This window comes from Chlamydotis macqueenii, chromosome W (assembly GCF_036417535.1).
Source record: "Chlamydotis macqueenii isolate bChlMac1 chromosome W, bChlMac1.mat, whole genome shotgun sequence".
NCBI classification, from domain to species: Eukaryota; Metazoa; Chordata; class Aves; order Otidiformes; family Otididae; genus Chlamydotis; species Chlamydotis macqueenii.
This window is the reverse complement of record NC_141592.1, coordinates 3,337,970-3,626,327: the sequence shown is the minus strand read 5'-3', so window position 1 is coordinate 3,626,327 and position 288,358 is coordinate 3,337,970. Positions and strand designations below refer to the sequence as shown.

At 46.5% G+C, this 288,358-nt stretch overlaps 1 non-coding gene across 1 annotated transcript; it reads left to right on the top strand.

The window, feature by feature from the left end:
- The first annotated feature begins 89,850 nt into the window (after nt 1-89,850).
- TRNAK-UUU (transfer RNA lysine (anticodon UUU)) lies at nt 89,851-89,923 on the top strand. The gene has a single exon. It is a non-coding gene; the product is annotated as a tRNA-Lys (tRNA).
- Nucleotides 89,924-288,358: the final 198,435 nt, after the last annotated feature.

Sequence of the window (288,358 nt, the reverse complement as noted above, 5' to 3'; positions counted from 1 at the left end):
CCTTTGTTCGCACATAAGACCATTTTGAGTATCGTGTGATACCTTTTGCCCTGCTACCTTTCAGGGCTTTGTCAATTATGTTTTCTGTGACTTGTTGAACAATTATGTCATTGCACATCTGGATGACATTTTAGTTTATTTGAGGACATGGGAGGAACATGTTGTTCATGTTTGAGAGGTTCTCTCCCACCTTCGGCATCACTGCCTTTATGCAAAGCTGGAGAAGTATGCCTTCCTCCAGCAGTGTATAGACTTCCTGGGTCACTCCATTGCCCCCGACTGCGTGAGCATGGACATGAGTAAGATTGATGCCTTTCTTCATTGGCAGTCTCCCTTGACTGTGTGTAGTGTGCAGTGCTTTTTGGGGCTTTGCTAATTTTTATCAGCGTTTTACTTGGAATTTTGCTCAAAAGGTTGTTCCACTCACAGCACTGACTCATAAAGCTATCCATTTTCAGTGGGCACACAAAGTTCAGGGGGCCTTTGATGACTTGAAGCAGGAATTTCTAATGGTCCTGGTTTTGGCCCACCTGGATACCAGTCATCCTTTTGTGTTGGAGGCAGATGCTTCTGCCCATACCATCAGGGCAGTACTTTCTCAGCATAGTTCACTGGATGGACAGCTTCATCCTTGTGCCTATTTCTCCTGCTCGTTGACTGCTGCAGAGAGGAATTACGATGCCTAGGATGAAGAGTTGTTAGCCATCGGGAAGGTGTGCGCTGAGTGGAGGCACCTTCTTGTGGGTCCTCTGAGCCCCCTTCGGTTCTGACTGACTATCAAAATCCAGAATATTTTAGGAACCTGAAGTGCACCTCTCCCAGTTGGCTTGTTGGGCAACTTTTTGCTCTCAGTTTCCATTTACTGTCACCTACAGGCTGGGTAAATGGAATAGCAGGGCAGATGCCCTGTCATGTCAGGAAGCCTCAGCGGGAGATGCTGAGGCAGGTCTGCTCCCTTGTCATTTTTCTCTCTGAAAATTTTTTTTTGTGGCTGTGCCAACCAATACCTTGGTTCTGTGCATCATATGATGGACAGCGATCCTTTGGCCATGCAGTTTTGGGCAGGGGATGCTTAACAGAATCTGCAGAAGGATGGTTGTCTGTATTGCGATGGAGCAGCTGTAGATCCCTGCTGACCTGCTGTGTACGCAAGGTCCTTACACTTCTGGTGAGGCTGTTCCAGAGCTTCACAATTGAAGACCAGAAATCTGTTTCCAGCTTAAGTTGATAGACAGCTATCCCATCCTTCTTGGACTCTTTTTGCTAGGTTAAACAAAGCAAGATCTTTTAGCCTCCTCTTTTAAGATAGGCTTTCTGTTTCCTGGATCATCCTAGTTGTTGGATACCTGGAGTATCAGGGACACTTAGTGAACAATCCAGACCGAATGGAATTGTTATGTTTGTGAGCAGCAGGCCTCAAGGACATCGCTAAAGCCGCCTGTAAGAAAGTACTGAAGCCACCTGTGAGAAAATAATGAGGCCGCCTGTGAGAAAGTAAACGAAGCAACCTTGAAGAAGATCGTAAATAACTTTGAGAAAGTGAAAACATGAAAAGTACGGGACTTTCCAGATTAGCTAACTGCAAGTAGGAGGGATATGCAAATGTAACCATTAGAGCTTAAGCCAATCACGCAATGATTAGTAGGCATATTTTATCTTAGCAATATAAATATGCGCATCCGGGACTAATAAATGGAACTTGATAATTTCAGCAGTTTAACGACTTCTGACTGAATTTGTGGTGGAACTAACGTTTCGTCCTTTGCTAGACATATTAGTCCTTGACAAATACCAGTTTCTTGACACATACCAGTCCCTGATAAGCTGAAGTGAGTTTCAAGGCAAACAGGATTGTTAGACATTCTCTAGCAGACAGTCTCCTAAATCAAGCAATATTTAGCAGACCGTTAATTCCCTGTGTCACCATGAAGGACCCCTAACTGCAGCAGCTGGATGTGCCCTGAAGGAAGCTGCAGCCCATGGAGCCCCCACTAAAGTAGATTGTCCTGACGGTCTGTAGCCCATGGGAGGGACCCCAAGCCAGAGATGAGGAAAAGCGTGAGGAGGAAGGAGCAGCAGAGACAATCTGTTACTATCTGACCATAACTCCCATTCCTAATCCAACCTCCATGCCGTGGGCAGGAACATATATCACTAGATCAGGTTGCTCAAAGCCCCATCCAACCTGACCCTGCATGCTTCTAGGGATGGAGCATCCACAACTTCTCTGGGCAGTCTATTCCAGTGTCTTACCATTCTCATCATAAAAAAATCCTTCCTTATATGCAATCTAAAACTACCCTCTTTCAGTTTAAAACCATTACCCCTCGTCCTGTCACTACAGGCCCTGGTAAAAAGTCTTACTCCATCTTTCACATAAGCCCCCTTTTTAAGCATTTGTCATAGTTTAGCCCTGCTCAGGACCGAGCTACACAGTCTCTCTCTCACTCCCCCCACCCTCCAGTGGGACAGAAGGGAGAATTGGTAAAAAAAAAGGCAGCAAAACCCATGGGTTGAAATGAAACAAAAAAAAAAAAAGAGGAAAAATAACAGAAGAAAAAACAGAATTGGAGAACAAATACAGTACAATAGCTCACAACAAAATCCTCATACCCAGCTTACTCCCAAACACCAGGATGCTCCCTTTACCACCCTCCTCACTGATATACTGAGCATGATGTCAGATGGGATGGAAGAGCCCTTTGGCTAATTTGGGTAAATTAACCCCAGCTGTTGGCTAATTAGTTAACTATCCCAGCTGGGTGCCCCAGCCATAGGGGCCAGGTTAATGTTAACTGGATCCTAGCCAGAACCAAGACAGCATTGAAAGGCCACAATAAGGTCTCCCTGGAGCCTTCTCTTCTCCAGGCTGAACAACCCACATTCTCTCAGCCTGTCCTCATAGGAGAGGTGTTCCAGCCCTCTGATCATCTTCATGGCCCTCCTCTGGACCTGCTGCAACAGGTCCATGTCTTTCTTGTCCCGGGAACATCAGAACTGGATGCAGTACTCCAGGTGGGGTCTCACAACAATGAAGTACAGGTGGAGAATCATCTCCCTTGACCTGCTGGCCACACTTCTATTGATGCAGCCGGCTTTCTGGGCTGCAAGCACACATTGCTAGCTTAGTTACCTAGCTTGAGTTCAAGATCCACGGGACAGCAAGGAAAATACATGGCAAGCTCTCTGCCCTAGACTTCAGGAAGGCGGACTTTGGCCTCTTCAGGGACCTGATGGGCCAAGTGCCATGGGAGGCAGCCCTGGAGGGAAGAGGGGCCCAGGAAAGTTGGTCCATATTCAAGGAGCACCTCCTCCAAGCTCAGCAGAGGTGCATCCCTACGAAGAACAAGTCGGGCAAAAAGGCCAGGAGGCCGGCGTGGATAATCAAGGAGCTCCTGGACCAACTGAAAGTGAAAAAGGAAGCCTATAGAGGGTGGAAGCGGGGAGAGGTAGCATGGGAGGACTACAAAGAGGCTGTGTGAGTAGCCAGGGATAAGGTAAGGAAGGCCAAAGCCCTGGCAGAACTGAATCTGGCCAGGGATATAAAATGCAACAAGAAGAGCTTTTATAGGTACGTAGGGGACAAAAGAAAGTCCAAGGAAAATGTAGGCCCCCTCCAGAAGGGAACTGGTGTCCTGGTTACCCAGGACATGGAGAAGGCTGAGGTACTCAATGACTTTTTTGCCTCAGTCTTCACCGACAAGAGTTCCTGTCCCACCGCCCAAGCTGTAGAAGGTGCAAGCAGGGACTGCGAGGATGAAGAACTGCCCATTGTACTCGAAGAGCAGGTTCAGGATCATCTGAGGAACCTGAAGGTGCACAAGTCCATGGGACCTGATGAGATCCATCCGCGGGTCCTGAGGGAACTGGCGGATGAAGTTGCCAAGCCACTGGCCATCATATTTGAGAAATCGTGGCGGTCTGGTGAGGTCCCCGATGACTGGAAGAGAGGGAACATAGCCCCAATTTTTAAAAAGGGGAATAAGGAAGACCCGGGTAACTCCAGGCCGGTCAGCCTCATCTCTGTGCCTGGCAAGGTCATGGAGCAGATTCTCCTGGAAACCATGCTAAGGCACATGGAGAGCAAGGAGGTGGTTGGTGACAGCCAACATGGCTTCACCAAGGGCAGATCGTGCCTGACTAATTTGGTGGCCTTCTATGATGGGGTGACGGCATCGGTGGACAAGGGACGAGCAACTGACATCATCTACCTGGACTTGTGCAAAGCTTTTGACACTGTCCCGCATGACATCCTTCTCTCTAAACTAGAGAGACATGGGTTTGTTGGACGGACCACTCGGTGGATAAGGAGTTGGCTGGATGGCCGCACTCAGAGAGTGGTGGTCAACGGCTCAATGTCCACGTGGAGACCGGTCACGAGTGGCGTCCCTCAGGGGTCCGTGTTGGGCCCGGCCCTGTTCAACATCTTTGTCGGCGACATGGACAGTGGGATAGAGTGCACCCTCAGCAAGTTCGCCGATGACACCAAGTTGTGTGGTGCCGTCGACACGCTGGAAGGGAGGGATGCCATCCAGAGGGACCTTGACAGGCTGGAGAGGTGGGCCCGTGCCAACCTCATGAAGTTCAACCAGGCCAAGTGCAAGGTCCTGCACCTGGGTCATGGCAATCCCAGGCACAAATACAGGCTGGGCAGGGAATGGATTGAGAGCAGCCCTGAGGAGAAGGACTTGGGAGTGCTGGTGGATGAGAAGCTTAACATGAGCAGGCAATGCGCCCTTGCGGCCCAGAAGGCCAACCACATCCTGGGCTGCATCAAGAGGAGCGTGGCCAGCAGGTTGAGGGAGGTGATTCTGCCCCTCTACTCTGCTCTCCTGAGACCCCACCTGGAGTACTGTGTCCAGTTCTGGAGCCCCCAACACAAGAAGGACATGGACCAGTTGGAGAAGGTCCAGAGGAGGGTCACAAAGATGATCAGAGGGCTGGAGCACCTCTCCTATGAGGACAGGCTGAGAGAGTTGGGGCTGTTCAGCCTGGAGAAGAGGAGGCTCCGGGGAGACCTGATAGCGGTCTTCCAGTACCTCAAGGGGGCCTACAGGAAAGATGGGGAGAGGCTGTTTAGTAGGGCCTGTTGCAATAGGACAAGGGGTAATGGTTTTAAAATAGAGGGGGGTAGATTTAGATTGGAAATTAGGAAAAAACTTTTTACAATGCGATTTATAGAACACTGGAACAGGTTGCCCAGAAAGGTGGTGGAGGCCCCATCCCTGGAAACGTTCAAGGCCAGGCTGGATGAGGCTCTGAGCAACCTGATCTAGTCAGGGATGTCCCTGCTTCTTGCAGGGGGGTTGGACTAGATGACCTTTGAAGGTCCCTTCCAACCCTAACCATTCTATGATTCTATGATTCTACATCCAATTTTCATCCACCAGTATCCCCAAGTCCTTCTCTGCAGGGCTGCTCTCTATCCCTTCATCCCCCAGTCTGTATTGATATTGGGGACTGCCCTGACCCATATGCAGGACCTTGCACTTGGCCTTGTTGAACTTCATGAGGTTTGCATGGGCCCCCTCGTCAAGCCTGTCCAGGCCCCTCTGGATGGCATCTCTTCCCTGAAGTTAATCAAATGCATCACTCAGCTTGGTGTCCTGGACACTAAACTGAACTTCAATGAAGGATGGGAAGGTTGATAGAAATAACAACGGTAGGACAAAAATGTAATGCATGCTTTAGTAGAAAATACCAATTCTGGAAGTTTGATTGCTGGTATAGTGATGTGTTTAACAACCACTGGCACAGTTCTGATATAATCTTAAAATAATTTACAAATTAGTATAATGGATAAGTATGAGTTCAGGCTGGCAATGCTATAAAGAACACAATAAGTTTAATATGGGTTTCCACATAGTCTGTCTCAGTAGGTGTTGTGCTAAATATTTGACTGATGCTGGAATTTGTTCAACAGAAAAGATTAGTACAAGCTATTAGTATACTACAGAAATTCAAAACCACTGAATATTACAAGTTTCCCCTGAAGAAATTCACTGCCAATCCTAAACACACACAAAAACACACTGTCAAAAACCACACACCCACAGAAAAACCCCAAAACAAAACAAAAAAACCACAAACTCCATCACCCCACCAAAAAATACCCAACTCCCCTACCTAAAAAAAAAAAAAAAAAAAAAAAAGAGTGAAAATTATTTTTTTTGTTTTAATCATATATGGTCCCAGATGAAACATTTGTTTGATAAAAAACATAGACATTATAGGACTGAGAATTAAGTAAAAAAAGTCAGAGCCTATTTCCTAACTTTTATATGATCTAGACAAACTGTGGTAAAGCACAGAAAGTCTTCTGGTTTGTCATTCATCATCTCCCAAATTTGAATCTGACATACTGAGGGTACCATAAGTAACTGATGATCCCTTTAAATCATGCAAATTCCTTATGTTAGAAAATAATTAATTTTTTTTTTTTTTTTTTTTACCATCTTTCCTACAGATAGACATATAATACCTAATACAGCAGCAGAGAAAAATTCTTTTTCTGGGTAGTGTACTAGCACAAATCAACCACAATCATATGTGGCTTAAACCACAACTACGATATAATTACACTATAGAACTACACAGCAAGTGATTCATAGTGATAATTGACAGTATGAGTCTAATTAATAAACCCTACATACCTTGTGTTTAAAATCTCCAAGAGATTTAAACAAACATTTTAATAAACGTAGAATTGAAAATTTGGAATAGAACAAAAAAAGGACAAATAAGACAAAAGTAGCTGAGAAACTTAAAAGCAACATTGGGGTAGAGATTAATTTATTAGTTAAAAATGCAAAATCCTATGCAAATACCTGAGCTGCCAATTAATTGAGTTCAGTTAATAAGATTATTAAAATTCCATTCAAGCTCAAAAACAGCAAAGATTTACTGTTGAAAATATTTATATTTCTTTTCAAATTTAAGTAAATAGCTTTATCAATGGTACCTATTCATTCTGTAAATGAATAATTACCTTACATCTATCCATTCTAACAATTCCTTTTTAGGACTTCGGATGTACATATATATGCATCCTAAAATTAATTGGTCAATTAAAGTTCCTGGCTTTTCTATTTTTGAATGGTGATGTGCTTACCCACCCTTCACAAATGGAAGGGCTATCTCATATAGATATTTCAGACAACCTCACTTAGAAAAGCATCTCATTCTTTTACAAAAAGAATAGATTTGATATTATTAAAGTATCAACAATTATAAAAGACAGCATACAACTTTCTAATCACATAGCAACCTCCTTCCCCCCTCCTCAAGAAGCACATGGGGGAAGAAGGAATGGGGGTTATGGTCAGTTCATCACTTGTCACTTTATGCTGCTACTTCCTCCTCAGGGGAAGAACTCCTCACATTCCTCCCCTGCTCCAGTGTGGGGTCCCTCCCACAGGCCACAGTCCTTTGTGAACTGCTCTGGCGTGGGTAGTTTTTTCCACAGGGTGCAGTCCCTCAGGAACAGGCTGCCCCAGTGCAGGCCCTCCACAGGCCACAGCCTCCTTCAGGCATCCACCTGCCCCAGCATGGGGTCCTCCATGGGCTGCAGGTGGATCTCTGCTCCTCCATGGACCTCCATGGGCTGCAGGGGGACAGCCTGCTCCACAATGGTCATCACCACAGGCTGCAGGGGAATCCCTACCAGGAGCAGCATTACTCCTCCCCCTCCTTCTTCACTGCCCTTGGTGTCTGCAGCCATTCCTCTCACCAGAAATTCTTCACAAATTGGCAGGCAGACACCTCTCAGGTTCTCTTCACATCTCCTCTCCACTTTCTTGCAGCCAGGCTAGGCCGAGTCAAGCCCAGACAGCCACCTGGCAAGAGACCAGAGGGTGAGGGCTGCAAGGCCCACAAAGCTTGCACCTCCCCCTCTCCACCCCTGCTTCAGCTTCTTCACATCTTCTCTTTTTTTTTTTTTTTTTCATCCTGTATTCTCCTTCTTAAATACGTTATCGCAGAGGCATTATCAGGGAACATTCTGCTACCAATTGGCTCGGCCCTGGCCAGCAGCAGGTCCGCCCTAGGCCCGGCCAAGTCCACTGGACAAAGGGGAGCGACTTCTAGCAGCTTCTTACAGAAGCTGCCACCCTATCCTCTTCTCACTAAATAAAACCAGGACACCTTGCAACTCAGGTATTTGATCTATTGTTATGAAGTAGCATATTGACATTTATACTAATCTTGTCTTATGAAATATTAAAAAAGAATTTCTAGTAAGTACCTAAGCACTCTTTTTATGCAAAGCTAATCAGCAGATAGATTATTAAAAAATACTGAGGCAGTGCAGAGAGGAAAAAAAAAAAAAGAATCCTTCTGTTCTTGTTATGACTTGTATTTAATTTAACTTTTTAGTATTAAAACATGGCTTATGCCTTTAAAAATTTAAGAGCTGGACAGCAGCTAACTTTGACCAATACAATTAAAGCAACAAATTTAAGTCTGTTCTTTTATATTAACTGTCTTACACTTTGAGCCTCTAAGTCCAGTGTCACAATACTATAGTTTTACTAAAACTTAAGAATAGCAGATGAATTATTTTTTCAAAAAAGTGTAATTTAAATTAGTTTGCTTCACTGTTTCTACTCTAATGCTTGTTTGTTCTAGTTTAGCTCCGCTCAGGACCAAGCTACACAGCCTCTCACTCGCTCTCCCTACCCTCCGAGGGAAATGAGGGAGAGATAATATAACAAAAAAGCTTGAGATTTGAGATAAGGACAGGGAGAGATCATTGAAGTTACTGTTATGAGCAAAACAGACTCGACTTGGGGAAACTACTTCAATTTATTAATAATAAAAGCAAAGCAGAATGATGAGAGAGAGAACAAAACAACTTCAACCCCCACGCTCTTCCCAGGCTTAACTTTATGTTCAATTATCTCCACCTCCTTCCCCCTCCCAGAGTAGCACAGGGGGAAATAGAGAATGAAGGTTATGGTCAGTTCATCACGTCGCTTTACGCTGCTCCTTCCTCCTCAGGGGAGGAACTCCTCACAGTTCTCCTCTGCTCCAGCATAGGGTCCCTCCCACGGGCTACAGTCCTTCATGAACTGCTCCAGTATGGAGTCCCTCGGAACCAGCTGCCTCAGTGCAGGCCCTTCACAGGCCACAGCCTCCTTCGGGCATCCACCTGCCCCAGCGTGGGGTCCTCCACCTGCAGTTTGCAAATCTCTGCTCCTCCATGGGCTGCAGGGGGACAGCCTGCTTCACCATCGTCATCACCACAGGCTGCAGAGGAATTCTAGCCAGGAGCAGCATTACTCCTCCCCCTCCTTCTCTGACCTTGGTGTCTGCAGCCGTTCCTCTCAAAATAATTTCTTCAATCAGACTCAGGCAGACATCTCTCAGGTTCTCTTTATATATGCCCTCTTTACTTCTCGCAGCCAGGCAAGGCTGTCCAGGCTGAGTTGGGCCCAGACAGCTGCCTGGTGAGAGGCCAGAGGATCAGGGCTGCAAGGGCCACAAGGCTGCACCTCCCCTTCTCTGCCCTGTTTCCTCATTTTTTTTTTTTTCTCCTTTTAAAATATGTTATCACAGAGGTGTTACCACTGTCACCAACTGGCTCGGCCCTGGCCAGCAGCAAGTCTGCCCTAGACCCGGCCAAGTCTGCCAGACAAAGAGGAAACTTTTATCAGCTTCTCGCAGAAGCTGCCACTGTAGCTCCCCCCCACTACACAAAACCAGCACATTGTGTTAACACATTCAAACACAGAACAGCAACTTTTTCTTATCTTACCTGCCACTACAGAGAAGCCAATGAGCAAAAGAGTAGTGAGGTATTATCTTCTGTATGACACTAGCCATTACCATGATAACCACCAGCTGTACACCTATCACACCCTGTAGAGGAATAAGTTAATAACAAGTCAGTGTGTTTAAAAAAAAAAAAGTCACTGAAGTTCTGGTGGCATTTTGGGGGTTTGTTTTTAAAATGTTTTAAAGAAAAAAAAAAAAAACCCTTCAAAAAATAAGGATGATATTTTTGGTTCTTTTTAAACTGCAAAAGAAAAAAGAATACTGGATTAGTCTTCAAGAAATCCCCTGGAACTTGCTATAATAATCTTAATATAAAAGGCATTGCAAAACCACAAGGATAGTAACATATCTATTTGAGCCATCAGATAGTACAAGAGCTTCTCCATTCAACAAATGTCAAGCCACATGATGGCTTGATATTTCACAAGACATTATACCTTAAAATTACATCACTGATTACAATCTTGCTTTTGGTGGTGTCTTCAATTCTGACAACTTAACAGCTGACACCACACAAATCTACTAGGAATTAACAATAATTTATAAAATTTGCATTTATGACTTGAAATTTCATCTATTTACATGTAACATTTTCATGTTTAAAACATCAGAGAAAAAAGAAAAATAAAAAAAGAATAAATGTAGACACACAAGTGAAATTTACGAAAATATGCAAGTTAAAAAAAAAACAAAGATCAAACACAACTTCTTTAAACTGATCTGTTTTTCAAAATACTCTCTCATGAAAAGGAGCACCTGCACATTTTCAATCGGCACACAAAACACCACACTGAAGTAGAGCAAAAGAATATTTATACACATATTTATTCTTAAACATCAATCTTTGGATATTGCTAGTTACTAACAATATCTTAAAGACAAAAATATAATCCTTTGTATTTCTGAAGGTCAGAATTATACTTCTGTATTGGGTCTGGCTGAAAATGAGTTAGCTTTCCCCATAGCAGACCTCATAGTGCTACGCTCTGTATTTGTTGCTAGAATGGTGTTGATACCAAAACACTGATGTGCTATTGTCGTAGTTCAGCCACGATCAGGACCAGACTACCCAGTCTCTCTCACACCCTGTTGTGGTTTTGTTTAGTGAGGGGGGGCTACGGTGGTAGCTTCTGTAGGAAACTGCTAGAAGTCGCTCCCCTTTGTTCAGTGGACTCAGCTGGGTCTAGGGGGGACCTGCTGCTGGCCAGGGCTGAGCCAATTGGTAGCAGAATGTTCCCTGATAACGCCTCTGTGATAACGTATTTAAGAAGGGGAAAACAGAAAGAAAAAAAAAAAAAAAAAAGAAAAAAAAAAAGAGAGAGAAGATGTGAAGAAGCTGAGCGGGGGCAAAGGAATGAGAGAGTGAGGAGTGAGAGACAGACTGCATAGTCTGGTCCTGATCGGGGCTGAACTACGACACTCCCCCCACCCTCCGAGAGAATAGGGGGAGATGATATAAGGAAAAATGGCTCAAGGTTTGAGATAAGGACAGGGAAAAATCCTTAAAGTTACCATTAAGGGCAAAACAGACTCGACTTGGGGAAAACTATTCATTTATTACTACAAACAGCAGGATAATGAGACAGAGAACAAGATAAACTCCCTCCACCCCTCCCTCTTCCCAAGCTTAACATTATCTCTACTACCTTCCCCACCACCCCAAGCAGCACAGGGGGGAAGAGGGAATGGGGGTTGCAGTCAGTTCACCACACATTGTTTTACACCGCTCCTTCCTCCTCGGGGGAAGAACTCCTCACATTCCTCCCCTGCTCCTTTGGGGGGTCCCACCCCTACGCCACAGTCCTTCATGAAACTGCTCTGGCGTGGGTCATCTCTTCCACGGGGTGCAGTCCCTCCAGAACAGCTGCCCCAGCGGGCCCTCCATGGGCCACAGCCTCCTTCAGGCATCCACCTGCTCCGGCATGGGGTACTCCTCGGGCTGCAGGTGGATCTCTGCTCCTCTGTGGGCCTCCATGGGCTGCAGGGGGACAACCTGCTCCACCACCATGGTCATCACCACAGGCTGCAGGGGAATCTTGGCCAGGAGCAGCATTACTCATCCCCCTCCTTCTTCACTGACCTTGGCATCTGTAGCCCTTCCTCTCACAAGAAAAATTCTTCACAACAGGCAGGCAGACGCCTCTCAGGTTCTCTTCACATCATCCATCTCATCTCCTCTCCACTTCTTGCAGCCAGGCTGGGCCGAGTCAGGCCCAGTCGGCCGCCTGGCAAGAGGCCAGAAGGTGAGGCCTGCAAGGCCCATGAGGCCTGCCACCTCTGCCCCCGCTCAGCTTCTTCACATCTTCCCTTTTTTTTTTTCCTCTGTTTTCCCCTTCTTAAATATGTTATCGCAGAGGCGTTATCAGGGAACATTCTGCTACCAATTGGCTCGGCCTTGGCCAGCAGCAGGTCCGCCCTAGGCCCGGCCGAGTCCACTGGACAAAGGGGAGCAGCTTCTAGCAGTTTCCTACAGAAGCTACCACTGTAGCCCCCCCTCACTAAACAAAACCACAACAGCTATCAAGGCTGTCTCTCCAGCTCCTCCACTCCCAAAGGCCAGCAGGCTGGGAGGGGACATAGCCAGGACAGCTGAACCAAACTGATCAAAAAGAGATATTGACATCATATGACATCATGCTCAGCAATAAAAGCTAATAGAAAGGAAGGGGAGGGGCAGGGGGCATTTGTCATTAAGGCATTTGTCTTCTAAAGAAACCGCTACCTGTACTTAGGCCCTACTTCCCAGGAAGTGGTTGGACATCACCTGCTGATGGAAAGCAGAGAATACATCTTTTTGCTTTGCTATGCCTCTGCACACAGCTTTTGCTTTTTTTTAATAAACTGCCTTTATCTCAGTCCATGAGTTTTTAATCTTATTTTCTCCCCCTGTCCTGCTGAGGAGAGGAAGTGATAGAGAGGTTTGGTCAATCCACCACAACCGCCTACAAAGGGAAAGAAAGAAGGTGGAACAAGAGACTATCCTGGCTTAACAATGAGCAGTTGGGTGTGCTTAAAAAAAAAAAAAAAAAGCAAGCAGCCTACTGGCTATGGAAAGGCAGCCAAATAGCCATCAAGGACTGCAAGAAATTTGTTAGGTCATGCAGTCAGAAAGGCTACATACAGCTTAGCTAGAACTGAAATTGACCAGAGATGTCAAGAACAAGAAAGAGTTCTTCAGATATGTGAGCAGTAAGCAGAAGCACAGGGAAGACATCAGCCCATTGCTAAACAGGGCAGGGAAGCTAGTTGCTAATAATGCTGACAAGGCAGAGGTTCTTAATACCTTCTTTGCCTCTGTCTTGACTGAGGTAGCTGGACCCCAGATCATAGGATCACGTAGCTACACCACCACATGTGGTGACCCATCAGTACTGGAGGAAGGGCTTGTCCACAGCCTCTTGCAAGGGCTCAATCCACATAAATCTACAGACCCAGACAAAATCCACACCAGGGTGTTGAAGAGAAGTGTTGCAAGGCCATTGTCTGTAATCTTTGAGAAGTCATGGAGATCAGGGGATGTCCCTGATGACTGGAAGAGGGCAAATGTCATACCCATCTACAAGGGCCCAAAAGAGGACCCAGGAAACTACAGGCCCATTAGTCTTACTTTAATCCCTGTAAAAGTAATTCAACAAATACTCCTAGAAACTATCACAAACCAAATGAACCAGGTGATTGGGAAAAGCCAGCACGGATTTACCAAAGGCAAGTCACGCCAGACTAACCTGATCACCTTCTAAAACAAAATAACATCTTCTGTTGACACGGGGAGAGCAGTGGATATTGTTTACCTGGAATTCAACAAAGCATTTGACACCATTTCCCGCAGCCTTCTCCTGGACAAACTGGCAAGATACAGACTGGATGGGTAGTCTGTGAGATGGGTAGGAAATTGGTTAACAGGCTGTACTCAGAGAGTGGCGATCAATGGTTTTTACTCTGGCTGGCAGTCTGTCACAAGTGGGATCCCCCAGGGATCGATACCAGGCCCTACGCTATTCAACATCTTCATAAGTTATCTGAATGATTGAAAGCACCCTCACCAAATTTGCTGATGACACCAAACTGGGTGGTGAGGTAGACACCTCAGAACAGAGAGCCATCTTACAGAGATACACCTGGACAAGCTGGAAGAGTGGGCTAGCAAGAACAGTATGAAGTTTAACAAAGATAAGTGCAAAGTCCTGCACCTGGGACAACATAACCAAAGAGCCCAGTATAGACTAAGATCTGTGTGGCTGGGAAGCAGCCTTGCTGAAAGGGACCTGAGGTCCTGGTAGACAACAAGCTGAACATGAGTCAGCAGTGCACCACTGCAGCAATGGGGGCAAATCGGATCCTGGGCTGTATCTGCAGGGGCATTACTAGCAGAGAGAGACGTGATCATCATGTTCTACTCAGCGCTTGTCAGGCCGCACCTGGAGTATGGTGTCCAGTTCTGGTCCCCACAATTCAAGAAAGACACAGACAGACTGGAAAGGGTCCAAAGGAGTGCCACAAAGATGATCAAATGGCTGGAGAATCTGCCCTATGAGGAAAGGCTGAAGAGTTAATTAGCTCTTTTCTCCCTGGAGAAGGGAAGGCTGAGAGGGTGGCAGGGACACCTCAAAGTATTCCAGTACTTAAAGGGCAGCCTACAAAGAGTATGGAAGCTCTCTTCACAAGGAGTCACATGGAGAAGACAAGGGGCAACAGGTACAAGTTGCACTGGGAGATATTTCATCTAGATATAAGAAAGAAATATTTTATAGTGAGAACAATCTATCACTGGAACAGCCTCCCGAGGGACATGGTAAAGTCTCCATCACTGGAGTTTTTCAAGATGCAATTGGACAGGGTGATAAAAATAATCTCATCTAGGCTCTGTTTCCAATGAAAGGCTGGACCAGATGATCTTTCGAGGTCCCTTCCAGTCTGGGCTACTCTATAATTCTATGAAGATCAGGCTTGAAAGCTCTATGTATCTTGGAGTCATGTACATTAGACTACCCAAAGCAATTATCTAGCTAAAGGGAAGTGTACTTAGAATGAAATAAAATGTTATTTTAAAAGTTGCCTGTATAATATATTTGATACATTTAAAATACCAAAACAAACTATGCATTGTAAAACCAAATGTTTATTCTGACCTCTCTCATATGAAGAGCCTATTTCCATCCAGTGGGAAACAAACCACTCTCCCTCAATCTAGCTTGCTTACTAAGCCTTAATCCTCAGAGTTCATTATCTCAGGGTAAAGCTACACTAATATTTATTTAGAAAAAAACACCAGAACAGGTGCCAGTGTTTTCTCTCCAATTATTCCTAGGACTTTGCATTTTTAAGTAAAAGAAGATGTGCTTTCAAGACAACTAACAGGAGGCAAAATTATGCAAATCAAGGCAGTTAGTTTTTACACAAGGTCCAACAGCTTAGCTAAAATGCTTACAATTCAACAGACTATCTAAAACTGCATCCACGGAATCCAATTTCCCTTACTCAAGTGATAACTGCAAGTTGTAACTGAACTCATTAGGATCATTTTGTCTTCAGCCATTAGATTTCTTTCTCCTAACTCCTTCCCTTTCAGCAGAAATTCACCATACTTACTCCTATAGAGGTTACTCCTGTATTTCCTCAGAGATATAAGTGTCTACAAAAAATATTTCAACTTACAACTGAAAACAACTTAGCAACTTTTAAGCCATTAAAAAAAAAAACCCCAAAAAAAACCCCACCAAAAAAAACTTTAGAGCATCCCATGTGCAAAGCACATTTTGTCAACTCTTTTGCCAGTTCATATTTATATTATATTTATATGCTCATTAATACGCACTGGAAAAGTCTATACCAATCCAAGCTATCTCAAATTACAACACTAGAACATAGTATAAGGGTATGTGGAAGGATAGCGGCTGCTCCTTTAAGAGTATCTGGCCAAAGGAGCCATGAACAAGAACATACAGACCAACACATGATAAGGAAAGGTTATAATGAGAACAAACCTAATCAGACAAACTAATTGATAAGGATATGTGGAATACAAGCAAGCTTTTTTTTTTTCCAGTTGGGAGAATAAGGGAAGGGAGGGGGACAAACAGAGATATAAAACCTGACAAATCAGCATTAACAAAAACAATAACTAGAAACAAACCTGGTCAGTCACACTAATTGATGGGCTATCAAGAAACTTCAAAACAAACATCCCTTAACATACAGTATTTTTTTCTTACACAGACACAAAAAACCAAAAAAATTAAAAACATAAAACCAAAAAAATTAAAAATAAAAAAATACCCACAAACCACCCAACAGCTACACATTTCTTTGCAGGTTCCTAAACATACATAATTAAGATATACAAGTAGAATCAGGTCATAAGTGTTTAAATATTATGACAATCTGATTTTTAAAAATCTAGTTTTACTTAAAGGAGAACTCTGAAGTGTAGTCCCTAAGCAAGACTTTCATAATTTGAACACTAGCATCACCATAGCTAAAATGACATATTAGCATTTATATCCATACAGAACAGAAATATATGTATTAATAGCACATATAAAATGTGCCTTTTATACCAGTATAAACGTAGTCCTAGGGTGCCCCATATATCTCCTATCTGACAAGTATATTAAAAGTGGACTCAATCAACCCTGGTGTTACAAGTTGTAATTAACACCTAAATACACAGTTCAACATCTCTTTTATAGTGAAAAAGGTGAGCTCATAAAATACTCATGTCTCTGCTATTTAAACTAGAGAGATATCCAAAAAGCTTATGTCATTAGTAGCAATTACACCAGTCAAGCTTCCTTCTTCTCCATTTCTGTCTGTATTACAAGCAGCTCATTTACAGTGAGTTATGCCAGATGCAATAGTTTGTATCTATGCTGAGACATCTATCAAAGAAGTCACCCAAAGCCAGATTTCTCATAAATCCAATGTATTTGCATACTTACAGAGCATATACTATAGCTCTGAAAATGAACTAGAAGTAATGCTAATGCAAGCATTTGGTAAAGCTTTTTAGATATACTTAAGATAACAACTAACTCAAATCATTACATGCTCTATTCTTTCTTGGCTATATGGGGTGTGAATATATATATATACAGGCATGCATGTTTCTATTTAGAAAAATGCATCTTAAACCTGACATAGACCACGAAGTGCAGCAATTTTGTCTGCTTCTGACTGGAAAAAAAAAAAAAAAAAAAAAACAAATTTGAAAATAACCACTGTAACATAAAAACACATCAGTATAAAATCATCGTGAGACTGAAAACAGAACAGTATTTCTCCAACAAGTACTAGTAACAGACAGCTACTATAACACTTCCGTCGGCGGGGGAGGGAAGCAGAGGCTGGTGTTTTGTGGGGGAGTTTTTTGTTTCCTCTCTGCTCCAGTCATCCTCAAAATCAAGAGTTGTTACTGCAGCAAAGGCCGGGGGGGGGGGGGGGGGGGGGGGGGGGGGCGCGCAGGACCTCAGCGCGATTCATAAGCGCCTCTCACCCATCGACCTCCTCCCAGTGGAGAAAATACACCCCCAGAGACCCAGTCCGGCAGCCACAAGCCTCCTTCCAGCCCCTAGGAGGTCCAAATGCCCCAACCAGCCCACACACAGAAGCTGGCCTCCCTCTCACCATAGTGCTCGAGCCGCTCTCACCCAATGCTACTCCAGCCGCGCAACCTCACCCTCCTCCAAGCACATGAATCCGCCGTTCCACGCCACCATAAAAGATAAATGTCCGCCAAACACCTACCAATTCCCCCTTAGCTCTCACGTCACCAAGGTCATACCATAACCCCGCCAGCCAGAAGCCCAACTAAGCTGCCCCCCTAACTGCCTGCGCAGACGGGACGGTAGCGCGCCACGGCTGCTCAATATTAGCCAACTCTGCCCCTACCGTTCCGCCTCCACATACGAAGTATAACTAGACGATGAAAGGCACCCATTACAGAACAAAACAAACAAATCTCCAGTACTACTCCAATCAGGCGCAGCAACAGTAGCTAGTTCTACGCAGGGCGGTAACATGACCCTAACCACATGACACGGGAAATCACCAGAGCACTGACCCCACACGGCTGAGCAGGGCGTTTTTCAGCCCCACTTCGAAAGAATTCTGGGGCCCGGCCCCGCCCCGCCCTGCCCACCACTTCCCAGGTTCAAAAGCACCCTAGCCTACCACTGCTAGCGTTCTGTGCTGTAGACAGAAAAGTCAGTGCTGTCTGCCAGTGTAGAGCTACTGTGTACATTGATGTTTAGACAAAGACCTTCCTTTTACTTGAGAGAATTCAAATGGTCTAAAAATAGCCTCTTAAAGAAATGCCTGCAGATTCAATTTTACTTCCATCCTGAGCATGAGAACAAGCATGCCTGTTGTATCGTGGCACTGCACCTGCATGAGCGTAAAAGAATGTATGCTATTGGCATTTGACCTGGGAAAAAAAATACCTGCTTCAAGGCAAAAAATATTCACCCTGATCAACCATCATAACAGAACATGCCTTGATACCAGTTCCACCATCCTAAAAGAACAATTTTAAATTGTATCTAAAATATCTTTCTTGTAAATCTTACTTATTTAAATATACCAACACATTACTTCATGTGTGAACTGGAAACTGAAACAAAAGAAGTCTGCTTGAATAGAGAAATAGTATTTTTGGTATTTTGGCTGACTTTATCTGCCTTTCAGAGAATCCTGAGAGGTTCAGAGTGAATCTAAATCTCACACCACACACAAATATTTAGGTAATTTAGGTAATATTTAGATAATTTAATAACAACAACTTCCATAGAGACTTATAATCTATGACATTCTAACATTTTGAATTGTTCCTTTGAAATACGTAGCAGCTAAAAGAAAAAACTGGTAAAAAGCACTCAACATTAAAATAATAAAAAAATAGAGAAATAGAGAAAATAGATTTCAAAGGAAATCTACTCAGATACAAGAGATTATAATACCAAGGGTGAAGACAAGATGGATTTGACCTATTTCAATAATTTTATTCTAGTCAGCAAGACTTGGGCCTTCAAATTTATGAACACTATGATATTTGTGGCAAATGTAGCATGGTAGAGCAGAGCACTGTCAATTTAAAAAAAAAAAAAAAATTCTTAAAATATTCTGTTTAAGTCCTTAATCATATATTCATGGCATACAGAGAATACTAAAGAAAATAAGTAAGTTTTTAAAATAGAGTTATAACTGAATAACATTAATCTTGTTCCTAGTAAAAGAAGTTGTTCTGATTTTATTGGGGGGGGGGCTACAGTGGCTGCTTCTGTAAGAAACTGCTAGAAGTCATTTCCCCTTTGTCCAGTGGAGTTGGCCAGGCCTAGGGCGGACCCGCTGCTGGCCAGGGCTGAGCCAATTGGTAGAAGGTTCCCTGATAATGCCACAGCGATAACGTATTTAAGAAGGGGAAAACAGAAAAAAAAAAAATGTGAAGAAGCTGGAGCAGGGGCAGAAAGGGGGAGGCGCGAGTCTTGTGGGCCTTGCGGCCCACAAGAAGTGGAGAAGACATGTGAAGAGAACCTGAGAGGTGTCTGCCTGCCTGTTGTGAAGAATTTCTTGTGAGAGGAACGGCTGCAGATGCCAAGGTCAGTGAAGAAGGAGGGGGAGGAGTAATGCTGCTCCTGGCCAAGATTCCCCTGCAGCCTGTGGTGATGACCATGGTGAAACAGGATGTCTCCCTGCAGTCCATGGAGGCCCACAGAGGAGCAGAGATCCACCTGCAGCCCGTGGAGGACCCCATGCTGGGGCAGGTGGATGCCTGAAGGAGGCTGTGGCCCGTGGAGGGCCCATGCTGGGGCAGCCCTTCTGAAGGGACTGCACCCCATGGAAAAAATGACTCACGCTGGAGCCGTTTCATGAAGGACTGTAGCCCATGGGAGGAACCCCACAATGGAGCAGGGGAGGAATGTGAGGAGTTCTTCCCCTGAGGAGGAAGGAGCAGCGTAAAGTGACAAGTGATGAAATGACCGTAACCTCTATTCCCTCTTCCCCCCTGTGCCTCTTGGGGGAGGAAGGTAGTAGAGATAACATTAAGCCCGGGAAGAGGGAGGGGTGGGGGGAGGTTATCTTGTTATCTGTCTCATTCTCCTGCTTTGTTTTTAGCAATAAATGAATAGTTTTTCCCCAAGTAGAGTCTGTTTTGCCCATAACGGTGACTTTAAGGATTTTCTCCCTGTCCTTATCTCAAACCTCAAGCCTTTTTTCTTATATTATCTCTCCCTATTCTCTCGGAGGGTGGGGGGAGTGAGAGAGAGACTGCAGTCTGATTCCGAGTAGGTCTAAATTACAACAGAAGTATAAGAACAATAAGGGATCTGATGCATTTGGAAAGCAACAATTTGAGACACATTTAGAACTTCTGAATGTAAAACTCTCAAAATATGTGTATCTTTTGCAGGAAATTCATAATTTACCTATGGAACTCTTTGCCATGAGGTTTCATTGCTAGTAAGAATTTGGTGATATTTTATTAAAAAAAATACAATTGAAATTGATAACAAGCATAGCTATTTTAATAACTAAAATAAAAATTTTTTAATGGACGGTTTGAACTCTAACAAACATGGGTTTAGAGCCCTAGTATTTTAATTCTAGTATTGTTTAAAGGATGTTTAACAAAAATAATCAATATTAACACAAAAAAAAAAAAAAGGAGACCAAAGTTGTTGTAATCACTGAACAAAATGCATTTTTTAAAAAGGACTTATATGGGCTTTCCAGCTCTCTTGCCAGCAAACCAACCCAGGACGCACCGGAGCCCCGCCCCGGGGAAAGCAGGGCATCACACGGATACCGCCAAGCCAAGCCTTCAATTTAATGCTGCGCAACACAGGGTTAAATACCCGGACACCCGCTACGCACGCGAACGCACCTGCCCCCTGCGCCCATGGACTTATCCGTGCCCACCACGTACGTGGACGCACCTGCCCCTGCACCCATGGACCTACCTGCGCCTAGCGCGCGAATCACCGCGGACCGCCCCTCCTGCATACATGCAGCCCTGCTAACGTTACCCCACAAAGGCTCATTAGGACCTTTCCAGCAAGCAAGCTAAAAAAGATTGTACCATGCATTATTAAATACTGCTTATAATAAAACCATCTGACCTATACTCGTGCTCTCCCTAGAACAACTGACAAATTTTAAGAAACCCATCAGATTAGACATAGCCTTGTTAACACTGCCACCTGGATACGAGGCTAGATTAAGCAAGACACATATTTCTCATTCTTCAGAAAAAAGGGAAGACTTCCCCAAAATACCCAGCCATTTCGTAGACTGTCAAATGCAGTCTTATTTTTCAGCTACTTTCATGCCCTTCATTTCCCTTTATTCCATATCAATAAACTCTCTTTTCCTTTAAGTTACCATTTCCCCCACAATGATTCTTTGACTTCTACAGGAAAAAAGTAAAATTTTTACATAACATGCAACATCTTCCATGGAAACTCATGGTGGGTTAACATTGGTGGGATGCCAGGTGCTCACCAAGCTGCTCTATCACTCCTCCTCCTCAACTGGACAGTGGAGAGAAAATATAACAAAAGACTCGTGGGTCAAGATAAGGACAGGGACAGATCATTTACCAATTACAGTCATGGGTAAAATAGACTCGACTCAGGAAAATTAATTTAATTTATAAGTGTAAGTATAAATATATAAGTGAGGAGGGTGCTGAGAGGAGCTTCCTGATACTAGAGAGGAAGCCGAGCATCATGATCTGCCATGAGCTATTGTACTGTAAATTATGTGCTTAAGTATTTTCTGTTATTGGGTTTTGTTTGTTTGTTTTCCATCTCTGCTTTCTTTTCTTCTGTTGTTCTCTTAAACATTTTTTATCTCAACCCATGACTTTTGCCTTCTTTTCTTTACCAATTCTGCTCCCTGACCGACTGGAGGGTGGAGGGAGTGAGTAAGAGACTGTGTAGCTTGGTCCTGAGCAGGGCTAAACTATGACAAATGCTTATATATATATGCATAGATATCATTCCCTCAGTATATGGGTCACCCCTCCAAAGTCTGTTTGGTTCCTCCTGTCACTCCAGAAATACAAATGGGTTCTGCCCCTTTATAGCTTGATGGTATTAGGGTACACTGTGCACCAGTGTCTACTAGAGCTTTACACTTTTGTGGGTCTGATGTGCCAGGCTACCAAATCCATACAGTCCAATAAACTCGGTTGCCCCTCTCCTCTGCCTGGCTGGAGGCAAGGCCCCTCTAGTCCTGTTTATAATATTTTCTAGTTACTTTCTGTGAATACGAATCAGAAGTCCCTTCTGCAGGATCAGAGGTGAGATCAGCCCTTCTACGTTGTCTGGGGGACTGCCCACTGGAGACTGGAGCAGCAATTTTCCTGGGAGAACCTCCATTTGCAATAGATTTTCTTTGCAACTCACGTACCCGTGCCTCTAGGGCTAAGGTAGGTTTCCCATCCCACTTCCTCATGTCCTCTCCTTGGTCTCCTTGGTCTCCGAAACCACAGGCTACCTCATTGCGTGTACCATCTTTCTCAAGCAGAGGGAGGTTGTCTTCTTCTAATGGCTGAGATACTGGTCCATGCAGGTGGGGAGTAGACCTAATCTCATTGAGTTTCTGAAACAGTTTTTCAAACTTTCAGATCTTTCGGTCAGTCTTTCTACAGCCAAGACATGGGCCTGTATCGGGGAAGAGAGATTGTCTTCATATTGTCGGAGCTGGTTAGCCACTGCACGTACTGGTGGCATCTCATCATCTTTCCAACTCATTGTTGCCAATGAGTTGGCATACGAGGATGGTGCACTCTGTACAAACTTCTGCCACATGACTTGGGAACATTCGATTTCATCTGGATCTACGGATGTCCGTGGGTCATCCAGGTTATGATAAATCAGCTCCCAAACAGCTAATTCCCTCAGAAACTCGATACCTCTCTCCATGGTGATCCACTTGCTTGGGTGGCATACAATATCTTCCTTAAAGAAATACCTGTCCCTCACGCCTGACAGGAGTTGCCTCCAGAGGCTGTGAGCTTTTGACTCTCTTCCAATCGCTCTGTCAATGGCTGCTTCTCTAGATAGAGATCCCAGCTGCCTGGCTTCCCTACCTTCTAATTCTAGGCTACTGGCCCCTCTGTCCCAGCATCGGAGCAACCAGGTGACAAGTTGCTCACCTTGATGAGGGCTGAAGTATTTTCGCATATCTCGCAGCTCACTCAGGGATAGGGACCGGGTGACTACCTCTGCTTCTGCCTCTCCCTGTTCTTGTGATGTCCCTGGTTCCTCATCATCTTTCACTATGCGAACGGATTTTTTTTTGTGTATTTCTTCTGTACAGGGGCAACTGATACTGGCACGGATTGTTTTTCTGGTTCATCTGTGGTACTGCTTGCCAAGGTTTGAGTAGCCACAGTGCCTGTTGTGTGGGTTGAAGCAATTGCAGTGCCCGTAGCGGGGACTGGGGTAGCTGCAGTGCCTGTAGCCAGGGTTGGAGTACCCACAGTGCCTTCTGCCAGGGTTATGGCAGCCACAGTATTTGTAAATAGTTTTTTTAACTTAATTAAGATCAAGGTCTGAGATAGCTCCAAGAGACCTGTCAACGTGAACACGGTGGTTGGCGTATCCCAAGGGTATTCAAAATTCTCAAAAGCTGTTGAAATTAGCTTGGCGAAGTGGGGAAAGCTGTAAACAGATGTCCCCTACATGGCCTGGCTTCCCAAACCAGAACAAGAGGTATAATTCATAGAATCATAGAATCATTAGGGTTGGAAGGGACCTTTAAAGGTCATCTAGTCCAACCTCCCCTGCAAGGAACAGGGACTTATCCAACCAGATCAGGTTGCTCAGAGCCCCATCCAACCTGGCCTTGAATGTTTCCAGGGATGGGGCATCCACCACCTCTCTGGGCAACCTGTTCAAGTGTTTCACCACTCTCATTGTAAAAAATTTTTTCCTAATATCCAATCTAAATCTGCCTCCCTCTGTTTTGAAACTATTATCCCTTTTCCTGCCACAACAGGCCCTACTGAAGAGTTTCTCCCTGTTTTTCCTGTAGGCCCCCTTTAGGTACTGGAAGGCCTCTATAAGGTCTCCCTGGAGCCTTCTCTTCTCCAGGCTGAACAGCCCCAACTCTCTCAGCCTGTCCCTACTTGCTGCTACTTGTCGGTGTTTATGCACGGCTTATCTTTTCTGGGATTAAAGGTATCATTCTGCTGTGCTGTGTGGCACTGGTTGGTTTGGTGAGATCACTGTAACATGATCAGTTTCATATTTGTATTCAATGGCAGTGGGCGGTGTGCAGAGCGAAGCATCAGCGGCGGCTTCATCTGGGTATTTCGGGAGCCATCTCGTGGATGTTGTTTGAAATCGCTGACGACACCAAGCTGTGTGGTGCTGTTGACACGCTGGAGGGAAGGGATGCCATCCAGAGGGACCTTGACAGAACTGGGGAGGTGGGCCCGTGCCAACCTCATGAAGTTCAACAAGGCCAAGTGCAAGGTCCTGCACCTGGGTCGAGGTAATCCAAGGCACAAATACAGGTTGGGTGGAGAATGGATTGAGAGCAGCCCTGAGGAGAAGGACTTGGGTGTGCTGATGGACGAGAAGCTCAACATGAGCCGACAATGTGCCCTTGCGGCCCAGAAAGCCAACTGCATCCTGGGCTGCATCAAGAGGAGCGTAGCCAGCAGGTCGAGGGAGGTGATTCTGCCCCTCTACTCTGCTCTCCTGAGACCCCACCTGGAATACTGCATCCAGCTCTGGAGCACCCAATATAAGAAGGACATGGACCATGTTCTGGTTTTGTTTAGTGAGGGGGGGCCTAAGGTGGTAGCTTCTGTAGGAAACTGCTAGAAGCTGCTCCCCTTTGTCCAGTGGACTTGGCTGGGCCTAGGGCGGACCCGCTGCTGGCCAAGGCCGAGCCAATTGGTAGCAGAATGTTCCCTGATAACGCCTCTGCGACAACGTATTTAAGAAGGGGAAAACAGAAAAAAAAAAAAAAAGAGAAGATGTGAAGACACCAAGCGGAGGCAGAGAGGGGGAGACACGAGCCTTGTGGGCCTTGCAGGCCTCACCCTCTGGCCTCCTACCGGGTGGCTGACTGGGCCTGACTCGGCCCAGCCCGGCTGCAAGAAGTGGAGAGGAGATGAGATGTGAATGAGATGTGAAAAGATCCTGAGAGGCATCTGCCAGCCTGTTGTGAAGAATTTTTCTTGTGAGAGGAACAGCTGCAGACGCCAAGGTCAGTGAAGAAGGAGGGGGATGAGTAATGTGGCTCCTGGCCAAGATGCCCCTGCAGCCTGTGGTGATGACCATGTGTAACCGGTTCATAGGATTCCTATGCACAAAGTTCACCCAGCATATGATATTTAAAAGCACAACAGTATTTATTGCTCTATTATAGCCTAGCATAAGCAGTTCCTAGCATAAGCAGTTACCAGTGTATTGTTTTCCCTTTGTGAGAGTCTTACCAACCCAACTAAGCCAGAGACACCACCGAGCAGGAGGATGATGATCAGTGGGGTCAGAGCAGAGAAGGGAGGTAGGCGCAGCACCTTCAGGGCGTCCCCTGTTGTTCATAGAGTGTGCTCTGGGTCCTTTCTCTCTCCCTCTGCTCTGAGCCGCCTCTGTTTATACCCTCATCAGATTCAGTGGCAGAGTACTGACCAGGCGTTGGTGCATGTGTGGCCAGCACATGCAGCAAGGCCTGCCAAGTACGTGCCCTGCTGGCTAACAGCGGTTCCTGGATAGCAGCAACATCCTGCTCAATAACAACCCTCCTAGTTCCCCTCTCTGAGATAACAACCCTCCTAGCTCCCCTCTCCAAGGTCGCGTTCTCACAGCTGTGTGCAGCTTGTAATTTCCCACAGTGGCCCTACATGGACCATCACTGAAATCCCTCACACATGCCACCGCGTGGTCCGTAGTTGGGACACTGTGGTATTCCACAACCCGCACTCTTAAGCGGTGTAAAGCTGTATCAACAATAGTCCACAACAGTAACTGTTTTAACCAACCCCACCCCCATGTCCATCCAGTGAACAGGTTCCATCCAGTTGCTTCCACTAATTGCTGGTTCAATCGGCGTATCTCTTGCAATTGTGCATGGATGGACTTTGAGTGGTCACTTAAGTTCATGCAACACAAACTGTCTAAGTCCTCACATCCACATCCATGAGCTAGGAGTAAAAAGTCAATAGCAGTGCAATTCTGAAGTGTAGCATGGCGTATACTATCTACAGCAAGTAACAAATTGGGAAAAGCTATACTAGTAGCATTACTAGTAGATTTGAAATAGGTACAATTGTCTGTGTCCAATGTTTGCAGGATTCTAAGTTCTTGTGGGGGTAATGCAGGTGATTTACCCAGATATGGCAGCCAGCTGTCCCACTGTTTTGTGAGTTCAGGCAACCCCTGGTGTTTTCACAAGTTCGGGCAACTGTGTAACTCTATCGGTGAACTCACTTTCGGTGAGGGTACTCCTACCAAGCTCGTCATAAATGGGTTTCGGGGAGGTAATTGTCCCCCTGTACTCGGCACTGGTGAGGCCGCACCTCGAGTACTGTGTTCAGTTTTGGGCCCCTCACTGCAAGAAAGACATTGAGGCCCTGGAACGCATTCAGAGGAGGGCTACGAAGCTGGTGAGGGGTCTGGAGCACAGGCCTTATGAGGAGCGGCTGAGGGAGCTGGGATTGTTCAGTCTGGAGAAGAGGAGGCTCAGGGGAGACCTTATAGCTCTCTATAACTTCCTGAAGGGAGGTTGTAGTGAGCTAGGGGTCGGCCTTTTCTCTCGTGTAGACAGTGATAGAACTAGAGGCAATGGTTTCAAGCTGCGCCAGGGGAGATTCAGGCTGGACATTAGGAAATATTACTTCTCGGAAAGGGTAGTCAGGCACTGGAATGCACTGCCCAGGGAGGTGGTGGAGTCACCAACCATGGGGGTGTTCAAGAAACGTTTGGATGTTGTGTTGAGGGATATGATTTAGCTGAGAAGTATTGGTGATGGTTGGACTGGATGATCTTTTAGGTCTTTTCCAATCTTGATAATAATTCTGTGATTCTGAGTCGCTGTGCTGAGACAAAGGGTATCTTGTCTGGTCACCTTTGCCAATGTCACCCATACATTTTACTCTCAGGGGAAATGTGTGTGCATAAACCTGTCAAAACAAAAAAACAGACAAAACCAAGGTTAACACTCCCCCCCACCTTTTGTCTTTTGTCTTTTTTTTTTTTCATTTTCTGCATCGCAATTGCTGCACAGGTATATGCAACCCGTTTGATTCACCCATAAGGGCAATGGTGATGGCCTGTGAATCATCAGCAGCCACCACTTCAGCTGCAACTGGTCCTGGCTGCCCAGGGGGGTGATACCAAACACGTGTACCCGCAAACATTTGCAATACAGGGTTGGGTTCAATGTGGAGTGGGGGCATAATCCAAATATACACAGATGCCAAAAGGCCTGCAGGGATCAGAATAAAGAGATAAGAATCCCCACTCGGTGGTCAATGCAAATTGAGTGCCACTCAGAGTATTGCACCAGAATGAGTGTTACTTTTATTGGCCTGGCTTGGTAATTTTTCATCAATAGGAGGAGCATTTTATCTCCTGCCACCGCGCAGCTGTTCAACACACGCACGGCGGTGGGCAGATGATGTACCCATTGCATGCATTTTGTACCTCCTAACCTACGCCATTGCTGTTTCAATAGGCCATTGTCGTGGTTTTGTTAGTGAGGGGGGGCCTAAGGTGGTAGCTTCTGTAGGAAGCTGCTAGAAGTCGCTCCCCTTTGTTCAGTGGTCTCGGACGGGCCTAGGGCGGACCTGCTGCTGGCCAAGGCCGAGCCGATTGGTAGCAGAATGTCCCGTGATAACGCCTCTGCGATAACGTATTTAAGAAAGGGAAAACAGAAAAAAAAAGAGAGAAGAGAAGATGTGAAGAAGCTGAGTGGGGGCAGAGGTGCAGAGGGGGAGGCGCAGGCCTCATGGGCCTTGCAGGCCTCACCCTCTGGCCTCTCGCCAGGCAGCCGACTGGGCCCGACTCAGTCCAGCCTGGCTGCAAGAAGTGGAGAGGAGATGAGAAGTGAATAAGATGTAAAAACAGATCCTGAGAGACATCTACCAGCCTGTTGTGAGGAATGGCTGCAGACACCAAGGTCAGTTCAGAAGGAGGGGGAGGAGTAATGCTGCTCCTGGCCAAGATTCCCCTGCAGCCTGTGGTGATGACCATGGTGGAGCAGGTTGTCCCCCTGCAGCCCATGGAGGTCCATGGAGGGGCAGAGATCCACTTGGAGCCCATGAAGGACCCCGTACCGGGGGAGGTGGATGCCTGAAGGCAGCTGTGGCCCTTGGAGGGCCCGCTGGGACAGCTGTTCTAGAGGGACTGCACCCGTGGAAGAGATGACCCACGCTGGGAGCAGTTCCACAAAGGACTGTGGCCCGTGGGAGGGACCCCACGATGGAGCAGGGGAGGAATGTGAGGAGTTCTTCCCCCGACCATGAAGCAGCGGCGTGGAACAACGTATGATGAACTGACTGCAACCCCCATTCCCTCTTCCCCCCTGTGCCGCTCAGGAGGGGAAGGTAGTAGAGATAATGTTAAGCTTGGGAAGAGGGAGGGGTGGGGGGAGGTTATCTTGTTCTCTGTCTCGTTATCCTGCTGTTTGTAATAATAAATGAATAGTTTTCCCCAAGTCGAGTCTGTTTTGCCCATGACGGTAACTTTAAGGATTTCTCCCTGTCCTTATCTCAAACCTCGAGCTGTTTTTCCTTATATTTTCTCTCCCTGTTTTCTCGGAAGGTGGGGGGAGTGAGAGAGAGACTGCGTAGTCTGGTCCTGATCGGGCCTGAACTACGACAGCCATTAAGGTGTCCCACCAATCCTGCACCCTGCGGGCGGTAAGGTAAATGCCACACCCACTGTACTCTTTGTACTACAAAGAGGCTGCGCGAGTGGCCAGGGATGAGGTGAGGAAGGCTAAAGCCCTGACGGAACTGAATCTGGCCAGGGATATAAAAAGCAACAAGAAGAGCTTCTACAGGTATGTAGGGGTATACCCTACAGGTATGTAGGGGACGTAGGTATGTAAGTCCAAGGAGAATGTAGCTCCCCTCCGGAAGGAAACTGGTGTCCTAGTTACCCGGGACATGGAGAAGGCTGAGGTATTCAATGACTTTTTTGCCTCAGTCTTCACCAATAAGGGCTCTTGTCCCACCACCCAAGCTGTGGAAGGCACAAGCAGGGACTGCGAGGATGAAGAACTGCCCATTGTACTCGAAGAGCAGGTTCGGGATCATCTGAGGAACCTAAAGGTGCACAAGTCCATGGGACCTCATGAGATGCATCCGCGGGTCCTGAGGGAACTGGCGGATGAAGTTGCCAAGCCACTGGCTATCGTATTTGAGAAATCGTGGCAGTCTGGTGAGGTCCCTGATTGTGGGGTAACGTTAGCAGGGATGCACGTACGGTGGAGGGGCGGTCCGTGGCGACTCACGCACTGGACGCGGATGAATCCATGAGTGCAGGGGGCAGGTGCGTCCACGTACGTGGTGGGCACGGATAAGTCCATGGGCGCAGGGGGCAGGTGCGTCCACGTACGTGGTGGGCACGGATAAGTCCATGGGCGCAGGGGGCAGGTGCGTCCACGTACGTGGTGGGCACGGATAAATCCATGGGTGCAGGGGTAGGTGCGTGGCGGGCATGGATGGGTCCATGGGTGCAGGGGGGCGGGTGTGTTCGCGTGCGCAGCGGGTGTCCGGGTATTTAACCCTGTGTTGCGCAGCATTAAATTGAAGGCTTGGCTTGGCGGTATCCGTGTGATGCCCTGCTTTCCCCGGAGCGGGGCTTCGGTGTGTGCGGGGTAGGTTAGCTGGCAAGAGAGCCGGCAAGTGGTGACCCCGACGTGTGACAGGTCCGGACGGTTTTGAGCTGGGGCCGCGCGGCGGTCGTGCCTGCCTGCTGTTAGGATGGCATCCATCTCTGATACAGTGAAGGTATTAAAGGCGTTGGGTAAAGATGTGAATTGTCCGGTGCATAGGGCACCGTTGACGGAGTTCATCCTATGGATGCAGAAAAGGGGCTTGATTAACAAGCCGGGAGAGGTGATGGACGTGGCGCGGTTACAGGCGGCGGGGAAAGAGTTACTGGAAGAAGGGGGGGTCGGAACGAAGGGTGTGGCGACGCGGCTGGAGATGTTAGGTTCGGTGAAAAGACTGCTGGCTAAGGCTCGAGAGGCGCGCCAAGTGTGGGTTGCGGCTTTAACTGCAATCAAAGAAGGGTGGCCCTCGGAAGGGGAGGGGGATGGACGGGGGGGTGGCGCTCCGGTGGTCTGCCTGGTTTGGCCGGGAGCCTCTGATGGTGGTAGAGGGGCGATGGAATTGGGGTGTACTCCCCCGTGTATCACGCCTTCCTTGCCGGAGGAGCCTGACCCGAAAGAACAACCCCCCAAATACGAGGACACAGAAATGCCCTCTGTCTCTCCTTCTGCCCCATCGGCTCCACCGCTTGTGGATTCGCGGAGGGGCTATAGTGAGGCGGGAGCCAGTTTCGAGGTGGCGCCCGAGGAGTCGCGGGGCGCGGAGCGGGGTCCTAGTGCTTTCCCGGTGGGGAAAAGAGCCACGGTCCCCGAGACCAAGGATAAAGCGGCGGTGATAGAGCCGCGGTCCTCCAGACCAGAACGACGAGAAGCACTGCTTCAAAGGAACATAAATCAGTTTTAACGAGTCTAACAAAAATGTTAGAGGAACAGAACTGTGCTATTAATAACACTGACCTGAAGAGCTTGTTGACTTGGGTGTCCGCTCACGTATCAAACGCAAACCTCTGTAATATCTATACAGAGGGCTCCTGGAACACCATAGGTATTGGACTGTGGGACTGTGCAACGCGGGGTGACCCTGCTGCTCAAAAGTTATTACCGGTGTGGTGTGTAATGTTTGAAGCCTTGAAGAATCACACGCAGAAAGGAGATTCAACAGCACCCGTTACCCCGTCCGCTCCTTTGTCCATGGAAACAAAGACTAACAGCGAGCCGGAAAATCCCTTTGATCCAGGTCCCATAGATCCGGAAGAGGAGCCTTCGGTCTTTGGAGCTTCCTTGTTATAGAGGTGGCGTGTTTGTGTGTGTGTGTGTATAAGCATGAAGTAGACGGTATGAAATAAGGGGTGAATACTGTCTTGGTTTTAGCAGGGATGAAGTTAATTTTCCTCTTAGAAGCTTTGGATTTTGTATGTGAAGAATGTTGATAAGAATGCTCTGATGATTAGGGTTGTTGTTAATGAGACCAAGGACACTGTCTGGCTTTCCAAGTCTCGTTAACAAGCAGGTGCAGGAAGCTGGGCCAAAAAACAGACAGAGTATCGGTCATTTGGGCACCGAGTGGTGAGAAATAGTACATTGTTCATTTTGTATATATTAATGTTCTTATATTTTGTTATTATTGTAGATTTCCTCTTAGTAAACTGCAGCATAAGGTAGTGTGTGATTGGCTGACTGTGGCCCCCATTCCCTTCCTCCCTTCCCCCCCCTCCCTCCCCGTCCCGCTCAGGGGGCGAGGGAAGGAGGTAGGAAGATGGTGTTGAGACCGGGCAGAGGGAGGGGTGGGGAGAGGTTGTCTTGTTCCCTTTCTCATTGTCCTGCTTTGGTTTTAGTAATAGATGAGTGGTTTTCCCCAGGTCGAGTCTGTTTTGCCTGTGGCAGTGGCTTTAAGGATATTTCCCTGTTTTTGCGGCAGCCGCCAGGCGCCACCCCCCGCCCCCCCACCTCATCCGGCGGGGCGGGGGCAGCTTACCCGAAAAAAAAAAAAAAAAAAAAGGAAAAAAAAAAAAAAGCTGCAACATCTACTGTACATGATGTCATCTGAGGGCTAGCTCCGGTGATGGTAAAGAATCTGGAAACAGGTAATTGGGAAGGACCATTTCCTCTTATAACGTGGGGAAAAGGATATGCTTGTGTCTCTACAGGAGAAATAAAAAAAAAAAGTGGATCCCTGCACAATGGGTACGACCAGCGCTCCAAGCTGCCTTGCATTCATCGGACTGTTAACAAGCTGTATGGCAGTGCTATAGACATCAGTCACAGAAAGAACAAATGTCCTGCCAGACAACGGTAGGACGGCAACTTTGTGTAAAACAACAGCAGCTGGGAGTGCGGAGTGCTGAACTACAAGAGATGGAACTTTTGGGATCAGTAAAGATGGACTTCTGCCTATTTTCTTTAACTATTCAGGAGCTAATGTTACTAGAGGGGTAATGATTGTAAATGCTTTAAGACCTATACATTGCAACAATAGAGCATGGTGTAATCACGCGAGCACATATCAAAATCCAGACAGCATAAAAGACCTAAACGAAGTACACATAGCTTTGAATCTGATTGCCAAGATAATATAGAGTTTTGGAACCCAAGTGAAATTATTGCTGCTTCAATCTTTGCGCTTGATGCGGCAAGTGTCTAGGCATTAGCTACGCTAAATAAATTGGGCTGTTGGCTTGCTAAGTAAACACATGCAATTATATCAGTACTGTTAACACTGTTAATTGATATAGGTTCTATACGCTATACTATTTTACAAAACAGAACCGCTGTTAGCCTGCAGAGCACATATTTGACAGACCTTGTTGCATGTGCTGGCCACACATGCAGCAACGTCTGGTCAGGCCTTGTTGCATGCGCTGGCCACGCGTGCAGCAACACCTAGTCAGTGCTCTTTCACTGAATCTGCTGAGGGTATAAACAGAGGTGGCTCGGAGCGGGGGAGAGAGGATGGACCCAGAGCACACTTTATTAACAATAGGGGACGCCCTGAAGGTGCTGCGCCTGCCTCCTTTCTCTGCTCTGACCCGGCTGATCATCATCCTCTTGCTCGGCGGTGTCTTTGGCGTAGTCGGGTTGGTAACAGAATAGATCAGTAGTAGATTTTTTATTATTAGCACAAAATCATGGTTGTCAGGATTTTGATGGGCTTTGCTGCATGAATCTGTCTGGTTATTCGGAATCTATTCACAAAGTATTCAAAACTTGCAAAAAGGAGAACAGAAACTGCAACAAAGTGATGATTTTGATATATTCAGAAATCTTTTGGTGGATTGATATAAGCTTATTACAAATAGCTGCAGGATGCTTATTCATTCTTTTTATATATGTATTTTGATCTGTATTCCATGTGTGTGTTGAAATATGTGCAGACTTTAATAGATAAAGCGTTGAAACAAGCCTCTTCTCATAAAGAAAGAAGAGAGAGATGTGGGTATTTCGCTGAGCCAGTACGGTGTCAGTGAAAGCAAACTGACCTTGGGAGAGGGATACAATCATGCTCGCTGGAAGAAAGCCATGGAATGAGAAGGGAACTTTAAGATACAAGACATTGTTAATGGAATTTATGGCTTGTTTCAACAGAGGCCAGCAAAAATTAGTCACTGGCTTTGTAGATAAGAAAGTTACTGAAGTTATTATGTTTGTAGTAATAGAGAATATCTTAATAGAAAATTAGTAGAAAATAGTGAAATTTAGGGTTTTTTATATATATATATATATAAGGTGTCATTAGTAATCTTATTAGCTTGTGTAGGGCATAGCTAGGTGGTTGCTATCCTTAGCTAAAAAATTGTGATACTAGGCATCATACTAGGTATAATCATTAACATTCCGTGCTTGGTCACCTGTCTATAAAAGTGATACAGAGAATACTACATCAGAACGCACACGCCATACGACGTCAGTTCCGACTGCCCATCTCACACGGTTGGGCTGTAGTGGCAGCCTGTCCAGCATGTCAAGCACCTAACCCGAACCAGGCCTTATACTACCCAGGCGTTAACCCCGGAGGTATGCTCCGAACCAGGTACGACAACTAGATATCAGAGACTATGCGCTATTTGGCTGTTTCAAATACATTCATGTTGCGATCGACACTTGCTCCCGAGCTCTCTTCGTGTGTCCATTCACGACGTCCATAACACAAAATCCATCCTGCACCAGAGCTGGGCTTTTATTTGCCTAGGATACCTCGGAAAATAAAGACTGACCGTGGGCCGTCACGGGTATCTCACCACTTCCTGCAGACGGGGGGAGTCCGCCATACGTTTGGCATTCCTCTGAACAGCACCAAGCAAGTGATTGTACAACACGCGCACAAAACCCTGAAAGCACAGCTAATCTGCTTGAGAGAGGGGGAAAAGAGGGCTTTGCCAGGAGTCTTGGTCAGTGAAGTACTTGTGGTACTGAATCATATGGCCTTCGCTGACCCTTAATCCGTTTCCCCTATCCAAAATCATTTTTCCTCATGTCAGCTGCTGTTTGGGGGCAAGGCACTCCCGGGGATCTGGTACCGCCTGCCAGAAGACCCATGTTGGGAAGGTCCTGCTGATTTGCTAACATGGGGACGAGGGTATGCTTGTATCTCCACAGGTGCGGGGACCCGATGGATCCCAGCCTGGTTGGTACAGCTGTGGCTGGAGGATCAGCAGGGTAACCGAGTGGCGCTGTGCTCTCCAGCTCACCCTGGTGGGATTGATCCTGATTGTGAGTCTTCCAGTGCCAGTGATAACGACTAATTTCTGGGAGCGGTTCACGAACTATATCAACTTTACTCAGCACGCAACGAAGGACTGACACAAATGAAGTTGGCATTAGATTATGCCCTTGCGAGGCCTGGCATCGGTTGCAGCGACCTAGAGGGAGTCCTAGGTCTCCAGGGTTACTGCTGTTTGGACTTCAGCAAGAACACCTCCTCGACCTTGGAGGAGATGCATGCGCATGCTGCCCAGTCAGTATTCAACGTCAAAGCCCTAAAGGACTGGGGTAGTTTCCAGACCTCTTCAGTTTACCTAGATGGCTAAGAAATATTGTGTCCATAGGTTTGAGGATCCTAGTAGTTGCTTTGATAATGCTTTGTTTGTTTCTGTTATTGTTACCTTTCTTGCATGCTATGATTGAGGGGTCACTAGGCGACTATCCATGATCAACTATGTTATAGCGGCATCCACCTCAGGGTACCAGCCATTAGACTAGAGTGATTTAGCATAGAGGGGTGGAATTGTGGGGTAACGTTAGAAGGGATGCACGTACACTGGAGGGGCGGTCCGTGGCGACTCACACACTGGACGTGGATGAATCCATCAGTGCAGGGGTCAGGTGTGTCCATGTACGTGGTGGGCACGGATAAGTCCAGGAGTGCAGGGGGCAGGTGCATCCACGTACGTGGTAGGCACGGATAAGTCCATGGGCACAGGGGCAGGTGCGTGGCGGGCATGGATGGGTCCATGGGTGCAGGGGGGCGGGTGTGTTCGCGTGCGTAGCGGGTGTCCGGGTATTTAACCCTGTGTTGCGCAGCATTAAATTGAAGGCTTGGCTTGACGGTATCCGTGTGATGCCCTGCTTTCCCCGGAGCGGGGCTCCCGTGCGTGCGGGGTAGGTTAGCTGGCAAGAGAGCCGGCACCCGATGACAACTCAACTAAGACGGAGACACCACGCGAGCAGGAGGATGATGATCAGTGGGGTCAGAGCAGAGAAGGGAGGTAGGCGCAGCACCTTCAGGGCGTCCCCTGTTGTTCGTAGAGTGTGCTCTGGGTCCTTTCTCTCCCCTTCTTCTCTGAGCCGCCTCTGTTTATAACCTCAGCAGATTCAGTGGCAGAGTACTGACCAGGTGTTGATGCACGCGTGGCCAGCACATGCAGCAAGGCCTGTGTCGTGGTTTTGTTTAGTGAGGGGGGGCCTAGGGTGGTAGCTTCTGTAGGAAACTGCTAGAAGTCGCTCCCCTTTGTTCAGGGGACTTGGCCAGGCCTAGGGCGGACCCACTGCTGGCCAAGGCCGAGCTGATTGGTAGCAGAATGTCTCGTGATAACGCCTCTGCGATAACGTATTTAAGAATGGGAAAACAGAAAAAAAAAAGAGAGGAGAGAAGATGTGAAGAAGCTGAGCAGGGGCAGAGGCGCAGAGGGGGAGGCGCAGGCCTCATGGGCCTTGCAGGCCTCACCCTCTGGCCTCTCGCCAGGCAGCCGACTGGGCCCGACTCAGTCCAGCCCAGCTGCAAGAAGTGGAAAGGAGATGAGAAGTGAATAAGATGTAAAAAAAGATCCTGAGAGAAATCTACCAGCCTGTTGTGAGGAACGGCTGCAGACGCCAAGGTCAGTTCAGAAGGAGGGGGAGGAGTAATGCGGCTCCTGGCCAAGATTCCCCTGCAGCCTGTGGTGACGACCATGGTGGAGCAGGTTGTCCCCCTGCAGCCCATGGAGGTCCACGGAGGAGCAGAGATCCACTTGGAGCCCGTGAAGGACCCCATACCGGGGGAGGTGGATGCCTGAAGGCAGCTGTGGCCCATGGAGGGCCCGCTGGGACAGCTGTTCTGGAGAGACTGCACCCGTGGAAGAGATGACCCACGCCGGAGCAGTTCCACGAAGGACTGTGGCCCATGGGAGGGACCCCACGCTGGAGCAGGGGAGGAATGTGAGGAGTTCTTCCCCCAACCATGAAGCAGCGGCGTAAAACAACGCGTGATGAACTGACCACGACCCCCATTCCCTTTCCCCCCCCCTGTGCCGCTCGGGAGGGGGAAGGTAGTAGAGATAATGTTAAGCTTGGGAAGAGGGAGGGGTGGATGGAGGTTATCTTGTTCTCTGTCTCATTATCCTGCTGTTTGTAATAATAAATGAATAGTTTTCCCCAAGTCGAGTCTGTTTTGCCCATGACGGTAACTTTAAGGATTTCTCCCTGTCCTTATCTCAAACCTCGAGCCGTTTTTCCTTATATTTTCTCTCCCTGTTCTCTCAGAAGGTGGGGGGAGTGAGAGAGAGACTGCGTAGTCTGGTCCGATCGGGGCTGAACTACGACAGCCTGCCAAGTACGTGCCCTGCTGGCTAACAGCGGTTCCTGGATAGCAGCAACATCCTGCTCAATAACAACCCTCCTAGCTCCCCTCTCTGAGATAACAACCCTCCTAGCTCCCCTCTCCAAGGTCGCATTCTCACAGCTGTGTGCAGCTTGTAATTTCCCACAGTGGCCCTACATGGACCATCACCTGAAATCCCTCACACAGAGGGGTAATGGATTCAAAATAGAAGGAGATAGATTCAGACTGCACATAAGGAAAAACATTTTTACACTGAGGGTGGTGGAACACTGGAACTGGTTGCCCAGAGATGTGGTGGATGCCCCATCCCTGGAAGCATTCAAGGCCAGGTTGGATGAGGCTCTGAGCAACCTGATTTAGCTGATGATGTCCCTGCTTCTTGCAGGGGAGTTGGACTAGGTGGCCTTTAAAGGTCCCTTCCAACCCAAACTATTCTATGATTCTATAACATCCATAGCTCTTCCCTTGTCCATGGATGCAGTCACTCCATTGGAGAAGGACGCCAGATTAGTCAGGCATGATTTGCCCTTTGTGAAGTATTGTTGGCTGTCTCTAATCACCTCCCTGTCTTCCATATGCTTCAACATAACTTCCAGGAGGATCTATCTGTTCCATGATCTTACTGTGCATGGAGGTGAGGCTGACTGTTCAGTAGTTCTGTGTTTGGTTTTGGTTGCGTGGAGAGGCTACAGTGGCAGCTTCTGCAAGAAGCTGCTAGAAGTTTCTCCTTTGTCCGGTAGACTCAGCCGGGTCTAGGGCGGACCCGCTGCTGGCCAGGGCTGAGCCAATTGGTGATGGAAAGTTCAGTGATAATGCCTCTGTGATAATGTATTTAAAAAGGGGAAAACATAAAACAAAAAAAAAAAGAAGAAGTGAAGAATCAGAAGTGAGGAGCAGAGAGAGGGAGGCGCAAGCCTCACCCTCTGGCCTCCCACCAGGCAGCCATCTGGGCCCAACTTGGCCCAGCCTGGCTGCAAGAAGTGGACAGGAGATGTGAAGAGTACCTGAGAGATGTCTGCCTGAGCCTGATTGTGAAGAAATTCTTGTGAGAAGAATGGCTGCAGACGTCAAGGTCAGTGAAGAAGGAGGAGTTATGTTGCCCCTGCTAGAGATTCCCCTGCAGCCTGTGGTGATGACCATGGTGGAGCAGGCTGTCCCCCTGCAGCCCATGGAGGCCCACAGAGGAGCAGAGATCCACCTGCAGCCCGTGGAGGACCCCATGCTGTGGCAGGTGGAGGCCTGAAGGAGGCTGTGTCCCGTGGAGGGTCCGCACTGAGGCAGCCGCTTCCTGAGGGACTGCACCCCGTGGAAAAATGATCCCTGCTGGAGCAGTTCATGAAGGACTGCAGCCCGTGGGAGGGACCCCACACTGGAGCAGGGGAGGAACGTGAGGAGTTCTTCCCCTGAGAAGGACGCAACGGTGTAAAGCGACAAGTGATAAATTGACTATAACCCCCATTCCCTATTCCCTCCCTATGCCTCTCTGGAAAGGGGAAGGAGGTAGAGATCATTGAAATGTGGTTAAGCCTGGGAAGAGGGAGGAGCGAGGGGAACTTGATTTTGTTCTTTTCCTCATTATTCTGCTTTGGTTTTAATAATAATAATTAATATATAGTTTTCCCCAAGTCGAGTCTGTTTTGCCCATAACAGTAATTTTAAGGATTTCTCCCTGTCCTTATCTCAAACCTCAAGCCCTTATATTATATTATCTCTCCCCTATTCCCTCGGAGTGAGGGGTGTGAGTGAGAGACCACATAGCTTGGTCCTGAGTGGGGCTAAACTACAACAAGTTCCCAGGATCCTCCATTTTACTCTTTTTAAAAATGGATGTGATGTTTCTCTTTTTCCAGTCACTGGGGACTTCGCCTGATTGCCGTGACTTCTCAAATATGATGCAGAGTGACTTGGCAACTACATCAGCCAATTCCCTCAGGACCCTGGGACGCATCTTATTGGGTCCCATAGACTTGTGTATGTTCAGGTTCCTCAGGTGATCTCAAACCTGATTTTCTCCTACAGTGGGAGAGACTTCGTTCCCTCAGTCCTGACCTTGAGGTTCAGGGGCTTGAGAGATGTGGGAAGAGAGATTACCACTGAAAACAGAGGAAAAAAAATTGTTGAGTACCTCAGCCTTCTCCATGTTGGTTGTCACTAGCTCGCCTGTCCTATTTATCAGAGGGTGTACATTTTCTTTAATCTCCCTTTTCTGGCCAACGTACCTGTAGAATCCCTTTTTAGTATTCTTTGCATCCCTTGCCAAATTCAACTCCATCTTTGCCTTAGGTTTCCTGCTCCCATCCCTACACATCCAGGCAGCATCCCTATATTCTTCCCAGGATACATGTCTGTGGTGGGTTGATCTTGGCTGACCACCAGGTGCCCACCAAGATGCTCTATCACTCTCCCTCCTCAACAGGTCAGGGGCAGAAAATATGACGTAAGACTTGTGTGTCGAGATAAGGATAGGGAGATCCCTCAACAATTACCAGCATGGGCAAAACAGATTTGATTGGGAAAATTAATTTAATTTATTGCCAATTAATCAGAGTAGGATAATGAGAAATAAGAACAAATCTAAAAACATCTTCCCCCCCATTCCTCCCTTCTTCCCAGGATCAACTTCACTCTTGACTGTTCTACCTCCTCCCCCCAAGCAGCGCTGGGGGATGGAAAATTGGGGTTGTAGTCAGTTCATAACACATTGTCTCTGCTGCTCCTTCTTCCTCATGCTCTTTCCCTGCTCCAGCGTAGGGTCCCTCCCACGGGAGATAGTCATAGAATGGTTAGAGTTGGAAGGGACCTTCAAAGGTCATCTAGTCCTTCACAAACTTCTCCAACATGGGTCCTTCCATGCAGTTCTTCAAGGACTGCTCCAGCATGGGTCCTTTCCACAGTGTGCAGTCCTTCAGGAATGAACTGCTTTAGCATGAGTTTCCCATGAGGTCACAGGTCCTGCCAGAAAACTTGCTCCTGCATGGGCTCCCCTTCACATGGTCACAGGTCCTGCCAGGAGCCTGCTCAAGCATGGGCTCTCCACGAGGTCACAGATTCCTTCAGGGCACATCCACCTGCTCAGGCATGGGGTCCTCCACAGGCTGCAGGGTGAATATCTGCTCCACCATGATCATTCGTGGACTGCAGGGGGATAACCTGCAGTCACCATGGTCTTCACCATGGGCTGCAGGGGTATCTCTGCTCCATCACCTGGAGCACCTCCTCCCCCTCCTTCTTCACTGACCTTGGTGTCTGCATGGTTGCTTCTCTCACATATTCTCACTTCCCTCTCCCAGCTGCTGTTGCATGACAGTTTTTTTCCCTTCTTAAATGTTGTCACAGAGATGCTACCACCATTGCTGATTGGTTCAACCTTGGCCAGCAGTGAGTCTGTCTTGGAGCCAGCCAGAATTGGCTCTGTTAGATATCATAGAATCATAGAATCTTAAGGTTGGAAGAGACCTCCAAGATCATCAAGTCCAACCGTCAACCTAACATCACCATGCCTACCAAACCATGTCCTGGAGTGCCACATCTACACGTTCTTTGAACACCTCCAGGGATGGTGACTCCACCACTTCCTTGGGCAGCCTGTTCCAATGGTTGACCACTCTTTCAGTAAAGAAGTGTTTCCTAATATCCAACCCTAAACCTCCCTTGCCGCAATGTGACGCCATTTTCTCTTGCCCTATTAGGGAAGCTTCCGGCATCTTCTCAAAGATGCCACCCCTGTAGCCACTCCGCTACCAAAATCTTGCCATATAAACCCAATACAATGTCCCTGGTTCCACTGCCTATGTATTTCCTTCTATTGTGGTTTTGTTTAGTGAGGGGGGGGGGGGCCTAAGGTGGTAGCTTCTGTACGAAACTGCTAGAAGTTGCTCCCCTTTGTTCAGTGGACTCGGCCGGGCCTAGGGCAGACCTGCTGCTGGCCAAGGCCAAGCCGATTGGTAGCAGAATGTTCCGTGATAATGCCTCTGCAATAACATATTTAAGAAGGGGAAAACAGAGGAAAAAAAAGGGAAGATGTGAAGAAGCTGAGTGGGGGCAGAGGCGGAGACAGGGAGGCGCAGGCCTCATGGGCCTTGCAGGCCTCACCCTCTGGCCTCTCCCCAGGCAGCTGACTGGGCCCGACTAGGCCTGGCCCGGCTGAAAGAAGTGGAGCGGAGAGGAGATGGATGATGTGAAGAGATCCTGAGAGGCGTCTGCCAGCCTGTTGTGAAGAACTTTTCTTGTGAGAGGAACAGCTGCAGACGCCAAGGTCAGTGAAGAAGGAGGGGGAGGAATAATGCGGCTCCTGGCCAAGATTCCCCTGCAGCCTGTGGTGATGACCGTGGTGGAGCAGGTTGTCCCCCTGCAGCCCATGGAGGTCCACGAAGGAGCAGAGATCCACTTGGAGCCTGTGGAGGACCCCACATCGGGAGAGGTGGATGCCTGAAGGAGGCTGTGGCCCGTGGAGGGCCCATTGGGACAGCCGTTCTGGAGAGACTGCACCCGTGGAAGAGATGACCCACTCCGGAGCAGTTTCATGAAGGACTGTGGCATATGGGTGGGACCCCACGATGGAGCAGGGGAGGAATGTGAGGAGTTCTTCCCCCGACTATGAAGCAGCAGCGTAAAACAACGCGTGATGAACTGACCGCAACTCCCATTCCCTCTTCCCCCTGTGCCGCTTGGGGGGGGAAGGTAGTAGAGATAATGTTAAGCTTGGGAAGAGGGAGGGGTGGGGGGAGGTTTATCTTGTTCTCTGTCTCATTATCCTGCTGTTTGTAGTAATAAATGAATAGTTTTCCCCAAGTCGAGTCTGTTTTGCCCGTAACGGTAACTTTAAGGATTTTCTCCCTGTCCTTATCTCAAACCTCGAGCCTTTTTTCTTATATTATCTCTCCCTATTCTCTCGGAGGGTGGGGGGAGTGAGAGAGAGACTGCGTAGGCTGGTCCCGATCGGGGCTGAACTACGACACCTTCTTACACTTTAGTTTGACCAGGAGGTCCTTACTCAGTCATGCTGAACTCTTGCCTTCCTTGCTTGATTTCTTACATGTGGGAATCGAGAGTTCTTGTGGTCTAAGAAAAACGTTCTTAAAGAGCTGCCAGCTCTGTTCAGAATGTCCTTGAGGGCAGTTTTCCAGGGGATCTCATCTACTAATTCCTTAAACAAGTGAAAGTTTACTCTCCTGAGCTTCAGAGTCCTGATGTCATCGAAATCGAGAATCAAACTCCTTAACACCAATGTAGCATTAAGAAGCAGGCATTCTTTACTGTGGCTCTGGATGCACGGGTGATCCTTCCACCTAGCGTGCATGCTGGTCTAAAAATCCAGACAGAATATATTCAGAAACTTCATACATAATCATCAACAATTCCTGGAATATTGATACATAGTCATTAGTTTTCCTAGAAATCATTATCATATTCCCCATTCACTTGCGCATGCTCAGTCTTTTGAGTCAAGGGTCATCTGGTGGTCCCGGGGGTCATCAGAGTGCACCCTCCTCGAATCCGCTGGTTGAACCTTCCTTAAAATTCTCCATCTATGGCCTTGAGAACAGGTCACGGTGTTCCTTGATCTTCTTTATTTCCAGAGTACTGGCTCAGGGCCTGTTTTACACTCCATCCTCGAGGCCTACCTTTGTTCTGCCATCCCTCTTAATTACCCCAGCTATGCTAAGCTAACTTTTAACAAACAGCATAATAAATTTTCCTGACAATCCTAAAACTACCAGTTCCCTCTAAGGATTAATAGATTACATATGAAGTCTAGCCTATGTGACTGCAGTTACATAGACAGCAAAAATCACCTAATATTTCTACAAATTTCAAAAATCATATTGTTCTAAAATTATATTGCTTAATTATTTTATGTCATATAACAGGAAGAAACTCCTTAACACCAATGTAGTATTAAAAGGTAGACATTCTCTTTATTGCAGCACCGGATGCATGGGAGATCCTTTAACCTACCGTGCATGCCTTATAGCACGTGGAGAAAAGTTTATATTATACAGAAACATACATATTCATTATATTTCCCAGAATAATCATGCAGATTCAAAGCAATTCTTAGAAATTATTATCATAAACTCTGCCTTGCTGTGCACGCTCATTGTCTCTGTAGGGGTCTCCGGTGGTCTTCTGAGACCCCTGGTGGTCATCTTATGGTTGTTCTTCTGGTGAACTCCTGGGATTCTTTACCATATCTGGACATCTTGGCAGGCTGCAGAATCTTGCTCAACCGCTTTGTGAAATTGTGCTCAATTAGCACATTCTGAGCTTGTATTTCATTGTTCTTAGTTCTTGTTACAGAAGATATTTACCTTTGATGGCTACTTTGTTCCCGTAGCTCAACAGTACCCCCTTTGATCTTGCATCAAAGCCAGTGTAAAAAGACCTTCATTATTGCTACCAGCAAGGGTAAGGCTACGATGTGATCTTGTTGTAGGTAGGAACAAATAACGGTTAGAAAGACAGAGATAGAAACTCCCCCTACCAACCAGGATATGCATCCTGGTCAAGGACAATAGTATATTCATAGCCCTGTCAAGTGCATATTGTATATAGTGATCTACAGTTTGTTATATAAGTCTAACCAAAATTCATGTCCTAAACTACCCTTATGTGATTTTAATGTTAAAAAATACACCCTTTTATGAATAATGAGTATGCTAATAAAGAGAACCTCCCTAAATGTTTAAAACACGAACATATGTAATCATAGGCGATGGGGAAAAGTATGAATAACCAATCAGTTATTTTATTGTGATTTCTTCCTTGTTACTATTTTGTATAAAAGACACTTTGTATTTCTGAGAGGTGTGCTGGCTATGTTAGATGCCTAGCACTCGCTTCTGCAGGATCAAAATACATACAAATATCTCAACTCAGTATGTTGACTGACTCTTGCACTTCAGGGAAAAGAACTCCTGTTTTGGGACAACACACAACACTTATTAAAATCTATGTGGAAGAGCACATGATAAGTGCAGGCCCTTATTCAGACATTAGCAAATCCAAGTACAAGACACAAATACAAATGAAAGCAAGCTTCATTAGCTCTGCTGCTAATATGATATTTGTACTCACATAAATTTGAGTATTTAATAGCACACTGAAAAATAAGATTTCCTGCTTAAAAACATTTTTTTAGAATTTATTCACTCTTTCACACAATAATCTGAGAGCTGATCTTCACAAATGTTAAAAGAGCAAGTCTATGTCTGGCCTTGCAGATGTGCAGAAGTTTTCCCATATATATATGGGAAAATGCTGTCACTTCTTGATGAAGACTTTGAGAATGGGTGTCTAAGTTTAGGACTTCAGATTTAGACTTTAGTGAATGCTGCCGAGTTGAATAATTTTTTAAAAATCAAGCCACTTAGGTGACAAAAATAGATTTATCAACATGATTTTATGTACCTCTTGTGCAAATGATGGTCTTCAGGCAAAAGAACTGTATCAAGTAAGCCCCTTCCCTTCCACCTCCTTCCCTTCCACCTCCTTTATTCCAGGTAAATAGAGAAATGGAATTTTGCATAAGTTGAAAGAGATGTGTCCAGCATGCCTGTGACATGAGCGCACTGGCAAAAGAAAGTGTGCTTTCTCAGTTACAACCCAAATATTATGACCATTTATGTCAATTGAGAAATAAGCTGAGACTTCAAAATCAGGAATTTGTTACTGTCAAAAGCCAAACAAGAAACATAATTTTTCCTTCATGCATCTACATTTCCTGGCATTTATGTACATCTACATCCTCCATTGGTATAATTATCTTGGAAAATAACACATTAACAGTAACTCTCTAATCAAAACCTAATCAAAAGTGGATGAGCAAGGAGCTCCTGGACCAACTGAAAGTGAAGAGGAAAGCCTATAGAGGGTGGAAACGGAGACAGGTAGACTGGGAGGTCTACAAAGAGGCTGTGCGAGTGGCCAGGGATCAGGTGAGGAAGGCCAAAGCCCTGGCAGAACTGAATCTGGCCAGGGATATAAAATGCAACAAGAAGAGCTTTTATAGGTACGTAGGGGACAAAAGAAAGTCCAAGGAAAATGTAGGCCCCCTCCGGAGGGGAACTGGTGTCCTGATTACCCAGGACATGGAGAAGGCTGAGGTTCTCAATGACTTTTTTGCCTCAGTCTTCACCTATGAGAGCTCTTGTCCCACCACCCAAGCTGTAGAAGGTACAAGCAGGGACTGCAAGGACGAAGAACCACCCACTGTACTCAAAGAGCAGGTTTGGGAACATCTGAGGAACTTAAAGGTGCACAAGTCCATGGGACCTGATGAGATCCATCCGTGGGTCCTGAGGGAACTGGCGGATGAAGTTGCCAAGCCGCTGGCCATCATATTTGAGAAATCGTGGTGGTCTGGTGAGGTCCCCGATGACTGGAAGAGAGGGAACATAACCCCCATTTTTAAAAAGGGGAACAAGGAAGACCCAGTGTTGTGATTCTGGCTAGTATAGAGTTAATATTCACCTGAGCTGGGTGGAGAACTGAAGCTGGTAGCCCCTATGGCTGGGATAGTTAACTACTTAGCTAACAGCTGGGGTTAATTTACCCAAATTAGCCAAAGGGCTCTTCCATCCCATCTGACATAATGCTCAGTATATAAGTGAGGAGGGTGGTAAAGGGAGCTTCCTGCTGCTTGGAAGAAACTAGGTGTAGAGATTTGTTGTAAGGTATTATACTGTATTTATATTCCATCACTGTTTTGTTTTCTTCTGTCATTACTGTTAAATTTAATTTTTGTTCAATCTCAACCCACGTGGTTTTTTTGTGTGGTGTTTCCCCCCACCCTGTTTTTCTTTTGTTTACCAATTCTCCTCCTATTGTCTTGGAGGGTGGGGGGAGTGAGAGAGAGAGACTGCATAGTCTGGTCCCAGTTGGGGCTGGACTACGACACCCCTGTAACTACAGGCTGGTCAGCCTCACCTCTGTACCTGGCGAGGTCACGGAGCAAATTCTCCTGGAAACCATGCTAAGGCACATGGAGAGCAAGGAGGTGGTTGGTGACAGCCAACATGGCTTCACCAAGGGCAGATCGTGCCTGACCAATTTGGTGGCCTTCTATGACAGGGTGACGGCATCGGTGGACAAGGGACGAGCAACTGACATCATCTACCTGGACTTGTGCAAAGCTTTTGACACTGTCCCGCACGACATCCTTCTCTCTAAACTAGAGAGACATGGGTTTGATGGATGGACCACTCGGTGGATAAGGAGTTGGCTGGATGGCCGCACTCAGAGAGTGGTGGTCAACAGCTCAATGTCCGTGTGGAGACCGGTCACGAGTGGCATCCCTCAGGGGTCCGTGCTGGGCCCGGCCCTGTTCAACATCTTTGTGGGTGACATGGACAGTGGGATAGAGTGCACCCTCAGCAAGTTCGCCGATGACACCAAGTTGTGTGGTGCCGTCGACTCGCTGGAAGGGAGGCATGCCATCCAGAGGGACCTTGACAGGCTGGAGAGGTGGGCCCGTGCCACCCTCATGCTTGAAGTTCAACCAGGCCAAGTACAAGGTCCTGCACCTGGGTCATGGCAATCCCAGGCACAAATACAGGCTGGGCGGGGAATGGATTGAGAGCAACCTTGAGGAGAAGGACTTGGGAGTGCTGGTGGACAAGAAGCTCAACATGAGCCGGCAACGCACCCTTGCGGCCCAGAAGGCCAACCGCATCCTGGGCCGCATCAAGAGGAGCGTGGCCAGCAGGTCGAGGGAGGTGATTCTGCCCCTCTACTCTGCTCTGGTGAGACCCCACCTGGAGTACTGTGTCCAGTTCTGGAGCCCCCAACATAAGAAGGACATGGACCAGTTGGAGAAGGTCCAGAGGAGGGCCACGAAGATGATCAGAGGGCTGGAGCACCTCTCTTATGAGGACAGGCTGAGAGAGTTGGGGCTGTTCAGCCTGGAGAAGAGGAGGCTCCGGGGAGACCTGATAGCGGTCTTCCAGTGCCTCAAGGGGGCCTACAAGAAAGATGGGGAGAGGCTGTTTAGTAGGGCCTGTTGTGATAGGACAAGGGGTAATGGTTTTAAAATAGAGGGGGGTAGATTTAGATTGGATATTAGGAAAAATTTTTTTACAATGCGAGTTGTAGAGCACTGGCACAGGTTGCCCAGAGAGGTGGTGGAAGCCCCATCCCTGGAAACGTTCAAGGCCAGGCTGGATGATGCTCTGAGCAACCTGATCTAGTCGGGGATGTCCCTGCTCCTTGCAGGGGGGTTGGACTAGATGACCTTTGAAGGTCCCTTCCAACCCTAACCATTCTATGATTCTAAAAGTGCATATGCCAGTTCAGCACTTAAGCATTCTAATAGGGTTTTTCTGCTGAAAAACTTCACTGACTATGAAGAGGAAAAGAACTAATGCTTAAATAGGCCCTTTGCTTTCAAAATGCTTTTCTATTAATTGAAACTGTTTGAGGGTTTTTTTTCCCCTTTTTGCATGTTTTACAAAAATTTTAAAACATTTTTCTTTGTTTGTCTATGGAGAAAAAATAAAAACTAAGTTCCCTACAAAAATGTTTGAACTCAACTTAAGTGGCTGAACAAGGAGACATCCTGTAACTGGTTCGTAGGATTCCTATGCACAAAGTTCACCCAGCATATGATATTTAAAAGCACAACAGTATTTATGGCTCTATTATAGCCTTGCAGAAGCAGTTACTAGCATAAGCAGTTACAGCTCCTAGCGTAAGCAGTTACCAGCATATTGTTTTCCCTTTGTGAGAGTCTTACCAACCCAACTACGCCGGAGATACTGCCGAGCAGAAGGATGATGATCAGCAGGGTCAGAGCAGAGAAGGGAGGTAGGCGCAGCACCTTCAGGGCGTCCCCTGTTGTTCGTAGAGTGTGCTCTGGGTCCTTTCTCTCTCCCTCCACTCTGAGCTGCCTCTGTTTATACCCTCAGCAGATTCAGTGGCAGAGTACTGACCAGGTGTTGATGCACGCGTGGCCAGCACATGCAGCAAGGCCTGCTAAGTACGTGCCCTGCTGGCTAACAGCGGTTCCTGGATAACAGCAACATACTGCTCAATAACAACCCTCCTAGTTCCCCTCTCTGAGATAACAACCCTCCTAGCTCCCCTCTCCAAGGTCGTGTTCTCACAGCTGTGTGCAGCTTGTAACTTCCCACTGTGGTCCTACATGGGCCATCACTGAAATCCCTCACACACATCCGTAATGGGATATTAGTTTAGAAGTGGTTTGCAAATAGCAACATCAGTTAGATACAAGTGTTAACAAGCTCAAAAAAACACATAAAAAGTATTTTAGCTATGAAAGTAAGCAAACATAATTTTGAATACATGTATTTACATGTGCTTAATCCAATCTACCCATATGAATTTCAAAAGATTGTAGAAGACATGAGGAATGTGAACTCCAACCCTAGTAACCCACTAGTAGCAGACAGAGTCACGTCAATATTAAATTAGGAGAAAATTGTGATTTTGCTATCTTTTCCCTCTTCATGTCTCTCTTCAAATCATATCAGCAATTCCTTCAGTCCAGTATATCCATTTTCCATTTCAGTCTCCTGTTGCATCTTTGGGAGCATAAATCATGCAGGGACACTTCTGCTAAGGTCTCTTGGACTCAGGAGAATTTTTTAAACGGACCATAATTTAGCAACATTGTAAACAATATTGGCTCTCTTGTTAAGTAATATCTTATTTAGAAACCATATTGTAATACACATAAGGGAATTAGAACATTTTTGCCTTTGGACGTTACTGGGAACATGTAGCTAAGACATTTTCTCACATCACTTCTAATTTTATTTTCTTCTTTCTGTCCCTGTCTCCTGAGTGTTTTTGGTCTCTGCTATATCTGCATGAATGCTATATCTGCATAAATGCTTTTGTAGCAATTATAAGTTGTGTATCATTTAAAAAAAACCCTGATGTAAGTTTTTTAGCAACAGCATTTTCCTGATGCCGTCATTATGCTAAAAAATACAATCGCTTTAGACTTCATTCTTCCATGTGTCTTTAATTTTAATGTCCTGAAAAAGCAAGAAGAGACCAAATAACTAAGTGCTAATTATCATTACAAATCAAACAGTAGTCCTGGGAATTCAGTCACAATCTCTTGTGGGCAGCAAGATCTTTAAACTCTCTCCTTCTTTCTTTTTCTGTCATACTCAATCATCGTTCTGGTATAATTTTAAAAAATTAATTTTATATAAGAAAATGGATACAGAGCAAGTGACAGCATGAATGTTAGACAACACAGGAGAAGTAAAGATGACATGATGCCCTTTTGATATGTCTATTCAACATTTAATGCCAACTTCAACTAACATTTATATAATATGAATATTTTAAAACAAACTCATTACTACATCCAAGTACTTACTTCGGTAAATTTGTTACAACCAGCTCCATCTTCCCATGTTCCTTTAAATGCTAGCTAGTTGTCTGCGCATGTCCTGGTTTTATTTAGTGAGGGGGCCTACTGTGGTAGCTTCTGTAAGAAGCTGCTAGAAGTTGCTCCCCTTTGTTCAGTGGACTCGGCCGGGCCTAGGGCGGATCCCGCTGCTGGCCAGGGCCGAGCCGATTGGTAGCAGAATGTTCCCTGATAACGCCTCTGTGATAACATATTTAAGAAGGGGAAAAACATGAAAAAAAAAAAAAGAAGAGAAGATGTGAAGAAGCTGGAGCAGGGGCAGAGAGGGGGAGGTGCAAGCCTTGTGGGCCTTGCAGCCCTCACCCTCTGGCCTCCCACTGGGTGACCGGCTGGGCCCAACTCGGCCCAGCCCGGCTACAAGAAGTGGACAGGAGATGTGAAGAGAACCTGAGAGGCGTCTGACTGAGCCAATTGTGAAGAATTTCTTGTGAGAGGAATGGCTGCAGACACCAAGGTCAGTGAAGAAGGAGGGGGAGGAGTAATGCTGCTCCTGGTAGGGATTCCCCTGCAGCCAGTGGTGAAGACCATGGTGAAGCAGGCTGTCCCCTTGCAGCCCATGGAGGCCCACAGAGGAGCAGAGATCCACCTGCAGCCCGTGGAGGACCCCATGCTGGGGCAGGTGGATGCCTGAAGGAGGCTATGGCCAGTGGAGGGCCCATGCTGGGGCAGCTGTTCTGGAGGGACTGCACCCCGTGCAAAAGAAACAACCCACGCTGGAGCAGTTCATGAAGGACTGTAGCCCGTGAGAGGGACCCCACGATGGAGCAGGGGAGGAATGTGAGGAGTTCTTCCCCTGAGAAGAAAGGAGCGGCATAAAGCGACAAGTGATGAACCGATCATAACCCCCATTCCCTCTTCCCCCATGTGCTGCTCAGGGAGGAAGGAGGTAGAAATACTGTTAAGCCTGGGAAGAGGGAGGGGTGGAGGGAGGTTATCTTGTTCTCTTTCTCATTATCCTGCTTTGGTTTTAGAAATAAATGAATAGTTTTCTCCAAGTCGAGTCTGGTTTTGCCTGTGACAGTAACTTTAAGGATTTCTCCCTGTCCTTATCTCAAACCTCTAGCCTTTTTCCTTATATTTTCTCTCCCTATTCTCTCAGAGGGTGGGGGGAGTGAGAGAGAGACTGCGTAGTCTGGTACCAATCGGGGCTAAACTACGACAGTTCAATGAAAGAGTAGAAAATCAGGAAATAATGGAAAATGAAATTGATTTGATAGCTTTGATTTGGCACATTGCTCCTTCGTAGGAGCTCCGTCTTTCTTCTTTGTTTAGAATCATAGAATTATAGAATGGTTTGGGTTGGAAGTGACCTTAAAGATCATCTAGTTCCACATGCCCCCCGCCATGAGCAGGGACACCTTCCAGTATATCAGGTTGCTCAAAGCCCCATCCAGCCTGGCCTTTAACACTTCCAGGGATGGGGCATCCACCACCTCTCTGGGCAACCTGTTCCAGTGCCTCACCACCTTCACAGTAAAGAATTTGTTTCTTATGTCTGATCTAAATCTTCCCTCTTTCAGTTTAAAGCCATTACCTCACTCACTACATGCCCTTGCCAAAAGTCCCTCTCCGTCATTCTTGTAAGGCCCCTTTAGGTACTGGAAGGCCACTATAAGGTCTCCCTGGAGCCTTCTCTTCTCCAGGCTGAACAGCCCCAACTCTCTCAGCCTGTCCTCATAGGAGAGGTGCTCCAGCCCTTTTATCATCTTCGTGGCCCTCCTCTGGACCCACTCCAACTGGTCCATGTCCTTCTTATGTTGGGGGCCTCAGAAATGAACACAGTACTCCAGGTGGGGTTTCAGAGTATCTTGAGTATCTCAAGTATCGCCTCTATAGTCAGAGTTGACATTTCAAAATGATATGATAATTTTCCAATTTTTATATTAACTTCAGCTAATTTATTTTAGTATACAAATAAGATAAATTCAAGATGCAAGAGAACCTGCCCTGGAACAAGGTAATAGTTGTGTGAACTACTGAAATGTGAACATATAAGGGTCATGGCTGTACTGTCAAACTAAGGTAGATATCCAGAAGAAAGCTGAAGTTATAAATACTGAATATTCTGGTATATACCTAAAGTGATCTTATGTTCTGGCATCTCTTTTTTTCCCTTATCTTGTCCAGGGCTGAATTTTTGTGACAGGTCAAAAATGGACTTATATACATAGGCTTTTAGGCAGTCACTGGCACCAAGTATTACATCCCCTTCTACGTATCTATCCCTATCAGCTCTGCTAGGAGGTTCCTTATTTGTTTGTTAGCCCTGAGCTAGCACCTTTGAATATGGAAAGCAATATAAGAACCAAATCGTTCTGTCTTTTTCCTACTGTCTTGCAACTCATGTCTTGCAAAGCTTTTATTATGCATACTCTGGTATATATTCCTCTCTCTGCTTGACCCACAAGGAAAATCAAGTTTGGTACAGGTTCTAACCACAGAGGCTGACTTTTTAGCTTTAGCTGTAAGACTAATGTTTAATTTTAGTAGCTCTCAGTTCAATAGCCTGTGTTGACCAAAACTATAACTCTCACAATAGAATATGATATTGTTATGTAGAAATTGTGCATTTAATATGTATCACTGAGCCATTTAAACATTAGATCATCTTCATTTATTGATTATTAGATTTTGAAGTTACATTGCTTTTTTTTGTTTTTTTTTTTTTGTTTTGTTCACCTGCCTGGTTTATTTGTTCAGTCTGTACTGAATGGACATCCTGACTCATAAAATGTAATAGATGTGATAGCTCATAGGATATATGAACACAATAATATGTAGGGAGCATGTGTTACAAAATCACCTGCACAAGACAACTCTAAGGAGCGCAAACAAAGATTGAGCTTTATTAAAACAGGTGAGTTAACAATAGATACTTCAATAATCTTTTCAAGGAAACCTACTGATCAAGAGCAGCCTCTTGAAGAGGGAAGGAATTTATCTCATTTACAATCTATTGAATAGTCATAGAAATCTGTTGGAAAGAGTTGCCTGTTGTGATGAGTTGACTCTGGCTGGATGCCAGGTGCCCACCAAAGCTGCTCTATCACTCCTCCTCCTCAGCTGGACAGTGGAGAGAAAATATAACAAAAGACTCGTGGGTCGAGATAATGACAGGGACAGATCATTCACCAATTACCATCACGGGCAAAACAGACTCAACTTGGGGAAAATTAATTTAACTTATTACCAACCAAATCAGAGTAGAGTAATGAGAAAACAAAATCAAATGTTAAAACACCTTCCCCTCACCCCTCCCTTCTTCCTGGTGTCAACTTCACTCCCAATTTTCTCTACCTCCTTCCCTCGAGTGACGCAGGGAATGGAGGTTGCAGTCAATTCATCAAATGTTGTCTCTGCCACTCCTTCATCCTCAGGGGGAGGACTCCTCACACTCTTCCCCTGCTCCAGCGTGGGGTCCTTCCCACAGAAGACAGTCCTCCATGAACTGCTCTAGGGTTGGTCCTTTCCATAGGGTGCAGTCCTTCAGGAATAGACTGCTCCAGTGTGGGTCCCACATGGGGTCACAGGTCCTGCCAGGAGCCTGCTCAAGCATGGGCTCTCCACAGGGTCACACCCTCCTTTGGGCACATCCACCCGCTCTGGTGTGGGGTCCTCCATGGGCTGCAGGTGGATCTCTGCTCCTCTGTGGACCTCCATGGGCTGCAGGGGGACAGCCTGCCTCACCATAGTCTTCACCATGAGCTGCAAGGGAATCTCTGCTCCAGTGCCTGGAGCACCTCCTCCCCCTCCTTCTTCACTGACCTTGGTGTCTGCAGAGTTGTTTTTCTCACATATTCTCACTCCTCTCTCTGGCTGCTGTGATCTCTGCATTTTTATTTTTTTTTACCTTTTCTTAAACATGTTATCACAGGGGTGCTACCACCGTTGCTGATTGGCTTGGCCTTGGCCAGCAGTAGGTCTGTCTTGGAGCCAGTTGGTTTTCGCTCTGTTGGACATAGGGGAAGCTTGTAGCAGCTTCTCACAGAAGCCATCCCTGCAGCTCCCCTGCTAACAAAACCTTGCCACGCAAACCCAATACACCTATATATATATAGTCAAATAGATTTAAGAAGTTACTACTGGCTGGTGACCCTCTTGCTATAAAGATTATTTGCATATACTATGTTTTTTTTTTTTGATACAGTTAAAGCCTTTGTGCCATTTTTTTTTACAACTGACAACTGTGGAGCTACTGCCACATCAGCTCTAAATTACTCAGGTTTTATGGCTCACTGTATTTATAAATTTCATAAGTTAATGTATCATTTTGGTAATGTGTAAAACTCCCATCTTAACTCTTTGAAGATTATCCGTTGCAAATAAAGGGAATGCTTTTAAAAGCAGGAGAAGATTAAATTAGAACAGAATACAATTTGACTGGTTGAAAATTCAAAGTAATTACCCTTTAAAATAAATCTTTGCTGTTATTCTCTCACCTTTCATGAGACCTCACCTGGAATACTGCATCCAGCTTTGGAGCCCCAAACATCAGAAGGACGTGGACCTGTTGGAGAGGGTCCAGAGGAGGGCCACGAAGATGATCAGAGGGCTGGAGCACCTCTCTTATGAGGACAGGCTGAGAGAGTTGGGGCTGTTCAGCCTGGAGAAGAGAAGGCTCTGGGGAGACCTGATAGCGGCCTTCCAGTACCTAAAGAGGGCCTACAGGAAAGACAGGGAAGAACTTTTCAGCAGGGCCTGTTGCAATAGGACAAGGGGTAATGGTTTCAAAATAGAGGGAGGTAGGTTTAGATTAGATATTAGGAAAAAAATTTTTTACAATGAGAGTGGTGAAACACTGGAACAGGTTGCCCAGAGAGGTGGTGGAAGCCCCATCCCTGGAAACGTTCAAGGCCAGGTTGGATGATGCTCTGAGCAACCTGATCTAGTCGGGGATGTCCCTGCTCCTTGCAGGGGGGTTGGACTAGATGACCTTTGAAGGTCCCTTCCAACCCTGACTATTCTATGATTTTCACAAATTCTAATTAGTTTCTAAGAAGGTTACTGAAAATTTATGTATCCTTTGATTCAAATCTTATGTATTTACCTGTGAAGAACAACACAAAATTACAGAGATATAGATGCATAGATATTGGAAGTGGAACAGATGCAGGCTCCTAATTCTGTTCTCACAATGTGTAGCTAACTCATAGACCAAATGCACCTAAGAAACTCTATCTGTAATTTTAAATGTCTTTGGGGGTTCTCTGCTGCCTATCTGCACTTATCTACAAAAAGAGACCCAAAAAATCTTCCTGCTGAAAAATCCTTAGACAAAGGGAATTTTCCGGTGAAACAAGGTTTGTGGTATCTCCTTTTAAGATCCCTGGAAGAAGGTTGAGATGGAGACATAGTTAAAGCACTGTTCTGGTTTTGTTAGTGAGGGGGGGCCTAAGGTGGTAGCTTCTGTAGGAAACTGCTAGAAGTCGCTCCCCTTTGTTCAGTGGACTCGGCCGGGCTTAGGGCGGACCCGCTGCTGGCCAAGGCCGAGCCAATTGGTAGCAGAATGTCCCGTGATAACGCCTCTGCGATAACGTATTTAAGTAGGGGAAAACAGGAAAAAGAGAAGGAGAAGATGTGAAGAAGCTGAGCGGGGGCAGAGGCACAGAGGGGGAGGCGCAGGCCTCATGGGCCTTGCAGGCCTCACCCTCTGGCCTCCCGCCGGGCAGCCGACTGGGCCTGACTCGGTCCAGCCTGGCTGCAAGAAGTGGAGAGGAGATGAGAAGTAAATAAGATGTAAAAAAAGATTCTGAGAGACATCTACCAGCCTGTTGTGAGGAATGGCTGCAGACGCCAAGGTCAGTTCAGAAGGAGGGGGAGGAGTAATGCGGCTCCTGGCCAAGATTCCCCTGCAGCCTGTGGTGACGACCATGGTGGAGCAGGTTGTCCCCCTGCAGCCCATGGAGGTCCATGGAGGAGCAGAGATCCACTTGGAGCCCGTGAAGGACCCCGTACCGGGGGAGGTGGATGCCTGAAGGCAGCTGTGGCCCGTGGAGGGCCCGCTGGGACAGCTGTTCTAGAGGGACTGCACCCCGTGGAAGAGATGACCCACGCCAGAGCAGTTTCATGAAGGACTGTGGCCCGTGGGAGGGACCCCACGCTGGAGCAGGGGAGGAATGTGAGGAGTTCTTCCCCCGACCATGAAGCAGCGGCGTAAAACAATGTATGATGAACTGACTGCAACCCCCATTCCCTCTTCCCCCCTATGCCGCTCAGGAGGGGAAGGTAGTAGAGATAATGTTAAGCTTAGGAAGAGGGAGGGGTGGATGGAGGTTATCTTGTTCTCTGTCTCATTATCCTGCTGGTTTTAGTAATAAATGAATAGTTTTCCCCAAGTTGAGTCTGTTTTGCCTGTGACGGTAACTTTAAGGATTTCTCGCTGTCCTTATCTCAAACCTCGAGCCGTTTTTCCTTATATTTTCTCTCCCTATTCTCTCGGAGTGTGGGGGGAGTGAGAGAGAGACTGCGTAGTCTGGTCCTATCGGGGCTGAACTACGACAGTTATTTTGGGCTAAACCATCACAAGCACCTACTCCGAGATACTGCCAAGAGCTGCAGGGGTTCACAGCACCCATGTTGAGCAGAGCAACCCTGTGATTGCCTGTTGTGATTTAACTCTAGTCAGCAATCAAGTACCACACAGCCACATGCTCACCCTCCTGCTCCCCCAGGGGATGGGGGAGAGAATCAGGAAGAAAAGAAAACTCATAAGTTGAGATAAAGACAGTTTACTAGGACAGCAAAGGAAAAGATAATAACATATATATATAAATAATTATGTTAATAATAACAATAATAAGAATAATAAAATATACAAAATGAATGATGCACAATTTCTCACCATCCGACATCCCGATGACCGATACAGCCCGTCTTGACCAGCAATCATGGAACCAAAAACCTGAAAACGATCCCGGAATGATTCTGAATAGTGAGAGAAAAAGCCAGCCAGCTCACTGACCCACCCCCACTTATATACTGAGCATGATGTTTATGGCATGGAATACTCTCTTTGGACAGTTTGAATCAACTGTACTGGCTATACCCCTCCCAGCTTCCTGCACCTGCACATTAGCGAAACCTGGGAAGCTGGAAAGTGTCCTTGGTCTCATTAGCAACAACTCATAACATCACTGTGTTTATCAACATTCTTCACATACCAAATCCCATATTAAATCCAAAACACAGCAGTTACTGAGAAGAAAATTAACTCCATCCCAGCTGAAACCAGGACATTGCCTCAAAGCCAAAGTGCTGCAGTTGCCTTGTCCCTTTTTAGCACACACAGCCTTAAAGCTGGACTCTAGGTATACCGATATGCAGGATTTAGTCCTGCTTCTGGATGGGCAGAGTTTTCTTTCTTTCTGAAAGGAGAGGCATGGAGTCAAGGCAGGCCGTTGTTGAGGGTAGAGCCTGAGAGACAGGATGGCCCAAGGACAGCACCTGCATTTTGCCCACGTTTTCCCGCTGTGGATGTGCCCATGGAAATTAATGGACACTTTGAAATAGTCCTTAGAAATGTCCTTGAGAAAAGAAACAGCCCATGCTTTACATATAATTATTTGCTGCCCGTCTTCTTCATAAGTATTCAGATATTACTTTAATTGTTGCTAGTGCAGACTTTTATTCAAGTTCAGGGGTTATATTTTAATTTATTTTACCATCAACAACGAAGATCTACCTACATTTTGTACACACGCAGACTGATGGATCTCCCTGTTTTTTTGTTTTGTTTGGCAAAAGACTGATTTTGAACCTCAGGGACACTATAGTTGCCTTGTCAGTCAGTGTGATTTGAAAGTAAGTTCATGCAGTGCTTTAGCCTGCCCTCAGTAATCAGGCTTTGGACTCAAAAAGCTTTGATTGTAGGAGTTGCCTGATTTGCATTGATGAGGACGAACCAGCTGCTGAAGCATACAGAACTGCACCTGACACAATCACTGAGTTCAGGATTAGCACAGGGAATCAAGACTCCACTGAGCTATATTGCAATTTCAACCCTACATTGGAGTCACTCATGCAAAATGACCCAAATTTGCAATGAGCACAATTAGCAATCCAAAGATGCATGTTAATTTAGGGTCTGACATTTTCTATCATTTTACTTATCAAATATAACAATTATGTGCTGTCCTGGTTCTGGCCAGGATAGAGTTAATATTTACCTGAGCTGGGTGGAGAACTGAAGCTGGTAGCCCCTATGGCTGGGATAGTTAACTAATTAGCTAACAGCTGGGGTTAATTTACCCAAATTAGCCAAAGGGCTATTCCATCCCATCTGACATCATGCTCAGTATATAAGTGAGGAGGGTGCTGAAGGGAGGCCCTGCTACTTGGAAGAGACTGGATGTAGAGATCTGTTGTGAGCTATTGTACTGTATTTGTATTCCATCACTGTTTTGTTTTCTTCTGTCATTACTGTTAAATTTACTTTTTGTTCAATCTCAACCCGCGTGTTTGTTTTTTTCTCCTGGTTTTCTTTTGTTTGTCAAATCTCCTCCTATTCTCTTGGAGAGTGGGGGGGGAGTGAGAGAGAGACTGCGTAGTCTGGTCCCCGTTGGGGCTGAACTCCGACAGTTATTTTGGCGCCCAATGTGGGGCTCGAAGGGTTGAGATAATAAGAGATCTGACTTTTTTTTTTTTTTTTTTGCTTGAAACAAATTTGTTTATACGTGCTTGTTGTATTGGTTGTCAGTTATTGGTCATGATGTTGCAGTGGTTGGTTATGTTGTTGTATTGTCTACGCTCTTATATGTACTATGTGTTCCCAGTGGTGGTGTTTATCACCTCAGGGAAAATGATGAGAATTATCCTTCTGTTATACTATGCCATATCCATCTATGACATGGTGACATCAATGGCCTTGGAGATTAATTGGTATTCCTGTGTGGACAGCTTCCCGAATTCTTTCACTTCCAGGGTAGTTAAGCCACTTTTTGAGAACTTTAAAGATCTGGGGGATATTCAAGCCACTATGATGTTGTTGTTATGTATCTTGAATGTGTGCCAAGTCTTGTCTAGAGCTGCAAACCCACTTTTTGGGAATCTCCTCCTGAGATTTACCCTAAGGCAAGATAGTAATACGTGGCATGGTATGAGGGAGAACAAACTGACCTGCAATGTAGGGACTCAAACCCCAGCAACAGGCATTGCAGCTGAATCAGAGGGTGAACCTGTGCTAGTATCAGTTGCCCCTGTATCCAAGAAGACTTGGAAGCGGAAGTCAGCTCGTTTAGTGAGGGATGAAGAAGCCCCTTCTAGGACGGAGCAGGAGGAAGAAGAGGAAGGTTTATTTGCTTCATGCCGAGGAAGAACTCGGCAGGCAGGCTCTTCCTCAGAGGAAGAACTCCTAAAGGAGACAGTGAGCATCTGATTTCTGTCCCTGAGCGAGCTGCGAGCCATGAGAAAAGATTTTAGCCGTCATCCTGGGGAGCACATTATCAGCTGGCTGCTGTGGTGCTGGGATAATGGGGCCAATAGCTTGGAATTAGAGGGCAGAGAAGCTAGGCAACTGGGATCCATTTCTAGAGAAGCAAGCATTGACAAAGCAGTTGCAAAAGGGACACAAGCCCTCAGCCTCTGGAGGTGACTCCTGTCAGGTGTGAAGGAGAGGTATCCTTTCAAGGAGGATGTAATGTGTCACCCAGGCAAGTGGGCTACCATGGAGAAGGGTATCCAGTACCTGAGGGAATTAGCTGTGCTGGAGATTATTTATGATGACCTGGACAATGATCAGTTACCTAAGGATCCAGATGAAGTCAGGTGCACATGGCAAATGTGGCGGAAGTTTGTTCAAAGTGCACCGTCATAATATGCCAACTCATTGGCAGTTATGACCTGGAAAGATGGAGAGGAAGAAACAGTGGATGAACTGGCTGGCCGACTCTGGCAGTACGAGGAAAGCCTGTCTTCCTCCCTATGGGCCTGTGTCTCGGCTGTGGAGAAACTATCCCAGGAGTTCCAGCAATTCAAAGCAGATATGTCCCATTCCCCACTGGTAAGGGCCAATATTTCAGCTATTAGGAGTAAACGTTTCCCTGCTCAAGAGAGATGGTTTACGCGGCGAGGTACCCTGTGGTTTACCTTGCGCGACCAAGGAGAAGACATGAGGGAGTGGGAGGGAAAGCCGACCTCTGCCCTAGAGGCACGGGTACATGAGTTGTGTGGAAAAACCACTGCAAATAGAAGTTCTCCCCGGAAAATTGTTGCACCAGTCTCCAATAGGCAGAGTAGAAGGAATAGCTTTAGTTCTGACCCTCTTGAAGGGACCTCTTGTGCATATTTAAAAGAAATGAATGATGAATACTGTGGCCAGGATTAGAGAGGCCCTGCCTCCAGCCAGGCGGAGGAGAGGGACAACAGAGTTTATTGGACTGTGTGGATCCGATGGCCTGGCATGTCAGACCCACAAGAGTACAAAGCTCTAGTGGATACTGGTGCACAATGTACCTTGATGCCATCAAGATATAATGGGGCAGAACCCATTTGTATTTCTGGAGTGACAGGAGGATCCCAACAGCTGACTGTATTGGAGGCTGAAGTGAGCCTGACAGGGAATGAGTGGCAGAAGCACCCCCTAGTGACTGGCCCAGATGCTCCATGCATTCTTGGTATAGATTACCTCAGAAGGGGATATTTCAAGGACCCAAAAGGGTACTGGTGGGCTTTTGGTGTAGGTGCTTTAGAGATGGAGGAAATTATACAGTTGTCCACCTTGCCTGGTCTGTCAGAGGATCCTTCTGTTGTGGGGTTGCTGAAGGTTGAAGAACAACAGGTGCCAATTGCTACCACAACTGTGCACCGGCGGCAGTATCGCACCAACTGAGACTCCCTGATGCCCATCCATAAGCTGATTCATCAGCTGGAGAGCCAGGGAGTGATCAGCAAGTCCCACTCACCTTTTAACAGTCCCATATGGCCAGTGAGAAAATCAAGTGGAGAGTGGAGGTTAACAGTGGACTATCGTGGCCTGAGTGAGGTTACACCACCACTGAGTGCTGCCGTGCCAGACATGCTAGAACTTCAGTATGAACTGGAGTCAAAAGCAGCCAAGTGGTATGCCACCACTGATATTGCCAATGCGTTCTTCTCAATCCCATTGGCAGCAGAATGCAGGCCACAGTTTGCTTTCACTTGGAGGGGGGGTCCAGTACACTTGGAATTGACTGCCCCAGGGGTGGAAACACAGCCCCACCATCTGCCATGGGCTGATCCAGACTGCACTGGAAAAGGGTGGCGCTCCAGAGCACCTGCAATACATTGATGACATGATCGTATGGGGCAACACAGCAGCAGAAGCTTTTCAAAAAGGGGAGAAAATAATGAAAATCCTCCTGAAAGCTGGGCTTGCCATAAAACGATGTAAGGTGAAAGGACCTGCAAGAGAGATACAGTTTTTGGGGATAAAATGGCAAGATGGGCGTTGTCAGATTCCAATAGATATAGTCAACAAAATAACAGCTATGGCTGCACCGACTGAGAAAAAGGAAACGCAAGCTTTCCTGGGCGTTGTGGGTTTCTGGAGGATGCATATTCCAAATTACAGTATGATTGTAAGCCCTCTGTATAAAGTCACCCGAAAGAAGAATGATTTTAAATGGGGCCCTGAACAACAGCAGGCTTTTGAACAAATTAAACAAGAAATTGTTCACGCGGTGGCTCTTGGGCCAGTCCGGACAGGGCAAGCGGTAAGAAATGTGCTCTACACCACAGCTGGGGAGAATGGCCCTACCTGGAGTCTCTGGCAGAGAATACCAGGGGAGACTCGAGGTCAACCCCTTGGGTTTTGGAGCTGGGGATATAGAGGATCTGAGGCCTGCTATACTCCAACTGAAAAAGAAATCCTGTCAGCATATGAAGGAGTTTGAGCTGCTTCAGAAGTGATTGGTACTGAAGCACAGCTCCTCCTGGCACCCTGACTGCCAGTGCTGGGCTGGATGTTCAAAGGGAAGGGCCCCTCTGTGCATCATGCAACGGATGCTACATGGAGCAAGTGGGTTGCACTACTTACACAGCGGGCCCGAATAGGAAACCCCAATCGCCCAGGCATATTAGAAGTAATTACAGACTGGCCAGAAGGCAAAGATTTTGGAAAGCCACCAGAGGAAGAGGTAACGCGTGCTGAAGAGGCCCCACCATATAGCAACCTCCCAGAAAATGAGAAGCAGTATGCCCTATTTACTGATGGGTCCTGTCGTATTGTAGGAAAACATCGGAAGTGGAAAGCTGCTGTGTCGAGTCCTACACGACAAGTTGCAGAAGCTGCTGAAGGCCAAGGTGAATCGAGCCAGTTTGCGGAGGTGAAGGCCATCCAGCTGGCTTTAAACATTGCTGAATGGGAAAAATGGCCAAAACTCTATCTCTACACTGACTCATGGATGGTGGCAAACGCTCTGTGGGGGTGGTTAAAGCAATGGAAGCAGAGCAACTGGCAGCGTAGGGGCAAACCCATCTGGGCTGCCACACTGTGGCAAGATATTGCTGCCCGGTTAGAGAATCTCGTTGTAAAAGTACGTCATGTAGATGCCCACGTACCCAAGAGTCGGGCCACTGAAGAACATCAAAACAACCAGCAAGTGGATCAAGCTGCTAAAATTGAAGTGGCTCAGGTGGATCTGGACTGGCAGCATAAGGGTGAACTATTTTTAGCTCGGTGGGCCCATGATACCTCAGGCCATCAGGGGAGAGATGCAACATACAAATGGGCTCGTGATCGAGGGGTGGACTTGACCATGGACACTGTTGCACAGGTTATCCTTGAATGTGAAATATGTGCTGCAATCAAACAAGCCAAGCGGCTAAAGCCTCTGTGATATGGAGGACGATGGCTGAAGTATAAATGTGGAGAGGCCTGGCAAATTGATTACATTACACTCCCACAAACTCGCCAAGGCAAGTGCTATGTACTTACAATGGTGGAAGCAACCACTGGATGGCTGGAAACATATCCTGTACCCCATGGCACTGCCCGAAACACCATCCTGGGCCTTGAGAAACAAGTCTTATGGCGACATGGCACTCCAGAAAGAATTGAATCAGACAATGGTACCCACTTCCGAAATGGCCTCATAGACACCTGGGCCAAAGAGCATGGCATTGAGTGGATATATCATATCCCCTATCACGCACCAGCCTCTGGAAAAATTGAAAGGTATAATGGGCTGCTGAAAACAACTCTGAAAGCAATGGGTGGTGGAACCTTCAAAAATTGGGATAAACATTTAGCAAAAGCCACTTGGCCAGTCAACACTCGGGGGTCCACCAATCGAGCTGGCCCTGCCCAATCTGAACTTCTACATACTGTAGAAGGGGATAAAGTTCCTGTGGTGCATGTAAGGAATATACTGGGGAAGACAGTCTGGGTCATTTCTCCCTTGGGCAAAGGCAAACCCATGCATGATGGGATTGCTTTTGCTCAAGGACCTGGGTGTACTTGGTGGGTAATGCAGAAGGATGGGAAAGTCCGATGTGTACCTCAAGGAGATCTGATTTTAGGTGAAAAGAGCCGATAATTTGAAGTGCTTGATGTCTGTTACTATACAGTACTGTATGTCGTTATCTAGCTATTATGTGTCCCTCCTTGCTTCTTCCTGCTCCACGCCCTGAGAGACTTATGTTGTGTCAAAAGTATTATAGTAAAATCGTTTATACCAACAAAGAATGAACTTCAATAACATAGGAAAAATTGCAGCAGTGATGCAACCAGAACTGGCTCTTGCTACTAGCACCTACCAACAGATCTTCAGTCTGCAGACTATGAACTTGCTAAGTCACTTGCACCAGGCAGACTACCAGAAACACTGCGTCATTTGTCCTATGCTGGGAGACTGTTATGACAGATGGAGCCCAAAGTTATGGACTGGATAAACTCAACAGACCTTTTGAAAGGATGGACCATGGACTAAGAGTTACATCTGTGTGTCTGCATACAAGTAGATAAAAGGAAGAAAAAGTTGATGATTAATTGGAAAGTGTAGGATCTGGGCATGATGTAGATGGTATGGAATAAGGGGTGGATAATGTCCTGGTTCTGGCCAGGATAGAGTTAATATTTACCTGAGCTGGGTGGAGAACTGAAGCTGGTAGCCCTTATGGCTGGGATAGTTAACTAATTAGCTAACAGCTGGGGTTAATTTACCCAAATTAGCCAAAGGGCTATTCCATCCCATCTGACATCATGCTCAGTATATAAGTGAGGAGGGTGCTGAAGGGAGGCCCCCTGCTACTTGGAAGAGACTGGATGTGGAGATCTGTTGTGAGCTATTGTACTGTATTTGTATTCCATCACTGTCTTGTTTTCTTCTGTCATTACTGTTAAATTTACTTTTTGTTCAATCTCAACCCGCGTGTTTGGTTTTTTTTCTGGTTTTCTTTTGTTTGTCAAATCTCCTCCTATTCTCTTGGAGAGTGGGGGGAGTGAGAGAGAGACTGCGTAGTCTGGTCCCCGTTGGGGCTGAACTATGACATGTGCAACTTAGTAATCAAGGTTGAGGAAGAATATAATAGAATCATAGAATGGTTAGGGTTGGAAGGGACCTTCAACGGTCATCTAGTCCAACCCCCCTGCAAGAAGCAGGGACATCCCTGACTAGATCAGGTTGCTCAGAGCCTCATCCAGCCTGGCCTTGAACGTTTCCAGAGATGGGGCCTCCACCACCTCTCTGGGCAACCTGTTCCAGTGTTCTATAACTCTCATTGTAAAAAATTTCTTCCTAATATCTAATCTAAATCTACCCCCCTCTATTTTGAAACCATTACCCCTTGTCCTATTGCAACAGGCCCTACTGAACAGCCTCTCCCCATCTTTCTTGTAGGCCCCCTTGAGGTACTGGAAGACCGCTATCAGGTCTCCCCAGAGCCTCCTCTTCTCCAGGCTGAACAGCCCCAACTCTCTCAGCCTGTCCTCATAAGAGAGGTGAATATCTGAGCTTTTTCCTCCCCCATGAGTCCTCCCCACAACATCCTGACTATAGTCCCTTATATTTAGGACAGGCAAGAAGTTTTGTACTCTGTAATCCAAAAGATTTTTTTTTAATTTGTTCATTGTTTACAATAATAAAATAGAAGGGACTTATTTTTCCTTTTTTTTCCCCAATAAGTGATCACTTCCAATTTATAGGACAAAACACTGCTCTGTTATCCCACTCTCATCTTCAAAACGTATGCATGCCTAAATCACTCACATTTCATCTCCGTGTTAGGGGCATGTTTCACCAAAGTTAAACTGCTCAGGTTGGAATCTAGCAAAGTAGTTTCCCTCTGCACCCCTCAAGGTTGTTGAATTTATAATAGAAATCAAAATCAGGGATATATTTTCCCATGTCTTTTGTGCATATATGTACTGAAATTCTCACCTATGCTTTGAAAAACATTTTGCAATAAATTGAATAAATGATAATTTGAAGCAAAAGCATGTGGTTCAAAAACTAATGAGCTTTTAATGGAATGCAGTGCTCAGAGTAGTAAATTATTTGTTAGTTGACAATGCAATCAGCATGCTAATTAAGGTTGCTTGTTTTTTTACTAAACATTAAATGAATGAAAAAGGTTAGTCCTTGTTCTGTTTGGGGGGCTTTCATGAAGCAAATGGACATTCAGAATAGAGATTGTCAATAAGGTGAGTGTGTCATTTGAATATAGTGATAAAAAACTTCTGATAAATATTTAAAAGCATTTTAAATCCACAATGTTCACCTTGTGTATAGTGAACTCTGTTTAAAGAAACAATGGGCCTAAAAATGCCATCCATTAATCTGTTTCTAGGAAAACAGATATATTTTATTTAGTATTTTTTAGTATTACCTTCAGAATGCACATTTGGATGTAAATGTAGGCAAATCACAAAATTTGGAGAGTAAATCTACAAGAGGAAATAAAGACTATTTAAAGGAGAATTAACTATTCACTGACTACATAAGTAGTATAATTAAAGCTCTTCTAAATCTACCCCTTATATTTATGCACTTAAAATTAGGTATTTTTAATGTTAAAACTTTTTTTTTTTTTAATGGAGGGAAATCCTATCATCTTTACCCTGGAAGGAGGTTCCTTTTTACTTGAGTGGACTCGAAGAAAAGTAACAAAAAAAACCTTAAATGGCATTAACACCACAATAGGGAGGATGGCTATTGTTCTTTTATGTATGTTGACTGTAAATATTTAGCCTATTGAATCATTAAACAAGTCTTGAATTGCACAGATCAATCCACATATTGACTTGAGTATGGATCTGTTTTAAGAAAATGTTTATCATTTTGGTCACCTGTCTGCTTTCATTTATAGATTTATGAAAGATAGAAAGGCAAATTAAAAATGAAGAATAGGTTTGAAGCTTTGCATTTTATTTTAACAACTATAGAGTTCCTCTTCTATAAATCCCAATTGGTTAAATCATCACAATGATCAGATACCTTTTAAATTCGATAAATAACTATCTGTGTGTTTTAACTATTCTTATTTATGACCCAAGAGGTTAAAAGCCTTTGACTGGCATTTGACTTCTGACCTCATATAAATGTTATCTTATCAGTTCCTGCTTGTTAACCTGTATTGAGTACTTGTCCCTGATGGCTTTAAGATAAAGAGGTTTTATTATATTTCCCATTGAAACTCAGCCATTTGCTTTGTTCTTCATGTGTAGTCGCAGCCCACATAGTAACCTTGTAACCTAACAATTTTGCTGAATAGACCAAAATCCAAACTATTTACAGTTTATATGAAACCTTATTTCTGTCTAAACTCCCTAGATTGAATCTAATGTTTTGCAATACAGTTTGTTTGGTTTTATTAAGCTTCCAATTCATTATTATAAATCCAACGTTTAACATCATTATCTTTATTTTAATGCTATCATTTCTAATAATTGTAGATTTCAGGCCAAGAAGAGAGGAGTTAATAGGATCATCCAAATAAATATTTTTCTTGCTCAAATCTCAAAAGCCTTTCTAAAGAAAGCCTAAAGATATGTTTTAATATTCTGATATATTATCCTGTGGTGGTTTAGCCCGGATCACCACACAGTTTTTTATTCACCCTCCCCCTACCCAGTGGGACGGGGGAGAGAAATTGGGAAGAAAGGAAAACTCATGGGTTGAGATAAAAACAGTTTACTAAAAACTACAAAGCTAACAGGATATAAGGATATTAATATCTACAAAATGTACAAAATGAACAATGTACAATTTCTCACCACCCGATGTCCGAATGACCGACGCAGCCCGTCCTGAGCAGCGATCACAGGAACAACACCGAGCAGCAAGCAAAGGGGGAGAGCAAGCTAGCAAGGTAGAGGGAACGATGCCAGCAAGCAAGAGAGAAGAAAAGAATGCCAAGGGTGCCCAAACGGATACCCAACAAGAATGTCCGAACAGAAAAGGAATACCCGAAAATGATGCCCCCTCCCATGGGCAACCCCCACTTATATACTGAGCATGACGTTTATGGCATGGAATACTCTCTTTGGCCAGTTTGGGTCAATTATTCTGTCTGTCTTTCGCCCAGCTTCCTGCATCTGCATGTTAATGAGACCTTAACGAGACTTGGAAAGCCAGACAGTGTCCTTGGTCTCATTAACAACAACTCGTATCATCAGAATGTTTCTATCAACATTCTTCACACACAAAATCCAAAACACACCGGCTACTGAGAAGAAAATTAACTCCATCCCTGCTGAAACCAGGACATATCCACACTGCTTTTTACCATCTGCTAAAATAATGTAGTTGTTCCATGCATCTATCCTAATTCTGCCCTTCATATTGAAGTGTTCTTTTATCTTACATATTCTTCCATATCTTACTGCCTTTCTAATGCACTCAAACTTGTAGATATTAGCATGATGATTAACATGTGCAGTAGGAATTATGTCAGACATACATATGCATGTATATAATGGGTGTATGTGTGTGTATATATAATGTTCTCTTATATTTATATAAGCCTAAATGTGGTTAATATATTTTATTAGTTTGCAGATGTGTTAGAAGAAAGCAACTGTAGTTCCTCTGATTTGCTAAAGAACATTTTACATTAATTTTCTTATAGAAATTTTACTATAATAATAGAGAAAGAATGAAAAGGCAGCCATCTTGTGAGTGTCATCTTACATTTTTTTCTCCTTGGTTCTTTTCCACACAGTCTTTCTTTTGCTGTGATATTGCATTTTACCTTAATTAGCCTCAAAAATAGTACTTGATATGTAAAAATATAATCTCATCATTTCATGTACTAGAGAATAGTTGCATTTCCCTTTGGCATTCAGGCAGTCACTGTTTACCAGCAATCCATATCTGCCTTTATATTTACTCAAACATATGGATGAAACATAATTTTTCCATTGTATGGTTCTCTGTTGAAATGTATTTACGAAAAGCAAATATGTAAGCAAAATATTATTCTTGTGTATGAGATTAATTTGTCTGCAAGCTAGCATGCAGGTATAACATTCAGGAATGACAAAAAACTGCTGGATGCTCCCTTTTCCAAATTGACTTAATACTGTCTAATATTGCTGATATGTATTGAAAGACTTATTTACTCTTTAAATTGTTTGTATTATCTCTAGAAAAAGCGTAAGAGCATTTGTTCTTGTTAATGTCGATTCTATTTCAATGTGTTGATCATATTTCAACAAAAGGAATATTTCATGCAATTCCTACCTTTGTACTAAAAGTATTGTATATTTCCCTACAATTCTGTTTATTATATAAGTTAATAATTACACGACCTACTATTATACAATTTCTGCCTTGTTATAGCTTTTTTTAAAAGAAGGAATACAAAATTCTAGAACTCAAAATTCTGTCACCAGGGAGTGAAATTATTTGTCAATTAAACAAATGCCGTCAGCAGCATTGTTAACATACAGACTGTTTGGTTCAAGATTAGCAGTTGCAGAAGTTATTGATTATGCCACTATTGGCAATTTACCAACAAGCTTTCAATAGTAGGTTGAATGTAGTGGGTTTTTTATTTGTTTGAAAACTTGCAGGAAAATTGAAAACTTTTTCCCTTTAAAAAAGTCTCAAAATGTAAAACAAAATAGCAACTCTAATTAGTGTGTGTTTGCTCAGCTCTTCGTAAATGCAAAGCGCGTCGGAAGCATTAAGTGTTATTAATAACTCTGAGGACAGGGATAATTCGTGATTCTGGTGTTTCAGAATAATAACCCCCACACATACATTGGCTCAAAGAAAGAAAGAAGTCCTCTTTCTTCTTTTGTAAATTAGCATAAACCAAACTTTTGTTTCTCTTGTTTTCGGAGAATCTTTTAAAAGCTTTATAGACAACAATTGGCGAGATCCATTTCCAAAAGGGAAAATAAATGTGGATTAGGAGGAAAACAAGAGAGTATTTTTATTTCCAGTGTAAGCAAATTAGTGTCACATCTAATTTTTTATCTACCATTGTTATGCGATGAGAAAAAGTTACTCTGTCCCAGGGATGCCCTGACAGAAGTGGAGCTCTGCGGAGGCGGAAGCGCCCCCTTCTCCCCTCCTCACCAGCACGGATTGGCAGCACCGCAGTGGCAGGTCTCACAGCGCTGCTCTCCACCAGCCCAGGGTACCTCCGCCGTAACCTTGCGCGCCTGCCTTTTCCTCGTCAGCTATCGTACAGATTCATAAGGAAGGCTTTTTACCTTCCTGAATAAGAGCAAATCACATCCTCTAATAGATTGATTTCCTTGTGTATAAAACTCCTTTTTCTCCTCTTATCTATGATATTCTGCAGAATTATATTAATATATCTCTTTGTGTCCATGTTACATGACATAAACGTTGAAAATTAAATATCAACATGAGGTGATTCTTGCTAACTGTAGAACTGTAGTCACATAGGTTAAATTTTATATGAAATCTATTTGTCCTTAGAGGGAATGGGAATCTTAGAGATATTATAATATCTCGTTTGTTAGAAGTTAGTCTAGCATGTCTGGGGTAGTTAGAAGGAGTGGTAGAACAATGGTAGGTCCCAAACACCACCTGTAAAAATAGGCCCTGAGCCATCATTTTGGAGCCAGAAAACTCAAGGACAACATGATGTTGTGCTCAAGACCATATATGGAGATTTCAAGGAGGAGTTCAACCTCTCTCAAGGAGACCCATCACTCTTGACTCACAAAGCTCCTCACAACGTTCCCTGGAGAAAAGGGTAAGGCACTTCTTCGAAATCTGTCTGGTCTGGATAGCCTGCCCATAAGGCGCGGCGAAAGCTTCGCAGGGTTGGGGCTTAGGGGGTACCTGCCTGTTCTGGAAGCCTAGGCATCTGCCCGTAAGTCATAAGCGAAAGCTATTGCTGGGTTGGACATTTGTGTATTTGGGACAATTGTCATTTGCATTTGTTTGGTATTTGGCATTTGGTCTAAATTGTTTAAGAGTAAGAGTATGGGAAGTATTGGTAAGATTTGTACATAGCTTGGAAAAGGGGCCCCAGGGTGTTTTAGAAGTGATTTACAAGCTGGTAATTGTTGCTTCAGTGCTGGGTTTTTTTTGAAGTCTGTATGCATGTGTTGCAGTGTATGGGACTTGAATGATATACAGTATTGCATTTGGGGTTTTAAACTTTTCTTGGTGACGGGATTGACTTTGTCTGTAGAACAGTATTATTGTCTTTTTGGTACCAAAAACTCTTTTGTAAAATATGGGAAAACACATATCTTCTATGTCTACCTCAATGGGAAGGGAAATATTAATTAAGTCTCCACTGGGATGTGTTCTTAAACCTTGGGAGGATATAAGGGGAGACCCAAAAAAATTGATACAATATTTTACAGTTGATGTTATCTTGTAGAAGGGAAGGAAAGTGAGATGTGGTCCCCTATGTTGATTTGTTCTTTACTTTGAGAAATCATCCCGAGTGGCAGAAAGATTGTGGATATGTCCCCAAGGATCCGATGGTTTTGGCATTAGAAAAAAAAAAAAAGAAAAGAAAAAGGAAAAAGGTTGAAAAGATCTTGTTCTGCTTGTAGCATAGAAAGTGGTGTTTAAAATGTGGAACTGAAGAGGAAGACATAGAATTCATGTGTTAAATTTCTGTATTATCTTTATGTGTTGTCTGGAAGTGTTGATGCAGGTTTAACAAATGAAACAGTAGAAAAAGGGGCCAGAACACCGAACCCCTGGTGGGAGCTGTAGAGTGGGGCAGTTGAATAACGAGGAATTCAGTCCTATTGCAGGGAGAACTGGAAGCCGACAAGACCAGACAGAACAAGGAGCGGCTCGAGCCCCACCTCCCCACTTTGACAAGCAGTAGGGGAACAAACCGGGGATGAGGTTGGGGGTGTGGTAGCGAAATGGATAAAATAACTGCAGTAGGAGAGAGATTGGAAAAATCAGTGTGCAAAGTGTGAAGAATGGTGGCACTGGAAAAATGAATGTCCTTATTCTGAAAATGAAACAAAAAAACTGGCAGCAGAGCAGATGCCTTTGTCACAGGTGCAAAGAGGACTGGGGGAGAATTCCCCAGCAGAACCCCTGGTTACAATCCAGCTGGGGACCCAAACCATGGATTTTCTCTTTTGATACTGGAGCTACCTATTCAGTAAGAAAATTGAGTAAAAAGCATGTAGACATAATTGGTGCCACAGGGAAAGCTGAAAAGAAATTTTTCTTTCAATCCTTAACTTTAAGGTGGGTAAACAATGGGGAATTGGCCAATTTTTATATATACCAGAGTATTCTGTTGCCTTATTGGGGAGAGATTTATTGAGCAAATTGAAAGCACAAATTAATTTTTAAAACGGTGAAATTCAATTAAATATATCCTAATCAAAAGCCAGAGAGGCAAGAATTTTTATGTTACAGACAACTTCAAAGCCATATGAAATCCCTCAAGAAGTGGACAATGCAGTAACTCCTTTGGTGTGGGCTGACAAAGTTCCTGGACATTCAAAAGCAGCAGAACTGGTAAAGATTTTTCTAAAGGAAAGCACCAAACCGGTAAGACAAAAACAGTACCCTTTAAAATTAGAAGCTAGAAGAGGCCTTGAGAAAATAACTGAAAACTTTTTTTAAAATATCGACTATTAGTCAAATGTGAATCAGAATTCAATACTCCCATTTTACCTGTGAAAAAGCCAGAAAGTGAGGAATATAGGTTAGTACAAGATTTTAATAGCAATAAATTTAATAGTTAAAGATATTCACCCCTTAGTGGCAAACCCGTATACCTTGTTGACAGCTTTAAAAGAAAATCACAAGTGGTTCACAGTATTGGACTTGAAGGATGCCTTTTTCTGTATTCCCCTTGACAAAAATAGTCAGGCATATTTTGCCTTTGAACTGCAAAATCCCACAACTAGGCAGAAGACTCAGCTCACCTGGGCAGTGCTACCTCAAGGATTTAAAAATAGCCCAATGATCTTTGGAAATCAATTGGCTAAGGAATTAGAAACATGCAAAATAATTTATCCTGAAAGACTGGTGTTGCAATATGTAGATGATATTTTAATAGCCACAGAAACCAGAGAATAATGTTTCAACTTGACTACTAACCTGCTAAATTTCTTGCGCCAAAGTGATAGAAGATTTTCCAAGAAGAAAGCACAGATTGGAAAAGAGACTGTCATGTATTTGGGATTTGAAATCACACAGGGACAAAGACAACTTGGAAATGAGAGAAAAGAGGCAATTTGCCAAATGCTGGGGCCAAAAGGAGCTAAGGAGCTGCGAACATTTCTGGGAATGGCTGGATGGTGTCACCTGTGGATTAAAGGAATCGAAGGAGGGACCCCTTGTGTGGGGACCTGAAGCTCAAAAGGCATTCCAGAATGTAAAGGTGGCTCTGATGTCCACTCCTGCTCTAGGGTTGCCTGATTTAACCAAACCCTTTGAACTGTTTGTGCATGAAAGACAACACTTGGCTCTCAGAAGAATCCTTTCTCAAAAAAAATGGAGAATGAAGACCAGTTGGTTATTTCTCCAAACAATTGGACAATGTTAGCCAAGGATGATCAGGTTGTCTACAAGCTGTAGCAGCAACTGTCCTCCTGATTTAAGAAGCTCATAAGCTGACAACGGGACAACCAAGAACAGTTTATGTACTGTTGGGTCACATCAGCAAGCAGGTGGGTGTTGTTAGGCAAAACTTACAGCCTAGCAACAAGGCCATGAGTGGGGATGGGATGCACATGTGTGGGAAGTGCACAGGAGGGGCGGTCTGAGGCGGTTCGAGCGGATAGGTCCATGAGCACAGGGGGCGCGTGCGCAGCGGGTGTACGGGTATTTAACACTGTGTTGCGCGGTATTAAAGTGAAGGCTTAGCTTGATGGTATCTGTGTAACGCTCTGCCTTCCCCAGAGCGGGGCTCCGGTGCGTCCTGGGTTGGTTTGTCGGCAAGAGAGCCGATAAGTGGTGACCCCGATGTGTCAGAAGGTAACGTGTGGCCGCGGGGCGGTCGTGGTCCGGACGGGTTTGAGTTGTGGCCGTGGGGCGTCGTGGCCGTGGGGCGGTCGGGGTCCGGACGGGTTTGAGTTGTGGCCGCGGGGCGATCGTGGTTCGGATGAGTTTGAGTTGAGGCCACGTGGCGGTCGTGCCTGCCTGCTGTTAGGATGGCATCCATCGTGGATACAGTAAAGGTATTAAAGGCGTTGGGTAAAGAGATAAACTGTCCAGTGCATATGACACCATTGACGGAGTTCATCCAATGGATGCAGAAAAAGGGCTTGATTAACAAGTTGGGAGAGGTGATGGATGTGGCCCTGGACTGGTACCCGGCCGTCCCGCTGCTCTTCACCGTCCTGGCCCTCGTCCTCGCCTTCGTTTTCCTGAGGCTGCGGAGGGGAAGCAGGGAGCGGGCGGCAGAACGGCCCCGGGAGCCGGTAGCGGCCGAGCCGGGCCCCGGCGCCGGGAGAGAAGCAGCCGAAGGGATGAGGAGTGGTGCTCCAGTGGTCTGCCTGGTTCGGCCAGGAGCCTCTGATGGTGGTAAAGGGATAGTGGAGTTTGGGTGTGCTCCCCTGTGTGTCGTGCCTTGCTTGCCAGAGGTGTCTGAACCGAAGAAGCAACCCCCCAAATACGAGGACTCAGAAATGACCTCTGTCTCTCCTTCTGTCCCGTTGGCTCCGCCGCTTGCAGATTCGCGGAGGGGTGAGACCGACTTGCCACCTCTCCCTAAGGATTCATGGGTTGCGGACAGGGGAGGAGGCAGTGAAGCATGAGCAGTGGGCGCATTAATTCAAAGGTTCGAGCGGTTAGCAACGGAAGTAGGAAAAACCTTGAGTAAGGTTGAAGGGTTGGCGCGGAAAGCAGAGGCAGAGACTGAACAGGGAACAGGTTGTGGATTTACGGATTGTACATTGATTGCTAAAAATTGCGTATTGGAAGGGGTATCTCTAGGGCCATCAGATGGAGATGGGGGTATAATGGTGTACCCAGTGACACAGGGGCAGCGGGGTCGGCAGTGGAGCCTGTTGGATTACAAGTTATTCAGGGAATGGCAGAAGGTAGTGAAGGAGGAAGGTGTTAATGGGGTGGCAGCTCGAGCGATCTTGGATGTGATCTGGGCAGCAAACCCGCTTCCTTTTGATTGTAGGCAGCTGGCTAGAGTGGTTTTTACAGCCCCCCAAATGGTGCTGTGGGAGGCTGCGTTAAAGGAGGAATCGGACAAGGTGGTTTTAGAAGCTTTAGACCCGAATCACCCCCTGAACGGGATTAGTGTGGAAAGTATTCTAGGGTCAGGTAACTTCGCTGATCCGGCCGCACAGGCTAATATGCGGGGCAGGGACATCAACCCTGCTGCGCAGGCAGCACGGGTGGTGTTCATAAAAATGGGTAAATATGAGGGCAAAAGGCAGCTGTACACTCAGGTGAGGCAGGGCGTAGGGGAGTCGTATACCTCTTTCTTGGAAAGGCTACAGAAGGCGATTGAGAATTCCGATTTACCAGAGAATGTGAAACCTATAGTGGCGAAAGAGTTAGCTAAACAGAATGCAAATGAGGTAACTCAACAAGTTTTGGCGCAATTGCCTGGGGATGCAGGTGTGGCGCAGATGATTAAGCGGGTTATGGAGGCAGAAGCGTTGCAGCAAGCAAAACCGCTCATTGCAGCAGTTTCCGCTATGCGATCACCGCCCGTGGGCCCCACCTGCTTTGGTTGTGGGGGTGTAGGACATTTCAAGCAGCAGTGTCCTTTGGGGACCGATCAGGGGATAGAACTTACAGGTGGCCAGAACAGGAGATGTTTTCCATGTGGGCGGGGCGGACATCTTGCCAAACAGTGTGTTCTGGTTTTGTTAGTGAGGGGGGGCCTAAGGTGGTAGCTTCTGTAGGAAACTGCTAGAAGTCGCTCCCCTTTGTTCAGTGGACTCGGACGGGCCTAGGGCGGACCCGCTGCTGGCCAAGGCCGAGCCAATTGGTAGCAGAATGTCCCGTGATAACGCCTCTGCGATAACGTATTTAAGTAGGGGAAAACAGGAAAAAGAGGAGGAGAAGATGTGAAGCAGCTGAGCGGGGGGCAGAGAGGGGGAGGCGCGAGCCTCATGGGCCTTGCAGGCCTCACCCTCTGGCCTCCCGCCGGGCAGCCGACTGGGCCCAACTCGGCCCGGCCCGGCTGCAAGACGTGGAGAGGAGATGAGAAGTGAATAAGATGTAAAAAGGATCCTGAGAGGCGTCTGCCAGCCTGTTGTGAGGAACGGCTGCAGACGCCAAGGTCAGTTCAGAAGGAGGGGGAGGAGTAATACGGCTTCTGGCCAAGATTCCTCTGCAACTCGTGGTGAAGACCATGGTGGAGCGGGTTGTCCCCCTGCAGCCCATGGAGGTCCACGGAGGGGCAGAGATCCACCTGCAGCCCATGGAGGACCCCACGCCAGAGCAGGTGGAGGCCTGAAGGAGGCTGTGGCCTGTGGAGGGCCCGCTGGGACAGCTGTTCTAGAGGGACTGCACCCCGTGGAAGAGATGACCCACGCCGGAGCAGTTTCACGAAGGACTGTGGCCCGTGGGAGGGACCCCACGATGGAGCAGAGGAGGAATGCGAGGAGTTCTTCCCCCGACGATGATACAGCGGCGTAAAACAACGCGTGATGAACTGACCGCGACCCCCATTCCCTTTCCCCCCCCGTGCCGCTCGGGAGGGGAAGGTAGTAGAGATAATGTTAAGCCCGGGAAGAGGGAGGGGTGGGGGGAGGTTATCTTGTTCCCTGTCTCATTCTCCTGCTAATTTTAGAAATAAATGAATAGTTTTCCCCAAGTCGAGTCTGTTTTGCCCGTGACGGTACCTTTAAGGATTTTTCCCCGTCCTTATCTCAAACCTTGAGCCATTTTTCTTATATCATCTCCCCCTGTTCTCTCGGAGGGTGGGGGGAGCGAGAGACAGACTGCGTAGTCTGGTCCCGATCGGGGCTGAACTACGACACAGTGTCTGCAGCCAGGCTTGGCCCGGGGGCAGGGAAACGGGAGGCACGGGGGTGGAGGGATGCGCCAGGCAAAGAAATGCCCCCACTAACCTTCCTGAACAGCGAGGGGCGGGCCTCATGGCCAGGCCCCGGTTAAGAGCACAACTGAGTTGTGCGGAGGGTCTACGGGTAACAGCCCCTACTTATGTACACATTGACGGAAAAATGCCACCCAGAATAATAGTAGGGGCAGGGGCACGGCACTTGGGGGTGGAGGTGGTGCCAGAAATGAAGACACAAAATGGAGAAAACACAGTGTGTGTTGCTCCAGTGTCCGAGATGCCCGTATATTTGCCCAAAGGGTCAACTTCTGTTGGTTTATTACTTGATCTTTCAACACGCCCGGTAGTTGTGTGTGAGCTACAGCCGGGCGGGTACCCTTCCACGGAAGCGGTCCCACGGTTGCCAAAGTGCTTTGAGGCCATGTTAGACACTGGAGCAGACGTTACGGTAATTTCCCTGATGAATTGGCCAAAAGAGCTTTCTTTAGCCCCGGTGGCCGTCCCTTTGACAGGGGTTGGTGGCAATCAGAGAGCATTACGGAGCCAATATCCCGTACGCCTCTCAATAAAAGGTGAGGCAATTATACGACCGTATGTACTAGATAATCTGCCTATTTCCCTTTTGGGTCGGAATGTTTTGCAATCCCTTAAAGTTCAGCTCAGCATAGAGACGCCTTTTTAGTAGGGGCCACTGGTCCAGAAAAACCCTGCATCAAAATGACATGGTTAACCGACAATCCAGTATGGGTGGATCAGTGGCCATTAACTGAAGAAAAATTGAATCAATTAAATTTGTTAGTAGATAGGGAAATAGCAGCAGGGCCATTTGATACACTCGACAAGTCCTGGAATTGTCCAGTGTTTCTGATAAAAAAGAAGTCTGGGACTTGGCAATTTTTGCATGACTTGCGAGCAGTGAATGCAGTACTGGAAGACATGGGACCACTGCAGCCAGGTATGCCTTGGCCGTCCATGTTACCGGACAGCTGGCCGGTAGCGGTCATAGACATTAAGGACTGTTTTTTCTCCATACCATTGCATCCTGATGACAGTAAGCGATTTACCGTGACGATTCCAACAATCAACAATGCGGTGCCTGCAAGGCGACTGCAGTGGACAGTGTTACCGCAAGGGATGAAAAACTCCCCAACTCTGTGTCAGTTGTATGTTTCTTGTGCTTTGCAAGAATTCCGGGAGGCCCATAGAAGTTGGGTGGTTTATCATTACATGGATGACATCATTATATCTGGGCCTGAGGGGGTGGAACAGGCAGTTGAGCAGTTCACAGCTGCCCTGCAGAGTTGGGGTTTGACAGTCGCTCCGGAAAAGGTACAGTTGCAGACTCCTGTGCAGTATCTGGGAACCTTGGTAGAGCGAACAACGGTAAGGCCACAGAAGCTGACCATAACGAAAAAGGTACTTAACTTGCATGATTTGCAGATATTAGTGGGCAATCTGCAATGGTTGTGACAGTTTATTCCTATCACACATAAGGAATTGGGTCCCTTAATAATTGATTTAGCAGGCGCACCAGGTTTGGCTACATCTCGTAAATTAAATGAAGCGCAATTGACACTGTTACAGGACCTAGCTTCTCGGCTAAGTCAAAACTCCCTGGCCAGATATCAGCCAGGCTTGAAATTGGAACTGCATATAACTCTGCAAAAGGAGGGGGCGAATGGAGTAGTGTTCCAATGGAATGAGCAGCAACAATTTTGTCTGTTACTGTGGCTTTACACCTCTATCAGGAAAAAAAAGCTGCACCCCAATACACAGAGTTGCTAGGGGATGCTATACGCCGAGGGCGGCTTCGCTGTTGGCAATTGTCAGGAAAAGATCCTCACATCCTGTCCACTTCGTTATCTGTTACAACATTAGAAAATTTGATAATGATGGATACCAACATTCAGGGGGCGCTAGCACACTTTTCTGGTGACATCCGTCCAGCCCGGCCATGCACGGCGCTAAAGGCATTGGAGTCAGTCACAGTACTGCCAGTTAGCCCAATTGTAATGACCCCAGTGCAGGGACTTACTGTATTCACGGATGCCTCCGGATGAACTCAGCAAGCGGCTATTGCTTGGTATGACCAGGGAGCTTGGCACACACAAGTTTGGAAGGCGAAAGGTTCTATTCAAGGCTTGGAGTTACTAGCAATAACATGCACCATACACAGATGGATCAGTATCCTGATAAATATTGTGACTGACAGTGAGTATTGCTACCGATTGGCTCTCCACTGTGCACTCAGTTTACCCGGGACTACAACCTCGGCACGACTGCTTCAAAACACATTAGAGCAACGCAGCGTACCTATCTTTTTTGCGCATATCAATAGCCATACTACATTACTGGGGGCCATGACAGAGGGAAATCGTCGAGCAGACGAGGCCGCAAGTACTCCGTTACAGGTGGCGGCGGTGGGAGTTCCTGCTCTGAAACAAGCTCAATTATCTCATCAGTTCTTCCATCAAGGGGCTCGAGAGCTGGCCAGAACTTTTGGAGTGCCCTTGGTGGATGCATGAGCAATTATCGCTGCTTGCCCTACCTGTAAGTCCATCTCATCCATAGCGATGGGTATTAACCCGCAAGGCCTTCAGGCAAACCAGATCTGGCAGCAAGATATTACAGAATATCCCCCCTTCGGATGGTTTAAATATCTCCATGTAAGCGTGGACACCTGTAGCGGCTGCATCTATGCTACTGCGGAAATCAAAGGTAATGCGCGTGCTGCTATCCGACATTGTTGTGCTGCATTTGCTACATTGGGGGTGCCTCAACAGATAAAAACAGATAATGGGCCTTGCTATAAAAGCAGCTTGTTCAACAATTTCTTACAGAACTGGGGAGTGGAACACCGTACTGGCATCCCGGGCAATAGTGGCGGCCAGGCCATAGTGGAACCGGCACATCAGACACTCAAGCGTCAGATTGATCGGGTTAGAGGAGGGGAGAGAGTGTCCCCTGGGGAGCATTATGAGTTCCTAGCAAGAGCCCTGGTAGTAATCAATCAAATGACCGGAGAGGAGATATCCCCAATTTTCCAGCATTTTTAGACTACATTTTCTTCCCGTTTAGCAGGAGCTCCAGTGTGCTTCTGTGATCCAGACACCTTGGAATGGTGCGGGCCGGTACCACTACTGCAGGTGGGCCGAGGTTATGCATGTGTGCAAACTGCGAGTGGTCCTCGGTGGGTGCCTGCTAAATGGGATCACCCAGCAGTAAAAAGTTTGGACACATGTCCAATGCTTGAGTGAATTTTCTTTGCACGGAGATATCCCACTGTCATGTTTTTTTTTAGTGAGGGGGGCCTAAGGTGGTAGCTTCTGTAGGAAACTGCTAGAAGTCGCTCCCCATTGTTCAGTGGACTTGGCCAGGCCTAGGGCGGACCTGCTGCTGGCCAAGGCCGAGCCAATTGGTAGCAGAATGTCCCGTGATAACGCCTCTGTGATAACGTATTTAAGAAGGTGTCCTGGTTCTGGCCAGGATAGAGTTAATATTTACCTGAGCTGGGTGGAGAACTGAAGCTGGTAGCCCCTATGGCTGGGATAGTTAACTAATTAGCTAACAGCTGGGGTTAATTTACCCAAATTAGCCAAAGGGCTATTCCATCCCATCTGACATCATGCTCAGTATATAAGTGAGGAGGGTGCTAAAGGGTGGCCCTCCTAGTTGGAAGAGACTGGATGTGGAGATCTGTTGTGAGCTATTATACCGTATTTGTGTTCCATCACTCTATTGTTTTCTTCTGTCATTACTGTTAAATTTACTTTTTGTTCAATATCAACCCGCGTGTTTGTTTTTTTTTTTCTCCTGGTTTTCTTTTGTTTGTCAAATCTCCTCCTATTCTCTCGGAGAGTGGGGGGGGGAGTGAGAGAGAGACTGCGTAGTCTGGTCCCTGTTGGGGCTGAACTACGACAGAAGGGGAAAACAGAAAAAAAAAAGAGAAGAGAAGATGTGAAGAAGCTGAGCGGGGGCAGAGGCGCAGAGGGGGAGGTGCAGGCCTCATGGGCCTTGCAGGCCTCACCCTCTGGCCTCTCACCAGGCGGCCGACTGGGCCCGACTCGGTCCGGCCTGGCTGCAAGAAGTGGAGAGGAGATGAGAAGTGAATAAGATGTAAAAAAAGATCCTGAGAGACATCTACCAGCCTGTTGTGAGGAACGGCTGCAGACGCCAAGGTCAGTTCAGAAGGAGGGGGAGGAGTAATGTGGCTCCTGGCCAAGATTCCCCTGCAGCCTGTGGTGATGACCATGGTGGAGCAGGTTGTCCCCCTGCAGCCCGTGGAGGTCCACGGAGGAGCAGAGATCCACTTGGAGCCCATGAAGGACCCCGTACCGGGGGAGGTGGATGCCTGAAGGCAGCTGTGGCCTGTGGAGGGCCCGCTGGGACAGCCGTTCTGGAGAGACTGCACTCCGTGGAAGAGATGACCCACGCTGGGAGCAGTTTCACAAAGACTGTGGCCCGTGGGAGGGACCCCACGATGGAGCAGGGGAGGAATGTGAGGAGTTCTTCCCCCGACCATGAAGCAGCGGCGTGGAACAACATATGATGAACTGACTGCAACCCCCATTCCCTCTTCCCCCCTATGCCGCTCAGGGGGGGAAGGAGGTAGAGATAATGTTAAGCTTGGGAAGAGGGAGGGGTGGGGGGAGGTTATCTTGTTCTCTGTCTCATTATCCTGCTCTTTGTAGTAATAAATGAATAGTTTTCCCCAAGTCGAGTCTGTTTTGCCCGTGACAGTAACTTTAAGGATTTCTCCCTGTCCTTATCTCAAACCTCGAGCCGTTTTTCCTCATATTTTCTCTCCCTGTTCTCTCAGAAGGTGGGGGGAGTGAGAGAGAGACTGCCTAGTCTGGTCCTGATCAGGGCTGAACTACGACACCCACTGAACATGTTAAGCTTTTCTTTTTTCAAATTACTAACATGGGGGTGAGGGCATGTTTTATCTCGACAGGTGCGGGCCAGGGAAGGCTGGAGCAGAGACGGTTGGCACCTATTCACCCTGGTGGGGAAGATTCTGATTGTGGCTATTCTGACACCAGTGTAAAACTGAACTTTTGGGAACAATTCACGCGCTACATCAACTCTACTCAAGCTGTATCCCCACTTCATGACTCTACACTGTCAAAGAATTTGGAGGAAAAAATTATGAAACATACATGTTTCGGGTGGACAAGTTTGTTAAAGAATCGTTATGCAATGAAAGACTGTAACAGAGCTCGAATTTACCTGGATAAGAACTATAAATCGCAGGAACATGTTTACAGCTCTAGGAAGCTTTTACTTTCTTCATGACATCTATTAATTTGATTTCAAAGTTAAGAAGTATAAGAAGGTTGCTGAAAAAAGAGAAGTTTCCGCAGGATTATTTGTTATTGACTGTGCCTTTGATTTGAGAAACATTTTTTTTTCTTTATGATGCTTTCAATTTAATTGCTTGGGAAACAAGCCCATCGGTTTACTTTTGGCTATGTACTTAATAGAACTATAGATCAGTGGTTTAAGAAAGTTTTATATTTTGCTTTTGGAAGATTTCAACTTGTCGTAGTTCAGCCCCGATTAGGACCAGACTACGCAGTCTGTCTCTCGCTCCCCCCACCCTCCGAGAGAACAGGGGGAGATGATATAAGAAAAACAGCTCAAGGTTTGAGATAAGGACGGGGAGAAATCCTTAAAGTTACCGTCACGGGCAAAACAGACTCGATTTGGGGAAAACTATTCATTTATTTCTAAAATTAGCAGGAGAATGAGACAGGGAACAAGATAACCTCCCCCCACCCCTCCCTCTCTGCCCGGGCTTAACATTATCTCTACTACCTTCCCCTCCCGAGCGGCACAGGGGGGGGAAAGGGAATGGGGGTCGCGGTCAGTTCATCATACTTTGTTTTACGCCGCTGTATCATCATTGGGGGAAGAACTCCTCGCATTCCTCCTCTGCTCCAGCGTGGGGTCCCTCCCACGGGCCACAGTCCTTCGTGAAACTGCTCCGGTGTGGGTCATCTCTTCCACGGGGTGCAGTCCCTCCAGAACAGCTGTCCCAGCGGGCCCTCCATGGGCCACAGCCTCCTTCAGGCCTCCACCTGCCCCAGCGTGGGGTCCTCCAGGGGCTGCAGGTGAATCTCTGCTCCTCCGTGGACCTCCATGGGCTGCAGGGGGACAACCCGCTCCACCATGGTCTTCACCACGAGTTGCAGAGGAATCTTGGCCAGGAGCCGTATTACTCCTCCCCCTCCTTCTGAATTGACCTTGGCGTCTGCAGCCGTTCCTCACAACAGGCTGGTAGATGTCTCTCAGGATCTTTTTACATCTTATTCACTTCTCATCTCCTCTCCACGTCTTGCAGCCAGGCCGGGCCGAGTTGGGCCCAGTCGGCTGCCCGGCGGGAGGCCAGAGGGTGAGGCCTGCAAGGCCCATGAGGCCTGCGCCTCCCCCTCTCTGCCCCCCGCTCAGCTGCTTCACATCTTCTCCTTCTCTTTTTCCTGTTTTCCCCTACTTAAATACGTTATCGCAGAGGCGTTATCATGGGACATTCTGCTACCAATTGGCTTGGCCTTGGCCAGCAGCGGGTCCGCCCTAGGCCCGGACGAGTCCACTGAACAAAGGGGAGCGACTTCTAGCAGTTTCCTACAGAAGCTGCCACCTTAGGCCCCCCCCCCCACTAACAAAACCAGAACACAACTTTAGACTAAAATGATTTAGCATAGAGAGGGGGAATTGTTGGGTCACATTAGCAAGCAGGTGGGTGTTGTTAGGCAAAACTTACAGCCTAGCAACAAGGCCATGAGTGGGGATGGGCTGCACATGTGTGGGAAGTGCACAGGAGGGGCGGTCCGCGCGGATAGGTCCATGAGCACAGGGGGCGCGTGTGCAGCGGGTGTACGGGTATTTAACACTGTGTTGCACGGTATTAAAGTGAAGGCTTAGCTTGATGGTATCTGTGTAACGCTCTGCCTTCCCCAGAGCGGGGCTCCTGTGCGTCCTGGGTTGGTTTGTCGGTAAGCGAGCTGACATGTACCGCATGTGGTACTTCCTGTTCTGGAATAGAAAGGAGGACACTGGTTATGCCCAAGCAGGAAGCTCAAACATCAAATTGCCTGTTGGAAAAAGATGATGTCAAATTGAAGACAACTACAACAATAAATCCTGCCATCTTTTTAAATTCAATAGAAGAAGAAGTTCTAAGTCATGACTGTCTACAGACCATCAAACAAGTTTATTCCAGCAGAAGTAACAGAAGAGTGAACATATACCTGACCCAGAATTTGAGATATTTACTGATGGAAGCAGCTTCATGAGAAATGGAAGAAGATTGGCTGGATATGCAATAACAATAACAAACTCTGTTATTGATGCAAAGCCGCTCCCAGTGAACACCTCAGCACAAAAGGCTGAATTGATATCTAGCTTTCATAAAAGCCCTAAAATGGACAGAAGGTAAAAAGTGAATATATGGACTGATTCAAAGTATGCTTTTGGAGTAGTACATGCCCATGGAGCCACACAGACAGAAAGAGGAATGCTGACAGCACAAGGAACATCCATTAAACACTGAGAGAAGAAATTCTGCAATTGCATCAAGTGGTGCAGAAACCCAAAGAATTTGCAAAGGAGGGCCATGAAGATAAGAGGGCTGGAGCACCTCTCTTATGAGGACAGGCTGAGAGAGTTGGGGCTGTTCAGCCTGGAGAAGAGGAGGCTCCAGGGAGACCTGATAGCAGTCTTCCAGTACCTCAAGGGGGCCTACAGGAAAGCTGGGGAGAGGCTGTTTAGTAGGGCCTGTTGCGATAGGACAAGGCGTAATGGTTTTAAAATAGAGGGAGATAGATTTAGATTAGATATTAGGAAAAAAAAATTTACACTGAGGGTTGTAGAACACTGGAACAGGTTGCCCAGAGAGGTGGTGGAGGCCCCATCCCTGGAAACATTCAAGGCCAGGTTGGATGGGGCTCTGAGCAATCTGATCTAGTCGGGGATGTCCCTGCTTCTTGCAGGGGGGTTGGACTAGATGACCTTTGAAGGTCCCTTCCAACTCTAACTATTCTATTATTCTATGATTATGCACTGCAAACCCCACCAATTTGGGAATTCCCCAGTGAATATTGGAAATAAATTAGTCAATCAAAAGGCAAAGGAGAGAGCAGAAAAAGGCATTATGACAATAATGCCAGTTAAAGAAATGAAATTTGAACAACAAACCCCAAATTACAGTAAGGTTGATTTGGAATTAGCTAAATCAATTCAAATAAAAATGAAAAATGATGGATGATTACTCGTAAAAAATCAAGTTGTGGTCTCACCACAATCAAAGCTCAAAACATAGAGAAATTCATTGGGAAATAAAGGCAATGATCAGTGATTTAAGAAGACAGGTGATTAGAGTTTGGATGATAAAGCTAATAAAATCAGTAACAAAAAGTGTGAAATTTGTTTAAAGAATAACCCTAGAAATATTAAATAACCACCCCCAGGAACCACATATAAGGGAAACTTGCCTGAAAATTATTGGCAGATTGATTTTTCACAATTGCCACAACAAAATGGATATAGATATCTATTGGTATTAGTAGATATGGCCAAAAGCTGTTGGTTTTGTTTTTTTTTTTTCCCTGTCGCACCAACAGGCAAGAGAAGTGGCTAAAAAATCTGTTAAAAGAAATAATATCATGGTTTGGAATCCCCAAAAGAATGTCATCAAATAGAGGTCCTCATTTTGTAGTTGAAACTATTCAAATATTGAGCAAAATTCTGGGAATTAAATTGGATTTACACACTCCTTGAAGGCTACAGTCTAATAGATAAGTAAAATTTGTCAGGAAACATCTTTAAAATGGCCTCATGCTCTTCCTTTAGCACTTCTGAGAATCAGGATTCAACCCAGATCTAAGACTAAAATGAGTCCGTATGTGTTAATATATGAAAAACCTTATCAGACTCCAACCCTTGTTCAAAATTTGACTGTTACTGGGGATAATGAAATGAAATTGTATTTGATATCCCTTGGAAGAACTCTGAATGCTTTAAAAGGATATGGAACTGCCACAGAGCCTTTTTCTTTAAACTCCCCAGTTCACCATTTTCAACCAGGAGATTACGTGTGCCTGAAAATTTGGGAATCAGAATCTCTTGAACAAAAAAGGAAAGAACCATATCAGGTGCTTCTAACAACATATACAGCCCCTAAATTTGAAGATATTGATTCTTGGATTCATTATTTGAGAGTCAAGAAGCACCGCCTCCAAAACAGAAACAATGGATTTCTAAAGAAACATGTCATTTAAAGTTAACAGTCTCTCATTTTTAATGAATTAGACAAAATCATACCAAATGTCGTGGTTTTGTTTAGTAGGGGGGGGCCTAAGGTGGAATCTATCACAGGAATTTTAGTAGTAATGTTAATAATACTTTTTGTTTTACTGATTATAGAGATTAGTTATAAGTAAATGAGACTTATTGAAAAAAATTAAATAAGCCTCTAAGGGGGGAAATGTTACATGACATAAACGTTGAAAATTAAATATCAATATGAGGTGATTCTTGCTAACTGTAGTCATATAGGTTAAATTTTATATGAAATCTATTTGTCCTTAGAGGGAATGGGAATCTTAGAGATATTATAATATCTCGTTTGTTAGAAGTTAGTCTAGCATGTCTGGGGTAGTTAGGAGGAGTGGTAGAACAATGATAGGTCCCAAACACCACCTGTAAAAATAGGCCCTGAGCCATAATTTTGGAGCCAGAAAAATCAAGGACAACGTGACCTTGTGCTCAAGACCATATATGCAGATTTCAAGGAGGAGTTCAACCAGCGAATTCAAGGAGGGGGCGCTCTGACGACCCCCAAGACCACCAAAAGACCCTCGACTCAAAAGACTGAGCATGCGCAAGTGGGTGGGAAATATTATAATGATTTCTAGGAAAACTGATGATTATGTATTAGTATTCCAGGAATTATTAATGATTATGCATGAAATCACTAAATATATTCTGTCCAGATTTCCAGACCGGCATGCACGCTAGGTGGAAGGATTCCCCGTGCATCCGGTGCCGCAATAAAGAATGCCTGCTTCTTAATGCTACATTGGTGTTAAGGAGTTTGATTCCTGATTTCGGTGACAAGGTGAGGGATTGAACCTGTGGCTCTCAGTAACTCCCAGACTATAGCATTAATACCCTGGGCCTCCTGAGTGCTAACATTCTCCCACCCTTCCCAAACACCTCCAGCACAGGAAAAGTCAAGTTCAGAGAACTCCTGATTTTCATTTTGTTGTCAAAACTAAATACATTTTGGCTATTATGGTAGGACAGCTTCCTTAAAAAGATTATTTGAACTACAAAGGCATTCATTTAAGACCTGCTAAAAATTAAGAGCTTGTCCTGGTATTTGGAGAACAAGAGTGACAACTTATTGGAAGTTCTCAAGGAATCATTTATATTTCACACTCCAGCAGGCAGCTGATTTGAAATTGTCAGCATAACAAAGGCTCTGAGCCTGTGAACTTCAGAAACCTTTCGACCTCTTAGCTGCTGGCATGAATAGCCCCCAACCCTGCCTATAGAGATCTTTCAAAGCTTCCCTGTCCGTGGATATATTGTTAATCAGGGTAATTTAATATAGTTTTCAATATGCCTCATCTCTTATTGAGCAAGGTATTCACAGATCTCGCCCTCTTCCAAAAGAAAAATTCTCCTTTATTCAAGTGTGAGTGGGGCAGCTGCAGAGCGCCTACCCGAGCCCTGCTCACTCATCCCGGAGGGCGCTGCGCCTCGCCAAGCGGCGTTGCGCAGCACCCACCCCCTTCCCAGGGCCCGACCCCACCCCAGCCCAGCCTCCAAGCAGCCACAGCACAGTATCACCAACCCCGACCCCCCTCAATGCTCCTTTTAATCCACTTAACCGAGCTTTGGTGTAGCGTTATAGTCCTAGGGGCGCAGCCCGCCCCTGCGCGCAGGGAGAAGCAATGCACCCGTCAAACTCTCGGCACTCCGGGACAGCCCAGGGAGGGCAAGGTGCCTCGTGAGGCGGCCTCTTTGTGTTTGCCAGTTTGTACAGTGACCCTAACATTAAACCTTCACTTGATTTTTGTCCTTATTTGTATATCTTCGTTTAGTCCTTGTAGTTCTGCGTGAGGGACATCTGGGTTTTAATATTGAGTGAGCTGTGATACAGTCTGTTCCTTCCAATGCATTTCTGGGCAAAGTTGGGGAAGGGGGAATCTCTTTTCCCACCTCACAATCCCCTTCTGTTAATTGAGTTTCTTCTTTGTCATTTCCATCACTCAGCCTGCAAAAGTTGCTGGAACCAAAGTTTCTACAGTGAAAACTTAAGGAATGAGAGGCACTAGTGTTTAGGGGGGAGATGTTTTTTGGGGTTTAATATATGCCTGGTATTTGGGTTATTGGCATACTTAAGACTTCTGACTACTATTTGTCAGAACTGCAAGACTGAGGGAAGAACTGCAGGTGGGGGAAGAATTCTAGATTATTTGCTTACAACATTGGTAAAATGGTCATGCAAAGATATGCTCCAGATACTACCCCAGTGTGAGACTGGGGCTTTTTCCATTTACATGAGTTGCAGTATATGTGGACTTGCAATATGTAATATAAATAGTTATCATTCTGCTTTGAAAGTCACACTCTTAAGTTAGTCAAGATAATATTTCTTTAAAATGTTTAAAATTGTGTTTCACTCCTATTTATATCTAAAAGTCTTGAAATTAATTGTTCTTGAAATAAAAAAAAAAGCACAAAAGAGCAAAAAAGATAACACTTGTCGTGGTTTTGTTTAGTGGGGGGGGGGGGCTAAGGTGGTAGCTTCTGTAGGAAACTGCTAGAAGTTGCTCCCCTTTGTTCAGTGGACTCGGCCGGGCCTAGGGCGGACCTGCTGCTGGCCAAGGCCGAGCCAATTGGTAGCAGAATGTTCCATGATAACGGCTCTGCGATAATGTATTTAAGAAGGGGAAAACAGAAAAAAAAAAAAGAGAGAAGAGAAGATGTGAAGAAGCTGAGCGGGGGCAGAGGCGCAGAGGGGGAGGCGCAGGCCTCATGGGCCTTGCAGGCCTCACCCTCTGGCCTCTCGCCAGGCAGCCGACTGGGCCCGACTCCGTCCGGCCCGGCTGCAAGAAGTGGAGAGGAGATGAGAAGTGAATAAGATATAAAAAAAGATCCTGAGAGACATCTACCAGCCTGTTGTGAGGAACAGCTGCAGACGCCAAGGTCAGTGAAGAAGTGAGGGGGAGGAGTAATGTGGCTCCTGGCCAAGATTCCCCTGCAGCCTGTGGTGATGACTATGGTGGAGCAGGTTGTCCCCCTGCAGCCCATGGAGGTCCACGGAGTAGCAGAGATCCACTTGGAGCCTGTGAAGGACCCCGTACCGGGGTAGGTGGATGCCTGAAGGAGGCTGTGGCCCGTGGAGGGCCCGCTGGGACAGCCGTTCTGGAGAGACTGCACTCCGTGGAAGAGATGACCCACGCTGGAGCAGTTCTACGAAGGACTGTGGCGTAGGGGTGGGACCCCACAACGGAGCAGGGGAGGAATGTGAGGAGTTCTTCCCCCGACCATGAAGCAGCGGCGTGGAACAACATATGATGAACTGACTGCAACCCCCATTCCCTCTTCCCCCCTGTGCCGCTCGGGAGGGGAAGGTAGTAGAGATAATGTTAAGCTTGGGAAGAGGGAGGGGTGGAGGGAGTTTATCTTGTTCTCTGTCTCATTATCCTGCTGTTTGTAGTAATAAATGAATAGTTTTCCCTAAGTCGAGTCTGTTTTGCCCATAACGGTGACTTTAAGGATTTCTCCCTGTCCTTATCTCAAACCTCAAGCCGTTTTTCCTTATATTATCTCCCCCTATTCTCTCGGAGGGTGGGGGGAGTGAGAGAGAGACTGCGTAGTCTGGTCCTGATCGGGGCTGAACTATTACAACACTTAACTGTAAATATGGTCAAATTACAAACATATTATCTGTATTTTACTTTCCTAAAGTACGGATTTTAATTCTTTGCATTTTATTTGCACATTTTGACTTCTATGTTTGTGTCTGTGGACATCTGTGATACCAACAATATTCTTAATTCCTTTTTTCTTTGAAGCTCCAAATTTGTGCTTGATTTCCTTGATAATATATTCATAGATTATTGCAGTTTTTCCACAGATTTTTGCAAAATATATGGACAAGTTTTAATCAAGATAAGTTTAGACTTCTAGTATCTATCAAATATCTTTTGAACTATCAAAAAAATCCAAATAAATAAGGTAGTCTCTTTACAGAAATTCAAGAAATAATCTCTGTTTCCTTTTAATTGCAAGAGAGTAAAATGATAGCATTTCTCCTTGCTTTTTGCTCATTAATACTTTTTTTCTTTTTTTATTACATTTTTCTTTCATTAGAATTTATGATTCAGAACTATCATTACACTTTCACATCTCTGAGTCTCTGTTAAATTTTCTTTGAGTGCTTAATAAACATACAGAAAAAGATGCCTTTGCAAAACTATATTTTGAGGATTTTTTTCACAAATTATTTTTAGTTTCTTAATTACAATAATTATATTTTGTTTGAAAATCAAATTAATTCCATTTTGATTAAAGAATTATGTGGTTTTTTTCCTTCCAGCAATTAAAGAATGGGAGGTTTTTGTATTAGGAGATATTTGCTTAGGCTGTTGTTTCAAAGTTGCTTACATCTAATGGTACAGTTTGGGCCTATTGTATTGAAAAAATGATCTATATTTGGGATGGTGTTTGACAGAGGGAATGAATGCAGACACTAGAACAATTATATTACAGTTCCTTTGGGAAAGCCAGCACCCAATTTAGCCAGACTGATGGGGCACTGTCTAGACAGTCCTTTTTGTGTATCAGCTGGTTTTGACCTGCTTTATTGTCCAGCTTCAATATATGACTGCAACTTGCTTATGGAGCCCAAGCATAACCATTCCTGCAGCCATACTTTGCTGTAAAAAACAAACCACCCCCCAAAGTCTCAGTATTAGAACAGTTATAAAACAGGAATACAAACAATGTTTTTGTACAAAATATGTAAATGTGTACATATGTATGCACACATATGATTACAGATAACTATTCTATAATTAAAAATGTAGTTCAGTAAAACTATCACTTGAGTTCACCAGTGGATGCATAATCTTGTCTGTGGCTCTATATTTTTTTCTGTGGAGGAAGCTGGGGGGATGATTTTGAAGGGAGTGTTGTTTTACAGAAGACATGCAGATGAGGGTAGAAATGTTGCTCTCTTTTCATGTGCTTTCCCTCTTCCCAAAAGAAAATTGAAAATATATAAAACAAGCAGGTGCAATTAGGAACTATTGTACATGTAAACTACAACCTTTCATTTTTGAAAAGGGCAAATGATAAAAAGAAGGAATATTTATCAAATGTTTACACTGTAATTAGCAGTACACATTGCTCAGCTTTTCACTTATTGAAACTGTGTTCAGGCAAGGCCTGGCTAGCTCAGTTGGTAGAGCATGAGACTTTTACTCTCAGGGTTCTGGGTTCGAGCCCCATGTTGGGCACCAAAATAACTGGCATGATTTAGCCCTGCTTGGGATCAAACTACACAGGCTCTCTCTCACTCCTCCCACCCACCCAGGTGAGAGATAATATAACAAAAAAGGCTCGAGGTTTGAGATAAGGACAGGGCATTACAGCTCGACCTGGGGAAAAACTATTTGTTTATTATTAAAACCAAAGCAGGATAATGAGAAAGAGAAAAAGATCGAGAGAGGTGATTCTCCCCCTCTACTCTGCCCTGATGAGACCCCACCTGGAGTACTGCTTCCAGTTCTGGAGCCCCCAACACAAGAAGCACATGGACCAGTTGGAGAAGGTCCAGAGAAGGGCCACGAAGATGGCAAGAGGGCTGGAGCACCTCTCCTATGAGGACAGGCTGAGAGAGTTGGGGCTGTTCAGCCTGGAGAAGAGAAGGCTCTGCGGGATGTAGAGAATATCCTCACTGAACAGGGGCATGCTGTACTATCTGAAGCCTGCCTGCACAACCCAGCCTTTAGCTACAGTACTGGAGATCTTAAGTTCACCACAAGGTCAAGTAAGTGATAAACAGCCATGTTGCAATCAGAAAAGAATGTTGAACAGGTCATGCTAACCGCAAGTAGGGGAGAAAAATAAGACGTAAATGCTCGTGCATATTTACATATAGCCAATCAGTCACATAGTATCAGCGCGTGCTGCAAACCCTGTACCCAACAGCAATAAGCCTACCCCCGCGTGCAACCCTGAAAATCCTATAACTGTATAAGCAAAGCCCTGAATAAACGAAGATCATGCTTACCTCCACGAGGAGTTCGTGATTATTCTGTTCCGGTCATCCGATATTGGGAACCTGATAGCGGCCTACAGGAAAGATGAGGAAAAATTCCAGTTTTTCCTCATCTTTCCTATAGGCCTTTAGTAGGGCCTGTTGTAATAAAATGAGGGGTAATGGTTTTAAAATAGAGGGAGGTAGATTCAGATTAGATATTAGGAAAAATGTTTTTACAATGAGAGTGGTAGAGCACTGGAACAGGTTGTCCAGAGAGGTGGTTGATGCCTCATTCCTGGAAACATTCAAGGCCAGGTTGGATGATGCTCTGAGCAACCTGATCTAGTCAGGGATGTCCCTGCTTCTTGCAGGGGGGTTGGACTAGACGACCTTTGAAGGTCCCTTCAAACCATAACTATTCTATGATTCTATGATAAGATAACCTCCCCCCACCCCTCCCTCTTCCTGGGCTTAATGTTATCTCTATGTCCTTCCCCACCTCCGAGCAACACAGTGGGGAAGAGGGAATGGAGGTTATGGTCAGTTCATCACTTGTCGCTTTATGCCGCTCCTTCCTCCTCAGGGAAGAACTTGAATTCCTCCCCTGCTCCAGCAGGAGGTACCTCCCACGGGCCACAGTCCTTCGTGGAACTGCTCCAACGCGGGTCATTTTTTTGCACGGGGTGCAGTTCCTCCGGAACAGCTGCCCGAGCACGGGCCCTCCACGGGCCACAGCCTCCTTCAGGCATCCACCTGCCCCAGAATGGGGTCCTCCACGGACTGCAGGTGCATCTCTACTCCTCCGTGGACCTCCATGGCCTGCAGGGGGACAGCCTGCTTCACCATGGGCTGCACCACAGGCTGCAGAGGAATTTCTGGCAGGAGCCACATTACTCCTCCCCTCCTTCTTCACTGACCTCGGTGTCTGCAGCCATTCCTCTCACAAGAAATTCTTCACAACAGGCAGGCAGATGCCTCTCAGATTCTCTCCACTTTTCGCAGCCAGGCTGGGCCCAATCTGGCCAAGTCAGGCCCAGACAGCCACCTGGTGGGAGGCCAGAAGGGTGTCCTGGTTTCAGCAGGGATGGAGTTAATTTTCTTCTCAGTAGCTGGTGTGTTTTGGATTTTGTGTGTGAAGAATGTTGATAAAAACATTCTGATGATACGAGTTGTTGTGAATGAGACCAAGGATACTGTCTGGCTTTCCAAGTCTCGTTAACGTGCAGATGCGGGAAGCTGGGCAAAAGACAGACAGAATAATTGATCCAAACTGGCCAAAGAGAGTATTCCATGCCATAAACGTCATGCTCAGTATATAAGTGGGGGTTGCCCATGGGAGGGGGCATCATTTTCAGTTATTCCTTTTCTTGTCGGGTATCCGTTTGGGCACCCTTGGCATCCTTTTCTTCTCTCTTGCTTGCTGGCATCGTTCCCTCTACCTTGCTAGCTTGCTCTCCCCCTTTTGCTTGCTGCTCGGTGTTGTTCCTGTGATCGCTGCTCAGGACGGGCTGCGTCGGTCATTCGGACATCGGGTGGTGAGAAATTGTACATTGTTCATTTTGTATATTTTGTAGATATTAATATCCTTATATCCTGTTAGCTTTGTAGGTTTTAGTATTTTCAGTAAACTGTTTTTATCTCAACCCACGAGTTTTTCCTTTCTTCCCAATTTCTCTCCCCTGTCCCACTAGGTAGGGGCAGGGTGAATAAGAAACTGTGTGGTGATCCGGGCTAAACCACGACAGTCTTTTTGGCGCCCAACGTGGGGCTCGAAGGGGCCTCACTAGATCAGTCGTGAGATCATCGGACCTTAGTCTGAGGATCCAAGGTTCAAGCCCCGGTCAGTCCCGAAGGGTTGAGATAAGGACAGGTTTGAACACAGTGTGTTGAAAACAGATTTGTTACAAGTGTTCATTAAGCCGGTTTGGTCATCACTGGGCACAATGTTGTTTTATTTGTTCTCGCAGTTGTTTTTAGAGCTGTACTGGATAGCACCCTACTTGCCGTATTTTCTGTTTGTCGGTGTTTGTGCACGCTTTATCAATGATGTGTGTTGGATCAAAGGTATCGTTCTGCTGTGCTATGCGGCACTGAGTTGTTTAGTGAGATTGCTGGTAACGGGACCATTTTCATATTTGTACTCAATGGCGGCGGGCAGTGTGCAGACCGAGGAGGCAGAGGCAGCTCCACCCGGGTATTTCGGGAGCCATCTTGTGGGTGTTGTTTGGAACTATACCTGTTGTTTTGTTCCGGGAAGCCAGGCCGCGGGGGGAACATCTGTTTACAGCTTTCCCCACCTCACCAAGCTAATTTCAACAGCTTTTGAGAATTTTGAATACCCTTTTTATACCCCTACCACCATGTTCATGGTGACAACTCTCTTGCAGCTATCTCAGATCTTGATATTGATGAAGTTTAAACAGTTTTTTAAAAGTATTATGGCTCCTCCAATCCCCGCAACAGACACTGTGGCTACTCAAACTGCTGCTACAAATACTGCAGCTACTTCAGCCGCTACGGCAGGCGCTGCAGCTACCCCAGCCCCTGCTACGGGCACTGCGATTGCTTCAGCCCCCACGCCAGACACTGTGGCTACTCAAACCTCGGCAAGCAGTACCAAAGAGAAACCGAAAAACCAATCATCTACACCAGTATCAGTTGCCCCTGTACATAAGAAATACACCAAAAAATCAGTTCGCATAGTGAAAGATGATGATGAACCAGGCCCATCACATGATCAGGGAGAGGCAGAAGGGGAGGTGGTCACCCGGTCCCTATCCCTGAGTGAGCTGCGAGATATGCGAAAAGATTTCAGCCGTAATCAAGGTGAGCAACTTGTCACCTGGTTGCTCCGATGCTGGGACAGTGGGACCAGAAGCCTGGAATTAGAAGGCAGGGAAGCCAGGCAGCTGGGATCTCTGTCTAGGGAAGCTGCCATTGACAGGGCAATTGGAAGAGAGTCAGCAGCCTGCAGCCTCTGGAGGCGACTCCTGTCAGGTGTGAGGGACAGGTATTTCTTTAAGGAAGATATTGTATGCCACCCAAGCAAGTGGACCACCATGGAGAGAGGTATCCAGTTTCTGAGGGAATTAGCTGTTCGGGAGCTGATTTATCATAACCTGGATGACCCACGGACATCCGTAGATCCAGATGAAATTGAATGTACCCGACCCATGTGGCGGAAATTTGTACAGAGTGCACCATCATCGTATGCCAACTCATTGGCAGCAATGAGTTGGAAAGATGATGAGATGCCACCAGTACGTGCAGTGGCTAACCAGCTCCGACAATATGAAGACAATCTCTCTTCCCCGATGCGGGCCTGTGTCTCAGCTATAGAAAGACTGACTGAGAAATCTGAAAGCCAGTTTGAAAAACTGTTAGAAAAACTATCTGAGGTGTGTGAGAAACTCGAAGATTCCTGCTCCCCACCTGCACGGACTAATATCTCAGCTATTAGAAGAAGACCTCATCCTCCTCCTGCTCAAGGGAGACGGTACACCCGACGAGATGACCTATGGTTTACCTTGCGTGACCAAGGAGAGGATATGAGGAAGTGGGATGGAAAGCCTACCTCGGCCCTAGAGGCACGGGTACGTGAGTTGCGAGGTAAAACAATCACAAAGGGAGGTTCTTCCAGGCAATTTGCTGCTCCAGTCTCCAGTGGGCAGTTCCCCAGACAGCGTAGAAGGGCTGATCTCACCTCTGATCCTATGGAAGAAACTTCTGATTCATATTCACAGAAAGTGAATAGAAAATATTATAAACAGGACTAGAGGGGCCCTGCCTCCAGCCAGGCAGAGGAGAGGGGCAACCCAATTTATTGGACTGTATGGATTAAATGGCCTGGCACATCAGACCCACAAAGGTATAAAGCTCTAGTAGACACTGGTGCACAGTGTACTCTAATGCCATCAAGCTATAAAGGGGCACAACCCATTTGCATTTCTGGAGTGACAGGAGGATCCCAAGAGCTGACTGTATTGGAGGATGAAGTAAGTTTGACTGGGAATGAGTGGCAAAAGCACCCCATAGTGACTGGCCCAGATGCTCCATGCATTCTTGGTATAGATTACCTCAGGAGTGGGTATTTCAAAGACCCAAAAGGGCACCGGTGGGCTTTTGGTATAGCCACCGTGGAGACAAATAAACAGCTGTCCATCTTGCCCAGACTTTCAAAGGACCCTTCCGTTGTGGGAAAGCTGAAGGTTGAAGAACAAAAGGTACCAATTGCTACTACCACGGTGCACCGGCGGCAATATCGCACCAACCGAGACTCCATAATCCCCATCCTCAAGCTGATTCGTCGACTGGAGAGCCAGGGAGTGATCAGCAAGTCCCGCTCACCCTTTAACAGTCCCATATGGCCAGTGCGAAAATCTAATGGAGAATGGAGACTAACAATGGACTATCGTGGCCTAAATGAGGTTACACCACCAATGAGTGCTGCCGTGCCAGACATGCTAGAACTTCAGTATGAACTGGAGTCAAAAGCAGCCAAGTGGTATGCCACCATCGATATTGCCAATGCGTTCTTCTCCATTCCTCTGGCACCAGAATGCAGGCCACAGTTTGCTTTCACTTGGAGGGGGGTCCAGTACACCTGGAATCGACTGCCCCAGGGGTGGAAACACAGCCCCACCATTTGCCATGGACTGATCCAGACTGTATTAGAAAAGGGTGGAGCTCCAGAACACCTGCAGTACATTGATGACATCATTGTATGGGGCAACACAGCAGAAGAAGTTTTTGAGAAAGGGGAGAAAATAATCCAAATCCTTCTGAAAGCCGGTTTTGCAATAAAACAAAGCAAAGTCAAGGGGCCTGCACAAGAGATCCAGTTTTTAGGAGTAAAGTGGCAAGATGGACGTCGTCACATTCCAATGGATGTGGTCAACAAAATAACAGCTATGGCTCCACCAGCTAACAAAAAGGAAACACAAGCCTTTTTAGGTGTTGTGGGTTTCTGGAGAATGCATATTCCAAATTACAGTATGATTGTAAGCCCTCTCTATGAAGTGACTCGAAAGAAGAATGATTTTAAATGGGGCCCTGAACAACGACAAGCCTTTGAACAAATTAAACAGGAGATTGTTCATGCAGTAGCCCTTGGGCCAGTCCGAACAGGACAAGATGTGAAAAACATCCTCTACACCGCAGCCGGGGAGAATGGCCCTACCTGGAGTCTTTGGCAGAGAACATCAGGAGAGACTCGAGGTCGACCCCTAGGCTTTTGGAGCCGGGGATATAGAGGATCTGAGGCTCGCTATACTCCAACTGAAAAAGAGATACTGGCAGCATACGAAGGAGTTCGAGCTGCTTCAGAAGTGATTGGTACTGAAGCACAGCTCCTTCTGGCACCACGATTGCCAGTGCTGGGCTGGATGTTCAAAGGGAAGGTCCCCTCTACACATCATGCAACTGATGCCACGTGGAGTAAATGGGTCGCACTGATCACACAGCGAGCCCGAATAGGAAACCCCAATCGCCCAGGAATCTTAGAAGTAATCACAGATTGGCCAGAAGGCAAAGATTTTGGAATGCCGCCAGAGGAAGAGGTGACACGTGCTGAAGAAGCCCCACCATACAACAACCTCCCAGAAAATGAGAGGCGATATGCTTTGTTCACTGATGGATCCTGTCGTATTGTAGGAAAACATCGAAAGTGGAAAGCTGCTGTGTGGAGTCCTACACGACGAGTGGCAGAAGCCACTGAAGGCCAAGGTGAATCAAGTCAGTTTGCAGAGGTGAAAGCCATCCAGCTGGCTTTAGATATTGCTGAACGGGAAAAATGGCCAAAGCTCTATCTCTACACTGACTCATGGATGGTGGCAAATGCCCTGTGGGGGTGGTTAAAGCAATGGAAACAGAGCAACTGGCAGCGCAGAGGCAAGCCCATCTGGGCTGCCGCACTGTGGCAAGATATTGCTGCCCGGTTAGAGAAGCTTGTTGTAAAAGTACGTCACGTAGATGCTCACATACCCAAGAGTCGAGCCACTGAAGAACATCAAAACAACCAGCAAGTGGATCAGGCTGCTAAGATTAAAGTTTCCCAAGTGGACTTAGACTGGCAACACAGAGGTGAACTATTTTTAGCTCGGTGGGCCCATGACACCTCAGGTCATCAAGGAAGAGATGCAACATACAAATGGGCTCGTGATCGAGGGGTGGATTTAACCATGGACACTATTGCACAGGTTATCCACGACTGTGAGACATGCGCTGCAATTAAGCAAGCCAAGCGGCTAAAGCCTCTTTGGTATGGAGGACGATGGCTGAAATACAAATATGGAGAGGCCTGGCAGATTGATTACATCACACTCCCACAAACTCGCCAAGGCAAGCGCTATGTGCTTACAATGGTAGAAGCAACCACTGGGTGGCTAGAGACATATTCTGTACCCCATGCCACCGCCCGAAACACCATCTTGGGCCTTGAGAAGCAAGTTCTCTGGCGACATGGCACTCCAGACAGAATAGAGTCAGACAATGGGACTCATTTCCGAAACAACCTCATAGATACCTGGGCCAAAGAGCATGGCATTGAGTGGGTATATCACATCCCCTATCATGCACCAGCCTCTGGAAAGATTGAACGGTACAATGGACTGCTGAAAACTACACTGAAAGCAATGGGTGGTGGAACCTTCAAAAACTGGGACAAGCATTTAGCAAAAGCCACTTGGTTAGTCAACACTCGGGGATCCATCAATCGAGCTGGCCCTGCCCAATCTGAACTTTTACATACTGTAGATGGTGATAAAGTTCCTGTGGTGCATGTAAGGAATATGTTGGGGAAAACAATCTGGGTTATTCCTCCTCTGGGCAAAGGCAAACCCATTCGTGGGATTGCTTTCGCTCAAGGACCTGGATGTACTTGGTGGGTGATGCGGGAGGATGGGGAAGTCCGATGTGTACCTCAAGGAGATTTGATTCTAGGTGAGAACAGCCAATAATTTGAACTGTATATAATCATGTCTGTAGTTCTTTTATGCTCTATCAGAGGTAGTGCAGCAAGAATCACACTCAACAGTGAAGAACAAGCTTTGATGAAACCGAGCGATGTGCAGCAGTGATGGAGTCAGAACTGGTGACCAACAACTTCCTCGAGATCAACATCTTCAACTTGCAGACCATGGACGTGATACATCAGCCGCGCCAGAGGTACCAGCTACGAGTTCCAGATGCAGTATGTAACAACTTCACACTACATACCATCTCTCCTGCCCTGAGAGACTGCTATCACAGATGGGGCCCAAAGTCATGGACTAAATTAACTCAACAGACTTTGGAGGGATAGCTCATAGATTGAGATAGTGATATCTGTGTGTATATCTATAAGCATGACGTAAATGGTATGGAATAAGGGGTGGATACTGTCCTGGTTTCAGCAGGGATGGAGTTAATTTTCTTCTCAGTAGCTGGTGTGTTTTGGATTTTGTGTGTGAAGAATGTTGATAAAAACATTCTGATGATACGAGTTGTTGTGAATGAGACCAAGGATACTGTCTGGCTTTCCAAGTCTCGTTAACGTGCAGATGCGGGAAGCTGGGCAAAAGACAGACAGAATAATTGATCCAAACTGGCCAAAGAGAGTATTCCATGCCATAAACGTCATGCTCAGTATATAAGTGGGGGTTGCCCATGGGAGGGGGCATCATTTTCAGTTATTCCTTTTCTTGTCGGGTATCCGTTTGGGCACCCTTGGCATCCTTTTCTTCTCTCTTGCTTGCTGGCATCGTTCCCTCTACCTTGCTAGCTTGCTCTCCCCCTTTTGCTTGCTGCTCGGTGTTGTTCCTGTGATCGCTGCTCAGGACGGGCTGCGTCGGTCATTCGGACATCGGGTGGTGAGAAATTGTACATTGTTCATTTTGTATATTTTGTAGATATTAATATCCTTATATCCTGTTAGCTTTGTAGGTTTTAGTATTTTCAGTAAACTGTTTTTATCTCAACCCACGAGTTTTTCCTTTCTTCCCAATTTCTCTCCCCTGTCCCACTAGGTAGGGGCAGGGTGAATAAGAAACTGTGTGGTGATCCGGGCTAAACCACGACAAAGGGTGAGGCCTGCAAGGCCTGTGGTTCCCCCTCTCTGCCCTCTGCTTCAGCTTCTTCACATCATCTCTTCCTTTTTTTTTTTTTTCTCCTTTTTTTCCCCTTCTTAAATATGTTATCGCAGAGGCATTATCAGGGAACATTCTGCTACCAATTGGCTCAGCCTTGGCCAGCAGCAGGTGTGCCCTGGGCCCAGCTGAGTCCACTAGGCAAAGAGGAAACAACTTCTAGCAGCTTCTTACAGAAGCTGCCACTGTAGCCCCCCCCCCCCCCCCACTAAATAAAACCAACACAGAACCTAATACTGAGCTGGAATTAAGCCTGTTCTAAAGAATCGTATGACTGCAGGCTGGGTTGGTTTTTTTTTTTAAGTAAAAAGCGTCAGAAACCTATGATAAATAAATTGCTACAAAACTTAACCGTATCAATTAATATGCATCATGTCACTCTGTCACAAGAGGATTTTTTTTTGCCACTAGTACCTAAAAGTATCTTATCAAGAAACAGACACTTATAACAAAAATACTCTACAACCCTCTCAAGATATTATGCTGAAGAAATTTTAGGAACTGCACTGCATATAGACTGGGAAAAATCTGTGGAAAGCAGGTATGTGCAGCGAGCTTCCTAGGCCTGTACCTTCATTATCTGAAAGTGGCAATCAATAGGTAGGCAATCCCTGAGACTACTTTGTTTGGCCTTGGCAAGATGCCTGCTACTTATCACACTGAGCAATAATGGCTTGTTTTTCACTCATCTTACCGATCTCTACCCATTTTTTCCTTTTTTAAAATTTTAAGCTCTTTGGGGAAAGAGCTATTCTTTATATTTTGTTTACTCTGGTCACGATTAGACAAGGGCACTGGTAATAATGGACTTATTTGTTTACACGCTTAACTGCAAAATTTTCTTGCTTCCTGTCAAGGATATCATTGCCATGGTCCTTCTACACTTTTTTAGACCACCTTCTTTTGGAATGTACCAGTCCTTGGAAATATGCTATATGGACCATTCTGTACTTAAATTGATAGTGCTACTTATAAAGTAGCACAAGAAGTCAGTTATTACAGTTTTATAATTAAGAGTCATATGCTCTTCTGGTCTGTAGTCTGAAAAGCCTAATAATTACTAATACATATATTAAGTCGTACTGTGGAATCACTGCTGTGCTTTCATGATCTGGCACAAAGAGAAGGAAAGGAGCAGAAATCTTTATGACAGCATCTATAATTCGTAGAGTGAAGGGCATTTGTTGTGCAGCGTATTTCTCACTCTGTGTATTTGCAGGTGTCCCTTCTGATAGTGGCCTTGCAGAGCTCAGGAGCTGTATCAGATTACTTGGAAATAGACATACAAAAATGGTTACTTCTTAACAAATAGATGTTTATGGAGGGAAGAGGAGGCCTTATATGATCTGATAGAAAAATCCAGCAAAGAGGGGATTTTTGCAAATGGAGCACCACAAGATTAAAACAATCATCTTAACTGAAATTGACCTACAGGATTCTGGTTAGATCCTAATAATCATCAATTCATTATCTCCTCTTACTATTACTGTGACTCTGAGATTAGTTATGCTGTTCCTGTAAAGCAAATAAAATTTTTACTTTCTTTTTTCTCCTTCCTCTCTCTCCACTCTCCCCACCCACTGCAATGATGACACCTCTGAGGTTAAAATTAAAATTATAAAAAAACACTTATATCTTAGCTATATGAACTATTCTTGACCCGTCATTAAATAGAAGAGTTCAGTTTTCCAAGTGAAGATTTCCCAGCCCTTCCTGTTCCCTCAGGGTCTAGCACAAAGCCTCCTGCTTTCGGCACATAGGCTCTGATCCATTTATGTAGGGTGTTAAAGAAAAAAGTTTATTTCCTGTTTTTGGTGAACACAGAAGGTTGCACAAACCTGAAGAGTAATTTACTGTTTATTCCTTGCATGTCAAGTGAGTTAAATGGTTGTAGAATTGTGATTGCAACTATATGACTTGGTAGCTAGAAGAAGAAAAGACGATGTACAATATGGCATGGTTCAGAGTGAATGATAGGTGTCACTGTAGATGCTGGGATGGATACTACCATACGTACTACTGATGCAGAGCCAGCTTGGTTTTGCAAAGGGGATCATGAAGAAAATCAGCTTTGGTGGAGAATAACCGCAGCTACTGGTGGGGAGGGCACCAGACAGTCTTACTAGTTGTCACAGTACTAAGATCAACTTTGTTTAGTATGAGGAACGTTCATCTGCCTACTGGACAGTAAATGTTTGTGGCTTAACACCACTGCCCCAGCCACAGCCAAAGACACAGCTCACGGCTGTTCAGTGCTGTAATATGAGGAAAGGTGGGAAAACTCATAGGCAGAGTTGTCCTGGGAGCTGCACATTATTTATATGTGAATGCCAAGTGAAAGTGCTACACACACTATTCTGATTAAAATTGTCACCAAAATCAGGAATCAAACTCTTTAATACCAACGTAGCATTAAGAAGCAGGCATTCTTTATTGCAGCGCCGGATGCACGGGGGATCCTTCCACCTAGCGTGCATGCCGGTCTAAAAATCCAGATGGAATATATTCAGAAACTTCATACATAACCATCAACAATTCTCAGAATATTGATACATAGTCATTAGTTTTCCTAGAAATCATTATAACAAGATGATATTGTATTAAAAACAACTACGACAATAAATCCTACTGCCTTTTAAAATTCAATAACAGAAGAGTGAACCTATACCCGACCCAGAATTCGAGATATTCACCGACGGAAGCAGCTTTGTAGAAATGGAAAAAGATTGGCTGGATGTGCAATACCGACAAACTCAGTTATTGATGCAAGGCCACTTCCAGTGAATACCTCAGCACAAAGGCTGAACTGATAGCTCTCATAGAAGCCCTAAAATGGGCAGAAGATAAAAGAGTGAATATATGGACTGATTTGAAGTATGCTTTTGGAGTAGTACATGCCCATGGAGCCACATGGAAAGAAAGAGGAAGTCTGACAGCACAAGGAACATCCATCAAACACCAAGAAGAAATTTCGCAATTGCTTCAAGTGGCGCAGAAACCCAAAGAAATTGCAATTATGCATTGCAAAGTCCACCGATTTGGGAATTCCCCAGTGAACACTGGAAATAAATTAGCCAATCAAATGGCTAATGAGGTAGCAGAAAAAGGCATGGCAATAATACCAGGTAAAGAAATGAGATTTGAATGACAAACCCCAAATTTCAGTAAGGTTGACCTGGAATTAGCTAAATCACTTAATTCAAATTAAGATGATAAAGGATGGAGGATTATTCCTAAAAATCAAGTTGTGGTCTCACCACAGGTGATGCTCAGAATAATTGAAGGAAAACATAGAGAAATTCATTGGGGAATAGAGGCAATGATCGTCGATTTAAGGAGACAGGTGGTTAGTGTGGGGATGACAAAGTTAATAAAATCAGTAATAGAAAAGTGTGAGATTTGTTTAAAGAATAACCCTACAAATATTAAACAACCACCCCCAGGAACCACATATAGAGGAAATTTGCCTGGAGATTATTGGTAGATTGATTTTTCAGAATTGCCACAACAAAACGGATATAGATATCTATTGGTATTAGTAGATATGGCCGGAGGCTTTTCCCTGTTGCACCAATAAGGCAAGAGAGGTGGCTAAAAATCTGTTGAAAGAAATAATACCAAGGTTTGGAATCCCCAAAGGAATGTCATCAGATAGAGGTCCTCATTTTGTGGCTGAGATTATTCAAATACTGAGCAAAGTTCTGAGAATTAAATGGGATTTACATACTCCTTGGAGGCCACAATCTAATGGACAAGTAGAAAGAATGAATCAGACACTTGAGACAGATAAGTAAAATTTGTCAGGAAACATCTTTAAAATGGCCTCATGCTCTTCCTTTAGCACTTCTGAGAATCAGGATTCAACCCAGATCTAAGACTAAAATGAGTCCGTATGTGTTAATATATGAAAAACCTTATCAGACTCCAACCCTTGTTCAAAATTTGACTGTTACTGGGGATAATGAAATGAAATTGTATTTGATATCCCTTGGAAGAACTCTGAATGCTTTAAAAGGATATGGAACTGCCACAGAGCCTTTTTCTTTAAACTCCCCAGTTCACCATTTTCAACCAGGAGATTACGTGTGCCTGAAAATTTGGGAATCAGAATCTCTTGAACAAAAAAGGAAAGAACCATATCAGGTGCTTCTAACAACATATACAGCCCCTAAATTTGAAGATATTGATTCTTGGATTCATTATTTGAGAGTCAAGAAGCACCGCCTCCAAAACAGAAACAATGGATTTCTAAAGAAACATGTCATTTAAAGTTAACAGTCTCTCATTTTTAATGAATTAGACAAAATCATACCAAAATAATGGAATCTATCACAGGAATTTTAGTAGTAGTAGTAATAATACTTTTTGTTTTACTGATTATAGAGATTAGTTCTAAGTAAATGAGACATTGAAAAAAATTAAATAAGTCTCAAAGGGGGTGAAATGTTACATGACAAAATGTTTAATCAATATAATTTTAGAATATGAATTTTGATAATTAAATATCAACATGAGGTGATTCTTGCTAACTATAGAACTGTAGTCACATAGGTTAAATTTTATATGAAATCTATTTGCCCTTAGAGTGAACGGGGAGTCATAGAACTGTTACAACATCTCATTTGTTAGAGGTTAGCCTAGCATGTCTGGGGTAATTAAGAAAAGTGGCAGAACAAAGGTAGGCCTCAAACACCAGCTGTGAAGATAAGCCCTGAGCCATCACTTTGGAGCCAGAAAAATCAAGGAGCAACGTGACCTGCTCTCAAGACCATATATGGAGACTTTAAGGAGGGGTTCGACCAGCGAATTCGAGGAAGGGGTGCTCCGACGACCCCCAAGACCACCAAAAGACCCTCTACTCAAAAGACTGAGCATGCGCAAGTGGGTGGGAAATATTATAATGATTTCTAGGAAAACTGATGATTATGTATTAGTATTCCAGGAATTATTAATGATTATGCATGAAATCACTAAATATATTCTGTCCAGATTTCCAGACCAGCATGCACACTAGGTGGAAGGATCCCCTGTGCACGGCTGGGTTTAGGGCAGATCTGCCGCTGGCCAGGGCTGAGCCAATTGATAGCAGAATGTTCAGTGATAATATCTCTGTGATAATGTATTTAACAAGGGGATAAATAAAATAAAAAGGAAGAAGTGAAGAAGCTGAAGAGAGCACAGAAAGGGGGAGACATGAGCTTTGTAGGTCTTGCAGCCCCCACCCTCTGGCCTCCGGGCAGGTGGCCATCTGGGCCTGACTTGGCCCAGTCCGGCTGCAAGAAGTGAAGAGAGGAAACGTGAAGAGAACCTGAAAGGTGTCTGCCTGAGCTGATTACGAAGAATTTCTTGTGAGAGGAACGACTGTGTTATATGACTGTCGTAGTTCAGCCCTGATCGTGACCAGACTACGCAGTCTCTCTCTCTCGCTCCCCCCCACCCTCCAAGATAATAGGGGGAGATTTGGTAAACAAAAGAAAACCAGGAAAAAAAAACAAACAGGTAGGTTGAGACTGAACAAGAAGTAAATTTAACAGTAATGACAGAAGAAAACAAAACAGTGATGGAATACAAATACAGTATAATGCCTTACAAAAAATCTCCACACCCAGTTTCTTCCAAATAGCAGGAAGCTCCCTTTAGCACCCTCCTCGCTTATATACTGAGCATGATGTCAGATGGGATGGAAGAGCCCTTTGGCTAATTTGGGTAAATTAACCCCAGCTGTTAGCTAATTAGTTAACTATCCCAGCAGGGTGCCCCAGCCATAGGGGCTACCAGCTCCAGTTCTCCACCCAGCTCAGGTAAATATTAACTCTATCCTAACCAGAACCAGGACATTATCCACCCCTTACTCCATACCATCTACATCATGCCCAGATCCTACACTTTCTGATTAATCATCACCTTTTTTTTTTTTCCTTTGATCTACTTGTATGCATACACACAAATGTAACTCCCTTAGTCCATGGCCCATCCCTTCAAAAGGTCTGTTGAGTTTATCCAGTCCATAACTTTGGGCTCCATCTGTCATAACAGGCTCTCAGCATAGGACAGACAAGGCAGTGTTTCCTCAGGAAGTGTATCTGGTACAAGTGATTTAGCAAGTTCATAGTCTGCAGACTGAAGATCTGTTGGTAGGTGCTAGTAGCAAGAGCCAGTTCTGGTTGCATCACTGCTGCAATTTTTCCTGTTTTATTAACGTTCATTCTTTGTTGGTCTAGATAATTTTAATATAATACTTATAACACAACATAAGTCTCTCAGGGCATGGAGCAGGAGGAAGCAAGGAGGGACATATAACATATATCATGACATACAGTACTGTATAGTAATTGACATCAAGCACGTCAAATTATTGGCTCTTTTCACCTAAAATTAGATCTCCTTGAGATACACCTTGGACTTCCCCATCCTCCTGCATTACAAACCAAGTACACCCAGGTCCTGGAGCAAAAGCAATCCCATCATGCATGGGTTTGCCTTTGCCCAAGGGAGAAATGACCCAGACTGTCTTCCCCAGTATATTCCTTATATGCACCACAGGGACTTTATCCCCTTCTACAGTATGTAGAAGTTCAAATTGGGCAGGGCCAGCTCGATTGGTGGACCCCTGAGTGTTGACTAGCCAAGTGGTTTTTGCTAAATGTTTATCCCCATTTTTGAAGGTTCCACCACCCATTGCTCTCAGTGTAGTTTCCAGCAGCCCATTATACCTTTCAATCTTTCCAGAGGCTGGTGCATGATAGGGGATATGATATATCCACTCAATGCCATGCTCTTTGGCCCAGGTGTCTATGAGGTTGTTTCAGAAGTGGGTACCATTGTCTGATTCAATTCTTTCTGGAGTGCCATGTCGCCATAAGACTTGTTTCTCAAGGCCCAGGATAGAATCATAGAATCATAGAATGGTAAGAGTTGGAAGGGACCTTCAAAGGTCATCTAGTCCAACCCCCCTGCAAGAAGCAGGGACATCCCCAACTAGATCAGGTTGCTCAGAGCCTCATCCAGCCTGGCCTTGAATATTTCCAGGGATGGGGCCTCCACCACCTCTCTGGGCAACCTGTTCCAGTGTTCTATAACTCGCATCGTAAAAATTTTTTTCCCAATTTCCAATCTAAATCTACCCCCCTCTATTTTGAAACCATTACCCCTTGTCCTATTGCAACAGGCCCTACTAAACAGCCTTTCCCCATCTTTCTTGTAGGCCCCCTTGAGGTACTGGAAGACCGCTATCAGGTCTCCCCGGAGCCTCCTCTTCTCCAGGCTGAACAGCCCCAACTCTCTCAGCCTGTCCTCATAAGAGAGGTGCTTCAGCCCTCTGATCATCTTCGCGGCCCTCCTCTGGACCTTCTCCAACTGGTCCATGTGCTTCTTGTGTTGGGGGCTCCAGAACTGGACACAGTACTCCAGGTGGGGTCTCACCAGGGCAGAGTAGAGGGGGAGAATCAACTCCCTCGACCTGCTGGCCACGCTTCTTTTGATGCGGCCCAGGATGCGGTTGGCTTTCTGGGCCGCGAGGGCGCATTGCCTGCTCATGTTAAGCTTCTCATCCACCAGCACTCCCAAGTCCTTCTCCTCAGGGCTGCTCTCAATCCATTCTCCGCCCAGCCTGTATTTGTGCCTGGGATTGCCATGACCCAGGTGCAGGACTGTGCACTTGGCCTGGTTGAACTTCACGAGGTTGGCACGGGCCCACCTCTCCAGCCTGTCCAGGTCCCTCTGGATGGCATCCCTCCCTTCCAGCGTGTCGACGGCACCACACAACTTGGTGTCATCGGCGAACTTGCTGAGGGTGCACTCTATCCCACTGTCCATGTCGCCGACAAAGATGTTGAACAGGGCCGGGCCCAACACGGACCCCTGAGGGACGCCACTCGTGACCGGTCTCCACGTGGACATTGAGCCGTTGACCACCACTCTCCGAGTGCGGCCATCCAGCCAATTCCTTATCCACCGAGTGGTCCGTCCATCAAACCCATGTCTCTCTAGTTTAGAGAGAAGGATGTCGTGCGGGACAGTGTCAAAAGCTTTGCACAAGTCCAGGTAGATGATGTCTGTTGCTCGTCCCTTGTCCACCGATGCCGTCACCCCATCATAGAAGGCCACCAAATTGGTCAAGCACGATCTGCCCTTGGTGAAGCCATGTTAGCTGTCACCAACCACCTCCTTGCTCTCCATGTGCCTTAGCATGGTTTCCAGGAGAATCTGCTCCATGACCTTGCCAGGCACAGAGGTGAGGCTGACCGGCCTTCAGTTACCCGGGTCTTCCTTATTCCCCTTTTTAAAAATTGGGGTTATGTTCCCTCTCTTCCAGTCATCGGGGACCTCACCAGACCTCCACGACTTCTCAAATACGGTAGCCAGTGGCTTGGCAACTTCATCCGCCAGTTCCCTCAGGACCCGCGGATGGATCTCATCAGGTCCCATGGACTTGTGCAACTTTAGGTTCCTCAGATGATCCCGAACCTGCTCTTCGAGTACAATGGGCGGTTCTTCATCCTCGCAGTCCCTGCTTGCACCTTCTATAGCTTGGGTGGTGGGACGAGAGCTCTTGTCGGTGAAGACTGCGGCAAAAAAGTAATTGAGAACTTCAGCCTTCTCCATGTCCTGGGTAACCAGGACACCAGTTCCCTTCCGGAGGGGGCCTATATTTTCCCTGGACTTTCTTTTGTCCCCTACGTACCTATAAAAGCTCTTCTTGTTGCATTTTATATCCCTGGCCAGATTCAGTTCTGCCAGGGCTTTGGCCTTCCTTACCTTATCCCTGGCCACTCACGCAGCCTCTTTGTAGTCCTCCCAGGCTACCTGTCTCCATTTCCACCCTCTATAGGCTTCCTTTTTTACTTTCAGTTGGTCCAGGAGCTCCTTGATCATCCACGCCAGCCTCCTGGCCTTTTTGCCCGACTTGTTCTTCGTAGGGATGCACCTCTGCTGAGCTTGGAGGAGGTGCTCCTTGAATATGGACCAACTTTCCTGGGCCCCTCTTCCCTCCAGGGCTGCCTCCCATGGCACTTGGCCCATCAGGTCCCTTAAGAGGCCAAAGTCCGCCTTCCTGAAGTCTAGGGCAGAGAGCTTGCCATGTAGTTTCCTTGCTGCCCCGTGGATCTTGAACTCCACCGTGTCATGGTCGCTGCAGCCAAGGCTGTCCTTCAGTTCCACATCCCCCACCAGCCCCTCCCTGTTGGTGAGAACAAGGTCGAGCATGGCACCCCTCCTTGTCAGCTCCTCTATCGCCTGCAGGAGGAAGTTATCATCCACGTATTCCAGGAACCTCCTGGACTGCCTGTGCCCTGCCGTGTTGTCTCTCCAACAGATGTCAGGGTGGTTCAAGTCCCCCATGAGGACCAGGGCCTGTGACCGTGAGGCTGCTCCTATCTGGCTATAGAGCGCTTCGTCTGCTCTGTCCTCTTGGCCAGGCGGCCTGTAACACACCCCCACCGTAACGTCCCCTGTCCGTCCCCATCCTCTAATCTTGACCCATAAGCTCTCTGTCAGCTCCTCCTCCATCCCCAGGCGGAGCTCCACGCACTCCAGACGGTTGCTGACATAGAGAGCGACACCCCCTCCTCATCTCCCCTTCCTGTCCTTCCTAAAAAGCCTATACCCCTCCATATTGACGCTCCAGTCGTATGTGTCATCCCACCACGTCTCTGTGATGCCAACAAGGTCGTAGCCCTGCTCGTGTGCACGCATCTCCAGCTCTTCCTGTTTATTCCCCATGCTGCGTGCATTGGTATAGAGACACTTCAGCTGGGCCCCCGACAAAGCTGACTTCCTGGCTGAAGCGACAGGGGTGCTATTGGACCACAGTTTAGGTTTATTTGCACTTATCTGTGATCCTTCCTCAGCTTCTGGACCCTCGGTGCTGGCACTGGCGCCATGCTGACAGCAGTGGGCTGAACTGTGCTCCCCCTCCCCCAGCAACACTAGTTTAAAGCCCTCCGGACGAGCCTGGCAAGTCTTTGTCCAAACACACTCCTCCCCTTCTCGGTTAGGTGCACGCCATCCGCCCCTAGCAGCCCGGGCTTCTCAAAGCACGCCCTGTGGTCTAGATACCCAAAGCCCTGGCTGTAGCACCACTCCCTGAGCCACAAGTTAACCTGCCAGATACATCTGGCCCTTTCAGGTCCCTGCCCTTCCACTGGGAGGATTGACAAGAATACCACCTGCGCCCCAGAGCCTTTGACTGTTGAACCCAGAGCCCTGAAATCCCTTTTGATGTTTCTCAGGCTGCTTCCGGCTGTGTCACTGGCCCCCACATGAAACACCAGCAGTGGATAATAGTCTGTGGGCCGTATGAGGCTAGGTAGTCTCTCGGTGACATCCCTGATACGAGCCCCCGGGAGACAGCATACCTCCCGAGAGACCGCATCGGGGCGCCAGATGGGTGCCTCCGTACCTGTCAGGAGGGAGTCACCCACTACTACCACTCATCTCTTTTTCTTGGTAGCGCTAGTTATTACACGAGCCGGGCATGCTACCTCGCACGGCTCCCGTGCCTCCCCCGAGGTGCTGGGTCTTCTTCAGTCTGCAGAGCAGCAAAGCGGTTCTGCAGGGGCACCTCGGGGTTCTGAGGAAGCTGCTGCTTCTTCTTCCTCCTGCTGCGCCTTGCCCTTGCAGCTTTCCATTCAGTGGCATCTTCTGCCTGCTTGCTAATGTCGTGTGTCAGTGCAGGGGGGGGGGGGTTGATTGGTTCACTGGGTGCTGTGGTTCCGGTGCAGACTGTGCCTGGAACCAAGTATCCAGCTCCCTCTCCGCCTCCCTGATGTCCCGCAGCCTCCTGACTGCCTCCTGCAGCTCAGCCACCTGCCGCAGGAGCTGCTCCACCTGGGCACACCTTCTGCAGCCAGGGCTGCCGCCTGCCCCGGGAGTAGGGTCCAGGCACTGCCTGCAGCCCGAGGTCTGCACCGCAGCCTCCCCCCTCGGCTGCTCCGTCTGCACGGAGGCATCGACCGCCGCAGGGGGTGCCGGCGCAGACCTTCCGGCCGGAGGTGCAGCCTTTGTTCTCAGGCGGGTGTTGGCCATGTCGCCCTGAGAGGCGTGAATCACCAAGTGACCCGGGGCGGTGCCCTGGCTGACGCGCCCTTCCTGCGCGAACTGCCGCGCCACGCCCTTCCTGACGCACCACGCCCTGTTTGCCCGCGCTCCGGGTCGCTAGCGCTCCCTAGGGCCTGCTTTATACGGGGAGAGGGGCCGGGCCGCCGGTGCCCCCTGGCTCCGCCCACGTCTCGTCAGCCGCTCTCGCGCGAGCTGCGGGCTCCTGGCGCCTCGCTCCGCTCCCCCCTGAGCTTCCCTGCTTCGGGAATCCCCTGGCTGCGCTGCGCCGCGCCGCTGCGAATCGTGCCGACTCCGAAGCTGTTGCCGAGGCGACTGAGCCGAGGATGGTGTTTCGGGCAGTGCCATGGGGCACAGGATATGTTTCCAGCCATCCAGTCGTTGCTTCCACCATTGTAAGCACATAGCGCTTGCCTTGGTGAGTTTGTGGGAGTGTGATGTAATCAATTTGCCAGGCCTCTCCATATTTATACTTCAGCCATCATCCTCCATACCACAGAGGCTTCAACCACTTGGCTTGCTTGATTGCAGCACATATTTCACATTCAAGGATAACCTGTGCAACAGTGTCCATGGTTAAATCCACCCCTCGATCACGAGCCCATTTGTATGTTGCATCGCTTCCCTCATGGCCTGAGGTGTCATGGGCCCACCGAGCTAAAAATAGTTCACCCTTACGCTGCCAGTCCAAATCCACCCAAGCCACTTCAGTTTTAGCAGCTTGATCCACTTGCTGGTTGTTTTAATGATCTTCCCATGGCCCGACTCTTGGGTACATGGACACCTACACGATGGACTTTTACAATCAGATGCTCTAGCCAGGCAGCAATATCTTGCCACAGAGCGGCAGCCCAGATCAGTTTGCCCCTACACTGCCAGTTGCTCTGCTTCCATTGCTTTAACCACCCCCACAGGGCATTTGCCACCATCCATGAGTCAGTGCAGAGATAGAGCACAGGCCATTTTTCCCTTTCAGCAATTTCTAAAGCCAGTTGGATGGCTTTCACCTCTGCAAAATGACTCGATCCACATTGGCCTTCAGTGGCTTCTGTGACTCATCATGTAGGACTCCACACAGCACATATCCACTTTCAATGTTTCCCTACAATACAACAGGACCCATCAGTAAACAGAGCATACTGCTTCTCATTTTCTGGGAGGCTGTTATATGGTGGGGCTTCTTCAGCACGCGTCACCTCTTCCTCTGGTGGCTTTCCAAAAATCTTTGCCTTCTGGCCAGTCTGTGATTACTTCTAATATGCCTGAGCTATTGGGGTTTCCTATTCAGGCCCACTGTGTCAGCAGTGCAACCCACTTGCTCCACGTGGCATCAGTTGCATGATGTGCAGAGGGGACCTTCCCTTTGAACATCCAGCCCAGCACTGGCAGTCAGGGTGCCAAGAGGAGCTGTGCTTCAGTACCAATCACTTCTGAAGCAGCTCAAACTCCTTCATATGCTGACAGGATTTCTTTTTCAGTTGGAGTATAGCAGGCCTCTGATCCTGTGTATCCCTGGCTCCAAAACCCAAGGGGTCGACCATGGGTTTCCCCTGGTGCTTTCTGCCAGGGACTCCAGGTAGGGCCATTCTCCCCAGCTGTGGTATAGAGCACATTTCTTACCTCTTGCCCTGTCCAGACTGGCCCAAGAGCCACCGCATGAACTATTTCTTGTTTAATTTGTTCAAAAGCCTGCTGTTGTTCAGGGCCCCATTTAAAATCATTCCTCTTTCGGGTGACTTGATACAGAGGGCTTACAATCATACTATAATTTGGAAACCCACAACACCCAGGAAAGCTTGTGTTTCCTTTTTCTCAGTCGGTGCAGCCATAGCTGTTATTTTGTTGACTATATCTATTGGAATCTGACAACGCCCATCTTGCCATTTTATCCCCAAAAACTGTATCTCTCTTGCAGGTCCTTTCACCTTACATCATTTTATGGCAAGCCCAGCTTTCAGGAGGATTTTATTTTCTCCCCTTTTTGAAAAGCTTCTGCTGCTGTGTTGCCCCATACGATCATGTCATCAATGTATTGCAGGTGCTCTGGAGCGCCACCCTTTTCCAGTGCAGTCTGGATCAGCCCATGGCAGATGGTGGGGCTGTGTTTCCACCCCTGGGGCAGTCAATTCCAAGTGTACTGGACCCCCCCTCCAAGTGAAAGCAAACTGTGGCCTGCATTCTGCTGCCAATGGGATTTAAAAAAACACATTGGCAATATCAGTGGTGGCATACCACTTGGCTGCCTTGGATTCCAGTTCATACTGAAGTTCTAACATGTCTGGCACGGCAGCACTCAGTGGTGGTGTAACCTCACTCAGGCCACGACAGTCCACTGTTAACCTCCACTCGATTCTCTCACTGGCCACATAGGACTGTTAAAAGGTGAATTGGACTTGCTGATCACTCCCTGGCTCTCCAGCTGGTGAATCAGCTTATAGATAGGTATCAAGGAGTCTCAGTTGGTGCGCTACTGCACAGTTGTGGTAGCAATTGGCACCTGTTGTTCTTCAACCTTCAGCAACCCCACAACAGAAGGATCCTCTGACAGACCAGGCAAGGTGGACCACTGTATAATTTCCTCCATCTCCAAAGCACCTACACCAAAAGCCCACCAGTACCCTTTTGGGTCCTTGAAATATCCCCTTCTGAGGTAATCTATACCAAGAATGCATGGAGCATCTGGGCCAGTCACTATGGGGTGCTTTTGCCACTCATTCCCAGTCAAACTCACTTCGGCCTCTAATACAGTCAGCTGTTGGGATCCTCCTGTCACTCCAGAAATACAAATGAGTCCTGCCCCATTGTATCTTGATGGCATCAGGGTACATTGTGCACCAGTGTCTTCTAGAGCTTTATACTCTTGTGGGTCTGATGTGCCAGGCCATCGGATCCACACAGTCCAATAAACTCTGTTGTCCCTCTCCTCCGCCTGGCTGGAGGCAGGGCCTCTCTAATCCTGGCCACAGTATTCATTGTTCATTTCTTTTCAATATGCACAAGAGGTCCCTTCAAGAGGGTCAGAACTAAAGCTATTCCTTCTACTCTGCCTATTGGAGACTGGTGCAACAATTTTCCAGGGAGAACTTCTATTTGCAGTGGTTTTTCCACACAACTCATGTACCCGTGCCTCTAGGGCAGAGGTCGGCTTTCCCTCCCACTCCCTCATGTCTTCTCCTTGGTCACACAAGGTAAACCACAGGGTACCCCGCCACATATACTATCTCTCTTGAGCAGGGAAACTTTTACTCCTAACAGCTGAAATATTGGCCCTTACCAGTGGGGAATGGGACATATCTGCTTTGAATTGCTGGAACTCCTAGGATAGTTTCTCCACAGCCAAGACACAGGCCCATAGGGAGGAAGACAGGCTTTCCTCGTACTGCCAGAGTCGGCCAGCCAGTTCATCCACTGTTTCTTCCTCTCCATCTTTCCAGGTCATAACTGCCAATGAGTTGGCATATTATGACGGTGCACTTTGAACAAACTTCCGCCACATTTGCCATGTGCACCTGACTTCATCTGGATCCTTAGGTAACTGATCATTGTCCAGGTCATCATGAATGACCTCCAGCACAACTAATTCCCTCAGGTACTGAATACCCTTCTCCATGGTAGCTTACTTGCCTGGGTGACACATTACATCCTCCTTGAAAGGATACCTCTCCTTCACACCTGACAGGAATCGCCTCCAGAGGCTGAGGGCTTGTGTCCCTTTTGCAACTGCTTTGTCAATGCTTGCTTCTCTAGAAATGGATCCCAGTTGCCTAGCTTCCCTGCCCTCTAATTCCAAGCTATTGGCCCCATTATCCCAGCACCACAGCAGCCAGCTGATAATGTGCTCCCCAAGATGATGGCTAAAATCTTTTCTCATGGCTCGCAGCTCGCTCAGGGACAGAAATCAGATGCTCACTGTCTCCTTTAGGAGTTCTTCCTCTGAGGAAGAGCCTGCCTGCCAAGTTCTTCCTTGGCATGAAGCAAATAAACCTTCCTCTTCTTCCTCCTGCTCCGTCCTACAAGGGGCTTCTTCATCCCTCACTAAACAAGCTGACTTCCGCTTCCAAGTCTTCTTGTATGCAGGGGCAACTGATACCAGCACGGGTTCACCCTCTGATTCAGCTGCAATGCCTGTTGCTGGAGTTTGAGTACCTACACTGCAGGCCAGTTTGTTCTCCCTCATAACATGCCACATATTACTATCTTACCTTAGGGTAAATCTCGGGAGGAGATTCCCAAAAAGTGGTTTTGCAGCCCTAGACAAAACTTGACACACATTCAATAACCATAACAAAAACATCATGGAGGCTTGAATTTCCCCCAGTGGCTTGAATATCCCCCAGATCTTTGACATTCTCAAAAAGTGGTTTAACTACTCTGGAAGTGAAAGAATTTGGGAAGCTGTCCACATAGGAATACCAATTTATGTTTAAGGCCATTGATGTCACCATGTCATAGATGGATATGGCATAGTATAACAGAAGGATAATTCTCATTGTTTTCCCTGAGGTGATAAACACCACCACTGGGAACACATAGTACATACAGGAGCATAGACAATACAGCAACAAAACCAACCACTGCAGCATCATGAACAACAACTAAACACCAATACAATGAGCGTGTATAAACAAATTTGTTTCAAGCAAAAAACCATAATAGTCAGATCTATTATTATTTCAGCCCTTCAAGCCCCACGTTTGGCCCCAAATTAACTGTCATAGTTCAGCCCCTATTGGGACCAGACTACGCAGTCTCTCTCTCACTTCCCCCCCACCCTCCAGGATAATAGGGGGAGATTTGGTAAACAAAAGAAAAATGGGAAAAAACCAAACATGTGGATTGAGATTGAACAAAAAGTAAATTTAACAGCAATAACAGAAGAAAACAAAACAGTGATGGAATACAAATACAGTATAATGCCTTACAAAAAATCTTCACATCCAGTTTCTTCCAAGCAGTAAGGAGGCTCCCTTTACCACCCTCCTCACTTATATACTGAGCATGATGTCAGATGGGATGGAAGAGCCCTTTGGCTAATTTGGGTAAATTAACCCCAGCTGTTAGCTAATTAGTTAACTATCCCAGCTGGGTGCCCCAGCTATAGGGGCTACCAGCTCCAGTTCTCCACCCAGCTCAGGTGAATATTAACTCTATCCTAGCCAGAACCAGGACAATGACATAAAATGATTAAGCAATATAATTTTAGAACAATATGATTTCTGAAATTTGTAGAGATATTAGGCAGTTTTTGCTATCTATGTAACTGCAGTCACATAGGCTAGACTTCATATGTAATCTTTTAATCCTTAGAGGGAACTGGTAGTTTTAGGATTGTCAGGAAAATTTATTATGCTGTTTGTTAAAAGTTAGCTTAGCATAGCTGGGGTAATTAAGAGGGATGGCAGAACAAAGGTAGGCCTCGAGGATGGAGTGTAAAACAGGCCCTGAGCCAGTACTCTGGAAATAAAGAAGATCAAGGAACACCGTGACCTGTTCTCAAGGCCATATATGGAGATTTTAAGGAAGGTTCACTCAGCAGATTCGAGGAGGGGGTGCTCTGACAACCCCCGGGACCACCAGACAACCCTTGACTCAAAAGACTGAGCATGCGCAAGTGAATGGGGAATATGATAATGATTTCTAGGAAAACTAATGACTATGTATCAATATTCCAGGAATTGTTGATGATTATGTATGAAGTTTCTGAATATATTCTGTCTGGATTTTTAGACCAGCATGCACGCTAGGTGGAAGGATCACCTGTGCATCTGGCGCCGCAGTAAAGAATGTCTGCTTCTTAATGCTACATTGGTGTTAAGGAGTTTGATTCCCGATTTCGGTGACAACTGCAGACACCGAGGTCAGTGAAGAAGGAGGGGAAGGAGTAATGTTGCTCCTGGCCGAGATTTCCCCTGCAGCCCATGGTGCAGCCCATAGTGAAACAGATTGTCCCCCTGCAGCCCATGGAGGTCCACAGAGGGGCAGAGATCCACCTGCAGCCCGTGGAGGACCCCATGCTGGGGTAGGTGGATGCCTGAAGGAGGCTGTGGCCTGTGGAGGGCCTGCACTGCGGCAGCCTGTTCCTGATGGACTGCACCCCATGGAAAAATGATCCGTGCTGGAGCAGTTCATGAAGGACTGTAGCCCATGGGAGGGACCCCACACTGGAGCAGGGGAGGAATGTGAGGATTTCTTCCCCTGAGGAGGAAGGAGCTGCATAAAACGACATGTAATGAACTGACGATAACCCTCATTCCCTATTCCCCTCTGTGCTGCTTGGTGGATGGGGAAGGAGGTAGAGATAATTGAAATTAAGTTAAGCCTGGGAAGCGGGTTGGAGGAAGCTGGTTTTGTTCTCTTCTTCATTATCCTGCTTTGGTTTTAATGATAAATGAATAGTTTTCCCCAAGTTGAGTCTATTTTGCCCGTAATGGTAACTTCAATGATCTCTCCCTGTCCTTATCTCAAACCTCGAGCTTTTTGTTGTATTATCTCTTCTCTCGGAGGGTGAGGGGAGTGAGCGAGAGACTATGTAGCTTGGTCCCGAGCAGGGCTAAGCTATGACAATATTGTATAAAAATTTTAAAATTATTTTTTGTCTTTCTAACTTATCTTTGTATTTTTAAATTTACTTTGGGATTTTTTAAAAAGTAGCTAATATAATAGCTATTAAACTTCATGCAAATAATTTATAATGTATTTATTATGGGAAGTTCTGCAGCCTAGAAACCAAGGACCGTTGTATGTTAGGTGAACATTAAAGATTTCATTCGGCTTTTCTTGTTGTCCTGGTTCCTGCTAGGATAGAGTTAATTTTCACCTGAGCTGGGAGAGGAACTGGAGGTGGTGGCCCCTAGGGCTGAGGCACCCAGCTGGGATAGTTTACCCAAATTAGCCAAAGGGCTATTGCATCCCATGTGACATCATGCTCAGTATATAAGTGAGGAGGGGGAGAAGTGTAGGCTTTTGGTACTTGGGGGGGAAACTAGGAATCAGGTTCCATTGCAGGTTATTGTATTGTAAATTATGTGTTTCAGTATTTTCTGTTATTAGTTTTGTTTGTTTACTTTCTGTCTCTGTTTTGTTTTCTTCTGTTATTCTCTTAAACTTTTTTTTTTAATCTTAACTAGGGAGTTTTGCCTTCTTTTCTTTATTAGTTGTTCTCTCTGTCCCACTGAAGGGTGGGGGAAGTGAGTGAGAGGCTACATAGCTTGGTCCTGTGCAGGGCTAAGCTATCACAGTTACTTTGGCACCCAATGTGGGGGCAGTGAAGGGTTGAGATAACCACAGATCTGACTTGAGTGGTTTGAAACAAAATTTGTTATACACACTAATTGTATTGGTTATTAGTTGCTGGTCATGTTGTTGTGTTATCTACACTATGTACTATGTGTTCCTGGTGGTGCTGTTTATCACTTCAGGGAAGATGATGAGAATTATCCTTTTGTTCTACTATGCTGTCGTAGTTCAGCCCCGATCGGACCAGACTACGCAGTCTCTCTCTCACTCCCCCCACCTTCTGAGAAAACAGGGAGAGAAAATATAAGAAAAACGGCTCGAGGTTTGAGATAAGGACAGGGAAAAATCCTTAAAGTTACCGTTACGGACAAAACAGACTCAACTTGGGGAAAACTATTCATTTATTACTACAAATAGCAGGATAATGAGACAGAGAACAAGATAACCTCCATCCACCACCCCTCCCTCTTCCCAAGCTTAACATTATCTCTACTACCTTCCCCCTCCCCCGAGTGGCACAGGGGGGAAGAGGGAATGGGGGTTGCAGTCAGTTCATCATACGTTGTTTCACGCCGCTGCTTCGTTGTCAGGGGAAGAACTCCTCACATTCCTCCCCTGCTCCATCGTGGGGTCCCTCCCACAGGCCACAGTCCTTCGTGGAACTGCTCCAGCGTGGGTCATCTCTTCCACGGGTGCAGTCCCTCTAGAACAGCTGTCCCAGCGGGCCCTCCATGGGCCACAGCTGCATTCAGGCATCCACCTCCCCCGGTACGGGGTCCTTCATGGGCTCCAAGTGGATCTCTGCTCCTCCGTGGACCTCCACGGGCTGCAGGGGGACAACCTGCTCCACCATGGTCGTCACCACAGGCTGCAGGGGAATCTTGGCCAGGAGCCGCATTACTCCTCCCCCTCCTTCTGAACCGACCTTGGCGTCTGCAGCCGTTCCTCACAACAGGCTGGTAGATGTCTCTCAGGATCTTTTTTTACATCTTATTCACTTCTCATCTCCTCTCCACTTCTTGCAGCTGGGCTGGACGGAGTCGGGCCCAGTCGGCTGCCTGGCGAGAGGCCAGAGGGTGAGGCCTGCAAGGCCCATGAGGCCTGCGCCTCCCCCTCTGCGCCTCTGCCCCGACTCAGCTTCTTCACATCTTCTCTCCTCTCTCTCTTTTTTTTTCTGTTTTCCCCTTCTTAAATACGTTATCGCAGAGGCGTTATCACGGAACATTCTGCTACCAATCGGCTCAGCCTTGGCCAGAAGCAGGTCCGCCCTAGGCCCGGCCGAGTCCCCTGAACAAAGGGGAGCGACTTCTAGCAGTTTCCTACAGAAGCTACCACCTTAGGCCCCCCCTCACTAACAAAACCATGACATATGCAATATCGATTTATGATATGGTAACATCAGTGGCCTTAAAAATAAGTTGGTATCTGTGTGTGGATAACTTCCCCAATGCTTTCACCTCCAGGGTAGTTACAATAGTCTTTGAGAACTTTGAATATCTGGGGGATATGCAAGCCAGTGTGATGTTATTGCTATGTCTCTTGAATGTATGCCAAGTCTTGATTAGGGTTACCAAACCACTTTTTAGGAATATCACCCAGAGATCTGCCCTGAGGGGAGATAATCGTGTGTGGCGTGGCATGGCATGTGGGAGAACATAGGGGGATATCTAGAGAACTTTTCACCTCCCATGGTTTGGAACTTTAGTCCTGAACAACTCAAGTACCCTGATGAAGTGACAGAGTAGTTGAAGGAAAAATGCTGTGGTTACTCCAAAGAGGCACAACTTAGAGCATTGCGCTGGGCCCTGGCTAGGATCTACCAAACTCTGCTTAACGTTATGCAGCACCCTCAAGGGAAAGAGAGGAGAAAACAGACTGACCTGCACTGTGGTTACTCAAACCCCAGCAACAGGCACTGCAGCTGAATATAATATACTGTGCTTGTGTAAAAATATATATTTGCACTTGTACAGTATAGTATACTGCACTTGTATAAAAATAGTGGATCACTGTGTTAATTGTGCAGTGTGTCATCTGTTTGTAGTTTTAAGCTCTGCAAAGAGACATTTCATTTTTTGTACCTGTGATTCTGTTTAAATCTGGTTAACACTGCACCTACATATTTGAAATAATAAAGAAAATTCAGTGAAAAAGAATTGGCTACAATGAATTTGAAATTTCAAATTTCCTACATACTATGAAGGCAAATGATAGTACCATTTTAACTTTATAGGAAGTAAAATGACTTTTATACACACACCCTCACCAAATCTCTTTTTAACACACCTTTCATTTTATTGCAAATTTTTCTGTACTTGTTCTGGTTTTATTTTAGTGAGAGGGGGCTAGGGTGGTAGCTTCTGTAAGAAGCTGCTAGAAGTTGTTTCCTCTTTGTCCAGTGGACTTGGCCGGGCCTAGGGCAGACCTGCTGCTGGCCAGGGCTGAGCCAATTGGTGACAGAATCTTCCCTGATAATGCCTCTGCAATAATGTATTTAAGAAGGGGAAAAACAGGAGAGAAAAAAAGGGGAGAAAATGTAAAGACACTGAGCAGGGGCAGAGAGGGGGAAGAGCGAGTCCTGTGGGCCTTGCAGGCCTCACCCTCTGGCCTCCTGCCAGGTGGCTATCTGGGCCCAACTCGGCCCAGCCCAGCTGCAAGAAGTGGAGAGGACATGTTGAAGAGAACCTGAGAGGTGTCTGCCTGCCTGTTGTGAAGAATTTCTTGTGAGAGAAATGGCTGCAGTTGCCAAGGTCAGTGAAGAAGGAGGGGAGGAACTAATGCTGCTTCTGGCTGAGATTCCCCTGCAGCCTGTGGTAATGACCATGGTGAAGCAGGCTGTCCCCTTGCAGCCCATGGAGGAGCAGAGATCCACCTGCAACCTGGTGGCACCAATTGGCTCGGCCTTGGCCAGCAGCGGGTCTGCCCTAGGCCCGGCCGAGTCCACTGAACAAAGGGGAGCAACTTCTAGCAGTTTCCTACAGAAGCTACCACCTTAGTGTCGTCCCCCCCCCCCCCCCCCCCCCACTAAACAAAACCAGAACACAAGGTCATGAACTAAATGAACTCAACAGACTTTTTGGAGGGATGGGCTATAGATGAAGGGAGTGATGTTTGTATCTATATGTGTATATATATGTCTATCAAAGACAAATAAAAAGTGATGATTAATTGTAAGGTGTAGGATCTGGGCATGATGTAGATGGTATGGAATAAGGGGTGGATAATGCCCTGGTTCTGGTTAGGATAGAGTTAATATTCACCTGAGCTGGGAGGAGAACTGGAGCTGGTGGCCCCTATGGCTGGGGCACCCAGCTGGGATAGTTTACTAATTAGCCAACAGCTGGGGTAAGTTTCCCCAAATTGGCCAAAGGGCTCTTCCATCCCATCTGACATCATGCTCCCTATCTAAGTGAGGAGGGGGTTGAGGGGATTTGCCTACTCTTTCGGAGGATGCTGGGCAGCAATATCTGCTGTGAGCTATTGTACTGTAATTTATATGCTTCAGTGTTTTCTGTTATTGGATTTTGTTTTTGTTTTCCATCTTTGTTTTGTTTTCTTTTGTTATTTTTTTTTTTTTTTTTTATCTTGACCCACGAGTTTTGCCTTCTTTCTGTTACCAGTTCTCCTCCTTGTCCTGCTGGAGGGTGGGGCGAGTGAGCGAGAGACTGCATGGCTTGATCTTGAGCCAGGCTAAGCTATGACACTGACCCAAAAAAAGGAGAAAGATCACTCAAAGTACAATTCTTACATGATCATTTGGATCATTTTAGACACTAATGTCAAAGCTGGAATCCTGAAAACTATTGTTTGTCTAACACCTGTACTCTATAGATGCCACCCAGTTAAGTTAGCCTTACGTTCTGTGTAAGTACCTCAGTCCTGTCAGATCTGGGAAGATCACCATGTATCTCACGTGTGCCTGTCTGGCATCCGTGGACTTAGCACTTTTCTGCCTAAGGAAGCTGGTCTGCTAAGTATTCCCAAAGCATCACTAACTTAAACAAACAGTCTTGTATCTTACAAAATGAAGTGAAAGCTGCCACTTTCTTTTAAACCAGTAATTGTGGGACTAGAGTCCACTGCTTTTTAGCAAACTATTTGAGAATAACATTTATCTGTGGGGTGACGTTAGCAGGGCTGCATGTATGCAGGAGGGGCGGTCCGTGGCAATTCACGCACTGGACACGGATGAGTCCACAAGTGCAGGGGGCAGGTGTGTCCATGTACGTGGTGGGCACGGATAAGTCCATGGGCGCAGGGGCAGGTGCGTGGCGGGCATAGATGGGTCCATGGGCACAGGGGGGCAGGTGCGTTCGCGTGCGTAGCAGGTGTACGGGTATTTAACCCTGTGTTGCGCAGCATTAAATTGAAGGCTTGGCTTGACGGTATCCGTGTGATGCCCTGCTTTCCCCGGGGCGGGGCTCCGGTGCGTCCTGGGTTGGTTTGCTGGCAAGAGAGACGGCATTATCCAGACTGTGAGAGACTAATCTTACATTCTTTTCTCTGCTGAAATTGCAGTTTTTCGTCACTTAGATGGGTGTCTGTAGCACAACACTCCACCTGACCTCACAAACTAAACAAATGTTAACCAAGAAAGCAATGAGAACAATTATATTTTATCCCTCCCAATTTCACATCTCTCTTCATGTGTATGTGTAGACACACACCTGAACAAAATGCATGTAAACAATCCCTTTCCATTCTAAAGTATGATGATCAAAATAAGTCAACAACAGGACACTCAAACTTATGTCTCTGTTCTAACTGAAAGACACAGATCTGCAGAAGCAACTGATTAACATACAACTGTTGTTTTGTTTGTGTAGAGGTGACCAATTTATAGTGTGTTGAGAAAGGGATAGAAAATGAGAGAAAACCCACAGAGATCATTTATTTATTCTTGTTAACTCTTTTTTTTTTTCATTTTATTTTGCTGTTATTCTGAAACCAAATAAGAAGATACTCCATGTGGTTCCAAGGCAGTTATCTGTATAATTTCCATAGCTGCCATGTCCTGATACTCATTTTTTAAGGTACAATGAAGGATTGGTCTCAGCTAAGGCTTACTGATTGTTTCAGGACTTCTTCAATTTTAGTGAATTCACTGACAGTTTCCAGTAAGAGACAATGTTAAAATAGAAAACTTTCTTTATCCTATATTAATTTCATACTTTAGACATTAGCTTAAATACTAACATGTCTGGAAAATACAGTACACTTAGAAGAAATGTGATGTATTCAATTAAAATCTTTCCTTATTTGAATCTATGAATGCTAAGGAACCTATGCTAGAATTTGGCAGTGTTATTTATTAAAATGTTAGAGGAAGATAATTATTGTTCTGGAGCCTAGATTCTCTAGTTGTGTGAGACCATACATATATGATATATCTATCTATAAATGTTATACTACGTAACTTTTCTGTCCTTACTTTTTAATTCAATTTATCTTTACCTCTTATTTTTTAGAAAATACGTGTACATTTGTGTGAGGGATTTCAGTGATGGTCAGTGTAGGGTCACTGTGGGAAATTACAAGCTGCACACAGCTGTGAGAACACGACCTTGGAGAGGGGAGCTAGGAGGGTTGTTATTGAGCAGGATGTTGCTGCTATCCGGGAACCGCTGTTAGCCAGCAGGGCACGTACTTGGCAGGCCTTGCTGCATGCGCTGGCCACGCGTGCATCAACACCTGGTCAGTACTCTGCCACTGAATCTGCTGAGGGTATAAACAGAGGCAGCTCAGAGTGGAGGGAGAGAGAAAGGACCCAGAGCACACTCTATGAACAATGGGGGATGCCCTGAGGGTGCTGTGCCTACCTCCCTTCTCTGCTCTGACCCTGCTGATCATCATCCTCCTGCTCGGCGGTGTCTCTGGCTTAGTTGGGTTGGTAAGACTCTCACAAAGGGAAAACAATACGCTGCTAACTGCTTACGCTAGGAGCTGTAACTGCTTATGCTACTAACTGCTTATGCAAGGCCATAATAGAGCAATAAATACTGTTGTGCTTTTAAATATCATATGCTGGGTCAACTTTGTGCATTGGAATCCTATGAACCAGTTACAACATAATATGAAGGATCATTTTCTAATATGGTAGACAATTTGAGATAGTCACCTACTAATTGCTTAAACAAATGTTTTGTATCTTTACATGTATGAATAATAAAATATTGATTGTTCAGTTTTATGGGAAAAAAAGTAGTTTTAACTTGACAACACAGCATTCAATGGTATTTTATCTGTCTTTTCTAAAACAAAATCCTTTCCATTTGTAGACTATAAATACGAAATTCAAGCAGTCTTGCTAGCATATATGTCAACAGCTACAACAGACTTGAATCTAACAAACCAGCATCTTATGTTGATGAAGGAATATAGATTAAATACTGTAAGCTTAAGTTTCAAGAAGGAAAAACACAGATTGTTAAGTGCTATGTTTAGTTCAGTATATTAAGCTTATCAATAATAAGAGTCTTACTCTTAGCTAGAGACTCCAATTTATCAGAGAAATGAAAACAGAAATATTAAATTAAATTGGGTAAAAATCTCAGGTTTAAAAGCTTTTATATTTTTGAAACAAAACTCACTGAAAAATAACATAATTGTGTTTTATACAGAATTCATGAAAGTATATACATCTTTCTTTTCTTGTTCAAAAAGCCTGTATTGTAGGATGATGTATTCAGGCACACATACAGTATGTATATGACTGGGATGTTCTGTTGGGTTTAATTGGTGGCATATCTTTGTTGATTTGCCTGAGTAAACCTAATTTAAGACCAGAAAGATTCATGATGAATAATTTATTTGGTAAATTTAGTCCTTTTTTAAATCTCTTGTCATATCTACGAGCAGATTGCAAGGTAGCTTTTTTCCCCTACTGTATGACTTGATTACTAATATTCAAAATCTGCATTGTACTCATGTCGTGGTTTTGTTAGTGGGGGGGGGCCTAAGGTGGTAGCTTCTGTAGGAAACTGCTAGAAGTCGCTCCCCTTTGTTCAGTGGACTCGGCCGGGCCTAGGGAGGACCTGCTGCTGGCCAAGGCCGAGCCGATTGGTAGCAGAATGTCCTGTGATAACGCCTCTGCGATAACATATTTAAGAAGGGGAAAACAGAAAAAAAAGAGAGAGGAGAGAAGATGTGAAGCAGCTGAGTGGGGGCAGAGGCGCAGAGGGGGAGGCGCAGGCCTCATGGGCCTTGCAGCCCTCACCCTCTGGCCTCCCGCCAGGCAGCCGACTGGGCCCGACTCGGTCCAGCCCAGCTGCAAGAAGTGGAGAGGAGATGAGAAGTGAATAAGATGTAAAAAAAGATCCTGAGAGACATCTACCAGCCTGTTGTGAGGAACGGCTGCAGATGCCAAGGTCAGTTCAGAAGGAGGGGGAGGAGTAATGCGGCTCTTGGCCAAGATTCCCCTGCAGCCTGTGATGACGACCATGGTGGAGCAGGTTGTCCCCCTGCAGCCCATGGAGGTCCACGGAGGAGCAGAGATCCACTTGGAGCCCATGAAGGACCCCGTACCGGGGGAGGTGGATGCCTGAAGGCAGCTGTGGCCCTTGGAGGGCCCGCTGGGACAGCTGTTCTAGAGGGACTGCGCCTGTGGAAGAGATGACCCACGCCGGAGCAGTTCCACGAAGGACTGTGGCCCGTGGGAGGGACCCCACGCTGGAGCAGGGGAGGAATGTGAGGAGTTCTTCCCCCGACCACGAAGCAGCGGCGTGGAACAACGTATGATGAACTGACTGCAACCCCCATTCCCTCTTCCCCCGTGTGCCGCTTCGGGGGGGAAGGTAGTAGAGATAATGTTAAGCTTGGGAAGAGGGAGGGGTGGATGGAGGTTATCTTGTTCTCTGTCTCGTTATCCTGCTGTTTGTAGTAATAAATGAATAGTTTTCCCTAAGTCGAGTCTGTTTTGCCCGTGACAGTAACTTTAAGGATTTTTCCCTGTCCTTATCTCAAACCTCGAGCCGTTTTTCCTTATATTTTCTCTCCCTGTTCTCTCGGAAGGTGGGGGGGAGTGAGAGAGAGACTGCATAGTCTGGTCCGATCGGGGCTGAACTACGACAACTCATCAGTTGTGATTAGCTGGAGAAGTCATATATTGTACCTGTTCTTTTATTTTTTGAGCTAAGGCTACAAAGTTTTGAGTGATCTTTCTGGTTTCTGTCTAACATAGTGTGTGTCTTCAAAGGTGACTGATTGGGAACAACCCTTGAGGATCTGAGCTAAAGCACCTTACTTTCAAGAGTGTGTATGTTCCTGCTGAGCTCAAGAGCATCCAGCATCTCCAAAGAATGAACCAAGAGCACTAAAAGTTTCTAGCACACAGACTTCTTTCCAGGATATAAAATTTGCATACCACAAATATTCTGCTATTGGCAATCAACTGCTAAAATATTTACCAAAAGGAAGTACAGGAAGGGCATGAACTCAGCAAAAGGAGATTAATTTAGTGAATGAATGTTTGTGATTTTGAGTGTTTGTTTTTATTGTTTGCCCCTGCTGCTTAAGATACTGCATAATAAAGTCGTATGGATTGCTTTTAAAAGATATCTGCACAGCTGTGTGAGCCTCTTCGGGCAAAAACATCTCTTCTCTGTTTAGAAAGTGGATAGCACACTGGGGTGCTCAAGGAAATAAATAATAAATAATAATAATTAGTGCAATCATTTATCTCATTAGTAATTCCTGAATGTAAAAGAAGTCACATTGCAGTTATATCTGTAAGGATTATCAGTGCAAATAAAAGTAGGATAAAAATACAGGATCAAACCCAACAGTTGTAGGTCATGTGAGGCTGAAAAATATAAATATCTTATGAGTCTCTAATTTGTATGAAACCTCATAAAACCAAAATATTTGTTGAAAGTAGCTGTGATGTGCTTGCAGGAAAACAACAGCAAATATTGATTTATTAAGTTATTTCCAAATTAAAGCTGAAATTGTGATTTCTCTTTTAAAGGGAAAGAAAAGAATGGGAGAAGAAAAAGAACACTGTGGTTCCTAAGAGAGAACAAGGCATCAAGATATCCTTCAGAAATTAATCTTTCCAGGTTATTGCTCTGCAGGCCTAAATATGGGTAAAATTTCTGTCTTTTGTGAAATAATGTTGTCAGTTAGCAGGCACGATTTTTCCTTCCTTAGACAGTAAGTACTGTTTGAAAAGCTGTGCTTTAAATGATGAGTTCAGTGCTGAGAGAGTTAATTTAAATTTTATGGCTCTGCTTTTGAAATTAATGTAGCCTGGCAACTTCAACTGAGACCCCTTCATAGGGCCTCAATTATGTATGTAGCTTCTTTGAGAAATAGTTTCACGCATCTGACCCAAGGCCCACTATGTTGTTGCCATTAAATAAAACTATATGTAGGCAATGTTTCATCTTCACATTGGCAAACTTTGCTCCCTCCCCCCATCTCGGGAACACACGCAAATACATTCAAAATCTCTTATTCTGAGCCTGTTTCTTATATTGTCTCAATTGCTACTGGCTGAATAAAAATATAATGCATATAATCTTTGTTCCAGTGTTTAACTTGTGTGCTTATTTTTAAAGAATTTCAAGTCACGCTCCTAGGCTACCGTAATCAAAGCAATAGTGTGAAACCAGAGAGACAGACAAGGGATTAAATACCCACATCATTTCTTTTTTACTCTTTTTTTGTTTGAAATGACTGCTTTGTCTGTGTGCATACACCAATAGCAAATGTCTTTCTGTTATCGTACAGCCAATTTGATGTGTTGAAGTATTCATATACTACTAGCGGAACAGTTTCTTACTTTTTCACAGATAAATTGTAAACATTGCTACAGACAGTGTACCGTAAGAATAAACAGCTTTTATTTCATAAGCAATAAATTACTTTCCATTCAAATGACATGCAACACATGCTACTCACCATTATTGTTTCTATTCATTGTGAGTTTGCCTTCTGTTTTTCTTTTTTAGAACAGTTAGAAAATATTTAGCAGATATAGTCAGAGTTTATACAGATGATTGAATTTCCTTAATTTGCTTTTGCAGTTTCATCATGTGAAGTTAATTTTTACTCAATTTTCACAGGCAATGAAAGCTTTATAATGGCTACAGACATTGTTCTCCTATACAGAGTGGTCATATTTTTAAAAACATTATTTGAAGATTGGGATATTTCCTCTTTCATGTTAACAAAATATGACATTGTATACATGCTCAGAATCACATAAATTAATGTTCTGGTTTTATTTAGTGAGGAGGGGCTACGGTGGCAGCTTCTATAAGAAGCTTCTAGAAGTCGCTCCCCTTTGTTCAGTGGACTCGGCTGGGCCTAGGGCGAACCCACTGCTGGCCAGGGCCAAGCCAATTGGTAGCAGAATGTTCCACGATAACGTATTTAAGAAGGGGAAAAGAGAAAAAAAGAGGAGAGAAGATGTGAAGATGCTGAGTGGGGACAGAGAGGGGGAGGCGCGAGCCTTGTGAGCCTCACCCTCTGGCCTCCCGCTGGGCGGCTGACTGGGCTCGACTAGGCCCGGCCAGGCTGCAAGAAGTGCAGAGGAGATGAGATGTGAAGAGAACCTGAGAGGTGTTTGTCTGCCTGTTATGAAGAATTTTTCTTCTGAGGGGAACGGCTGCAGACGCCAAGGTCAGTGAAGAAGGAGGGGGAGGAGTAATGCTGCTCCTGGCTGAGATTCCCCTGCAGCCTGTGGTGATGACCATGGTGAAGCAGGTTGTCCCCCTGCAGCCCATGGAGGAGCAGAGATCCACCTGCAGCCTGTGGAGGACCCCATGTCGGGGCAGGTGGAGGCGTGAAGGAGGCTGTGTCCCGTGGAGGGCCCACGCTGGGGCAGCTGTTCTGGAGGGACTGCACCCCGTGGAAGAGATGACCCACGTCAGAGCAGTTTGAAGAAGCATTGCAGCCTGTGGGAGGGACACGATGATGGAGCAGGGGAGGAATGTGAGGACTTCTTCCCCCGACCATGAAGCAGTGGCATAAAGCTACATGTGATGAACTGACCATAACCCTCATTCCCTCTTCCCCCCTGTGCCGCTCATGGGGGGAAGGTGGTAGAGATAATGTTAAGCCCGGGAAGAGGGAGGGGTGGGGGGAGGTTATCTTCTTCTATGTTTCATTATCCTGCTTTGTTTTTAGAAATAAATGAATCATTTTCCCCAAGTTGAGTATGTTTTGCCTGTAACGGTAACTTTAAGGATTTTCTCCCTGTCCTTATTTCAAACCTCGAGCCTTTTTTTCTCCCTATTCTCTTGGAGGGTGAGGGGAGTGAGAGAGAGGCTGCATAGTCTGGTCCCGATCAGGGCTAAACTACGACAGTAATGTAGTCAAGTATTAGATTTGTGTCCTCCATTCAGACACAAAAATGCAGCTATATAGCTGTATTGTTCCAAATTCAATCCATAAATTTAAAGTTAAACCTGTGATTTCAGATACACATTGTTAATTTAATTAACCACTTGCAGCTGTCTCTGCCACTCCACTGAAGTCAGTTGGGCCTCCACTTAAAGTCACTGTGTCATGCCCTAGTCTAGGGAGGAGGGTGAGGTCAGTTACAAATAAATATCATGCCTAGGAATTGTGTTTGTTATAACTTTTCCTTGCCTTTGTAGAGGTAGAAGTTAAAACTTGAATACTAGCTAAATGAAAGCAATATCAGGTCATTGCAGACATAGAGTAGCAAGAAATTAGGCAGTGCAAAATGTAAGGCCCTCATTGTAACATTAGCTGATCTACAATGTGCTGTCCTGTATATTTATGGTGTATATTTAATCAAAAGAGCAACTCTACAATGAATGATTTCTTTGAATTACAAAACAACGTAAAATTCTACTCATACATAACATATTCATGTAACTGTTTACTGGAGGTTGGAGCAGCAAAGCTTGATGTAAAAAATACGTGAGCTTTCTTATTATAACTGTACCTCATTAAGGTTTCATTAATCTTGTGGATCTGTTATTTAATGAGGGAATTTACAGATTAGGGAAGGAGTTGATTCAGGTGATGCTTGAAGAGGGATGTTGCATGTCATACTTTAAGTAAAAGTGTTACATCAAAGGTCATGAAAACTGCAAAAGCAACAAGAGAAGTGGGGACCAAAGCCTTTGCTGACCAGTTGGCACACCAGCGACCACCGTTCTACTCCATAACGAAGTAAAACATCATACTCACAGAACATCAGCACCCAGTAACTATCCTTGACAAACAATGTGTGCTTCTGGAAAGATTCCCACACACACATTCAGCTCTCCTAAAGTGCTGTCATAGCTCAGCCCTGCTTGGGACCACGCTACTCAGTCTCTCGCTCGCTCACCTCACCCTCCGAGGGAATAGGGGAGAGATAATATAACAAAAGGGCTCAAGGTTTGAGATAAGGACAGGGAGAGATCATTGAAATTACTGTTATGGGCAAAACAGATTCGACTTGGGGAAAACAATTTGCTTATTATTATTAATAAAATCAAAGCAGGATAATGAGGAAGAGAACTAAAACAACTTCCCTCCATCCCTCCCTCTTCCCAGGCTTAACTTAATTTCAGTTATCTCTACCTCCTTCCCCCCCTCACTCTGAGTGGCACAGAGAAGGTATAGGGAATGGGGGTTTATGGTCAGTTCACCACATGTCGCTTTACGCTGCTGCTTCCTCGTCAGGGGAAGAACTCCTCCCATTCCTCCCCTGCTCCATCGTGGGGTCCCTCCCACGGGCTACAGCCTCCTTCGGGCATCTGCCTGCCCTGGCGTGGGGTCCTCCATGGGCTGCAGGTGAATATCTGCTCCTCTGTGGACCTTCATGGGCTGCAGGGGGACAGCCTGCCTCACCATGGTCTTCACCACAGGCTGCAGGGGAATCTTGGCCAGGAGCAGCATTACTCCTTCCCCCTCCTTCTTCACTGACCTTGGTGTCTGCAGCCATTCCTCTCACAAGAAATTCTTCACAATCGGCACTGGCAGATGCCTCTCAGGTTCTCTTCACATCTCCTCTCCACTTCTTGCAGCCAGGCTGGGCCGAGTCGGGCCCAGACAGCTGCCTGGTGGGAGACCAGAGGGTGAGGACTGCAAGGCCTACAAGGCTTGTGCCTCTCCATCTCTGCCCCTACTTCAACTTCTTCACATCTTCTTTCTTTTTTAAAAAAATTATTTTTCCCCTTCTTAAATACGTTATCGCAGAGGCCTTATCACAGAACATGCTGCCACCAATTGGCTTAGTCCTGGCCAGCAGTGGCTTCACCCTAGGCCTGACCGAGTCCACCGGACAAAGGGGAAACTTCTAGCAGCTTCCTGCAGAAGCTGCCACTATAGCCCTCCTCACTAAACAAAATCAACACAAGTGCAAACTCTTAGAGTTAGCTTTCCTGCTGTATGTGCATATGCTGTGCATCTTTTACACATTTTTTTTTTACTAGTGTTGCTGATGTCCTCCCAGTTTTGTCTGGGAGAGGAGTAATTTTTTTGCAAATTTATTTTACAAAGTGATTGTGTCATTGCACTAGGATCTCTAATGGAAAAATGAATTACCTAGACTTCACAGAATCTCCTCTGAGAATTTCTACACATATTTGAAACAACTATGCTCGGAGTATGAAAGAAATGCCACAATATAAGTGGTCTATTTCTTCCGAGAGAAAGAGGAGGAACCTCCCTCCATTACTTCTCAGGGAATATTCACATAGTTTGACATTAGGCATTTAATTGACATGCTTTAAATCAACTCCAGAGACATGTAACTCTTTCCATTGACTAAAGACCAAAATATTCTGGTGGTTGTTACTTTGATTGACATGTGAGTCAGATGCCTCATGCAACCTTTTCTCCAGCATCCACCAAGAATCAACTCCAAAACCTCTGCCTCTTTTTTCATGACACCTGAATTCCTCTTAAAGTCCCATTAGTGTGTGTGTGTGCGTGCACACGTGCGCGTGCACGCTGCTTGATCTGAGTCTATATGACTCATTTGTTATTATCAGCTCCTGATTTTACTGTAATTGCTGCACTTTTGAGGGGAGGGGGAGATGAGGAGATCTTAATGTTTGGGGAAAAAAATAGATTTTAGTCAGAAACTAGAAAAAAACTAATTGAGTTCACCCTCTAGGGCTCAGAAACCAGAAGAAAAAGAATCTTTTTTTTTTTAATTTAATTATCTTACTGTTATTATAATGTTGGGGGAATTAAGCTGTTCATACAGCTACTGTATGAGCACTGAATTAATCCATAGTAGTAACTGAATTCTTCCTATGTCATCTGTTTTCGGATGGGCAGTCTAGAGTACGACACCAGGGCTGCGTGGCACCTTTCTGAAGTATGGACCTCATGGCTGTGATGTCTCTTGCTTTAGTTATGAAGGTGACTAGTCTCAGCAGACAGTGCCTCACATCACAAGCATTGTTCAGTTCAAAGTAAACACTTGCTCCTGACTGGAAGGGGAACCTTAGCCTAAGGAGTAGATCTAGTCCACCAGAACAATTGAGGTCAATTAATTACTGACTTCAGGACAGATCCCATGTCCTTGCAATAGCCTGTAGTGGCTTCTGAAGATTCTCTGTACTGTGTTTACATGGCAAGGTTGGGGGCGGGGAGGCTACAGAAGTGGATTGTGTGAGAAGATGGCAGAAGCTGTTCCCATGTTGGACACAGCCAGTTCTAGCCAGCTCCAAGATGGACCCACCACTGGCCAAAGCTGAGCCAATCAGCAATAGTGGGAGCACCTATGTGATAACATATTTAAGAAGGGGAAAAAACCTGCTGTGCAACAGCCACTGGGAGAGAGGAGTGAGAATATGTGAGAGAAACAACTATGCAGACACCAAGGTCAGTGAAGGAGGAGGAGGTGCTCCAGGCACCAGAGCAGAGATTCCCCTGCAGCCTGTGGTGAACAGGCAGGTTGTTAGGCAGGTTGTCTCCCTGCAGCCCATGGAGGTGTATGGCAGAGCAGATGTCCACCCTGCAGCCCGTGGAAGACCCCACACTGGAGCAGGTGGATGTGCCCTGAATGAAGCTGTGACCTTGTGGAGAGCCCGCGCTAGAGCAAGCCCCTGGCAGGACCTGTGACCCTATGGAGAAGAGAGCACAGGCAGGAGCAGATATTCTGGCAGGACCTGTGGTCCTGCAGGGCACCCATGCTGGAGCAGTCCATTCCTGAAGGACTGCATCCCATGGAAAGGACCCATGCTGGAGTAGTCCATGAAGGACTGCAGCCCCATGGGAAGGACCCACATTGAATAAGTTTGTGCAGGACTGTCTCCTGGGGGTGGGACCCTACGCTGGAGCAGGGGAAAGGAAGAGGAAAGGAAGGAGCAGAAGAGAAAATGTGTGATAAACATTGCATCCTACATTTCTCGTCCCCATGCAACACTCGGATGTTGATCTCAAGGAAGTTGTTGGGCGCCAGTTCTGATTCCATGACTGCTGCACCTTGCTCGGTTTCATCAAAGTTCATTCATCACTGATCAGCGTGATTCCTGCTGCAATACCTTTGATATGATATATAATAACTACAGAAATTATAACATAGAGTTCAAATTGTTGACTATTTTCACCTTGTCCAGGTTTCGACAGGGATGGAATTAATTTTCCTCTCAGTAGCCGGTGTGTTTTGGATTTTGTGTGTGAAGAATGTTGATAAAAGACCCTGATGATAAGAGTTGTTGTTAATGAGACCAAGGACACTGTCTGGCTTTCCAGGTCTCAATAATGTGCAGATGCAGGAAGCTGGGAGAAAGATAGACAGAATAATTGATCCAAACTGGCCAAAGAGAGTATTCCATGCCATAAACGTCATGCTCAGTATATAAGTGGGGGTTGATCAGGGCGAATATCAGCCTTCCTGTCATCCATCCCTCTCTCTCTCTCGCTGGCATCATTCCCTCTACCTTGCTGGCTCCCTTTCACTTTTTTTCTGTATCGATCATTGGGACACTGGGTGGTGAGAAAATGTACATTGTTCATTTTGTATATTTTAATATCCTTATATTCTGTTATTATTGTAGTTTTCCTTTGCTGTTTTAGTAAACTGTCTTCATCTCAACCCACGACTTGTCCTTTCTTCCCAATTCTCTCCTGCATCCCGCTGGGGAGGGGGAGGGTGAGTGAGAAACTGTGCGGTGACTAGGGCTAAACGAGAACACATGGTTGCTCCGATGCTGGGATAGTGGGGCCAGTAGCCTGAAACTAGAAGGTAGGGAAGCCGGACAGCTGGGATCCCTGTCTAGGGAAGCAGCCATTGACAGGGCGATTGGAAGAGAGTCAGAAGCCCGCAGCCTCTGGAGGCGACTCCTGTCAGGTGTGAGGGACAGGTATTTCTTTAAGGAAGATATTGTATGCCACCCAAGCAAGTGGACCACCATGGAGAGCGGTATCCAATTTCTGAGAGAATTAGCTGTTCAGGAGCTGATTTATCGTGATCTGGATGACCTGCAGACATGCGTAGATCCAGATGAAAACGAATGTTCCCAAACCACGTGGCAGAAGTTTGTACAGAGTGCACCATCATCGTATGCCAACTCATTGGCAGCAAAGAGTTGGAAAGATGATGAAGCACCACCAGTACGTGCAGTGGCTAACCAACTCAGACAATATGAAGACAATCTCTCTTTCCCAATACGGGCCTGTGTCTTGGCTGTGGAAAGACTGAAAGATCTGAAAGCATGTTTGAAAAACTGTCCCAGGGGTTTCAGAAACTCAAAGAGAATAGATCTTCCTCCCCACCATCAGGGAAAATTATCTCAGCTATTAGAAGAAGACCTCCTCCTGATCAAGAGAGACGGGACATGCAACGAGGTACCCTGTGGTTTACCTTGTGTGACAAAGGAGAGGACAAGAGGGAGTTGGATGGGAAATCTACCTTGGCCATTGTTCTGGTTTTGTTTAGTGAGGGGGGGGCCTAAGGTGGCAGCTTCTGTAGGAACCTGCTAGAAGTCGCTCCCCTTTGTCCAGTGGACTCAGCCGGGCCTAGGGCGGACCCGCTGCTGGCCAAGGCCGAGCCAATTGGTAGCAGAATGTCCCGTGATAACGCCTCTGCGATAACGTATTTAAGAAGGGGAAAACAGAAAAAAAAAGGAGAAGATGTGAAGCAGCTGATTGGGGGCAGAGAGGGGGAGGTGCGAGCCTTGTGGGCCTTGCAGGCCTCACCCTCTGGCCTCCCGCCGGGCGGCCGACTGGGCCCAACTAGGTCTGGCCTGGCTGCAAGAAGTGGAGAGGAGATGAGATGTGAATGAGATGCAAAAAGATCCTGAGAGGCGTCTGTCAGCCTGTTGTGAAGAATTTTTCTTGTGAGGAACGGCTATAGATGCCAAGGTCAGTTCAGAAGGAGGGGGAGGAGTAATGCGGCTCCTGGCCAAGATTCCCCTGCAGCCTGCGGTGACGATCATGGTGGAGCAGGTTGTCCCCCTGCAGCCCATTGAGGTCCATGGAGGGGCAGAAATTCATCTGCAGCCTGTGAAGGACCTCACACTGGGGCAGGTGGAGGCCTGAAGGAGGCTGTGGCCCGTGGAGGGCCCGCTGGGACAGCTGTTCTGGAGGGACTGCACTCCGTGGAAGAGATGACCCACGCCGGAGCAGTTTCACGAAGGACTGTGGCCCGTGGGTGGGACCCCATGAAGGAGCAGGGGAGGAATGCGAGGAGTTCTTCCCCCGACCGCAAAGTAGCGGCGTAAAATAACGTGTGATGAACTGACCGCAACCCCCATTCCCTTCTTCCCCCCTGTCCTGCTCGGGGAGGAAGGTAGTAGAGATTATGTTAAACCTGGGAAGAGGGAGGGGTGAGGGGGAGGTTATCTTGTTCCCTGACTCATTCTCCTGCTAGTTTTAGAAATAAATCAGTAGTTTTCCCCAAGTTGAGACTTTTTTGCCCATGACGGTAACTTTAAGGATCTCTCCCTGTCTTTATCTCAAACCTCGAGCCGTTTTTCTTATATTATTTCCCCCTATTCTCGTGGAGGGTGGGGGGAGTGAGAGAGAGACTGTGTAGTCTGGTGCCAATCGGGGCTGAACTACGACAGCCATAGAGGCACAGGTATGTGAGTTGAGAGGCAAAACAATCGCAAAGGGAGGTTCTCCCCGGAAAATTGCTGCTCCAGTCTCCAGTGGATAGTTCCCCAGACAGCATAGAAGGGCTGACCTCACCTCTGATCCTGTGGAAGGGACTTCTGATTCATATTCACAAAAAGTGACTAGAAAATATTATAAACAGGACTAGAGGGGCCCTGCCTCCAGCCAGGCAGAGGAGAGGGGCAACCCAATTTATTGGACTGTATGGATTAAATGGCCTGGCACATCAGACCCACGAGAGTATAAGGCTCTAGTAGACACTGGTGCACAGTGTACCCTAATGCCATCAAGCTATAAAGGGGCAGAACCCATTTGTATTTCTGGAGTGACAGGAGGATCCCAACAGCTGACTGTGCTGGAGGCTGAAGTAAGTTTGACTGGGAATGAGTGGCAAAAGCACCCCATAGTAACTGGCCCAGATGCTCCGTGCATTCTTGGTATAGATTACCTCAGGCGTGGGTATTTCAAAGACCCAAAAGGCGACCGGTGGGCTTTTGGTAGAGCCACCGTGGAGATGGAGGAAAATAAACAGCTGTCCATCTTGACCAAACTCTCAAAAGACTCTTCCGTTTTGAGGTTGCTGAAGGCTGAGGAACAACAGGTACTAATTGCTACCACCATGGTGTACCGGAGGCAATATTGCACCAATCGAGACTCCCTGATCCCCATTCTCAAGCTGATTTGTCAACTGGAGAGCCAGGGAGTGATCAGCAAGACTCAATCACTTTCTAACAGTCACAAATGGCCAGTGCGAAAATCAAGTGGGGAGTGGAGGTTAACACTGGACTACCATGGCCTGAAGGAGGTTATGACACCACTAAGTGCTGCCATGCCAGACATGCTAGAACTTCAGTATGAACTGGAGTCAAAAGCAGTCAAGTGGTATGCCACCAGTGATATGGCCAATGCGTTCTTCTCCATCCCTTTGGCAGCAGAACGCAGGCCACAGCTTGCTTTCACTTGGAGGGGCATCCAGTACACCTGGCATCGACTGCCCCAGGGGTGGAAACACAGCCCTACCACCTGCCATGGGCTGATCCAGGTTGCACTGGAAAAGGGTGAAGCTCCAGAACACCTGCAGTACATTGATGACATCATCGTATGGGGCAACACAGCAGCAGCAGTTTTTGACGAAGGAGTGAAAATCCTTCTGAAAGCTGGCTTTGGCATAAAATTAAGCAAGGTCAAGGGGCCTTGCACAAGAGATCCAGTTTTTAGGAGTAAATTGGCAAGATGGACGTCATCGCATTCCAATGGATGTGGTCAACAAAATAACAGCTATGGCTCCACCAACTAACAAAAAGGAAACACAAGCTTTCCTGGGCATTGTGGGTTTCTGGAGAATGCACATTCCAAATTACAGTGTGATTGTAAGCCCTCTCTATGAAGTAACCCGAAAGGAACAATTTTAAATGGGGCCCTGAACAACAGCAAGCCTTTGAACAAATTAAACAGGAGATTGTTCATGCAGTAGCCCTTGGGCCAGTCCAGATAGGAAAAGATGTGAAAAAGGTGCTCAACACTGCAGCCGGGGGAATGGCCCTACCTGGAGTCTTTGGCAGAGAACATGTGGGGAGACTCAAGGTCGACCCATAGGGTTTTGGAGCCAGGGATACAGAGGATCCGAGGCTTGCTATACTCCAACTGAAAAAGAGATACTGGCAGCATATGAAGGAGTTCGAGCTGCTTCAGAAGTGGTTAGTACAGAAGCACAGCTCCTCCTGGCACCAAAACTACCAGTGCTAGGCTGGATGTTCAAAGGAAAGGTCCCCTCTACACATCATGCAACTGATGCTACGTGGAGCAAATGAGTCGCACTGCTGACACAGCAAGCTCGAATAGGAAACCCCAATCACCCAGGAATCTTAGAAGTAATCACAGACTGGCCAGAAGGTAAAGATTTTGGAATGCCACCAGAGGAAGAGGTGGCGTGTGCTGAAGAAGCCCCACCATATAACAACCTCCCAGAAAATGAGAAGCAGTATTCCCTATTTACTGATGGGTCCTGTTGTATTGTAGGAAAACATTGAAGGTGGAAAGCTGCTGTGTGGAGTCCTACATGATGAGTTGCAGAAGCTGCTGAAGGCCAAGGTGAATCAAGTCAGTTTGCAGAGGTGAAAGCCATCCAGTTGGCTTTAAACATTGCTGAACGGGAAAAATGGCCAAAGCTCTATCTCTACACCGACTCACGGATGGTGGCAAATGCCCTGTGGGGGTGGTTAAAGCAATGGAAACAAAGCAACTGGCAGCGTAGAGGCAAGCCTGTCTGAGCTGCCGCACTGTGGCAAGATAATGCTGCCCGGCTAGAGAATCATAGAATCATAGAATAGTTAGAGTTGGAAGGGACCTTCAACGGTCATCTAGTCCAACCCCCCTGCAAGAAGCAGGGACATCCCTGACTAGATCAGGTTGCTCAGAGCCCCATCCAGCCTGGCCTTGAACGATTCCAGGGATGGGGCATCCACCACCTCTCTGGGCAACCTGTTCCAGTGCTCTACAACTCTCATTGTAAAAAATTTTTTTCTCATATCTAATCTAAACCTACCTCCTTCTAATTTAAACCCATTACCCCTTGTTCTATCACAACAGGCCCTACTGAACAGCTTCTCCCCATCTTTCCTGTAGGCCCCCTTGAGGTACTGGAAGGCCACTATCAGGTCTCCCCGGAGCCTCCTCTTCTCCAGGCTGAACAGCCCCAACTCTCTCAGCCTGCCCTCATAGGAGAGGTGCTCCAGCCCTCTGATCATCTTTGTGGCCCTCCTCTGGACCCTCTCCAACTGGTCCATGTCCTTCTTGTGTTGGGGACTCCAGAACTGGACGCAGTACTCCAGGTGGGGTCTCACCAGGGCAGAGTAGAGGGGCAGAATCAACTCCCTCGACCTGCTGGCCACGCTCCTCTTGATGCAGCCCAGGATGCGGTTGGCCTTCTGGGCCGCAAGGGCGCATTGCCCACTCATGTTGAACCTCTCGTCTACCAACACTCCCAGGTCTTTCTCCTCAGGGCTGCTCTCGATCCAATCCCCGCCCAGCCTGTATTTGTGCTTGGGATTGCCACGACCCAGATGCAGGACCTTGCACTTGGCCTGGTTGAACTTCATGAGGTTGGCACGGGCCCACCTCTCCAGCCTGTCCAGGTCCCTCTGGATGGCATCCCTCCCTTCCAGCGAGTCGACGGCACCACACAGCTTGGTGTCATCGGCGAACTTGCTGAGGGTGCACTCTATCCCACTGTCCATGTCGCCGACAAAGATGTTGAACAGGGCCGGGCCCAACACGGACCCCTGAGGGATGCCACTGGTGACCGGTCTCCACTTGGACATTGAGCCGTTGACCACCACTCTCCGAGTGCGGCCATCCAGCCAACTCCTTATCCACCGAGTGGTCCATCCATCGAACCCATGCCTCTCTAGTTTAGAGAGAAGGATGTCATGCGGGACAGTGTCAAATGCCTTGCACAAGTCCAGGTAGATGATATCCGTTGCCAGTCCCTTGTCCACCGATGCTGTTACCCCGTCATAAAAGGCCACCAAATTGGTCAGGCATGATCTGCCCTTGGTGAAGCCATGTTGGCTGTCACCAACCACCTCCTTGCTCACCATGTGCCTTAGCATGGTTTCCAGGAGAATCTGCTCCATGACCTTGCCAGGCACGGAGGTGAGGCTGACCGGCCTGTAGTTGCCCGGGTCTTCCTTGTTCCCCTTTTTAAAAATTGGGGTTATGTTCCCTCTCTTCCAGTCATCGGGGACCTCACCAGACCGCCACGATTTCTCAAATATGATGGCCAGTGGCTTGGCAACTTCATCCGCCAGTTCCCTCAGGACGCGCGGATGGATCTCATCAGGCCCCATGGACTTGTGCACCTTCAATTTCCTTAAATGATCTCGAACCTGCTCTTCGAGCACTGTGGGCGGTTCTTCATCCTTGCAGTCCCTGCCTGTGCCTTCCACAGCTTGGGTGGGGAGACAAGAGTTCTTATCAGTGAAGACTGAGGCAAAAAAGTCATTGAGTACCTCAGCCTTCTCCACATCCCGGGTAACCACGACACCCGTTACCTCCCGGAGGGGGCCTACATTCTCCTTGGATTTTCTTTTGTCCCCTACATACCTGTAAAAGCTTTTCTTGTTACTTTTTATATCCCTGGCCAGATTCGATTCCATCAGGGCTTTAGCCTTCCTCACCCTATCCCTGGCCGCTCGCACAGTCACTCGGTAGTCCTCCCAGGCTACCTGTCCCAGCTTCCACCCTCTATAGGCTTTCCTCTTCACTTTCAGTTGGTCCAGGAGCTCCTTGCTCATCCACGCTGGCCACCTGGCCTTTTTGCCCGACTTTTTCTTCATCGGGATGCACCTCTGCTGAGCTTGGAGGAGGTGCTCCTTAAATATGGACCAACTTTCCTGGGCCCCTCTTCCCTCCAGGGCCGCCTCCCATGGCACTTTGCCCATGAGGTTCCTGAAGAGGCCAAAGTCCGCCTTCCTGAAATCTAGGGCAGAGAGCTTACTGTGCAGTTTCCTTGCCGCCCCGTGGATCTTGAACTCCACCGCGTCATGGTCACTGCAGCCAAGGCTGTCCATCAGTTTCACATCCCCCACCAGCCCCTCCCTGTTGGTGAGCACAAGGTCCAGCATGGCACCCCTCCTTGTCGGCTCCTCTATCGCCTGCAGGAGGAAGTTATCATCCACGCATTCCAGGAACCTCCTGGACTGCCTGTGCCCTGCCGTGTTGTCTCTCCAACAGATGTCAGGGTGGTTGAAGTCCCCCATGAGGACCAGGGCTCGTGACCGCTGTGAGGCTGCTCCTATCTGGCTATAGAGCGCCTCGTCCGCTCTGTCTTCCTGGCCAGGCGGCCTGTAACAGACCCCCACCGTAACATCCCCCGTCCGTCCCTGTCCTCTGATCTTAACCCATAAGCTCTCTGTCAGCTCCTCCCCCATCCCCAGGCAGAGCTCCACGCACTCCAGCCGGTTGCTGACATAGAGAGCGACACCCCCTCCTCGTCTTCCCTGCCTGTCTTTTCTGAAAAGCCTGTACCCCTCCATGTTGACGCTCCAGTTGTAAGAGTCGTCCCACCACGTCTCCGTGATGCCAACAAGGTCGTAGCCCTGCTCACGTGCACGCATCTCCAGCTCTTCCTGTTTATTTCCCATGCTGCGTGCGTTGGCATAGAAACACTTCAGCAGGGCCCCCGATAAAACCGACTTGCTGGCTGGAGTGACAGGTGTTCTTTTGTATCGCAGATTAGGATTATTTGCACCTACCTGCGATCCTTCCCTGACTTCTGGGCACTTGGTGCTGGCACTGGCGCCATGCCGATAGCCGTGGGCTGAACTGTGCTCCCCCTCCCCCAGCAACACTAGTTTAAAGCCCTCTGGACAAGTCTGGCAAGCCTACGTCCAAGCACACTCTTCCCATTCTCATTTAGGTGTACGCCATCCGGCCCTAGCAGCCCGGGCTTCTCAAAGCACGCCCCGTGGTCAAGATACCCAAAGCCCTGGCTGTAACACCACTCCCTGAGCCACGAGTTAACCTGCCAGATACGCCTGGCCCTTTCAGGCCCCTGCCCTTCGACCGGGAGGAGAGAGGAGAATACCACTTGAGCCCCAGAGTCTTTGACTGTAGAACCCAGGGCTCTGAAATCCCTTTTGATGTTTCTTAGGCTGCTGCTAGCTGTGTCGCTGGCCCCCACATGAAAGACCAGTAACAGATAATAGTCTGTAGGCCGTATGAGGCCAGGTATTCTCTTGGTAACATCTCTGACACGAGCCCCCGGGAGACAGCACACCTCCCGAGAGAGTGGATCAGGACGACAGATGGGTGCCTCCGTCCCCCTCAGGAGGGAGTCACCCACTACTACCACTCGCCTCTTTTTCTTGGAAGCACTGGTAATCACGCGAGCCGGTCGGGCTACCTCGCACGGCTCCAGTGCCTCCCCCGAGGTGCTGGGTCTTACTTCTTCGGTCTGCAGAGCAGCAAAGCGGTTCTGCAGGGGCACCTCGGGGTTCTGGGGAAGCTTCTTCTTCCTCCTGTTGCGTTTTATCCTTGCAGTTTTCCATTGGTTGGCATCTTCTGCCTGATTGCTTATGTTGTGTGTAGGTGGGGGGGGTTTTGATTGGTTGACTGGGTGCTGTGGTTCCGGTGCAGACTGCGCCTGGAACCAGGCATCCAGCTCCCTCTCCGCCTCCCTGATGTCCCGCAGCCTCCTGACTGCCTCCTGCAGCTCAGCCACCTGCCGCAGGAGCTGCTCCACCTGGGCACACCTTCTGCAGCCAGGGCTGCCGCCTGCCCCTGCCCCGGGAGTAGGGTCCAGGCACTGCCTGCAGCCCGAGGTCTGCACCGCAGCCTCCCCCCTCGGCTGCTCCGTCTGCACGGAGGCATCGACCGCCGCAGGGGGTGCCGGTGCAGACCTCCGGGCCGGAGGCGCAGCCTTTGTTCTCAGGCGGGTGTTGACCATGTCGCCCTGAGAGCCGTGAATCACCAGGTGAGTCACCAAGTGAGAGCCGTGAATCACCCAGTGCCCCGGGGCGGCGCCCTCGCTGACGCGCCCTTCCTGCGCGAACTGCCGTGCCACGCCCTTCCTGCCGTGCCACGCCCTGTTTGCCGGTCCTGTTCCCCACGCTCCGGGTCGCTGGCGCTCCCTAGGCCCTGCTTTATACGGGGAGAGGGGCCGGACCGCCGGTGCCCCCTGGCTCCGCCCACGTCTCGTCAGCCGCTCTCGCGCGAGCTGCGGGCTCCTGGCGCCTCGCTCCGCTCCCCCCTGAGCTTCCCTGCTTCGGGAATCCCCTGGCTGCGCTGCTCTGCGCTGTGCCGCGCCGCTGCAAATCGTGCCGACTCCGAAGCTGTTGCCTCGGCGACTGAGCCAGGTGAGAAGCTTGTTGTAAAAGTATGTCACGTAGATGCCCACATACTCAAGAGACTGGCCACAGAAGAACACTAAAACAGCCAGCAAGTGGATCAAGCTGCTAGAATTGAAGTGGCTTGGGCGGATCTGGACTGGCAGCATAAGAGTGAACTATTTTTAGCTCCGTGGGCCCATGATACCTCAGGCCATGAAGGAAGAGATGCAATATACAAATGGGCTCGTGATCGAGGGGTGGATCGTGGGGTAACGTTAGAAGAGCTGCATGTATGCAGGAGGGGCAGTCCGCGGTGATTCGCGCGCTAGGCGCAGATAAGTCCATGGGCGCAGGGCAGGTGCGTGTCGGGCACGGATAGATCCATGGGCATAGGGGGCGGGTGCATTTGCGTGAGTAGCGGGTGTACGGGTATTTAACCCTGTGTTGCGCAGCATTAAATTGAAGGCTTGGCTTGATGGTATTCGTGTGATGCCCTGCTTTCCCCGGAGCGGGGCTTCGGTGCGTGCGGGGTAGGTTAGCTGGCAAGAGAGCCGGCACCATGGACACTATTGCACGGGTTATGCATGAATGTGAAACATGCGCTGCAATCAAGCAAGCCGAGTGGTTAAACCTCTGTGTTATGGAGGACGATGGCTGAAGTACAAATATATGGAGAGGCCTGGCACAAACTCGCCAAGGCAAGCACTATGTGCTTACAACGGTCGAAGCAACCACTGGATGGCTGGAAACATATCCTGTGCCCCATGCCACTGCCCGGAACAGTATCCTGGACCTTGAGAAACAAGTCTTATGGCGACATGGCACTCCAGAAAGAATTGAATCGAACAGTGGTACTCACTTCCGAAACAACCTCATAGACACCTGGGCCAAAGAGCATGGCATTGAGTGGATATATCATATCCCCTATCATGCACCAGCCTCTGGAAAGATTGAACGGTACAATGGACTGCTGAAAACTACACTGAAAGCAATGGGTGGTGGGACCTTCAAAAATTGGGATAAATATTTAGCAAAAGCCACCTGGTTAGTCAACACCCGAGGATCCATCAATCAAGCTGGCCCTGCCCAGTCTGAACTTCTACATACTGTAGAAGGTGATAAAGTCCCAGTGGTGCATGTAAGGAATATGCTGGGAAAGACAGTCTGGGTTTTTCCTCCCTTGGGCAAAGGCAAACCCATCTGTGGGATTGCTTTTGCTCCAGGACCTGGGTGTACTTGGTGGGTGATGCAGGAGGATGGGGAAGTCTGATATGTGCCTCGAGGAGATATGTTTCTAGGTGAAAATAGCCAATAATTTGAACTGCTTGATGTTGATTACTGTATAGTACTGTATGTCATTATCTAGCTGTTATATGTCCCTCTTTGCTTCCTCCTCCTCCACACCCTGAGAGACTTATGTTGTGTCAAAAGTATTACAGTAAAAATCACCTAGATCAACGTAGAATGAACTTTGATAGAACAAAGAAAAATTCAGCAGTGATGGAACCAGAACTGGCTCTAGCAACTAACACCTAGCAATAGATCTTCAGTCTGCAGACCATGAACATGGTAAATCACTCGCACCAGGTACACTACCTGAGTAAACAGTGTGTTGTCTGTCCTATGCTGAGAGACTGTTATGACAGATGGAGCCCAAAGTTATGGACTGGATAAACTCAACAGACATTTTGGAGGGATGGGCCATGGACTAAGGGAGTTACATCTGTGTGTATGTATATAAGTAGATCAAAGAAAGAAAAAGGTGATGATTAAGTGGAAAGTGTAGGATCTGGGCATGATGAAGATGGTATGGAATAAGGGGTGGATAATGTCCTGGTTCTGGCTAGGATAGAGTTAATATTCACCTGAGCTGGGAGGAGAACAGGAGCTGGTGGCCCCTATGGCTGGGGCACCCAGCTGGGATAGTTTACTAATTAGCCAACAGCTGGGGTAAGTTTCCCCAAATTGGCCCAAGGGCTCTTCCATCCCATGGGACATCATGCTCAGTATATAAGTGAGGAGGGTGCTGAGGAGAGTGTCCTGTTATGTGGGAAGAAGCTGGGTGTTGTTTTTTGTTGTAAGCCATTGTACTGTATGTGTTTTTCATCAGTTTTGTTTTTCTTCTCTTATTGCTCTTAAATTTATTTTTTTTTATTTTATCTCAACCCAAGCGTTTTTGCTGCCTTTGGTTTACCAATTCTCCCTTCTGTTCCACTGGAGGGTGGGGGGAGTGAGAGAGAGACTGTGTAGTCTGGTCCCAATCAGGGCTAAACTAGGATACTTAGACTCAAATGCTGAAGTCACATCCCAGAATATACTGGGATCATTTTAAAACACAAGAAACATTATTTTTATTACTATATGGTTCTCCTTCATTAAGAAGTAGACATGTTTTCTCCATGTAAGTTATTTGCCTTATAGCCTAAGAAAAAGAAGGAATAAAGAAATATAAATTTTCCATGACAACATAGGAAGTGTCTCTCTCTAAAAGTGTCTATTGTGGATCTCTTCAGAACTCTGACTCGGCAGACAGTCAATTACATACAGTGTACACAAAGCAGAAATAAAAATCATCACCTGAATCAAATGCTTTTTGAGTCCCAAAGTCCTGATCTGAAGTCAGGGTGGACTATCACTATAAAAGTTTAACTTCAAATATATCTTCCTTAGAACTGGCTAATATCTGACTGATATTTTGATGGGATCATCTGTTGGTTTTTGGGTTTTTTTTGTTTTTTTTTTTTCTTAGTCAAGTAGTAGAAACAAGACAGAGAAGTAAAACATCTTAATATTAAAAAAAAGAATCTGTTAACTCTACATTAGCTACTTTACTACTCTTTTCTTAACCAAAATAATCAATTACATTTTAATCTGGATGGTGAGAACTAGTGTTTGCTCAGCATCAGATGAATGGAAGAATAGTTTCAGGAACACCAAATTAGTATCAGTATAAACTGAGAACCATTTGAGGTTGCTATGTAGTTTTTTTTTAACACAAGATGTTCTTCTGAAATATTATAACTTCTTACATGGTGAGACATGGAGGGAGACCAAGAATAAAACTATTAGAATATGATACTTACCTTCTTTCAACTGCTCTGGCATTCTATGATTCTGTGATTCTCTGGGAAAAGAAAATGTTTGATTTGGGAGTACAATGCCTAACTTAAAAAACAAATGATGCATTCTTTGTAAAAATCAGTAGTAATATTTGTTTCATCCTGAAATTCTAAAAAAAAGGTCTGTAATTTTCAATGGGCTTTGTACTTCAACATCAAATTTAGCTTAGGCCTCATGTAAATTAATAGAATCATAGAACAGTTAGGGTTGGAAGGGACCTTCAAAGGTCATCTAGTCCAACCTCCCCTGCAAGGAGCAGGGACATCTCCAACTAGATCAGGTTGCTCAGAGCCTCATCCAATCTGGCCTTGAACGTTTCCAGGGATGGGGCCTCCACCACCTTTCTGGGCAACCTGTTCCAGTGTTCCACCACCCTCAGTGTAAATAATTTTTTCCTAATGCCTAATCTAAATCTACCTCCCTCTATATTAAAACCATTACCCCTTGTCCTATTGCAACAGGCCCTACTGAAGTGTTTCTCACCATCTTTCTTGTAGGCCCCCTTGAGGTATTGGAAGGCTGCATACAATAAGGTCTTCCCAGAGCCTCCTCTTCTCCAGGCTGAACAGCCCCAACTCTCTCAGCCTGTCCTCATAGGAGAGGTGCTCCAGCCCTCTGATCATCTTCGTGGCCCTCCTCTGGACCTTCTCCAGCTGGTCCATGTCCTTCTGATGTTGGGGGTTCCAGAACTGGAAGCAGTACTCCAGGTGGGGTCTCACGAGAGTGAAGTACAGTGGCAGAATCACCTCCCTCGACCTGCTGGCCACGCTCCTTTTGATGCAGCCCAGGATGTGGTTGGCTTTCTGGGCTGGAAGCATGCATTGTCGGCTCATGTTGAGCTTCTCAGAAAGTAATGTCCAGGTGGAGACCGGTGATGAGTGGTGTTCCTCAGGGGTCGGTATCGGGACTGATCCTGTTTAACATCTTTGTCGGCGACGTGGACAGTGGGATGGCGTGCACCCTCAGCAAGTTTGCCAACGACACCAAGCTGTGTGGTGCGGTTGATATGCTGGGGAGAACAGATGCCATCCAGAGGGATCTTGACAGGCTGGAGAAGTGGGCCCATGAGAACCTCATGAAAATCAACCAGGCCAAGTGCAAGGTCCTGCACGTGGGTCAGGGCAATCCCAAGCACAAATACAGGCTGGGCGGATGTCGTAGTTCAGCCCCAATGGGGACCAGACTACGCAGTCTCTCTCTCACTCCCCCCACTCTCCGAGAGAATAGGAGGAGATTTGACAAACAAAAAAAAACCAAACACGCGGGTTGAGATTAAACAAAAAGTAAATTTAACAGTAATGACAAGAAAACAATAGAGTGATGGAACACAAATACAGTATAATAGCTCACAACAGATCTCTACATCCAGTCTCTTCCAACTAGGAGAGCCTCCCTTCAGCCCCCTCCTCACTTATATACTGAGCATGATGTCAGATGGGATGGAATAGCCCTTTGGCTAATTTGGGTAAATTAACCCCAGCTGTTAGCTAATTAGTTAACTATCCCAGCCATAGGGGCTACCAGCTTCAGTTCTCCACCCAGCTCAGGTAAATATTAACTCTATCCTGGCCAGAACCAGGACATTATCCACCCCTTATTCCATACCATCTACATCATGCCCAGATCCTACACTTTCCAATTAATCATCAAATTTTTCTTCCTTTTATCTACTTGTATGCAGACACACAGATGTAACTCTTAGTCCATGGTCCATCCTTTCAAAAGGTCTGTTGAGTTTATCCAGTCCATAACTTTGGGCTCCATCTGTCATAACAGGCTCTCAGCATAGGACAGATGACACAGTGTTTCCTCAGGATGACGGCTAAAATCTTTTCGCATGTCTCGCAGCTCGCTCAGGGATAGAAATCTGGTGCTCACTGTCTCCTTTAGGAGTTCTTCCCCTGAGGAAGAGCCTGCCTGCCGAGTTCTTCCTAGGCATGTAGCAAATAAACCTTCCTCTTCTTCCTCCTGCTCCGTCCTAAAAGGGGCTTCTTCTTCCCTCACTAAACAAGCTGACTTCCGCTTCCAAGTCTTCTTGGATACAGGGGCAACTGAAACTAGCACAGGTTCACCCTCTGATTCAGCTGCAATACCTGTTGCTGGGGTTTGAGTACCTACATTGCAGGTCAGTTTGTTCTCCCTCACACCATGCCACGTATTAGTATCTTGCCTTAGGGTAAATCTCGGGAGGAGATTCCCAAAAAGTGGGTTTGCAGCTCTAGACAAGACTTGGCACACATTCAAAATACATAACAACAACATCATAGTGGCTTGAATATCCCCCAGATCTTTAAAGTTCTCAAAAAGTGGCTTAACTACCCTGGAAGTGAAAGAATTCGGGAAGCTGTCCACATAGGAATACCAATTTATCTCTAAGGCCATTGATGTCACCATGTCATAGATGTATATGGCATAGTATAACAGAAGGATAATTCTCATCATTTTCCCTGAGGTGATAAACACCACCACTGGGAACACATAGTACATATAGGAGCATAGACAATACAACAACATAACCAACCACTGCAACATCATGACCAATACAACAAGCACGTATAAACAAATTTGTTTCAAGCAATAAAGAAAGTCAGATCTGTTATTATCTCAACCCTTCGTGCCCCACGTTGGGCACCAAAATAACTGTCGTAGTTCAGCCCCAATGGGGACCAGACTACGCAGTCTCTCTCTCACTCCCCCCACTCTCCGAGAGAATAGGAGGAGATTTGACAAACAAAAAAAAAACCAAACACGCGGGTTGAGATTAAACAAAAAGTAAATTTAACAGTAATGACAAGAAAACAATAGAGTGATGGAACACAAATACAGTATAATAGCTCACAACAGATCTCTACATCCAGTCTCTTCCAACTAGGAGAGCCTCCCTTCAGCCCCCTCCTCACTTATATACTGAGCATGATGTCAGATGGGATGGAATAGCCCTTTGGCTAATTTGGGTAAATTAACCCCAGCTGTTAGCTAATTAGTTAACTATCCCAGCCATAGGGGCTACCAGCTTCAGTTCTCCACCCAGCTCAGGTAAATATTAACTCTATCCTGGCCAGAACCAGGACAGCGGAGAATGAATTGAGAGCAGCCCTGAGGAGAAGGACTTGGGAGTGCTGCCCACAAGGCTTGCACCTCCTCCTCTCTGTCCCCATCTGTTCCCACTTCAGCTTCTTCACATCTCCTTTTTTTTTTTTTTTTTTTTCTGTTTTTCCCCATCTTAAATATGTTATCGCAGAGGTGTTATCACGGAACATTCTGCTACCAATTGGCTCAGCCCAGGCCAGCAGCGGGTCCGCCCTAGGCCTGGCCGAGTCCACTAGACAAAGGGGAAACTACTTCTAGAAGCTTCTTACAGAAGCTGCCACCATAGCCCCCCCCCCCCCCCCCCCCAAATAAAACTAGGACAATAAGTATATATATCTATTGCTCTCTGTTGGAAGTTTTCTCAGACTTTTCAGGTTGATGTGCATGGTGAATTTGAAGATGAGTCTAATTTGTTGTGAAAGGTCATTTGAGGGAAGTAAGGCAATTGAAGTACTGGTGGTATATCCAATGATCCTAAATTGAATCAATGACCAGAGATGGTCATTCAAAAAAACCCCCAACCCCTCCCACTATTTTCCATGTTCTTTCTGATCATGCCAGAAAAAAATCTGGAAAAAACATCTTCTCCTAGTTTTAGCCCTAGTCCTGTTAATATCTTTTATTATCTTCTGTTACTCCTTTGGGAAATGTCTTGGTTTTATTTTTTATTTGACCTTGTCCTGGTTTCGGCAGAGATGGAGTTAATTTTCCTCTCAGTAGCTGGTGTGTTTTGTATTTCATATGTGAAGAATGTTGATACAAAAACCCTGATGATATGAGTTGTTGTGAATGAGACCAAGGACACTGTCTGGCTTTCCAAGTCTCATTAATGTGCAGATGCGGGAAGCTGGGAGAAAGACAGACAGAACAATTGACCCAAACTGGCCAAAGAGAGTACTCCATGCCATAAACGTCACACTCAGTATATAAGTGGGGGCTGGCCAGGGTGAGTATCTGCCTTCCTGGCATCCATCTTTCTCCCTCATTTGCTGGCATCATTCCCTCTACCTTGCTGGCTCCCTTTTGCTCCTTTGCTTGCTGCTTGGTTTTGTTTCCGTGATCGCTCCTCGGGACGGGCTGTATCGGTCATTGGGACATCGGGTGGTGAGAAAACGTACATTATTCATTTTGTGTACTTTAATATCCTTATATTCTGTTATTATTGTAGTTTTCCCATGTTATTTTAGTAAATTGTCTTCATCTCAACCCACGAGTTCTCCTTCCTTCCCAATTCTCTCCCCCATCCCGCTGGGGAGGGGGAGGGAGAGCGAGAAACTGTGGTAATTCGGGCTAAACCATCACAGACCTGAAATAAGTATCTCTCCATTTTACAAAAAGACATTTATTTGTTTCACTGGTACCTAAATTTTCTTCTGCTATCTGCCTCAGGCCTGTGTTATAGTATTTCTGAACAGAAGCCCATGCACATAGTGTGCACTCTTATGGCTCCCTCAACCTGTGAGTAACATCTTTAAATTACCATCTCTTAATAGTATGACAAAAGAGTCCTCTGTTAATACAAGGGAAAACAAGTTGTTTCACTGTTATTTGTATAGCAGAGATTTCCTGTGTCCTTAGACTGTGACATAAATCTTAATAAAATATTCAATTTCATAATTTAATTTATGAAAATATGGTTTTTAGTTTTAGCATTCAATTATTTTCCCATTCTATTTTTAAAGGTCTTGTGTTTTAGCATTTCTGCCTGTGTTGGTTTTATTAGTGAGGGGGGGCCACGGTGGCAGCTTCTGTAAGAAGCTGCTAGAGGTAGTTTCCCCTTTGTCTGGTGGACTTGGCTGGGCCTAGGGGAGACCCACTGCTGGCCAGGGCCGAGCCAATTGGTAGCAGAATGTGCCCTGATAATGCCTCTGTGATAACATATTTAAGAAGAGGAAAAAAAAATTTAAAAAAAAGGAAGAAGACGTGAAGAAGCTGGAGCAAGGGCAGAGAAGGTGTTCTGGTTTTGTTGGGTGAGGGGGGCAGGAAACTGCTAGAAGTTGTTCCCCTTTGTTCAGTGGACTCGGCCGGGCCTAGGGTGGACCCGCTGCTGGCCAAGGCCGAGCCAATTGGTAGCAGAATGTTCCCTGATAATGCCTCTGCAATAACATATTTAAGAAGGGGAAAATAGAAAAAAAAAAAAGGAGAAGATGTAAAGCAGCTGAGCGGGGGCAGAGAGGGGGAGGCGCGAGCCTTGTGGGCCTTGCAGGCCTCACCCTCTGACCTCCCGCCGGGCAGCCGACTGGGCCCAACTCAACCCGGCTTGGCTGCAAGAAGTGGAGAGAAGATGAGAAGTGAATAAGATGTAAAAAGGATCCTGAGAGGCGTCTGCCAGCCTGTTGTGAGGAACGGCTGCAGACGCCAAGGTCAGTGAAGAAGGAGGGGGAGGAGTAATGTGGCTCCTGGCCAAGATTCCCCTGCAGCCCATGGTGAAGACCATGGTGGAGCAGGTTGTCCCCCTGCAGCCCATGGAGGTCCACGGAGGAGCAGAGATCCACCTGCAGCCCGTGGAGGACCCCACGCCGGAGCAGGTGGAGGCCTGAAGGAGTCTGTGTCCCGTGGAGGGCCCACTGGGGCAGCTGTTCTGAAGGGACTGTACTCCGTGGAAGAGATGACCCACGCCAGAGCAGTTTCACGAAGGACTGTGGCCCGTGGGAGGGACCCCACGCTGGAGCAGAGGAGGAATGCGAGGAGTTCTTCCCCCGATGACAAAGTAGCAGCGTAAAACATCATGTGATGAACTGACCGCGACCCCCATTCCCTCTTCCCCCCTGTGCCGCTCGGTGGGGGGAGGTAGTAGAGATAATGTTAAGCTTGGGAAGAGGGAGGGGTGGAGGGAGGTTATCTTGTTCCCTGTCTCATTCTCCTGCTAGTTTTAGAAATAAATTAGTGTTTTTCCCCAAGTCGAGTCTGTTTTGCTCGTGACGGTAACTTTAAGGATTTCTCCCTGTCCTTATCTCAAACCTCGAGCCGTTTTCCTTATATCATCTCCCCCTATTCTCTCGGAGGCTGGGGGGAGCAAGAGAGAGAGACTGCGTAGTCTGGTCCCGATCGGGGCTGAACTACGACAGAAGGGTAGGCACGAGCCTTGTGGGCCTTGCAGCCCTCACCCTCTGGCCTCTCACCAGGCAGCTGTCTGTGCCTGACTTGGCCCAGCACGGCTGCAAAAAGTAGAGAGGACATGTGAAGAGAACCTGAGAGGCGTCTGCCTGACGATTGTGAAGAATTTCTTGTGAGAGGAACGGCTGCAGATGCCAAGATCAGTGAAGAAGGAGGGGGAGGAGTAATGCTGCTCCTGGCAGAGATTCCCCTGCAGCCTGTGGTGCAGCCCATGGTGAAGCAGGCTTTCCCCCTGCAGCCCATGGAGGCCCACGGAGGCCCGCGGAGGAGCAGACATCCACCTACAGCCCGTGGAGGACCCCACGCTGGGGCAGGTGAATGCCCGAAGGAGGCTGTGGCCCGTGGAGCGTCCGTGCTGAGGCATCCTGTTCCTGAGGGACTGCACCCCATGGAAAAACAACCCATGCCGGAGCAGTACATGAAGGACTGTAGCCCATGGGAGGGACCTCACGATGGAGCAGGGGAGGAATGTGAGGAGTTCTTCCCCCGAGGAGGAAGGAGCAGTGTAAAGCGACATGTGATGAACTGACCATAATCCCTATTCCCTATTTCCACTCTGTGCTGCTCAGACTGAGGGGAGGAAGGAGGTAGAGATAATTGAAATGAAGTTAAGCACAGGAAGAGGGATGGGGAGAAGTTGTTTGGTTCTCTTCCACATTATTCTGCTTTGGTTTTAATGATAAACGAATAGTTTTCTCCAAGTTGAGTCTGTTTTGCCCGTAACGGTAACTTTAAGGATCTCTCCCTGTCCTTATTTCAGATCTCGAGCCTTTTTTCTTATATAATCTCTCCCTATTCCCTCGGAGGGTGGGGGGAGTGAGAGAGAGACTGCGTAGCTTGGTCCCGAGCAGGGCTATACTACGACAATGGGCAGTAGATATATCTCCCACTAGGGCAGAAAATCTCCTTCTTCGCTACATGAAGCTTATGAAACATTTGTTTGGAGTGTTGAGCAAACTTTTGACCATTTACGCCAGCTGTTTGAACTTAGTGATTCATAGAATTATTGAATGGCTTGGGTTGGAAGGGACCTTAAAGACCATCTAGTTCCAACTCTCCTGCCCTGCAACAGGGATGCCTTCTATTAGACCAAGTTCCTCAAAGACCCATCCAGCCTGACCTTGAACACTTCCAGGGTGGGGACATCAACAACTTCTCTGGGCAATCTGTTCCAGTGCCTCACCACCCTCACAGTAAGGAATTTCTTCCTTACATCTAGTCTAAATCTGCTCTCTTTCAGTTTAAAGCCATTCCTCATTGTCCTATGATAACAGGCCCTTTTCAAAAATCCCGCTTGAATTTTCTTATAAACCCCCTTTAAGTACTGAAAGGCTGCAATAAGGTCTTCCCAGAGCCTCCTCTTCTCCAGGCTGAACAGCCCCAACTCTCTCAGCCTGTCCTCATAGGAGAGGTGCTCCAGCCCTCTGATCATCTTCGTGGCCCTCCTCTGGACTCACTCCAACAGATCCATGTCCTTATGTTGGGGGCTCCAGAGCTGGATGCAGTACTCCAGGTGGGGTCTCACCAGAGTGGAGTAGAGCCTCCCTCGACCTGCTGGCCACACTCCTCTTGATGCAGCCCAGGATGTGGTTGGCTTTCTGGGCTGCAAGCACACGTTGCCGGCTCATGTTGAGCTAACTCATCAACCAATGCTCCCAAGTCCTTCTCCTCAGGGCTGCTCTCAATCCATTCTCCGCCCAGCCTGTATTTGTGCCTGGGATTGCCATGACCCAGGTGCAGGACCTTGCACTTGGCCTGGTTGAAATTCATGAGGTTTGCACAGGCCCACCTCTCCAGCCTGTCAAGGTCCCTCTGGATGGCATCCCTCCCTTCCAGCGTGTCGACGGCACCACACAGCTTGGTGTCGTTGGCGAACTTGCTGAGGGTGCACTCTATCCCACTGTCCATTGCACCAACAAAGATGTTGAACAGGATCAGTCCCAGTACCGACTCCTCAGGAATGCCACTCATCACCAGTCTCCACTTGGATATTGATCCGTTGACCACCACTCTTTGAGTGCGACCATCCAGCCAACTCCTTATCCACCGAGTGGTCCATCCATCAAATCCATGTCTCTCCAGTTTGGAGAGAAGGATGTCGTGTGAGACAGTGTCAAATGCTTTGCACAAGTCCAGGTAAATGACATCAGTTGCTCTTCCCTTATCCACCAATGCTGTAAACCTATCGTAGAAGGCCACTGAATTGGTCAGGCACGATCTGCTCTTGGTGAAGCCATGTTGGCTGTCACCAATCACCTCCTTGTATCCCATGTGCCTTAGCATGGTTTCCAGGAGGGTCTGCTCCATGATCTTGCCAGACACAGAGGTGACACTGTTCCCCAGGTCTTCCTTGTTTCCCTTTTTAAAAATGGGAGTTATGTTTCCCCTTTTCCCGTCAGAAGGAACCTTATCAGACTGCCACGAGTTCTCAAATATGATGGCTTGGCAACTTCATCTGCCAGTTCCCTCAGGACCCACGGATGCAGCTCATCAGGTCCCATGGACTTGTGCACCTTCAGGTTCCTTAGATGGCCTCGAACCTGCTCTTCTCCTGCAGTGGGCGGTTCTTCATTCTCTCAGTCCCTGCCTTTGCCTTCCACGACTTGGGCTAGAGCACTTGCTGGTGAAGATCGAGGCAAAAAAGTCGTTGAGTACCTCAGTCTTCTCCATATACTGGGTAACCAGGTCTTCTGTTTCCTCCCAGAGAGAGTCCACATTTTCCTTAGTCTTTCTTTTATCACTGGTATACCTATAGAAGCTTTTCTTGCTGTCCTTGACATCCCTGGCCAGGTTTCGTTCTATCAGGGTGTTGTAGCTCAGCCCTGCTCGGGATCAAGCTACGCAGTCTCTCTCTCACTTCTCCAACCCTCCGAGGGAATAGGGAGAGATAATATAAAAAATATAAGGAAAAAAGGCTCGAGGTTTGAGATAAGGACAGGGAGAGATTCTTAAATTTACTGTTATGGGCAAAACGGACTCGACTTGGGGAAAACTATTCGTTTATTACTACAACCAAAGCAGGATAATGAGAAAGAGAACGAGATCACTTCCCCCCACTCCTCCCTCTTCCCGGGCTTAACATTATCTCTACCACCTCCTTCCCCCTGAGCGGCACAGAGGGGAAGAGGGAATGGGGATTATGGTCAGTTCATCACTTGTCGCTTTACGCCGCTGCTTCCTCCTCGGGGGAAGAACTCTTCGCATTCCTCCTCTGCTCCATCATTAGGTTCCTCCACAGGCCACAGCCTCCTTCAGGCATCCGCCTGCCCCAGCGTGGGGTCCTCCATGGGCTGCAGGTGGATCTCTGCTCCTCCGTGGGCCTCCATGGGCTGCAGGGGGACAGCCTGCTTCACCATGGGCTGCACCACAGGCTGCAGGGGAATCTTGGCCAGGAGTAGCATTACTCCTCCCCCTCCTTCTTCACTGACCTTGGCATCTGCAGCTGTTCCTCTCACAAGAAATTCTTCACAATCGGCACTGGCAGATGCCTCTCAGGTTCTCTTCACATCTCCTCTCCTCTCCACTTCTTGCAGCCGGGCTGGGCCGAGTTGAGCCCAGACAGCCACCTGACAGGAGGCCAGAGGGTGAGGGCCACAAGGCCCACAGTCTCGCACCTCCTCCTCTCTGTCCCCGCTCAACTTCTTCACATCTTTTCTCTTTTTTTCCTGTTTTTCCCCTTCTTAAATACGTTATCGCAGAGGCGTTACCAGGGCACGTTCTGCTACCAATTGGCTCGGCCCTGGCCAGCAGCAGGTCCGCTTTGGCTCAGCCGAGTCCACTGGACAAAGGGAAACTACTTCTAGAAGCTTCTTACAGAAGCTGCCACCGTAGCCATCCCTCGCTAAATCAACCAACACACTGGGCTTTAGCTTTCTTAACTTGATCCCTGGTTACTCAGACAATTTCTCTGTTCCTCCCAGGCTACCTGTCCTTGTTTCCACCCTCTGTAGGCTTCCTTTTTGTTTTTCAGTTGGTCCAGGAGCTCCTTGTTTATCCATGCAGGCCTCCTGGAGTTTTTTGCCTGACTTGTTCTTCGCTGGGATGCATCACTCCTGAGCTTGGAGGAGGTGATCCTTGAATATCAACTAACTTTCTTGGGCCTCTCTTCCCTCCAGGGCTTTATTCCATGGTATTCTCCCAGCAGATCCCAGAAGAGGCCAATGTCTGTCCTCCTGAAGTCCAGGGCAGAGAGCTTGCTGCACACCCTCCTGGCTGCCCCAAGGATCTTGAACTCCACCATCTCATGGTCACTGCAGCCAAGGCTGCCCTTGAGCTCCACTTTCCCCACCAGCCCCTCCTTGTTAGTGAGAACAAGGTCCAACATAGCACCTCTCCTTGTTGGGTCCTCTATCACTTAGAGAAGGAAGTTTTCATCCACGCATTTCAGGAACCTCCTGGATTGCTGATGCCCTGCTGTGTTGTCTCTCCAACAGATGTCGGGGTGGTTAAGTCCCCCATGAGGACCAGGGCTTGTGACTGTTGTCGTAGTTCAGGCCCGATCAGGACCAGACTACGCAGTCTCTCTCTCACTCACCCCACCCTCCGAGAGAACAGGGAGAGAAAATATAAGGAAAAACGGCTTGAGGTTTGAGATAAGGACAGGGAGAAATCCTTAAAGTTACCGTCACGGGCAAAACAGACTCGACTTGGGGAAAACTATTCATTTATTACTACAAACAGCAGGATAATGAGACAGAGAACAAGATAACCTCCCCCCACCCCTCCCTCTTCCCGGGCTTAACATTATCTCTACTACCTTCCCCACCCTGGAGCAGCACAGGGGGGAAGAGGGAATGGGGGTTGCAGTCAGTTCATCATACGTTGTTTCACGCCGCTGCTTCATGGTCGGGGGAAGAACTCCTCACATTCCTCCCCTGCTCCATCGTGGGGTCCCTCCCACGGGCCACAGTCCTTCGTGGAACTGCTCCGGCATGGGTCATCTCTTCCACGGAATACAGTCCCTCTAGAACAGCTGTCCCAGCGGGCCCTCCACAGGCCACAGCCACCTTCAGGCATCCACCTCCCCCGGTGTGGGGTCCTTCACGGGCTCCAAGTGGATCTCTGCTCCTCCGTGGACCTCCACGGGCTGCAGGGGGACAACCTGCTCCACCATAGTCGTCACCACAGGCTGCAGGGGAATCTTGGCCAGGAGCCACATTACTCCTCCCCCTCCTTCTTCACTGTCCTTGGCGTCTGCAGCCGTTCCTCACAACAGGCTGGCAGATGTCTCTCAGGATCTTTTTTACATCTTATTCACTTCTCATCTCCTCTCCACTTCTTGCAGCTGGGCTGGATGGAGTCGGGCCCAGTCGGCCGCCTGGCGAGAGGCCAGAGGGTGAGGCCTGCAAGGCCCATGAGGCCTGCACCTCCCCCTCTGTGCCTCTGCCCCCGCTCAGCTTCTTCACATCTTCTCTTCTCTCTTTGTTTTTTTTTTTTTTTTCTGTTTTCCCCTTCTTAAATACGTTATCGCAGAGGCGTTATCATGGAACATTCTGCTACCAATCGGCTCGGCCTTGGCCAGCAGCGGGTCCGCCCTAGGCCCGGCCGAGTCCACTGAACAAAGGGGAGCGACTTCCAGCATGTTCCTACAGAAGCTACCACCTTAGGCCCCCCCCCCCACTAAGAAAACCACGACACTGTGAAGCTGCTCCTATCTGTCTATAGAGGGCCTCTTCCGCTCAGTCCTCCTGACCAGGTGGCCTGTCCCTGCCCTCCCTTTAATCCTGACCCATAAGCTCTGTGTCAGCTCCTTTTCCATCCCCAGGTGGAGCTCCATGCATTCCAGCTGGTCGTTGACATAGAGGGTGACACCCCTTCCTCATCTCCCCTGCCTGTCCTTCCTAAAAAGCCTATATCCCTCCGTTCCAATGCTCGAGTCACAGGAGCCATCCCACCATGTCTCCATGATGCCAACAAGATCGTAGCCTTGCAGGCGTGCACACATCCCTAACTCCTCTTGTTTATTCCCCATGCTATGTGTGTTTGCATAGAGGCATTTCAGTTGGGGCCCCAATGAAGCTGACTGGCTGGCTGGAGTGGTTCAAATTCCTTTGTGCTGCTCCTCAGGTGCTCTCCTGCTGACCTATGATCCTTCTCCAGGCTCTGGGCATCTGTTGCTGGCACTGGCATCAAACTGATAGTAGTGGGATGGATTGAGGTTACCCTCCTCTGACAACGATAAAGCCCTCTTTACCAGCTTGGCAAGCCTATGACCAAAAATGCTCTTCCCCTTCTCTGACAGATGGACCCCTGTGGTGATTTAGCCCGAGTTACCACACAGTTTCACACTCACTCTCCCCCTTCCCAGTGGGATGGGGGAGAGAACTGGGAAGAAAGGAGAACTCATGAGTCGAGATAAAAACAATTTACTAAAATAGCAAAGGAAAACTACAATAATAACAGAATATAAGGATATTAAAGTACACAAAATGAACAATGAATGTTTTCTCACCACTTGATGTCCCAGTGACCGATACAGCCCGTCCCAGGCAGCGATCACAGAAACAAAACCGAGTGGCAAGCAATGGAGCAAAAGGGAGCCAGCAAGGTAGAGGGAACGATGCCAGCAAAACAAGCAGGAAAGATGGATGCCAGGAAGGCAGATACCCACCCTCACCTGCCCCCACTTATATACTGAGCATGACGTTTATGGCATGGAATACTCTCTTTGGCCAGTTTGGGTCAATTATTCTGTCTGTCTTTCTCCCAGCTTCCTGCATCTGCACATTAACGAGACTTGGAAAGCCAGACAGTGTCCTTCACAACAACTCATATCATCAGGGTGTTTTATCAACATTCTTCACATACAAAATCCGAAACACACTGGCTACTGAGAGGAAAATTAACTCCATCCCTGCCGAAACCAGGACAGTATCCACCCCTTATTCCATACCATCTATGTCATGCTTTTATATATACACAGATATCACTCCCTCAATCTATGGACTATCCCTCCAAAGTCTGTTGAGTTCATTTGGTCCATGACTTTGGGATCCACTTATCATAACAGTCTTTCAGGGCAGGAGAGAGGGTTTGTAGTGTGGGGTTGTTGCATGCTGCATCTGGAGCTCGCAGTTGGTACATCTGGTGCAGCTGGTATATTATGTTCGTGGTCTGCAAGTTGGAGATGTTGATCTCAAGAAAGTTGTTGTGCACCAGTTCTGGTTCCATCACCGCTGCATGTCGCTTGGTTTCATCAAAGTTCATTCTTCACTGATCAGGGTGATTCTTGTCGCAGTACCTTGGATATGACATATAAGAACTACAGAAGTTATGACATGCAGTGCAAATTATTGGCCATTTTCACCTAAAATCAAATCTCCTTGAGGTACACATTGGACTTCCCCATCCTCCTGCATCACCCACCAATTACACCCAGGTCCTGGAGCAAAAGCAATTCCATGCATGGGTTTGTCTTTGCCCAGGGGAGGAAAAACCCAGACTGTCTTCCCCAACATAGTCCTTACATGGCCCACAGTGACATTATCCCCTTCTACAGTATGTAGAAGTTCTGATTGGGCAGGGCCAGCTCGATTGATGGATCCTTGAGTGTTGACTAACCAGGTGGCTTTTGCTAAATGTTTATCCCAATGTTTGAAGGTCCCACCACCCATTGCTTTCAGTGTAGTTTTCAGCAGTCCATTGTCCCGTTCAATCTTTCCAGAGGCTGGTGCGTGACAGGGGATGTGATATACCCACTCAATGCTGTGCTCTTTGGCCCAGGTATCTATGAGGTTGTTTCGGAAATGGGTCCTGTTGTCTGACTCAATTCTTTCTGGAGTACCATGTCGCCAGAGAACTTGCTTCTCAAGGCCCAAGATGGTGTTTCGGGCAGTGGCATGGGGTACAGGATAGGTCTCTAGCCACCCAGTGGTGGCTTCCACCATTGTAAGCACATGGCGCTTACCTTGACGGGTTTGTGGGAGTGTGATGTAATCAATTTGCCAGGCCTCTCCATATTTGTATTTCAGCCATCGTCCTCCATACTAAAGAGGCTTTAACCACTTGGCCTGCTTAATTGCAGCACATGTTTCACATTCATGGATAACCTGTGCAATGGTATCCATGGTCAAGTCCACCCCTCGATCACAAGCCCATTTGTATGTTGCATCTCTTCCTTGATGGCCTGAGCTGTCATGGGCCCACTGAGCTAAAAATAGTTCACCTCTGTGTTGCCAGTCTAGGTCCACTTGGGAAATTTTAATCTTCACAGCCTGATCCACCTGCTGCTTGTTTTGATGTTCTTCTGTGGCTCGACTCTTGGGTACGTGGGCATCTACATCACATACTTTTACAACTAGATTCTCTAACCAGGCCACAATGCATCAGCCCAAATGGGCTTGCCTCTATGCTGCCAGATGCTCTGCTACCATTGCTTTAATCACCCCCACAGAGCATTTGCCACCATCCATGAGTCAGTGTAGAGATAAAGTATTGGCCATTTTTCCCATTCAGCAATATCTAAAGCCAGCTGGATGGCTTTCACCTCTGCAAACTGACTCGATTCACCTTGGCCTTCAGGGGCTTCTGCCACTCGTCGTGTAGGACTCCACACAGCACATTTCCACTTTCAATGTTTCCCTAAAATAGGACAGGACCCATCAGTGAACAGGGCATATCGCTTCTCATTTTCTGGGAGGTTGTTATATGGTGGGGCCTCTTCAGCACACGCCACCTCTTCTTCTGGTGGCATTCAAAAATCTTTGCCTTCTGGCCAGTCTGTGATTACTTCTAAGATTCCTGGGCGATTGGGGTTTCCTGTTCGGGCTCGCTGTATGAACAGTGCAACCCATTTACTCCATGTAGCATCAGTTGCATGATGTGTAGAGGAGACCTTCCCTTTGAACATCCAGCCCAGCACTGGTAGTTGGGGTGCCAGGAGGAGCTGTGCTTCTGTACTAACCACTTCTGAAGCAGCTCGAACTCCTTCATATGCTGCCAGTATTTATTTTTTGGTTGCAGTATAGCAGGCCTCAGAGCCTCTACATCCCCAGCTCCAAAACCAGAGGCGTCGACCTCGAGTTTCCCCTGGTGCTTTCTGCCAGAGACACCAGGTAGGGCCATTCTCCCTGGCTGCAGTGTAGAGCACCTTATTTAACATCTTGTCCTATCTGGACTGGCCCAAGGGCTACTGCATGAACAATCTCCTGTTTAATTTGTTCAAAGGCTTGTCATTGTTCAGGGCCCCATTTAAAATCGTTCCTCTTTCGGGTCACTTCATAGAGAGGGCTTACAACCATACTGTAATTTGGAATATGCATTCTCCAGAAACCCACAACGCCCAAGAAAGCTTGTGTTTCCTTTTTGTTAGTTGGTGAAGACATGGCTGTTATTTTGTTGACCACATCCATTGGAATGTGATGACGTCCATCTTGCCATTTTATTCCTAAAAACTGAATCTCTTGTGCAGGCCCCTTGACGTTGCTTTGTTTTATGGCAAAACCAGCTGTCAGAAGGATTTGGATTATTTTCTCCCCTTTTTCAAAAACTGCTGCTGCTGTGTTGCCCCATATGATGATGTCATCAATGTATTGCAGGTGTTCTGGAGCTTCACCCTTTTCTAGTGCAACCTGGATCAGCCCATGGCAAATGGTGGGGCTGTGTTTCCACCCCTGGGGCAGTCGATGCCAGGTGTACTGGACGCCCCTCCAAGTGAAAGCAAACTGTGGCCTGCATTCTGCTGCCAAAGGGATTGAGAAGAACACATTGGCCATATCACTGGTGGCATACCACTTGGCTGCTTTTGACTCCAGTTCATACTGAAGTTCTAACATGTCCGGCATGGCAGCACTCAGTGGTGGTGTAACTTCATTCAGGCCACGATAGTCCACTGTTAGCCTCCACTCTCCATTAGATTTTCTCACTGGCCATATGGGACTGTTAAAGGGTGAACGGGACTTGCTGATCACTCCCTGGCTCTCCAGTTGACGAATCAGCTTGTGGATGGGGATCAGGGAGTCTCGGTTGGTGTGATATTGCCATCGGTGCGCAGTTGTGGTAGCGATTGGTACCTGTTTTTCTTTGACCCTCAGCATCCCCACAACGGAAGGGTCCTTCGAGAGCTTGGGCAAGGTGGACAGCTGTTTAATTTCCTCCATCTCCACGGTGGCTCTACCAAAAGCCCACCGGTGCCTTTTGAGTTTTTGAAATACTTGCTTCTGAGGTAATCTATACCAAGAATGCACGGAGCATCTGGGCCAGTTACTATGGGGTGCTTTTCCACGAATTCCCTGTTAGACTCACTTTGGCCTCCAGCACAGTCAGCTGTTGGGATCCTCCTGTCACTCCAGAAATACAAATGGGTTCTGCCCCTTTATAGCTTGATGGTATCAGGGTACACTGTGCACCAGTGTCTACTAGAGCCTTATACTCTTGTGGGTCTGATGTGCCAGGCCATTTAATCCATACAGTCCAATAAACTCTGTTGTCCCTCTCCTCCGCCTGGCTGTAGGCAGGGCGCCTCTAGTCCTGTTTATAATATTTTCTAGTCACTTTTTGTGAATATGAATCAGAAGTCCCTTCTGCAGGATCAGAGGTGAGGTCAGCCCTTCTATGCTGTCTGGGGAACTATCCACTGAAGACTGGAGCAGCAATTTTCCGGGGAGAACCTCCCTTTGCGATTGTTTTTCCTCGCAGCTCACGTACCCGTGTCTCTAGGGCTGAGGTTGGTTTCCCATCCCACTTCCTAATGTCCTCTCCTTGGTCACTCAATGTAAACCACAGGTCACTTCATTGCGTGTACCGTCTCCCTTGAGCAGGAAGAGGAGGAAGTCTTCTTCTAATAGCTGAGACAATGTTCCGTGCTGGTGGGGAGGAAGATCTATCCTCTTCGAGTTTCTGAAACCTCTTGGATACTTCTTCAAACAGTTTTTCAAACAGGCTTTAGGATTTTTCAGTCAGTCTTTCCACAGCTGGGACACAGATCCATATTGGGGAAGAGAGATTATCTTCATATTGTCGGAGCTGGTTAGCCACTGCATGTACCGGTGGTGCTTCATCATCTTTCCAACTCATTGCTGCCAATGAGTTGGCATAAGATGATGGTGCACTCTGTACAAATTTCCACCACGTGAGTCGGGAACATTCGATTTCATCTGGATCTACGGATGTCCGTGGGTCATCCAGGTTACGATAAATCAGCTCCCGAACAGCTAATTCCCTCAGAAACTGGACACCTCTCTCCATGGTGCACTTGCTTGAGTGACGTATAATATCTTCCTTGAAGAAATTCCTGTCCCTTATGCCTGACAGGAGTTGCCTCCAGAGGTGAGCTTCTAACTCTCTTCCAATTGCCCTGTCAATGGCCACTTCCCTAGACAGGGATCCCAGCTGCCTGGCTGCCCTGCCTTCTAATTCCAGGCTACTGGCCCCTCTGTCCCAGCATCGGAGCAACCAGGTGACAAGTTGCTCACCTTGATGAGGGCTGAAATCTTTTTGCATATCTCACAGCTCACTCAGGGATAGGGATCAGCTGACTACCTCTCCTTCTGCCTCTCCCTGTTCTTGTGATGTCCCTGGTTCATCATTATCTTTCACTATGCAAACTGATTTTTTGGTGTATTTCTTCTATACAGGGGCAACTGATACTGGTGCAGGTTGGTTTTTTGGATTATCTGTGGTACTGCTTGCCGAGGTTCTAGTAGCCACAGTGCCTGTTGTGGGGGCTGAAGTAACTGCAGTGCCCGTAGCAGGAACTGGGGTAGCTGCAGTGCCTGTTGTGGGGGCTAAAGTGACTGCAGTATCTGTAGCAGGAGTTGGAGTAGCCACAGTGTCTGTCGCCAGGGTTGGAGTATCTGCAGTGCCTGTTGCTGGGGTTGTGGCAGCCACGATATTCTTAAATAGTTGTTTAAACCTCATCAAGATCAAGGTCTGAGATAGCTGCAAGAGACCTGTCAACATTAACACGGTGGTTGGAGTATCCCAAGGGTATTAAAAATTCTCAAAAGCTGTTGAAATTAGCTTGGCGAAGTGGGGGAAGCTGTAAACAGATGTCCCCCCTGCGGCCTGGCTTCCCAGACCAAAACAAGAGGTATAGTTCCCAGCAACACCCACGAGATGGCTCCCGAAATACCCGGGTGAAGCTGCCTCTGCCTCCTCGCTCTGCACAATGCCCACTGCCATTGAATACAAGTACGAAACTGGTCCCGTTACCAGTGATCTCATCAAACCAGCCAGTGTTACATAGCATAGCAGAGCGATACCTTTAATACCAGAAAAGATAAGCTGTGCATAAATACCAACAAGCAATAGCAAGTAGGGTGCCGCCCAATACAGCTCTGAAACCAACTCTGAGAGCAAATAAAACAACGTTGTGACCAGTGATGACCAAACCGACATACTGAATGCTTGTAACAAATCTGTTTTCAGCACACTGTGTTCAAACCTGTCCTTATCTCAGTCCTTTAGCACTGACCAGGGGCTCGAACCTCGGATTCTCAGATTACTCTCGACCGATCTAGTGATGCCTCTTGGTGCCCCACGTTGGGCGCCAAAAAGACTGTGGTGGTTTAGCCCGAGTCACCACACAGTTTCTCACTCACTCTCCCCCTCCCCAGGGGGATGGGGGAGAGAAATTGGGAAGAAAGGAAAACTCATGGGTTGAGATAAAGACAGTTCACTAGAACAGCAAAGGAAAATTAACTCCATCCCTGCCAAAACCAGGACAACCCCATCAGCCCCCAGTAGACCAGGTTTCTCAAAGTGAGTCCCATGGTCTAAGTAGCCAAACCTCTGGCTGTGCACCAGTCCTATTACCATTTTTTGATTCGCCAGATTTGACTGGCCCTTTCAAACCCCTTCCCTTTGACCAGGAGGATTGATGAAAAAACTACCTAAGCTCCAGAATCCCTTACCGCTACTCCCAGGGCTGTGTAATCATTCTTGATAGTCTTCAGACTGCTCCTGGCTGTATCACCAGTGCCCACGTGAAATAGCAGCAGCGGATAATAGTCACTGGGCTGTAGGAGGCTTGGTAATCTCTTGATGACGTCCCTAATATGAACCCCCAGTAAGCAGCCCACCTCTCTAGATAGTGTGTCAGCTCAGCAAATGGGTGCCTCTGTACCTCTCAGAAGAGAGTCGCCTACTACTATCACCCATCGCCTTTTCTTAGTTGCGCTGGTTGTTATACGGGGAGTAGGTCAGGCTGCCTTACTCAACTCCAACATCTCTCCTGATGTACTGGGTCTTTCCTCCTCAGTCTGCAGAGCATTATGATTATGTTCAGCTTTGTCTTGAAGCTGTCAGCATGCATGACTCTTTATATTAAATATCTCTCACTATGTAGTCTCCCACTATTAATTTAAGCAATATGACTGCAGAGAGAATTTTAGACTGAATCATTACTCTCCTGGAAATTAAAAGAGCTGTATTTTGATAAGACTTTGCACCTGGCTATCATTATTGTAAAAGCATTTGGAGGTGGGGTTCACAGAACCCTATTGGCTCAGTCGCCGAGGCAACAGCTTCGGAGTCGGCACGATTCGCAGCGGCGCGGCACAGCGCAGCGCAGCCAGGGGATTCCCGAAGCAGGGAAGCTCAGGGGGGAGCGGAGCGAGGCGCCAGGAGCCCGCAGCTCGCGCGAGAGCGGCTGACGAGACGTGGGCGGAGCCAGGGGACACCGGCGGTCCGGCCCCTCTCCCCGTATAAAGCAGGGCCTAGGGAGCGCCAGCGACCCGGAGCGTGGGGAACAGGACCGGCAAACAGGGCGTGGCACGGCAGGAAGGGCGTGGCACGGCAGGAAGGGCGTGGCACGGCAGGAAGGGCGTGGCACGGCAGGAAGGGCGTGGCACGGCAGTTTGCGCGGCAGTTCGCGCAGGAAGGGCGCGTCAGCGAGGGCGCCGCCCCGGGGCACTGGGTGATTCACGGCTCTCACTTGGTGACTCACCTGGTGATTCACGCCTCTCAGGGCGACATGGCCAACACCCGCCTGAGAACAAAGGCTGCGCCTCCGGCCGGAAGGGCTGCACCGGCACCCCCTGCGGCGGTCGGTGCCTCCGTGCAGACGGAGCAGCCGAGGGGGGAGGCTGTGGTGCAGACCTCGGGCTGCAGGCAGTGCCTGGACCCTACTCCCGGGGCAGGCGGCAGCCCTGGCTGCAGAAGGTGTGCCCAGGTGGAGCAGCTCCTGCGGCAGGTGGCTGAGCTGCAGGAGGCAGTCAGGAGGCTGCGGGACATCAGGGAGGCGGAGAGGGAGCTGGATACTTGGTTCCAGGCGCAGTCTGCACCGGAACCGCAGCACCCAGTCAACCGCTTTGCTGCTCTGCAGACTGAAGAAGTAAGACCCAGCACCTCGGGGGAGGCACTGGAGCCGTGCGAGGTAGCCCAACCGGCTCGCGTGATTACCAGTGCTTCCAAGAAAAAGAGGCGAGTGGTAGTAGTGGGTGACTCCCTCCTGAGGGGGACGGAGGCACCCATCTGCCGACCTGATCCACTCTCTCGGGAGGTGTGCTGTCTCCCGGGGGCTCGTGTCAGAGATGTTACCAAGAGAATACCTGGCCTCATACGGCCTACAGACTATTATCCGTTACTGGTCTTTCATGTGGGGGCCAGCGACACAGCTAGCAGCAGCCTAAGAAACATCAAAAGGGATTTCAGAGCCCTGGGTTCTACAGTCAAAGACTCTGGGGCTCAAGTGGTATTCTCCTCTATCCTCCCGGTCGAAGGGCAGGGGCCTGAAAGGGCCAGGCGTATCTGGCAAGTCAACTCGTGGCTCAGGGAGTGGTGCTACAGCCAGGGCTTTGGGTATCTTGACCATGGGGCGTGCTTTGAGAAGCCCGGGCTGCTAGGGCCGGATGGCGTGCACCTAAATGAGAATGGGAAGAGTGTGCTTGGACGTAGGCTTGCCAGACTTGTCCGGAGGGCTTTAAACTAGTGTTGCTGGGGGAGGGGGAGCACAGTTCAGCCCACGGCTATCGGCATGGCGCCAGTGCCAGCACCAAGTGCCCAGAAGTCAGGGAAGGATCGCAGGTAGGTGCAAATAATCCTAATCTGCGATACAAAAGAACACCTGTCACTCCAGCCAGCAAGTCGGTTTTATCGGGGGCCCTGCTGAAGTGTTTCTATGCCAACGCACGCAGCATGGGAAATAAACAGGAAGAGCTGGAGATGCGTGCACGTGAGCAGGGCTACGACCTTGTTGGCATCACGGAGACGTGGTGGGACGACTCTTACAACTGGAGCGTCAACATGGAGGGGTACAGGCTTTTCAGAAAAGACAGGCAGGGAAGACGAGGAGGGGGTGTCGCTCTCTATGTCAGCAACCGGCTGGAGTGCGTGGAGCTCTGCCTGGGGATGGGGGAGGAGCTGACAGAGAGCTTATGGGTTAAGATCAGAGGACAGGGACGGACGGGGGATGTTACGGTGGGGGTCTGTTACAGGCCGCCTGGCCAGGAAGACAGAGCGGACGAGGCGCTCTATAGCCAGATAGGAGCAGCCTCACAGCGGTCACGAGCCCTGGTCCTCATGGGGGACTTCAACCACCCTGACATCTGTTGGAGAGACAACACGGCAGGGCACAGGCAGTCCAGGAGGTTCCTGGAATGCGTGGATGATAACTTCCTCCTGCAGGCGATAGAGGAGCCGACAAGGAGGGGTGCCATGCTGGACCTTGTGCTCACCAACAGGGAGGGGCTGGTGGGGGATGTGAAACTGATGGACAGCCTTGGCTGCAGTGACCATGACGCGGTGGAGTTCAAGATCCACGGGGCGGCAAGGAAACTGCACAGTAAGCTCTCTGCCCTAGATTTCAGGAAGGCGGACTTTGGCCTCTTCAGGAACCTCATGGGCAAAGTGCCATGGGAGGCGGCCCTGGAGGGAAGAGGGGCCCAGGAAAGTTGGTCCATATTTAAGGAGCACCTCCTCCAAGCTCAGCAGAGGTGCATCCCAATGAAGAAAAAGTTGGGCAAAAAGGCCAGGTGGCCAGCGTGGATGAGCAAGGAGCTCCTGGACCAACTGAAAGTGAAGAGGAAAGCCTATAGAGGGTGGAAGCTGGGACAGGTAGCCTGGGAGGACTACCGAGTGACTGTGCGAGCGGCCAGGGATAGGGTGAGGAAGGCTAAAGCCCTGATGGAATCGAATCTGGCCAGGGATATAAAAAGTAACAAGAAAAGCTTTTACAGGTATGTAGGGGACAAAAGAAAATCCAAGGAGAATGTAGGCCCCCTCCGGGAGGTAACGGGTGTCGTGGTTACCCGGGATGTGGAGAAGGCTGAGGTACTCAATGACTTTTTTGCCTCAGTCTTCACTGATAAGAACTCTTGTCTCCCCACCCAAGCTGTGGAAGGCACAGGCAGGGACTGCAAGGATGAAGAACCGCCCACAGTGCTCGAAGAGCAGGTTCGAGATCATTTAAGGAACTTGAAGGTGCACAAGTCCATGGGGCCTGATGAGATCCATCCGCGCGTCCTGAGGGAACTGGCGGATGAAGTTGCCAAGCCACTGGCCATCATATTTGAGAAATCGTGGCGGTCTGGTGAGGTCCCCGATGACTGGAAGAGAGGAAACATAACCCCCATTTTTAAAAAGGGGAACAAGGAAGACCCGGGCAACTACAGGCCGGTCAGCCTCACCTCTGTGCCTGGCAAGGTCATGGAGCAGATTCTCCTGGAAACCATGCTAAGGCACATGGTGAGCAAGGAGGTGGTTGGTGACAGCCAACATGGCTTCACCAAGGGCAGATCGTGCCTGACCAATTTGGTGGCCTTTTATGACGGGGTAACAGCATCGGTGGACAAGGGACGGGCAACGGATATCATCTACCTGGACTTGTGCAAGGCATTTGACACTGTCCCGCATGACATCCTTCTCTCTAAACTAGAGAGGCATGGGTTCGATGGATGGACCACTCGGTGGATAAGGAGTTGGCTGGATGGCCGCACTCGGAGAGTGGTGGTCAACGGCTCAATGTCCAAGTGGAGACCGGTCACCAGTGGCGTCCCTCAGGGGTCCGTGTTGGGCCCGGCCCTGTTCAACATCTTTGTCGGCGACATGGACAGTGGGATAGAGTGCACCCTCAGCAAGTTCGCCGATGACACCAAGCTGTGTGGTGCCGTCGACTCGCTGGAAGGGAGGGATGCCATCCAGAGGGACCTTGACAGGCTGGAGAGGTGGGCCTGTGCCAACCTCGTGAAGTTCAACCAGGCCAAGTGCAAGGTCCTGCATCTGGGTCGTGGCAATCCCAAGCACAAATACAGGCTGGGCGGGGATTGGATCGAGAGCAGCCCTGAGGAGAAAGACCTGGGAGTGTTGGTAGACGAGAGGTTCAACATGAGTGGGCAATGCGCCCTTGCGGCCCAGAAGGCCAACCGCATCCTGGGCTGCATCAAGAGGAGCGTGGCCAGCAGGTCGAGGGAGGTGATTCTGCCCCTCTACTCTGCCCTGGTGAGACCCCACCTGGAGTACTGCGTCCAGTTCTGGAGCCCCCAACACAAGAAGGACATGGACCAGTTGGAGAGGGTCCAGAGGAGGGCCACAAAGATGATCAGAGAGCTGGAGCACCTCTCCTATGAGGACAGGCTGAGAGAGTTGGGGCTGTTCAGCCTGGAGAAGAGGAGGCTCCGGGGAGACCTGATAGCGGTCTTCCAATACCTCAAGGGGGCCTACAGGAAAGATGGGGAGAAGCTGTTCAGTAGGGCCTGTTGTGATAGAACAAGGGGTAATGGGTTTAAATTAGAAGGAGGTAGGTTTAGATTAGATATGAGAAAAAAATTTTTTACAATGAGAGTGGTAGAGCACTGGAACAGGTTGCCCAGAAAGGTGGTGGATGCCCCATCCCTGGAATCGTTCAAGGCCAGGCTGGATGAGGCTCTGAGCAACCTGATCTAGTCAGGGATGTCCCTGCTTCTTGCAGGGGGGTTGGACTAGATGACCGTTGAAGGTCCCTTCCAACTCTAACTCTTCTATGATTCTATGATTCTATTGTCTGTCCTCTATTCCAAAATTATAGACAAAAATCAGAGTCATTTAATGGATCTAAATAACAGTGACAATAATCTCTGTTTTGCTGAAAGTCTCATAGCACTTAGAGCAGTGAGGAATCTGACATGCAGAACTGTTAAGCAGAGCATAAGAGCTACATGATATACTGGGGTAGCCTGTGCTACTCCATGCTGAGTGTAGTGCTGAGTGACATCCCCTTGTTTGAGGATCTGCTACATGTTCTGTCTTGCATCAGGAAAAGTGTGGCCAGCAGGAGTAGGGAAGTGATCGTGCCCCTGTACGTGGCACCGGTGAGGTCGCACTTCGAATACTGTGTTCAGTTTTGGGCCCCTCAGTACAGGAAGGACATTGAGTTGCTGGAGCACGTGCAGAGAAGGGCAACGAAGCTGGTGAGGGGCCTGGAGCATAAGTCTTATGAGGAGCGGCTGAGGGAACTGGGGTTGTTTAGTCTGGAGAAGAGGAGGCTGAGGGGAGACCTCATTGCTCTCTACAACTACCTGAAAGGAGGTTGCAGAGGTGAGTGTCGGTCTCTTCCCCCAAGTAACTAGTGATAGGACGAGAGGAAATGGCCTCAAGTTGTGGCAGGGGAAGTTTAGATTGGATATTAGGATAAAAGTCTTTACTGAAAGAGTGGTCAGGCACTGGAACAGGCTGCCCAAGGAAGTGGTGGAGTCACCATCCCTGGAGGTGTTCAAAGAACATGTAGACGTGGCACTCCAGGACATGGTTTAGTAGGCATGGTGGTGTTAGGTTGATGGTTGGACTTGATGATTTTGGAGGTCTCTTCCAACCTTAAGATTCTATGATTCTATATTAATATATGCATAATATCTGTTTATACATATTTGTACACTGCTTTATATATATATTTCTATGTAGAAATTCTATAGAAATATATATATTTTTATAGCTGTATGCTTCCTGGGCAAAATGAAATGGACAGTCAGAGGGTGGTCTGAGATCATGTGGGTATGACAGTGTCAAAAAATGGCATCCAGCCAATCACAAAGCAGTATGAAAACACATTGGGAATGACACTGTCAAAAGTGGTGGTCTCCCCATATGTAGTGAGAAGGGGCTTTCTTTTCTAACATACTTCTTAGTATACTGGTAAGGGCAGCTAGTCCTAGCAGCCAATTAGAGGGCAATATGAAAACACATGGGGCATGACATTGTCAAAAATGGTGCCTACCTGCCATAAAATGGTGGCTGAAACAACATGGCAGACCCTGTATATTTAGAGGGAGAGGTCTTCCTGCTCTGATATTCTTCTGGGGTAAACAGGAAGTGGGTCAGTGATCCAACCAGCCAATCACAGGGCTGCCTGGGAACACATGGGTATGACTATGTCAAGAAATGGCTGTCAGCCAATCACAGAGCAGTTTGAAAACATGGGAGTTATGACATTTAGCAAAATGTCAGCTCCCTGCCATAAAAAGGTGGCTGAAACAAAATGATGGTCCCCTATGTACTTGGGGGTACTGGTGGATTAGAAGCTCAACATGAGCCGACAATGTGCGCTTGCAGCCCAGAAAGCCAACCACATCCTGGGCTACATTAAAAGAGGGTAGGGGAAGGGTGAGTAAGAAACTGTGTGGTGATCCGGGCTAAACCACCACAGAGGCATGGCCAGTAGGGCGAGGGAGGTGATTCTGCCCCTCTACTCTGCTCTGGTGAGAACTCAACTGGAGTACTTAGTCCAGCTCTGGAGCCCCTAACATAAGAAGGACATGGACCAGTTGGAGAAGGTCCAGAGGAGGGCCACGAAGATGATAAAAGGGCTGGAGCACCTCTCCTATGAGGCCAGGCTGAGAGAGTTGGGGCTGTTCAGCCTGGAGAAGAGAAGGCTCCAGGGAGACCTTATAGAGGTCTTCCAGTACCTAAAGGAGGCCTACAGGAAAGATGGGGAGAAACTCTTCAGCAGCGCTTGTTGCAATAGGACAAAGGGTAATGATTTTAACATAGAGGGAGGTAGATTCAAACTTGATATAAGGAAAAAAATTTTTACCATGAGGGTTTTAGAACACTGGAACAGGTTGCCCAGAGGGGTGGTAGATGCTCCATCCCTAGAAACATTCAAGGCCAGGTTGGATGAGGCTCTGAGCAACCTGATCTTCCACCATTGTAAGCACATGGCGCTTACCTTGACGGGTTTGTGGGAGTGTGATGTAATCAATTTGCCAGGCCTCTCCATACTTATACTTCAGCCATCGTTCCCCATACCAAAGAGGCTTTAACCGCTTGGCCTGCTTAATTGCAGCACATGTTTCACATTCATGGATAACCTGTGCAATGGTATCCATGGTCAAGTCCACCCCTCGATCACGAGCCCATTTGTATGTTGCATCTCTTCCTTGATGGCCCGAGGTGTCATGAGCCCAGCGAGCTAAAAATAGTTCACTTCTGTGTTGCCAGTCTAGGTCCACTTGGGAAACTTTAATCTTAGCAGCCTGATCCACCCTTTGGTTATTTTGGTGTTCTTCTGTGGCTCGACTCTTGGGTATGTGGGCATCTACATGACGTACTTTTACAACGAGATTCTCTAACCAGGCAGCAATATCTTGCCACAGTGCGGCAGCCCAGATGGGCTTGCCTCTACGCTGCCAGTTGCTCTGTTTCCATTGCTTTAACCACCCCCACAGAGCATTTGCCACCATCCATGAGTCAGTGCAGAGATAGAGTTTTGGCCATTTTTCCCGTTCAGCGATGTCCAAAGCCAACTGGATGGCCTTCACCTCTGCAAACTGACTCGATTCACCTTGGCCGTCAGTAGCTTCTGCAACTCGTCGTGTAGGACTCCACACAGCAGCTTTCCACTTCCGATGTTTTCCTACAATACGACAGGACCCATCAGTGAACAGGGCGTATCTCTTCTCATCTTCTGGTAAATTATTATATGGTGGGGCTTCTTCAGCACGTGTCACCTCTTCCTCTGGTGGCATTCCAAAATCTTTGCCTTCTGGCCAATCTGTGATCACTTCTAAAATTCCTGGGCGATTGGGGTTTCCTGTTCGGGCTCGCTGTGTGATCAGTGCGACCCATTTACTCCATGTGGCATCCGTTGCATGATGTGTAGAGGGGACCTTCCCTTTGAACATCCAGCCCAGCACTGGCAGTCGGGGTGCCAGGAGGAGCTGTGCTTCAGTACCAATCACTTCTGAAGCAGCTCGAACTCCTTCATATGCTGCCAGTATCTCTTTTTTAGTTGGAGTATAGCAGGCCTCAGATCCTCTATATCCCCGGCTCCAAAAGCCTAGGGGTTGACCTCGAGTCTCCCCTGGTGTTCTCTGCCAAAGACTCCAGGTAGGGCCATTCTCCCCGGCTGCGGTGTAGAGGATGTTTTTAACATCTTGCCCTGTCCGGACTGGCCCAAGGGCTACTGCATGAACAATCTCCTGTTTAATTTGTTCAAAGGCTTGTCATTGTTCAGGGCCCCATTTAAAATCATTCCTCTTTCGAGTCACTTCATAGAGAGGGCTTACAACCACACTGTAATTTGGAATATGCATTCTCCAGAAACCCACAACGCCCAAGAAAGCCTGTGTTTCCTTTTTGTTAGTTGGTGAAGACATGGCTGTTATTTTGTTGACCACATCCATTGGAATGTGACGATGTCCATCTTGCCATTTTACTCCTAAAAACTGGATCTCTTGTGCAGGCCCCTTGACTTTGCTTTGTTTTATGGCAAAACCAGCTTTCAGAAGGATTTGGATTATTTTCTCCCCTTTTTCAAAAACTGCTGCTGCTGTGTTGCCCCATACGATGATGTCATCAATGTATTGCAGGTGCTCTGGAGCTCCACCCTTTTCTAGTACAGTCTGGATCAGTCCATGGCAAATGGTGGGGCTGTGTTTCCACCCCTGGGGCAATCGATTCCAGGTATACTGGACGCCCCTCCAAGTGAAAGCAAACTGTGGCCTGCGTTCTGCTGCCAAAGGGATTGAGAAGAACGCATTGGCAATATCGATGGTGGCATACCACTTGGCTGCTTTTGACTCCAGTTCATACTGAAGTTCTAGCATGTCCGGCACGGCAGCACTCAGTGGTGGTGTAACCTCATTCAGGCCACGATAGTCCACTGTTAGTCTCCATTCTCCGTTAGATTTTCTCACTGGCCATATGGGACTGTTAAAGGGTGAACGGGACTTGCTGATCACTCCCTGGCTCTCCAGTTGACGAATCAGCTTGTGGATGGGGATCAGGGAGTCTCGGTTGGTGTGATATTGCCATCGGTGCGCAGTTGTGGTAGCGATTGGTACCTGTTTTTCTTTGACCCTCAGCATCCCCACAACGGAAGGGTCCTTTGAGAGCTTGGGCAAGGTGGACAGCTGTTTAATTTCCTCCATCTCCACGGTGGCTCTACCAAAAGCCCACCGGTGCCTTTTGAGTTTTTGAAATACTTGCTTCTGAGGTAATCTATACCAAGAATGCACGGAGCATCTGGGCCAGTTACTATGGGGTGCTTTTGCCACTCATTCCCAGTCAAACTTACTTCAGCCTCCAATACAGTCAGTTCTTGGGATCCTCCTGTCACTCCAGAAATACAAATGGGTTTTGCCCCTTTATAGCTTGATGGCATTAGGGTACACTGTGCACCAGTGTCTACTAGAGCCTTATACTCTTGTGGGTCTGATGTGCCAGGCCATTTAATCCATACAGTCCGATAAACTCTGTTGTCCCTCTCCTCCACCTGGCTGGAGGCAGGGCCCCTCTAATCCTGTTCATAATATTCATCGCTCACTTCCTGTGAATATGAATCAGAATTCCCTTCCATAGGATCATAGGTAAGATCAGCCCTTCTATTCCGTCTGGGGAACTGTCCACTGGAGACTGGAGCAGCAGTTTTCCGGGGAGAACCTCTATTTGCAAATGTTTTTCCCCGCAGCTCACGTACCCGTGCCTCTAGGTCTGAGGTAGGTTTCCCATCCCACTTTCTCATGTCCTCTCCTTGGTCACGCAAGGTAAACCACAGGATACCTCGCCGTGTGTACCGTCTCTCTTGAGCAGGGAAACGTTTACTCCTAATAGCTGAAATACTGCTCTATATGGGCGGGGAGTAGGACCTATCCTCTTTTAACTGCTGGACCTCCTGAGATAGTTTCTCCACAGCTGAGACGAGGGAAGAAGAGAGAGTGTCTTCATATTGCCGGAGCTGAGTAGCCAATTCATCTATTGTTGGTCCCTCTCCCTCTTTCCAGAGCATAATTGCCAATGAATTGGCATACGATGATGGTACACTCCGTAGAAACTTCCGCCACATGAGCCGTGTGCACCGGACTTCATCTGGATCTTGGGGTGACTCCTCGCTGTCTAGGTCACTATAAATGGCTTCCAGCACAGCTAATTCCCTTAGGTACTGGATACCTCTCTCTATGGTGGTCCACTTGCCTGGATGATAAGTAATATCTTCCTTGAAGGGATATCTTTCCTTCATACTTGACAGGAGTCACCTCCAGAGGCTGAGAGCTTGTGCACCTCTTCTAATCACTGTCAATGCCTGCTTCCCTAGAAAGAGATCCCAGCTCTTTAGCTTCCTTACCTTCTAATTCCAGGCTACTGGCCCCATTATCCCAGCATTGAATCAGCCAGGTGAGAAAGTGCTCACCTGGACGGCGGCCAAAATCTTTTCGTATGTCTCGCAACTCATTCAGGGATAACGATCGGGTGGTTTCAGTCTCATTTATGAGTTCCTCTCTCATGAGTTCCTCTCTCATGAGTTCCTCTTCTTCTTCCTCTGTTCGTGATGGTCCTGGTTTTCCCTCATCCCTTACTAAACGAGCTGACTTTCGCTTCCAAGATTTCTTCTTCTGTACAGGGGCGACTGATACTGACACAGGTTGGTTCTCTGATTCGGCTGCAGTGCCAGTAGCTAGAGTTGGATTAGCTGCAGTGCCTGTCATTGGGGCTGGAGTAGCCACAGGGCCGGTAGCCAGGGCTGGAGCAGCCGCAGTGCCGGTAGCCGGGGCTGGAGTAGCCATGGTATCGGTCGGTTGTTTTTTTCTCCCTTCTTCCTGAGGGTGCTGCACGTTAAGCAGTGTTTGGTAGATACTAGCCAGTGCCCAGCACAAAGCGGTAAGCTTTGCCTCTTTAGAATAGCTATGGCATTTTTCTTTCAAATATTCGATCACTTCATCAGGATTCTGTAGTTGTTCGGGAGTGAAGTTCCAGACCATTGGAGGTGAGAAGTTCTCTAGGTACCTGCCTGTCTTCTCCCACATACCATGCCACCCCTGCCCCTCCAACCTCAAGGTAGATCTCCGGGTGAATTTTGTAAATAATTGTTTAATCCTAAACAACATCTGAAACCCATTTAGGACACAGAGCAATAGGAGTATGCTGGCTTGCACATCCCAAGGATATTCAAAATTCTCGAGAGCTGATGTGACTCGCTCAAAAGAAAAAAGGGAAGGTAAAGGAGTAGGGGAAGGTACCCTCCTCTGACTTCCCCATAGATTGGTTCTCCGGGGAGAAAAAGAAAAATGTGTGATTATTAATAATTCCTACCAAATGGCATCCAAAGTACGGAGTTGCCAGCAATGCCGAAAACAAGGACCAGATTAATTTCATGACCAGTGATGATACCATATCATAAGCCAGTAGTGCCCAGTAAATCAAAATGAGAATTCTCATCCATTTCCGAGAAATGATAAACAGCACCAAAGGAAATATGTGATGCACCTTAGGACAGACATAACACAACCATGTGAACACGTAGTACAACATTGTGACCAGGGACTCAAATAAAATAATGAGCACTTGTAACAACTTTAACACACTCTAGTCAGATCTGTCCTTACCTCAACCCTTCGAGCCCCACGTTGGGCGCCAAAATGACTGTGATGGTTTAGCCCGAATCACCACACAGTTTCTCACTCACTCTCCCCCTCCCCAGGGGGATGGGGGAGAGAATTGGGAAGGAAGGAGAACTCATGGGTTGAGATGAAGACAATTTACTAAAATAAAAGGGAAAACTACAATAATAACAGAATATAAGGATATTAAAAATATACAAAGTGAACAATATGTGTTTTCTCACCACCCGATGTCCCGATGACCGATACAGCCCGTCCCGAGCAGCGATCACGGAAACAAACCCGAGCAGCAAGCAAAGGAGCAAAAGGGAGCCAGCAAGGTAGGGGGAACGATGCCAGCAAAAACAAGCAGGAAGGATGGATGCCAGGAAGGCAGATACCCACCCTCGCCTGCCCCCACTTATATACTGAGCATGACGTTTATGGCATGGAATACTCTCTTTGGCCAGTTTGGATCAATTATGCTGTCTGTCTTTCTCCCAGCTTCCTGCATCTGCAAATTAGCGAGACTTGGAAAGCAGGACGGTGTCCTTGGTCTCATTCACAACAACTGGTATCATCAGGGTGTTTATGAACATTCTTCACACACAAAATCCAAAACATACCAGCTACTGAGAGGAAAAATTAACTCCATCCCTGCCAAAACCAGGACATATGTATACAGAGGAAGGGGCTTCCTGATCTCATGTACTTTTGGGTAAACTGAAAGGGATATCTGGTCCTGCTAGTCAATCACAACAGATCATGTGAATGGAAATGGGAGTGACTTCCAGGGAGAATGGATCATGTGGCTGCCTGCAGGGGGTAGGACTTCTGCTGGAAGCTGGGGATGGGGCATCTGTCACTTCTTATCAGTGATCTTATCAGGGGTACTGTTTTATTTTATCTGATTAAACATTGATCATTTCTTCTCCCAAAGATGTTTGAGTCTAGTAAGCAGATGAGAATAAGGATTGTTTTTTTCAGTTGTAGTATGCTGTGAACAATTGCAAAAATCATAGTCAACATTTGTAATGAACTCTGTGACTGAAAAAAACTGTGTGAGTTGACATGTATTCACATGAATGCCAAACATGTATTACTTTTAAGCTTATAATTCACCTAACCATTCTATGATTCTATAAATGCTGGATTAATAGGAAATACTCGGAGTACTATGTTAATTCATACAGGGAGATGATTTTTTTGCTCTTATGCAGTTCATTATCAAGGGTTTTTTAACCAGTATAGTGTTAGGACCTAGATTTTCTTCTCAGCTAAGGCATATTTTTGGCAAAATAATGCAATTGACTGCTCACTTGAATATTTAATTTTATACTCACTTATGCAGATGCACACCAGCTACTGATACATAAAACCAATTTCTAGTATCACCTATCTCTTATTTTAGTCACTGACATGACCCAACTTTACTTAGTTTATGAAATGTGAATGCTCTGTTTGACTATAGATACATTCTTGTATCACTGAACAGTTCCTTTCCTAGCCTAGTGATTACAATTTAAAAATGTTTAGACTGGGTTCTTTGGTACAACCCGTGCTTTTACAGAAGCTACTAAGTATATTATAAACTTTTATCATCCAGTGCTTTATTTTAATGTTATTTGAAACTTGGCAATATTTTGCTACTAAAGTTTTGCAGTAGAGAACATACGGTTGATGAGAGTTTTAGTATCTTCCATCCCATATAGAAAAGATACAGTACTTCTCAAGTCTGTGATTTGATGACATTCTGTAGGAAGCCAAAGATAATACAGCCTTTTTTTTTTTTTCTGACAAATTACATTGAAAATCTTACTTCAAACCTCTTGTCCACAGAGAATCAAAACTTGAGCGTAGGAGTAGAGTATAGCTACTAGATTTCATAGCTTCCTATATGAGAGACTTGCATTATACACATGTATTTTGCATTGAAAGACCAAAGTTATTTTGCAGGTGTATTTCAGTAGTCTGCTTCCTTCTTTTATTTATTTGGTGTGTTTTGACATATGACTTGAATGTGATTCTACTGCATGTATGTGGAATGGACGCAATCAGATTTTTAAAGGAGTTTTGATAACAACAGATAGACACACTATTGGAAGTTTGATGCCTACATACCTGGCCCAAAGTCTCCGTACATTTTTCAAAATTCTGCATGGGCTGCCAGCAATACTACTAGTACTTTAGATTTAGTGCTAAAAGAAGACAATCCTGTTGAGAATCTTTGGATGCTTATCCTAGCGAAATTGGAACTAGATATTTGTGTATCTAAATACAATTACTCAGAACAGTAGAATCTGGAGTTCCGAGAGGCTAGTGGCTTAAGTTTCTCTTCTTTGCTGCCTGAAAGTGCAGAACTCAAATGCAAATCAGCCACCATCCTATGTATGAAGTTCTCTGATGATGGAACAATAAGATTATTTCAGATCCGAATCAGGGTGCAAACTATCACCTGGGCCATGTAAATAATCAAGAAAGTTAAAGCTCAAATATGAATTCAAGATTCAAGTTAACAGGAAAGTTTCAGTGTAGACAAAATCTTTAGGTTTCTTTTATCCATGCGTTCAAAAAATAGTTTATTCTAGTCTCTTAGGTTAGGTAATAGGTAGCTTGGGGCTTCAACTGGTAAAATGGTAGCAAGCACTGTACAAAAAAAAATCTAAGCTAAACAGATACTGCTCACTCCTGCAAAATCCTCTTACAGTTTACTTAAACTCTAATCTGATTTTGTGTCCAGTAAATATATTTTAAAAAGCGATTTATTGCATTCACCTCCATTAGTTAAAATGCCTATTAAATGATGCCTTAAAATCAATATACTTACATTGAGGTAATAAACCTCAATCAGTTACTATGGCAAAGAGTAAATTATCTTTTAATTCCCATTTCATAGGAATAGAGATATACAGAGAGGTAAAAGAGTTTACTTGAGGTCAAGTACAAGATATTATCAGAACTAGGGTTAAAACTAGGGGTTTTCCAGAGCTGTTCATATACTTGGACTACTTGATATTCTTACTTCCTTTGTCCTGTTATTCTAATATAAATGAATTTGTTATGACAAAAATGTTAAAGAGGAAAATATCCAAAACTTTAATGTGTAATTATTTTTTTGTCCTGCTATCTATAAAATGAATGACTAATTTTCTCTTGGTAGATAAGTACACATCTGCATTAGTGTATTGCACATAGAATGAAAGAGGAAAGATTTTGTTCTTTAAAGTTATATTATACTGTAAAAATGAGCGTGCTTTACAACAAACATCTTTAATGCACTTAATAATTGTATGTTTCAGAGCAGTATATGGCTAGCAACTTATCTACCTTGAGGAGAACGACTGAGATATCTGTTTGGAATTATTCTTGGAATTAGACCAACATGAGGTCTCCTCTGCCAATCTAAGGTAATACTGCTGAAAGACAGAAGTCCAAAGTGATGTATGTCCAGCTGACTGTGCATTGACAATGTCATGCCTGGCAAAAGTTCTATATGCCTGAAGCCAAAAAAACCCAGGAAAATGGGTAAACCTGGGGACATCATCACTCTATGAGGCATGGTAAACATAAATTCCTTTCTTAGGGATATTTAGGAAATAGAACCAAAAACTTCTCTAGGTGATAGACAGGTTTTACTAACAGTTATTGTCCAGACTTCTGCCACAACGATGCACCTTCTTAAATTACTGTGAAGATTAACTAACTAGTTATTTACCTAAGAATACACAGCATAATGGCAAATACAAGAGCATTGTTGTTTTCAGTTAATTTGTAAAGCCTTTACAACCCCCAGAGATCCCATTAAAGGAAAATCAGACAATTTTAAATGAGAATGTGGACAGTTAATCATACAGTCTGATGCTACAAGTGCTACGTTTCTTGTTAGAGAAAATGCTCAGATTCTGCTTTCCCTTAACCTGGTGTACATCAGAAGAGGTTTGAGTTGCAATCATTTTGTATCAGGGTAAGCCTGATATAAAATGAGAGCAGAATCAACCCTACTGGGACTTACACACATAAGTAAGGCAAATATGATTTGGCAAACAATATGCATGAAAACTGATTTTATTGCTTTAAAACATTATTTTGAAATGTTTTTGTGATGGTTTAGCCCTGGTCACCACACAGTTTCTTGTTCACTCTCCCCCTCCCCAGTGGGAAGGGGGAGAGAAATTGGGAAGAAAGGAAAACTTGTGGGTTGAGATAAAAACAGTTCACTAGAACAGCAAAGGAAAACTACAATAATAACAGAATATAAGGTTATTAAAAATATACAAAGTGAACAATATATGTTTTCTCACCACCCGATGTCCCAATGACCGATACAGCCCGTCCCGAGCAGCGATCATGGAAACAAAACCGAGTGGCAAGCAATGGAGCAAAAGGGAGCAGGCAAGGTAGAGGTAACAATGCCAGCAAAAACAAGCAGGAAGGATGGATGCCAGGAAGGCAGATACCCACCCTCGCCTGCCCCCAATTATATACTGAGCATGACGTTTATGGCATGGAATACTCTCTTTGGCCAGTTTGGGTCAATTATTCTGTCTGTCTTTCTCCCAGCTTCCTGCATCTGCAAACTAGCGAGACTTGGAAAGCCAGACAGTGTCCTTGGTCTCATTCACAACAACTCATATCATCAGGGTGTTTTTATCAACATTCTTCACATATGAAATCCAAAACACACCAGCTACTGAGAGAAAAAATAACTTCATCCCTGCTGAAACCAGGACAGTTTTCTTTATGTGGTTGTAGCAAAAAAGCAACAGAATATACACTGAGATCTGAAGTTTATCTGTCTCATTCTGCTTCCTTGAAGTTACATAAATTATGTATGCCCTCTTCACTTTGCCTAAGTCTGGTCTCAAAAAGATATTAATTATAATGTAATAACTTTCACCAATTGTTTCTCCCTTCAGAATATTAAAAAATTGGTTGTGTTGACAGTATTATAAGATTATGAACGATTGTTAAAATGTCTGTAGTGCAAAATGAACAACTGCTTCTGCTAATAATTTCAGAGAGACGAAGTCAGTATCATTTTAATGATATTATGGGTATGCCTCCCCTGCTCTTTTTTTAGGGGAAATAACCCTCACACTTCTTTACCATTTACAGAACTTGGAAAATCTCTATCAATGCACTCAATTATTATTAAACAACACAATAAAATATCCTAAAATACATCACAAACAACACACGAATCATAGAATCATAGAACAGTTAGAGTTGGAAGGGATCTTCAAAGGTCATCTAGTTCAACCCCCCTGCAAGGAGCAGGGACTTCCCCCACTAGATCAGGTTGCTCAGAGCCTCATCCAACCTGGCCTTGAACGTTTCCAGTGATGGGGTTTCCACCACCTCTCTGGGCAACCTGTGCCAGTGTTCTATAACTCGCATCGTAAAATATTTGTTCCTAATATCCAATCTAAATCTACCTCCCTCTATTTTAAAACCATTACCCCTAGTCCTGTCACAACAGGCCCTACTGAACAGCCTCTCCCCATCTTTCTTGTAGGCGCCCTTGAGGTACTGGAAGACCGCTATCAGGTCTCCCTGGAGCCTCCTCTTCTCCAGGCTGAACAGCCCCAACTCTCTCAGCCTGTCCTCATAGGAAAGGTGCTCCAGCCCTTTTATCATCTTCGTGGCCCTCCTCTGGACCTTCTCCAACTGGTCCATGTCCTTCTTATGCTGGGGGCTCCAGAACTGGACACAGTACTCCAGGTGGGGTCTCACCAGGGCAGAGTAGAGGGGCAGAATCACCTCCCTCGACCTGCTGGCCACGCTCCTCTTGATGCAGCCCAGGATGCGGTTGGCCTTCTGGGCCGCAAGAGCACATTGCCGGCTCATGTTGAGCTTCTCGTCCACCAGCACTCCCAAGTCCTTCTCCTCAGGGCTGCTCTTGATCCATTCTCCACCCTGCCTGCATTTGTGCCTGGGATTGCCTTCATGTTCAGAAATCTCATTTTCTTCAAAGGTTTGACTTGATTTCAGTGGGAGCTCTATAAACAGGGGGCTGAAAAACTAGGTTATTAATAATAAAGAAATCCTGATTCCAAAAATAGAAATGACAAAAAATCAAACACGTTTTAAGAAAAAGCTTGAACAAAGACGTTTTGTGCAATTTTATCAGATATTTCTTTTAGCTATCAAAACCTCATGTATATGCAAGTTAATATAAATTTGATATAAATGTCTTATGTACTAGAACTCATTTGTGAGATATATGGGTGAATTAACATATCTTAAAGACAAATGCTTCCTTAGCATACATGCACATATTTTCTAGTAGCTGTCAGAATTGCATACTTGTTGCCAAGTCAAAATATGTCCCAACACACATATACAATTCTCATTCTTTAAGAGGAATTACTCACATAATTATATATATATTTATATACATATGTATGCACATCCCTCTCTAATTTCTAGTGGTTTCTAATTCTAGAAGTAAATCGAATGCTTACATTGTTTTCAGGCGAAAATGCCCTGTCAAGCTCTTACAAAGAGAGTACTTCATGTAAACAATATTTTATTAATTTAAAATGTAACAAAATATTTAATTTCTTCAGTATTTTTAATTGTAGCACCACTCTTACTCCATGAAAGCATTAATGAGATCTCAGACTGATTTTGATTCTGTTACTCATCTTAGGATTTTATAAACATGCATAACTCAATTATTGATCTTTTATGGTACAAGCTAAAACCAATGGACACTAAAGCATATTTAGAACATGGCAAAAGTAAGTCTCCTATAATAACTTCGTTTCTTGGAGAGTAGTGAATACCTTCATTTAAGTACAGAGTACATATAGGAGTGCAAATTACCTTGTAGTGCTATACCACTGCTCCTCAGGAAAGTTTTGATGAACTTTCACATAAATATCAATGTGGTCCACTTAACTCTTGGGGATACAATAAGAATCAACAGCATAATTTGCCTTAGCCCTGCAAAATAGTTTGGATAGGACAAATTTTGTGCTCAGTTCAATTGTGCTGACTTGGATCAATAAGGTAGCTGCATTTGTTGTGGTATTTGTTCATTTCTGAAGAAGTGTGATAGCACTAGTATGGAGATTTTTTTTTTTTTTTAATACCTATAGGTATTTTATCTGCTGATGTTCCTTCTAACTTTTTTTTTTCTCTCTGATCTACTGAACCTTGAATATTTCTTAGCAAAGTGATACATCTTGAATAGGAGTGAAGAGTGTTCTTACCCAAGAATAGCACATTGCTGGTATGCAGGGAAGGTTCTGACTTTCCCTACAGAGAAAAGACCTATTAGCAGCCAACGACAGGCACAGGGACTTAGGTGAAATTTAGTCTGGGTGAATCCAGACTAGTTTAATCTGACTCATTCATTCTGATATCTCTTCTGAGTCTGTCAAATAAGTCAGACTGGTGGTGAATTTGTGATATAGGCACACAAACAGAGAACAACCGAACTCATCCTAAATAAGGCTACTCTCTTGGAAGGTAAGGGTCTTGAGCAAAGTTCTGACGTTTCTGGAGGTTACATAAAAAGAATCATCTACTGCGTGGGTAGAGTGGAAGTCTACTCTCTCTGACAGATATAACCTACTACTTACTGCTTTTAAGTTTATTTATGAAACAAAATAGCCCTATAAAGAAATGGCCTCTCCTGTTCTGAAAAGGATGAAAATCAAGATGAAAATGAATAATAAAATAAATATCAGCAGTAACCCAAAATCACTTCTTTATGTACTGTTTCACATTATAAATGTTTTTCAGTTTTAACTAATTACTTTGTTATAATCAGTACAATCAGTTATAATTGTTGTTGAACAATGTTGAATTGTTGTTGTTTTAAATCATTTTATAGAAATGATGTGATGTGCATATGAGTATACACGACAGAGAGAGAAAAACAAGCCATTCTACTTGCATGAAGACCTTAGAAAATTGTAAGTTTAGAAGTTCTGTAGTAAGTCAATATACCAAAAGTTTCATTAAAAAAGAATCATGCACAGTCAAACTTTTAAAAGGTTAGAAATAATAGAATCAGAGAATACTTTGGGTTGGAAGGTATCTTTAAAGGTGTCGTAGTTCAGCCCCGATCGGGACCAGACTACGCAGTCTCTCTCTCACTCCCCCCACCCTCCGAGAGAATAGGGGGAGATAATATAAGAAAAATGGCTCGAGGTTTGAGATAAGGACAGGGAGAAAATCCTTAAAGTTACCGTTACGGGCAAAACAGACTCGACTTGGGGAAAACTATTCATTTATTTCTAAAAACAAAGCAGGATAATGAGACAGAGAACAAGATAAACCTCCCTCCACCCCTCCCTCTTCCCAAGCTTAACATTATCTCTACTACCTTCCCCCCCAAGCGGCACAGGGGGAAGAGGGAATGGGGGTTGCGGTCAGTTCATCACGCGTTGTTTTACGCCGCTGCTTCATGGTCGGGGGAAGAACTCCTCGCATTCCTCCCTTGCTCCAGTGTGGGGTCCCACCCACACACCACAGTCCTTCGTGAAACTGCTGCGGCGTGGGTCATCTCTTCCATGGAGTGCAGTCCCTTCAGAACAGCTGCCCCAGCGGGCCCTCCATGGGCCACAGCCTCCTTCAGGCATCCACCTCCCCCGGTGTGGGGTCCTCCATGGGCTGCAGGTGGATCTCTGCTCCTCCATGGACCTCCATGGACTGCAGGGGGACAACCTGCTTCACCATGGGCTGCACCACAGGCTGCAGGGGAATCTTGGCCAGGAGCCGCATTACTCCTCCCCCTCCTTCTTCACTGACCTTGGCATCTGCAGCCGTTCCTCTCACAAGAAAAGTTCTTCACAACAGGCTGGCAGATGCCTCTCAGAATCCCTTCACATCATCCATCTCATCTCCTCTCCACTTCTTGCAGCTGAGCTGGGCCGAGTCAGGCCCAGTCGGCTGCCCGGCGGGAGGCCAGAGGGTGAGGGCTGCAAGGCCCATGAGGCCTGCGCCTCCCCCTCTGCGCCTCTGCCCCCGCTCAGCTTCTTCACATCTTCTCTCTTTTTTTTTCCGGTTTTCCCCTTCTTAAATATGTTATCGCAGAGGCGTTATCAGGGAACATTCTGCTACCAATTGGCTCGGCCTTGGCCAGCAGCGGGCCCACCCTAGGCCCGTCCGAGTCCACTGAACAAAGGGGAGCAGCTTCTAGCAGTTTCCTACAGAAGCTACCACCTCAGGCCCCTCCCTCACTAAACAAAACCACAACAAAAGGTCGTCTAGTCCAACCACCCTGCAAGGAACAGGGACATCTCCAACTAGACCAGGTTGCTCAGAGTCCCGTCCAACCTGACCTTGAATGTTTCCAGGGATGGGGCATCCTCCACCTCTCTGGGCAACCTGTTCCAGTGTTTTACCATCCTCATTGTAAAAAACTTATTTATTATATCTAGACTAAATCTATCTTCTTTTAGTTTAAAACCATTACTCCTTGTCCTATCACAACAGGCCTTACTAAAAAGTCTATCCCCATCTTTCTTATGAGCCCCCTTTAAGTATTGAAAGGCTGCAATAAGGTCTCCTTGGAGCCTTCTTTTCTCCAGGCTGAACAACCCCAACTCTCTCAGCCTTTCTTCATAGGAGAGATGCTCCATCCCTCTGATCATTTTTGTGGCACTCCTTTGGACCTGCACTAGCAGGTCCATGTCTTTCCTGTGCTGAGGACTCCAGAGCTGGATGCAGTACTCCAGGTGAGGTCTCACCAGAGCAGAGTAGAGGGGCAGAATCACCTCTCTCGACCTGCTAGCCACACTTCTTTTGATGCAGCCCAGGATGCGGTTGGCTTTATGGGCTACGAGCACACATTGCCAGCTCATGTCCGGTTTTTCATCCACCGGTATACCCAGTCCTTCTCTGCAGGGCTGCTCTCAGTCCCTTCATGCCTCAGTCTGTATTGATAATGGGGATTGCCCTGACACAAGTGCAGGCTCTTGCACTTGGCCTTGTTGAACTTCATGAGGTTTGCATGGGCCCACTTCTCAAGCCTGTCCAGGTCCCTCTGGATGGCCTCCTTTCCCACAAGTGAATCAAGTGCACCCGCTGAGGGTGCACTTGATCCCACTATGTTACTGATGAAGATATTAAACAGTACTGGTCCCAATATGGACCCCTGAGGGACACCACTTGTCACCGACCTCCATCCGGACATTGAGCCATTAACCACTACTGTCTGGGCATAATCATCCAATCAATTCCTCATCCACCAAAAAGTCCACCCATTGAATTAATATCTCTCCAATTTAGAGAGAAGGATGTTGTGGGGGACTGTGTCAAAGGCCTTACAGAAGCCCAGGTAGATGACATCTGTAGCTCTTCCCTTGTCTACTGATGTAGTCACTCCATCGTAAAAGGCCACTCGATTGGTCAGGCAGGACTTGCCCTTGGTGAAGCCATATTGGCTGTCTTGAACCACCTCCCTCTTCCCCGTGTGCCTCAGCATAACTTCTAGGAGGATCTGTTCCATGATCTTCCCAGGCACAGAGGTGAAGCTGACAGGTCGGTAGTTCCCAGGGATCTCCTTTCTACCCTTTTTAAAAATGGGTGCAATGTTTCCCTTTTTCCAGTCACCAGGGACTTCACCTGACTGCCATGACTTTTCAAATATCATGGAGAGTGGCTTGGCAGCTACATCAGCCAATTCCCTCAGGACTCTGGGATGCATCTCATCAGGTCCCATAGACTTATGTATGTATGTTGCCTCAGTGTGGGCCCTCCACGGGCCACAGCCTCCTTCAGGCATCCACCTCCCCCAATGTGGGGTCCTCCATGGGCTCCAAGTGGATCTCTGCTCCTCTGTGGACCACCATGGGCTGCAGGTGGATCTCTGCTCCTCCGTGGACCTCCATGGACTGCAGGGGGACAGCCTGCTTCACCATGGTCTTCACCACAGGCTGCAGGGGAATCTCTGCCAGGAGCAACATTACTCCTCCTCCTCCTTCTTAAAGTGACCTTGGTGTCTGCAGCCATTCTTCTCACAAGAAATTCTTCACAATTATCATCAGGCAGATGCCTCTCAAGTTCTCTTCACATCTCCTCTCTTCACTTGTTGCAGCCAGGCTGGGACGAATTGGGCCCAGACGGCCTCCTGGCAGGAGGCCAGAGGGTGAGGGCCGCAAGGCCCACAAGGCTTGCACCTCCCCGTCTCTGTCCCCTGCTTCAGCTTCTTCACATCTTCTTCCTTTTTTTAATTTTTTTTTCTGTTTTCCCCTTCTTAAATACGTTATCGCAGAGGCGTTATCAGGGAACATTCTGCTTCCAATTGGCTTGGCCCTGGCCAGCAGCGGGTCCGCCCTAGGCCCAGCCGAGTCCACTGGACAAAGGGGAAACTTCTAGCAGCTTCCTACAGAAGCTGCCACTGTAGCACCCCCTCACTGAATAAAATCAACACAGGAGGATAGCCTGCTTCACCATGGTCTTCACCATAGGCTGCAGGGGAATCTCAGCCAGGAGTAACATTACTGCTCCCCCTGCTTCTTCACTGACCTTGGCATCTGCAGCCCTTCCTCTCACAAGAAATTCTTCACAATTAGGCTCAGGGAGACACCTTTCCTGTTCTCTTCACATCTCCTCTCTTCACTTCTTGCATCTGGGTCGTCCAGGTTGGGTTGGGCCCAGACAGCCACCTGAAGGGCCGCAAGGCCCGCAAGGCCCACAGGGCTCATGCCTCCCCCTCTCTGCCCCTGCTTCTGCTTCTTCACTCTTCCTTTTTTTTTTTTTTTTTTTCCCCTTCTTAAATACATTATCACAGAGGCATTATCACAGATTGGCTCAGCCCTGGCCAGTGGTAGGTCCACCCTGGAGCTGGTTGGGTCCATCGGATAGAGGGGAAACTTCTAGCAGTTTCTCACAGAAGCTGCCACTGTAACCCCCCTCCCCTACACAAAACAAAGAAAACCAGCCTGGCTGAACAGAAAATCCCTCTTGGAACTCAAGAGGAAAAAGAAATGGTATGATCTCTGGAAGCTGCAGGCTTCTCTTGCCAGCTTACCTACCCCGCACGCACCGAAGCCCCGCTCCGGGGAAAGCAGGGCATCACACGGATACCGTCAAGCCAAGCCTTCAATTGAATGCTGCGCAACACAGGGTTAAATACCCGTACACCCGCTACGCACGCGAACGCACCCCCCCCCCGCACCCATAGACCCATCCATGCCCGCCACGCACCTACCCCTACACTAATGGACTTATCCGTGCCTACCACGTACGTGGACGCACCTGCCCCCTGCACTCCTGGACTTATCCGTGCCCACCACGTACATGGACACACCTGACCCCTGCACTCATGGATTCATCCGCGTCCAGTGCGTGAGTCGCCACGGACCGCCCCTCCAGTGTACGTGCATCCCTTCTAACGTTACCCCACAATTCCCCCCCTCTATGCTAAATCACTCTAGTCTAATGGCTGGTACCCTGAGGCGGATGCCGCTATAACATAGTTGATTACGAATAGTTGCCTAGTAACCCCTCAATCATAGCATGCAAGAAAGGTAACAATAACAGAAACAAACAAAGCGTTATCAAAGCAACTACTAGGATCGTCAAACCTATGGACACAATATTTCTTAGCCATCTAGGTAAACTGAGGAAGTCCGAAATCTACCCCCAGTCTTTTAGAGCCCTGACGTTGAATACTAACTGGGCAGCATGCGCACGTGTCTTCTCCGAGGCCAAGGAAGCATTTTTGCTGAAGTCCAAACAGCAGTAGCTTAGGAGACCTAGGACTCCCTCCAAGTCACTGCAACCGATGCCAGGCCTCGCAAGGGCATAATCTAATGCCAACTTCATTTGTGTCAGTCCTTCGTCGCGTGCTGAGTAAAGTTGATGTAGTTTGTGAACCGCTCCCAGAAATTAGTCGTTATCACTGGCACTGGAAGACTCACAATCAGGATCAATCCCACTAAGATGAGCTGGAGAGTGCCATGCCGCTCAGTTACCCTGCTGATCCTTCAGCCACAGCTGGGATCCATCGGGTCCCCGCACCTGTGGAGATACAAGCATACCCTCGTCCCCATGTTAGCAAATCAGCAGGACCTTCCCAACATGGGTCTTCTGGCAGGCGGTACCAGATCCCCGGGAGTGCCTTGCCCCCAAACAGCAGCTGACATGAGGAAAAATGATTTTGGATAGGGGAAACGGATTAAGGGTCAGCAAAGGACACATGATTCAGTACCACAAGTACTTCACTGACCAAGACTCCTGGCGAACCCCTCTTCTCCCCCTCTCTGAAGCAGATTAGCTGTGCTTCAGGGTCCTGTGTGCGTGTTCTACAATCACTTGCTTGGTGCTGTTCAGAGGAATGCCAAACGTATGGCGGACTCCCCCCGTCTGCAGGAAGTGGTGAGATACCCGTGACGGCCCACGGTCAGTCTTTATTTTCCGAGGTATCCTAGGCAAATAAAAGCCCAGCTCTGGTGCAGGATGGATTTTGTGTTATGGACGTCGTGAATGGACACACGAAGAGAGCTCGGGAGCAAGTGTCGATCGCAACATGAATGTATTTGAAACAGCCAAACAGCACATAGTCTGTGATATCTAGTTGTCGTACCTGGTTCGGAGCATACCTCCGGGGTTAACGCCTGGGTAGTATAAGGCCTGGTTCGGGTTAGGTGCTTGACATGCTGGACAGGCTGCCACTACAGCCCAACCGTGTGAGATGGGCAGTCGGAACTGACGTCGTATGGCGTGTGCGTTCTGATGTATTATTCTCTGTATCACTTTTATAGACAGGTGACCAAGCACGGAATGTTAATGATTATACCTAGTATGATGCCTAGTATCACAATTTTTTAGCTAAGGATAGCAACCACCTAGCTATGCCCTACACAAGCTAATAAGATTACTAATGACACCTTATATATATATATAAAAAAAAAAAACCCTAAATTTCACTATTTTCTACTAATTTTCTATTATGATATTCTCTATTACTACAAACATAATAACTTCAATAACTTTCTTATCTACAAAGCCAGTGATTAATTTTTGCAGGCCTCTGTTGAAACAAGCCATAAATTCCATTAACAATGTCTTGTATCTTAAAGTTCCCTTCTCATTCCATGTCTTTCTCCCAACGACTATGATTGTATCCCCCTCCCAAGGTCAGTGTGTTTTCACTGACCTACATCTCCCCTTGTTTGTTTACGAGAAGAGGCTTGTTTCAATGCTTTATCTATTACAATCTGCACACATTTCATTACACATAAAATACAAATTAAAATACATATATAAAAGCATGAATGAGTAAAACATCTTACGTCTATTTGTAATAAGCTTCTATCAATTTTTTTTTTCATATTCATGCAGCAAAACTCATCAAAATCTTGACAATCATGACTTTGTTATCTACTGTTACCAACCCTACTATGCTAATAACACCACCGCCGAGCAAGAGGATAATTATCAGCTGGGTCAGAGCAGAGAAAGGAGGCAGATACAGCACCTTCAGGGTGTCCCCTGCTATTAATAAAGTGTGCTCCGGATCCTCTCCCCCTCCCCGCCCCGAGTCACCCCTGTTTTATCCTCAGCGGATTCAGTAAAAGAGTAGTCAGTAGACGTTGCTGCACGCGTGGCCAACGCATACAACAAGGCCTGACCAGACGTTGCTGCATGTGTGGCCAGCACATGCAACAAGGTCTGTCAAATATGTGCTCTGCAGGCTAACAGCGGTTCTGTTTTGGAAAATAGTATAGCGTATAGAACCTATATCAATTAACAGTGTTAATAGTACTGATATAATTGCATGTGTTTACTTAGCAAGCCAAAAGCCCAATTTATTTAGCGTAGCTAATGCCTAGCCACTTGCCACATCAAGTGCAAAGATTGAAGCAGCAATAATTTCACCTGGTTTCCAAAACTCTATATTATCTTGGCAATCAGATTCAAAGCTATGTGTACTTCGTTTAGGTCTTTTATGCTGTCTGGATTTTGATATGTGCTCGCGTGATTACACCATGCTGTGCCATTGCAATGTATAGGTCTTAAAGCATTTACAATCATTACCCCTCTAGTAACATTAGCTCCTGAATAGTTAAAGAAAATAGGCAGAAGTCCATCTTTAGGGATCCCAAAAGTTCCATCTTCTGTTATTTAGCACTCAGCACTCGTGGCTGCTGTTGTTTTACACAGAATTGTCGTCCTATAGCTATCTGATCTGGCAGATTGACCAAGCATGTTCTGAAAGGCTTATTTGAAGATGATATAGACAAACAAATCATGTCCTGTTCTGTGGCATTAACCATAATTACCCACACATTTGTTCTTTCTGTAACTGATGTCCATGGAGCTGCCACACAGGTTGTTAACAATCCGACGGACGCAAGGCAGCTTGGAGCACTGGTCGTACCCATCGTGCAGGGATCCATTTGTTTACTGTCCCTGTGTTAGTGATTTGAAAAAGAAACTTAACACATATTTAATAGGATATTATCACATGGGGAAGATTCACTCAGGCATCAAAACATGCATCTGAACCCTTTACTGCTGGACGAATCCATTTAGCAGGCACCCATCAAGGACCACTCGCAGTTTGCACACATGCATAACCTCAGCCCACTTGCAGTAGTGGTACTGGCCCGTGCCATTCTAAAGTGACCGGGTCACGGAAGCACACTGGAGCTTCCGCTAAGCGGGAAGACAATGTAGTCGAAAAATGCTGGGAAATTGGGGATATCTCTGTTCCAGTCATTTGATTGATTACTACCAGAGCTCTTGTTAGGAACTCATAATGCCCCCCAGGGGACACTCTCTCCCCCCCTCTAACCCGATCAAGCTGACGCTTGATTGTTTGATGTGCCCGTTCCACTATAGCTTGGCCACCACTATTGCCTGGGATGCCAGGACGGTGTTCCACTCCCCAGTTCTGTAAGAAATTGTTATACAAGCTGCTTTTATAGCAAGGCCCATTATCTGTTTTTATCTGTTGAGGTACCCCCAATGTAGCAAATGCAGCACAACAATGTCGGATAGCGGCACGTGCATTAGTTTTGATTTCTGCGGTAGCGTGGATGCAACCGCTACAAGTATCCACACTTACATGAAGATATTTAAACCGTCCGAAGGGGGGGTATTCTGTAATATCTTGCTGCCAGATCTGGTTTGCTTGAAGGCCCCGCGGATTAACACCTATTGCTATGGAAGAGGTAGATTTGCAGCTAGGGCAAGCAGCGATAATTGCTCGTGCGTCCGCTAAGGACACTTTGAAATTTTTGGCCAGAGCTCGAGCCCCTTGATGAAAGAACTGATGAGATAACTGAGCTTGTTTTAGAGCAGGAACCCCCACCGCTGCTATCTGTACCAGAGTACTTGCGGCCTCGTCTGCCCGATGATTACCCTCTGTAATAGCCCCTGGTAACGTGGTATGGCTATTAACATGCGCAAAAAAAATAGGTGCACTACGTTGTTCTAGTGCATTTTGAAGCAGTCGTGCTGGGGCTGTAGTTCCGGGCAAACTAAGCGTACAGCGGAGGGCCAATCGGTAGCAATACTCACTATCAGTCACAATATTTATCGGGATACTGATCCATCTGTGTATGGCATGCGTTATTGCTTGTAATTCCAAGCCCTGAATAGAGCCCTCTGCCTTCCAAACTTGTGTGTGCCAAGTTCCTTAGTCATACCAAGCAATAGCCGCTTGCTGAGTTCATCCGGAGGCATCCGTGAATACAGTAAGTCCCTGCACTGGGGTCATTACAATTGGGCTAACTGGCAGTACTGTGACTGACCCCAATGCCTTTAGCGCCGTGCATGGCCGGGCTGGACGGATGTCACCAGAAAAGTGTGCTAGCGCCCCCTGAATGTTGGTATCCATCATCATTAAATTTTCTAATGTTGCAATAGATAACGAAGTGGACAGGATGTGAGGATCTTTTCCTGACAATTGCCAACAGCGGAGCCACCCTCGGCGTATAGCATCCCCTAGCAACTCTGTGTATTGGGATGCAGCCTTTTTCTTGATAGAGGTGTAAAGCCACAGTAGCGGACAAAATTGTTGCTGCTCATTCCACTGAAACACTACTGCGTTCGCCCCCTCCTTTTGCAGAGCTATATGAAGCTACAATTTGACACCCGGCTGATATCTGGCCAGGGAATTTTGACTTAGCTGAGAAGCTAGGTCCTTTAACAGTGTCAATTGCATTTCATTTAATTTACGAGGTGCAGCCAAATCTGGTGGACCTGCTAAATCAGTTATTAGGGGACCTAGTTCCTTATGTGTGATAGGAATAAACTGTCGTAGCCATTGCAGATTGCCCACCAATACCTGCAAATCATGCAAGTTACGTATCTCTTTCATTATGGTCAGTTTCTGTGGCCTTACCGTTGTTCGCTCTACCAAGGTTCCCAGATATTGCACAGGAGTCTGCAACTGTACCTTTTCTGGAGCAACTGTTAAACCCCAACTCTGCAGGGCAGCTGTAAGCTGCTCAAATGCCTGTTCCACCCCCTCTGGCCCAGATATAATGATGTCGTCCATATAATGATAAATCACCCAGTCTCTATGGGCCTGCCGAAATTCTTGCAAGGCGCGAGAAACATACAACTGACATAGAGTTGGGGAGTTTTTCATCCCTTGTGTTAACACTGTCCACTGCAGTCGTCTTGCAGGCGCCGCATTGTTGATTGTTGGAATCGTCATGGCAAATCGCTTACTGTCATCAGGGTGCAATGGTATGGAGAAAAAGCAGTCTTTAATGTCTATGACCGCTACCGGCCAGCTGTCCGGTAACATGGACGGCCAAGGCATACCTGGCTGCAGTGGTCCCATGTCTTCCAGTACTGCATTCACTGCTCGCAAATCATGCAAAAATCGCCAAGTTCCAGACTTCTTTTTTATCAGGAACACTGGACAATTCCAGGGGCTTATTGAGTGTATCAAATGTCCTGCTGCTACTTCCCTATCTACTAGCAAATTTAATTGATTCCATTTTTCCTCAGTTAGCGGCCACTGATCCACCCATACCGGGTTGTCGGTTAACCATGTCATTCTAATGTAGGGTTTTTCTGGATCAGTGGCCTCCACTAAAAAGGCTTTTCTATGCTGAGCTGAACTTTAAGAGACTGCAAAACGTCCCGACCTAAAAGGGAAACAGGTAGATTATTCAATACATACGGTCGTATAGTTGTCTCACCTTTTTCTCCTTTTATTGAGAGACGTGCTGGGTGTTGGCTCCGTAATGCTCTCTGACTGCCGCCAACGCCTTTCAATGGGGTGGCCACTGGGGCTAAAGGAAGCTCCTTTGGCCAATCTGTCAGAGAAATTACCGTAACGTCTGCTCCAGTGTCTAACATGGCTTCAAAGCAGTTTGGTGGCTGTTGGTCTGCTTCCGTGGAAGGGTACCTGTGTGGACGTAGCTCGCACACGACTACCGGGTGTGTTGAAAGATCAAGTAATAAACCGACAAAAGTTGACCCTTTGGGTAAATATACGGGCATCTCAGACACCGGAGCAACACACACTGTGTTTTCCCCGTTTTGTGTCTTCATTTCTGGCACCACCTCCACCCCCAACTGTTGTGCCCCTGCCCCTACTATGATTCCAGGTGGTATTTTTTCGTCAATGCGTACATAAGTAGGGGCTGTAATCCACAAACCTTCTGCACAAGTTAGTTGTACTCCTGAGTGGGACCCGACAGCAGGGCCCGCCCCTCTCTGTTTAGGAAGGTTAGTGGGGGCGTTTCTTTGCCTGGCGTATCCCTCCGCCCCCGTAAGAGACCGCGCCTCCCGTTTCCCTGCCCCCCTGCCAGGCGTGGCTGCAGACACTGTTTGGCAAGATGTCCGCCCCGCCCACCTCGAAAACATCTCCTTTTTTGGCCATTTGTGGGTTCTGTCTCCTGATTGGTCCCTGAGGGACACTGTCACTTAAAGTGTCCTACACCCCCACAACCAAAACAGGTGGGGCCCACGGGCGGTGATCGCATAGCGGATACTGCTGCGATGAGCGGTTTTGCTTGCTGCAGCGCTTCTGCCTCCATGACTCGTTTAATCATCTGCGCCACACCTGCATTCCCGGGCAATTGAAGCAAAAGTTGTTGAGTTACCTCGTTTGCATTCTGTTTAGCTAGTTCTTTCGCCAGTAGAGGTTTCACATCCTCTGGCAAATCAGAATTCTCAATCGCTTTTTGCAGCCTTTCCAAGAAAGAGGTATACGACTCCCCTACGCCCTGCTTCACCTGAGTGTACGACCACTTCTTGCCCTCATACTTACCCATTTTTGCAAACGCCACTTGTGCCGCCTGTACAGCGGCGTTGATGTCTCTGCCTCGCATGTTAGCCTGTGCAGCCGGATCAGTGAAGTTACCTGAACCCATAATCCTCTCCACAGTAATCCCGTGCAAGGGGTGATTCGGATCTAAAGCTTCTAAAACCATCTTATCTGCTTCCTCCTTTGACGCAGCCTCCCACAGCACCACTTGGGGGGCTGTAAAAACCGCTCTAGCCAGCTGCCTGCAATCAAAGGGAAGCGGATTCGCTGCCCAGATGACATCTAAAATCGCTCGAGTCGCCACCCCATTAACACCTTCCTCCTTCACCACCTTCTGCCATTCCCTGAATAACTTGTAATCCAACGGGCTCCACTGCCGCCCGTCCTGCCCCTGTGTCACTGGGCACACCATTATACCCCCGTCTCCGTCTGGTGGCCCTAGAGAAACTCCTTCCAATACGCAATTTCTAGCAATCAGTGTCCAATCTGTAAATCCACGAGTCATCCCCTTTTCAGCTGCTGCCTCCGCCTTCCGCGCTGACCCCTCTACTTGATGTAATGTTTTTTCTACGTTCGACGCCAACCGCGTGAACCTTTGGATTAAAGCGTGCACTACTCCCACTTCAGTGGCCCCCTCCCTTCCTTTTTCAGTCCATGAATCATTAGGGAGAGATGGTAAATTGGTCTCATCCTTCTGCAAATTTTCTAACCGTGGAGCTGATGGGGCAGAAGTAGAGACAGAGGGCATTTCTGTATCCTCGTATTTGGGGGGTTGTTTTTTCAATTCTGGCTCTTCCGGCAAGGAAGGCATGAGACACGGGGGAGTGCATCCAAATTCTACCATCCCTTTGCTATCCTTGAAGGCTGCCGGCCGAACCGGGCAGACCACGGGAGCGCCACCCCCCTTCCCCTCCGCGCCGTCTCGAGCCCCTTCGTCCCCCTCCCCCTCTGCCTCCGGGGGCCGCTGTTCTCCCTTGATTGCAGCTAAAGTTGTAAGCCACAATTCACGCTCCTCACGAGCCTTAGTCAGCAATCTTTTTACTGAACCTAACGTCTGCAGCCGCGTCGCCACACCCCTCGCTCCGACCTCCCCTTCTTTCTGTAACTCTTTCCCCGCCGCCTGTAACCGCGCCGCTTCCATCACCTCTCCCGGCTTGTTAATCAAGCCCCTTTTCTGCATCCATAGGATGAACTCCGTCAACGGTGCCCTATGCACCGGACAATTCAGATCTTTACCCAACGCCTTTAATACCTTCACTGTATCAGAGATGGATGCCATCTTAACAGCAGGCAGGCACGACCGCCGCGCGGCCCCAGCTCAAAACCGTCCGGACCTGTCACACGTCGGGGTCACCACTTGCAGGCTTCTCTTGCCAGCTTACCTACCCCGCACGCACCGGAGCCCCGCCCCGGGGAAAGCAGGGCATCACACGGATACCGCCAAGCCAAACCTTCAATTGAATGCTGCGCAACACGGGGTTAAATAACCGTACACCCGCTGCGCACACGAACGCACCTGCCCCCCTGCACCCATAGACCCATCCATGCCCGCCACGCACCTACCCCTACACTCATGGACTTATCCGTGCCCACCACGTACATGGACACACCTGCCCCCTGCGCTGATGGATTCATCCGCGTCCAGTGCGTGAGTCGCCACGAACCGCCCCTCCAGTGTACGTGCATCCCTTCTAACGTTACCCCACAGAAGCAAGGTCAAACTTCACAAGAAGATTACAGACAGAGCTGTGGTTCGTATATGCAGGGAGAAGACACAAAAGGCCAAAGCTCAATTAGAGTTGAAACTGGCCAGTGTTGTGTCAGATAACAAAAAAGACTTTTTTAAGTATGTCAAGAGCAAAAGGAGGTCTAAAGAAAATATTGCACTGATACTTGTTGAAGATGGTCACCTTACAAATAGGGATGAAGTAAAAGTGGAGGCATTCAATGTTTTTTTTTACTGCAGTCTTTAATAATCCTGACTGATCAACCTTGGGCTTCCCAGTCCCCTGACTCAGAGAACCACGAGTGTGGGAACAGTGACTTTCCATTTGTTGGACACTGAAATTGTAAGGGACCAGCTATATCATAGAATCATAGAATCATAGAATGGTTAGGGTTGGAAGGGACCTTCAAAGGTCATCTAGTCCAACCCCCCTGCAAGGAGCAGGGACATCCCCAACTAGATCAGGTTGCTCAGAGCCTCATCCAGCCTGGCCTTGAACGTTTCCAGGGATGGGGCCTCCACCACCTTTCTGGGCAACCTGTTCCAGTGTTCTATAACTCGCATCGTAAAAAATTTTTTCCTAATATCCAATCTAAATCTACCCCCCTCTATTTTAAAACCATTATCCCTCATCCTATTGCAACAGGCCCTACTGAACAGCCTTTCCCCATCTTTCTTGTAATCCCCCTTGAGGTACTGGAAGACCGAGCCTCCTCTTCTCCAGGCTGAACAGCCCCAACTCTCTCAGCCTGTCCTCATAAGAGAGGTGCTCCAGCCCTTTTATCATCTTTGTGGCCCTCCTCTGGACCCTCTCCAACTGGTCCATGTCCTTCTTGTGTTGGGGGCTCCAGAACTGGACACAGTACTCCAGGTGGGGTCTCACCAGGGCAGAGTAGAGGGGCAGAATCACCTCCCTCGACCTGCTGGCCACGCTCCTCTTGATGCAGCCCAGGATGCGGTTGGCCTTCTGGGCCGCAAGGGCACATTGCCTGCTCATGTTAAGCTTCTCATCCACCAGCACTCCCAAGTCCTTCTCCTCAGGGCTGCTCTCAATCCATTCTCTGCCCAGCCTGTATTTGTGTCTGGGATTGCCATGACCCAGGTGCAGGACTGTGCACTTGGCCTGGTTGAACTTCATGAGATTGGCACGGGCCCACCTCTCCAGCCTGTCAAGGTCCCTCTGGATGGCATCCCTCCCTTCCAGCGTGTCGACGGCACCACACAACTTGGTGTCGTCGGCAAACTTGCTGAGGGTGCACTCTATCCCACTGTCCATGTTGCCGACAAAAATGTTGAACAGGGCTGGGCCCAGCACGGACCCCTGAGGGACGCCACTCGTGACCGGTCTCCACGTGGACATTGAGCCGTTGACCACCACTCTCTGAGTGCGGCCATCCAGCCAACTCCTTATCCACCGAGTGGTCCGTCCATCAAACCCATGTCTCTCTAGTTTAGAGAGAAGGATGTCATGCGGGACAGTGTCAAAAGCTTTGCACAAGTCCAGGTAGATGATGTCTGTTGCTCGTCTCTTGTCCACCAATGCCGTCACCCCGTCATAGAAGGCCACCAAATTGGTCAGGCACGATCTGCCCTTGGTGAAGCCATGTTGGCTGTCACCAACCACCTCCTTGCTCTCCATGTGCCTTAGCATGGTTTCCAGGAGAATCTGCTCCATGACCTTGCCAGGCACAGAGGTGAGACTGACCGGCCTGGAGTTACCCGGGTCTTCCTTATTCCCCTTTTTAAAAATTGGGGTTATGTTCCCTCTCTTCCAGTCATCGGGGACCTCACCAGACCTCCACGACTTCTCAAATACGGTAGCCAGTGGCTTGGCAACTTCATCCGCCAGTTCCCTCAGGACCCGTGGATGGATCTCATCAGGTCCCATGGACTTGTGCAACTTTAGGTTCCTCAGATGATCCTGAACCTGCTCTTCGAGTACAATGGGCAGTTCTTCATCCTCGCAGTCCCTGCTTGCACCTTCTACAGCTTGGGTGGCGGGACAGGAACTCTTGTCGGTGAAGACTGCGGCAAAAAAGTCATTGAGAACCTCAGCCTTCTCCATGTCCTGGGTAACCAGGACACCAGTTCCCTTCCGGAGGGGGCCTACATTTACCCTGGACTTTCTTTTGTCCCCTACGTACCTATAAAAGCTCTTCTTGTTGCATTTTATATCCCTGGCCAGATTCAGTTCTGCCAGGGCTTTGGCCTTCCTTACCTTATCCCTGGCCACTCGCGCAGCCTCTTTGTAGTCCTCCCAGGCTACCTGTCCCCGCTTCCACCCTCTATAGGCTTCCTTTTTCACTTTCAGTTGGTCCAGGAGCTCCTTGATTATCCACGCCGGCCTCCTGGCCTTTTTGCCCGACTTGTTCTTCGTAGGGATGCACCTCTGCTGAGCTTGGAGGAGGTGCTCCTTGAATATGGACCAACTTTCCTGGGCCCCTCTTCCCTCCAGGGCTGCCTCCCATGGCACTTGGCCCATCAGGTCCCTGAAGAGGCCAAAGTCCGCCTTCCTGAAGTCTAGGGCAGAGAGCTTGCCGTGTATTTTCCTTGCTGCCCCGTGGATCTTGAACTCCACCATGTCATGGTCTCTGCAGCCAAGGCTGTCCTTCAGTTTCACATCCCCCACCAGCCCCTCCCTGTTGGTGAGCACAAGGTCGAGCATGGCACCCCTCCTTGTCAGATGAATGTTCACAAGTACACAGGGCCTGATGGGATTCATCCCAGAGCACTGAAGGAACTAGCGGATGTTACGGCAGGACCCGTCTCAATCATCTACCAGAGGTCTTGAGAGCCTGGAGAGGTCCCTGCTGGCTGGAAGATAGCCAGTGTTATTCCAATCTTCAAAAAGCATGTGAGGGAAGACCCAGGAAACTACAGATCCATTAGTCTAAACAGTTCCTGGAAAAATTATGGAGAAGATTATACTGAGTACTAGTGAAAGGTATTTAAAGAATAACGCAATCATCAGGCACAGTCAACATGGGTTCACAAAGAGAAAGTCCTGTTTAACTAATTTGATATTCTTCTATGATAGGGTCACCTGCCTAGGGGATGAAGGGAAGGTGAATATCACAATCAATTCTCAAGTCATCTTCACACAAAATTTAACAGACCAAATGAGAAAAGATTTTTTAAAATTTCAAAATTCCCATTTAAAAATCAGATATTTCCCTGCACAAAATACAGTGTATGTTCTCCTGAATTGTTGTCTTCTAGCAATAGGTTACCTTCATCTACCCTCATCAAACATGCATCTAAGATTTTAAAGATGCAACTTTATTATGGTTCTTTCATGTACAGATTCTACACACACTTTGCAGCATGGTAAACAGATCATTCAGTTAAGGTTCTGTTCTGGTTTTATTTAATGAGAGGGGGACTACGGTGGTAGCTTCTGTAAGAAGCTGCTAGAAGTTGTTCCCCTTTGTCTAGTGGGCTCGGCCAGGCCTAGGGTGGATTCGCTGCTGGCCAAGGCCAAGCCAATTGGTAGCAGAATGTTCCCTGATAATGCCTCTGCGATAACGTATTTAAGAAGGGGAAAAACAGAGAAAAAAAAAAGGAGAAAAGATGTGAAGATGTTGATCAGGGGCAGAGAGGGGGAGGCGCGAGCCTTGTGGGCCTTGCAGGCCTCACCCTCTGGCCTCCTGCTGGGCGGCCGTCTGGGCATAACTCGGCCCAGCTCAGCTGCAAGAAGTGGAGAGGAGATGAGATGTGAAGAGAACCTGAGAGGTGTCTGCCTGCCTGTTGTGAACAATTTCTTGTGAGAGGAAGGGCTACAGATGCCAAGGTCAGTGAAGAAGGAGGGGGAGGAGTAATGCCACTCCTGGCCAGAATTCCCCTGCAGCCTGTGGTGCAGCCCATGGTGAAGCAGGCTGTCCCCCTGCAGGCCATGGAGGCCCACAGAGGAGCAGAGATCCACCTGCAGCCCATGGAGGACCCCACGCTGGGGCAGGTGGATGCCTGAAGGAGGCTGTGGCCTGTGGAGGGCCCACACTGGGGCAGCCATTCTGGAGGGACTGCACCCTGTGGAAGAAATTACCCGTGTTGAAGGAGTTTGAAGAAGGACTGCAGCCTGTGGGTGAGACCCCACGCTGGAGCAGAGGAGGAATGCGAGGAGTTCTTCCCCCCGACGACGAAGCAGTGGCATAAAGCAACACGTGATGAACTGACTAACTCCTATTCCCTCTTCCCCCCTGTGCCACTCGGTGGAGGGGAAGGTGGTAGAGATAATGTTAAGCCTGGGAAGAGGGAGGAGTGAGGGGGAGGTTATCTTGTTCTCTGTCTCATTATCCTGCTTTGTTTTTAGTAATAAATGAATAGTTTTCCCCAAGTCGAGTCTGTTTTGCCCGTAACGGTAACTTTAAGGATTTCTCCCTGTCCTTATCTCGAACCTCAAGCCTTTTTTCATATATTATCTCTCCCTATTCTCTTGGAGGGTGGGGTGAGTGAGAGAGACTGCGTAGTCTCGTCCCGATCGGGGCTGAACTACGACAGGTTCTCTTGTTTTTTTTAGAGTATTAACATTTAAAATATACTCTACCAGTATCCTATGGTTGAGAGATAACTAAATGTGGCATAAACAAGGACAAGTTTTACATTAGATCTACATACAACACACCTTTTCTACAACAATGAAAATAATTGTGGCATTATGACTGTCAAAGTTACTGACCACTCTCTGGTAAATATGTACATATGTCTGTGCAAGAAAGACTTGAGAATTTTTTCTGATGTTTCACTTCTTTTCAGGTATACTTAGCTATGAAAATAAATAAAATACCCTGACATTTAAATAGAAATTTTTCTATGTATACGTATATCTATCTATATGTACATACAAGTATGCACATACATAGATTTATGAATGTAAACATTTAAATAATTTCAAGTCTCAAAATTATCTATTGATATAAATTTAACAAAAATAGGTTTATGTATATTTTTCCTCGATTCATTCTTTCAGTGATACACATTCAAACAAGCAAGCTTACACCAGGTTTAAGCATGTCTTTATATTAAACATGTTAATGCAGGGCCAAATCCTGAATTCTTACTGAGGACATAGTTCTACAAGATACTTTCAACAGATTTTCATCTTTTAATGGCCCTGTTCAGGCTAATCTTCCACTGCAGACAGTGTAGTTTGCAGGTTTAAAGACTGGGGCCTTAATTCTTCAAACTCTGCAATCACAAAATTCCCAATGGCTTCAATAGAAATTTAATATGCAAAAGCTTTTTAGGTTTGGACTCTTATTAAGGTCATCTTGCTTCAAATCCACAAGGGTAAAAAAGAATTTGAGGACCAGCTTGTGAGCCCCATGCTCACAGAGAGTAGCATTTTACCCCACAAGAAGCACTGCTGAAATCAATAGAACTACTAATGAAGGAAAGTATTATTCAGGGAGGATAGCTCATAGTTTGATCTTAGAGTAATTTAGAACCATCAAGTGTCAACATTTGTTCTGAAGAACAAAATAACTTCAATAACAATGCATAAAATTCCACATTATTATTTTCCAATAGCATGCAGTAAAGTATATATGTAAACACTTCAGATGGAAGAAGTACAAAATTATTAATATCAGCATTTTTGAAGTATATGTTTATGGACTGACAGTTGTCATTAACAGAATTGTTAGAAATGGAATTTTTGACAAAACAATTTGCTGGGTTATAGTTATGTGGTCATGGCAAGATGTATAAAAAACATTTATAAAAACAACATCTCATCAATATAATTTTCTCCTTATAAAAACATTATGTAAAGCAATCCCTTAATTGCAGAGTTTTTATAGGGACAAATAAATGCAGTTGTTAACAAGGCCTAATCTTCTCTTTTGTATTTGTTTCTTCATTAAGCTCTAACTATGCTTTTGCCTTTGCATTGAAGATTTGATGAGAAGATGGTATGACAGGCTTGACTTCTCCCAATGCAGCTGGCACTGTTGAGGCCAAAAGCCTGAGTCTGTTGTAGGGGGATCATGAGAGATTTGTTCAGAGCACAGTTTGCCTGTCAGTTTCCCATCCACCTCAGAGCACTCAGCTCCATCCCTGAATCCCCTTAATGAGAAGTGGAGGATAATACCAGTATTGTTGTTTCTATTTGGGATCTTGTGGAAAGAATAATTGCTGTTTACCCAAGCATTTGTACTACCCAAACTCTGTCTATAATTACTTTTAAAGCCTCTGATTAACTCTGCTCTCTGCTTCAGCACAAATAGCTATTGAGCTAGACACAGGACAACTTTTCTCTCTCTCATAGTCTTTTAGTTTACTGAAGTCTCATAGTTTAGTGAATATTGCTTAGGAGTGATATTTGGCACAGAAACAACAATGCACCTTAATTCACACTCATCTAGATCATGTGAACAAAGGAGAAATTTGTGCTTTGATCTGATGCTGGAAATGCAACAAAAAAGGCAGTTCTAAAAAGTACTCCTCTGATTCCTCATTCCTGGTTTTCTTTACAACTGTCAATAATAAAATTAACCTTCTAATTAGCACTGTCATTTCTCAGCAATTTATCCTTATTAAATTTATATGGCTAAATATATAGCTCAAAAATACTAATGAATTGTAAGCATCATAAGGACAGTGCTACGGACTTTGTTTAATTTTTGTAAACCAAGCAAACTGAAATTGTTGCTGAGTCTATTTCTAGGATGCTGGTAATAATTTTAGTCTGTCAATTTATTTGGTTTTTCCTCACCCTCCTCCCTTCATATCCCTCCATGCAGCCTGTGGCTAGCACTATGCAAAACACTATCATGAATATGCATAATTATGGAGATTCATGGTAATTTTTCAGGGTTATCTGATGTGACATTTATAGGACAGCAGCATACATCAATTTAAGCAAGAGTGACAAATATCTTATCCTTTTTCTTTCTATTGTATTTTTAATATTTCCTTGATCTCTCCTGGGAGCAGTGTAAGAACTAGTAGTAATTTGAATAAAATATTTTAAAAATCAATTATTTTACTAGCATACTATTTTTTAAAGCTTCAGGTTTTTTATATACATGTGATGTGTGCGCATGTATGTAAGATAGTCTGTCTTACCTTAAGATGAATTAGTTACATGAAATGAATAAAAGTATTTTTGTAGATATTTTACATATTATTATGTTACTTGCAGATAACAATGGAGGATAAGGTGTCTCTTATATTGGACTGATTTCTGAAAATGAATTTGATCTAATTACTTCAATAATCTGATCACCCACCTCATAGAATGATTTAGCAAGCTTCTCTTCTCATTTTTATTTTAAGTACAGACTTTTGAAACAATGACACTAAATTGTCTCTTGGTAACTATGACATACTGGAATTATGTTCTAGATCTGTTGCACATCCTAGAGATTTGGATATTATTTTTATTAAATAAATTAATTGGGACCTAGCCTAAGAATTTCTGATTTGTAATTATTAGTAATAATGACTATTAAATATAATCATTTTTGTTCTGTATATTTTAAGTGGCTAGCACATCAGCTAGACCTTCAAATTCATGACATGATTTCATTTGAAATCAGTAAAGTTACTTGCAGATGAAGGTATAATGCATTGTAAGACCTCAAAATATCAGTAGATATTCACCATATATTAGTATGTAACAGTAAGACTACGAAGTCTATCTTTTTACAAAAAACAAATAAAATTGCCTGTTACACTGCAAATATAGTATTAATATAGAGTTAATTAATTTGCAAAAACATATGTGTTATTTAGGCTGCCACATGCCTCAAAATGTTCACAAAACAATGCATGCAGTATCAGTCCTATATGAATCCTCCAGTCTTAACAGAAATTATTCTATAGTTATATACCTAAACTTAAAAAATATTGCAGGCCAAATTAAAGACAAAGCACAATTTTAATTGTCTATGTTCTTAGTTGAACTTACTATCTATTCATAAAATTTAAGAGTATACTTCATTGTGTCACAAATACATAAATAAATGACTGCATTTGCACTTATGAAAGAAGCCATAATTTTTGTTTTATTCATTAATATTTTACTGATGTAGTCTATAGAATTTTTTTAATGGACATAAACCCAATCCTGTCCTTCATGTGCAACAATGTAGTGCAAGAGAAGCTCACTGAAAGTCCTGTCTTTCGTTATTATATGAGATCTCAAATTCAACTGGAGAAATTACCCAGAAAGCAATGAAACAATGGAGTAAGTGGGAAACCTTTGCTTTATATAACATAGGAGTGTTAAATCTAGCATTTTACATTTATTTGTTTCAAGTGACCGTAGGTACATACAGTATAAACTTGACTGTGACACACTACAAAAATAATTTACAACTGTGTTATTGCATATGAAGGAATAAAAAATACTATACATATACCCCAATGAATGGGTATGCACGTGTGTGAATGTATGTGTGGATGCATGTGCATCACACCTGAACAAAACAATATGACTCACAAGTATTGTATTTTAAATGATAAAATTTTATAATCTATCAGAACATCAATGAAGACCAAATGAATGTCTTTACATGTTGGGTTTTTTTTTTTTTTTTTTCAGAAAACAGGGATATCCAAATACATAAATGTAGGAATTTTATCTGTTTACTTTGAATATGTATTTGGTATTCAGAAGTCATAGAAGGAGTGTCTAACATTTATCCTGTTCTGCTCTGTGTTCATAAAGGGTCCAAACCTGAACACAAATTCTCATTGTAGTTTCGCACTAGTGAACTGAGAGCTGTGCCCTTGAAGATGATCAGTGCTGTACAGACATAGGACCAAAACAAACATTACGACACAGTTCTCAGACACATGTCACAACCCATCTGAATGAAATATACTATGAAAATTTACATCAGCTAGGGATTTGTCCCTATATATTTTCATTACATTTTTAAATGATAGTATATCCTAATTCTTGAAGAATCAGCCATTAAACTGAGCCTGTGGGGAGGCAGAGAGTGCAGCACAGCTGTTTGACATTGACGAATTTGGGCTATGTCCTGGAACACCACTTGCTCAATAACAAAAACCAGCAACTAGAACAAGATAAGGAAATACCAAAGGCAAAAATAGTAAAGACAACTAAAAAACTATAACCAATCCAAATGAAGCATAAGGCACGTGAACAGTATATTGCTACCAATCAAATTAGATGATTAAGTGTGTGCACTTTGCGTGTAACTTAGATAGACTATAAAAGACTAATGCTGACTAACAATAAAGGTCTCTGGAACACCATCCACGGAGTCTGTGTTTTTACTGCCACAAGTCTGCATTTGTTCTCTGTTTTCAGTTTGCAAACTAAGCTAAGTTTTAAAAACTGTTCAGCAAAGACTAGAGTTTTTGAAGTAATATTTAAGTGGATATGCTTACTAAGGCCCTGATCCTGTAAGACACTAAGTAGCTCACAGTAGGTACCAACATTCTGTCAAAATTATTGGAAGAGCTATTTGGAGAGCAGCATCTTGAAAATTTGTAATATATTCCTTTAAATTAGTGACACGTCAAAGCATTGTACTAGCTCTCATTAAAAGAGAAAGCTTGATTTATTTAAAATTTTATTATATTAGATTATGAGTTTTTATCAGTATCGGCTATCAAGACTTGAATGCTAAGCATCACCAAAATATTTTATGAACCTATTAGATTATGAAAATGAACTAGTGCTATGTTATATATTCACTGCATGCAAACTCACATGTAACAGTTGCTCATATTTTTCATACTGCTTGAAAAATACTACTTGATGCATACAATAGGTAGAAAAATACATCCGTCTACATAAAGATAGGAAGGTATAAAAATCTTTCTTATGTATTTATTTATAGGTTTTTTTCAAAAGATTATTTTAATTCATTTTTTAAAATATGATCTATAATTTTATTTACAGAAAGCAAGCTTCTGGAATTAAATAGACATTTTACAAATGCAACATAGTAAGTGTGATAGATATTTTTCTTTTGAATTGTTGAGGAGCAAAATATAATAATTTGGTGGCAAACATCTGTTTAGCAATCATATAAGATAAATTCATAAGAAATACAGGAAATAAATTTATTTACTGTTAATACTAAGCCAGCCTTTATTTATCTCAGATTTTTCATCTACGAATGGAAAAAAAAACTTTCCTTCAAGAAGTCTGTAAACTGAATAATAAATGTCAGGTTTAAATCCTGTATAAAAATCAGTTTGGTTTAATCCTGGATATTCTTCAACAAGCAAATGGATACTGGAGGTTCCTCCTGGCCTGCTGTCATATGTTACAGACACTGGCACACTATGCATGTATATAGTTCTTCTCCTGCCCCTCCCCATCCATCTGAAAACTTGGTCTCAGCTGCCTGCCTTTCACAGAAAACCATGAACCAAGGAAACATTTCAATAATAGTGCCCTGTAAATTAACTTGACATATTTGATGCAGAAGAAACCCTAAAAGCTTACAAAATACATTGAAAACAAAAGCCACTCAGGACCTGCACTACATATATTGCAGATGTAAGAGATCTGGAAGGTGGTTATTCTATTGTAAGCAACACATAGCTTTCATCTCCTTGTTAAAAAAATTCAGTCATTCTTTGTTAAAGCTGCAGTATTTGTCAAATAATTTTAAAAAATGTAGTTCCATAAAATAACAATGATAAAGCCAATTAACATCAAAAAGGACATTGCTAGTTATGGGCTTGGCTTTATTTTGCATCTTTAAAATTGTAATATTTTTAAATATGCTATTATTAAAAGATAAGTTGAAACTATTAATATTAATTTACCAATAATAAGATGTGCTACATAACTAAAATATAAATAATTTAATGTTACCATTTTATGATTGCCACTTACCATGTTAAGCAAACACTGCTGTATCTTGAAAATATTGTTAAAGTAAATGTCATAGTTCAGCCCCGATCGGGACCAGACTACGCAGTCTCTCTCTCACTCCCCCCACCCTCCAAGAGAATAGGGAGAGATAAAATAAGAAAAAAGGCTCAAGGTTTGAGATAAGGACAGGGAGAGATCCTTCAAGTTACCGTTACGGGCAAAACAGACTCGACTTGGGGAAAACTATTCATTTATTACTACAAACAAAGCAGGATAATGAGACAGAGAACAAGATAACCTCCCCCCACCCCTCCCTCTTCCCAGGCTTAATGTTATCTCTACCCCCTTCCCCTCTACCAAGTGGCACAGGGGGGAAGAGGGAATGGGGGTTATGGTCAGTTCATCACGTCGCTTTACGCCCGTGCTTCCTTCTCAGGGGAAGAACTCCTCACATTCCTCCCCTGCCCCAGCATGGGGTCCCTCCCACAGGCTGCAGTCCTTTGTGAAACTGCTCTGACGTGGGTCATTTCTTCCACGGGGTGCATGGGGTCCTCCATCAGCTGCAGGTGGATCTCTGCTCCTCTGTGGGCCTCCATGGACTGCAGGGGGACAGCATGCTTCACCATGGTCATTGCCACAGGCTGCAGGGGAATTCTGCCCAGCAGCAGCATTACTCCCCCCGTTCCTTCTTCACTGACCTTGGCATCTGCAGCCATTCCTCTCACAAGAAATTGTTCACAACAGGCAGGCAGATGCCTCTCAGGTTCTTTTCACATCTCATCTCCACTTCTTGCAGCTGGGCCGGGCCGAGTTGGGCCCAGATGGTTGCCTGGCGGGAGGCCAGAGGGTGAGGGCTGCAAGGCCCACAAGGCTTTCGCCTCCCCCTCTCTGCCCCTGCTTCAGCCTCTTCACATCTTTTCTTCTTTTTTTTTTTTTTTCTGTTTTCCCTTTCTTAAATACGTTATCGCAGAGGCATTATCAGGGAACATTTTGCTACCAATTGGCTCGGCCCTGGCCAGCAGCTGGTCCACCCTAGGCCTGGCCGAGTCCACTAGTCAAAGGGGAACAACTTCTAGCAGCTTCTTACAGAAGCTGCCACTGTAGCCCCCCCTCACTAAATAAAACCAGAACAAACTCAAATAACCCAGTTCTTCTTTCGTTTTGCATCCTAAAAATGCCAAAAGCAAAGAAAATATTTTTATTGTGTAAAATCATATATCTGTCAACATGGACCCAGTTGTGTTCCTGTTGCAATCAGTAGTTTATCATTCCCTTTTGAGTGGGCTACATTAAACCCTCTATCACTGACTTTTGAAAAGAAACCAAGGACCTGATTCTGAAACATTCTCTCTGGTTAGCAGATCCACTGAATTCAGTATTATAAAGCTGGATGAATCAACCTCAAATTTCTATAACATCAAAATATACTTGATGCAGTAGAAGAAAAACCTGAAATTAATAATAAGATACAGTCTCTTTATTTTAAGATCCAAAGAAAGCAGAAGCCCTTGAAATTGAAGGTTAGCTGTCCCTATTGAAACTTATATGCACAATTCAAAAATATATTTTATAATATCACTTTTTCAAGATCCATATAGATAGGCATATAGAAGATATCTCACTTGTCATAAATAAAATAGTACTTACCTGTTACCTATGTCTGCTATATTTGCTTAAACAGACATTAACAAAAAAAACCTCAATGTGTTACTAAATCAGAAGATTTTTGGAGGCAGTTTAGAAATTGGCTTTTCAATTTCTTAAATAAATGTAAATACATTTTTGTTTCATAAGTAAGGACATACATTTGATTTAAGGTTCAATTATATTGATAAATAAAATCCTAATAACAGATATCTGGAAAAATTTTTAAGAGAAAAAAAATATCTCTATATAGGTTTTGCTTTGCACTGTGTTGTATTCTATATCAGTAGAGCAAAGGCTATATGCATAATGAGGTCATGCAAATTAAGTGAAATCAGCAAAAGTATAGTGGAGGAGGGGGTAAAATACAGCCATCAGTATAATGACCAAGGAGTAGAGAATTAAATGTTTAATGCTTGCACATTCAAGTTCATTTTTCTGTCATCTTTTTGAATGGGTAGACTTAGACTCTTGAAAGATCAGAATGACATCATCTCCGTTTTGGACCAAAAGGTTTAATAACATTCTTTGACAAGCTGTTCAGATATACCTCTCTAGCCTACAGCAGTTTATCTTTATTTTTAAAATACAGCAGCATGGTAATAATTAGTGGGGATAATGGAGGAGAGGGAGAATCTACATTTTCTGTGAGTGGGCTTTTTGCCCTGCTGCACTGTCTCGATGCCAGCTCCCCATGTCTCAGCCATGATGGAAGCTTAGAATACAGTAGAAGAACAGCAATAATATGAATTACAAATACATGTATGTCACTGCATGGCCTCCCCCCCGAAATGAATGTAGTCTAAAAATATCCTTCACTCTAAATTGCTTTACTACTGAGGCAGTCTTGCAAAAACACTACACTTAAAAAAATAAAAATCCAAACTCCATACAGAATAATCTTGATGTGAATTATTTTGCTTCTGTTTGCAAATTCACTATATTTTTGTAATACATTAGTCTCATTTAATAATATAAAATGCATGTCTATTTTAAGAACAATAATATTTTACTTACAGTGAATTTATGAGGACTATCTTGTTACTTGTCATAGTTCAGCCCTGACCAGGACCAGACTACGCAGTCTCTCTCTCACTCCCCCCACCTTCCGAGAGAACAGGGAGAGAAAATATAAGGAAAAACGGCTCAAGGTTTGAGATAAGGACAGGGAGAAATCCTTAAAGTTACCGTCACGGGCAAAACAGACTCGACTTGGAGAAAACTATTCATTTATTACTACAAACAGCAGGATAATGAGACAGAGAACAAGATAACCTCCATCCATCCCTCCCTCTTCCCAAGCTTAACATTATCTCTACTACCTTCCCCCTCCCCCGAGTGGCACAGGGGGGAAGAGGGAATGGGGGCTGCAGTCAGTTCATCACACGTTGTTTCACGCCGCCGCTTCATGGTCGGGGGAAGAACTCCTCACATTCCTCCCCTGCTCCATCGTGGGGTCCCTCCCACGGGCCACAGTCCTTTGTGGAACTGCTCTGGCATGGGTCATCTCTCCCACGGGTGCAGTCCCTCTAGAACAGCTGTCCCAGCGGGCCCTCCACGGGCCACAGCTGCCTTCAGGCATCCACCTCCCCCAGTACAGGGTCCTTCACGGGCTCCAAGTGGATCTCTGCTCCTCCGTGGACCTCCATGGGCTGCAGGGGAACAACCCGCTCCACCATGGTCTTCACCACAGGCTGCAGGGGAATCTTGGCCAGGAGCCACATTACTCCTCCCCCTCCTTCTGAACTGACCTTGGCGTCTGCAGCCGTTCCTCACAACAGGCTGGTAGATGTCTCTCAGCATCTTTTTTTACATCTTATTCACTTCTCATCTCCTCTCCACTTCTTGCAGCTGGGCTGGACGGAGTCGGGCCCAGTCGGCTGCCTGGCGAGAGGCCAGAGGGTGAGGGCTGCAAGGCCCATGAGGCCTGCGCCTCCCCCTCTGCGCCTCTGCCCCCGCTCAGCTTCTTCACATCTTCTCTTCTCTCTTTTTTTCTGTTTTCCCCTTCTTAAATACGTTATCGCAGAGGCGTTATCACGAGACATTCTGCTACCAATCGGCTCGGCCTTGGCCAGCAGTGGGTCCGCCCTAGGCCCGGCCGAGTCCACTGAACAAAGGGGAGCGACTTCTAGCAGTTTCCTACAGAAGCTACCACCTTAGGCCCCCCCTCACTAAACAAAACCACGACATTACTTCAAATAAAAAAGGGAAAAATGTAGGAACTATACATGATCAGTACACAGTGTTATTTTTTTATTGTTGTAGCCTGATAAAATAATATCAGCTCTTGGAAAAGAATTAGTGTCAAATATCTGTTCACAAGTTAACTTTTTGAGGAAAAAAAAATACACTGAAATAATAAATGGAATGTGTATTGAAATAATTATTTTATTTCAGAGCCTGATTCAGTAAATTAACTTAAAAGAAATTACTCATATGAGTAACTCCTTTGATATCAAGAGATTTACTCCAGTAAGGATAGCTACTTGTGTGCCAGAACTTGCAGAATCAAGTCTTTGTCAGTAAATATTTAGAAAATAAATCTTTGCTGAAATACGCTATATCTTTCTGTTTACAAGATGAAAATGTCCATTTGGAAATTGCAAAACGTGCTACAGAAATGCTTTCTTTTAAAAAGTGAAAATTAGCTAAGTATGAATGACTTCCTTTGAATTAGTTAAATCCATCCTTTAGTTGCTACCAAAAGAAAAACTAAAATTAATAACTTCTTTTAGCATGTTAACTCTTTCTGTAAAATATTAACACTGCCTGTGTCAGAGTATGGGGTTTAATCAGCATGATTGACAATGAACTTGTTCATTCTAAATGCATTTATGTACACACAAGCATGTATGTGTACGTAAATTCTTTTTATTACAGTCATTTTACACAAACAGAACCTTAAGTAACTCAAATAAATACTCTTCATATATCCATAAGTCCATAAACCTTTTAAAATTGTCTCTTTTAAAAAACTCAGCTAAATTATGGAAATTCAGACTGCATTATTTGAATATTTGCCAGTTATATCTTGATTCTTATTTGAAAAGCCCACAAGAAGATAGACATGCCAGCAATATAAACCATAGAAACAGGAAAAAAAATAGAACGCAAGGACATGTAAATAAATCCATGGATATCAAGAAGCAGAAATGCATTTTACTAGTACATTTCTATGCTTGTAAATCATAAGGCGAGATACTGGGGAGACGCCGTATTGCCAGCTCTGCAGAGAAGGGGAGAGTGAGAGTGAGAGAGTGAGAGTGTTTGTGTGTGCCCATGTGCACGTGTATGCGTGTGTGTGTGTGAGAGAGAGCAAAGGAGGAAGGGAGAGGTGCAAGGGGGAGAGGAAGAGAGGTGGGGACAGGCAGACACAATAAAGCATAACATTTCTGCACATCTAATAGCTTAAGTATGCTATGTGTCTATCCTATTGCTGTTTATATTGCAAGTAGAGTCAAAGAATTGCTTAATATTTCATCAATAGTTCGGATTTGATTCAATAAGTTTTTACAAAAAAAGAGAAAAAAAAGATCTGTAGCTTTCTGCTGACGCGGAAGTCACGGACACTGCTGACGACCAATATGATCAAGCAAATGCCAATTTATTGTTGATACATCCCGGTTAATATAGCCCTTCTAATTCCGTATCATGCGCAAGCTCTCTACTAATTGGTTAACTATATCATGCACGCGCTCCTAGCTAAAATATGATTCGTTAAGTCTCTTTGTTCACACGCACGGCTCTCTCCACCTGCACCCTGCTTCACATTCAGCCCCCAGTCACGTATGCCAGCTGTTTTCCTTCTTCTCAAGGTTGCTTCGTTTACTTTCTCACAGGAAGCTTCATTACTTTCTCACAGGCGGCCTCATTATTTTCTCACAGGTGGCTTCAGTACTTTCTTACAGGCAGCTTCAGTACTTTCTCACAAGCGGCTTCAGTGATGTCCTTGAGGCCTGCTGCTCACAAACATAACAATTCCATTCGGTCTGGATTGTTCACTAAGTGCCCCTGATACTCCAGGTATCCAACAGCTTTCAAGTAAAGGGAAAAATTAAATGTTTACTGTTCTGGTTTTATTTAGTGAGAGGGGGGCTACGGTGGTAGCTTCTGTAAGAAGCTGCTAGAAGTTGTTCCCCTTTGTCTAGTGGGCTCGGCCGGGCCTAGGATGGACCTGCTGTTGGCCAAGGCCGAGCCAATTGGTAGCAGAATGTTCCCTGATAACACCTCTGCGATAACGTATTTAAGAAGGGGAAAACGGAAAAAAAAAGGGAGAAGAAGATGTGAAGATGTTGATCAGGGGCAGAGAGGGGGAGGCGCGAGCCTTGTGGGCCTTGCAGGCCTCACCCTCTGGCCTCCTGCTGGGCGGCCGTCTGGGCATAACTCGGCCCAGCCTGGCTGCAAGAAGTGGAGAGGAGATGAGATGTGAAGAGAACCTGAGAGGTGTCTGCCTGCCTTTTGCAAAGAATTTCTTGTGAGAGGAAGGGCTGCAGATTCCAAGGTCAGTGAAGAAGGAGAGGGAGGAGTAATATGGCTCCTGGCGAAGATTCCCCTGCAGCCTGTGGTGATGACCATGGTGAAGCAGGCTGTCCCCCTGCAGCCCATGGAGGCCCACAGAGGAGCAGATATCCACCTGCAGCCCATGGAGGACCCCACGCTGGGGCAGGTGGATGCCCGAAGGAGGCTGTGGCCCATGGAGGGTCCACGCTGGGGCAGCTGTTTTGGAGGGACTGCATCCTGTGGAAGAAATGACCCACACCGGAGCAGTTTGACAAAGGACTGCAGCCTGTGGGAGGGACCCCACGCTGGAGCAGAGGAGGAATGTGAGGAGTTCTTCCCCTGAGGAGGAAGCACGGGTGTAAAGTGACATGTGATGAACTGACCATAACCCCCATTCCCTCTTCCCCCCTGTGCCACTTGGTGGGGGGGAAGGTAGTAGAGATAACATTAAGCCCGGGAAGAGGGAGAGGTGGGGGGAGGTTATCTTGTTCTCTGTCTCATTCTCCTGCTAGTTTTAGTAATGAATGAATAGTTTTCCCCAAGTTGAGTCTGTTTTGCCCTTGATGGTAACTTGAAGGATCTCTCCCTGTCCTTATCTCAAACCTTGAGCCTTTTTTCTTATTTTATCTCTCCCTATTCTCTTGGAGGGTGGGGGGAGTGAGAGAGAGACTGCATAGGTTGGTCCCGATCGGGGCTGAACTAAAACAGAGCTTTATCTTTCATGATACTAAGTACTTTCAGTTCTTGGAATTCCCACATGGGACATTAAACATTTGTTAAATTTCTAACATCCTGTGGAAATATGGAATTAATCAAATACAACATCATCACACTTCTTTCTAAACAAGTATGATTTTTAGTAGTGCTAAACTGATTGACCATTATCCAATACCACCATTATCACCTTCCTCCAAGAAACTATAAGAAAAAAAACTTATTTTCTTTCTGAATGGAGGATATCTCTCAAGTTAATCTTAAAGAATACAGTCATGCCCTCATCTCCTTGTTTCAGAGCATGTCCTAGCAAAATTGGTTTACAACTCATTGATATGATGTCACATAGATAAAATAGCTCCATAATTTAGAGGAGGAAACACATGCCTCCTTAAGATTACCAGTAAGAATTTGCTTGCACCTTCCCAGGAGCTGCCACAATCACTTATAGAATCATAGAATGGTTAGGGTTGGAAGGGACCTTCAAAGGTCATCTAGTCCAACCCACCTGCAAGGAGCAGGGACATCCCCGACTAGATCAGGTTACTCAGAACCTCATCCAACCTGGCCTTGAATGTTTCCAGGGATGGGGCATCTACCACCTCTCTGGGCAACCTGGTCCAGTGTTCTAGCACCGGTATTGTAAAAAAATTTTGTTCCTAATATCTAATCTAAATCTACCTCCCTCTATTTTGAAACCATTACCCCTAGTCCTGTCACAACAGGCCCTACTGAACAGTCTCTCCCCATCTTTCCTGTAAGGCCCCCTTTAGGTATTGGAAGACCACTATAAGGTCTTCCCAGAGCCTCCTCTTCTCCAGGCTGAACAGCCCCAACTCTCTCAGCCTGTCCTCACAGGAAAGGTGCTCCAGCCCTCCGATCATCTTTGTGACCCTCCTCTGGACCTTCTCCAACTGGTCCATGTCCTTCTTATGTTGGGGGCTCCAGAACTGGACACAGTACTCCAGGTGGGGTCTCACCAGGGCAGAGTAGAGGGGCAGAATCACCTCCCTCGACCTGCTGGCCAAGCTCCTCTTGATGCAGCCCAGGATGTGGTTGGCCTTCTGGGCTGCAAGGGCACATTGCTGGCTCATGTTGAGCTTCTCATCCACCAGCACTCCCAAGTCCTTCTCCTCAGGGCTGCTCTCAATCCATTCTCCGCCCAGCCTGTATTTGTGCCTGGGATTGCCCTGACCCAGGTGCAGGACCTTGCACTTGGCCTGGTTGAACTTCATGAGGTTGGCATGGGCTCACCTCTCCAGCCTGTCAAGGGCCCGTCTGGATGGCATCCCTCCCTTCCAGCGTGTCGACGGCACCACACAGCTTGGTGTCATCGGCAAACTTGCTGAGGGTGCACTCTATCCCACTGTCCATGTCACCCACAAAGATGGTGAACAGGGCCGGGCCCAGCATGGACCCCTGAGGAACGCCACTCATCACAGGTCTCCACTTGGACACTGAGCCGTTGACCACCACTCTTTGAGTGCGGCCATCCAGCCAACTCCTTATCCACCGAGTGGTCCGTCCATCAAACCCATGTCTCTCCAGTTTAGAGAGAAGGATGTTGTGCGGGAGAGTGTCAAATGCCTTGCTCAGGCCCAGGTAGATGACATCCGTTGCTCGTCCCTTGTCCACCAATGCTGTCACCCCATCATAGAAGGCCACCAAATTGGTCAGGCACGATCTGCCCTTGGTGAAGCCATGTTGACTGTCAGCAACCACCTCCTTGCTCTCCATGTGCCTTAGCATGGTTTCCAGTAGAATCTGCTCCATGTTTATCATCCTACTTTAAAATATTTTTTTTGCATGTTACAAAACTTTAGTTTTTCATGCCTAAGAAGTCCATCTAGATCTCACCCTAGAAATTTTTGCTATGTAAGGAAACTAAGATCAAGGTCAAATATTATGCTCAGAATTTCCATCCAAATAAAGTCAGTGATAAAGCAGAACCCGGCCTAGCTAGAGAGCAGAACCTAGCCTATGATATCTACAATAATTTAAATATCATGATACTTTTCCGGTTCAGCTTCGTTCAGTCAGGGATTGTAAAGTGTCTGGCTGGGATGGGGTTAACTTTATTCATAGCAGCCGATATGATGGTGTGCTTTACATTTGTGGATAGAAGACTGTTGACAGCACATCAATGTTTAGTTTATTACTAAGCAGAACTTGCACAGTGTCAAGGCTTTCTCTCTTTCCCACTCTGCTCTGTCCCCCACCCAGTGAGTAGGCTGGGGGTGGGCAAGAGATTGCAAGGAGCCACCACTGAGACAGTTGACCCAAAATGAAATAATATTCCATACCATAGGACATCATGCTCAGTAATAAAAGCTCAGGAAAAGGAGGAGGAAGGGAAGACATTCATGGTTATGGTATTTGTCTTCCTAAGCAACTTATATGCATGCTGGCCTGGTTTCGGCAGGGGTGGAGTTAATTTTCCTCTCAGTAGCCAGTGTGTTTTGGATTTCATATGTGAAGAATGTTGATAAACACCCTGATGATATGAGTTGTTGCTAATGAGACCAAGGACACTGTACAGCTTTCCAGGTCTTGCTAATGTGCAGATGCAGGAAGCTGGGAGAAAGACAGACAGAATAATTGACTCAAACAGGCCCAAGGGAGTATTCCATGCCATAATCGTCATACTCAGTGTATAAGTGGGGGCTGCCCATGGAGAGGGCATCCATCTTCTCTCTCTCTTGTTCACTGGCATCGTTCCCTCTACCTTGCTGGCTCCCTTTTCGTTCCTTTGCTTGTTGCTCAGTTTTGTTTCCGTGATCGCTGCTCAGGACGGGCTGTATCAGTCATTCGGACATCGGGTGGTGAGAAATTGTGCATTGTTCATTTTGTATATTTTAATATCCTTATATTCTGTTATTATTGTAGTTTTCCTTTGCTATTTTAGTAAATTGTTTTTATCTCAACTCATGAGTTTTCCTTTCTTCCCAATTTCTCTCCCCCATCCCACTGGGAAGGGGGAGAGTGAGTGAGAAACTGTGTGGTGACTCGGGCTAAACCACCACAGTCTTTTTGGTGCCCATTGTGGGGCCCAAAGGGGCCTCACTAGATCAGTCGGGAGATCATCAGACTTTAATCTGAGGATCCAAGGTTTGAGCCCCGGTCAGTCCCAAAGGGTTGAGATAAGGACAAGTTTGAACACAGTGTGTTGAAAACAGATTTGTTACAAGCATTCAGTATGCGGTTTGGTCATTGCTGGCCACAATGTTGTTTTATTTGCTCTTGGAGTTGTTTTTAGAGCTGTATTGGGCAGCATGCTACTTGCCGTATATGCTGGCCTGATACTGCAGGATTCAGATAGTAAATACTCTGATCAGGAAGAAAGGAAAGGAACAGTAGGATTTCCTGGACTCTGTGGATTTGATGGTCTGACACATCAGATCCACAGGAGTATAAGGCTCTAGTGGACACTGGTACACAGTATACCCTAATGTCATCAAGGTACAAGGGAGCAGAACCCATCTGTATTTCAGGATTGACAGGGGGATCCCACTAGTTGTCTCTGTTGGAGGCTGAGGTGAGCCTAACAGGTGACAAGTGGCAGAAGCATCCTGGTGTGACCAACCTGGAGGCCCCATGTATCATTGGCATAGACTACCTCAGGTGAGGGTTCTTTAAGGACCCAGAAGGGTACTGCTAGGCCTTTGTTATAGCCACCATAGACACAGATAAGATTAATCAACTGTCTACTTTGCCCGGCTTCTTGGGGGATCTCTCTATTGTGGGATTGCTGCACATTGAAGAACAGTAGGTGCCAATTGCTACCAGGACAGTGCAGTGGAAGCAAAATCACACCAACCGAGACTCCCTGGTTCCCATCCATAAATTAATACATTGACTGGAGAGCCAAAGAGTGATCAGCAAGACTCACTAACCCTTTAGTAGTCCCATATGGCCAGTGTGAAAGTCTGATGGAGGATGGAGGTCAACAGTAGACTACTGTAGTCTGAACAAAGTCACACTGCTGCAGAGTGCTGCCATACTGGACATGCTAGAACTCCAGTATGAACTGGAGTCAAAGATGGTTTTACCATTAAAAAAAAAAAGCAAGGTCAAAGGACCTGCACAGGAGATACAGTTCTTGGGAATAAAATGGCAAGAGGGATGTTCTCGCATCCCTATGGATGTGATCAATAAGATAACAACTATGTCTCCACTAGCTAACAAAAAAGAAACATAAGCCTTCTTAAGCATTGTGGGTTTCTGGAGAATGCATATTCTGTATTACAGTTGGTGTGTGAGCCCTATCAAGTGACCCGAAAGAAAAACTATTTCAACTGGGGTCCAAATCATCAGCAGGCCTTTGAACACATCAAACAGGACACAGCTCATGCGGTAGCCTTTGGTCCAGTCCAGGCAGAACTCTAAGCCTCTGGAGGGCTGAGAATTCCAGTTTATAACATGAGAATTCCACTCTGTGACACGAGCTTTCCACCAGTAAACATCCTACTTCAAATTGTTTGGTCATACTTCAGAATTTCAAAAGTAAACTCATATTCCATAGTGAAATGTTTAACTTTTATGGAATGTTCATACAAATGCATTATCCAGGACTGTGTATCTGCAAATTTAGGAGGACTAAGCTCTTGGGAATGATGTTGAAAGGGTGCATTGCCTCAGTAGTTTACTACGAAAATGAGATAAATCAGTCAGCTGAGGAAGAATTTTAAAGAAAATGTGGCTGTGAGTCATCACATTCTTCCAAGCTTATGATTTTGAAAATAAACTAGAGAGGAGAAAAACAGACCCAAAGGTAACCTGTTCATACACCTTACCTTCTTATAACCATTCACACCACTAAGTTATGAGATAGGGAAAGTAATTGTCCCTTTCAGTAGGTATGTGATTTTTAAGAGTTTCCTACAAGAGTGTCAATTGTGGGAATATAGGAACAGAGGAAAGACTATTATCTGTAACAAAGAATCTACTTGGGGCTTCATCTGTTCAGGCAATATTAGACCTGTGTACAATGGTTAACAAATTGGGTAGTGCTACTACAAAAAAAAAAGTGAGTGTACTGTGTATATGTGGTACACTTTTGGTGAGGGCTGTCTGCAGGAGTGGCTGCTGTGAGAAGAGATCAGGAGCTGCCCTGTGCCAGACACAAACAGTTCCAGTTGACTTGGCAACAGACTCACCACAGGACAAAGCTGAGCCAATCAGCAAAGTTTGTGGTGCCTCTGTGAAAATATATTTAAGAAAGAGGGAAAATGACAAACAGAGAGAGGAGGGGGGAACAAAAAGAGTGAGAAACAGCAAAGAGAAAACCAAGGTCAGAGAAGGAGGAAGAAGAGATGCTCTACAGCACTGTCCCGGTTTTATTTAGTGAGGGGGGCTATGGTGGCAGCTTCTGGAAGAAGCTGCTAGAGGTTGTTTCCCCCTCGTCCAGTGGACTCAGCTGGACCTACAGCGGATCCATTGCTGGCCAGGGCCAAGCCAATTGGTAGCAGAATGTTCCCTGATAACGCCTCTGTGATAACGTATTTAAGAAGGGGAAAACAGAAAAAAAAAAAAGAGAAAAGATGTGAAGAAGCTGAAATGGGGGCAGAGAGGGGGAGAGGGGGAGGCGCGAGCCTTGTGGGCCTTGCAGGCCTCACCCTCTGACCTCCCACCGGACGACGGTCTGGGCCCGACTCAACCCAGCCTGGCTGCAAGAAGTGAAGAGGAAATGAGATGTGAAGAGAACCTGAGAGGTGCCTGCCTGCCGATTGTGAAGAATTTATTGTGAAAGGAATGGCTGCATATGCCAAGATCAGTGAAGAAGGAGAGGGAGGAGTAATGTTGCTCCTGGCAGAGATTCCCCTGCAGCCCATGGTGAAGACCATGGTGAGGCAGGCTGTCCCCCTGCAGCCCATGGAGGTCCACGGAGGAGCAGAGATCCACCTGCAGCCTGTGGAGGACCCCACGTCGGGACAGGTAGATGCCTGAAGGAGGCTGTGGCCCATGGAGGGCCCACGCTGGGGCAGCTGTTCTGGAGGGACTGCACTCCGTGGAAGAAATGACCCATGCCGGAGCAGTTTCACGTAGGATTGTAGCCCGTGGGAGGGATCCCACACTGGAGCAGGGGAGGAATGTGAGGAGTTATTCCCCCGAGAAGGAAGGAGCAGCGTAAAGTGACATGTGATGAACCGACCAAAACCCCATTCCCTCTTCCACCCTGTGCTGCTTGGGGAGGGGGGAAGGAAGTAGGGATAATGTTAAGCCCAGGAAGAGGGAGGGGTGGGGGGAAGTTATCTTGTTCTCTTTCTCATTCTCCTGCTTTGTTTTTAGTAATAAATGAATAGTTTTCCCCAAGTCGAGTCTGTTTTGCCCGTGACGGTAACTTTAAGGATTTCTCCCTGTCCTTATCTCAAACCTCGAGCCTTTTTCTTATATTATCACAGAATCATAGAATCACAGAATGGTTAGGGTTGGAAGGGACCTTCAAAGGTCATCTAGTCCAACCCCCCTGCAAGGAGCAGGGACATCCCCAACTAGATCAGGTTGCTCAGAGCCTCATCCAGCCTGGCCTTGAACGTTTCCAGGGATGGGGCCTCCACCACCTCTCTGGGCAACCTGTTCCAGTGTTCTATAAATCGCATTGTTAAAAATTTTTTCCTAATTTCCAATCTAAATCTACCCCCCTCTATTTTAAAACCATTATCCCTCATCCTATTGCAACAGGCCCTACTGAACAGCCTTTCCCCATCTTTCTTGTAGGCCCCCTTGAGGTACTGGAAGACCGCTATCAGGTCTCCCCGGAGCCTCCTCTTCTCCAGGCTGAACAGCCCCAACTCTCTCAGCCTGTCCTCATAGGAGAGGTGCTCCAGCCCTTTTATCATCTTTGTGGCCCTCCTCTGGACCTTCTCCAACTGGTCCATGTCCTTCTTGTGTTGGGGGCTCCAGAACTGGACACAGTACTCCAGGTGGGGTCTCACCAGGGCAGAGTAGAGGGGGAAAATCACCTCCCTCGACCTGCTGGCCAAGCTCCTCTTGATGCAGCCCAGGATGCAGTTGGTCTTCTGGGCTGCAAGGGCGCAATGCCTGCTCATGTTGAACTTCTTGTCCACCAGCACTCCCAAGTCCTTCTCCTCAGGGCTGCTCTCAATCCATTCTCTTCCCAGCCTGTATTTGTGCCTGGGATTGCTCTGACCCAGGTGCAGGACCTTGCACTTGGCCTGGTTGAACTTCATGAGGTTGGCACAGGCCCACCTCTCCAGCCTGTCAAGGTGCCTCTGGATGGCATCCCTCCCCTCCAGCGTGTCGACGGCACCACACAGCTTGGTGTCATCGGTAAACTTGCTGAGGGTGCACTCTATCCCACTGTCCATTGCGCTGACAAAGATGTTGAACAGGGCCAGGCCCAATACAGACCCCTGAGGGACGCCAGTTGTGACTGGTCTCCACTTGGACATTGAGCCGTTGACCACCACTCTCTGAGTGCGGCCATCCAGCCAACTCCTTATCCACCGAGTGGTCCGTCCATCAAACCCATGTTTTCCAGTTTAGAGAGAAGGATGTCGTGTGGGGCAGTGTCAAATGCTTTGCACAAGCCCAGGTAGATGATGTCCGTTGCTCGTCCCTTGTCCACCGATGCTGTCACCCCGTCATAGAAGGCCACCAAATTGGTCAGGCACGATTTGCCCTTGGTGAAGCCATGTTGGCTGTCAGCAACCACCTCCTTGCTCTCCATGTGCCTTAGCATGGTTTCCAGGAGAATCTGCTCCATGACCTTGCCAGGCACAGAGGTGAGGCTGACCAGCCTGTAGTTCCCCAGGTCCTCCTTGTTCCCCTTTTTAAAAATTGGGGTTATGTTCCCTCTCTTCCAGTCATTGAGTACCTCACCAGACACCACGATTTCTCAAATACAATGGCCAGTGGCTTGGCAACTTCATCCGCCAGTTCCCTCAGGACCCGCGGATGCATCTCATCAGGTCCCATGGACTTGTGCACCTTCAGGTTCCTCAGATGTTCCTGAACCTGCTCTTCCAGTACAGTAGTCGGTTCTTCATCCTCCCAGTCCCTGTTTGTGCCCTCCACAGCTTGTGTGGCACAACAAGAGCCCTTATTGGTGAAGACCGAGACAAAAAACTCATTAGGCACCTCAGCCTTCTCTATGTCCAGGGTAACCAGATCATCCGTTTCCTTCCAGGGAGGGCCTACATTTTCCTTGGAATATTATCTCTCTCTATTCCCTTGGAGGGTGGTGGGAGTGAGAGCGAAACTGCGTAGTCTGGTCTCGAGTGGGGCTAAACCATGAGAGAACTCTGCTGGAGCAGATTTTTGTGACAGAAACTGTGACCTGTAGAGAATCCATGCTGGCACAGATTTTTTCCCTGAAGGACTGTAACCTGTGGGGAGAGCCCATGCTGGAGCAGAGGAAAAGTGTGAGAAGGAAGGAGCAGGGGGATAGAGGAGTCTGGAGTGAAGGAGTGAAGTTGAGCCTGGGAAAGGTGGGGGAAATTAGTTGTTTTAATTTTTATCTTTTTGTTTCTCACTACTCAAATCTATTTTAATTGACAATAAATTAAATTAATTTTACCCAAGTTGAGTCTGTTTTGCTTGCAACGGTAATTGGTAAGTGATTTCCCTATCTTTTATCTCAACCCATGAGTTTTCTCATTCCTGTTTTTTTTTTTTTTCCTATTTTCTTCCCTGTCTCACTGAGGAGAGGCATGGAGTGAGCAGCTGGGTGGAAGTTTGACTTTTAGTCAAAGTTAACCTACCACAAGCTATAATAGATAAAGGGTTGTGGCCAAGGCTGTTTCATCTTTCCTTGCAGGAATTTGTAGGTGACTTAGCTAGAGTAACTACTATACATTATATGGCCCAGAGTGCAAGAGTGTAGAGAAGAGGATTAACAAGAAATGCTGAAATAATACAAATATATTTAAATAGCTCTGCAAATTGATTTATGTTGTCTTTTATATATTTGTTATTTATAGTTACTTGATAAATAACTTCAATAATTATTTCTAAAATAATTCTTAATCTATAGCCTTATTTGTATATGTAAATAACATGATATGTTTCTTGTCTCTGACTGAACTAATGCTACTATTGGAATGAGGCTTTTAACACTGTTCATGACTATGAATGAAATATTTTCTTTCCAAGAGTATTTGGCAATATTTGTTTAAAATTCTCTGTTACAGTGACTGTTTCTTCCAGTAAATTAATTTCTTACCATATTCATACACAAAAGATTGGAGCTAATTACAGTGAATCACTTCAAAATATGAACAAATATTTATCAAAAATTATACAAGGTATTCCACCAGCCTCCAATACTAAAAGTGGTTAACAGCTGGAGATACTGGAAGTCATCTTTGAAGCTTTTGAAGTTTGTAAACAAGGAGATAAATTTGGTTCATTTGGTTTGGTTTCCACATCAGGGAGATGGATTTCATACTGAGTGTACCAAATTTATGTTCTTCCTTAGTTGTTTACAAATACTTAGATTTTTGTTACTACTGCTGGAACACACATTACTCCCAGCACTAGAGTATCCCGATACCCAGTATTTCACTATTGTCTCTATTGTGTAACTCAGAGGCAAAGTATGTGTTATATATTTCTGAGAACTGTCCACATACAGAAAAGTATCTGATCTCAGTTATTGATTACTCCTTTCACTCAAATGAAATAAATCTGTGCTATGGCTTTTTGAAGAGCTTATCTTTAAACTTTGCTGATGGAATATGTGAGAAAACTAGTATATAATCAAATAAAGTATCATAAAGGTTACAAAGGAAGCTTTAATTCTTACATACAAGTCACTGAGGGGAGCTGTTCTGGAGCTGACTCAATCAGCAGCAGAGTGGCAGATCTTGGCACACAGTGGGGTTTCCTGAGGCAGGGAAACACCAGGATACTGGAGAGACTCGCCAGGAGCTGACAGCTCTGGCTAGAGATGCTGACGAGGCCTGGGTGTTGCCAGAGCAACTGTGGCTACCCTCATGCTTATAAAAAGCAGCCTAAGGAGTGCTAGTGACTAGGAGTGCTGTGAACAGAGCAGGCAAACAGAGCGTGGAGCGTCAGCCAGGGCATGGCGCATCAGTTTGCACAGAAGGCTGTGCAGGAAGTGTCATCATCCTACCAGTTCAAGAGATGAGTTCAGTTGGTGGTCATCACCCTCTCAGAAGGAGCTTAGCTATGGTATGCACCCAACAGAAAGCTATATCCTCTGCGCTCGCCGGAATGGATGTGGCAACCCAGACAGAGTTCTCACGAAAAGATGCAACCATGCAGGTCTTAGGCTGCAGGGCGTGCCAGAGCCTTTCCCTGGTAATGGATGGCAGTAGTGAGAACAGCTGTATGAGATGTGACCAAGTGGACGATCTGCTCAGCCTGGTGGCAGAGCTATGAGAGGAAGTAGAAAGGTGTTGTACCACAACCACCTTTAAGCATCCACCTGCCCCAGTGTGGGGTCCTCCACAGGCTGCAGGTGGATATCTGCTCCTCCGTGGACCTCCATGGGCTGCAGGGGAATCTTTACTCCTCCCCTTTCTTCTTCACTGACCTTGGTGTCCGCAGCTGTTCCTCTTACAAGCAATTCCTCACAATTGGACTCAGGCAGATGCTCCTCCCCTCCCCACCCCTCCCCTCCCCTCCCCTTTCCTCTCCCCTCCCCTCCCGCCAGAGGGTGAGGCCCACAAGGCTCGTGCCTCCCCCTCTCTGCCCCTGCTTCTGCTTCTTCACTCTTCCTTTTCTTTAATTTTTTTCCCCTTCTTAAATATGTTATCGCAGAGGTGTTATCACCAATTGACTCTGCCAATGATGGGTCCGCCCTGGAGCCGGCCGGGTCCACCAGACAGAGGGGAAACTTCTAGCAGCTTCTCGCAGAAGCTGCCACTGTAGCCCCTCCACTACGCAAACTCAACACAAAAGGCTAAGGAGCATCAAGGAGTTTGAGAAAGAGATAGACTGGTGGAACCAAGCTCTGTCCAAACTGAGACAGAAACAGGAACAGCCACCAGAAAAAAAAATGAGATCAAGGGGATCCTGTATCCTCCTTCTGCCAGGCTGAAGGCAGGGAGTGGATACAGGAAAGGAGTGAATGGAAGCAAGTCCACGCTCGAGGTGGCAGGTGAACCCCCTCCTTGCCCACCTCACCTTCCCAGGTGCTGCTGTACAACAGGTATGAGGCTCTGGATGTGGAGGGCCACTCAATGGATGATGTGGATGACGGTCCATCTACACCAGAGGTGCTGCCAGGGTCAGAAAGACCTACTCCCCTGTACCACGACCACCTCCACAAGGAAGAAAAGAAGAGTTATAGTTGTTGGAGACTCCCTTCTGAGGGGAACAGAGGGTCCAATATGCAGAACAGAGTCCCTCCTCTTAGGGAAGTCTGCTGCCTCCCTGGGGCCCAGGTTAAGGACATCATTAGGAAACTTATTAGTCTGGTACAGCCCTCGGACTATTACCCATTACTTTTCTTCCATGTGGGTGGCAATGAAGCCACAATGCATAGTCCAAGGGCAATCAAAAGAGACTTCAGGGTCTTGAGACAGTTGGTAAGGGGAACCAGGGCACAGGTAATATTTTCCTCTCTCCTTCCAGTTGCAGGCAGTGACAATGGAAGAAACAGATAGACCTAGTCTATTAATACATTGCTCCATGGCTGATGTCACCACCACAGTTTTGGGTTTTTCGACAATAGGATGGCCTAGATGGGACCAGGCCTGCTGGTGTCAGATGGACTTCACCTTTCTCAAAGGGGGAAGAGGGTCTTTGCTCATGAGCTAGTGGGGTTCACTGACAGAGCTTTAAACTAGACTTGAAGGGGGAGGGGGACAATATCAGGCTTGTCTGTGACAAGCTATGGGATGACACGCCAAGGTTAGAGGAATGGGGTGCTAGTGAGGGCCCTCAGCCTGTTGCTCTGAGATGTGCTGGGTACACTGCAGCACACCTGAAGTCTTACGGAGATGAGCCAGGGGCTCCTGAGGCAATAGAAGTAAACAGGGAAACACCAGTGAAATACCTCAAAGGAACTAAGGTGTGTTCCTCTAAGAAGGTGACATGGCTGACAGCCCAGCCGAAGTGCCTCTACATCAATCCACTCAGCATGGACAACAAACAGGAGGAGTTGGAAGCCACCATGCTGCTAGAAAGCTATGATCCAGTTCCCATTACTGAAACCTGGTGGGATGAATCCCACGGCTGGAGTGTGGCTATCGATGGCTACAGGCTGTTCAGAAAGGACAGGCGAGGAAGGAGGGGCAGAGGTGTTGCCTTCTACATCAAGAAATGGATAGAGTGTGAAGAGCTGTCTCTGAAGAATAGCCATGAGCAGGTTGAAAGCTTATGAGTAAGAATTAGAGACCGAGACAACAAAGGGAACCTTGTGGTTTGTGTTTACTACAGGCCACACAATCAAAGGGAGCCTATTGACGAAGCCTTCTTATGCCAGCTGCAGGAGGCATTGCGCTCACAGGCTCTCTCATCCTGCTGAGGGACTTCAACCACCCTGACATCTGCTGGAAGTGTCCCACTGAGCTGTAGGCAGTCCAGGAGACTACTGGAATGCATTGAGGATAACTTCTTAAGCCAGATGATAGACAGCCCTACCAGAAGGGATGTGATACTGGACCTGATGGCCACCAACACAGGTGAGCTAATCAGAGATGTCAAGATTGGAGGCAGCCTGGGCTGCAGTGATCATGCACTGGTGGAGTTTGCAGTCCTGAGGGAAATGGGTCAGGCAAAGAGTATAGTCGGGACCCTGAATTTTAGGAAAGTAAAAGTCCAGCTGTTCAAGGAGTTAGTCAATAGGACTCCCTGGGAAACTGCCCTCAGGGACAAGGGAGCAGAACAGAGCTAGTACATCTTTAAGGACACTTTCCATAGAGTGCGAGAGCTCTTGGTTCCCAGGTGTAAGAAAGCAGGCAAGGAAGGCAAGAGACTGGCATGGCTGAGTCGAGACTTGCTGGTCAAACTAAAGGGCAAGAAGGAAATGCACAGGCAGTATAAGCAGGGACAGATATCCTGGGAAGAGTATAGGGACGCTGCCTGGTTGGGGTCAGGAAGTCCAAGGCACGGCTGGAGCTGAGTTCGGCAAGGGAGGCAAGAAATAATAAGAAGGGCTTCTACAGGTATGTTAGCCAGAAAAGGAAGGACAAAGTGTATCCTCCCTGATGAGCAAGACTGGTGAACTGGTAACAATGGATGAGGAGAAGGCTGAGGTACTCAACAACTTTTTTGCCTGTCTTCACTGGAAACCTCTCTTCCCACACCTCTCGAGTGGATGGACTGCAAGACAGGGACTAGGGGAGCAAAGTCCCTCCCACTGTAAGAGAAGATCAAGTTCATGACCACCTCAGGAACCTAAACATACATAAGTCTATGGGACCTGATGAGATGCATCCCAGAGTCCTGAGGGAATTGGCTGATGTAGGTGCCAAGCCACTCTCCATGATATTTGAAAAGTCATGGCAGTCAGGTGAAGTCCCTGGTTGTTGGATACCTGGAGTACCAGGGGCACTTAGTGAACAATCCAGACCGAATGGAATTGTTATGTTTGTGAGCAGCAGGCCTCAAGGACATCACTGAAGCCGCTTGTGAGAAAGTACTGAAGCTGCCTGTAAGAAAGTACTGAAGCCACCTGTGAGAAAGTAATGAAGCTTCCTGTGAGAAAGTAAACGAAGCAACCTTGAGAAGAAGGAAAACAGCTGGCATACGTGACTGGGGGCTGAATGTGAAGCAGGGTGCAGGTGGAGAGAGCCGTGCGTGTGAACATAGAGACTTAACGAATCATATTTTAGCTAGGAGCGTGTGCATGATATAGTTAACCAATTAGTAGAGAGCTTGCGCATTATACGGAATTAGAAGGGCTATATTAACCGGGATGTATCAACAATAAATTGGCATTTGCTTGATCATATTGGTCGTCAGCAGTGTCCGTTACTTCCACGTCAACAGGTGGCGCCCGAACAGGGACCCTCAGATCGGTGTTGGACATCCCGACGGAACCGAAGAAGGAAAGAAGAAATGAGGGGGCGGAAGCCAGTCGAAGGCGAGTGCTGCCCCGGCACTCGGGAAGTCGCTATAGCGCAAAAAGGTACAAAAGGTATGGAGGGAATCTCGTCTTGGCCAGGCGAGCGGCCGGGGAGGAGATGGGGTCCACACTGACCAAAGAGGAGTCAGCAGTGGTTAAGCTCCTCCAACATATGCTCTCTATGAGAGGACTGATTTATGACTCGGCCGTCCTAGAAGCTTTGCTGCAGTGGGCAAAGAAAAGGGAATTAATCCCCACAGCTGATGATGCTTTTGAACTCCCGACATGGGAAAAGATAGGAAAAGAGCTGTGGGATGAAATAAGTAAAGGATCAAAGGAGGCGAGCAAACTCTCCACCGTGTGGAGGCTAATTAATGAAACATTGATAAGCATGAAAGCTGAACGTTCAGTTGCCACATCTGCTTTTGCGGCCTTAACTCCAGCCGGCGGGTCCACCTCCGCTACTAGCATGCTGTTCTCGGGTTTAACGAGCCCTGCCACCGCCCCGGCCCGTGCTGAGGGTGGGGGGGTTCGAGCCCCAGCAAGGACTCCAGGAAATGCAGCCACAGCCCCTATAACTATAGATATGCGGGCACCAGAGGGAAAAACTGCCAAAGGCTTTTCACCACCATCAGATGTACCACCGCCAGGCACCCCGCCACGCTGCGCCAGTGCAGGCTCGGAGTCACGAGCCTTTTCGCCGGCACCAACAGCTCCGGTTTATCCCCCGTTACCACCTTCTTCCCCGCCACCACGGCGTGAGGAAGAGGGGGATGAACATTCATCCGGCTTGAAGGACGCACAGCTGCAAGAGACGCTAAAAAGGCTGGAAGCCCTAGAGGTTCGCCTAGAAGCGTCGCTGGGAAACTTGTCAACTCCTTCGCCTGTGCCACATCGAGACCTGCCAGCGTCCAACCTATTCGTTCTGAACGGAGCATCGGGTGAGATCAGTCTTTTTGCACCTTTGCAAGGGATACCGGCGGGAGGGGCCAGGGATCCGAATCCAACAGCGCGGTGGAAAGGGGTGATTTGAGATGTCGTGATAGAAGGACAGCCTTTTCCCATGGCATTTCCAGTTGTGACTGATAATACTGGGAAAAGTGTGTTGAAAACATTAGACTGGAAAATATTGAAGGAAGCTAAAAGTGCAGTTACTCAGTATGGGCTAAAATCATCATACACTCAGTCTGTGTTGCAGCATACTTTTTTGTCACAGTTGTTAACTCCTTATGATATTAGAATGATTGTCCAGATGCTTTTGCTACTGTCACAGCAGCTGCAGTTCTTTCAGCATTGGCAGACTGCTTGTGATAGGGCAGTTGCAACGCCTCGACAACAGGGTGAGCCATTATTCGGGGTGCAAACTCAAATGCTGATGGGAGCGGGACCCTTCACACGATCTGACTGGCAAGCGCAATTTGCTACCAAAGTGTTACAAATGAGCCAAGATTTGGCTTATAGAGCGCTTGCTAGGGTCCATGATTGTGATGGTTTAGCCCAAATCACCACACAGTTTCTCGCTCACTCTCCCCCTCCCCAGGGGGATGGGGGAGAGAATTGGGAAGGAAGGAGAACTCGTGGGTTGAGATGAAGACAATTTACTAAAATAAAAGGGAAAACTACAATAATAACAGAATATAAGGATATCAAAAATATACAGAGTGAACAATATGTGTTTTCTCACCACCCGATGTCCCAATGACCGATACAGCCCGTCCCGAGCAGCGATCACGGAAACAAAACCGAGCAGCAAGCAAAGGAGCAAAAGGGAGCCAGCAAGGTAGGGGGAACGATGCCAGCAAAAACAAGCAGGAAGGATGGATGCCAGGAAGGCAGATACCCACCCTCGCCTGCCCCCACTTATATACTGAGCATGACGTTTATGGCATGGAATACTCTCTTTGGCCAGTTTGGGTCAATTATTCTGTCTGTCTTTCTCCCAGCTTCCTGCATCTGCAAATTAGCGAGACTTGGAAAGCAGGACAGTGTCCTTGGTCTCATTCACAACAACTCATATCATCAGGGTGTTTATGAACATTCTTCACACACAAAATCCAAAACATACCAGCTACTGAGAGGAAAAATTAACTCCATCCCTGCCAAAACCAGGACAGTATCCACCCCTTATTCCATACCATCTACGTCATGCGTATACATATACACACACACAGATGTAACTCCTTCAATCTATGGGCTATCCCTCCAAAGTCTGTTGAGTTCATTTAGTCCATGACTTTGGGTTCCATATGTCACACAGTCTTTCAGGACAAGAGAGATGGTATGTAGTATGGGACTGTTGCATGCTGCATCTGGAACTCGCAGTTGGTACATCTGGCATGGCTGGTGTATCATGTCCATGGTCTGCAAATTGAAGATGTTGATCTTGAGGAAATTGTTGGGCGCCAGTTCCTGTTCCATCATCGTTGCATCTCTCTTGGTTTTATTGAAACTCATTCTTCACTGATCAGGGTGTTCTTGCTGCAATACCTTTGATATGACATATAAGAACTATGGAAATGATTATATACAGTTCAAATTATTGGCTGTTCTCACCTAAAATCAGATCTCCTTGAGGTACACATCGGACTTCCCCATCCTCCCGCATCACCCAACAAGTACATCCAGGTCCTTGAGCAAAAGCAATCCCACGGGTGGGTTTGCCTTTGCCCAGGGGAGGAATAACCCAGACTGTCTTTCCTAACATATTCCTTACATGCACTACAGGGACTTTATCACCCTCTACAATATGTAACATTTCTGACTGGGCAGGGCCAGCTCGATTGGTGGATCCCCGAGTGTTAACTAACCAGGTAGCTTTTGCTAAATGTTTATCCCAATTTTTGAAGGTCCCACCACCCATTGCTTTCAGTGTAGTTTTCAGCAGTCCATTGTACCGTTCAATCTTTCCAGAGGCTGGTGCGTGATAGGGGATGTGATATACCCACTCAATACCGTGCTCTTTGGCCCAGGTATCTATGAGATTGTTTCGGAAATGAGTCCCGTTGTCTGACTCAATTCTTTCTGGAGTGCCATGTCGCCAGAGAACTTGCTTCTCAAGGCCCAAGATGGTGTTTCGGGCAGTGGCATGGGGTACAGGATAGGTCTCTAGCCACCCAGTGGTGGCTTCCACCATTGTAAGCACATGGCGCTTACCTTGACGGGTTTGTGGGAGTGTGATGTAATCAATTTGCCAGGCCTCTCCATACTTATACTTCAGCCATCGTTCCCCATACCAAAGAGGCTTTAACCGCTTGGCCTGCTTAATTGCAGCACATGTTTCACATTCATGGATAACCTGTGCAATGGTATCCATGGTCAAGTCCACCCCTCGATCACGAGCCCATTTGTATGTTGCATCTCTTCCTTGATGGCCCGAGGTGTCATGAGCCCAGCGAGCTAAAAATAGTTCACTTCTGTGTTTTCAGTCTAGGTCCACTTGGGAAACTTTAATCTTAGCAGCCTGATCCACCCTTTGGTTATTTTGGTGTTCTTCTGTGGCTCGACTCTTGGGTATGTGGGCATCTATGTGACGTACTTTTACAACCAGATGCTCTAACCGGGCAGCAATATCTTGCCACAGTGCGGCAGCCCAGATGGGCTTGCCTCTACGCTGCCAGTTGCTCTGCTTCCATTGCTTTAACCACCCCCACAGAGCATTTGCCACCATCCATGAGTCAGTGCAGAGATAGAGTTTTGGCCATTTTTCCCGTTCAGCGATGTCCAAAGCCAACTGGATGGCCTTCACCTCTGCAAACTGACTCGATTCACCTTGGCCGTCAGTAGCTTCTGCAACTCGTCGTGTAGGACTCCACACAGCAGCTTTCCACTTCCAATGTTTTCCTACAATACGACAGGACCCATCAGTGAACAGGGCATATCTCTTCTCATCTTCTGGTAAATTATTATATGGTGGGGCTTCTTCAGCACGTGTCACCTCTTCCTCCGGTGGCATTCCAAAATCTTTGCCTTCTGGCCAATCTGTGATCACTTCTAAAATTCCTGGGCGATTGGGGTTTCCTGTTCGGGCTCGCTGTGTGATCAGTGCGACCCATTTACTCCATGTGGCATCCGTTGCATGATGTGTAGAGGGGACCTTCCCTTTGAACATCCAGCCCAGCACTGGCAGTCGGGGTGCCAGGAGGAGCTGTGCTTCAGTACCAATCACTTCTGAAGCAGCTCGAACTCCTTCATATGCTGCCAGTATCTCTTTTTTAGTTGGAGTATAGCAGGCCTCAGATCCTCTATATCCCCGGCTCCAAAAGCCTAGGGGTCGGCCTCGAGTCTCCCCTCATGTTCTCTGCCAAAGACTCCAGGTAGGGCCATTCTCCCCGGCTGCGGTGTAGAGGATGTTTTTAACATCTTGCCCTGTCCGGACTGGCCCAAGGGCTACTGCATGAACAATCTCCTGTTTAATTTGTTCAAAGGCTTGTCATTGTTCAGGGCCCCATTTAAAATCATTCCTCTTTCGAGTCACTTCATAGAGAGGGCTTACAACCACACTGTAATTTGGAATATGCATTCTCCAGAAACCCACAACGCCCAAGAAAGCCTGTGTTTCCTTTTTGTTAGTTGGTGAAGACATGGCTGTTATTTTGTTGACCACATCCATTGGAATGTGACGATGTCCATCTTGCCATTTTACTCCTAAAAACTGGATCTCTTGTGCAGGCCCCTTGACTTTGCTTTGTTTTATGGCAAAACCAGCTTTCAGAAGGATTTGGATTATTTTCTCCCCTTTTTCAAAAACTGCTGCTGCTGTGTTGCCCCATACGATGATGTCATCAATGTATTGCAGGTGCTCTGGAGCTCCACCCTTTTCTAGTACAGTCTGGATCAGTCCATGGCAAATGGTGGGGCTGTGTTTCCACCCCTGGGGCAATCGATTCCAGGTATACTGGACGCCCCTCCAAGTGAAAGCAAACTGTGGCCTGCGTTCTGGTGCCAAAGGGATGGAGAAGAACGCATTGGCAATATCGATGGTGGCATACCACTTGGCTGCTTTTGACTCCAGTTCATACTGAAGTTCTAGCATGTCCGGCACGGCAGCACTCAGTGGTGGTGTAACCTCATTCAGGCCACGATAGTCCACTGTTAGTCTCCATTCTCCGTTAGATTTTCTCACTGGCCATATGGGACTGTTAAAGGGTGAGCGGGACTTGCTGATCACTCCCTGGCTCTCCAGTCGACGAATCAGCTTGAGGATGGGGATTGTGGAGTCTCGGTTGGTGCGGTATTGCCGCCGGTGCACTGTGGTGGTAGCAATTGGTACCTGTTGTTCCTCAACCTTCAGTAATCCCACAACAGAAGGGTCCTTTGAGAGCTTGGGCAAGGTGGCCAGCTGTTTATTTTCCTTCGTCTCCACAGTGGCTATACCAAAAGCCCACCGGTACCCTCTTGGGTCTTTGAAATACCCACTCCTGAGGTAATCTATACCAAGAATGCATGGAGCATCTGGGCCAGTCACTATGGGGTGCTTTTGCCACTCATTTCCAGTCAAACTTACTTCAGCCTCCAATACAGTCAGTTCTTGGGATCCTCCTGTCACTCCAGAAATACAAATGGGTTCTGCCCCTTTATAGCTTGATGGCATTAGGGTACACTGTGCACCAGTGTCTACTAGAGCCTTATACTCTCGTGGGTCTGATGTGCCAGGCCATTTAATCCATACAGTCCAATAAACTCTGTTGTCCCTCTCCTCCGCCTGGCTGGAGGCAGGGCCCCTCTAATCCTGTTCATAATATTCATCGCTCACTTCCTGTGAATATGAATCAGAATTCCCTTCCATAGGATCATAGGTAAGATCAGCCCTTCTATTCCGTCTGGGGAACTGTCCACTGGAGACCGGAGCAGCAGTTTTCCGGGGAGAACCTCTATTTGCAAATGTTTTTCCCCGCAGCTCACGTACCCGTGCCTCTAGGTCTGAGGTAGGTTTCCCATCCCACTTTCTCATGTCCTCTCCTTGGTCACGCGAGGTAAACCACAGGATACCTCGCCGTGTGTACCGTCTCTCTTGAGCAGGGAGACGTTTACTCCTAATAGCCGAAATACTGCTCTGTATGGGCGGGGAGTAGGACCTATCCTCTTTTAACTGCTGGACCTCCCGAGACAGTTTCTCCACAGCTGAGACGAGGGAAGAAGAGAGAGTGTCTTCATATTGCCGGAGCTGAGTAGCCAATTCATCTATTGTTGGTCCCTCTCCCTCTTTCCAGAGCATAATTGCCAATGAATTGGCATACGATGATGGTACACTCCGTAGAAACTTCCGCCACATGAGCCGTGTGCACCGGACTTCATCTGGATCTTGGGGTGACTCCTCGCTGTCTAGGTCACTATAAATGGCTTCCAGCACAGCTAATTCCCTTAGGTACTGGATACCTCTCTCTATAGTGGTCCACTTGCCTGGATGATAAGTAATATCTTCCTTGAAGGGATATCTTTCCTTCATACTTGACAGGAGCCGCCTCCAGAGGCTGAGAGCTTGTGCACCTCTTCCAATTACTTTGTCAATGCCTGCTTCCCTAGAAAGGGATCCCAGCTGTTTAGCTTCCTTACCTTCTAATTCCAGGCTACTGGCCCCATTATCCCAGCATCGAAGCAACCAGGTGAGAAAGTGCTCGCCTGGACGGCGGCCAAAATCTTTTCGTATGTCTCGCAACTCATTCAGGGATAAGGATCGGGTGGTTTCAGTCTCATTTATTAGTTCCTCTCTCATGAGTTCCTCTCTCATGAGTTCCTCTTCTTCTTCCTCTGTTCGTGATGGTCCTGGTTTTCCCTCATCCCTTACTAAATGAGCTGACTTTCGCTTCCAAGATTTCTTCTTCTGTACAGGGGCGACTGATACTGACACAGGTTGGTTCTCTGATTCGGCTGCAGTGCCAGTAGCTAGAGTTGGAGTAGCCGCAGTGCCTGTCATTGGGGCTGGAGTAGCCACAGGGCCGGTAGCCAGGGCTGGAGCAGCTGCAGTGCCGGTAGCCGGGGCTGGAGTAGCTGCAGTGCCGGTAGCCGGGGCTGGAGTAGCCACAGTGCCGGTAGCCGGGGCTGGAGCAGCTGCAGTGCCGGTAGCCGGGGCTGGAGTAGCCGCAGGGCCGGTAGCCGGGGCTGGAGTAGCCAGGGTATTGGTCAGTTGATTTTTTCTCCCTTCTTCCTGAGGGTGCTGCACGTTAAGCAGTGTTTGGTAGATACTAGCCAGTGCCCAGCACAAAGCGGTAAGCTTTGCCTCTTTAGAATAGCTATGGCATTTTTCTTTTAAATATTCGATCACTTCATCTGGATTCTGTAGTTGTTCGGGAGTGAAGTTCCAGACCATTGGAGGTGAGAAGTTTTCTAGGTACCTGTCTGTCTTCTCCCACATACCATGCCACCCCTGCCCCTCCAACCTCAAGGTAGATCTCCGGGTGAATTTTGTAAATAATTGTTTAATCCTAAACAACATCTGAAACCCATTTAGGACACAGAGCAATAGGAGTATGCTGGCTTGCACATCCCAAGGATATTCAAAATTCTCGAGAGCTGATGTGACTCGCTCAAAAGAAAAAGGGAAGGTAAAGGAGTATGGGAAGGTACCCTCCTCTGACTTCCCCATAGATTGGTTCTCCGGGGAGAACAAGAAAATTGTGTGATTATTAATAATTCTTACCAAATGGCATCCAAAGTACGGAGTTGCCAGCAATGCCGAAAACAAGGACCGTTAAACCAGGACAATGATGAAAAATCCGGACCTGCCTTTACGTCAGTAAGGCAAGGTCCCACAGAACCATATGGGAAATTTATTGATCGGTTGCACACCGCAATTATGGCTCACCCTGATCTGGATGATGACATGAAAGCAAAGTTTTTAGATATGCTTGCCTTTAATAATGCTAATGAAAAAACTAAGAGAGCCCTTAGTGTGCTGCCAAAAGGATCTAGTCCAGGGCAACTGCTGGAAGCTGCCGAGCGAATGTTAGAACAAGAAAAGGCTACAGTCATGGCTGCTGCTGTAGGTGCAGCAGTTAAACCGTTGATATCAATAAAGCGGTGCGTGATTAACTCCCTCTTCCCGCCCCCCATCCCTGTCCCACTCTGGGGGCAGGGGAGGGAGGTGGAGATGGTGTGAAGCCAGGGAAGAGGGAGGGGTGGGGGGAGGTTGTCTTGTTCCTTTTTCGTTATCCTGCTTTGGTTTTAGTGATGGTCTCTTTTGCTTGTAGCGGTGGCTTTAAGGATCCCTTCCTATTCTTGTCTTAAACCTCGGGTTTTAGTTTTCTTTCCTCCTATATGCCCGGGGCCACAGCCGCCGCCAGGCGCTCCCACCCCCCCGCCCCTGACATGGTTAACAGATACTCCTGTCTGAGTCGAGCTTTGTATAAGTGTGTCCTGGTTTTGGCAGGGATGGAGTTAATTTTTCCTCTCAGTAGCTGGTATGTTTTGGATTTTGTGTGTGAAGAATGTTCATAAACACCCTGATGATACCAGTTGTTGTGAATGAGACCAAGGACACCGTCCTGCTTTCCAAGTCTCGCTAATTTGCAGATGCAGGAAGCTGGGAGAAAGACAGACAGCATAATTGATCCAAACTGGCCAAAGAGAGTATTCCATGCCATAAACGTCATGCTCAGTATATAAGTGGGGGCAGGCGAGGGTGGGTATCTGCCTTCCTGGCATCCATCTTTCCTGCTCGTTTTGCTGGCATCGTTCCCCCTACCTTGCTGGCTCCCTTTTGCTCCTTTGCTTGCTGCTCGGTTTTGTTTCCGTGATCGTTGCTCGGGACGGGCTGTATCGATTGTTGGGACATCGGGTGGTGAGAAAACACATATTGTTCACTTTGTATATTTTTAATATCCTTATATTCTGTTATTATTGTAGTTTTCCCTTTTATTTTAGTAAATTGTCTTCATCTCAACCCACGAGTTCTCCTTCCTTCCCAACTCTCTCCCCCATCCCCCTGGGGAGGGGGAGGGTGAGCGAGAAACTGTGTGGTGATTCGGGCTAAACCATCACAGTCATTTTGGCGCCCAACGTGGGGCAGGAAGGGTTGAGGTAAGGACAGATCTGACTAGAGTGTGTTAAAGTTGTTACAAGTGCTCATTATTTTATTTGAGTCCCTGGTCACAATGTTGTACTACGTGTTCACATGGTTGTGTTATGTCTGTCCTAAGGTGCATCACATATTTCCTTTGGTGCTGTTTATCACTTCTCGGAAATGGATGAGAATTCTCATTTTGATTTACTGGGCACTACTGGCTTATGATATGGTATCATCACTGGTCATGAAATTAGTCTGGTCCTTGTTTTCGGCATTGCTGGCAACTCCGTACTTTGGATGCCATTTGGTAGGAATTATTAATAATCACACATTTTTCTTTTTCTCCCCGGAGAACCAATCTATGGGGAAGTCAGAGGAGGGTACCTTCCCCTACTCCTTTACCTTCCCTTTTTTCTTTTGAGCGAGTCACATCAGCTCTCGAGAATTTTGAATATCCTTGGGATGTGCAAGCCAGCATACTCCTATTGCTCTGTGTCCTAAATGGGTTTCAGATGTTGTTTAGGATTAAACAATTATTTACAAAATTCACCCGGAGATCTACCTTGAGGTTGGAGGGGCAGGGGTGGCATGGTATGTGGGAGAAGACAGACAGGTACCTAGAAAACTTCTCACCTCCAATGGTCTGGAACTTCACTCCCGAACAACTACAGAATCCTGATGAAGTGATCGAATATTTGAAAGAAAAATGCCATGGCTATTCTAAAGAGGCAAAGCTTACCGCTTTGTGCTGGGCACTGGCTAGTATCTACCAAACACTGCTTAACGTGCAGCACCCTCAGGAAGAAGGGAGAAAAAATCAACTGACCAATACCATGGCTACTCCAGCCCCGGCTACCAGCCCTGCGGCTACTCCAGCCCCAGTTACCGGCCCTGCGGCTACTCCAGCCCCGGCTACCGGCACTGCAGCTGCTCCAGCCCCGGCTACCGGCACTGCAGCTGCTCCAGCCCCGGCTACTGGCACTGTGGCTACTCCAGCCCCGGCTACCGGCACTGCAGCTGCTCCAGCCCTGGCTACCGGCCCTGTGGCTACTCCAGCCCCAATGACAGGCACTGCGGCTACTCCAACTCTAGCTACTGGCACTGCAGCCGAATCAGAGAACCAACCTGTGTCAGTATCAGTCACCCCTGTACAGAAGAAGAAATCTTGGAAGCGAAAGTCAGCTCGTTTAGTAAGGGATGAGGGAAAACCAGGACCATCACGAACAGAGGAAGAAGAAGAGGAACTCATGAGAGAGGAACTCATGAGAGAGGAACTCATAAATGAGACTGAAACCACCCGATCGTTATCCCTGAATGAGTTGCGAGACATACGAAAAGATTTTGGCCGCCGTCCAGGCGAGCACTTTCTCACCTGGCTGCTTCGATGCTGGGATAATGGGGCCAGTAGCCTGGAATTAGAAGGTAAGGAAGCTAAACAGCTGGGATCCCTTTCTAGGGAAGCAGGCATTGACAAAGTAATTGGAAGAGGTGCACAAGCTCTCAGCCTCTGGAGGCGGCTTCTGTCAAGTATGAAGGAAAGATAGCCCTTCAAGGAAGATATTACTTATCATCCAGGCAAGTGGACCACTATAGAGAGAGGTATCCAGTACCTAAGGGAATTAGCTGTGCTGGAAGCCATTTATAGTGACCTAGACAGCGAGGAGTCACCCCAAGATCCAGATGAAGTCCGGTGCACACGGCTCACGTGGCGGAAGTTTCTACGGAGTGTACCATCATCGTATGCCAATTCATTGGCAATTATGCTCTGGAAAGAGGGAGAGGGACCAACAATAGATGACTTGGCTACTCAGCTCCAGCAATATGAAGACACTCTCTCTTCTTCCCTCGTCTCAGCTGTGGAGAAACTGTCTCGGGAGGTCCAGCAGTTAAAAGAGGATAGGTCCTACTCCCCGCCCATACAGAGCAGTATTTCAGCTATTAGGAGTAAACGTTTTCCTGCTCAAGAGAGACGGTACACACGGCGAGGTATCCTGTGGTTTACCTCGCGTGACCAAGGAGAGGACATGAGAAAGTGGGATGGGAAACCTACCTCAGACCTAGAGGCACGGGTACGTGAGCTGCGGGGAAAAACATTTGCAAATAGAGGTTCTCCCCGGAAAACTGCTGCTCCAGTCTCCAGTGGGCAGTTCCCCAGACGGAATAGAAGGGCTGATCTTACCTATGATCCTATGGAAGGGAATTCTGATTCATATTCACAGGAAGTGAGCGATGAATATTATGAACAGGATTAGAGGGGCCCTGCCTCCAGCCAGGTGGAGGAGAGGGACAACAGAGTTTATTGGACTGTATGGATTAAATGGCCTGGCACATCAGACCCACGAGAGTATAAGGCTCTAGTAGACACTGGTGCACAGTGTACCCTGATACCATCAAGCTATAAAGGGGCAGAACCCATTTGTATTTCTGGAGTGACAGGAGGATCCCAACAGCTGACTGTGCTGGAGGCTGAAGTAAGTTTGACTGGGAATGAGTGGCAAAAGCACCCCATAGTAACTGGCCCAGATGCTCCGTGCATTCTTGGTATAGATTACCTCAGAAGCAAGTATTTCAAAAACTCAAAAGGCACCGGTGGGCTTTTGGTAGAGCCACCGTGGAGATGGAGGAAATTAAACAGCTGTCCACCTTGCCCAAGCTCTCAAAGGACCCTTCCGTTGTGGGGATGCTGAGGGTCAAAGAAAAACAGGTACCAATCGCTACCACAACTGTGCACCGATGGCAATATCACACCAACCGAGACTCCCTGATCCCCATCCACAAGCTGATTCGTCAACTGGAGAGCCAGGGAGTGATCAGCAAGATTCATTCACCCTTTAACAGTCCCATGTGACCAGTGAGAAAATCTAACGGAGAATGGAGACTAACAGTGGACTATCGTGGCCTGAATGAGGTTACACCACCACTGAGTGCTGCCGTGCCGGACATGCTAGAACTTCAGTATGAACTGGAGTCAAAAGCAGCCAAGTGGTATGCCACCATCGATATTGCCAATGCGTTCTTCTCCATCCCTTTGGCACCAGAACGCAGGCCACAGTTTGCTTTCACTTGGAGGGGCGTCCAGTATACCTGGAATCGATTGCCCCAGGGGTGGAAACACAGCCCCACCATTTGCCATGGACTGATCCAGACTGTACTAGAAAAGGGTGGAGCTCCAGAGCACCTGCAATACATTGATGACATCATCGTATGGGGCAACACAGCAGCAGCAGTTTTTGAAAAAGGGGAGAAAATAATCCAAATCCTTCTGAAAGCTGGTTTTGCCATAAAACAAAGCAAAGTCAAGGGGCCTGCACAAGAGATCCAGTTTTTAGGAGTAAAATGGCAAGATGGACATCGTCACATTCCAATGGATGTGGTCAACAAAATAACAGCCATGTCTTCACCAACTAACAAAAAGGAAACACAGGCTTTCTTGGGCGTTGTGGGTTTCTGGAGAATGCATATTCCAAATTACAGTGTGGTTGTAAGCCCTCTCTATGAAGTGACTCGAAAGAGGAATGATTTTAAATGGGGCCCTGAACAATGACAAGCCTTTGAACAAATTAAACAGGAGATTGTTCATGCAGTAGCCCTTGGGCCAGTCCGGACAGGGCAAGATGTTAAAAACATCCTCTACACCGCAGCCGGGGAGAATGGCCCTACCTGGAGTCTTTGGCAGAGAACATGAGGGGAGACTCGAGGCCGACCCCTAGGCTTTTGGAGCCGGGGATATAGAGGATCTGAGGCCTGCTATACTCCAACTAAAAAAGAGATACTGGCAGCATATGAAGGAGTTCGAGCTGCTTCAGAAGTGATTGGTACTGAAGCACAGCTCCTCCTGGCACCCCGACTGCCAGTGCTGGGCTGGATGTTCAAAGGGAAGGTCCCCTCTACACATCATGCAACGGATGCCACATGGAGTAAATGGGTCGCACTGATCACACAGCGAGCCCGAACAGGAAACCCCAATCGCCCAGGAATTTTAGAAGTGATCACAGATTGGCCAGAAGGCAAAGATTTTGGAATGCCACCGGAGGAAGAGGTGACACGTGCTGAAGAAGCCCCACCATATAATAATTTACCAGAAGATGAGAAGAGATATGCCCTGTTCACTGATGGGTCCTGTCGTATTGTAGGAAAACATCGGAAGTGGAAAGCTGCTGTGTGGAGTCCTACACGACGAGTTGCAGAAGCTACTGACGGCCAAGGTGAATCGAGTCAGTTTGCAGAGGTGAAGGCCATCCAGTTGGCTTTGGACATCGCTGAACGGGAAAAATGGCCAAAACTCTATCTCTGCACTGACTCATGGATGGTGGCAAATGCTCTGTGGGGGTGGTTAAAGCAATGGAAGCAGAGCAACTGGCAGCGCAGAGGCAAGCCCATCTGGGCTGCCGCACTGTGGCAAGATATTGCTGCCCGGTTAGAGAATCTCGTTGTAAAAGTACGTCATGTAGATGCCCACATACCCAAGAGTCGAGCCACAGAAGAACACCAAAATAACCAAAGGGTGGATCAGGCTGCTAAGATTAAAGTTTCCCAAGTGGACCTAGACTGAAAACACAGAAGTGAACTATTTTTAGCTCGCTGGGCTCATGACACCTCGGGCCATCAAGGAAGAGATGCAACATACAAATGGGCTCGTGATCGAGGGGTGGACTTGACCATGGATACCATTGCACAGGTTATCCATGAATGTGAAACATGTGCTGCAATTAAGCAGGCCAAGCGGTTAAAGCCTCTTTAGTATGGAGGACGATGGCTGAAGTATAAGTATGGAGAGGCCTGGCAAATTGATTACATCACACTCCCACAAACCCGTCAAGGTAAGCGCCATGTGCTTACAATGGTGGAAGCCACCACTGGGTGGCTAGAGACCTATCCTGTACCCCATGCCACTGCCCGAAACACCATCTTGGGCCTTGAGAAGCAAGTTCTCTGGCGACATGGCACTCCAGAAAGAATTGAGTCAGACAACAGGACCCATTTCCGAAACAATCTCATAGATACCTGGGCCAAAGAGCACAGCATTGAGTGGGTATATCACATCCCCTATCACGCACCAGCCTCTGGAAAGATTGAACGGGACAATGGACTGCTGAAAACTACACTGAAAGCAATGGGTGGTGGGACCTTCAAACATTGGGATAAACATTTAGCAAAAGCCACCTGGTTAGTCAACACTCAAGGATCCATCAATCGAGCTGGCCCTGCCCAATCAGAACTTCTACATACTGTAGAAGGGGATAATGTCACTGTGGGCCATGTAAGGACTATGTTGGGGAAGACAGTCTGGGTTTTTCCTCCCCTGGGCAAAGACAAACCCATGCATGGAATTGCTTTTGCTCCAGGACCTGGGTGTAATTGGTGGGTGATGCAGGAGGATGGGGAAGTCCAATGTGTACCTCAAGGAGATTTGATTTTAGGTGAAAATGGCCAATAATTTGCACTGCATGTCATAACTTCTGTAGTTCTTATATGTCATATCCAAGGTACTGCGACAAGAATCACCCTGATCAGTGAAGAATGAACTTTGATGAAACCAAGCGACATGCAGCGGTGATGGAACCAGAACTGGTGCACAACAACTTTCTTGAGATCAACATCTCCAACTTGCAGACCACGAACATAATATACCAGCTGCACCAGATGTACCAACTGCGAGCTCCAGATGCAGCATGCAACAACCCCACACTACAAACCCTCTCTCCTGCCCTGAAAGACTGTTATGATAAGTGGATCCCAAAGTCATGGACCAAATGAACTCAACAGACTTTGGAGGGATAGTCCATAGATTGAGGGAGTGATATCTGTGTATATATAAAAGCATGACATAGATGGTATGGAATAAGGGGTGGATACTGTCCTGGTTTCGGCAGGGATGGAGTTAATTTTCCTCTCAGTAGCCAGTGTGTTTCGGATTTTGTATGTGAAGAATGTTGATAAAACACCCTGATGATATGAGTTGTTGTGAAGGACACTGTCTGGCTTTCCAAGTCTCGTTAATGTGCAGATGCAGGAAGCTGGGAGAAAGACAGACAGAATAATTGACCCAAACTGGCCAAAGAGAGTATTCCATGCCATAAACGTCATGCTCAGTATATAAGTGGGGGCAGGTGAGGGTGGGTATCTGCCTTCCTGGCATCCATCTTTCCTGCTTGTTTTGCTGGCATCGTTCCCTCTACCTTGCTGGCTCCCTTTTGCTCCATTGCTTGCCACTCGGTTTTGTTTCTGTGATCGCTGCCTGGGACGGGCTGTATCGGTCACTGGGACATCAAGTGGTGAGAAAACATTCATTGTTCATTTTGTGTACTTTAATATCCTTATATTCTGTTATTATTGTAGTTTTCCTTTGCTATTTTAGTAAATTGTTTTTATCTCGACTCATGAGTTCTCCTTTCTTCCCAGTTCTCTCCCCCATCCCACTGGGAAGGGGGAGAGTGAGTGTGAAACTGTGTGGTAACTCGGGCTAAATCACCACAGGGGTCCATCTGTCAGAGAAGGGGAAGAGCATTTTTGGTCATAGGCTTGCCAAGCTGGTAAAGAGGGCTTTATCGTTGTCAGAGGAGGGTAACCTCAATCCATCCCACTACTATCAGTTTGATGCCAGTGCCAGCAACAGATGCCCAGAGCCTGGAGAAGGATCATAGGTCAGCAGGAGAGCACCTGAGGAGCAGCACAAAGGAATTTGAACCACTCCAACCAGCCAGTCAGCTTCATTGGGGCCCCAACTGAAATGCCTCTATGCAAACACACATAGCATGGGGAATAAACAAGAGGAGTTAGGGATGTGTGCACGCCTGCAAGGCTACGATCTTGTTGGCATCATGGAGACATGGTGGGATGGCTCCTGTGACTCGAGCATTGGAACGGAGGGATATAGGCTTTTTAGGAAGGACAGGCAGGGGAGATGAGGAAGGGGTGTCACCCTCTATGTCAACGACCAGCTGGAATGCATGGAGCTCCACCTGGGGATGGAAAAGGAGCTGACACAGAGCTTATGGGTCAGGATTAAAGGGAGGGCAGGGACAGGCCACCTGGTCAGGAGGACTGAGCGGAAGAGGCCCTCTATAGACAGATAGGAGCAGCTTCACAGTGTCGTGGTTTTCTTAGTGGGGGGGGGGGCCTAAGGTGGTAGCTTCTGTAGGAACATGCTGGAAGTCGCTCCCCTTTGTTCAGTGGACTCGGCCGGGCCTAGGGCGGACCCGCTGCTGGCCAAGGCCGAGCCGATTGGTAGCAGAATGTTCCATGATAACGCCTCTGCGATAACGTATTTAAGAAGGGGAAAACAGAAAAAAAAAAAAAAAAACAAAGAGAGAAGAGAAGATGTGAAGAAGCTGAGCGGGGGCAGAGGCACAGAGGGGGAGGTGCAGGCCTCATGGGCCTTGCAGGCCTCACCCTCTGGCCTCTCGCCAGGCGGCCGACTGGGCCCGACTCCGTCCAGCCCAGCTGCAAGAAGTGGAGAGGAGATGAGAAGTGAATAAGATGTAAAAAAGATCCTGAGAGACATCTGCCAGCCTGTTGTGAGGAACGGCTGCAGACGCCAAGGACAGTGAAGAAGGAGGGGGAGGAGTAATGTGGCTCCTGGCCAAGATTCCCCTGCAGCCTGTGGTGACGACTATGGTGGAGCAGGTTGTCCCCCTGCAGCCCGTGGAGGTCCACGGAGGAGCAGAGATCCACTTGGAGCCCGTGAAGGACCCCACATCGGGGGAGGTGGATGCCTGAAGGTGGCTGTGGCCTGTGGAGGGCCCGCTGGGACAGCTGTTCTAGAGGGACTGTATTCCGTGGAAGAGATGACCCATGCCGGAGCAGTTCCACGAAGGACTGTGGCCCGTGGGAGGGACCCCACGATGGAGCAGGGGAGGAATGTGAGGAGTTCTTCCCCTGACAACGAAGCAGCGGCGTGAAACAACGTATGATGAACTGACTGCAACCCCCATTCCCTCTTCCCCCCTGTGCCGCTCGGGGGGGGAAGGTAGTAGAGATAATGTTAAGCCCGGGAAGAGGGAGGGGTGGGGGGAGGTTATCTTGTTCTCTGTCTCATTATCCTGCTGTTTGTAGTAATAAATGAATAGTTTTCCCCAAGTCGAGTCTGTTTTGCCCGTGACGGTAACTTTAAGGATTTCTCCCTGTCCTTATCTCAAACCTCAAGCCGTTTTTCCTTATATTTTCTCTCCCTATTCTCTCGGAGGGTGGGGTGAGTGAGAGAGAGACTGCGTAGTCTGGTCCTGATCGGGCCTGACCTACGACAACAGTCACAAGCCCTGGTCCTCATGGGGGACTTAACCACCCCGACATCTGTTGGAGAGACAACACAGCAGGGCATCAGCAATCCAGGAGGTTCCTGAAATGCGTGGATGAAAACTTCCTTCTCTAAGTGATAGAGGACCCAACAAGGAGAGGTGCTATGTTGGACCTTGTTCTCACTAACAAGGAGGGGCTGGTGGGGAAAGTGGAGCTCAAGGGCAGCCTTGGCTGCAGTGACCATGAGATGGTGGAGTTCAAGATCCTTGGGGCAGCAAGGAGGGTGTGCAGCAAGCTCTCTGCCCTGGACTTCAGGAGAACAGACATTGGCCTCTTCTGGGATCTGCTGGGAGAATACCATGGAATAAAGCCCTGGAGGGAAGAGAGGCCCAAGAAAGTTAGTTGATATTCAAGGATCACCTCCTCCAAGCTCAGGAGTGATGCATCCCAGCGAAGAACAAGTCAGGCAAAAAACTCCAGGAGGCCTGCATGGATAAACAAGGAGCTCCTGGACCAACTGAAAAACAAAAAGGAAGCCTACAGAGGGTGGAAACAAGGACAGGTAGCCTGGGAGGAACAGAGAAATTGTCTGAGTAACCAGGGATCAAGTTAAGAAAGCTAAAGCCCAGTGTGTTGGTTGATTTAGCGAGGGATGGCTACGGTGGCAGCTTCTGTAAGAAGCTTCTAGAAGTAGTTTCCCTTTGTCCAGTGGACTCGGCTGAGCCAAAGCGGACCTGCTGCTGGCCAGGGCCGAGCCAATTGGTAGCAGAACGTGCCCTGGTAACGCCTCTGCGATAACGTATTTAAGAAGGGGAAAAACAGGAAAAAAAGAGAAAAGATGTGAAGAAGTTGAGCGGGGACAGAGAGGAGGAGGTGCGAGACTGTGGGCCTTGTGGCCCTCACCCTCTGGCCTCCTGTCAGGTGGCTGTCTGGGCTCAACTCGGCCCAGCCCGGCTGCAAGAAGTGGAGAGGAGAGGAGATGTGAAGAGAACCTGAGAGGCATCTGCCAGTGCCGATTGTGAAGAATTTCTTGTGAGAGGAACAGCTGCAGATGCCAAGGTCAGTGAAGAAGGAGGGGGAGGAGTAATGCTACTCCTGGCCAAGATTCCCCTGCAGCCTGTGGTGCAGCCCATGGTGAAGCAGGCTGTCCCCCTGCAGCCCATGGAGGCCCACGGAGGAGCAGAGATCCACCTGCAGCCCATGGAGGACCCCACGCTGGGGCAGGCGGATGCCTGAAGGAGGCTGTGGCCTGTGGAGGAACCTAATGATGGAGCAGAGGAGGAATGCGAAGAGTTCTTCCCCCGAGGAGGAAGCAGCGGCGTAAAGCGACAAGTGATGAACTGACCATAATCCCCATTCCCTCTTCCCCTCTGTGCCGCTCAGGGGGAAGGAGGTGGTAGAGATAATGTTAAGCCCGGGAAGAGGGAGGAGTGGGGGGAAGTGATCTCGTTCTCTTTCTCATTATCCTGCTTTGGTTGTAGTAATAAACGAATAGTTTTCCCCAAGTCGAGTCCGTTTTGCCCATAACAGTAAATTTAAGAATCTCTCCCTGTCCTTATCTCAAACCTCGAGCCTTTTTTCCTTATATTTTTTATATTATCTCTCCCTATTCCCTCGGAGGGTTGGAGAAGTGAGAGAGAGACTGCGTAGCTTGATCCCGAGCAGGGCTGAGCTACAACACCCTGATAGAACGAAACCTGGCCAGGGATGTCAAGGACAGCAAGAAAAGCTTCTATAGGTATACCAGTGATAAAAGAAAGACTAAGGAAAATGTGGACTCTCTCTGGGAGGAAACAGAAGACCTGGTTACCCAGTATATGGAGAAGACTGAGGTACTCAACGACTTTTTTGCCTCGATCTTCACCAGCAAGTGCTCTAGCCCAAGTCGTGGAAGGCAAAGGCAGGGACTGAGAGAATGAAGAACCGCCCACTGCAGGAGAAGAGCAGGTTCGAGGCCATCTAAGGAACCTGAAGGTGCACAAGTCCATGGGACCTGATGAGCTGCATCCGTGGGTCCTGAGGGAACTGGCAGATGAAGTTGCCAAGCCATCATATTTGAGAACTCGTGGCAGTCTGATAAGGTTCCTTCTGACGGGAAAAGGGGAAACATAACTCCCATTTTTAAAAAGGGAAACAAGGAAGACCTGGGGAACAGTGTCACCTCTGTGTCTGGCAAGATCATGGAGCAGACCCTCCTGGAAACCATGCTAAGGCACATGGGATACAAGGAGGTGATTGGTGACAGCCAACATGGCTTCACCAAGAGCAGATCGTGCCTGACCAATTCAGTGGCCTTCTACGATAGGTTTACAGCATTGGTGGATAAGGGAAGAGCAACTGATGTCATTTACCTGGACTTGTGCAAAGCATTTGACACTGTCTCACACGACATCCTTCTCTCCAAACTGGAGAGACATGGATTTGATGGATGGACCACTCGGTGGATAAGGAGTTGGCTGGATGGTCGCACTCAAAGAGTGGTGGTCAACGGATCAATATCCAAGTGGAGACTGGTGATGAGTGGCATTCCTGAGGAGTCGGTACTGGGACTGATCCTGTTCAACATCTTTGTTGGTGCAATGGACAGTGGGATAGAGTGCACCCTCAGCAAGTTCGCCAACGACACCAAGCTGTGTGGTGCCGTCGACACGCTGGAAGGGAGGGATGCCATCCAGAGGGACCTTGACAGGCTGGAGAGGTGGGCCTGTGCAAACCTCATGAATTTCAACCAGGCCAAGTGCAAGGTCCTGCACCTGGGTCATGGCAATCCCAGGCACAAATACAGGCTGGGCGGAGAATGGATTGAGAGCAGCCCTGAGGAGAAGGACTTGGGAGCATTGGTTGATGAGTTAGCTCAACATGAGCCGGCAACGTGTGCTTGCAGCCCAGAAAGCCAACCACATCCTGGGCTGCATCAAGAGGAGTGTGGCCAGCAGGTCGAGGGAGGCTCTACTCCACTCTGGTGAGACCCCACCTGGAGTACTGCATCCAGCTCTGGAGCCCCCAACATAAGGACATGGATCTGTTGGAGTGAGTCCAGAGGAGGGCCACGAAGATGATCAGAGGGCTGGAGCACCTCTCCTATGAGGACAGGCTGAGAGAGTTGGGGCTGTTCAGCCTGGAGAAGAGGAGGCTCTGGGAAGACCTTATTGCAGCCTTTCAGTACTTAAAGGGGGTTTATAAGAAAATTCAAGCGGGATTTTTGAAAAGGGCCTGTTATCATAGGACAATGAGGAATGGCTTTAAACTGAAAGAGAGCAGATTTAGACTAGATGTAAGGAAGAAATTCCTTACTGTGAGGGTGGTGAGGCACTGGAACAGATTGCCCAGAGAAGTTGTTGATGTCCCCACCCTGGAAGTGTTCAAGGTCAGGCTGGATGGGTCTTTGAGGAACTTGGTCTAATAGAAGGCATCCCTGTTGCAGGGCAGGAGAGTTGGAACTAGATGGTCTTTAAGGTCCCTTCCAACCCAAGCCATTCAATAATTCTATGAATCACTAAGTTCAAACAGCTGGCGTAAATGGTCAAAAGTTTGCTCAACACTCCAAACAAATGTTTCATAAGCTTCATGTAGCGAAGAAGGAGATTTTCTGCCCTAGTGGGAGATATATCTACTGCCCATTGTCGTAGTATAGCCCTGCTCGGGACCAAGCTACGCAGTCTCTCTCTCACTCCCCCCACCCTCCGAGGGAATAGGGAGAGATTATATAAGAAAAAAGGCTCGAGATCTGAAATAAGGACAGGGAGAGATCCTTAAAGTTACCGTTACGGGCAAAACAGACTCAACTTGGAGAAAACTATTCATTTATCATTAAAACCAAAGCAGAATAATGTGGAAGAGAACCAAACAACTTCTCCCCATCCCTCTTCCTGTGCTTAACTTCATTTCAATTATCTCTACCTCCTTCCTCCCCTCAGTCTGAGCAGCACAGAGTGGAAATAGGGAATAGGGATTATGGTCAGTTCATCACATGTCGCTTTACACTGCTCCTTCCTCCTCGGGGGAAGAACTCCTCACATTCCTCCCCTGCTCCATCGTGAGGTCCCTCCCATGGGCTACAGTCCTTCATGTACTGCTCCGGCATGGGTTGTTTTTCCATGGGGTGCAGTCCCTCAGGAACAGGATGCCTCAGCACGGACGCTCCACGGGCCACAGCCTCCTTCGGGCATTCACCTGCCCCAGCGTGGGGTCCTCCACGGGCTGTAGGTGGATGTCTGCTCCTCCGCGGGCCTCCGTGGGCCTCCATGGGCTGCAGGGGGAAAGCCTGCTTCACCATGGGCTGCACCACAGGCTGCAGGGGAATCTCTGCCAGGAGCAGCATTACTCCTCCCCCTCCTTCTTCACTGATCTTGGCATCTGCAGCCGTTCCTCTCACAAGAAATTCTTCACAATCGTCAGGCAGACGCCTCTCAGGTTCTCTTCACATGTCCTCTCTACTTTTTGCAGCCGTGCTGGGCCAAGTCAGGCACAGACAGCTGCCTGGTGAGAGGCCAGAGGGTGAGGGCTGCAAGGCCCACAAGGCTCGTGCCTACCCTTCTGTCGTAGTTCAGCCCCGATCGGGACCAGACTACGCAGTCTCTCTCTCTTGCTCCCCCCAGCCTCCGAGAGAATAGGGGGAGATGATATAAGGAAAACGGCTCGAGGTTTGAGATAAGGACAGGGAGAAATCCTTAAAGTTACCGTCACGAGCAAAACAGACTCGACTTGGGGAAAAACACTAATTTATTTCTAAAACTAGCAGGAGAATGAGACAGGGAACAAGATAACCTCCCTCCACCCCTCCCTCTTCCCAAGCTTAACATTATCTCTACTACCTCCCCCCACCGAGCGGCACAGGGGGGAAGAGGGAATGGGGGTCGCGGTCAGTTCATCACATGATGTTTTACGCTGCTACTTTGTCATCGGGGGAAGAACTCCTCGCATTCCTCCTCTGCTCCAGCGTGGGGTCCCTCCCACGGGCCACAGTCCTTCGTGAAACTGCTCTGGCGTGGGTCATCTCTTCCACGGAGTACAGTCCCTTCAGAACAGCTGCCCCAGTGGGCCCTCCACGGGACACAGACTCCTTCAGGCCTCCACCTGCTCCGGCGTGGGGTCCTCCACGGGCTGCAGGTGGATCTCTGCTCCTCCGTGGACCTCCATGGGCTGCAGGGGGACAACCTGCTCCACCATGGTCTTCACCATGGGCTGCAGGGGAATCTTGGCCAGGAGCCACATTACTCCTCCCCCTCCTTCTTCACTGACCTTGGCGTCTGCAGCCGTTCCTCACAACAGGCTGGCAGACGCCTCTCAGGATCCTTTTTACATCTTATTCACTTCTCATCTTCTCTCCACTTCTTGCAGCCAAGCCGGGTTGAGTTGGGCCCAGTCGGCTGCCCGGCGGGAGGTCAGAGGGTGAGGCCTGCAAGGCCCACAAGGCTCGCGCCTCCCCCTCTCTGCCCCCGCTCAGCTGCTTTACATCTTCTCCTTTTTTTTTTTTCTATTTTCCCCTTCTTAAATATGTTATTGCAGAGGCATTATCAGGGAACATTCTGCTACCAATTGGCTCGGCCTTGGCCAGCAGCGGGTCCACCCTAGGCCCGGCCGAGTCCACTGAACAAAGGGGAACAACTTCTAGCAGTTTCCTGCCCCCCTCACCCAACAAAACCAGAACACCTTCTCTGCCCTTGCTCCAGCTTCTTCACGTCTTCTTCCTTTTTTTTAAATTTTTTTTTCCTCTTCTTAAATATGTTATCACAGAGGCATTATCAGGGCACATTCTGCTACCAATTGGCTCGGCCCTGGCCAGCAGTGGGTCTCCCCTAGGCCCAGCCAAGTCCACCAGACAAAGGGGAAACTACCTCTAGCAGCTTCTTACAGAAGCTGCCACCGTGGCCCCCCCTCACTAATAAAACCAACACAGGCAGAAATGCTAAAACACAAGACCTTTAAAAATAGAATGGGAAAATAATTGAATGCTAAAACTAAAAACCATATTTTCATAAATTAAATTATGAAATTGAATATTTTATTAAGATTTATGTCACAGTCTAAGGACACAGGAAATCTCTGCTATACAAATAACAGTGAAACAACTTGTTTTCCCTTGTATTAACAGAGGACTCTTTTGTCATACTATTAAGAGATGGTAATTTAAAGATGTTACTCACAGGTTGAGGGAGCCATAAGAGTGCACACTATGTGCATGGGCTTCTGTTCAGAAATACTATAACACAGGCCTGAGGCAGATAGCAGAAGAAAATTTAGGTACCAGTGAAACAAATAAATGTCTTTTTGTAAAATGGAGAGATACTTATTTCAGGTCTGTGATGGTTTAGCCCGAATTACCACAGTTTCTCGCTCTCCCTCCCCCTCCCCAGCGGGATGGGGGAGAGAATTGGGAAGGAAGGAGAACTCGTGGGTTGAGATGAAGACAATTTACTAAAATAACATGGGAAAACTACAATAATAACAGAATATAAGGATATTAAAGTACACAAAATGAATAATGTACGTTTTCTCACCACCCGATGTCCCAATGACCGATACAGCCCGTCCCGAGGAGCGATCACGGAAACAAAACCAAGCAGCAAGCAAAGGAGCAAAAGGGAGCCAGCAAGGTAGAGGGAATGATGCCAGCAAATGAGGGAGAAAGATGGATGCCAGGAAGGCAGATACTCACCCTGGCCAGCCCCCACTTATATACTGAGTGTGACGTTTATGGCATGGAGTACTCTCTTTGGCCAGTTTGGGTCAATTGTTCTGTCTGTCTTTCTCCCAGCTTCCCGCATCTGCACATTAATGAGACTTGGAAAGCCAGACAGTGTCCTTGGTCTCATTCACAACAACTCATATCATCAGGGTTTTTGTATCAACATTCTTCACATATGAAATACAAAACACACCAGCTACTGAGAGGAAAATTAACTCCATCTCTGCCGAAACCAGGACAAGGTCAAATAAAAAATAAAACCAAGACATTTCCCAAAGGAGTAACAGAAGATAATAAAAGATATTAACAGGACTAGGGCTAAAACTAGGAGAAGATGTTTTTTCCAGATTTTTTTCTGGCATGATCAGAAAGAACATGGAAAATAGTGGGAGGGGTTGGGGGTTTTTTTGAATGACCATCTCTGGTCATTGATTCAATTTAGGATCATTGGATATACCACCAGTACTTCAATTGCCTTACTTCCCTCAAATGACCTTTCACAACAAATTAGACTCATCTTCAAATTCACCATGCACATCAACCTGAAAAGTCTGAGAAAACTTCCAACAGAGAGCAATAGATATATATACTTATTGTCCTAGTTTTATTTGGGGGGGGGGGGGGGGGGGGCTATGGTGGCAGCTTCTGTAAGAAGCTTCTAGAAGTAGTTTCCCCTTTGTCTAGTGGACTCGGCCAGGCCTAGGGCGGACCCGCTGCTGGCCTGGGCTGAGCCAATTGGTAGCAGAATGTTCCGTGATAACACCTCTGCGATAACATATTTAAGATGGGGAAAAACAGAAAAAAAAAAAAAAAAAAAAAGGAGATGTGAAGAAGCTGAAGTGGGAACAGATGGGGACAGAGAGGAGGAGGTGCAAGCCTTGTGGGCAGCACTCCCAAGTCCTTCTCCTCAGGGCTGCTCTCAATTCATTCTCCGCTGTCCTGGTTCTGGCCAGGATAGAGTTAATATTTACCTGAGCTGGGTGGAGAACTGAAGCTGGTAGCCCCTATGGCTGGGATAGTTAACTAATTAGCTAACAGCTGGGGTTAATTTACCCAAATTAGCCAAAGGGCTATTCCATCCCATCTGACATCATGCTCAGTATATAAGTGAGGAGGGGGCTGAAGGGAGGCTCTCCTAGTTGGAAGAGACTGGATGTAGAGATCTGTTGTGAGCTATTATACTGTATTTGTGTTCCATCACTCTATTGTTTTCTTGTCATTACTGTTAAATTTACTTTTTGTTTAATCTCAACCCGCGTGTTTGGTTTTTTTTTTGTTTGTCAAATCTCCTCCTATTCTCTCGGAGAGTGGGGGGAGTGAGAGAGAGACTGCGTAGTCTGGTCCCCATTGGGGCTGAACTACGACAGTTATTTTGGCGCCCAACGTGGGGCACGAAGGGTTGAGATAATAACAGATCTGACTTTCTTTATTGCTTGAAACAAATTTGTTTATACGTGCTTGTTGTATTGGTCATGATGTTGCAGTGGTTGGTTATGTTGTTGTATTGTCTATGCTCCTATATGTACTACGTGTTCCCAGTGGTGGTGTTTATCACCTCAGGGAAAATGATGAGAATTATCCTTCTGTTATACTATGCCATATACATCTATGACATGGTGACATCAATGGCCTTAGAGATAAATTGGTATTCCTATGTGGACAGCTTCCCGAATTCTTTCACTTCCAGGGTAGTTAAGCCACTTTTTGAGAACTTTAAAGATCTGGGGGATATTCAAGCCACTATGATGTTGTTGTTATGTATTTTGAATGTGTGCCAAGTCTTGTCTAGAGCTGCAAACCCACTTTTTGGGAATCTCCTCCCGAGATTTACCCTAAGGCAAGATACTAATACGTGGCATGGTGTGAGGGAGAACAAACTGACCTGCAATGTAGGTACTCAAACCCCAGCAACAGGTATTGCAGCTGAATCAGAGGGTGAACCTGTGCTAGTTTCAGTTGCCCCTGTATCCAAGAAGACTTGGAAGCGGAAGTCAGCTCGTTTAGTGAGGGAAGAAGAAGCCCCTTTTAGGACGGAGCAGGAGGAAGAAGAGGAAGGTTTATTTGCTACATGCCTAGGAAGAACTCGGCAGGCAGGCTCTTCCTCAGGGGAAGAACTCCTAAAGGAGACAGTGAGCACCAGATTTCTATCCCTGAGCGAGCTGCGAGACATGCGAAAAGATTTTAGCCGTCATCCTGAGGAAACACTGTGTCATCTGTCCTATGCTGAGAGCCTGTTATGACAGATGGAGCCCAAAGTTATGGACTGGATAAACTCAACAGACCTTTTGAAAGGATGGACCATGGACTAAGAGTTACATCTGTGTGTCTGCATACAAGTAGATAAAAGGAAGAAAAATTTGATGATTAATTGGAAAGTGTAGGATCTGGGCATGATGTAGATGGTATGGAATAAGGGGTGGATAATGTCCTGGTTCTGGCCAGGATAGAGTTAATATTTACCTGAGCTGGGTGGAGAACTGAAGCTGGTAGCCCCTATGGCTGGGATAGTTAACTAATTAGCTAACAGCTGGGGTTAATTTACCCAAATTAGCCAAAGGGCTATTCCATCCCATCTGACATCATGCTCAGTATATAAGTGAGGAGGGGGCTGAAGGGAGGCTCTCCTAGTTGGAAGAGACTGGATGTAGAGATCTGTTGTGAGCTATTATACTGTATTTGTGTTCCATCACTCTATTGTTTTCTTGTCATTACTGTTAAATTTACTTTTTGTTTAATCTCAACCCGCGTGTTTGGTTTTTTTTTTGTTTGTCAAATCTCCTCCTATTCTCTCGGAGAGTGGGGGGAGTGAGAGAGAGACTGCGTAGTCTGGTCCCCATTGGGGCTGAACTACGACATCCGCCCAGCCTGTATTTGTGCTTGGGATTGCCCTGACCCACGTGCAGGACCTTGCACTTGGCCTGGTTGATTTTCATGAGGTTCTCATGGGCCCACTTCTCCAGCCTGTCAAGATCCCTCTGGATGGCATCCGTTCTCCCCAGCATATCAACCGCACCACACAGCTTGGTGTCGTTGGCAAACTTGCTGAGGGTGCACGCCATCCCACTGTCCACGTCGCCGACAAAGATGTTAAACAGGATCAGTCCCGATACCGACCCCTGAGGAACACCACTCATCACCGGTCTCCACCTGGACATTACTTTCTGAGAAGCTCAACATGAGCCGACAATGCATGCTTCCAGCCCAGAAAGCCAACCACATCCTGGGCTGCATCAAAAGGAGCGTGGCCAGCAGGTCGAGGGAGGTGATTCTGCCACTGTACTTCACTCTCGTGAGACCCCACCTGGAGTACTGCTTCCAGTTCTGGAACCCCCAACATCAGAAGGACATGGACCAGCTGGAGAAGGTCCAGAGGAGGGCCACGAAGATGATCAGAGGGCTGGAGCACCTCTCCTATGAGGACAGGCTGAGAGAGTTGGGGCTGTTCAGCCTGGAGAAGAGGAGGCTCTGGGAAGACCTTATTGTATGCAGCCTTCCAATACCTCAAGGGGGCCTACAAGAAAGATGGTGAGAAACACTTCAGTAGGGCCTGTTGCAATAGGACAAGGGGTAATGGTTTTAATATAGAGGGAGGTAGATTTAGATTAGGCATTAGGAAAAAATTATTTACACTGAGGGTGGTGGAACACTGGAACAGGTTGCCCAGAAAGGTGGTGGAGGCCCCATCCCTGGAAACGTTCAAGGCCAGATTGGATGAGGCTCTGAGCAACCTGATCTAGTTGGAGATGTCCCTGCTCCTTGCAGGGGAGGTTGGACTAGATGACCTTTGAAGGTCCCTTCCAACCCTAACTGTTCTATGATTCTATTAATTTACATGAGGCCTAAGCTAAATTTGATGTTGAAGTACAAAGCCCATTGAAAATTACAGACCTTTTTTTTAGAATTTCAGGATGAAACAAATATTACTACTGATTTTTACAAAGAATGCATCATTTGTTTTTTAAGTTAGGCATTGTACTCCCAAATCAAACATTTTCTTTTCCCAGAGAATCACAGAATCATAGAATGCCAGAGCAGTTGAAAGAAGGTAAGTATCATATTCTAATAGTTTTATTCTTGGTCTCCCTCCATGTCTCACCATGTAAGAAGTTATAATATTTCAGAAGAACATCTTGTGTTAAAAAAAAACTACATAGCAACCTCAAATGGTTCTCAGTTTATACTGATACTAATTTGGTGTTCCTGAAACTATTCTTCCATTCATCTGATGCTGAGCAAACACTAGTTCTCACCATCCAGATTAAAATGTAATTGATTATTTTGGTTAAGAAAAGAGTAGTAAAGTAGCTAATGTAGAGTTAACAGATTCTTTTTTTTAATATTAAGATGTTTTACTTCTCTGTCTTGTTTCTACTACTTGACTAAGAAAAAAAAACAAAAAAACCCAAAAACCAACAGATGATCCCATCAAAATATCAGTCAGATATTAGCCAGTTCTAAGGAAGATATATTTGAAGTTAAACTTTTATAGTGATAGTCCACCCTGACTTCAGATCAGGACTTTGGGACTCAAAAAGCATTTGATTCAGGTGATGATTTTTATTTCTGCTTTGTGTACACTGTATGTAATTGACTGTCTGCCGAGTCAGAGTTCTGAAGAGATCCACAATAGACACTTTTAGAGAGAGACACTTCCTATGTTGTCATGGAAAATTTATATTTCTTTATTCCTTCTTTTTCTTAGGCTATAAGGCAAATAACTTACATGGAGAAAACATGTCTACTTCTTAATGAAGGAGAACCATATAGTAATAAAAATAATGTTTCTTGTGTTTTAAAATGATCCCAGTATATTCTGGGATGTGACTTCAGCATTTGAGTCTAAGTATCCTAGTTTAGCCCTGATTGGGACCAGACTACACAGTCTCTCTCTCACTCCCCCCACCCTCCAGTGGAACAGAAGGGAGAATTGGTAAACCAAAGGCAGCAAAAACGCTTGGGTTGAGATAAAATAAAAAAAAATAAATTTAAGAGCAATAAGAGAAGAAAAACAAAACTGATGAAAAACACATACAGTACAATGGCTTACAACAAAAAACAACACCCAGCTTCTTCCCACATAACAGGACACTCTCCTCAGCACCCTCCTCACTTATATACTGAGCATGATGTCCCATGGGATGGAAGAGCCCTTTGGCTAATTTGGGGAAACTTACCCCAGCTGTTGGCTAATTAGTAAACTATCCCAGCTGGGTGCCCCAGCCATAGGGGCCACCAGCTCCTGTTCTCCTCCCAGCTCAGGTGAATATTAACTCTATCCTAGCCAGAACCAGGACATTATCCACCCCTTATTCCATACCATCTTCATCATGCCCAGATCCTACACTTTCCACTTAATCATCACCTTTTTCTTTCTTTGATCTACTTATATACATACACACAGATGTAACTCCCTTAGTCCATGGCCCATCCCTCCAAAATGTCTGTTGAGTTTATCCAGTCCATAACTTTGGGCTCCATCTGTCATAACAGTCTCTCAGCATAGGACAGACAACACACTGTTTACTCAGGTAGTGTACCTGGTGCGAGTGATTTACCATGTTCATGGTCTGCAGACTGAAGATCTATTGCTAGGTGTTAGTTGCTAGAGCCAGTTCTGGTTCCATCACTGCTGAATTTTTCTTTGTTCTATCAAAGTTCATTCTACGTTGATCTAGGTGATTTTTACTGTAATACTTTTGACACAACATAAGTCTCTCAGGGTGTGGAGGAGGAGGAAGCAAAGAGGGACATATAACAGCTAGATAATGACATACAGTACTATACAGTAATCAACATCAAGCAGTTCAAATTATTGGCTATTTTCACCTAGAAACATATCTCCTCGAGGCACATATCAGACTTCCCCATCCTCCTGCATCACCCACCAAGTACACCCAGGTCCTGGAGCAAAAGCAATCCCACAGATGGGTTTGCCTTTGCCCAAGGGAGGAATAACCCAGACTGTCTTTCCCAGCATATTCCTTACATGCACCACTGGGACTTTATCACCTTCTACAGTATGTAGAAGTTCAGACTGGGCAGGGCCAGCTTGATTGATGGATCCTCGGGTGTTGACTAACCAGGTGGCTTTTGCTAAATATTTATCCCAATTTTTGAAGGTCCCACCACCCATTGCTTTCAGTGTAGCTTTCAGCAGTCCATTGTACCTTTCAATCTTTCCAGAGGCTGGTGCATGATAGGTTGTTGTGGTTTTGTTTAGTAAGGGGGGGGCCTAAGGTGGTAGCTTCTGTAGGAAACTGCTAGAAGTCGCTCCCTTTGTTTAGTGGACTTGGCCGGGCCTAGGGCGGGCCCGTTGCTGGCCAAGGCCAAGCTGATTGGCAGAAGAATGTTCTGTGATAACGCCTCTGCGATAATGTATTTAAGAAGGGGAAAAGAGAAAAAAAAAAAAAAAAAAAAAGAGAAGAGAAGATGTGAAGAAGCTGAGCGGGGGCAGAGGCACAGAGGGGGAGGCGCAGGCCTCATGGGCCTTGCAGCCCTCACCCTCTGGCCTCTTCCCAGGTGGCTGACTGGGCCCGACTCAGCCCAGCCCGGCTGCAAGAAGTGGAGAGGAGATGAGATGGATGATGTGAAGGGATTCTGAGAGGCGTCTGCCAGCCTGTTGTGGAGAACTTTTCTTGTGAGAGGAACGGCTGCAGACGCCAAGATCAGTGAAGAAGGAGGGGGAGGAGTAATGTGGCTCCTGGCCAAGATTCCCCTGCAGCCTGTGGTGATGACCATGGTGGAGCAGGTTGTCCCCCTGCAGTCCATGGAGGTCCACAGAGGAGCAGAGATCCACCTGCAGCCCGTGAAGGACCCCACAGCGGGGGAGGTGGATGCCTGAAGGAGGCTGTGGCCCGTGGAGGACCCGCTGGGACAGCCGTTCTGGAGAGACTGCACTCCATGGAAGAGATGACCCACGCCGGAGCAGTTTCCCAAAGGACTGTGGCATATGGGTGGGACCCCACAGTGGAGCAGGGGAGGAATGTGAGTTCTTCCCCCGATGATGAAGCAGTGGCATAAAACAACACGTGATGAACTGACCACAACCCCCATTCCCTCTTCCCCCCTGTGCCGCTCGGGAGGGGAAGGTAGTAGATATAATGTTAAGCTCGGGAAGAGGGAGGGGTGGAGGGAGGTTTATCTTGTTCTCTGCCTCATTATCCTGCTGTTTTTAGTAATAAATGAATAGTTTTCCCCAAGTCGAGTCTGTTTTGCCCGTAACGGTAACTTTAAGGATTTTCTCCCTGTCCTTATCTCAAACCTTGAGCCATTTTCCTTATATTATCTTCCCCTATTCTCTCGGAAGGTGGGGGGAGTGAGAGAGAGACTGCGTAGCCTGGTCCCGATCGGGGCTGAACTACGACATAGGGAATATGATATATCCACTCAATGCCATGCTCCTTGGCCCAGGTGTCTATGAGGTTGTTTCAGAAGTGGGTACCACTGTCCGATTCAATTCTTTCTGGAGTGCCGTGTCACCATAAGACTTGCTGGAGAAACTGTCCCAGGAGTTCCAGCAATTCAGAGCAGATATGTCTCATTCCCCACTGGTACAGGCAAATATTTCAGCTGTTAGGAGTAAACACTTCCCTGCTCAAGAGAGATGGTACATGTGGCAGGGTACTCTGTGGTTTACCTTGCGTGACCAAGGAGAGGACATAATGGAGTGGCATGGGAAACCTACCTCTGCCCTAGAGGCACAGGTACGTGAATTGCGTGGAAAAAACATTGCAAATAGAAGTTCTCCCTGGAAAATTGCTGCACCAGTCTCCAATAGGCAGAGTAGAAGGAATAGCCTTACTTCTGACCCTCTCAAAGGGACTTCTAATGCATACTTAAAAGAAATAAACAATGAATACTGTGGCCAGGATTAGAGAGGCCCTGCCTCCAGCCAGGCGGAGGAGAGGGACAACAGAGTTTATTGGACTGTGTGGATCCGATGGCCTGGCACGTCAGACCCACAAGAGTACAAAGCTCTAGTGGATACTGGTGCACAGTGTACCCTAATGCCATCAAGATACAATGGGGCAGAACCCATTTGTATTTCTGGAGTGACAGGAGGATCCCAACAGCTGACTGTATTGGAGGCTGAAGTGAGCCTGACAGGGAATGAGTGGCAAAAGCACCCCATAGTGACTGGCCCAGATGATCTGTGCATTCTTGGCATAGATTACCTCAGAAGGGGGTATTTCAAGGACCCAAAAGGGTATCGGTGGGCTTTTGGTGTAGGTGCTTTGGAGATGGAGGAAATTATACAGTTGTCCACCTTGCCTGGTCTCTCAGAGGATCCTTCTGTTGTGGGGCTGTTGAGGGTTGAAGAACAACAGGTGCCAATTACTAGCACAACTGTGCACCAGCGGCAATATCACACCAGCCAAGACTCCCTGATACCCATCCATAAGCTGATTCATCAACTGGAGAACCAGGGAGTGATCAGCAAGTCCTGCTCACCTTTTAACAATCCTATATGGCCAGTGAGAAAATCTAATGGAGAGTGGAGGTTAACAGTGGACTATCGTGGCCTGAGTGAGGTTACACCACCACTGAGTGCTGCTGTGCCAGACATGTTAGAACTTCAGTATGAACTAGAATCCAAGGCAGCCAAGTGGTATGCTACCACTGATATAGCCAACGCGTTTTTTTTCAATCCCATTGGCAGCAGAATGCAGGCCACAGTTTGCTTTCACTTGGAGGGGCGTCCAGTACACTTGGAATCAACTGCCCCAGTAGTGGAAACACAGCGCCACTATTTGCCATGGGCTGATCCAGACTGTACTAGAAAAGGGTGGAGCACCAGAACACTTGCAATACATTGATGATATAATTGTGTGGGGCAACACAGCAGCAGCAGATTTTCAAGAAGGAGAGAAAATAATTAAAATCCTACTGAAAACTGGGTTTGCCACAAAACAAAGTAAGGTCAAAGGACCTGCACGAGAAATCCAGTTTTTAGGGATAAAGTGGCAAGATGGGCGTTGTCACATTCCAATGCATGTGGTCAACAAAATAACAGCTATATGGCTCTACCAACTGACAAAAAGGAAACACAAGCTTTCTTGGGCATTGTGGGTTTCTGGAGAATGCATATTCCAAATTATAGAATGATTGTAAGCCCTCTGTATAAAGTAACCCAAGGGAAGGATGATTTTAAATGGAGCCCTGAACAACAGCAAGCTTTTGAACAAATTAAACAGGAGATTGTTCATGCAGTAGCCTTTGAGCCAGTCCGGACAGGACAAGTTGTGAAAAAGGTGCTCCACACCGCAGCCAGGGAGAATGGCCCTACCTGGAATCTTTGGCAAAGAACATCAGGGGAAACCTGAGGTCAACCCCTTAGGTTTTGGAGCCGGGGATACAGAGGATCCGAGGCTTGCTATACTCCAACTGAAGAAGAAATACTGTCAGAATATGAAGAAGTTTGAGCTGCTTCAGAAGTGATTGGTACTGAAGCACAGCTCCTCCTGGCACCAAAACTACCAGTGCTAGGCTGGATGTTCAAAGGAAGGGTCCCCTCTACACATCATGCAACTGATGCTACGTGGAACAAATGAGTCGCACTGATCACACAGCGAGCGCGAATAGGAAACCCCAATCACCCAGGAATCTTAGAAGTAATCACAGACTGGCCAGAAGGCAAAGATTTTGGAAAGCCACCAGAGGAAGAGGTCACACGTGCTGAAGAGGCCCCACCATATAACAACCTCCCAGAAAATGAGAAGCAGTATGCCCTATTTACTAATGGGTCCTGTCATATTGTGGGAAAACATTGGAAGTGGAAAGCTGCTGTGTGGAGTCCTACAAGATGAGTGGCAGAAGCCTCTGAAGGCCAAGGTGAATCAAGTCAGTTTGCAGAGGTGAAGGCCATCCAGCTGGCTTTAGACATCGCTGAACGGGAAAAGTGGCCAAAACTCTATCTCTACACTGACTCATGGATGGTGGCAAATGCCCTGTGGGGGTGGTTAAAGCAATGGAAGCAGAGCAACTGGCAGCGTAGGGGCAAAGCCATCTGGGCTGCCACACTGTGGCAAGATATTGCTGCCCGGCTAGAGAAGCTGGTTGTAAAAGTATGTCACATAGATGCCCACGTACTCAAGAGACGGGCCACAGAAGAACATTAAAACCACCAGCAAGTGGATCAAGCTGCTAAAATTGAAGTGGCTCAGGTGAATCTGGACTGGCAGCATAAGGGTGAACTATTTTTAGCTCGGTGGGCCCATGATACCTCAGGCCATCAGGGAAGAGATGCAACATACAAACGGGCTCGTGATCGAGGGGTGGATTTAACCATGGACACTGTTGCACAGGTTATCCTTGAATGTGAAATATGTGCTGCAATCAAGCAAGCAGAGTGATTAAAGCCTCTGTGTTATGGAGGATGATGGCTGAAGTATAAATATATGGAGAGGCCTGGCAAATTGATTGTATTACACTCCCACAAACTCACCAAGGCAAGCACTATGTCCTCTCCTTGGTCACGCAAGGTAAACTACAGGGTACCCCACCTCATGTACCATCTCTCTTGAGCAGGGAAGTGTTTACTCCTAATAGCTGAAATATTGGCCCATACCAGTGGGGAATGGGACATATCTGCTCTGAATTGCTGGAACTCATGGGACAGTTTCTCCACAGCCAAGACGCAGGCCTGTAGAGAGGAAGACAGACTTTCTTTGTACTGCCAGAGTCAACCAGCCAGTTCATCCACTCTTTGTTCCTCTCCATCTTTCCGGGTCACAACTGCCAGTGAGTTGGCATATGATGATGGTGCACTTTGAACAAACTTGGTCATGTGCACCTGACTTCATCTGGATCCTTAGGTAACTGTTCACTGTGCAAGTCCTCATAAGTGACCTCCAGCACAGCAAATTCCCTCAGGTACTGGATGCCCCTCTCCATGGTGGCCCACTTGCCTGGGTGACACATTACAGCCTCTCCTTCACACCTGACAGGAGTCACCTCCAGAGGCTGAGGGCTTGTATCCCTTTTCCAACTGCTTTGTCAATACCCCCTTCTCTAGAAAGGGATCCCAGCTGCCTGGCTTCTCTGCCCTCTAAATCCAGGCTACTGGCCCCATTATCCCAGCACCAGAGCAGCCAGCTGACAATGTGCTCACCTGGACAATGGCTGAAATATTTTTGCATGTCTCACAGCTCACTCAGGGATAGAGATCAGGTGGTTACTGTCTCATTTAGGAGTTCTTCCTCTGAGGAAGGGCCTGCCTGCTGAGCTCTTCCTTGGTGTGAAGCAAATAATTCTTCCTCCTACTGCTTCTTAGAAGAGGCTTCTTCATCCCTCACTAAACAAGTTGACTTCCGCTTCTGAGTCTTCTTGTATATAGGGGCAACTAATACCAGTACAGTTTCACCCTCTGATTCAGCTGCAATGCCTGTTGCTAGAGTTTGAGTACCTACGTTGCAGGTCAGGTTGTTTTCCCCCATACCATGCCACATATTACTACCTTGGCTTAGGGCAAATCTTGGGAGAAGACTCCCAAGAAGTGGTTTTGCAACCATAAACAATACTTGGCACACATTCAAGACACATAACAACAACATCAGAGTGGCATGAATATCCCCCAGATCTTCAAAGTTCTCAAAAAGTGGTTTAACTACCCTGGAAGTGAAAGAATTCCACATAGGAATACCAATTTGTCTCTAATGCCATTGATGTCACCATGTCATAGATGGATATGGCATAGTATAACAGAAGAATAATTCTCATCATTTTCCCTGAGGTGATAAACACCACCACTGGGAACACATAGCACATATCAGAGCATAGACAATACAACAACATAACTAACCACTGCAACATCGTGATCAATAATAACAACCAATACAATAACTGTATGTAAACAAATTTGTTACTAGCATAAGAAGTCAGATCTGTTGTTATCTCAACCCTTCATGCCCCAAAATAATTGTCTTAGTTGAGCCCCAATTAGGACCAGACTACACCATCTCTCTCTCACTCCCCCCACCCTCCAGTGGGACAGAGGGGAGAACTGGTAAACAAAAGGCAGCAAAAACACATGGGTTGAGATAAAACAAAAAAAAAAAACAAAAAAAAAAAAAAACCCCAAAACACTTAAGGGCAACAATGGGGGGGGGGGGGGGGGGGGGACACACACACGGGACAGGACCACAAAACAATGATAGAAAACAAATACAGTACCATGACTTACAACAAAAAACAACACCCAGCTTCTTCCCACATAACAGGACACTCTCCTCAGCACCCTCCTCACTTATATACTGAGCATGATGTCCCATGGGATGGAAGAGCTCTTTGGCTAATTTGGGTAAACTTACCCTAGCTGTTAGCTAATTAGTAAACTATCCCAGCTGGGTGCCCCAGCCACAGGGGCCACCAGCTCAGGTTCTCCTCCCAGCTCAGGTGAATATTAACTCTATCCTAGCCAGAACCAGGACATTAAGAAAGAGCAAGAAGTGACATCTCTAGTTTTAACTAGAGATTAGTGTCCTATTAGTGTGCATATATATGCAGAGGCAGATATGATTAATAAAGCTTATCTTTATATATCTTTTTATTGGATCTGAATTTTTAAAGACTCCAGTGAACTGTAAAAAAACATTGAGTTAAGAAAAGCATTTTATTACATTGCTACCATTTCAATACATTATTTTGATAACAAGAGAGTTGAAATTATTTTAGTCCACCTTTAAAATATCCATATTCTGTAGTATGCACATGTGGAGGTTATCATGAGGGTTGTAAATTTGTCACACCTTTTACTGCTTATATGATCATAGAATCATAGAATCATAGAATAATTAGGGTTGGAAGGGACCTTCAAAGGTCATCTAGTCCAACCCCCCTGCAATGAACAGGGGCATCTTTAACTAGATCAGGTTGCTCAGAGCCCCGGCCAACCTGGCCTGGAATGTTTCCAGGGATGGGGCATCTACCACCTCTCTGGGCAACCTGTGCCAGTGTTTCATCACCCTCATTGTAAAAAATTTCTTCCTTATATCTAGACTGAATCTACCCTCTTTTAGTTTAAAACCATTACCCCTTGTCCTATCACAACAGGCCCTACTGAACAGCCTCTCCCCATCTTTCCTGTAGGCCCCTTTGAGGTACTGGAAGGTCACCCCGGAGCCTCCTCTTCTCCAGGCTGAACAGCCCCAACTCTCTCAGCCTGTCCTCATAGGAGAGGTGCTCCAGCTCTCTGATCATCTTCGTGGCCCTCCTCTGGACCCTCTCCAACTGGTCCATGTCCTTCTGATGCTGGGGGCTCCAGAACTGGACGCAGTACTCCAGGTGGGGTCTCACCAGGGCAGAGTAGAGGGGCAGAATCACCTCCCTTGACCTCCTGGCCACGCTCCTCTTGATGCAGCCAAGGATGTGGTTGGCTTTCTGGGCTGGAAGCACGCATTGTCGGCTCATGTTGAGCTTCTCACTCACCATGTATAAAATGCACTGCAATTTTGATCTTGTGATTCTTGTCACACTTAGAAAAGTCTTTAAATAATAATTCCAACAATATATGGGTTTTCCTATTCACATAAAGAAGGGCATATTTTTCACATATTTATGATAGCCTATTTATTAAATGTACTAAACCGATTTGAAATTGTTGGCTGGTGTGACAGATAACCACATAACCTTATGGCATGAGCAATCTACACTCAGAGATACTTCACTAATGTAAGAAAAATATCATCCTCCAGTATTTGAGTAAGAAGAGTAGAAAAGTCAAAAGGTGTGTGGAAGAAAGAGGTATGAGCTTCAGTGGGACTCAGTGAGAGAGCAAAATATACAATAAGTTGTGTGAAAATCAGATTAAAAAAAAAGAACAGTAAAATAAGATACATGCAAAAGGTTTGCAGGAGTCTTCCAGTGTCTCAGAAAGACTGTATTAAATATTACAGAAAAAAAACTACATACACAGCTTACACTGAATTCTGCAACAGAAAGGACTCTATGCTTTTACCATGCTCTTAAAGCTAAAAAGAAAGCTTCATTTAAAATATATTTGATCTATCAAATATTCATATTAATGAAACATACATTCAAAGCATCCAAAATAAACTCTGTTTTAATTACATTCCCTGAGACAATTACATTCACATTTTGGCCCAAAAATAATAAAATTACTGATGTCCTATAAAATTCATGTTTAAGATATCTTCAGTTTTTAGAATTGAAGGACCACATTAGTTTATGTACTTTATACTAATATAATTTCTCTACTGTTTTTTCATACAAAATTTTTGCTCATTATCTTAATGAATTTTTAACCATTGCTAGTCCATATGCAGGTATTTTGAATAAGATTATTTAAAAGAGCAGTTAAAAACTTAACATTAGAGAAATGTAATATAGGCATATAAATTACATCAATGTTGAACTTGTATCTTTAAAAGAAAAGCTAGATGCCTAAGCATGTAACCTCTACAAGCATAAATAAATCTTATATGAATACACCCTATAGGCTTTTACTTACACTGCTGAAAATCTGAATTAAATCCTCTGACCTTAATAGATTTACTCAAGATGTATCCCTTGTACAGATGAGAGAAGAATTTCACCTTTTAACCTCAACGAAACTCCATATGCAAGTAATATATCATGAAAGTCAGGATACTAGAATCAGGCCCTCCATATAAAACATTATCGCCAGGAAAATGTTTAGACAGTGATTTTTCAGAGTAGTGGTGTTGTGGTTTTGTTAGTGAGGGGTGGCCTAAGGTGGTAGCTTCTGTAGGAAACTGCTAGAAGTCGCTCCCCTTTGTTCAGTGGACTCGGCCGGGCCTAGGGCGGACCTGCTGCTGGCCAAGGCTGAGCCAATTGGTAGCAGAATGTTCCGTGATAACGCCTCTGCGATAATGTATTTAAGAAGGGGAAAACAGGAAAAAAAAAAAAAAAAGAGAAGAGAAGATGTGAAGAAGCTGAGCGGAGGCAGAGGCGCAGAGGGGGAGGCGCAGGCCTCACCCTCTGGCCTCTCACCAGGCAGCTGACTGGGCCCGACTCCGTCCAGCCCAGCTGCAAGAAGTGGAGAGGAGATGAGAAGTGAATAAGATGTAAAAAGGACCCTGAGAGGCGTCTGCCAGCCTGTTGTGAGGAACGGCTGCAGACGCCAAGGTCAGTTCAGAAGGAGGGGGAGGAGTAATGCTGCTCCTGGCCAAGATTCCCCTGCAGCCTGTGGTGATGACCATGGTGGAGCAGGTTGTCCCCCTACAGCCCATGGAGGTCCACGGAGGAGCAGAGATCCACTTGGAGCCCGTGAAGGACCCCACATCGGGGGAGGTGGATGCCTGAAGGCAGCTGTGGCCCGTGGAGGGCCCGCTGGGACAGCCGTTCTGGAGGGACTGTACTCCGTGGAAGAGATGACCCACGCCGGAGCAGTTTCACGAAGGACTGTGGCGTATGGGAGGGACCCCACAACAGAGCAGGGGAGGAATGTGAGGAGTTCTTCCCCCTACCATGAAGCAGCGGCGTGAAACAACGTGTGATGAACTGACCGCAACCCCCATTCCCTCTTCCCCCCTGTGCCGCCCGGGAGGAGAAGGTAGTAGAGATAATGTTAAGCTTGGGAAGAGGGAGGGGTGGAGGGAGGTTATCTTGTTCTCTGCCTCATTATCCTGCTGTTTGTAGTAATAAATGAATAGTTTTCCCCAAGTCGAGTCTGTTTTGCCCGTGACGGTAACTTTAAGGATTTCTCCCTGTCCTTATCTCAAACCTCGAGCCGTTTTTCTTATATTATCTCCCCCTATTCTCTCGGAGGGTGGGGTGAGTGAGAGAGAGACTGCGTAGTCTGGTCCCAATCGGGGCTGAACTACGACAGGTGTTTAGATCTGTAATTGAGCTTAGTTAAGTCAGTAGCAGTCTTAATTATTTACTAGTGCTGTCCCTGTACAGAATATTGACTTAGAGTAACTCTGGAGGTATAGTACTCAGAGTTTGTTTAGTTAAGTAAGTCTCAGTACCCCCAACTTTTGCCCCAACAACATTCTTCTAGTCTTTAAAATGCATGCTGGAATACAAGACAAGGTTCTGCCTGTGTTTGCAATGGTCTGTCTTTGAGGCCTTTCTCAGGTTGAAGAAGAAATAGAAAAATGTTAGTTTTCAGTTCATGACTTGAAGAAGTCCCAACAGCCAAAATATCACCTTTAACTCAGTTTCTATTTTTGAGTATCATTTGCTATCAACTCTTCTTTAATTTTACAGCTTTCATACTGCTGTCACACTATCAGTACTTCCACTTATGCTATTTTTATGAAGCATCAGATTCTTTCTTTCTGAAGAATATCAGAGTGATCCAGATTGTGCAACTGACTTTTGAGCAGAAGGTCCTGTTCAAGTCAGTGATTAAAAATCAGTGGCATAATTTGACCCAAAATGAGTGAATATGTCTTTGGGAAAAGCAAGAAAAGCAAGAAAAGAATGACAGATTAATGTAAAAATTGATGTTTTGCATGGGCCCCTAAAAGTTGAGCACTAAAGTATATGCATAGTCTTCATTTTTTTACAAAATACTTTTCAGTTATGTGGGGTAACGTTAGCAGGGCTGCATGTATGCAGGAGGGGCAGTCGGCAGTGATTCGCGCGCTAGGCGCGGATAGGTCCATGGGTGCAGGGGGCAGGTGCGTGGCGGGCACGGATAGAGTCATGGGCGCAGGGGGCGGGTGCGTTCACGTGCGCAGCGGGTGTACGGGTATTTAACCCTGTGTTGCGCAGCATTAAATTGAAGGCTTGGCTTGACGGTATCCATGTGATGCCCTGCTTTCCCCGGAGCGGGGCTCCGGTGCGTGCGGGGTAGGTAAGCTGGCAAGAGAAGCCTGCAAGTGGTGACCTCGACGTGATACAGGTCCGGACGGTTTTGAGCTGGGGCCGCGGGGCGGTTGTGCCTGCCTGCTGTTAAGATGGCATCCATCTCTGATACAGTGAAGGTATTAAAGGCGTTGGGTAAAGATGTGAATTGTCCGGTGCATAGGGCACTGTTGATGGAGTTCATCCTATGGATGCAGTAAAGGGTGGGGAAAAGAGCCGCGGTCCCCGAGATCAAGGATAAAGCGGCGGGTGATAGAGCCGCGGTCCTCCAGACCAGAACGACGAGAAGCACTGCTTCAAAGGAACATAAATCAGTTTTAACGAGTCTAACAAAAGTGTTAGAAGAACAGAACTGTGCTATTAATAACACTGACCTGAAGAGCTTGTTGACTTGGGTGTCCGTTCACGTATCAAACGCAAACCTCTGTAATATCTATACAGTGGGCTCCTGGAACACCATAGGTATTAGACTGTGGGACTGTGCAACGCGGGGTGACCCTGCTGTTCAAAAGTTATTACCGGTGTGGCGTGTAATGTTTGAAGCCTTGAAGAATCACACGCAGAAAGGAGATGCAACAGCACCCGTTACCCTGTCCGCTCCTTCGTCCATGGAAACAAAGACTAACAGCGAGCCAGAAAATCCCTTTGATCCAGGTCCCATAGATCCGGAAAAGGAGCCTTCGGTCTTTGGAGCTTCCTTGTTATAGAGGTGGCGTGTTTGTGTGTGTGTGTATAAGCATGAAGTAAATGGTGTGAAATAAGGGAAGAATACTGTCTTGGTTTTAGCAGGGATGAAGTTAATTTTCCTCTTAGAAGCTTTGGATTTTGTATGTGAAGAATGTTGATAAAAATGCTCTGATGATAATGGTTGTTGTTAATGAGACCAAGGACACTGTCTGGCTTTCCAAGTCTCGTTAATGAGCAGGTGCAGGAAGCTGAGCCAAAAAAAAAAAAAAAAAAAAAAAAAGTGAAAATAAGAATCTGGAAACAGGTAATTGGGAAGGACCATTCCCTCTTATGACGTGGTGTTGGATACCTGGAGTACCAGGGGCACTTAGTGAACAATCCAGACCGAATGGAATTGTTATGTTTGTGAGCAGCAGGCCTCAAGGACATCACTGAAGCCGCTTGTGAGAAAGTACTGAAGCTGCCTGTAAGAAAGTACTGAAGCTGCCTGTAAGAAAGTACTGAAGCCACCTGTGAGAAAATAATGAGGCTGCCTGTGAGAAAGTAAACGAAGCAACCTTGAGAAGAAGGAAAACAGCTGGCATACGTGACTGGGGGCTGAACGTGAAGCAGGGTGCAGGTGGAGAGAGCCGTGCGTGTGAACATAGAGACTTAACGAATCATATTTTAGCTAGGAGCGTGTGCATGATATAGTTAGCCAATTAGTAGAGAGCTTGCGCATGATACGGAATTAGAAGGGCTATATTAACCGGGATGTATCAACAATAAATCGGCATTTGCTTGATCATATTGGTCGTCAGCAGTGTCCGTTACTTCCACGTCAACAGGTTGCGCCCGAACAGGGACCCTCAGATCGGCGTTGGACATTCCGACAGAACCGAAATAGTAAAAGAAGAGGGGGCGGAAGCCGGTCGAAGGCGAGTGCTGCCCCGGCACTCGGGAAGTCGCTATAGCGCAAAAAGGTACAAAAGGTACGGAGGGAATCTCGTCTTGGCCAGGCGAGCGGCCGGGGAGGAGATGGGGTCCACGCTGACCAAAGAGGAGTCAGCAGTGGTTAAGCTCCTCCAACATATGCTCTCTATGAGAGGACTGATTTATGACTCGGCCGTCCTAGAAGCTTTGCTGCAGTGGGCAAAGAAAAGGGAATTAATCTCCACAGTTGATGATGCTTTTGAACTCCCGACATGGGAAAAGATAGGAAAAGAGCTGTGGGATGAAATAACTAAAGTATCAAAGGAGGCGAGCAAACTCTCCACCGTGTGGAGGCTAATTAATGAAACATTGATAAGCATGAAAGCCAAGTGTTCAGTTGCCGCATCTGCTTTTGCGGCCTTAACTCCAGCCGACAGGTCCACCTCCGCTACCAGCATGCTGTTCTCGGGTTTAACGAGCCCTGCCGCCGCCCCGGCTCGTGCTGAGGGTGGGGGGGTTCGAGCCCCAGCAAGGACCCCAGGAAATGCAGCCACAGCCCCTATAACTATAGATATGCAGGCTCCAGAGGGAAAAACTGCCAAAGGCTTTTCACCACCACCAGATGTACCACTGCCAGGCATCCCGCCACGCTGCACCAGTGCAGGCTCGGAGTCACGAGCCTTTTCGCCGGCGCCAACAGCTCCGGTTTATCCCCCATTACCACCTTCTTCCCTGCCACCACGGCGTGAGGAAGAGGGGGATGAACATTCATCCGGCTTGAAGGACGCACAGCTGCAAGAGACACTAAAAAGGCTGGAAGCCCTAGAGGTTCGCCTAGAAGCATTGCTGGGAAACTTGTCAACTCCTTCGCCTGTGCCACATCGAGACCTGCCAGCGTCCAACCTATTCGTGCCGAATGGAGCCTCGGGTGAGATCAGTCTTTTTGCGCCTTTGCAAGGGACGCCAGCGGGAGGGGCCGGGGATTTGAATCCAGTAGTGCAGTGGAAAGAGGTGATTCGAGATGCTTTGATAGAAGGAGAGCCTTTGCCCATGGCATTTCCAGTTGTGACTGATAATACTGGGAGAAGTGTGTGGGAAGCATTAGACTGGAAAATATTGAAGGAAGCTAAAAGTGCAGTTACTCAGTGTGGGCTAAAATCATCATATGCTCAATCTGTGTTGCAGCATATTTTTTGTCACAGTTGTTAACTCCTTATGATATTAGAATGATTGTCCCGATGCTTTTGCTATGGTCGCAGCAGCTGCAGTTCTTTCAGCACTGGCAGACTGCTTGTGATAGGGCAGCTGCAACGCCTCGACAACAGGGTGATCCATTATTCGGGGTGCAAACTCAAATGCTGATGGGAGCGGGACCCTACACACGATCTGATTGGCAAGCGCAATTTGCTACCGAAGTGTTACAACTGGGCCAAGATTTGGCTTATAGAGCACTTGCTAGGGTGTACGATGAAAAGTCCGGACCTGCCGTTACGTCAGTAAGGCAAGGTCCCACAGAACCATATGGGAAATTCATTGATCGGTTGCACACCGCAATTATGGCTCACCCTGATCTGGATGATGACATGAAAGCAAAGTTCTTAGACATGCTTGCCTTTAATAATGCTAATGAAAAAAAAAAAAAAACCAAAAAAAAAAAAACCCTAAGAGAGCCCTTAAGAGCCCTTAGTGTGCTGCCAAAAGGATCTAGTCCAGGGCAACTGCTGGAAGCTGCCGAGCGAATGTTAGAACAACAAAAGGCTACAGTCATGGCTGCTGCTGTAGGTGCAGCAGTTAAACCGTTGATATCAATAAAGCGGCGCGTGATTAACTGTCTGTAACCCCCATTCCCTCTTCCCGCCCCCCATCCCTGTCCCGCTCAGGGGGCAGGGGAGGGAGGTGGAGATGGTGTTAAGCCTGGGAAGAGGGAGGGGTGGGGGGAGGTTGTCTTGTTCCTTTTTTCGTTATCCTGCTTTGGTTTTAGTGATGGTCTCTTTTGCTTGTAGCGGTGGCTTTAAGGATCCCTCCCTATTCTTGTCTTAAACCTCGGGTTTTAGTTTTCTTTCCTCCTATATGCCCGGGGCCACAGCCGCCGCCAGGGGCCCCCACCCCCCCGCCCCTGACATGGTTAACAGATACTCCTGTCTGAGTCGAGCTTTGTATAAGTGGAAGGACCGTTCCCTCTTATAACATGGGGGAAGGGATACGCTCATGTCTTTACAGGAGCAGTAAACAAGTGGATCCCTGTCTGTATCATCTGCGGGTATTTCAGAACATGTTTGGTTGACCTGCCAGATACCGGTAGGACGGCAACTCTGTGTAAAACAGGAGCAACCACGAGTGCTGAGTGCTAAAACTACAAAAGATGGAATTTTTTGGGATCAGTAAAGATGGACTTCTGTCTATTTTTTTTTTTTAACTATTCAAGAGCTAATGTTTCTAGAGGGGTAATGATTGTAAATGCTTTAAGATCTATACATTGCAACGACACAGCATGACGTAATCATGCGAGCACATATCAAAATCCAGACAGCATAAAAGACTTAAACGAATCATACATAGCATTGAATCTGATTGCCAAGATAATACAGGGTTTTGGAAACTAAGTAAAATTATTGCTGCTTCAGTCTTTACACCTGGTGTGGCAAGTGCCTAGGTGTTAACTACGCTAAATAAATCGGACTGTTGGCTTGCTAAGCAAATAAATACAAGTGCATCGGCACTATCAATGCTGTTAATTGACGTAGATTCTATATACTATGCTACTTTACAAAACAGAACCGCTGTTAGCCTGCAGAGCACATATTTTACAGGCCTTGTTGTATGCACTGGCCATGCATGCAGCAACACCTAGTCAGTACTCTTTCACTGAATCTGCTGAGGGTATAAACAGAGGTGGCTCGGAGCGGGGGGGAGAGGACGGGCCCAGAGTACACTTTATTTACAACAGGGGACGCCCTGAAGGTGCTGCGCCTGCCTCCCTTCTCTGCTCTGACCCGGCTGATAATCATCCTCTTGCTCAGCGGTGTCTTTGGCGTAGTTGGGTTGGTAACAGAATAGATCAGCAATAGTTTTTTTTTTATTATTAGCACAAAATCATGATTGTCAGGATTTTGATGGGCTTTGCTGCATGAATCTGTCTGATCATTCGGAATCTATTCACAAAAGTATTCAAAACTTGCAAAAAGGAGTACAAAAACTGCAACAAAGTGATGGTTTTGATATATTCAGAAATCTTTTGGTGACTTGATATAAGCTTGTTACTAATAGCTGTAGGATGCTTATTCATTCCTTTTATATATGTATTTTGATCTATATTCTGTGTCTTAAAATGTGTGCAGACTTTAATAAAGCGTTGGAACAAGCCTCTTCTCATAAACAAAGAAGAGGGAGATGTAGTATTTTGCTGAGCCAGTATGGTATCAGTGAAAGCACACCGACCTTGGGGGAGGAATGCAATCATGCTCTCAGGAAGAAAGCCATGGAATGAGAAGGGAAGCTTTAAGATCCAAAACATTGTTAGCAGAATTTATGGCTTGTTTCAACAGAGGCCTGCAGAAAACTAGTCATTGCTCTTATAGATAAGAAAGTTACTGGAGTTGTTATATCTGTAATAGTAGAAGAATGTTATAGTAGAAAATTTCTAGAAGGTAGTGAAACTTAGCTTTGCTTCGTAACCATGAATATGTATAACGTGTGATCAGTAATTTTATTAACTAAGCTTGTGTGTGGCATAACTGGGTGGTTGCTGTCCTTGGTTAAAATCGGAATTGTGATACTAGGCATCATACTAGGCATAATCATTAACATACCATGCTTGCAAAAAATTATTAACAACTCAATACAGACAATCTGGCTAAAAAAAAAAAAAAAAACCAAAAAAAAAAAAAACCAAACCCCAACAACCATGAACCTATTTGATATTGTAGTAAAATAAGGTCAGGAGTACCAAAAAGGGCCATAGGAGGACCATGTTATTTTGGAAAATTGATAGTGTTTGCTCCACCTATGAGAACATTACGGAATCATACTCGAGCAAGAAGATCGCTAAAAGTATTGACTCCCCATTGTGACAGCAATTTAACCCTGTTGGGTACAGCTGAGCGGATAGCATTATCTTTATTTGTTCCTTGGGCAGCAACTGCAAAAATTTAGCTAACTTAAATAAATTAGCTTGTTGGGCACAAAAGCAAATGAATTTAACCTCTAGCATGTTATCAGGATTATTAGAAGACATGGATAGCATGCGTCATGATATTTTTGCAGAATCTAGCAGCCATTGATTTTTTGTTATTAGCGCATGGACATGGATGTGAAGATTTTGAAGGTATGTGTTGCATGAATGTTTCTGATCACTCTAAGTCGATACGCTATCAGTTGGCAGAGTTATGATGCAACATGCATGCAATACAAGTGGAAAGCAGGTTAACAGACTGGTTGAAATCCTTGGGGGTCACAGGCTGGCTAAAAGATTTGATATTTTATGGGTTGGTATTATTGACAGGTTTGCTGTTGACACTGATGATTTTGGGGTATATTTTAAAATGCTTTGTGAAAGCTATGGAACGTATGATGAAAGTGGGTCTGGATTGTTCAAAACAAAAAGGGGGATTTGTTGGATACCTGGAGTATCAGAGACACTTAGTGAACAATCCAGACCGAATGGAATTGTTATGTTTGTGAGCAGCAGGCCTCAAGGACATCACTGAAGCCGCTTGTGAGAAAGTACTGAAGCTGCCTGTAAGAAAGTACTGAAGCCACCTGTGAGAAAATAATGAGGCCGCCTGTGAGAAAGTAATGAAGCTTCCTGTGAGAAAGTAAACGAAGCAACCTTGAGAAGAAGGAAAACAGCTGGCATACGTGACTGGGGGCTGAATGTGAAGCAGGGTGCAGGTGGAGAGAGCCGTGCGTGTGAACATAGAGACTTAACAAATCATATTTTAGCTAGGAGCGTGTGCATGATATAGTTAGCCAATTAGTAGAGAGCTTGCGCATGATACGGAATTAGAAGGGCTATATTAACCGGGATGTATCAACAATAAATTGGCATTTGCTTGATCATATTGGTCGTCAGCAGTGTCCGTTACTTCCGCGTCAACAACGTGGGGGAAAGGATATGCTTGTGTCTCTACAGGAGCAGTGACCAAGTGGATCCCTGCACGATGGGTACGACCAGCGCTCCAAGCTGCCTTGCGTTCGTCGGATTGTTAACAAGCTGTGTGGCAGCTCCATGGACATCAGTCACAGAAAGAACAAATGTGTGGGTAACTATGGCTGGTGCCACAGGGTGGGGCGCCATTTGTCTGTCTGAATCATCTTCAAATAAGCCTTTCAGAACATGCTTGGTCAATCTGCCAGATCAGATAGCGGTAGGACGGTAACTCTGTGTAAAACAACAGCAGCCGCAAGTGCTGAGTGCTAAATTACAAAAGATGGAACTTTTGGGATCCCTAAAGATGGACTTCTGCCTATTTTCTTTAACTATTCAGGAGCTAATGTTACTAGAGGGGTAATGATTGTAAATGCTTTAAGACCTATACATTGCAATGGCACAGCATGGTGTAATCACGCGAGCACATATCAAAATCCAGACAGCATAAAAGACCTAAACGAAGTACACATAGCTTTGAATCTGATTGCCAAGATAATAGAGTTTTGGAAACCAGGTGAAATTATTGCTGCTTCAATCTTTGCACTTGATGCGGCAAGTGCCTAGGTATTAACTACGCTAAATAAATTGGGCTGTTGGCTTGCTAAGTAAACACATGCAATTATATCAGTACTGTTAACACTGTTAATTGATATAGGTTCTATACGCTATACTATTTTACAAAACAGAACCGCTGTTAGCCTGCAGAGCACATATTTGACAGACCTTGTTGCATGTGCTGGCCACACGTGCAGCAACATCTGGTCAGGCCTTGTTGTGTGCGTTGGCCACGCGTGCAGCAACGTCTAGTCACTACTCTTTCACTGAATCTGCTGAGGATAAAACGGGGGTGACTCGGGGCGGGGAGGGGGAGAGGACCCAGAGCACACTTTATTAACAACAGGGGACGCCCTGAAGGTGCTGCGCCTGCCTCCTTTCTCTGCTCTGACCCTGCTGATAAACATCCTCTTGCTCGGCGGTGTCTTTGGCGTAGTTGGGTTAGTAACAGAATAGATCAGTAGTAGATTTTTTATTATTAGCACAAAATCATGGTTGTCAGGATTTTGATGGGCTTTGCTGCATGAATCTGTCTGGTTATTCGGAATCTATTCACAAAGTATTCAAAACTTGCAAAAAGGAGTACAGAAACTGCAACAAAGTGATGATTTAGATATATTCAGAAATCTTTTTGGTGGATTGATATAAGCTTATTACAAATAGCTGCAGGATGCTTATTCATTCTTTTTGTATATATATTTTGATCTATATTCTGTGTGTTAAAATGTGTGCAGACTTTAATAGATAAAGCATTGAAACAAGCCTCTTCTCATAAACAAAGAAGAGAGAGATGTGGGTATTTCTTGAGCCAGTACGGTGTCAGTGAAAGCAAACTGACCTTGGGAGAGGGATACAATCATGCTCTCAGGAAGAAAGCCATGGAATGAGAAGGGAACTTTAAGATACAAGACATTGTTAATGGAATTTATGGCTTGTTTCAACAGAGGCCTGCAAAAATTAGTCACTGGCTTTGTAGATAAGAAAGTGACTGGAGTTATTATGTTTGTAGTAATAGAGAATATCATAATAGAAAATTAGTAGAAAATAGTGACATTTAGGGGTTTTATATATATATATATATATAAGGTGTCATTTGTTGTAGAGCACTGGAACAGGTTGCCCAGAGAGGTGGTGGATGCCCCATCCCTGGAATCGTTCAAGGCCAGGCTGGATGAGGCTCTGAGCAACCTGATCTAGTCAGGGATGTCCCTGCTTCTTGCAGGGGGGTTGGACTAGATGACCATTGAAGGTCCCTTCCAACTCTAACTATTCTATGATTCTATGATTAGTAATCTTATTAGCTTGTGTAGGGCATAGCTAGGTGGTTGCTATCCTTAGCTAAAAAATTGTGATACTAGGCATCATACTAGGTATAATCATTAACATTCCGTGCTTGGTCACCTGTCTATAAAAGTGATACAGAGAATAATACATCAGAACGCACACGCCATACGACGTCAGTTCCAACTGCCCATCTCACACGGTTGGGCTGTAGTGGCAGCCTGTCCAGCATGTCAAGCACCTAACCCGAACCAGGCCTTATACTACCCAGGCGTTAACCCCGGAGGTATGCTCCGAACCAGGTATGAGAACTAGATATCACAGACTATGCGCTATTTGGCTGTTTCAAATACATTCACGTTGCGATCGACACTTGCTCCCGAGCTCTTTTCGTGTGTCCATTCACGACGTCCATAACACAAAATCCATCCTGCACCAGAGCTGGGCTTTTATTTGCCTAGGGTACCTCGGAAAATAAAGACTGACCGTGGGCCGTCACGGGTATCTCACCATTTCCTGCAGACGTGGGGAGTCCGCCATACGTTTGGCATTCCTCTGAACAGCACCAAGCAAGTGATTGTAGAACGCGCACACAAAACCCTGAAAGCACAGCTAATCTGCTTCAGAGAGGGGGGAAAGAGGGGTTCTCCGGGGGTCTTGGTCGGTGAAGCGCTTGTGGTACTGAATCATACGTCCTTCGCTAACCCCCAATCCGTTTCCCCTATCCAAAACCATTTTTCCTCGCGTCAGCCACTGTTTGGGGGCAAGGCACTCCCAAAGGTCTGGTTCCGCCTGCCAGAAGACCCACGTTGGGAAGGTCCCGCTGATTTGCTAACATGGGGACGAGGGTATGCTTGTATCTCCACAGGTGCGGGGACCCGATGGATCCCGGCCCCGTTGGTACCGCTGTGGCTGGAGGATCAGCAGGGTAACCGAGCGGCGTGGCGCTCTCCAGCTCACCCTGGTGGGATTGATCCTGATTGTGAGTCTTCCAATGGCAGTGATAACGACTAACTTCTGGGAGCAGTTCACGCATTACACCAACTCTACTCAGGTTTGCATAGCGCGTGGCCTGTTGGGCTCTTGGGAATGCCAACCGCACAGCCCTCGCCATATCTGAACTGGCGACTGCTTTAGCAGCACACGACGAAGGACTGACACAAATGAAGTTGGCATTAGATTATGCCCTTGCGAGGCCTGGCATCAGTTGCAGTGACCTAGAGGGAGTCCTAGGTCTCCAGGGTTACTGCTGTTTGGACTTCAGCAAGAACACCTCCTTGGCCTTGGAGAAGACGCGTGTGCATGCTGCCCAGTCGGTATTCAACGTCAAAGCCCTAAAGGACTGGTGGTGGTTTCCAGACCTGTTCGGTTTACCTAGATGGCTAAGAAATATTGTGTCTATAGGTTTGACAATCCTAGCAGTTGCTTTGATAATGCTTTGTTTGTTTCTGTTACTGTTACCTTTTGTGCATGCTATGATTGAGGGGTCACTAGGCGACTATCCATGATCAACTATGTTATAGCGGCATCCACCTCAGGGTACCAGCCATTAGACCAGGATGATTTAGCATAGAGGGGGGGAATTGTGGGGTAACGTTAGCAGGGCTGCATGTATGCAGGAGGGGCAGTCTGCAGTGATTCGCGCGCTAGGCGCGGATAGGTCCATGGGCGCAGGGGGCAGGTGCGTCCACGTACGTGGTGGGCATGGATAAGTCCATGGGCGCAGGGGCAGGTGCGCGGCGGGCACGGATAGATCCATGGGCGCAGGGGGCGGATGCGTTCGCGTGCGTAGCGGGTGTCCGGGTATTTAACCCTGTGTTGCGCAGCATTAAATTGAAGGCTTGGCTTGACGGTATCCGTGTGATGCCCTGCTTTCCCCGGAGCGGGGCTCCGGTGCGTGCGGGGTAGGTTAGCTGGCAAGAGAGCCGGCAAGTTACATAGAAAAATAAAAACAGGTCTTATGTTGATTGAGAAACAAAAAGAAAAAACAAACTAATGTCAATTATCTATTAAGAGATTTTGCCACATTTCATTGCTTAAATGCTTTGCTTAGTGCAAAAAATTAATTACTAAGATGCTTTATTTATAATTTATATTTTAAATGTTCATAAAACATATTTCTAATTTCAAACAACTCTTCACAACTGACACACTGATAATATCACATTTACTGTCATTTTTATTTGCATTATGTTGCAATATCCTTCTATTAACTACCATAAAAATACTGCCTTATTTGAAAGACTGTTTTGATTTTGTTTTAAAATTTATAAATAAGATAGCCAAATGTTGCTTTTTGTATATTGCAGTTTCTTTTTTTAAGATTACTTTTTAAATTTTAACAACTGTTGTTATTTCTGAAAGTTACAAAACTCACAAAAATGTAACAATGAAATTATTTACTTATTTTAGAAGTTATTAGATTCAATTCAACATAAGAACCATCAGAATACCTAAACCAGTGCTTTTAAAAGATTAATTTGTAAATTCAGGTTTGATACAAGAAATATCCAGATGCAATACATTTTAAAAACATATCTTAAACTTCTAAACTGGAGAATCTATAATTTTAAATTACCTCTCTGCTTGATGCTGAAATAAAATTTACAAAGACTATGCAATCAAACTGGAAAATAATTCCCATCTGTAATTTAGGTTAGTACATTTCAGTCTTAGGTGAACATGTTTCTGATAATAATTTTCACTTTATTAAAATAATAGATTAATCAAATAGAATAGAATAGAATAGTTCAGTCGGAAGGGACCCACAATGATCATCTAGTCCAACTGCCTGACCAATTCAGGGCTGACCAAAAGTTAAAGCATCAAAATGCCTCTGAAACACTGACAGGCACGAGGCATCGACCACCACTCTAGGAGGCCTCTTCCAGTGTTTGACCATCCTCTTAGCAAAGAAATGTTTCCTAATCATTGAATCATAGAATCTTTAAGGTTGGAAAAGACGTCCAAGATCATCAAGTCCAACCATCAACCCAACACCACCATGCCTACTAAACCATGTCCTGGAGTGTCATGTCTACACATTCTTTGAACACCTCCAGGGATGGTGACTCCACCACTTCCTTGGGCAGCCTGTTCCAGTGCCTGACCACTCTTTCAGTAAAGACTTTTATCCTAATATCCAATCTAAACTTCCCCTGCCACAACTTGAGGCCATTTCCTCTCGTCCTATCACTAGTTACTTGGGGGAAGAGACCAACACCCGCCTCCCTACAACCTCCTTTCAGGTAGGTGTAGAGAGCAATGAGGTCTCCCCTCAGCCTCCTCTTCTCCAGACTAAACAACCCCAGTTCCCTCAGCCGCTCCTCATATGACATGTGCTCCAGACCCCTCACCAGCTTCATTGCCCTTCTCTGGACGTGCTCCAGCAACTCAACGTCCTTCTTGTACTGAGGGGCCCAAAACTGCACACAGTATTCGAGGTGTGGCCTCACCAGTTGCCAAGTACAGGGGCACAATCACTTCCCTACTCCTCCTGGCCACACTGTTCCTGATACAAGCCAGGATGCTGTTGGACTTCTTGGCCACCTGGGCACACTGCTGGCTCATGTTCAGCCAGCTCTCTACCAGCTCCCCCAGGTCCCTTTCTGCCAGGCAGCTTTCCAGCCACTCTTCCCCAAGCCTGTAGTGTTGCATGGGGTTGTTGTGACCCAAGTGCAGGACCCAGCACTTGGCCTTGTTCAACCTCATACAATTTACCTCGGCCCATTGATCCAGCCTGTCCAGATCCCTCTGCAGAGCCTTCCTACCCTCGAGCAGATCGACACTCCCGCCCAGTTTGGTGTCATCTGCAAACTTACTGAGGGTGCAATCAATCCCCTCATCCAGATCTTTGATAAAGACATTAAACAGAACTGGCCCCGGCACTGAGCCCTGGGGAACACCGCTTGTGACTGGCCGCCACAATTCACCACAATTCTCTGGGCTCGGCCATCCAGCCGGTTTTTTACCCAGAGAAGAGTACACCTGTCCAAGCCATGAGCAGCCAGTTTCTCCAGGAGAATGCTGTGGGAAACGGCATCAAAGGCTTTACTAAAGTCCAGGTAAACAACATCCACAGCCTTTCCCTCATCCACTAGGTGGGTCACCTGTTCATAGAAGGAGATCAGGTTTGTCAAGCAGGACCCGTGCTGGCTGGGCCTGATCCCCTGGTTGTCCTGCACATACCAGGTGAGTGCACTCAAGATGAACTGCTCCATAATCTTCTCCGGCACCGAGGTCAGGCTGACAGGCCTGTAGTTCCCTGGATCCCCTTCCTTCTTGTAGATGGGCATCACATTGGCAAGCTTCCAGTCGTCTGGGACCTCCCCGGTTAACCAGGAACCTCCTAGACTGTTTCCTCTCTGCTGTGTTTTATTTCCAGCAGACGTCTGGTAAGTTGAAGTCCCCCATGAGAACAAAGGCTAGTGATTGTGAGACTTGTGCCAGTCACTTGTAGAACACTTCATATACTTCTTCATCCTGGTTGGGTGGTCTATAATAGACTCCCAGCAGGATATATGTCTCATGAGTTCAAGTTCTGCTCATATGCATTACCAAAGTATTGTTAAAATTAACAATTATTGTGACTAAAATAACTTTTAAAAATAAACAAAGACATTATCTTTGTTCTTCATTAGTCTAGGCTGAGAATCTGCCAGCTTTTTTCACAGGAGAATCAATAGCATTGCTTAAGTTATTCATCATCACAGTAGAAAGAATCTTGCCCTTCACTACTCAGCCACATTTTATCTACACTAGCCACTGATCTTGATTTTATTTCTATTGCCCAAACTGACAGAATGGATGTCTGAAGTGGATATGTAATTTGGGGAAATGAAAACCAGTAGCTCTTAGATTTTTGCTTAACCTAAACAGGAATACATCTGCACAAAGAATCTAAGACTGAAGTTACATTTTATAGATTTTTTCAATGTTTCTTCTGATAGTTGAAAAAGATTTCTAGATTAAGATGATTTTTTCTTGATTTTAGTGGTTATGATATTATAACTTAGGTTGTTAGCTATGCTAATTAGCATGATCAACTATCTTTTTTTGGTCATTTTTAACACATTAATTTCTTTTTTCCTTCCATTTAAATCTGTCCCTGATTCTTGTTTCTATGAGAAATAAGGACATTTGTTATCTAGAACACAAATGTAAAATAATCTATCCAAGTTCAAAAATTAAATATAAAAAGTAATTTTCCCATAATTGTTATTAATTTTTTATTTTAAAATCTATTTGCAATATCTTATATTCCCATGTTTAAATCTTGTACCATATTTTCTTAAAAGTCTTGTAATCCAGTTATTTTTTCCTTTATACACTGAGTTTGTTGCTCAGTGCATATGCACTTGTAGCCATGTGTTCTGGTTTTGTTAGTGAGGGGGGGCCTAAGGTGGTAGCTTCTGTAGGAAACTGCTAGAAGTCGCTCCCCTTTGTTCAGTGGACTCGGCCGGGCCTAGGGCGGACCCGCTGCTGGCCAAGGCCGAGCCAATTGGTAGCAGAATGTCCCGTGATAACGCCTCTGCGATAACGTATTTAAGTAGGGGAAAACAGGAAAAAGAGGAGGAGAAGATGTGAAGCAGCTGAGCGGGGGGCAGAGAGGGGGAGGCGCGAGCCTCATGGGCCTTGCAGGCCTCACCCTCTGGCCTCCCACCGGGCAGCCGACTGGGCCCAGCTCGGCCCGGCCTGGCTGCAAGAAGTGGAGAGGAGATGAGAAGTGAATAAGATGTAAAAAGGATCCTGAGAGGCATCTGCCAGCCTGTTGTGAGGAACGGCTGCAGACGCCAAGGTCAGTGAAGAAGGAGGGGGAGGAGTAATGCGGCTCCTGGCCAAGATTCCTCTGCAACTCGTGGTGAAGACCATGGTGGAGCGGGTTGTCCCCCTGCAGCCCATGGAGGTCCACGGAGGGGCAGAGATCCACCTGCAGCCCGTGGAGGACCCCACGCTGGAACAGGTGGAGGCCTGAAGGAGGCTGTGGCCCATGGAGGGCCCGTTGGGGCAGCTGTTCTAGAGGGACTGCACCCCGTGGAAGAGATGACCCACGCCGGAGCAGTTTCACGAAGGGCTGTGGCCCGTAGGAGGGACCCCACGCTGGAGCAGAGGAGGAATGCGAGGAGTTCTTCCCCTGACGATGATACAGCGGCGTAAAACAACGCGTGATGAACTGACCGCGACCCCCATTCCCTTTTCCCCCCCCGTGCCGCTCGGGAGGGGAAGGTAGTAGAGATAATGTTAAGCCCGGGAAGAGGGAGGGGTGGGGGGAGGTTATCTTGTTCCCTGTCTCATTCTCCTGCTAATTTTAGAAATAAATGAATAGTTTTCCCCAAGTTGAGTCTGTTTTGCCCGTGACGGTAACTTTAAGGATTTCTCCCTGTCCTTATCTCAAACCTTGAGCCGTTTTTCTTATATCATCTCCTCCTATTCTCTTGGAGGGTGGGGGGAGCGAGAGAGAGACTGCGTAGTCTGGTCCCCATCGGGGCTGAACTACGACACCATGCAACTCCAATGATGCATCTCAGAACTTGATTAGACAGGAGACTACATTGCATTAGAGCCCTATTCATATATGAGAAAAGGAATCCAGTCTTCAACTTCCATGAAACAGTATTAGAACATGGAGACATATAATTTAATAACAATAAACTCAAAACATTTTATTTAGTTTTTCCAGAAGAAAATCAAAGCATTTCAGCAAATCCAGAAATTTTCAATGGCAATTTTTTCCATCAGCTTTGTTCCCAATCACTTTGATTCCCACGTTGTTCTCTTTTGGCCTGATTCTGAAAGGGCATAATAAATGCCTTCAGTGAAAGTAAGAATCCCTCAATAATAGGCAGGTTAAAACATTTAGTATTAAAAAATCTGTTAGCTCTACCTTAACTACATTCATTTCTGCTTTTTAAATTTATATTTCAAGCCAATGTTTATATTCCTATTACTCCCATGATGGTACCTAAGCAGGAAATACTGTCGCAGTAGGTGTCTATCATGTATGTTTCTCAAAAGCAGCGTGCAAATGCACTATCAAGATTTATCTTTAGAAAACATTTTATTTTAAGAGTGTGATGGTTTACCCCAAATTACCACACAGTTTCTCGCTCACCCTTCCCCTCCCCAGCAGGATGGGGGAGAGAATTGGGAAGGAAGGAGAACACGTGGGTTGAGATGAAGACAATTTACTAAAATAAAAAGGGAAAACTACAATAATAACAGAATATAAGGATATTAAAAATATACAAAGTGAACAATATATGTTTTCTCACCACCTGATGTCCCAATGACCGATACAGCCCGTCCCGAGGAGCGATCACGGAAAACAAAACCCAGCAGCAAGCAAAGGAGCAAAAGGGAGCCAGCAAGGTAGAGGGAACGATGCCAGCAAAACGAGGAGCAAAGATGGATGCCAGGAAGGCAGATACCCACCCTCGCCTGCCCCCACTTATATACTGAGCATGACGTTTATGTCATGGAATACTCTCTTTGGCCAGTTTGGGTCAATTATTCTGTCTGTCTTTCTCCCACCTTCCTGTATCTGCAAATTAGCGAGACTTGGAAAGCAGGACGGTGTCCTTGGTCTCATTCACAACAACTCATATCATCAGGGTGTTTCATCAACATTCTTCACACACGAAATCCAAAACATACCAGCTACTGAGAGGAAAAATTAACTCCATCCCTGACAAAACCAGGACAAAGAGTTAACTCCAGGCAAAAGAAATACCTGGAATCAAATGACTATATAATCATAAAAATTTAGAGATTAGAAAAGATCTAAAAGTTGATTTAGTCAGTCCTCTTAAGTAACCTACAATGGGTTACATAGGCTTGCATAGTGTCAACTGCTTCTTCGTTATACTTGTCCAGTTTTCTGTAACATCAGCCAAAACCTGGTCAATATAACTGCAAATAGAATGTAATATTAAAGCAGTACTGAAATTATGGTCTGTGTACCTAGGAAAAATAAATGAGAAGAAACTAAGCACGGGACTTTGTAGGCTGTAGAGGTAAATTGGAATAGATTAAAAGCAAATAATGGTGACTGCATTATCTGAGTCATTTAAATCTAGAGTGTAGAATACTCTAGAGCAGTGGTCTCCAAAGTGGGATGCATGCACCCCAGGAGGTGCACAAGATAATCCATTGGAGTGCATGAAGAAAATAGTAAAACTTCTACTGATATTTATTTTTTTTATCTATAAAAAAATAAATAAATTGAGCTTTACTAATATTTAGTATACGGATTGACACTGGCGCCCTCACTCGGTCTATATGTCAGACGTGGCATGTATGGTACACGAGGTATCCTGAGGGAACAGTGGATGTTCCACAATGCAGAGGGATTGACAAGTGGCGCCCTCACTCGTTCGTTTGCTTTCAGCGTATTGCAACGTATCGCAGTTCACGTGTGCCTGGTTAAGTGGATTTACGGATTATAGTATCTAGTTCTAACTAAGCTAACCCACTGAAAATGAACAAGTGGCTTAAAAAGATTCTTTCAAAGAAAGTGCAGATTGAAGATAATACTGATAATGCAAGCACAAGGGAACAAGAAAATGGCAGAGCTGACACTTCTCAAACTTCTAGTATGAGTTCTTTGTCGAAGTAAAAACAATGATGACCTAATTAGATCTGACAAGAACTTGGCCCAAAAAAAATGAAATTATCAGTATCGAAATAAACTGAACTTAGGAACAGACCTTTGAATCACTGCATCACAAAGTGTTAAACCAAGATTTTCAAAAATAATGAAGCATAATCAATCACATAGCTCTCATTTAAAAAAAACCCATTATTAATAATAATATATTTTGGGGGAAGCCAAAAGATTTTTTCTACTGTTAATAAATAAAATAATTTAAATGGCAAATATTGTTTATACCATCTTTATCTCATCTTTTTAAAATTTATTTTTGTGTATGATTTATAATGTACAGTACATGTATATAATTTATAAGTAAATAAATATACATATGTTAGGGGTGCACACTCAAAAAAATTTTACTGATACATGATCATTTTGATAGATTTACATGATTTAAAAAGTTTGGAGACCACTGCTCTAGAATATGCTACACTCTAGATTTAAATGACTCAGATAATGCAGTCACCGTTATTTGCTTTTAATCTATTCCAGTCTACCTCTACAGCCTACAAAGTCCCGTGCTTAGTTTCTTCTCATTTATTTTTCCTAGGTACACAGACCATAATTTCAGTACTGCTTTAATGTTACATTCTATTTGCAGTTATATTGACCAGGTTTTGGCTGATGTTACAGAAAACTGGACATGTACAACAAAGGAGCAGTTGACACTATGCAAGCCTTTGGCAGCTTGGATTACTCCCTACCTGAACACAAACATGCTTTTGATTACCAGTTAGCTCAGTTAATTCTTTCAAGCTTTCCTCTTGAATTAATCCCTCCATTTTGTGTTACCAGTTTTCCTTTTTTCCATTTTGTGGTGGGTTAGCCTTGACAAACAGCGAAACTCCCACCCAGCTGCTCACTCCCCCTCCTCAGTGGGATGGGGAAGAAAATAGGATGAAAAAGCTTGTGGGCTGAGATAAAGACAGGGAAATTGCTTACCATTTACTGTTGCAGGCAGAACAGACTCAATTTGGGGAAAATTAATTTAATTTATTGCCAATTAAATTAGATTTGGGTAGTGAGAAGCAAAGAAAAATATTAAAATAACACTTTTTCCTCCCCCTCCTTCTCACAATCAACTTCACTCCAGACTTCTCTACCCTCCTCCCCCAGTGGCACAGGGGGGATCGGGGGTAGGGTACGTAGAGGTTTCTCTCTCTGCTGCTCCTTCTTCCTCATGCTTTTCCCTGCTCAAATGTAGGTTCTCCATTGGTTGCATTCCTTCAGGAAATATCCATCTGCTCCAGCATGAGTCCTCCATGGACTGCAGGGAATATCTGCTCCAGCACAGTAGAGCATCTCTTCTTTCTCCTTCTCTGACCTTGGTGTTCCCTCTGTAGTTTTTCACTCGTTTTGTTCCTTCCTCCTCTAAATGTCTGTCATTTTTTGCCCTTTCTTAAATATATTTTCACAGAGACATCACAAACTTCACTGATTGGCTCAGTTTTGTCCTGCAGTGAGTCTGTTGCCAAATCAGCTGGAACCAGCTGTGTCTGGCACAGGACAGCCCCTGACCTCTTCTCGAGGAGGCCACTCCTGCAGCCTCCTTGCTGTCAAAACCTTGCCACATACACCAAATGTACCTTTGAATCTCATCAATTTGACTCACTACAGCTTTTTAAAGTACATGCTGTATTCTTGGTACTGTCTAATATTGCCATGTGGAGATTATCAGTTCCCAATATGATGTTTTAATATATCCTGCATAAAAAACATTGCTGCTACTTTTTTGTCAAATCATATTTTAATCTTGTATCCAATTTTCTGCCCACTTTCACCCTCCTGTCTCTTGCTATTACTTAGCATCTATT